Here is a 254,225-nt window from a genome sequence, read left to right on the forward strand (position 1 = left end):
CTAGTAAACTTGGAGCTAAACTCATCACCACTCCCATTGATCCTAATCATAAGCTTTCTGCCACAGATGGTGCACCGTTGTCTGATAAGGGAGTGTTTCAGAGATTGCTTGGGAAGTTGTTATATCTTTGTATGACTCGGCCAGATATTTTCTATGCAGTGAGTGTTCTCAGTCAGTTTATGCATTCTCCCAGAGATACTCTTCTAGTTGCTGCAGAAAGGGTTCTGTGCTACTTGAAAGGTACTCCAGGGAAAGGTATTCTATTTGCTAAGCATGGTCACATGAAGCTGGAAGCCTTTACTGATGCAGACTGGGCAGGATGTATTGATGACAGAAGGTCCATCTCTGGTTATTGTGCTCTGGTTGCTGGGAATATTGTGTCTTGGAGGAGTAAGAAACAATCAGTAGTTGCTACATTCTCAACTGAAGCTTAATACAAGGCAATGGCTCATGGTGTGTCAGAATTACTATGGCTACGATCCCTTCTAGAGGAATTGGGGATGGACTACGAGCAACCAATGATGCTCTATTGTGACAACCAAGCTGCTATCAACATTGCACATAATCCAGTTTAGCATGACAGAACTAAACACATTGAGGTTGATAGGCATTTCATAAGGGAAAGAGTCTCTTCAGGAGAAGTTTGTTTACCATTCATCACATCAGAAGAGCAACTGGCTGATGTCTTGACCAAGGGAGTTCCCAAGGGGAAATTGACACACTATATAAGCAAACTGGGCATGATTGACATCTATGCTTAAGTTGAGGGGGAGTGTAAAGAGACTGGACCGAATGGGCTCTAACAACTTATGTGATATCCTTCTTTATCTTTTATTTTATGTTGATGGGCCTGTTATTTGTTCTTATTTTATTTTCTTTATGTAACTGCCAAACTGGCCGCCCACTTAAGGGTATACTTGTCATCATCAATTTGTTTTAGAATTTAATAAAATTAGGGTTAGAGGAGGAAGAAGACTAATTCGACTTCTTCTCTTACCTCTTCTCTTCTACATACACAGTTCTTGCACTTCCATTCAGATCTGATTTGTACTGTTAATCACTGATTTTAAACCTAATATTAGAGGACTGATTCTCAACTCAATGCAAGGCAGTAAAGGCTGCTCCAACAGGCTTTGCACTGACTAAAGCTGAACTCAGATTAAAGAGGGTCATTCTACGCTATCCCATCAAATTGTCTTCATCCACGAAGTTGCAAGAACAATGCATCTCTACCTGACACAAGGATCCTTTGGTCTCACCAGTTTCTTAAAAAGCTCACACAACATAATAACTTCACATGGGAAAGCACAAAGCTAAACATGGTATCAGAGAATTTGTTCAAAGTCTCAGTTTGGAAGGAGTACAAATACAAATTTGTAGAGTGTAAAACCTTGTATTTTGTATTATTTTGTATATATTTGTATTGTATATATTTGCTTTTGTACTCCTTCCAAATTAAGCAAAGAAACAAACATGGGTACATGGTCAATCAAAAAGGACGAGCTTAATGATAGTGGCAGAAAATCTAATTTGACACATGGGAAAACAAATATGTTGGAACATAATGTAAATAGAAGTACAACTTTATTAAGGGATATTACTTAAACCTCCCCACAAATACTACTACATACCCAATGATTTCTGAAATGACTTACTACCCCTGTCTGAAAATGACTCCGTTATATTTGATAGAATACACAACAAGTCTATTTTACCCCTTTGAAATATGGGACTTGATAAGATGGGTTTATGTTCAACTTGCAAATTTGCTCATCTATGTTTGGCATCATTTCATTGATTGGTTGAAGAAAACCAAAAAAGAAAACTAACTTGTTTTATTTGACATTTTGCAAAATTGCAATTCAAATTTTTACCTCCAGAGTCTTATGTGATAGTGATAGTGAATATCACTTAAATTAAAAGAAAAATTCTATAAAATAGTTGTAAGGCTAACTTATATTGTATGGAGTAGATTGTTCTCCGGTCAATAAACATGTCTAAGAAAAGAGTGCAAAAAGAGTGTGCCAAGAATAGCTAGGGATAAGGTTATATATATATATAACAATAACTAATTATTATAATTATTATTTTTTAAATATCAAATAAAAAATAATTTTTTTTATATATACTTTTTTACTTTTATAAAGCATTTAACTCACAATCGAGCTCGAGATCAATCCTCATACTGTCTTGGTGAGTTGAGCTCGAATAGCTAGATATTCGGCTTGGCTTGGCTCGAATCCACCCCTATGAGTAGACTTGTTCATGGGCTGGGCTCGGGCTTGGATTTTGCCAAATTTTGAATGGTGGTGCGGTTTTGAATTCTATTATTATCGATTTTGTAAGAAAAGAGGTGTTAATGTAATGTTGTACTGTTCACTTAAAAGAGTAACGGTCCCTATTGGGTGTTTGGCAGTGATTAATAGAAAAAAGAAAAAAAATCTCAATTTCATTGAGGGACGGAACTATAATTTATATATAGGTGGAGGCAGGGCCAGAAACGAAATAAGTGTGTTCTTGGCCCCTCCTCTCAAACTTGAAAGTCCCATTAAAATGTTAAGAATCACTATGTAATACTCTTCTAACTCTTAAAATTAAAAAAAGAGTTGTTTATTTTTTCTCAAAAAACTGTAATAGATCCAAACCTTTTTGGCTTTCTATTCCATTTCTCTCGAAACCCTACCTCATCTACTCCCTATCTTGTTTTCTTGTTTGCCTTTCACGCCCCCCAATAGAAAAAAAAGAAAGAAAATTCTTGACTCCGTCACTACTCCCTTCTATTCCACGCTTTTAAAATATTTGTTTCCTTCCCAAATAATATTGACCATATGGCCAGCTATTAGAGCAAGAGTGATATATATATATATATATATATATATATATATATATATATATATACCACTAATAACCCTTTTCCCTAAATCCATGGTTGTAGGAATGATTCTATGTCAAAAATGACTACAATACATTTGTGCTTTTAAATCCCAAAACACGAAGCCAATCCCACCCTCCTTTGGGAGAACTTTCGCTACCCATGCTGGGCAGGAATTCCTGTTCAGAGGGCTCAGTTTGTTGCCACATTTTATGACCGTGGCCCCATCCCAACACCATTAAGTCATATTTTTTTTTATTTTTACTATTTTATTTTATTTTTTAATCCTGAATCTCCCCACCCAATTGTCACGGTTTGTCACAGGCTTAGCCTTATTTATGTTTGACAGGCTTACGTTGAGTGGTACTATCGTAAATTTTTCTAGTATGATTATTGGAAGAACTCATGTTTCCTATTGGTAGACCACCAAAAGCTTAACATACTCTTTGAGGAGGGGTGGTCGACCTCCTTCGGTGCCTGACTTTGGCACACCTAGACCAACTTCCCTTGTGGGGCAGTCCCGGTTAATGGCTAGCATGGCTACCAGGGTTCCTCATGGATGCCCACATGCTCATGGGGATAGTGCATGGATCAGCACTGCGCCACACACACTAAAGGGAGGATTGGCATGTGGGCCTGGCTCAAGCACGTCCTTTCACATCGCCATCCTCATGTCTAAGCTGATCGAGCTATCCTATTGCCCACAGTGCATAGGTGTATTCCAGCCCAATGGTTGCCTATCATCTTCGGCATATAGGTGTCCCTTTTCATCGGTGCCAAGTTGCCTCACATCATGGCTGTCCCCCTTTGGCACGTAAAAGACGCCTCCCATGGACCGACAAGAGCCAACATAGAGCCCTAGCCATGCGCAATGAGATCATGATCCGGTGCCACTGACCTTTGTGGAGCCATCTCATCGGGTAGCACCTAGCCCTCCAGCACACATCAGGCTTGTCCTGGCCACCCATGGCCTGAATGCTGCACGAGTTTCTTCCGCTGCAAATCTACCCCCGTGACACAATGGCGCCCATGACTCACTCTCTCCTTTTGTGTTCCCCTTTCCCTCTCTTTGTAACTTCTCTCTCACTCTTCCTTAGAAATATGATTTTATGTTTTTCTCCTGAATTTATGGTAATTGCTACTATTGTTTACCCTTCTAATAATGTTCTTGGATTTCTTAATGTTTCACATTTCCACATTCCATAACTCCATTTGAATGGGCCATTGTAGGTGAGAAATGTTCAGTTGGAAACTGATTTATATATATTTTGAGGCTTTATTGTACCATAAAAAATTCCATTGACGGGTTAGACTAATTATTAAAGCATAAAACCCATCAAATTCATTAAAAATCTCAAAGATTTTCCCATAAACCTTTTGAAGCTCTAAATGGATATTTTCGCATTTTTTTTCAATTCATCTTTACGCAGAAAGATGTGTCTTAACCAAATGGTTTTCAAATTGTTAAGATCTTGATGCAAAAACTCACATCGTCTTTTGACTGTTAGAACTTCCAAAAGATCTTTCAAAAGAGACTTGACAAATGGCCCTTTTATTTACCAAATTCGAAACTCAAAAATAATAACTTATCCAAACAAAGCCTCCTAAGTTGATGAGAGTGATTTAGTTTGACAATGGAAAAACACTTCAGGGCTGCCATTTAGCCAAGACATAAAACGCTTGGTCAATATTCTTCGCCACATTTTTTTAAAGACCATTCCACTACATCAACTAAAGTTGCATTTGCATTTGGATATGCTTTTGCTTTTGCTTTTCTTTTCAAAGCATAAGTATTGTTACTATATGATATGAAAATTTTCACATGTAGGATATAATTTGTGCCTTGTTCATTTTGCTATGTAAGCTCAATTTGGAAAGAGTATAAATGCAAATACGTAGAGTGTAAAATCTTGTATTTTATATTATTTTATATGTATTTATATTGTATATATTTATATTTGTATTCTTTCCAAACTGAGTCGTAGCAATTTTATGTATCTTTGAAGAACCTAGCTACCTCATTTAAGCTGCTATATATAATTTACAAAATAGTTTTTTAAAATGACCATGGGTTATGATATGTTGCACAAATTAATGCCACTTGGCATAAAAATGGCACATGGCAACTATAAACTTATATCCAACACAAAACTTTTATGACCCAAATTAAGAAAGTGGTATACAAATTTACCACATGGCTTCACACATTTGCCCCTTCACATTTTAAGAAAAAGCAAAAATGTCCTGAACCACACAATCGAAGCACGAAGCATTCTATTCTTCATTTGTGCTTTTTATTGCCTAAGTATTTTGAAAAGTAGACATTATCAAATTCAAACTCCAAACGAGTTTTTTTCTACTTGAATGAAGTACGAAAGTATTTCCAAAAAAAAGTCCAAACACCACCAAAATTAACCAAGGTTCTCTGAGAGGAAACGTCTCAAGAATTCCAGATTCGCTACATATGACTGTTGGTTATGGAAAAGAAAGACAAAATTGATGGTTAAAAGGTTGCACTCGTGAAAAATTCGAATGTCGTTGTGTATAGGCCCGAGATAAAGAAAAGGAGTCAAATACCGAGTCAGCCCCCCCACAATGTCCCACACCATATCTCTATCGTGTATTGAGAACATCTCCCGATGATAATATCAGGAATGATGATATCATCATCGAGAGATATTGCCAATACACAGCAGAGATGTGCTGTGGGACGTTGTGGGGACTAATTTGAAATCTTTGGAATTAAGTGGAAAGGTGCAAATAGAGTCACAGTTGATGTGATTAAGCTGGAGATACAATCACTTATTCATTTATTCATGATGCAACTTTTAATTAGGTGAAGGGTAACATATTTTCATAAAAGTCTTTCCATATAATACTTGACGAAGAAACAAAATTTAAAACAAACGATATGCAACCTTTCTTCCTATCTCGAAAAATTAATTGAACAAGTAATAGTTTTTTTTTTTTTGAGATAATTGAAAAAGTAATAGTTGTTACACAAAGTTTATATTTGTATGTATGGAAACAAACAAAAGTTGGTTATAGAGAAATATGAACAATATGTATTGTATTTTGCATATACTTTGCATGGGGCACAGGTCGTGGTCTAGCTTTGGTGTCACTCCACCTGCGTTGGGGTAGGGGTGAAAGTCAGGCTAGGTTGAGGTAAACCCTAATTCAATCCGAGTTGTTGAAATCCTAATCCTATCCAAGTATGTTAATTGTATTGTTATATCGGGGTGTATTGACTATATCGGGCCATGTATCTGTTTGTATTAATTGATATGGTTTTCCTTAAACTGAGTTTGAATGTGATGTAAATTCGAATTGATGTATCAGTTCACATTTACATGTGTTTGTTTCTAGTGTAAAAGTCGATCGATGTAAAATTTTACACTCGGTCCACTTTTTCAGATGTTTGTTTTCAATTTAAAATTTACATAAAAAGTCGATGTAAACCATTTAATCGGCTGACTTTTTCATCGTAAACCGATGTAAATGATACATCGATTTTCACATAAAAAATCCCCCAAAATCTATTCAAATTTTAAACCAATAAATTAATTTTTACATCGAGAATTTTTCCACCACAATCAAATACAGCCTTAATAAATCTTTGACTATCCTATTTAGTAAAGTTTTAAATCATGTACCAACTGATAGTGGCTTATTGGATAAGTTATTTGGCTAGTTATAGTGGAGGCCTGGATCCAATCTGTTGCCACCATGGTTGGGGTTATGGGTTTAGTGGACGGCCTGTCCCATGTTACATAGCCCCATGGAAAAAAGGGTTTCATTATCTTGTACCCACTTTGCCATTGATCTCTAATCACCCTACTTTCCTGTTAATCCTGATTAAGTTAAACTGAACCACTCTGGTTAAGCCAATTAACCAATACTCCCCATTAATTTTGTCATTAATCCTACCCACACTTTACCACTAATTCTATTAGTGCCTCACCCATTGACCCCCATTAATTTTAACAATAGCTCTCACATAAGTCACAAAACAAATAATTGGATGAAACCTAAGCCATCACTTGTATAACAAGTTGTAATAATCATCATTGTATAACAACAGTCCATCCAATTATTAATATTGATGTTCTTATCTAATCTTGGGGTCTCGGTCAAATGCTAAGACCTCCCTAGTCCCTTCAAATTACTTATTCCACCATTCCACTATAACTGGAAGTGCTCAAGTAACACTCAAAACACTTTAAAAGCCTACTATACCTTTTGGAACTTATTGGGTGTTATATAGCAAAAATCTCATTTGTACTTTTACAAAGGACAAATGTTTCATAAGTTGAAATGGGTTTAGGAAAATCAAATAAGACAAAAAAATTTTGAAATGGTAGAATTGTATTTATTGTTTATAAATAAGGATATCTTTACTAATCTCAAAATATATTTTTGGAGACAACTAATTTCATCTCTTAATTTCCATCTTACTTTCATCTCTTAGCTTCCACCCCGTATAGATTTGTGGTCAAGACCCACGGGATATAAGTTCATTAGATGAACCCAAGGGATGGTATAACTATTTGACCAAAACCTCACTAAATAGTAAACCCTAAACCCTAAAATTAAATAGAGAAAGCATTTGATTGGATGCATGTTTTCTTCCTACTAATAGGAGCTAAGGTTTACTTTTTACAAAGAAGAGAGGGCTAGGCGAAGTGACTTCTTATCTATTACCATCACCAGACTTTTCGATCTGTCTCCTAAACTCTAAACTTTAAACCTATAAACCTTAAATCCTAAAATTAAGTGTAAAATCATTTGGTCATATATGCATTCATTCTCTTGTTGTTAGGTTTATAGGATGGGTACTTAAGGGACTTGACTTTTTCTTTTAGGGGGTGTTTTTCTTTTTCGGATTTTGAGAGGGGAGAAACTTGGTCAATGAGATTTTGGTTCTCATTGACCAAGAATCCCATATTCTTTTTTCAGATTTATGTGGGGATTAAGGAAAAAATTATTTTTCTGGGTAAGTAATACTCATCTCCTAGGTGGGTAAATAACTTTCCCACCTAAGGAGAAAGTTGCCAACACTTGAATGGGACAAAAATGCCCATTTTAATAATAGATTTTTATGGCTAAATTAGTCATTGCCTTATTTACATGAAAAATAAAAGAACATGGGTAAATGCACTTACCTAGGTAAGTATTTCCCAAAAAAAACTTACCCAGATAACTGCATTTATCCGGATAAATAACTTATTGAAAAATGAACAGGGCCTTATAGTTTTATTTCGTTCTCTTCTTCTTCGACTTTGAAATAAAAAAAAAAAAATAGGAAACAAAACACGCGGATGTAGTTTCTGTTGTCATTTTCAGCTACATGTTGGAAGACGACACCTTCAAGCTATTCAAGCTATTGCATTTGCATGCACCGAAGCTGAAAGTATTGGGGGGTTAATGATGGGTCTTGGCATCATTATCAGAAAATAGCTGATTTCGTTCGATTGCGCATTTTCTATAATATATTCTGAAAACCCAGAAGTCATTAAAAGTTTTTCTTTGTGGCTCATACATTTATGTAGTCATTAATTTTAAATACTATATGGCTAAGACACTTGGTAGCAATAGCTATTGGGATAAGGGGGTTTTATAGTTCAGTCCACCTCAGAAATCTGAGGCCCACTGTACAGGTGGGGTGAATCTTGATCGTGGTTGATTGATGCCAAATCCATGGGCAGGATGTGGTTTATACTAGTAGGGGAGGCAAATGGGTGGATTAGGTTGGGTTGGGTAAGGGTTGAATATCAACTCACACATATTGACCCACAAATTCACCATGACCTATCATCAATTCTTTTTAAAGGGTCATAGTCCACCCTAACTCACCTTGACCCACCCATATTGACCCTTAACCACCTTTTCATGGAGCCATACTTGGACATTACCACTCATATATCTCCCAACTAGCAAGCAATTAACATGATATAGGGAGCGACATTAGCAACACCAATGATTGAAAATTGGCCAGGGGTGACATCACCAGAATCTCTCTCTCTCTAGAATGTAGGTAATCTCTTAAGTTTAAAGACATTGGATGTGTGGTGCTCTAACGCACTGGGGGAGGCAATTTTTGACTATGGCCGAAAGTTTGGGGAGCGGCATTTCGGTAGAAGCTATTGGACACCATTACATCCTATTGTTTTTTTATTTTACGTTGAAAAACAATTTCATGAACCGTTGTGAAGTTTCCTCAAATTATGGGTAGGGAAAAAGATTTTGGTTCCTTCAAACCATTTTGAGAAACTTTTTTGCTCGAAAATTGTAAGGGTTAACCTAGACCTCAATGGGTTTTTGCTAAATGCCTTTCCTATCGCTTGAATAGGAAAACAACAACCTATTAGACAATTATGGCTTTAGCTCCAATCAGATTGATGTATTTATTGACATTTATTGTAAATGAATAAAATACATAATTGATTCATGTTATTATGGTGTGTTTTTGTGTGATACCCTTAAACTGGACACTTATGAGACTCGTGTTAGTTTAGAATCTTCACAGTCGTTGGATAGACCTAGGGAGGTTTATCCTGCCAAGGTTGACACTAATGTGCTGCTAAGAAGGTTGGGATGGCTTGTCTTACCTGCCAAGGTGAGACCTGAAGCACATGTAGTGTGGGTTTGATTGAAACTATGAACCGGACCATTTTCTAGTTATGCCCTGGACCTTGGAGACAGATGGGCAAAACTGAAAAGTTACACCTAATCCCTAGACTCGATTATGGTATTACACTAGGTGTTGGATTGGACCGTCTTTGATATGCCAATCAATGAGATTGTAAGCGAGGGTCAAAACATGGGTATGTTGGGGCATTCTGAGAATTCACTTGAGTTGGTGATCATAGTGACAGAATTAGCCCATTTGTCGGACAAAGTGAATGATCGGGGAATGCACTCTCTTTGATGGAAACCTAAATTGCCGGTAGTTGATTTCAAACTTGTTGAAAATTGTTTTTGCAAAATATATTTATATAGAGATATACATATATATTATGGTTTCACAAAATATTTGCAAAATGTTTTAATTCCTGGAATTAATGTGAGAAGAGAGTGCAACACTATACCTTGCAGCCGAGGGAGAAGTACTCTTTTGTCGGGTAGTGTTTGATCATTATGCGTTGAGAGGTTAAGTGTAAGACCTTTTAGGGTTTTTACCTGATGGGCGAATCTCACATAAGTCCATAGTCCTTGGGTCTTCATAATGTGGCTGGACCCAGGGACCATTTAGTGTAAATGTTGGGCCTACTAAGAGCCCATACTGATGGACTCCGGGATTCATTGTTTTCAGTAGTGAATTCGGCCAGACCTTGTAACAGAGGGTGGGCTAAACCCATATGTTTTTTGTGGAGATCAATGCTAGGGTCCCACGCCATACAAGGAGAGCCATACTAGTCGGCATTTAAAAGGGAAAGTGAACCATATGACTTAATGGGCCTAAAGCCCATTTCAAACTAGGTTTAAGTGATTTAATTAAATGGGGCGAATATCAGATTTGGATCAAGAAACTCTTTCCTAATTGGATTAGGGAGCTGATCCAAAGAAGGTTATAAATAACGGGGCGAATTTCTCAGTAGGCGAATTCTTCTTTTGCAGTTTTCTCCCTCAACTCTTGCCGCCCCTACCCAATTTGATCTCCTTTCTTGAAATTGATCAAGATTAGATCTTGATATTGTTTCTTACTAGAAGAAACAATCTAAAGTTGTGCTCACAACCCCTTGCATGATTCTTGCTGAAGAATCTCTTTGCTGATCCTGCCTCATCATAAGATGTGTCATCTTCAGTCGATGTGGGTTTTGGTGACCTCTTTGGGCGTGAACACCTATGTTGGGAGTTATTTACATTGATTCCGTATTAGGTATATCCCTCTCCTTCTTTTGGATTCAGATTTGGTCCGATTTGTTTCAAGAATGAACCTTGAAAAATGTAGTTTTTCTAAATTAGGGAATACAATTCCCGGATGGGAGAAAGAAATTTTTCAAATTTCGCCCAACCACCCTGCATGGTTCGGTCATCCATATAATGATCCACATCCCTTCACATCCGACCTCTAAGACATTCAAGAGTCAAATGCTTTTGAATGAGTGACTAAGAAGAAGAATTTGATGTACTCATTCACATACCTTTGCAATGCAAAGGTTGGAGCTTTATGGCGGAGCATTAACAGTCACCCAGGTTCGATGTCAATACTAGAGCCGGAGATTGTCAACACCAACTTGCTCCTTCTCGTGTTGATACCTGATGATGGGTGATTTGGCCTGACCTAGTAAACAATGGACACGTGGATATGATCTGGTGATTAGATACGCGACTTAGAACCACCTGTCACCTCGGAGGGTCAAGCAACTTCGGGTGTCTCGGGCACCTTGGCAATGACCAAGGTCCAAGTAGCTAGGGATTTCCCAACCTACCGAGGTGACATGTATCAGACTTCTAGAAGCATGCCAGCCGTCTCTGAGCTCTTCGGGGTCACATCCTCATCTTGTCTGGATCGGATGGATACGATAGGCCTTATCGGCTAGCACGTTATCCACCTCTCGGGGCAGAACAAACTCCTAACGGCACAGGTCGAGGATCTCGGAGGTGTTTTGTGAGACCCATGGCAGCTCATCTATATAAGGGCATCATCCCCTGAGACCCAAGTATGTGCGACAATTTGCTTACTAGCTCTCACACTTACAAGTTTTCAGCTTGCAATACAATCAATTACTGACTTAAGCATTGGAGTGACCACCCTGGGTTCTCTGAGCTTTCCTCTTCTTACAGTTCGACTCACCAACTAGGCAACTAACGTCCGATCTACCATCCAGCTTGGAGATATCAGATCGCGCACCATCAATACGAGTGACTGGTTCAACCATAAAAGAGTATTTTATGGTAGAATTGTCTTGCCCAAACGAAAAGAGCATTTTCAATAAGGGTAAGTCAGGGATTTTTTTAATTATAATAGTCACGTGATGTCACATGTGAATGGATTATGGTGAAATGTTAATGGTAAGGGAGGTGTTAGGCAATTGTCAGAAACACTAGGGGTAACACATGACGATAGTTAAATAGTAGGGGTATAGTTAGTCAATTTGCTATACCATAAGGGTAGTTTAAGAAATTTGCCCAAGAGTAAATGATAAAGAGTATAGACTAAATAATAAAGATGAAAGAGAGAAAGCTTCTAAGAATACACAAATAGTCCCAATTAGACCTAACAATCGGGTCAGCTGGTTTCCCCATGACCAAATCCAATCCAATCTAGTTTGTTTTTTCTTTTTCTTTTTCCTGGTTAAGTCAAGTTGGATCATTCTCAAATTCAGGTAGGTAAATATGAGACCGTAACCCCATTTTTTCAGGTTGGGTTGGGTCAGGTACGTGGGTTGGGTCAACTTTTTGTTAGTTCTTGTTAAGGGTGACATATCTAGACTCTCTCACTCTGAACCCATTCTATGTTGTATTGGGTTGACAAAGTAATCCAGGCTTTAAACTAAGTTGGCCAAGATCAAGTTCAAGGTTTTGGTCTCTAGGTTAGGCCTGGATTGTCCCTTACCCTAACCAAACCTACCAAAGTTCCAGCCCTATGAAACAGGAACTCAGCAACAAAGTTTAATGGTTCAAGCTAATCAATACTTATTCTTCATCTACCACACAAATTCCAAGCTTTGCTTGTTATTGCATCTCCACGTTGAAAGACTAGGAATGGCAATGGGGTCGGGTCAGGTTTTGCATGCCCCATCTCTAACCCCGAACTCAAATGCTCCACTCTAAACCCCATCAGAGCTAGAGATCCTAACCCCATCCCCTTCCCTAGAGGAATTGGGATCACCGAATTTGCCCCGCCTCGCCCCGTCACTCTTACTTGCATACTTATAAATTTATTTATTTATTTGAGACCTACCTAGAATTTTGTATTATATAATATAATATAGTATAATATATAGAATAATATAATATATATTAACATATATTAACGGTTTTATATGTATTATATCATATAATATAGTTGGGTTTTTTCCAAAATCCGTCCTAAACCCCAATCAATGTAAAAAAACCCACCCCTGGGATAGGATGAGGCCCCAAGGGAATGGGTCAAATTGCCATCTCTAACTAATGGTGGCAATTGGGCGGGTTTGGTTGGGTTTGGGTTGAGTTTAAACCCAACCCATTTAACCCGCTAACCCGTTAATGACCCAGTTATATAAAATTAAATGGATTGGGTTCAACCCAAACCCGCTTTAACCCAATCCAACCCACCCAAACCCATTAGTCTTATATTTATGTACTTAAAACAAAAAACTCACTCCTTTTTAACAAATAAGTTAGTCATAGCTTAGTACTAATAGTGAAGGTTCAAATCACATTACATGCATGTTATTTTTATACAAGTAGCAAAGCCATTTAACTATGTTCGAGTTTCGGATTTGACGAACCACATGTTCAAACTGGTTAGACCAACTTGAACTATCTAATTGGATTGTCTTCGAGGTAATCACATCAAGTTCAAGAGTGGTTGAACCGTTTAGATCCGAATCAGTCCAGTCGGACTAGACCCCGCTCGACCCAGTTCAGTCCGGTCGGACCAGACCCCGATTAGACTAGACCGGTTCAGCTTGATAGGGCCAGACCCTGGCCGGGCTGGTTCAATCCGGTCGGAACAAACTGGACTAGTTCAACTAAATGGTGGATTGACTTGGGTCGGCTCATATCAGGTTTGTGCACGGGTTTGGGGCCGAACCGATTGGTCCGAAGCAGGTCAAAAGAAGTAAATCGGACCGGGCAGGATTCGGGTTGGGTTGTACGGATATGAACCAAACTGGACGATCCAAACCGGGCAAAGAAAGCGGGGCGATTTAACGTTTAGACCCCACCCGGTCCGCCCCGTTTTGGATTTGGGTTGACCCAGATAAACTTGTACCGGGTCGAGCTAGGTTGTGTGAATAACGGTTGGACCGGACGACCCAAACTGGGCAAAGCAGGCGGTACCGAGCCATCCCGTTCAAGGTCTATTTTGGATTTGAGTTGGCTTGGATCGTTATATGTTAGATCGAGTCATACCATGTTGAATTGGTTCGGACTTGGGTCAAATTTATTTAAATTTATGTTGGGTGAAGTGTGTAGATTCAAGACAAAACTAAATTTAGTCAATAATTAATAGAAAATTAATATATTAATTATAAATTATTTAATTCAAATAAAGAAAATAAAAAAAAACTAAAGAATTAATACCAATGTCTATAATGGTTAACCCAACAGTTATAGACAACCCAACCCAACCCAACCCAACCCATTTAATTCATTTAAGAATTGGTAACTCTTTCCACTACATTCTTATATTTAATTCATTCGACTTAGGTGTACACATTACATGGAAGGTATAACTCCTACTAACTCAATTCTACAATCGTCTCTACTAACCCAATAAAACAATGCCACCTCTCTCTAAACATGCTTTAAACCCTAACTTGTGTAAATAGTTAACGACTGTTATTGTCTTTCCGTTAGATATCTTTTCCTAAAAAATTCATTTTTTTTTTCTTGTACACGATTTCTTTGAAATTTCTCTCACCCTCTCCTTTCTGGTGTTGCCGGAATTTGCTATATTCACAGGACAATATGCTGATTAGGACGTTCCCATCTCAGATGCCCTTTGAACCTCTCAAAACCCTTCCAATATAAGTCAATCTCTTATTCAAGATGTATGGGAATCCCAGCTTCAATTCATATTGAATCTGCATCAATCTTGTTAACAACTTATTTTGAATAAGATAGAAAAGGTAGACATTCCCTTATTTTTCTTGCTTGTACTTATGCTTTTATCCTCAACTCAATCGAGTATAGACACTACTGCTCTGTTTTCTTTTCTGCAACCGAAACAAGGCAAAATAGTTCATTGCCGGTCATCCAAAATGAAGAGGAAAGAGCAAGAACAACAGAGAGCAATGGAATATTAATGGATGATCCACGGAGATTCTTGAGAGCAAGAGCAGGAACAAGAGAATGGAGGAAGGGCTTCCTGAAAGCATGAAAATGAAAATGGAGAGACAGCTTCGTGAAGCAGCATTGCAAGGGAATGCGTGCGGAGTCCTTGTCCGATTTGCTTGAAAAAGACAATCTAATTCTTGATAGAGTGGCTGTGGGTTGCATCAGTGAGTCTGCTTTGCACATAGCAGCAACCCTCGGTCACGTTGATTTTGTTAAACTGCTGTTGAGCCGCAAGCCTGAACTTGCTCGCCTCAAAGACCCATGAGGACATACTCCGCTTCACTTGGCAGCAGCAAGAGAGCACCTTGAAATCGTGAAAGCTTTGCTGGATCAAGATTCTGGCCCTGGCCTCTGCCTTGCTCGCGATACAGATGGAATGATTCCTCTCCATCTAGCAGCAATTGAAGGCCAAGTGGATGCCATTAAAGAGCTGGTTATGGAGAAACCTGGAACGGTTCTTCAACTTGTGGGTCGTGGTGAGACGACCATTCTGCACCTCTGTGTCAAGCATGGGCGCTTGAATGTGTTGGAGCAGCTGCTGGATTTAATGAGTAACCCCGATAAGTTTGTAAACGTCAGGGATGCTGATGTCGATACTACTGTCTCTACATTTTTCTGTAGCCGACAAGCAGGTTGAGGTAAGATCTTATTCATTGCTTCCAATTATCACAGTTTCTGACTTTTGTATAGCCAGCCCATGGTCAGTGAGCATGACCAGTTTCATCGGTAGATGAATCACCGGCCCAACCCATGATCACCGTGTGGCAAGATGACGTTCCAGGCGATCCTCTCACCACCAATCCAAGCTCGCATCAAGCAGGCATGGCCATACTGGCCTACAAGAATGGAGCAAAATTCCGTCGACTATTTCGTTGCAACACGACAGTCTTTTCTGCCTCCCTAAGCATAATCTTATTACTGGTAAGTGGATTGCCGTGGAGGACTAGGGTGATAGGAATTTCAAAGAAATGCGTGCACAAGAAAAAAAAGAATTTTTTAAGAAAAGATATGTAACGGAAGGACAATAACAGTCGTTAACTATTTGCACAAGTTAGAGACAGGTGGCATTGTTTTATTGGATTAGTAAAGAGGATTGTAGAATTGAATTAGTAGGAAATCTAGACAGGGTATAATAAGATTTTCCACAATCCAAAATCACATGAAAGGCGATTACGTATACACTTCAAGGCAGGGTGGTAGAGCGCTTGCTTAGCATGCCAGAGTTAATGGGGATACCCCGCATTTTCAATTTTATTAATTGAAGTGGTTGCGGTTGCCGAGTAAAATTTAGAGATTAAAAAATGAGTTTTCTCTTTAAAATTATTGTTTTTTTTTTTATTTTTCTCTTTTTTACCTTATTCCACGTTTGAAACTTACAAGTCTTTTCTTGGGCTAATTAATACGAGTTTGCTTACATATATTGAGTGTAAAGTATAGAAATTTATTATCACGCAACACATGGATGCACAATTTGATTGTTCTAGTAAGATATAATTTAACTTTTAGCAGTCATTAATTATTAAAACAGTTATCCCATAAAGAACAACTATCTTATTCAAATTCATTAGTGTACAATAAAGAATCTTCACAAAGACTTAAAAATTTTTCAAATTACTCTCGGTTTTTCCACAACCCATCCCTCACCCTAACACATGAATCGCACCCCGTCCCTGCCCCATACTTTGGCGGGAAAATTGGGGATTCTCCTTCCCGGAAAGGGAGTGGAGTGGATGCCTCGTCTCAAATTGTCTGTCATCAGGGACGAGGCAAGGACGGGGGTCAACATGTGGTTAACTTAAGATACAATCTCAATGATTTTTTTTGGTGAGGTTGTGCGTTTTGTATTTTAGTTTTGGGGGAAGGTGGGTTATGTCCTTTTCCTTGTTAAAATTTCTCTGGTTAATAAAATTTGAAGTGGTTGTCATTGTCATTGTCAATACAAATTTTGTGTTAAATTTGGAGAACAAAAATTAATGAAGATAAATCAAAGAAAATTATTTTTTTTTTCTTTTTGCAGAAATGTAAGTAAGATATAAATTCTTATTTTTTTGTTGGAAAAGAAAATCCTCTGATTCTCTTGTCACAAACACAATTCAAACTTGTATTTGTAGCTTGTCATGGACACAATCCAAAAAATTTGACAACTTGCAGTTGTAGAAAGATTTGCAATGATCAATTGTATGTGAACAAGATAGGAGAATTTTTTTTAGTAGTAATAATTTGATGAAGCTTCCAATTGCATTAACTCGAAGCCCCAAATTCTTCAGCTGATGTGACATGGAGCTATAGCGGTTTTGAAGCTTCAATAATTGAGGAGCCAAAATTCTGATTCTTCTTCCATTGATCTTGATGCAGCCCACAACAAACATTTAATTTGGGGGGACCCACAAGATTGATTGGTGAAGCTTGCTGAAAAGGCCACTTGGCAAGAGTTGACCCCACAAATACAAATGTTTTATCAATCCGGTTAGGGTACTCTTCGTATCTATTAGCCAACCATGTTTCCTTTTCTATGAAACCTCATTTAAGTGTCATTGCCATTCAATTAGGCCCCACTGGGCTGAGTAATTTGTTAATTAATCTTATAGGAATTACATGTAATATGCCGATTTAATGGAGGCTCAGCATGTAAGGAGGAATACCATTCGTTTATTGATGGACCGATGGAGTACCTCTTTCTTGGGCTGAAGAATTAGTGGGCCCCGACATTAGGTCCACCATGATGGGCCAAATATGTAGCCACTTAAAGAGTCAAGGCTTTGACGTCTCTCTTTATATTATCATTTCTTTTTTTTTTAATTAACAAATGCCCCCAAGTCGGTGATTGTCATTGCAATTAGCAATAACATCACCAGCTTGCACTGTTTCTATGTGAGGGGAGGATTCACTTTCTATTTTTATTACTTTTCTTCCCTCCCACTTTCCCCCTATTTATATTGTTACGCATTGGATTTGTCTTAGTCCAAGCTTTTCCCGGCTCTCGTTTGTTTTGCCTTTTTTTTCTTCTTCTCCAATTAAACATCCTTCCTATGCATCATTGCGTTGATACCGATCTCTCCTTGGGCAGGAACATTCTTTGGAGATCCAGGTACTTGCATACTATTATTATTATTTTTTTGTGCTTACAAGGGAAGAATGTCGTGAACACTTGTCTTTTCATGAGACAAGCAGAAGTTGTTGGTAGACTTCTCTTTATGCGTTGAGTGGAGATAGCTTTATCATATATTTATTCAATGAGACTTTGACCCATATCGTTTTCTTTTCCAGTTAATGACATGTACCTTGGAGGCTAGGAGCAAGCATGTTCGCCCCTTTGGTGTCCTGTCTTTTGATCAACACTTATCCTTCATCTTATCCATGAGGGTAGGTAGACCAAGCTGAGGTGTTCGAGCGTTGGTGAGCGGGCTACTTCGGCTCGACCTGGTGAGCTCTATATCTACAAGCACAGTTTGATGGCCAGGTTGAGATTCCCCTTGAATGAGGGTATAGCCATGGTGTTTAGGTGGTAGCGCGTCCAATCGATCCAGTTAATGCCTAACTCCTTTAAGTATTTAGTCGGTCTCTTTTGATATTGTTCGGTTCACGACATTGGCATTACCTTGTCGGTGCTTGCCTATTTTTTTTACCTGAACTGAAGAAGCACCAACATGATTATTATTACTTCTCAGCTTGGCAGCATAATAAAATGCTCGTCGAGGCTCCCTCCTCGGTGAAGCATTGGAAGGAGATATTCTTCTTTATGCGTTGCCCGGGGGGCTGGCCGTTCCCCACCGAGCTTCTTGTGCTGAGGACAACGGTAAAGGCGCTGATTAAGGATGAGCTGTCCAGGGAGGAGTCAATGGCCATTCAGAGGATAGAGAGGATTGACATGGCTAAGTATAACCAATCTGGTTTGTGAGTTGCCCGAGGTCTTCCTTTTCTTCCCGTTTTGAGCTCTCTATCTTGTACTAATTTTGTGTTGACTTGTGTAGGAGCAGAGATGGCTGGTTTCGAGGAGATGACACGACGTATGAGAGCTACGAGGGAGAGGAGGACGTAGTCAACCAGCACTCCGGGTGTGCAGCCTTGGGTCGCCAAGAAGCAGGGGTGGTTGGTGGAGCACACGCCTTGGAAAGCGAAGAGGCTGAGGCTTCCAGAGGGGGTAGTGGTTGTTGATTTGGAGGAGGCCACATTTCAGTCTGATCATCTGTCGCCGCCGAGGGGGGGCATGCTAGAGTGTACCATGGTGGAGAGCTTAGCTAGGCTGTACGTGTCACAGTGGACTATTCGGCTAGAGGACACCCTTGAAACAGAGGGGGTGATTTCTGTTTCTTTTCTTGGGCTCTGATGCCCCTCGGCATTAGGTAGGAGGCTAGCAGCTCGACTAGCGACTCCTTGGAGAGCGCGGCCATGCATCAAGCTGTGGCGGTGATTTCTGTTTCTTTTCCTCTTTTCTATTGTTGTTCAACACTCTTCTTCCCTCATATAACAGTTGGTTATTTTTTAGTCTACTTGTTCAGTTGTCAGCCTTGTTGACCACCTCCGTGCCTTGCAATGCCTTTATGAAGCGTGGGAGGTGGATTTTGAGAAGTTGAAGGCAAAGCATGCTAAGGTGGAGGCGGAGCTGTTCGAGATCAAGCATGGTGTAAAGGAGAGGGAGGACACTATGCACAAGCTAAAGAGCCATGTCCATGACTTGAAGGAGATGCCTTACGTGCTGAGGAAGGAGCTTGGGGATGCTGAGGCAAAGCTTGCTCGGGTGGAGGAAGAGGGGGTCTCCAAGTACAAGGCTCCAAAGGCCTATTAGAATGACCTGGATAATTATGCCAGCGAGTCTTTGGCAGTAGGGATTTGCTCTCTGCCAGTAGAGGACCACATGCCACTTTTCGGAGGTGGCCGAGTTTATTCAGTGGTTCGATTCATTTGACCCCCTACGCCTAACGGGGATGATGCTGCTGCCGACGTCCAAGAGTGAACCGAGGAGTCCCCTGCCAATGACTGAAGTGTTCCGCTTTCTCTCTCCCTCTTTTTTTGTTGTGATGTATAAGATTCAGTATGCCAAGCCTTTGAACTTGTAATTATTTTTGCTATTAATTAAAAATCAAACTTTTCTATCTGAAGCATTGTTTTCTTTAACTTTTTTTGTTGCACTTGAGTGAGTTGGTCATGAGTCTCGGTCTTGTGTTGGCCATGGTATCGGGTAGCCGAGGTCGTGGACTTGATGTCTCCGGATTTGCGTTGACAAGGTGCTTCCGAGCTCTTGATACCATTGGGGAGCTCAGTGGTGCTTGGTCTCGAGGAGCCTTATGCTCTCTCTGGGCTAGCCCTATTTGGCTGGCTTTGCTTCTGACAACTTGTTAGCTAGGTGTGTGGAGTTCAATGGTCGCCTTCTTGCCCTTGGGGGTGGGGGCGTCGTTCCATCTCTGGGCTTCAGCCGTTTGAGGTCGACCAAGTTTGTTAGTTGTACTAGGTCGGCTTCGCGCTGCCATTGTGTGAAGGTGTGTGCTGTGACGCGTACGTGTTGTGCTTGGGTGCCTTAGCCATTAGAGTTCGATTGGGCGGTGTATGTGGTGTGCACTTGCCAATTAGACAAAAAATAGAGAGCTTTATTAACTAAGCTATTGATAGTACATCCTTAGGTTCCTTGTGTTCCAACTCCTCGGTACTGGCTTCCTGTCGAGGTCTTCTAGTTTATAGGTACTCGAGCTGAGGAATTTGGTTACCCTGTACAAACCCTCCTAGTCGGGTCCGAGCTTTCCTTTCTGGTGCCTTGCGGAGGACGAGATCCCCTATCTTGCACTCTCTCCTCCAGACTTAAAATCATAATATTTGGCCATCCTGTGATGTTGTGTCGCCATCTTGAGGTGTGCTCGGTTGCGGGCTTCCTCTACTAAGTCGAGCTCTGCACGAAGATCCTCATTGTTCTACTTGTTGTTGTAGAGCTCGGTCCGGAGAGTAGGGGATCCAGTCTCCATGGGGATCGTTGCCTTGGCTCTGTATGCTAGGCTTAAAGGAGTCTCTCTGGTAGTTGTCTATGGCATGGTTCGGTAGGCTCAGAGGATGCTCGACAGTTCTTCGACCCATCTGCCCTTGGCCTTGTTGAGTCTAGTCTTCAAGCCGTAGAGTAGAGTTCTGTCGGTCACTTTGGTCTGTCCGTTGCTCTGTGGTCATTGAACGGTCATGGTTCGATGGTCTATCTTCAGCTCTGCGTAGAAGAATTCAAACTTCCGATCTGTAAAATGGGAGCCATTGTCAGTGATGAGGACTTAAGGGATGCCGAACCGACAAATGATGTTCTACCACAACAAGTTCTGGGCGTTCTGCGCGGTGATGTGTGCCAGTGGCTCGGCCTCCACCATGACGAGGAGGAACTTCCTTTGCCCAGCCACAGTTGGGAAGGCTCCGAGGATGTCCATCCCCCTTTGGGCAAAGGGCCACAGACTAGTGATGGGTGTTAGGGGAGCCACTGGTTGGTGGTGAAGATTTGAGTGCCTTTGACAATGGTCACACTTCCTAACAAGTTGGGTGGCGTCATGTTTCATGGTGGGCCAGAAGTACGTTTGCTGAAGAGCTTTATAATCCAAGGTTTGTGCATCGGGGTGGTCTCCATAGATACCCTCGTGTATCTCCCGAAGGACGTAGTTGGCCTCGGCTGGGGGGAGACACCTTAGGTAGGGGGAGTATGCAATCGGCAGTAAAGCTGTCCTTGGATAAGGTATTACCGGGCTGACCTGTGTGCGAGTGTTTTTGCTTGAGTTTGGTCGGCTGGAAGAGTGTCGTCCTGTAGGTACTGTGTAATGGGGTCCATCCATGATGGCTCTTGCAAAACATGGAAGATTAGTAGGGTTGTCTTTGAAATGCTGGGTTGTGCTAGGGTGTCCATCCGGACCATTGTGCCGAGGTCTGTGCATGGCGAGCTAGCGACATTTGAGAGTGCATCGGTTCGTATGTTCTTGGCTTAGGGGATTTTTTGTATGGTGAAGTGTTAAAGCCATTGAATGAGCCCTTGCACCTTTTGTAGGTAGTTTTCCATGGTCGGTTCTCTTGCGTCAAATTGTTCGAGGATTTGGTTGACCACCAGCTAGGAGTCACTGAAAACCTTGACTTGCCTAGCTCCGAGTTTTAGGGTGAGCCGAAGTCCAGCTTTGTTATTGGATGCTTTGAACTCGAACCTAAGGTTGTGCTCTAGTATGGTGTTGTGTAGGCCGAGGAGGATGAGCCCGGCTCCGTTGCCTTCTTGGTTGGATGAGCCATCTACATGAAGTGTCTAGGCTGGTGGAACCTCGGCTGGATCCTATGTTGAGAAGGTGCATTCGGCTAGGAAGTCGGCCAAGGCATGGGCTTTGATGGTGGATCAAGGTGCATAGTTGATCTCGAACTCACTCAGCTCCACACTCCATTTGACTAGGCGGCCAGATGCCTCCGGCCTATGTAGGACTTGCTTGAGAGGTTGATCAGTGCGCACCCGGACGCTATGAGCTTGGAAGGTCTTAGCTTTTTTGCCGAGGTGACTAGGGCTGAGGCGACCTTATCCAGGTTTGAGTACCATGTCTCTGCACTTGTGAGGACCTTGCTGGTATAGTAGATCAAACTCTGGCTCTGACCTCCTTCCTTAACCAAGACCGAGCTGACCACTTCATCTCTAGCCAACAGGTAGAGCAGGGGTACATCTCCTGGGCTCGACTTTGTGAGTAGAGGTGGCAAACTCAGGTATCTTTTTAGCTCTTGGAAGGACCATTCACACTCCTTGGTCCACTAGAAGTCTTTCATCTTTTTTAGTGCTTTGAAGGTGGACAAGCATCGATGCGCGGATTTCGACATGAACTTGCTGAGCGCAGCTATCCGTTCGGTGAGGCACTACACTTCTTTGTAGGTCTAAGGTGACCTCATGTCAAGGATTGTCTGGATCTTCTCTATATTGGCCTCGATCCCCCTCTACATAACCACGAACCCTAGGAATTTGTTGGACATGACGCCGAAGGTGGCACACTTCATTCAGGTTCAGTTTCATTTGGTACTTCCTAGGGGTACTGAAGACTTCCTTCAGGTCGGCCAGGTGCTGCTCGAATTTCTTGCTCTTCACCAGCATATCATCCAAATAAGCCTCCACATTTTGGCCGAGCTGGTCTTTGAAAATGTGATTCACCAACCGCTGATAGGTAGCGCTGGCATTCTTTAGACCGAAGGGCATTACCTTGTAGTAGTACAATCATCGATCAGTGTCAAAAGCTATTTTCTCTTGGTTGTCCAGGTGCATTTGGATGTTGTTATAGCCCAAGAATGCATCCATGAAGCTCTGGAGTTCATGCCTTGCCGTTGTGTCGATGAGCTGGTCGATCCTCGGAAGTGGGAAGCTATCTTTAGGACAGACTTTGTTTAGGTCGGTGAAGTTGATGCAAATCCTCCACTTTCCATTGGCCTTCTTGACGATCACCACATTCGCCATCCAATTGATCAGTGGCCACCATTCTGAGGCAAATCTCCTCTTCTTCTGCCTGATGGATCAATAGCGCAGGTCGACATTTAAGCGGTGGTTGATGACCTTGGGGTCAATCCTCGGGATATCCATTGCTAACCAGGTGAACACATCGGCATTGTCCTTCAATAGCTGTACTATGTCATCCCGAAGATGGTTTTTGAGGAGGGACCCAACCTAGATCGTCTTCTTAGGGTCTTCAGAGGAGAGTGGCACTTGGATGAGGTCTCCAATGGGCTGGTCACACTTTGTCCACAACTCGTCCCTTGGGTCCATGTTTTCTGTACTAAGTGTCTCAACGGCATGAGGCCTTCCTCAACAAGCCATCTGCCTTGTGGTCCTTTGGTTTCCATGAGCGATGCCTACGTCGTACAGATCAGGAACTTCACAACCAGGTGGTATGTGGAGAACGAAGCCCACAAAGCATTCAAGGTTGGCCGGCCGAGGATGGTGTTGTAAGGTGAGAGGACACAAACAATGATGAAGTCGACCGTTGCTGTGGTGGTGATGTCACCATCTCCAATTAGAAGTGGTAGGGTGATCTTTCCCTGGGGCATGAGAGAGTTCGCAAAGAATCCTACTAGAGGAGTGTTGACCGGGGTGAGATGATCCCTTTTAATGCCAAGCTGCTCGAAGGCTTCTTTGTAGAGTATCATCCGAGCTTCCTGTGTCTACCAGGATGCGCCGAACTTCGAAGTTGTCTACTTCTACAGTTATCACCAAGGCGTCATCGTACAGAGTCTGAATCCCCTTGAGGTTGTCTTCGATGAAGGTAATCGGATCATCCTACTGCCATCTTTTCTGCTCCCTATCTTCAACTTGATTCAACCACGCATAAGCCTTGCGGGGCGAGCTACTTTCCCCTGTAGAAGCCATTCCGCCTGAGATTACTGCAATGACTCCTGCCAGGGGAACTCGGGTTGGTGGTGCATCGGGTCGATGTGCTTCCTCGTTTGGCTTATGCTCCTTGATGTCTATGAACTCGTCGAGGTACCTGCGCCTGACAAGGTCCTCCAAGTGGTAGCATAGATCGCGACAACTCTTTGTCTTGTGGTCGTGGTCTCTATTAAAGTCGCAATATTTATCTAGCCTCTTTTGTTGTTTTGCATCTTCATCTTCTTGGGCCATCTGAGAAGCTACAGTTACAGATCTGCATAACGATCTCGGCATTATGCATTTAGAGGAGTGAAGTTTTGGTACATCGGTGGGGAGTCCTTGGTCTTCGGTCAGATCACTAGTCTTGTCTCTTGCTATCTCGGTTCGGCTTGCGCTCGTCATGGTCCCTTCTGTTCCAATCTTATAGTGCTTGGTCTTCCTTGGCGTTCATGTACTTTTATGCATGCTTAATGAGCATCGTTAGGTTGGGAGAAAGGTTATTCTATAATGAGAAACTGGACACAGAGGATCTTAGGCCGCTCATGATGGTTGTCACTGTTACAGACTGGTCTAGGGCTCAGACTTATAAGGCCTTGGCGTTAAACCTCACCAAGTACTCTCTTAGGGTTTCTCCCTTTCTCTACCACACCAGCATGAGGCTGGATAAAGTCTTCTAATGTATTTGGTTGGCTGTGAATTGCGCCAAGAATTGGGTCTCTAGTTGCTCCCAAGAAGTAAGGACCGTGGAGGAAGGGAGGATGCCAACCAGCTGGCGGGAGTTCGTTCACAATCTCTTCAACGAAGACTGGTTCCTTCGCGAACTGGTTGTGGTGTTTTGTCGGTCGAGCCATTGGAGGATTCATGCTTCTGTCTGCTTGGCTGCATTCCAGTTCGGCTAGGCGTTCCTTTAGTTCCCTGATCTTGGCATCTCTATCGGCTGGGACTGCGCCTGCGGACCTTTCTCCCTTTGGTATTGTAGGCCGATCTCGGACCGAATTGGACTTGGCTATTAAGATCAGTGGTTGTGGTGGACGCTAGCCAAGCCATTCTTTTGTCGAAATCCGGGTAGAACGGTGTTACTTGCTGTGAACCTCATGTGCACGGGACCGGATAGGGGAGTCTGGCCTTCTTGAAGATTGTCTTTCTTGATCGGACCAAACCCTCTGCCTGTCTAGGTGGCACTTTTTGGGGTCCTTAGTGCGAGGATCAACTGTGGTTAGCACCTTTGTGGCAAGGTGGACGGTCTCAAGGGCTTGGGCTGGCTGTTCTAACGTTTCCATCGTAGCAAGAATTTGGTCAACCTTCTATTGCATCGCTTGGAACTGCTCAAGATTGATTGTGTCTTGCTATTGGGGCTCCTGGGTGGAGAGCTATGATGAAAATGAGATTCCCGAGATGGGGATTGGGCTCCAGAGTGATCAGATGTGTTTCTTGAGTGTGTGGGAAAAGGGTTTGGGAAATGGCTTGTTGTGCGTTTCCCACATACGGCACCAATTTGAAGCCACGTACGGAGTCTGAAATCAAGAAATAAGATCTAAGGCTTGAGGAGTTGTTCCCAGGTAGGCACTTTGATACTCAAGTTAGTAAAATAGAGGATTTGAGGTTGTACCGAGCAGATGAGAGTAGCGCTGGTCCGAGTAGAAGAGGCAGAGTGTCGGTGTCTGAAGTCAAAAGTCCCTTACCTCAAGCGGGGATTACCTATTTATAGCTGATGATCTGTGTCCTATTCGGATGAGGCTTTCGAGGTTATCGGGATGAGGTTGCTCACCAAGGTCTTCAGGGTTGGTCGCGCTTATCCATTCCGCGTGGTACCGACGTGGCTGAGGAGATAAGGTTGCCACAGAGGCTGCCACATGGCATCCAAGGCCAGTTCAGCCGTAACCCAAACAAGACTCACCCTCATAAGGCACCTGTGCCCGATGGTATTTCTTTAATTTTGTTATAGGAATTGGGATTCACTAGGAGTTAGTTATTTTCATACATGCTTTGCTCATCAATTTGACTACAATTCTAAACACTAATGTTGTTCTTATTCCTAAGAAGTGAAGAAGTTGTCGATTTCATTCTACGGCATGTCTGCAAACTCATCCTTGATATGTTATAGGAAGACATGCCCACATTCTCTCCTCCTTTGTAGAGTATGGAGATGTATAAGGATTCTAGCAACTTTATTTTGCAAAATCTTCGTACTTCTTTGTATGGTGGGTCAGGGGCACCATAATGGCCCAAATTCCAGGACACTATCACCATTAGACCTGGCAATTGGGTTGGGTAGGTTGGGTTCGAATTGGGTTAAGATATTTACGGTTGATTTCAGGTAGGGTTGGGTCAGCAAATGCTAGACCCTAACCCTAAATGTTCAGGTTAGGGTTGACCTATGGGTCATTTCATGTCATTCCAAAAAAGTAATTAAAATTTAAAAAAATAATGAAAAATACCAAAATTAAAGGAATTAACTTTAAGATTCCAAAAATAAAATAAAAAACTTAAACATTTAACAATTTAAAGAGTAAACAATAAAGATTAAAGAATAAATAGTAAGGATTAAACAATGAAAACTTCTAATAATACATAAATAGTCCCAATTAGATCGGGCAATTGGGCCAATGGGTTGAATCATGACCCAACTCAACCCAACCCAGGTTTCTCCGGGTTGGATCGGGTCGGGTCATTCTCAAATTCAAATAGGTAAATATGAGACCCTAACCCTTTTTTTTCTTGGGGTGGGGGGTGGGGTGTTGGGTTAGGTCGGATTCACGGGTTGGATCAACTTTTTGCCAGGTCTAATCACCATACACATCATTGTTGGAAAAATCCCCCATCACTATCTTTGCTTATTCGTAGAGTACGTAGCAGAATCTCCGTATTTCTCTGTATATTGTGCCAGGGGCATTGGATCAGCCACAAATTGCATGCCACTATCGGTGAATTCATCCTTGACATGTAGAGGAAGCCCCACCCAATTCTATCCTCTTTTCTAGGGTGATTTTGCTTGCAAAATCTTCCTACTTCTCCGTATAGTGTGGGTCACTAGATCGGTCCCAAATTGCACTACACCGTCAATGAACTCATCTTGAGAAGGGGAGGAAGCACCGCACACACCCCCAATTCTCTCGTCTTTCATGGAGTATGGAGAAGTGCGGAGATTCTACTGAATTTCTATAGAATCTCTAAATTTCTCTGTTTATTGGGTTGGCAACACTAGATTAACCTCAAAATGCACAACACCGTTGGCAAAATCATCCTTGACATGTAAGAGGAAGCTCACCTCCAATTTCTCCTCTTTCATGGAGTATAGAGAAGTATGAAGATATTGTCAAATTTTTGTAAAATTTCCATACTTCTCCATACAATGGACCTAGGGCACCAGATCAGCTACAAATTCCATTACATTATCAAAAAACTCATCCTGGATGTTTTGGAGGGATCCTTGCCCCCAATCTCTCCTCCTTTGTTGAGTATGTAGAGGTACAAAATCTTTGTACTTCTCCCCCCACCCCAATTTGTTCTCCTTCATGGAGTATGGAGAAGTACATGGGTTTTGCCAAATTGTTGTAGAATCTTTGTAATTCTTCGTGCAATTGGATGGGCGCACTAGATCGACCGCAAATTGCATGACACCATCGATGAACTCATCCTTGACATGCAGAAGTAAGCCTTCACCACAATCTATCCTTCATCGTAGAGTATTGAAATGTATGGAGATACTATAAAATTTTCGGAAAAGTACTGACAGGCCCAATGCAGATTTCTGAATTCTATTGTAGAGTTATAAGCATTCAAAATATCAAAAACTTCCACTCTATACACCAATGCTCACCCATGAATTGGCATCAATTCCGAGCTGCCACCCACCCCAACTGTACTTTGGGTCAAAAAATTCTCATCGTGGGCTGAACTGTCATTCTCCCTAAAATTTTTGCAAAATCTACCTATTTCTTCATAGTGAGCTGGGGGCACCAGATTGGCCCCAAATTTTATGGAATTGTTGGCGAATTCGTGCTTGACATGTGGGAGGAAACCCCACTCCCAATTTCTCATCTTTCCTGGAGTACGGAGAAGTACAAAGATTCTCCAAAATCTCCTTGGAATTTGACAGAACCTCATAGAATTTTATGAAAGTGCTTTAGTAAAGTACTTTTATAAAAGTGCTTTCGTAAAAGTGTTTTTATTAAAACACTTTTATAAAAGTGCTTTCATAGAAGTGTTTTAATGTAAAAGTACTTTTAAAAAAGTGCTTTCATAAAAGTACTTTAAATAAAAGTGCTTCTATAAAAGTATTTTTGTAAAAGTACTTTACTTTCACAAAAGTACTTTTCATAAATTTACTTTCACAAAAGTGCTTTCATGTAAAAGTACTTTTATATAAATGCTTTCATAAATTTGCTTTCGTAAAAGTGCTTTCATAAAAGTACTTTTGTAAAAGTGTGTTCGCAAAATTAAACATCTATGGCAACAGTTTTGTAGGCAAAGTTTCCTTAAAGAATGAAAATGAGCGAGATGGGGCATGATTGTTTTTAATGCTGCAGGCTACTTAATTTTTGTACTATGGGGCTGATTTTTCATTCTAAAAAGAATATGGCCCATGGCAAGAATTTTGTAACAAAACACTCTAATGTTATTCATTTTTGCCAATTCTTACCTAGAATGAGAAAGAATTAAAATAATGAGGCCTAGAGCAATGAAACAAACATGGCCTTAGTTAGCCCATATTGTGGGGACAATGAGATGTGCATGTAATAATGTAATTATGCTGTCTAGATAAGGTCCTATTCTTCTCAATGCTTTGTTTGTTAGGCAGTTATACCATATTAGCACAAGTTGCCAAGTTGTTTTGCCAGTTGGTTATCATTTGTCAATAGTTAATAAATGTTAGAGAATAAAAACCTATTCAAGGACTCACCTGACAACTCAAGCTTTTAGGTTGAATGGTTCGTTGAGATGGTATTAAAACCTATTTGACCAAGTGGTTTAGTGTTTGATCCTTACTTCTCCTATTATAATTCATTAACTCTTAACGCAAGGTGGGCCTGTGCTGGTTCACACTTTAAGCTTAATAAGCTTTCATCAGGTGTGTTAGAGAATAAAAACCGATTTAGGGACCTCACCTAACATCTTGAATTCTTAAGTTAACAGTTCCTTGAGATGGTATCACGACCTTTTCGACCAAGTGGTCTATTGTTCAATTCTTGCTGCCCCCATGCATTTAATTTAATTAAGATTCAGCACAAGATACGGCTGTGTTGGTGCTAGCTTGTCCTTCAAGAAATTTGATAGGCTTTCGTGCGAGGGGTGTATCAGAGAATAAAAACCTATTCAAGGACTTACTTAATAGCTTAAGTTTTTAGGTTGAATGGTTAATTGAAATGGTATTAGAGCTACCTATTTGGCCAAGTGGTCTTGTATTTGATCCTCATCACCCCTATTATAATTAATTATATTTCAGCATCAGATATAGCTGGAGTTGTACTTGTTCACGCTTCAAACCCAATAAGCTTTCTTGTAAGGGTACATCGTTAGAGAATACAAACACATTCAGGGACCTCTCCTAACATCTTACCAGCTGATTACTATATTTCATGGTTTGGGCCATAGGTGCGGTTTAAAAGTTAGATTGGGTCACACCAGGGTGCATGCATGTCTACTTTCTTACAGCTTTGGTACCATAACGCCAACCCTTTTGAGCCACACACCTCCGCCTAGCAAGGTTCAAAATATTAATATGGATTGATATGCCGGTTGGGGCATATTGGCCTGTTCAGGTGGTCCATTTAAGGCCTGTCTATCCCTGAACCAGGTCAGACCCCAATACACCTATTTAGGTCTGGCTTTACACTACAGTGATTTCACTGTAAAAACCACAAATTAAATTAAAAAATTATAGAAAGAGCCACCTTTTGACGTTTGAGTAGATCGTAACTTCCATATAATTGCCTAATAAAGAAAACTCACCACGTTTGAGTAGCTCTAAACAAATTATATTACTTCAGATGATGAAAAATAAAACAATACTCACAACTCATGCATTAACTTATTAAAATAAAGTAAAAAAAAAAAAAAAAGAAAACAATAAATCATTCACTTAAGCCGTTTCAGCTGTTATTAAGAGGAAAATAGTTACCGAAGACCCAGACTTCATGCACAGCTGATTCTTGCCCACGCAAGATCCCAAACTTTGATATAAATAAGGCCTACCTACAACCCACACAGAGGTGTAGGTGGTTCCATTATTGTAGAGCATTTGGTCTGCTACTTGTGAATTGAAGCTTCAAGGTTGAGCTATGGAGAGAAAGTTTCTTGGTGGTGTCTTACTACTCCTAACCCTCCTCCTTGCATCTCGTACGTCTTTCTCTCTTTCTGACTGATATGATTTTCATGGCCATGGTTCTGAGTAGTTATCAGAGACTAGAGGCTGCATCCTTCTGAACACCCTCCCTTTTAAATTTATAAGCAACTCATGTGGTTTGTAGGCTTGTTCCATTTTGTTTGTCGTTTTGATGGTTTTGGTCTTGGATTGGGCACTAGTTCGGATCAGATCATCTGAAGATTCGAACAAGTTAATTTCATGGTCGTAGCTAGTTACATTAGGAATATTGACATACATTAAGGTTGTGTTTAGCTTTTGCTAAAGAATAATAATCTAGGTTGAATGATTCTTTGAGATGATATCAGAGCCACTTTGACCAATAAATCTAGTGCACAATTCTCCTCCTCTCCATTATAATTAATTAAGTTTCAATAAAAATTATAGGACATGTTAAAAAATAACAATCTATTCAAGAATTTCACCTAACAACTTAAGCTTTTAGACTATATTGATTCTTGAGCATTCCTCAACTCTCTATTTCCCTATTATGTTCTGACGATGTCACCCTCAAAGGCCAATATTATAAAGGAAAGGAATGTACACAAAAGAAACAATCCATCAAAAGGGAGGACCCAATTATGTAAACCCAGGTGAATTAAACCCAGTTTGATGTACTTGATGTATATATGAAGATATTGACTGTGTACGTACTTTTATGGTTTGTTGCAGAGGAGATGGTGGTGCATGTGGATGCGAGAATGTGCGACACTCCAAGCCGGTTATTCAGAGGGCTATGTCTCATCAACCGCAACTGCGATAATACGTGCAGGGTGGAAGGCTTCCCGGACGGTCACTGCAAAGGGTTGCGTCGCCGCTGCTTCTGCTCCAGGCCTTGTCGTCCATGATTTCCGGCATCTACGTTAAACAAATAATGCAGCGATGCTATATAGCTAGCTTCATCAGATGGTAAAGATGAAATGAATGTGGTCTCAAGTATTAAATAAGGTCACTTATCAAAAAAAAAAGTATTAAATAAGGTCGATATCTCTGTTTGTTGTGGTCTCTATATGCTTTAATTAATATGTAGCGTTGTCTGTACGTATTAAATAATTTAGGTGGATATCTCTTTTTCAATTAGAAACTGCTGGTTGATTGTGTATGCCATGCATGTGTTGGTCAAGCCCATGGTTTTCAAAATCGGATCGGGTCGATGGTTGGACCGGAAAAATTGGGAACGGTTAGGTGATTGGTTCCATTTTACCTTAAAATCGTTATTTTCTCAAAAAATATTGATTTGGTCAGAAAACCGCTGATTTGGGTGGTTGAACTGTTTGAACGTTTTTTATTATTTTTTTATTTTTATCGGAATGAACCGTCCATTCAATTCAAACGATCAAACTATTTGACCCGAAAACTGGACCCCTGACCAATTCGTTGTCCGATTCAATTTTAAAAACCTTGGTCTAAACCATATATCTGCCTACACATTATAAAGCTGGGGATTTTAAGATAGTTCATGTGTTCTTTGATCATCCTTCGTTTCAAATAAAAATAATAATTAGGATTTGAAGGCTGTTTACCAAGAAAAAGTTGCATCCGCTTAATAATTAGAGAGGATGAGGGTCTGGTCCATTTAATTAAATTATATATTTAACTAAAATGCATTATTTTCCAATCCTTTCTTTGCAGTCCTTTGGAATTTTGGGTTTTTTATTAAATTATAAAAATAAAAAATAAATATTGTATTTTTAATTTTTGAAAAATAAAAAAATAAATATGAGGGTATTAAGCTCACCCTACATTAATTTTGTTGGTTTTTTATCGTTTCATGTGGTTTTATCTTCTTGCCTATAAGAATGAATGATGTGCGAACTACCTTTCTTCATTATAAATGTTACATTGAGAATTTACTTTCGGCATTAAGAATAATAAAATTAGTAAAAATTAAGATAAATAATAAACATGAATTAAGATAAATTTATCTAATAACATGTAAAACATTTATTAGTTTCTAGTCTCTCCATGACAGATGAGATTAAGAGAGCCCTCTTTGAGATTTGCTCTCATAGGGTGCTGTTGATGCTCGGATTGGTTGAGGTCAACACTGTCAGTTCACTCCTAAGCTGAGGTGCGAGGTGTTGAAGTCGAGTGTTTGAGGTGGCTGAGGGTGGGTAGATCGATCCTACGAGGTGAGAGAGCTCGTTAGAGGCCTCGGATTGGCACCCAAGGTAGAGGTTTCGACGGTCAAATTAGTAATAGGAGGTGGAAGGTGGATGAGGTCTTAGGTGCGGGCACCAAAGATGAGGCCACTAAAGAGTAGGAGATCTCAAAGAGCAAGAAGAGTGCTTGAGAGCTAAGTTTTGGGATCTTTTACCTTGTGGGGGTCACCTCTTATTTGTACTTGAGGCAGCCAAGGGGTGGGTCACGTCGGACGACCTGGATGTAGTCCGTACTGAGGGCGTAATCGTCTAGGAGCGCCAAGTGAGGGCGTGCAATTGGCTCCGTGAGGCCTAACAAGCATAGCCTAGCGTGCGCCCTGATTAGTCTAGTACGAGGTGCTGACACTGGCTCTGCCTACGACCTGATTGGTTTCGCTATGTGCTTCGTCGCTTGATGCGTGTAGGCTTGCCATTGGCCTAGCTGGATGTGCCTACATCATTTTACCCCCACTCCCAAGGCCAGGGTGGGGGTTCGAGATAGGAGGGGCCTTGGCTTCAGCCGAAGGGAGTGCATTGTCTCATATCAGGAGGCATCAATAGACCTATGTGCGTCGTGGCCTGTGGTGGCATCGGTATGCTTTTCCTTTGAACTGCGAGGATGGCCGAGGCTTGTGTAGGGCCTCAGCTCGGTTACACTTGCAGAGGGGGGCCTTGGCTTCGGCTCCGAGTTTGTCGTGGCACGAGGTGGGCTAAAGGGAGGTTGCCCCCTAGTCTTGTGTATGATGGGTGCGTCTCACGAGGCCTCGGCTTCGGCTAAGGGTGCCAAGGGGGAAGCGCAAGGGTACCCAAGCTAGTGACTTGGTCACTTTGTGAGGGAGTCTCTTTATGTGAAGCCGTGGGTCATGAAGGAAGCGATTCCCGGAGCCGGCTACGGGCCACACTAGTCGCGTGTCCCCGAATTGGTGAGTTGGGGGCCGAGCCCTCAACAGGTTGCTGAGTCATCGCTATAGGGAGGACGGGACGTGGGTTAACTGGATTGCAGTTTTGCTGAGTCAGCACGATTGGGCTGACCAATGAGTCGCGATGAGGAGGTGCTTTAGTTTGCCAGGCGTTGTTTCGTCTACCCAAGGCAGGCAATGCGTGTCGGTTAGCGGACGAGTAGCAAAGGCGGTCGTTCATCAGCCGTTGGATCCCGTGTGATCTGGGCTATCCATTTTTTTTTAAATAGGGGCCTTGGCTTCGGCCGTCACTACCCCATGCCCACAGGTCCCCGCTAGTGGGGGCGACAGAGGGAAGAAGGCCGAGGAGAATCAGTCAAGGAAGACTGGCCAGAAAAGGCCAGCTCAGGTGCCATCAGCACCTCCCGCGTAGAGGCCTACGCACAAGGACAGCCCAGCCGAGGGCAATGTGTCGAGGAAGGGGGCTCCTGCTGCTCCGAGGAGACTACCTGTCGAGGGCGGTGTGCCAAAGAAGGGGGCTCCTGCTACTCTGAGGAGACTACCTGCTAAGGGGGCCACTGTTGGGCCCTCATCTGGGCCTTCCTTCGCTTCGGAGCCCGCTGGGGGGTAGCGCTTGAACCGTCTCTACCGCATGAAGTGGGGAGTCTGTGAGAGGGACTCCATTAATCCGAGGGCGTCGGTAGGGTCCTCGTCAAGGGGATGGTCCCTCTGGGGGACCCCTTAGACATGATGCAGACAAACCCCATTGCCATCGTCGACGAAGGGATGAAATTCTTGGCCGAGGTGAGTTTCCTTCTCTTTTAACTTGCTGCTTGCTAGATTCTACTATCTTTACTAATGGTGTGCCTGGTGTAGGTTTGTCGTCACTATGTTAGCCTCAGTGACCTTACCCACCTCCTTGGCTTCGGCGTTGGTTGCAAGACTATATTGATTCGTTATCCCTTCGATTGGGAGGTCTTGTGTGTCGAGGGGGTTGGCTCACACATCGGCTGCTACTAGGTTTGGAGGGCTCGACTCAGTGGGAGTTAGCGGAGCCGAGGGCTAACGGGTCCATAGACACGTTATCCCCGCTGGCCCGATGCCTTGGTGGGGCGGCCACCCTAAGGGCGGCTTCCTGCCTAGGGACACGCCTCCTCGACATGCCGGGCGAGGTGGTCCAATTGGTCTAGGACCACTTGGAATTGCTCATTGGTGACTAGGTTTTGGGCATTCCTGGTGTTTTGTTGAAGGGATGAGAGATCCATCCTATGGACGCCCAAAAGATTGCGGAATAAGGGGCGAATTTCAAAAATTTTTCTCTCCCTTCAACTGGGAATTGTATTCCCCATTTAGAAAATCATATTTTCAAGGATCAATTCTGAACCATAAACTGAACCAGATCTGAACCAAAAAGGAGTGGGAAGGATTATACCTGATACAGAGAAATAATATCTCCCAACGAAGGTGTTCACGCCCAAGGAAGGATCCAAAGACTGCTCCCACTGAAGATGGCGCAGTGCAGGTGGAGCAGAATCAGCAGTGTTCTTCTCCAAGAACTCTGTCCTTCGCAAGAATCAGCAAGATGGTACGTGAGCACAGCTTCCTTTCAATCCTTTCTCAAAGGAATGATGTCAAGATCCAATCTTGACTTCTCCCATAAGTGGAGATCGAACTGGAAAACAGGGCGGCAAGAACAGGGAGGCGGCAAGAGAGTATTTGCAGGGAGCAGAATTCTCTCTTCTTGATTTCAGCACTAAAGAAAACCTGATGATCTGTGTGTATATATTTTAGGCTGCCGCCCCCTTCTTCTTTTATAATCTTAAAGGGATCAGCTCCTAATCAGATTAGGAGTTGCTAATCCAAATCATATTTGGATTAGAAGTCCCTTTAAGTGATAAGGGATAATCCTTATCTTATCTGGAGATTAGATCAACCATCTCCTAATCTGATTAGGAGGTTTCCAGATCTTGAACTCTCTAAGTGGATAGGGTCTAAGCCCAATCCTATTAGCTGATCCACTTCAGATTTCGCCCCTTTATTAACTAAATAAACAGTCCAGTTCGAAATGGGCTTTAGGCCCATTAAGCTTATGCGCTCACTTAACCCTCTTAACTGCTGCCCAATTGGGCTTCCTTGTATGGCGTGGGACTCAAGCATTGATCTACACATCAGCCACATGGGTTCGGCCCAGCCTTTGTTACAAGGCCTGGCCGAATACACTGTTAAAGACAGTGCACCCCTTGAAACCCATCAAATGGGCTCTACGGGCCCAACACTTACCTTAAGAGGTCCCTGGGTCAAGCCACCTTGTAACACCCAGGGACTGTGGGCAGATGCAAGATTAGCCCATCAGGTATTATCCTCAATGGTCTTACACTTAACCTCTCAGCCCATAATGATCATACACTGCCCGACAAGAGAGGACCTCTCCCTCGGCTGCAAGGAACAGTGTTGCACTCTCCATTTATGTGGATCCCAGGAATTAAAACCTTTTGCAAACATTTTAGAAACCATATATATACTTTTATATCTTATATAAAATATATTTTGCAAAACAAATCTCAACGGTTGAAATCGGCTGCCGGCAGTCTTGGTTTCCATCAGTGAGAGTGCATCCCCGATCATTACCTTTGTCCAACAAAGGGGCTGATCCTGTCACTATGATCACCCACTCAGATGAATTCTCGGACTGTCCCAACATACCCAGGTTTCGACCCCCGCTAAGGATCTCACTGATTGGTACATCAAAGATAGCCCAATCCGACACCTAGTGCAGTATCATAATCGAGTCTAGGGGTCGGGTGTAACTTTCCAGTTTTGCCCATCAATCTCCAAGGTCCAGGGCAATACTGGAAATCTGGTCCAGTTCAAAGATTCAATTAATCCTACACTGTATGTGCCTAGGGTCTCACCCTGGCAGCTGAGACAGGCCACCCCAACCGACTTGGTGGCACTACAGTGTCAGCCTTGTCAGGATAGGTCTCCCCAGACCGACCCACTGGCTGTGAACATTCTAAACTAACACGAGTCTCATTAAGTGTCCAGTTTAAGGGTATTACACAGAAACATACCAAGGGAACATGAATCAAATATGTATCTTTATTCATTTACAATAAACTCATAAAGTACATCATTCTGATTGAAGCTAAGGGCATACAAAACTATCTAACATTTGTACCATGTTAAAGGAAGTCTTGATTGCAAGTTAGATTGAAGGAAGTCTTAGTGACTTTCCCACAGATGGCGCCAATTGTTGATGCTCGGATTGGCCGAGGTCAACACTGTTTGTTCGCTCCTAAGCCGAGATGTGAGGTGCCCGAAGTCAAGGTGTCTGAGGTGGCCAAGGGCGGGTAGATCAATCTTGCGAGGTGAGAGAGCTCGTCAAAGGCCCCAGGTTGGCACCCAAGGCGGAGGCTCCGATGGTCAAGTTAGTAACAGGAGGTGGAAGGTGGATGAGGTCTTGGGTGCGGGCACCAAAGACAAGGCCACTAAAGAGTAGGAGATCTCAGAGGGCAAGAAGAGTGCTTGAGAGCTTAGTTCTGGGATCTTTTACCTTGTGGGTGTCACCTCTTATTTGTTCTTGAGGCCGCCAGGGGGTGGGTGGCCTCGGACGGCTTGGATGCAATCCGTACTGAGGGCACGATCGTCTGGGAGCACCAGGTGAGGGCATGCGGTTGGCTCCGCAAGGCCTACCAAGCCTAACTTAGCATGCGCCCTGATTGGTTCAACGTGAGGTACTGACACTAGCTCTGCCCGTGACCCGATTGGTTCCGCTATGTGCTTCGCCACCTGACGTGTGTAGGCTCGCCATTGGCCCAACCAAATGCACCTACATCAGGCGCCAATGCTGGGGTGGTATTTCTTCAATATAATTTTATTAGAAGAATTGGGATTCACTAAGGTTGCATTTGGATGTGATGTCAAGAACTGATGTAAAATTTACATCAGTTCACTTTTGTATGCGTTTGGTAAAAGGGTGTAATTATTATCGGCATAAAACTATACTCCTATTCAGTTTTGCGTGCGTTTGGATGGAGTATAGTTTTACGTTAATAGTAGATGTAAAACCTCATGACCTTTAAATTTTTACATTGATTTTATCGATGTAAAATTTTACATTTGTTTACATTGATTTTCAGAATGTAATGATCATTATATATACGGTTCAGTGTAAAACATCATCAGTTTAAAACACCTCTTCCAAACGCAGCCTAAAGGAGTTGATTGTTTTCATACATGAATTATTCATCAATCTAACTACAATTCAAGACATTAATGCAATCAGTGTTGTTCTTATTCCTAAGAAGTAAGGAGGTTGAGGATTTCAGACCAATTATTGGTTTAACCAACGTGGTATAAAATTGTGACTAAAATCATCACTAACCAATGTGGATTACAATTGGGTTGGATCAGCCCTAAATTCTGTGGCATTGTTGGAAAACTCATCCTTGACGTGTTGGAGCCTGGAGGAAGACCTGCCTTCAATCTCTCCTCCTTTGTAGGCCTGTAAACGGATCAAATTCGAATCGAATCAGGCTAGATTTGAATTTGAAACTGATTATAAATACTAATATCCGAATTCGATTTGATATCCGACAGATATCAAATATATCAATTTGAATTCGATTTCGATTATTAAATCGAATATTCGATTTGATTTGAATTCAACCGATTGACTTTTCGAATATTAGATTCGAATCCAATAGATTAGTTGTTTTACAATAGACAAATTTTAAAATTTAACTACAAATTGCAATTGAAGATAGACTTTGAATTCTTTTTGAGCCAGCATTTTTTGGGTAGTCTTTTGAAAATAAAAGAAAAAAAAAATAGATAAAAAATGCAGGAGTAAGTTTTAGCCTTGACTCAACTGAGTACCATGTTACAGACATTAATGAAGTAATTAATGCTCAACTTGAAGATAAAATATTAGAAAAATGCAAACAAGAAAGAGAGAAAGCTTGAAGCAAAATCCATAACATAGGTAAAGGAAAATATTGGTGTTTGGAAGCTGATAAGAAGCTTGGCTTATCTTTCTTCTCCCTTTGATTAGGAACATAAGGTTTCATGTTTTGGGTCCATAACAACAATTAAATCAGTGCTGTAACTAGAGCTGAATAACCAATAATCTCGTGACACTTTTGTTACCATGTTTTTCTAGATGCTTGCATAGAATATGGTTGTATCCTGTAGGGTGTTGACAACCTTTGATTAGATGTAACATGGATTTGGGATTTTTGATGCCATATCATGATGTTAAACTAGAAAGTTGATAGTCTTTCTTGCTAACCAGAGACAATAAAATATGTTTTTTCACATAAACTGTTTTCAAGTGCATTGCTTGGTGACATGATAGAATCTCCAGTTGACAGGCATAAGAGCACAGGTTAAAAAGAAGGTCAAAGGTTAGGTCCATATCCAACTTACCCGTCCCAAGATCATCAGGACCATCACTGGATAATGACTAAGTTGTTCTCAAGTGCATCAAAAAGCATGATAAATTTAAAAGAACATCCACAAAATGGACTAATGAGTTTACCTCCTTTTTTTAGTTTAGCTTCTACAGATGCTTTCTTGATGTTCTCTCATGACCCAATTGTTGATAATTTTTTCTCTACCTTGTTCAATTGTCTTAGTATGATTAAGTTTCAATTCCAACATGTAGTATGATTTTGGTTTAAAGGCGAAGCAAAGTACAAATATACAATTAAGTTAAGTCTTAGAAGTTTCAAATCAACTCCCAGTCTACCTCAGAGAAAAAACCAGTAACAAGACAGCATTTTGCTTTTGAAGATCATCTAATTTATTGTTTTTTTTTTGTGAAACCCATCTATTTATTTAGACCGTTAAGAAAAATTTAGAAAAATAGGGAAAACATACATGAAATTTAGAAAATTGTAGAGAGGAGTGGAGATATATATCCAATGTAGGTTGATAAAAATGCAAAACATGGTTCAATGAATGGTGTCATAAACTCTTCAATGCCAAACATTTTTCTTTCTTCTAACTTCTTTCTTTACATTGTTTGCAGTTTTCTCTCCACCAAAGAATTTCAATAGATTTGTATACAAGAGCCAATATTTAATATTCTTATGATAAAGTCCTACTTTTAACTTTTAAAGTGATGACACACTATTGTTTCCATTATTAGCATGTTTACCCAATACAACATATGAAGGCTTTTAAGAAGGACCACCCATAAGATTGACAAGTGGAACTTTGTGCTAGCAGGGCCACATGTATTTGACCTAGGTATTACCCAGCAATGAGAGCCACTTTTCTCAATACCCATGAAATGGAGGTAACTTTGCTGAGACACCAATGCCGACCAAAACATTGAACCTTCTAATCCATGGATTCCAATAAGCTAAGCCCTTGACTTTAATCAAGGCTATACATTAATGTCAAGGATTGCATCTTAAGTGTCATTAAAAGGGATAAACTAGTGTTACTTGCCTCAATGCAAGCTCCATTGCTGGAATGAAGTAGGATTGTTTCGTGAGGATTGTTAGATGATACATCCCATTCTCACTTGCCTAGCACCCAAGGCTGCATTTGGATTAGATTCTCACTTGTTTTCCCTCAACTTCAAATAAAAGCTTGCAAAAATTAAAACCTAATTAATAAAACTCCTTTGAAACTATACTTTGAAAAAAATAAACATAAAGATGTCAAAACTTAAGTATTTCCTGTTCATTGCTTCCCTTATTACTCAAAGCATGAACTATTCAATATTTCAACAACCATAATCAATTAAAGAGAAGAGGAAATATAAGTTGCTTGATTACTTTAGATTATAGTCCAAACCATATTCATCGATGTACCAAAACTAAAGACTCACATAGCCACACTATGTGTCAACTCAACAAAACCAAAAAGAAGAAAAAAAAAGCTAACTAGCATATATCAAAATCAGTACCAAATAGTTTAAAATGACCAATTTATCCATACAACCATCATTAAAAAAAAGACCATAAAAGATAGTTCAAGACTTCAAGTCTCTATGGAAAATGACCAAAGTTCAAGTAAATGAGCTATCCTTCATGCAAATGACCAATTAACTTGTTCAAGGCTCCAAACTATCCTTCTTGCAAATGACCAAAGTTTAAACCTACAAAAAAAAAAAAAAAACAAAAAGAAAGAACAAGAAAAGTATAAAACCACATGTTAGTCCAAATCTTAGAAAACATCAATTACAATTCATAAATATTTAAAAGAATGAAAATTATTTTCAATCTTACATATGCTAATTGGATGCACCACTTGCATGAGCACCATTTTCATCAAAATTTGTACTTGTACTTTCACTTCCACTTGGATTTAAGGATGGAGTCATTGGAGTTTCAATAGATTTACCAATAGGAGACATAGAAGAAGTAGGTACTTCACCAAAAAAAACTATAACATGAAAAGAGAAACATAGAATACGATTAAATACACTCATTTTAAAAAGATGATAGGCTTAATACCAAAAAAATATATGAATATAGTTACTTGCATGGACACTGACAAAGATCCAACACTCTACCACCTACACTGAATGCTGACTCTTATGCTACAGTGGTTGCTTGAATTGGCAGGACATCACGAGCCATTTTTGAGTGAATTTTGAACTTAGAATAATTAATTGACCACCAATTTAACACATTAAAATTCAACATTTCTAGAATCAAGGACTCCTCCAAGTATTAGTCCAATTCTGATTTTTTGTAATAGAACACTAATGTTGTTGTTTCATCACTTGTGCACCATTTTTGAAAGCCTTTGAAATACTTATTACTCTCTTGCATCACACCCGAAGCTGAATTTGTTATGGATGATTCAAGGAGACTACTCTCTTCATTAGGAGTGGATGAGGTATCATAATTTGCATAATGATAGTAACTGTTATAAAGGCATTCACACACTTTTGCCACTTCATCTTCTCCTACATAACCATAAACCATATGCAAATTATACCTCACAAATGCCAACTTGTATCTTGGATCAAGAACCACTGCTACTGCCAAAAGTAAATTAACCTTATCCCAATATTTCTTGAACTTTCCCAACATTTTCCCAGCCATTGTCTGAATATAATCATACTTGCTCAATAACCACTCATCAATTGGCACACAAATCTCACAAATATCAGGAGAAAACAAGTTGGATGTTGGATATGTAGTCCCTGGAAATGCATTAGTTGCCTCATAAAAATATTCCAAATATTCACAAATAACTTGATTGAGAAGGATTAACTGATCTAGACATTTAATATTTTCTTCAAAAGTAAAAATGGAACCTAAATAAAGATTACACAAAATAAAGTTTAAAAAATATTAGAAGTTTAAAACTAGCAAGGTAAATGGATAGTCATAGAATAAAATAATAAAAAATGAGAAGCAATAGATATTCACAATATCATTTAGGAATTAGGGCAAAAAAATTTGCAACATAACCACTATCTACATGAATAAACCAATTCCTAAATCTGTAATCTATTCTATCTCATTTAATCTAAAAAATCTAGCTCATAACCAGAAACCAGAAAAACAATAAATCATTATCTAAATCACTATCCGAAATGTGTAATCTATTCTATCTCATTAGAAATTTAGCATAGGAAAATGAACTGAAAAATCTAGCTCATAAACCAATAAGCCAATCTGTAATCTATGAAGTCTATGAAAATCAAATTACCTTGAGAAAAGAGGCAGGGGATTGACGGCAGCAGGCGTGGATTCCTGGCGGTGGGCCAAGTGCGAGTGTGTGACTGCGTGGGTTCCCCGCGGTGGGCCAAGTGTGAGTGTGTGACTGCGTGGGTTCCCAGCGGTACGATTGCGATGGGTTCCCGATGGCAGTCGTGGGTTGCAGCACAAGGCCGGTGATGTTGGATGGTTGAGGGTTGCTTGAGCTTGAGCAACGGCGAAGGAGATGGCGTTGAGCTTGAGCTATGGCTGGTGACCGGTGCTCAACCACTATCACTGGCGCTGCCATCGATGATCTTGGTTGCTTGGGTGGCGGGTCACTGTCTCACCGAGACGACGGGTCACTGCTTGAGCGACGACAACGTCCGACGAAGGGCTGGTGGTTGCTCGGACGATGAGGGGCGGTGACTGGTGATGGACTGATGGTGGTTGCTCGGGCGGCGTCCGACGACGACGAAGGGAGTGACGGAGGGTTAGGGTTTTGAAACTTGAGAGAGAGAGGTATGGTTTGACAATGATAAAAGACTCAAAAGACCGAAAGAGTTCAATTTTAGAACTCATTTCTCATTTTCTTTTTTTAACCTTTATATATATATATATATTATGTATGGAGATTCTGCCAAATTTTTGTACAACATTTAAACTTCTCCGCATAGTGGGCTTTAGGCACAAGATTGGTCCTAATTTGCAAGCACCATCGGTGCTTTACGCCAACTTGCCTTGCTTTCAGTTTTGAGGCCGCACCTTTGCCTTGTTTGCTCGAGCTCTCCCTATTATCGTCGCTTTTTCAGTTCACTTTTCTGGTGAGTCCTCTACTCTGTCCAAACAATGTCTGGGTATCCGTACTACGGTGGCTTTTCTCGAGACGATAATTAGGGCGAGGTCCCCTCGAGCTCGGGGGAGCTTAGGCGTTCCCTGAAGGGTAGGCTCCGGAAGTCCGAGAGCCCTCCGGTAACTCGGCTTCCACTTCCCAGGGTTGGGAGCCGGATAGCTTCGGCCCTTCCTCCATGTCAATGGAGAGGCTTTGGGCCCTAGTCTCTTACTATAACCTCCCCAGGGATCTCCTCTACAGCCTCCCATCCGGTAACTATCCCTGGGAGCACAGCCACGACAAGATCGTGGTTTTTGAGGAGCAGCTCGTGGCTGGTCTCCGACTCCCTCTACACCCTTTGATAGTGGAGTTCTTACCCATTTCAATGTCACCATAGACCAACTCCATCCGAACTCAATCCGAAATGTGGTTGGGACAATTTCTCTGTTTTTTGAGTACTGTCTTCCTCTTTCCCTTAATATCTTTGCCACTATCTTGTCAATTAAGAATGCCTCCCCCGGAGCTCCTCCAGAAAGACGCTCTTATTACTTTTCCCCCCGTCCTGGCTTCAAGCTCCTCCACGATCTACCAAACAGGATCCCATCCTGGAAGCGGGGTTATTTTGTAGTTCGCAACCCTGAGGGGTGGCCCTTTCCGACCCACTGGAGGTTCACTGTTCAGGATCCGGGCATTGAGCTGAACCTGAAAGTTTGGGAAACGCTACAGTCTTGGGCTGGGGTAGGCTTCCTCTATTGGGACTACTTGGATGAGGACAAGCTCATGCAGGCTGGCTTGAGCCTCGGTAGGTCACCCTTAGGTCGCCTCCTCCCTTTTTTTTTTTTTGCGAGCTGGACTAGTGCCTTATGATTCTTGCAGCCAACATGTCTGGTGTGGATGCACATCGCCTTTTGTTGAGCAACCAGAAGCATAGGGCGAAGAGGTCGCACCCCGACCAGGCATCCACTTCTGGGGTCGCCGAGTTCGAGGCTGCGGACCCAGCCTTTGTTTCGCCGCCGGAGGTCCCACCTATGCCTTTCGAGGGAGTAGCTGCGGGAGGTGGCGAAGAAGAAGGGGTCCCTCCCCAGGAACAGTACCCTTCGGCCGCGCGGTTTGACCCCACCACCTTCCCGCAGTTTCCTACCGTGGGAAGGGACGAAAGCATCACCAATTTCCTCATGGCCTCGCGGAGGAGCCGACAGGCAATCACTCAGGAAGAGATCGCGAACTGGGCCACGATGCACCATAGGCAGTCGCCAAGCTGGCTTTGGCTCACTACATGGTGGTAAGTGTTTGCTTCTTCCATTTTTCTCCTCCCCCTTTTTCTCTTTTCTCTCTCTCCCCTTACTTACCTCGGCTTTCTATTGGCAGCTGAACTCCACCATCCATGCCATGGCCTGTCAGACTGCTATCCACTCCCACGACGCTGTCGATCAGAGGTTGGAAGTGCAGAGGCTCCAACGCGAGCTCGACTAGGTCTGGGATGAGTTCCTCCAAGCTCAGAAGGGGAGCGAGGCCCAGGAGCTGCTCGTTAGAGACCAGGAAGCGCAGATCTCCCGACTATCTGAGGAGAGCGCCCGTTACAGGGAGGAGTCTTCGAGGGTGGCGGTAGAGAGGGAGCTTCTTTGCCAGTAGGTCCAGAACTTGGAGTCCACGCTCCATGAGAGGACCCGAAACTTTGACTCTGCGGTGGAGGCAGAGCGGGCTAAGGCGGTGGAGGACTTTAAAGAGTCCCAGCAGTTCCACGACCTCTAGGTCGAATACGGCTCGAAGTCCTACCGCTCGGGGTTCAAGCTTTGCCGGTGGCTGGTCCGGAAGAAGTTCTCCGGCCTTAACCTTGAGGGCGTAACAATGAGGGACCTGGCCCCAGAGACGGCAGACACTACGGAGGAGGAGGAGCCCGATTCCCTGGAGGAGAGCGATGAGGATGTAGAGGAGGTGGGAACTTGAGGTTGGTTGCTCTCTTTTTTCTTCTTCTTTTGAAAAATGAATCTTTTGAAGTGGTTGCTCCTGGGCAGCTGAGCCCGGTTCTCTTTTTTTCTTTCTATTTTGATGTACTCTCTCGGGCTGTTAGGCCCGGTTTTCTTCTTTTTTATAAGAAGTAGTAATGTTTGTCTTTTTTACTAAGTGTTGTGTGATTTACTCTTTTGCCGAAGTGACTATTTCACTCGAACTGTTAGAGCTAAGTGCCCGAAGTGGGGTTTCTTGATTCTCGTTACCTTGAGCTGTCTCCCAGTACTTGGTAGGGGTGAATTTATAACGTACACCGAGGTTACCAACATAGCGAGCATATGCCCGACCTGTATGCACCTGGGTTACTTAAGTTGAAGTCGGTTGTCCCTAACGGGTCCAACTTGTATACCGGGGTGGGCTATGCATCATAGGATTCACACCCGAGCTGCTTGTAACTTTGGTATTAATACTTAGCCTATGCCGATGAAGCGGTTAGGTCTTATACGATGTTGAGGTCTTTGTTAGCTCGGCGTTTTAGCCCTTGGGCTGGGGGAGTGACTTATGGTCCACTCTCCTAGAGTTCGCCCATGCCATAGAGGCGAATGGGTCTTATAGTGCTGAGGTCTTCGTTAGCTCGACGTATTGGCCCTTAGGCTCGGGGATCGACTACGATCCACCCCCTTCTGGAGTTCGCCCATGCCGAAGAGGCAACTGGGTCTTATAGTGCCGAGGTCTTTGTTAGCTCGGCATATTAGCCCTTAGGCTCGAAGAGCGACTTGTAGTCCACTCAGCTTGATGATTACAGATAATACTGCCTTAAGTTGACAATATTCCATGCCTGAGGTACTTGTTTCCCTTCTAAGGTTTCAAGCTCGTATGTTCCTTCCCCGAGTATCCGCTTTACTCGGTAGGGTCCTTCCCAATTCGGCCCGAGCTTACCAACACCGAGCTTAGGTACCATGACTTTACGAAGAACCAGGTCTCCGACGCGGAGGTTTCGCTTCTTGACCCTGACGTTATAGTACCGAGCTACTCTCTGCTGGTAGGTCGTGGTCCTAATGTATGCGAGGTCCCATACCTCGTCAAGTAGGTCGAGGTTGGTGCGTAGCTCATCTTCGTTTGCTTCGTCATCGTACACCTCTAGACGTAGCGTGGGAACCTCGATCTCGGTTGGGATGACTGCTTCAGTGCCATAAGTGAGGTTGAAGGGAGTCTCGCCTGTTGTGGTCTTTACCGTGGTCTGATAAGCCCATAGTACACTAGGTAGCTCGTCTACCCAGAGTCCCTTAGCTCGGTCGAGGCGTGCCTTTAGTCCGCGGAGAATGGCTCTGTTCGTGACCTCCGCTTGACCATTTGCTTGAGGGTGCGCTACCGAGGTGAAATTTTGTTGAATTCCCGTATCTTTGCACCAGTTCTGGAATTTAATATCCTCGAACTGCTTACCGTTGTCAAAGATTAGTATTCGGGGTAGTCCAAAATGGCACACTATACTCTTCCAGAAGAAGTTCTGCACATTCCGTGATGTGATCGTCGTGAGAGGTTCAACTTCTACCCACTTAGTAAAATAATAAACTGCCACCACTAAGAACCTCCTCTGCCCTGTCGCTGGTGGGAATGGTACGAGTATATCGATCCCCCACTGTGCAAAAGGCCATGGGCTGGTGAGGTACTTCAGGTCGGCGGCAAGCTGGTGGTGGATGTTGGCGTGCTTCTAGCACTTGTCACATCTTCTGACAAGCTCAATCGTATCTGCCTTCATCATTGGCCAGTAGTATCCCTATCGTAGTGTTTTTTGGGCGAGAGCCCTGCCCCCCAAGTGTCCACCACATAGGCCCTCAAGAGTGTTGCGGAGTATGAGCTCGGCTTCAGAAGGTCCCAAGCAGCACAGATAGGGGAGCGTGTAAGATTTTCGGTACAGCTGTTCGTCTATCATGACGTATTTGGCTGCCTGACGCTTTACCCTTCTGGCGGCATTGGGGTCTGCAGGGAGGGTCCCGTGTAGCAGGAAGCTCACGAGCGGATCAATCCAGCTCGACTCTACTTGAACGGCAGGAGCAACCTCCTCTGCCCCCCTGAGAATGCTAGGCCGAGGCAAGTTCTCTATATACACGGTTCTCATGGTATTATCACTGGTGCTGGCTAACCGAGTCAGGGCGTCGGCCTCAGCATTCTCAGATCTCGGGATTTGCTTGATGAAATGAGACTGGAAGTTGAGCAGAGCCTCTCTGATTTTGGCTAAGTAGGCAATCATGGTTGGCTCGCGGGCTTCGTATTCACCAATAACTTGGTTGACCACGAGCTGAGAATCACTACAGATGACGACGTGCTTGGCTTTCACTTCGCTTGCTAGAGCCAGCCAAGCTATTAATGCTTCGTACTCCGCTTCATTGTTGGACGCCACGAACTCAAAGCGTAACGCATACTCCAGTTTCAACCCGCTTTGCCCATACTGAACGATTCCAGCTCCGCTGCCCTGCTGGTTGGACGAGCCTTCCACGTAAAGGATCCAGGGCTCCTCATCCCAAGTCGGGTTCGATCTAACTAGGAGAGAATCCGCACTGGTTGCTACCTCACGGTGCTCGAGCCCAACCGGCCTGGGAACCTCGGGCTCATCCGACCTGGGGGCCTCGGGCTTGACCCGCCTGGGGACTTCGGTGCTGAAAGTGCATTTCGTGACAAAGTCATCTAAGGCTTGGGCCTTGATAACAGTTCGTGGCTTCTACTGGAGGTCGTATTCACTGAGCTCGATGGCCCATTTTGTCAGCCTACCAGAGACCTCGGACTTCAGCGAGACTTGTCTCAGAGGCCTGTTGGTGAGGACGATGACAGTATGAGCTTGGAAGTACGGACGGAGCTTCTGAGCTGTAATCACTAGCGCATATGCCAACTTTTCGATCTCTGGATACCTTGTCTCTGCACCCTACAACACTTTGCTAACATAGTAGATAGGTCGTTGGACCCGATCTACTTCTCTTATCAGTACTGAGCTAACCACCTCGTCACTTGCCGAGAGGTACAACTCCAAAAATCACCCTCCTCGGGTCGGGTTAAGACCGGGATACTGGTGAGGTACCTTTTAAGCTTGTCGAACGCGAGCTGGCACTCTTCAATCCATTCAAAGCCTTTGCTTTTAATTGCCTTAAAGAAAGGCTGGCAGCGATCTGCCGATTTGGACATGAAGCGGCTCAGAGCGACTATGCGGCCATTCAACCTCTGAACCTCCTTCAATTTCCGGGGTGGTCTCATATCTAGGATAGCCTTAATTTTATCTGGGTTGGCCTCAATGTCACACCGGTTGATGATGTACCCTAGGAATTTACCCGAGGTGACACCAAAGGCACACTTGCTTGGGTTCAGTTTCATGTTAAAATTACGTAGAATTTCGAAAACATAATGCAAATCTTTTATTAGATCATTTGAAAACTGAGTTTTGATGACCATGTCGTCTACATAACATTCTATTTTCTTACCGATCAACGGCTTGAACAACTTATTTACAAGTCTTTGGAAGGTAGCCCCAACATTTTGCAGTCCGAAGGGCATGAACTTGTAACAATACAGGCCTAGCTCAGTTATAAAAGTTGTTTTTTCTTTGTTGGCAGGGTCAATTCTTATCTGGTTATAGCTCGAGTGGGCATCCAAGAAACTCAGCAACTCATGCCCTGAGGTCGTGTCCATCAGGCGGTCAATCTTGGGGAGTGGGAAGCAATCCTTCAGACAAGCTCAACTCAGTTCGGTATAATCGACGGACATGCGCCATTTACCGTTGGCCTTCTTTAACAGGACTGGGTTGGCTACCCAGCTCGGGTAATGGACTTCTCTGATGAAGTCGGCTGCGAGGAGCTTCCCGACCTCCTCGTCAACTGCTCTCTAGCGCTCCGGGGCTAAGTTTTGTTCCTTCTGTCTAACGGACCTAACTACAGGATCAGTATTTAGCCTGTGAGTGATGATGCTTGGGTCTATGCCAGGCATCTTTGCCGCGGACCATGCAAAAACATCTAAATTTTGAAGTAAAAAACTTACCAATTGATATCGTAGGGGCTCCTGGATTGAGGCACCGATCTGGAGTGTCCGAGCTGGGTCCTTCGTCGAAGTGGGCACGGAAACAGTCTCTTCGGTAGGTGCAGCTCGCTCTTCACATTGCTCCATAGGTTGCTCCAACTCGAGGTTGTCGGCCACCTTGGTTTTCCCTTTGAGGGCGGTGACGTAGCACTTGCGAACTCAAGCTAATCGCCTCGCGCTACCCCAACTCCGAAGTCCGTGGGGAACTTCATCGCCAAATAATAGGTGGAGACCACCGCACGAAGAGCATGGGTGATGGGCCAACCTATTATGGCATTGTACGGGGAGGGAGTTGCGACCACCAAGAAGTCGTGGTTGAGCCTCACTATGCTTGGCCAGGTGCCGACTTCCACAGGTACTGTGATTCTCCCCACGGGCCTGACTTCCTCTCTGCTGAAGCCTACCAAGGGAGTACATGCGGGCTTGAGATCGCTCTCTTGGAGCTGAAGCTTGTCGAACGCTGCCTTGAAAAGAATGTCTGTCGAGCTGCCAGATTCGACGAGGACATGCTTGACTTTGAAGTCATTGATCCTTATCTTCACGACGAGCGCGTCATCATGGGGGTAGTGGACCCCGTGCACGTCGTCCTTAGTGAAGAAGATCGGGTCTTCTATCCTTGGCCGCTTCAGGGGGTTCTACTCCTCCCTTCCGACCTCTCGAGCTGATGTCTGAGCTACAGCTGAGGTGCAACCCGCGACGATCGAACCTCCGACGATCACATGAATAGTCCCCCGAACTGGTCTCTCTTCAGGGGGCTGCCTTTGCGGCTGCTCTGCTTGCTTGGTGCTGGATTCGGGAGCATCCCTACCTTGCTCCCCCTGCCGACCTACTTTATTATTATTATTATTTTGTACCAAATTTCTTAAGTATCCGCAACGGATGAGCTCTTCTATCTCGTCGCAGAGGTTCTTACAATTCTCAGTACTATGACCGTGATCTTTATGAAAACTACAATACAAGTTCTTATTTCTTACATTGGGGTCCCCTTTCAGCCAGGGTGGCCACTTCACATACGGGGCGTCTTTGATCGCTACAAGGATCTCGGCCCACTTCGCGTTCAGGGGTGTATAGTCAGTCCTTTCTGTTGGAGGAGCTCGGAAAGGCTATAAAGATCTTGCCCCCTGGGCTAGGTCTTTTTTCTTCTTGTTGTCCCCTTGGATCGAGGACTCACCTTCCCTTTTCCTTTTCTCGGGCATACTTTCATTTTTCTGGCCGATCTCCTCGTCCGTCCCTATGAACTGGTCCGCGAACTTGAGGAACTCGGTTACAGTCTTGAGCCGATTGACCACCACGTGCCACTTGAATTCTTTGTGCGTGATGCCTCTCTTGGCTGTTGTGAGCCGCACTGCGGGGTCCAGGTCGGGTATCTATAAACAAGTGTCATTGAACCACTTGATGTAACTCCAGATGGACTCCCCTTCCCTCTAGACTATGTCAAGGAGGCTCTCTTGGGTTCTCGAGCAACGCTTGCTGGTGACGAAATGAGAGGTGAAGACTTGCACGAACTGCGCCTAGCTTTTTATTGATCGGGCGCAAGGTTCCTGTTCCATGTGCGGGCTACCCCTTTAAAAGTGGTGGAGAAGGCCACACACATGCAGAACTTACTGGCCCTAGCCAAGTGCATCTGTGACTGGAAGGCATCGACGTGGTCGTTCGGATCGAACGATCCGTCATACTTGTACAAGGGAGGAAGCTTGAAGTCCTTTGGCATAGGGATGGCAAAAAGTTCTGGAGATAGGGGGGACGGAACTGAGAGGAGCGGAGTGGCTTTTACCTCATTCAAGCTGACCTCTTCCTTACCCTTGAGCTCGGGCAGGTTGTGAGTGGCAGTTCGGTGAGCTCAGCGGTGTCTCTGCTACTTCATTGGCTCGGCATTAGTACTGCTTGCTTTCGTGTTGCCGAGCTCGATGTGCCTAGGAAGGGGCTCGGATTGCTGCTGATGGCTGTGAACTGAAGGACCCTGCCTATAACCCACAACCAGGACTTCGAACTGGTTTTCAACAAGTGGAATCTCAAACTGTGAGGGCTGAGGCGACGTGGGTCTGACCGGCTGAGAGTCCCCCGACCTGACTACAGGCTGCGAGGTGGGGGGAGTTACTTGTCTTTCTTTCCTGCTGCGGGATGAGACCTGACTCCTAAGAGGGTTCTGACTCCGAGAGGTCTCTCCCCGTCGGGGGGGTTGCTCGCTATGACGGCGGGGCTTGGCCTGCTGCGTAGTGGGGTGTCGAGGAGGGACTTGTTGCTGGTTCTAGGCCAGTGGTGGAAACTGTTGTTGATACTGGTGTTGATAGACTTGGTGCAACGCTTGCTGCTGATACAACTGGAACTATTGAAACTATTGCATTTGGGCCTGCATAGCTCGCAAGCAGTGTACCAGGTCTTCAAGTTAGTTTTGGCCGGTCACCGGAGGGATAGAAGGTTCGGTGAAGGTTGCTCCTACCGTGGAGAGAAGTGGAGCGTTGACAGGTGCCATTACTTGAGGAACGTTCAGAGTAGGAACTCCGTCTGCAGAGAGGGGGAAGGTGAACTATCCAATGCAGACGGTGGGGAGCTGAGGTTGTTCCCCGGAGGTGTTTTGGTTGGCACTTCGTCCGGTGTTGCTGGAGGAAGCCATTGAAGTCTTGTTGAAAGTTGTAGTGTTTGGTGTAGGAAGGCCTTTCGAAGCGGTTCCCACAGATGGTGCCAAATGATGTAGCGCGATCTGGTCACTCCTAGCGGGCAGGGGCCTCACTCCTAGCTGGCAACGGACAACACCTGAGAAGGAGAAGATGAAGGATTCTCGGGGAGCTCGCCCGGCGGGAACACTCTGATGCTTAAGTTAGAACTTGGTGGAAAACTTAGAGAGTAGTAAAGGAAAATGAGTTAAGAGTGGAGATGCGCACTACTCGATTACAGAAATTCAATTTTCCTTTTTCCTTGGGGGTCGGAGCCCTTATATATTAATGCTCTGTCAAATCGGGTGTAATTGCCTTTGATTCTCTGCTATAGCCGTTATTCGCCAGGTTGATTTGATTGGTGCAGGTATCCGTCGCAGGGTATGGTCCTGTCAGCTGAGAAACGTTATGCAGAGCTGTCGTGCACAATGCCGCCTGACGTGAGACGTGGGCGCAGTCCTCTGGACTGGCAGGTGTTGCGTCGCCGGACAAGAGACATGGGAACGGTCTGACAAGCACGGTCTTGTCGGATAAGAAGTTTCCCGAAGACTCCGGGTTACTCAATAGCGAGCTCCTTTGTAGCGAGCTCCAATAGCGAGCTGCCTTGCAACAAGCCGTTCTGTAGTGGGCTGTAGCAAGCTGTAGCGAGCTATCTTGTGGCAAGCTGTTCTGCTGGGGTTTTAGTGACCTCCTTACGCCGAGTTGTAGCCAAGCTATCATGCTGAGCTGTCACTTACGTCGAGTCATATCCACATGTCCCTTAGTTAGGAGGTCGGGTCAAATCACCCTCCATCAGTAACTACATAGAATTGTACATGTCACATATAGGCCCCATCTCATGCTATATGGGTAATTTGAAATTGAGTCACAACAATTACAAGGAGCGTTAAGTCCAACCCAAGTTTCTTTAAATGGAATCTAAATGGATTTTAAAAATTAATATATTTTCATTAAATTTTATTTTTATATCATTTTTAATAGGTCCTTTATTTTATGTAAGTCTCTTATGTAGTATGTGCAATATGCACAATAATGGTCCAAACTCATAAAATTTTTATTTTTTTAATAATAACTTTAATTAATTTAAAATGCATTAATACAAAGTTATCTAATAAATAAAAATAATAAACAAAACATAATACAACATTAGAACATGAGTTTTATGTGCAATATATCAAACCCATACTTATTATGTCAAATGGATTTTAAATCATAATATTATTCAAACTATCAATTAATATTTTTATTATATTTAAATTCTATTTTTATTAGTGTTTATTAAATTTTATTTTTAAGTTAAATTGATGTTTTTAATTAACATTTTAGAAAACATTTTTTTTATTTTTATTAACTATTATAAGATAAATGTATTTTAATTTTTTACTAAGTTTTATTAATAGTTATTGTTTTTAGGTGGAGGTTTAATGGATTTTAAATTGATATTTCTCTCTCTCTCCGTGTCTCTAATAATATAATATCTCTCTCTAATCCAAACTCTCTTAAATGTGCATCTACTTAATCTTGATAATAATATACCACTAACTTTATTGATGACATGCATGATATAGTAGTCTATCCAATCAAAATTGTCAATGATTCATCTTTTTATATTTTTAAAGCAAAAGAAAATAAGAAAAAATCAAATAAGGAAAGAATAGATAAATAGCTTTTTTGCAAAGAGAAGAATGCTGACATATACATAGACTCTTGTCCAGCCAACTAATTATTTTAAAACTGGAAATACCTTTACAAAAAGAACAAAAATACCATATATGAAGAGGACTAGGAGGACAAAACGAGTTAGCTTTTGCTCCTATTATACAAGACGAAATGAGGTGATTCATGGTGATTTCTAAAGCCACCTCATCAAAAAGTTTAAAATGTTCATTTTTTAATTATGACATCAGGAAGACCCATTTCACTTGCCAATTGGATAGAAAGTTTGATTCTAGTAAGTTTAAAATTTTATATTCTATTTCCATCATTAATCAAATAATTCTTATTTATCACATGTATTTATGTTTATTATGATGAATATATAATACTAGATATGTGTCCAATTTCTTCTACATTTTTTTTTTTGCATTTCTAGCTAGTTTTTAATTTTTTATTTCTTAATTATGGCTTCCTAGGTTGATCCATTTGAACTAGATGGTTGCCATAGACTTGCCACCTAATGGAAAAAACATTTGCATTTTATATCTACATTTAAATTTTTAAATTTTATATTCTATTTCCATCACCAATAATTTTTGTTTATCATACGTTTTTGATTATTATGATCAACATTCAAAATATGTTAGTGTAATGGTGTATATCAATATGATATGTATTGATTTTTCAACCCACCACTAAATGGCTATGCTAAAGAGTTATGAATGGTTAGTGAGTTTAAACATTAGTATAAACATTAACAACCATAAACCATACACTATCAATTGTAAAAAATTCTACATACATGATTTTGTATCCAAATTATCGATACTTCAACCCATAATTTCAATGAATACATAATATTAGGGATTTGTAAAACAAATACTATCAAATTAATTTTTGTATATTTCTATAACTATTTGTAGTACTATTTAATTTTAACTTTTTAGTTTAATTATGACATCATGGTTTAACCCATTTGACTTGGACAATTGAACTACTGGCCCACTAGGTAGATGGGAAAATGATTTCATTTTCAGGTCAATTTTAAATTTTATATTGCATTCTCATCATTAATAAAATATTTCTTATTTATCATACTTATTTTGTTTAGTGTGATGAATATATAATATTAGAGATGTGCCCAAAATTTTCTACAAATTTCCTTAACTTTTGTATTTTCTTATTTCTATCTATTTTTTCAAATTTGCTAATTTTTATATTTATCACACTTATTTTTGTTAAATATGATGAATATACAATATTAAAAATGTGCCTAGGTTTCTCTACAAATTTTTTTAATTTTTTATAAATGATTATGTTTTCTATCTAGCTTTAAATATTTATTACTTAGTCATACGTCATGAGTTAACCCCTTAGACTTAGTCGGAAAATGGTTTTGTTTTGTGTCAATTTAAATTTCCTATTCTATTTCCACCATTAATAAAAATATTTCTTGTTTATGACATTTATTTTTGTTTATATAATTAATCTATAATATTATTAAGGATGTGCCTTAGTTTTTATATATTTTTATTCAATATTGTATATTATTTTGTATTATTAAATTTAATTGTGACATCATGTTTTGACCCAAACAGTTAAATTGTGGCTTGCTTCCCAAACATAAAAATAATTATATTTTCAAGGGAATTTTAAATCTTTTTAATAGTTAATAAAATAATTCTTATTTATTACAATTATGAGAGATGCACCAAATTTTTTCCTACAAAAATTTTAAAACTTGTGTGTGTGTGTGTGTGTGTGTGTGTTTTGCATTTTATCTATTCTTTTAACTTTAGTTAAGTATGACACAATGGATTAATCCATTTGACTCAAATGGTTAAACAATTTACTTACCACCTATATGGAAATACAGTTTTAATTGTAAGTCATTTTGAAAACATAGATTCTTATATCATTAAAGATGAATTATAGATTTAATTAGTGAATTTTTCATTGGAAATTAGTGGAAGTAAATAGTAATAAACAAAAATATTTTAAATATTGGATTTGATAAGAGAGACTGAGAGTTAATACCTAAAGTATAGGTCTTAGTGAGAGGGAATAAAGTGGAGAAAAAATTAAATAACAATGCAAATCAAGGTTTTAAATTCCGACCTAGAAATGGAACCGTTTTAGGCACTATTTTCCGGTTCAATAGTTCAACCATTTGGGTCAAATGGTTCAACCTATGAAATCATAAATAAATTAAGAAAACAATAAATATTTATATATAATAAAAAACCATAAAATTAAATAAAATACAGAAAATACAAAAAAAAATATAGGAAAACGAAATTTTAGTATTGCAAGAAATACCGGAAAAAAACAGTGGTTCTCAGCTCCAATGGAGTGGTCGTCAATGCAAATAGTGGTTTTTGATGCAAGAAATCGTAGTATTGCAAAAAAAAAAATGGAAATGAGTTAATGTCTTAATGCATAGAGATTGGTGGTTCTTGATGTAAAATTGGAAAATGAAGATCAAATGAGAAAAAAAAAACACAATCACATGCAAGTTTTTTACCTATAGTCCTTGTTGTACTCCTTTTAGAGTGGTCACAGGCAGCCACAACTTAAATTGGTCGCCGAAGGTTGGATGTCCACAGTGATCGCTGCAATTCTCTTCAAGAGATGTCATTCCTTTCAAGAGATCAGAGATGTTCAGGAACAGAGTGTTCCATCGTGTTCGTCGGCTGCCGCTGCAAATCTTGGTCGCCGGTAGGTGGTTGTTTAGACTTTGGGAAGGTAGGTATTGGTGACCAGTGTGCCACTATCGTCTTCTTCAGTGAAGTTGGTGAAGATGTTGGATTTTTAGTTTTGGCAAAACAAAACCCTATAGAGAGGAATCATTGAATGTTTAGAAGTTGAGATATGTTTGTCATTTTCTTTTTTTGTTTTATTTTTATTTTAAAATAAAATAATAAATCATTATAAATATAAATGTCGAACTGCTAACCATTGACCACGTCAAATGGGTCAATGGTTCGACCATTTGGGTCAATGGTTTTTTGGCTATTTCCACGGTTTTGGGCTAGATGAAGGTTTAGGGTAAAACCATAACCATTTGAGTGACCGGTTTCCAGTTCAAACGGCCTGACCGTCCAGGTTAACGACGGTTTGAAAAGGTCGATGCAAATTATGTTTTCTACTTTCATGATAGAAAGGAGCCAAATAAAAAAATAGTATTTTAGTCAATAAAAAGTCTAAAAATTTAGGACCCCTTTCACACTTTTAATTACTAGTGATATAATAGGTGCATATAACAAATGATAATTTAACAACATATCAAATGAAGATGCACGTGGTAAGTCCACTTGGGCAATTTGATATATAGAATAATGATGATGCATCATCATTAATCTACTAATGTTTGTTTTTGGTTTATTATCATCATTAGAAATGGTAGTAATACTATTATTACTATTATTGCAAATGGCAATTTGAATGGATGATGATGATGGTGATGATGATGATAATAATAATAATAATAATAATAATAATAATAATAATAATAATAATAATAATAATAATAATAATAATAATAATAATAATAAAGATAATTAATCGACATATGATATATTGGTAGATTTATTGCATCCCAACCTAAAAATTTAGCTTTAAACCTTCTTACTAACTTATCTAATAAGTACATGACTTTAATGGTTGAAACACTAACCTATTACCTATATGGAATTACAGTTCGATTTCTAGGTCATCTTAAAAACATAGATTTTTTCATCATTAATAACAATTATTCTCATATTTTACACATTTTTTTGCTTTATATAACAAATATATTCTATTAAAGACATTCTCAAATATTCAATAATTTTTATAATATTTTTTTATGTTTTTATTATCAAATGATTTATAATATTACAAGTTAGTTATTCAAATAAAATTGAAATGTGATTCCAATTGGTTTTTACCAAATTGGTTTTCTATTAGTGTCTTTTAGTCATCTGGTAATCGACCTATCAATTGGTTGACTTATCACCCCCACTAGAATTTGGGTCCATTTACCTCCAAATTGCTTCGTTGTAGAAAATTATTGACTCAATCAACAAAATGGTGACTTACCCCTCTCTCTCTCTCTTTCTCTCTCTCTCTCTCTCTATATATATATATATAAATATATATGTCTATCTATCTATCTACCTATCTATCTATATATATAAATATATATATAATATTCATATTATATATATATACATATTTATAATATATTATATATTTACATATTTATTTATAAATATATAAAATACAACATAGGAACCAATTGGGTAACCAATTGATTTAGTTCGGTTCCAATTGGAGAAATCCGAAAAATAGAAGGATCAGTTAGTTGAGAATTTTGCCCATAATTCGATTTAACCAGTGGGCACCCTTAGGGTTAGACATTAGTTCTTATTTGTCCCAACTTTTTATTATATTTGCATCATTAATACAATGAACATTAGCTTTTATTATATTTGCCCATATTTGCATCATTTTCATCAATCATAAAATTAGCTTTTATTTATCACATTTATTCTTAGTACAATGAACATTATAGATGTGACCATTACAAAATTTCTATATGTTTTTTACAATTTATTGCATTTTTATCTATTTTTAATTATTTATCATTTAATTATGACATCATGGCATAATCCATTTGACTTAGATGGTTGAACTATTGGTGCACCACATGGATGGAAAATTTTGGTTTGCTTTTCAGTCAATTTTAAATTTTGTCATATTCCATTTCCATCATTAGTAAAACATATCTTACTTTGTAAGTTTATTTTATTTTAATTTTAATATGATGAATATATAATATTAAAAATGTGCTCAAAATTGTTCTATAGAACTTATGTACTTTTTCATATTTTTTGCATTTCTATCTTTTTAAATATTCATTAATTAATTATGACATCATGGGTTGACCTGTTTAATATAGAATGTTGGACTCTTGACCTACCACCTAGATAGGAAATGAATTCATTTTTAGAGCAATTTTAAATTTTGTATTATATTTACATCATTAATGAAACTAATTCTTATTTATCAACTTATATTTTTAATGTCATAAATATAGAATACTAGGGATATGTCTAAGGTTTTCTATTTTGTCTTATTTTTTAATCATTATTCCTATATTTTCTATTTTTAAAAAATTAATTATTTAACTATAACCTCATGGGATTGACCAATTTTACTTGAATGGTTGAACTATTGACCTACCACTACTCAAATAGGGAAATAGTTTCATTTTTGGGTCAATTTTAAATTTTGTGTCCTTTTCCAAATTAATAAAAATACTTCTTATTCATCATACTTATTTTTGTGTAATATGATGAATATGTAATATTAGAGATGTATTCAATATTTTCTATAAATTTTCTTTATTTTATATTTTTATCTATTTTAAAATTTTAGTATTTAATTTGGGCATCATGCATTGACCTATATATTTGGTCCAAAAGGTCAAATTGCTTACCCACCACTTGAAAAAACAAATAGTTTTATTTTCAGGCCAATTTTAAAAAATGGTTTTTATACTTTCAAAATTATTGATCATCATGGATTTAATTAGTGGAATTTAATTTAGAACAAAAGATACCTTAAATATGGGATTTAATAAGAGATAATGGGAACTAATACCTTATATATGGACTTAATGAGAGGGAATGGATTGAAATGAATAATAACATTGGAATTACAATTTATGCCCTCTTAATAGAGGGGCCAATTTTTCCAAAAGAAAAATAAATAAATAAATCTATACTACTATAAAATGTGCGATGCTCACATAATATTTCTGGAATTTTGGTTGGACAAAAAATGTCCTTTTAATTAATATTTTCTAAAGTATAAATAAGGGTATATCAAGTATTTCACGCATTCAATAAAACAAATTTAAAGACTGTACTCTTTACATGTGTAATAAAACATATTCAAAGATTGAAATTAAAGACCATAATTATTACATGTGCATTGAATATTTAGTTGGTAATTGAGTTGCTTGATGAATTTCATATTAGATATTATCTAAAGTATAAACAAGGAGAAAGCAAGTACTCTATAATGTGTTTGACAAAAACTATTACAAATTGAAATTAATGACTACAATTTCTCAACATGAATGGTAATTTAAAGTGTCCAAATACCAAAGTATATTTAATCTTTCACTCTTCTATCATTACTAGTAAATGATATTTTACATGTGTCTTCTTATTTCATGTACAATTGTTGTAAATTGTCATCGAAACCCAAGTGTTCTCAGTTAATTGGTTGTCACACTGAATGAATAATGAGTTTTTTTATTTAAGGTATATTGCTGAAAACTCTCCTAAAGTTTCTAACCGTTGTTGAAACCTCCCATGAAATTTGGCAAATGAAATCACTTCCTGTGAACTTTCTGACACAATTGTAAGTAGATCTATTGTTAGAATCTTCTAATAACAGACACAAAAATGTTCAAAATACCATTGCATCCAGTTACTATTGAGGATGGTTTCTACAAAAAAAAAATACAAACTTTATGAAAAAAAGTTGTAACTTTACCTTTGAGCGATTTATATGAAGGAAAAATTGGGAAAATAAATCAAATTTTGAAAAGAGATTGGAAGGGTATGAGATGGCAATTGATATGAAGAGAAAATTAGAATAATAAACATTTTGCCAAAAGTACTTGCATGAGTATTTTTGACATTTTCATGCCTCTTGTTAGAGTATTCTGATTGAGGGGGTATACTTGAAACTATGTTAGAAGTTTATGGGGATGATTGCAATTACCAAACAAAAATTTACCCTTTTTTAAAATCTAATGATCAAATCTTAGTAATAGATTAATTGGTCTTAAAATTTCTCAAAGGGCCAAAAAAGATATTAGTGATTGTGCCAAATTGGGACATGATGTGCACAATTGTAAAATTGTTTTAATCACCCATTTCTATAACTTTCAAAAAAAATCATCCATTTTCTATATAAAATACATTATACTGACCCATTTCAATTCTTATTTGTTTTTATTGACCGACACTATTCACTCTAATTTTAGGGATGTGCATAACTTTATAAACGTGGGATTAGGATGTTGATAGGTAAGGATGATTGTTTATGGTCAGCTCGACCTTCTTGGCTTGCAAATTCTTGGGCCAAGGCAATCAAATTTCTCTCAATCTTTGTTGATATTAGACTCATATCAAGCCTGCACATAATGCGGGTTGGGATCAAGCCAAGTAAGCACTATGTCCGACAAACCCAATCCATCCCAGAAGTTGTACATATATTTATAATATATACTATAATATATGTATAATGTCTTGTTTGCTTGTATAGTATCTTTCATATATGGCATAGTATTTTACCATATATATGTATATATATAGTATAATATATTAATATACACACAATAAACTTTCAAATATATTTTTTTTTGCAAATTTTGAAGCTTATTTTCTATAATTTGATTATAAAGTTAAGCTAAAACTTTATTTAATTTTAAAATACAAATCTTGTATATTCATATGGGCCAGCCTGGATGCTTGACCTAGGAGGCCGGGACCAAACTCGAACATGTTTTATTAGGGGCTATTAACTACTTGCAAAAACCTAACTTGACTCATGATCACCACTATTGATGGGTTGGGTAGGCATGGGTTTGGTCGAATCCAAACCTGATCTAAAGCTCAATTAAGGCTAATTTGATCCAAACCTTATTAAGTCATTTTTCTTCTTTTATTAGTGTACTCAACAAATATCAAAGAAACCCTAAAAAGGATTACTAAAGGGCTTTTAAAGTCTTAAGATATTTTAACGAACTAAAAACTCCATGCTCATCATAATAGATTTGATTCCCTTGGTGTAATTATCTATGAAGATTTAGGGTCTATTTGGTAAGTCCTTTGAGAAGATCTTTTGAGCTTTTCAAAAATTGCTATTCCACAAAACAATCTTTTTCCATTTGACAATGAAAGATGGGAGCCAAAAAAGACTCATGTCCCATAAAGTTTGACGAAGCCCAAAATGGCTGAAAATCAAGGGCATTCAAATTAAAGCTTCCCGTCTTTATACACTTAAAATCTTTCATTTGATAGCTTGGTAGACTATGATTGATTGGGATACTTACTAGATAGACTTGATCTTTTAAGACACATATCTTTAATATTATATATTAGTCATATTAAACAAAGACAGGTGTAATAAACAATAATAATTTTTATTAATAATGTAAATAAAATAGAAAATTAAAAACTGATCTACAAATGAAACAATTTTTCCTATCTAGATGGTGAGTCAACAGTCCAACCTTTTAGATTATATAAATAGGAAGTCCTGCATGTCAATTAAATAGTAAATATTTAGAAAAGATAGAAATACAAAATATAAAGTATACAAAATTTTGTAAAATTGTTTGTGTACAAACAAAAAAACAAAGCCCTTTAAACTCAAGGCAAGAATGCATTTTTAGACAAAAATGTTCTCCAAAAAGTCCAAATTTTGCTAATAAGCAAGCTGTTATGTTAAATCCCCTTAGGATCCATCTTTAGGAAGACAATATATCTACAACTAGGTCCCTAGCTTCATTGATTAAATGCTCCAACTGCCATGGGACCTTGGAAGCTAGCCACCTATTTGTATTTATAAAATCTCTCTCAATCATAAATGAAATTAACCCTACCTGTTTAGCTATTCGAAGATCAGCGAGCAAGGATAGGATCTCTACCTTCATGGAACTTGTAATGCCAATAGGCCCACTAAAAGCCCAAAAGGTCCCACCTCTAACTGGCCAAAAAGTCACCCTACACTAACCAAACTAGGGTTACCCAAGGAGCTACCATCAAACTTGAGAACAATGTTATCTATGTCAAGTAAGGGTGGTCTACTAAGAGTGTGGGGAGAAACGAGATGAATGCAATAAGATGCGAACTGGGTTCCTTTTCAAATCTTCCACACTAATTCCCATGAACTTCTTACTACTAGAAGCCCAAAAATTACAATGGCACACTATATGATAAAGAATCTCCTCCAAAAGTTTGCTCTTATTCTAAAAAATTAAATGTGTGAATTATAGTCCTCCTAAATGATCCACATGATAGCTTGAGGAACAAGATTCCAATATAATTTCCCTCTCTTTCCCAAGCCTCCGCACCTCCATTGGGAAATCAGATCGCATACATGATTTATATATTAGACTAACCCAATTCAAATTAAAAGAACAAATAAAAGGCAGACCTTTTTTGCTCACGCTATAATACACTAACAAATGATTTGCCAAAGTGTGAGCACTCCAATTTTTGTGATCTAACTGCTTGAGTGAGATGCAAACATAAAAAAGCAAGGACTTTAAGTTATAAAAGTCCAAATTTTCATGGTCTCCAAGGGTTCAACACCAAATGAAGGTCCAAGAGACAATTAGTTGGAATTTGCCATAAATCTTGAAATCGTGCTTTCAGGGTTAAAGGAAAGAAGAAAAAGACAAGGGAATTGCAAGGCTAAAGGATTATTACCCACCACATATCTATCCAAAATTTAACTTGAGGCCCATTACCCATTAAGTATTTGATGTCGTTAGAAACAATGGATAGAGGTTAGTTAAACCTTTCTAAATTGAATAAGCTCATACTCTACTGGTGTGGAGCCTATTATCCCACCCATTGGGATGTAACCTTAGTGCAGAGACTATATTGCTTAATTGGAAACAAAAATTTGTGTGAAAAATAAGATTTATTTTTACTAATAATGATAGTTAAAATTGACCCAAAAGTAAAATTGTTTTCACATCTATGCAAGTAGTGGGACAATGTTCAACCACCTAGGTCATATGGGTCATTCCATGATGTTATAATTAAGTAATAAAAAATAAGTAAAAATACAATAGATTATTAAAAAATATTGGTAAATAAAAATATTTTTATTATTGATGAAAATAGAATGGAAAAATCAATAAAAAAAGAAAATTAATATTTGATTTGTGACCCCACCAATTAGGTCAAATAGTTGGGTCACCATATTGTTAACTGAGCTAATGGCTTTTTATGAGCAAGTAATTTGATGATAAATGCACCCAAAATACTGGTGTGATTGGTTAATTGATTAATTTGTCCATGAGATAGAAAGGAACAATTAAAAAGCAATATTCTAAAAATTGAACAAAACCACATTTCCCCCTTAACCAAACAAGTGAACTTTTGATGCCATAAATTAAATATAAATATAAAATATAAAAAATATTATAAAGTTTAGAAAAAAACATGTCTTTGATATTACATACTCATCATATAACACAAAAACATGTCCAAAAATGAGAATTGTTGTGATTAGTGATGTAAGTAGGAAGGATACAAAAAAGAAAAAAAAGAAAAGAAAATAAATGTATCATCCATAGTCTGTTGGCTTGGTCAAATAGATCATTGGTTTCATCAATATACACTATGCTTCCATTACTTATATTTCTTACATATGGGTTTCTGTAAGAATACAAAATTATTGCTGTTATTTTTTCTTATTTTTTTATTATTATATTGTTATTATTGTTGTCATTTGAGACTATCCAGCAACACTGTACACATTTACTAGCAATGCATGTCCTACTCACACTAGGATATGTGACATGTGGGCTAATAAATAGATAAACCCATGATTCAGTGAAATCAGATTTGCTCCTGACAGAGAACTCCTCACACCAATATAACAGCATATCGCAGCCGTGAATTAAGAACATACCAACACTACAGCGTATCACAGCCATGAATTGAGAACATCTTCCCACGAATGATAAGATATAAATAAGGTGAGGAGGATTCTGATTCCAAACCGGTGAGCATTTTGGTTTTATATCATGTTCTAATTCTTAATTTCTTATATCATCGATTGGAAGAAGTATATTCAATAATAAACTAACCAAATATACAGGCTGGCTTGTAATGGGTTTACTGACACTCATGGGACCCTGACATGCCATCAAGGATGTTAAATATTTTTGAGAGAATGATGATTCAGCCCAGGGTCAGAATTCATAGACCTAAAGTATAGTTGGGATAGGTGCCAGCTCGGAATTGATGTCAATTCATGGGCGGGCATTGATCCATAGGGTTGGGATAATTTACCTTTTAAAATGTTGTAGATCTGCAGTGGGCCTAATCACCCTAATCATCTAACTTAAACACTTTATTTTTTGAGAAATTAAAAGTAACATACATGCATACAAACATAATAATTAAACTAGCTAGCTAGTACTGATTGCTAAGCTAGAATCACATCACAGACAGATTATCTATAGACTGCAACTCCATGGAAGATTGGTCGTAGCAGTAATCGATGATAACATTGTTAATAGCCTCGGCAAAGTTTATCTGTTCTATCACTTTTTTGTTTACTGCTGTCAAATCTTCTACATTGGGATCACCAGATGGGACGATACCTTGGCAACGATTAACACCCTCCTTAGCTTTTTCCACGTATCTGATGGCCAACGCTGGATTGGCGCCACGATCAATAGCGTTCTGCAAATAACTTTCCACTTCAACATAGTCGTTATAACAACCAAAGAGGTTGAAATAACCGGAAGAAATTTTCTGCAGGATGAGAGGCTTAGCATCATCTGTTGCTAAGCTCTTTGCTAGTGCGGTACGATTAATGGCAGCTTCTTTGAAATCTTCGCAGTAGTCTTGTAAATTATTCTCGGGTGCTGAACGTGTAGAGGCAGCTGGTGCAGTGAGGGGGAAGAAGAGTAGGCAGAAAGATAGGGGGAAGAAGAAATTAGGACTAGTGGCCATTTTTTTCTCTTGCACTAGTATAATATTAATGGTTGGAACTTGGGATAATAAGCTTTGAGTTGGGTTTGGCCTATTTATAGGAGAGAGAGAGAGAGAGAAACCATAGTGCTAAATTTCATGGGAATATTTTAGCAAGGAAATGGTTTATTATGCATAATAGCATCTCACGTAAAATAATTAAATAAATAGAGAATGACCCTTGTACTAAGTACGAGGGCATCTCACATTTTATTGATTATTTTTATTTAACTTAAATAATTAAATCATATTTAATTTGTAATTTAAATGTATTTATAATGATTAAATGAGATTTAATTTGTAATTTAATTATGTCAAACTTGAATTTCTTATTTAATTTAAATAATTAAGTGAGATTTAATTTGTAATTTTAAAAGTTTTTATATGGCCCCACATCCTTTAGGGTGAATTACTTTTTCTATATATAACCATGTATCCAAAGTTCGTGCTCCATTTGAAAGTGAAAGGAATGATCCTTGAGATGTTTTTTTTTTCTTGACAAAGTAACAAGCCACTTGTTTAGAAAGAAAAGGTTGTGTACCACCCTTGGGGACAGGGGGGGTTGAATAGCAACCCACCTATATTGACCCACTAACCCACTTGCCACCTATATTATTGCGCATGTTAGTGGGTCACAATCCACCCTAACCTACCCATATGACCCACTAACCTAGATTGGACCTTTCCAAAATTTTTTCCCTAAAAACATTGTATTAGCCCCAAATTTTACTCTCAGTGAAGGGGTAGCCACCGAAATTTCATTAAAGTAATAAAATGAACTAAGCTTATGAGGGGGGACAGAAATACCTTGTCCCTCTAAAAAAAAGCTATTTACAAGGGGAGAATTTGTACTATATTTTAAATACATATAAAATAATGGTAAACCAGAAAGGTAAATCAAAAAGGTAAACCAGAACCATCACTAGATATTTGTCCGAGTCCTTTTCGGTAAATCCTGCCAATAATTACATGACCAATTTAGTCCCTATTTAGTATCGCTTATTTTAATTACTTATTCAATAAATACTTAAAATTAGTAGTGGGACCACATAATAAATGGAAAATATGCACTTATTCATGATTGGCCAAGCCCCTATTTGATTTCATTTAGAAGAAATACTTCTTTTAAGAGCTGAAACTACACATTAAAAAAAGCACTTCTTAAAAAAATGACCTGAAATTGGCTTTTTATTCAGCATTTCTTAAAAAAGTACTTCTCCAATAAAATGGGATGAACCACTCCCTAGTATTTTCTTATAATACCCAAAATACCCAATGCATGGAGATAATCCTATATATGGGAGAGGAGCCTAGTCCTCACCCTCCTTGCTCAAGTACCTGCTCAGTTCCTTTCCATACAGCTTTGAAGCAAGCTTGATGTTTACCAGGAAGAGTTTATGTTGATGTTCACCCACGGACAACCATGCTTTGGCTGTAGGCATTGGAAGCCTAATGAAGTACTCAAGCTTGTCATTTTGGAACTCAACAGAGCAGAACAGATTCTTTCTGCCGTCAAAGGCTGGACGAGCACCTGAAAGCATTTCAGAATAGTCTTGTACAAGTTTCTGCTTGATCATCCGAGCAACTTCCTTGGAAGGATGTGGAGAGATCTCAACATTGTAATGGTTGGCAAGTAGAGGGATTACTGCACCATCAAGGCCACCATTATTTGGTCTTCTTGTTGCCACTAAAGAATGTGGATTGACGACCATTTGCACACTTCGAGTTATTCTTCATATTTTTATAATATTTTATAAATATTATAAAATATTTTATTATTGCCACATGGCAATTCACATGTGGGTCTACGTGGGCTAATTGAAATGTATAATATAACATGTGAAAAGCGTTGTATATATATACGGGTGAAGTGAGCGCTAAAATTATCATTTGTGTCAATATAAGCACTTATGAGGAAAGTAGCTTACCAAACATCCCCACCCCAATAAGTGATTAAAAACATAATAAGTGATTTGGCAAGTGAGTTACCAAACAACCTTAAGTGGTTGTTAAAATAAGTACTTCTAAAAAGTACTTATGCAACAAGTACTTTTAACAACCACAAGGCTATGTTTAGTGAATAAGTGGATTGAGAAATAAGTACTTATTTTTAAATACTTGAAAAGTACTTATTTCTGTTTGGCAACCTCTTTCCCAAACCACTTATACTTATTTTAAGTATTTATTGTGGTGAGGATGTTTGATGAGCCACTTCTCCAAATCCATATAAATATTGGTTTTTGAATATTATAGTGTTTATTTCCAAGGAACTTACTACATAAATCCTTCGAGACACACATGGGTCCACATGTAACACATGTGTGGGCACGTGGCATTCTTACAATAATAATAACAACAATTGTTATTATTAAAAAATTAATATTAAAATAATAATATATTAATAAATAATGAAAAAATAACATTACAAAATAATATATAATACATCTAAGGAGTAACTTTCCAAAAGTACTTTAAAAAAAAACTTTCAAGAATAATTGATTTTTATAAGTACTTTTAATGAGTAATGTCCCAAAAGGACTTCTAAAAACTACATTTAGAAAGTAGTTTTCATAAAGCAACATCAACAAATCAAACGATCCAAGTAGTTTGATTAAGAATGTCAAACCTCTCGTTGCTAGTGAGATTTCGAGCAATTTGCCATTGAAAAACCATATTTATGCAAAAAAATGCCCAAATCTAGTTTCAGGCGTTAATAAACCCTAAAATACAGTCCAAATTGGACTATAGATGCTAGAGAAACAAAAAATAATAGAAAGCGACACACATAGTGGTCGTTCTTCTAGTCACTGGTCACCTCCTATGTGTAAAACTGTTGTTGCAATCATGGTTTTTAAAACCGAACTGGTGATCGAACCGATCAGGGTTCGGTTATTGGTTTGAACGGTCCGACTATTCGACCTGAATGGCCGGCCCAAATCTGACAAATAAAATAAAAAAAATTAAAATTTTGAAAAACGACCAAACCGTTCGAACGGTTTGAATGTTTAATCGGCCAATTTAGTGGTTTGTTGACCAAAATCAATGGTTTTGAGGAAAAAAATGGTTCTAGGGAAAAACAGAACCAATCAGGTGACTGGTTCCCGGTTTTTCTGGTCCAATCGTCCGATCCAGTCCAGTTTTGAAAACCATGGTTGCAATAACCCCCTACATGAATGGAGAAGACAAGATGGTTTTCTCTATCCGTGGGGCAATTTTGGAATTTCAAAAACTTTTTAGGAACATACTCATCCAAGAAAATACAAATAAGCACTTGAAATAAGCCACCCAATGGTGGATTATTTTCTAAGTACTATTTTTTTAAATAAGTACTTATTCTTGACTTTTTTGTCAAACAATACCTTAATTTGATGAGAAATCTGGCATAGCTGACTCAATTTGGATGTATTGATAGTTATGATAAACCTATAGTCGGATTTGATTTAGGATTATAATAATAAAATAGACATCATTACACTAAATTATTCATTATGTGGGTTCTTATACTAATTTTTTATTATTTTCTTAGTTGTTAGGGTTCAATCAACATACATGTTAGTGTATATATGCTGTCTTGAATCCTCTAAGACTTGAAATCCTGATCCAATAATCGGAGCTCAGTCCCTATATTTTTTCAAAGTTTCTTTAAGGCAATTCAAATGAAAAAAAAAAAGAAAAAAAGAAATTTACAAGCAGTGAGCAGCAGAGATGTAGAGAATGGATTTTAAGAGAATATTGGCAAAAGTTAATATCACTTTCAAAAGCCACTGCAACAACTAACAAATAGTATAATCATGTAGAAGAAATAAAGACTCAAGGATAATTAAATGTTGAGACAACATAAAGCATAATCACTAATAATGCTGGTGTATTTTTTTGTGGCATATTCTTTATTAAGATGAGGATAATTGATCCAAAATCAATACTTAATCTCTCAACAATCTCTCCATCTTCAAGTATAGCAGTAGACACTAAGCTTATTAGTAACTTTTTTTTTTTCTATTTTCAGGTTTACAACCTTCACAGATCTCCATACTTTTGGGACCGGCCTCATGAGTTCGAACCTGAGAGGTTCTTAGTGCCAAGAAAAAGTGAAGGAATTGAAGGATGGGCTGGTTTTGATCCTTCTCGGAGTGCTGCAGCGTTGTACCCAAATGAGGTTCTTACTGTTTCAAAGTATTTCAAGTTTATTATTCACCTGGTTTTACATTTTTAATTGCCAGATCATATCAGATTTTGCCTTCTTGCCTTTTGGCGGGGGACCACACAAATGTGTTGGAGATCAGTTTGCACTCATGGAATCAACTGTAGCATTGGCACTATGGTTGCAAAAGTTCACTGTGGAACTGAAAGGATCTCCAGAATCAGTGGAACTTGTTACAGGGGCAACAATTCATACAAAAAGTGGTCTATGGTGCAAATTGAGAAAGAGGGCATCCACTGTTTGTGATAATGTGAAACATGGTTAGAAATTAACCATATTACATGATAGTTCAGCATATAATTGGAAGGTTAACCTCTGAAAATGAGATGACTAATCCTTCCTTGACTCATTTGAAGGAGGAAGAGGCTCAAAAGAAGATTCAATTGAGACAGGAAGGGGGAAAACAAACAACTGTGACAAATTCTCCCCCTTTGGACAATGCCTCTCCTGAGAAAGATCATAAAAAGAAAAAAGTTCATCAAAGGTAACATCCATTGAGGAATACCGAGTTCCAGTCTTTGGATCAAAGCAATAATAACCCTTTTGTGTGGGGGAATAACCAAAGAAAATGCACATATAGGTTTTTGATTCAAATTTATGTCTCTGGATACTTGGAATATGTACATAACAAGTGCAGCCAAAGATAGGGAGTGGAATAGGAAAAAGGTATTTGCCCGGATGAAGAAGACTGAAAAGAGACTTAATCCCCAACACCCCGGACGGCATACGATTGATTAGGTAGGTTGTAGTGAGAACAACATCACCCCAAAATCTTGTAGGAACATGTGAGGCAAACAGAATACTTCTTGCAACTTCAACAATGTCGGTTTTTTCTTTCAAAAACTTCATTCTGTTATGGAGTCCTAACATGGGAACTTTGGTGAATAACCCCAAAATCAGTGAGATAACAAGTTAGGTTTTTCTCAAAATATTCTTTTGCATTATCAGATCTAAAAATTTTAATTCTGATATCAAATTGGGTTAGAACAAATTCATGGAACTACCTCGCAAGTCTAGGAACTTCATCACGGGACTTCATAAAAAATATCCAAGTATATCGTGAAAAATCATCAATGAACAAGATAAAATATTTGTAGCCACCCATAGAGGGTAAGTGGTAAGGCCCCCACACATCAAAATGCACAATATAGAATGGAGAAGAAGATCTTTTATATATATATATATATATATATAAATGAAAATGAGATGACGAATCCTCCCTTGACTCATTTGAAGGAGGAAGAAGCTCAAAAGATTAGTTAACTGAGACAGGAAGGGGGAAAGCAAACAACTGTGACAAATTCTCCCCCTTTGGACAATGCCTCTCCTGAGAATGATCATAAAAAGAAGAAAGCTCATCAAAGGTGACATCCATTGAGGCATACCGAGTTCCAGTCTTTGGATCAAAGCAACAATAACCCTTTTGTGTGGGGGAATAACCAAAGAAAATGCACTTTTAGGCTTTTTGTTCAAATTTATGTCTCTGGATACTTGGAATATGTACATAACAAGTGCAGTCAAAGACATGAAGTGGAATAGAAAAAAAGTTTTTGCCCGGATGAAGAAAACTGAAAGGAGACTTAAACCCCAACACCCCGGATGGCATACGATTGGTTAGGAAGGTTGTAGTGAGAACAACATCACCCCAAAATCTTGTAGGAACATGTGAGGCAAACAGGATACTTCTTGCAACTTCAACAATATGCCGTTTTTTTCTTTCGAAAACTCCATTTTGTTCTGGAGTCCTAACACAGGAATTTTGGCGAATAACCCCCAAATCAGTGAGATAACAGGTTATGTTTTTCTCAAAATATTCTTTTGCATTGTCGGATCTAAAAATTTTAATTCTGATATCAAATTGGGTTAGAAGAAATTCATGGAACTACCTCACAAGTCTAGGAACTTCATCACGAGACTTCATAAAAAATATCCAAGTATATCGTGAAAAATCATCAATGAACAAGATAAAATATTTGTAGCCACCCATAGAGGGTAAGTGGCAAGGCCCCCATACATCAGAATGCACAATATGGAATGGAGAAAAATATCTTTTATTACTCAAAGGGTAATTGCTTCTACAATGTTTTGACAACTCACAAGACTCACAATGAATACTTGACAAACTAATTCCCTTAAATAGTTCTGAGAATAAATGATTCAATGAAGTAAAAGAAAAATGACCCAAACAAAAATGACATAGCATAACATGATTGACAGACTAAAGATGTAGATCCAAAGGCAGCTTCCCCAAGTTGTCCTTGGCCCTGTCTAGGAGTGTCTAGTAGATATATTCCATTTGCCTCATGACCATTCCCAATCACTTTCTAAGACTCTAGATCCTAAAAAACACAGTAGGAAGGAAAAAAGGTTAACAGCCGTTCAAAGACTTAGTTAAGATGCTTACAGATAACAAATTTTTATTTAGTTTGGGTACATGAAGAGCAGAAGGAAGTACCAAAGAGTCTGTAGCCTTGATGGTTCCCTTGCTAGAGATAGGAGCAAGAGAGCCATCGGCTAAGGTGATTTTATCACGACCAGGAAGCAAATCATAAGAAATAAACAAGGTGGAAAGACTGGTCATATAGTTAGAAGCATCAGAATCAATAATCCAAGAGGTCCTACAATTACCTAAGATAGTTGCATGGTTGACAAAAGCCCGTATACCTGAATGAGCAAATGTAGAAGATGTTGAATTTCCCAGAGGGTTGGAAGAAGAGGCCGCACCCTCTAGGTGACTGATCATCCTTCCAAACTTCTCATACTCGTCCTTCATAACTACTAATCGATCGCTAGCAGTCCTCTCTTCAGTTGGGCAACTGTCACTATCTGGACCAGCAGCAATATTAGTACTTCCTGCCTTCATATTATCAGTCTTTTTTGGAAAACGAAGGGGAAGAAGCTATGGATGCAATTTCCAACACTTGTCTTTTGTGTGTTTTTGTTTCTTACAATACTCATAAATAACTTCTTTCTTCCCTGAGCCAACTAGATTTCTTGTAATTCCCTTAGGTTTCATCCCCCATGTTAGCATAGTGATCATTTAGACTAGCCCCTTGAACTTGGACTAGTCTCCTGCTTTCCTCACTGCTTACCAAGGCATAGGCTTGAGACAATGAAATACTATCCTTGGATAAGATATTCTGCTTTGTGATGTCATACTTGGAATTCAGCCCCGTAAAAATCTCAAATACCCTGTTTCTATCAACTAGTTTCCTGTAGGTTTCAACATCATTAGTGCTTTCCCAGGCTACAGTTTTCATCAAGTCAATTTCTTGCCAAAGAGATTTCAATATTGAGAAATAAACAACCAAAGGTTTCTCCCCTTAAATTTTTCACATCACTCCTCAGCTTGTATATTCTAGCTACATTTAATTTCTGGGAATAGGTTTCAGCAACACTTTTCCATATTTCCTTTGCTGAATTCATCCACAAATAATGTTGATTAATTTGATATTGCATTGAATTCATTAACCATCTGATTACAGTATAATTTTCTTGCATCCATTTTTAATAGGATGGATCATCTTCCGAGGGAGCCTTCTTGCTCCCGGAGATATAACCCCATTTGCCTCTACTGCAGATATGAATTTTTACTAATTGTGACCATGCTAGATAATTAGTTCCATCTAGCCTGACTGTGATCACAGCTAGTAGAGAGTCAACAGAGGCTCCCAGAACCTGTCTGGATTCAGCAACATTCTTGTTTTCAACTTCCGAAGGGTCCATTTTCTTAAAACACTTCAAAAATAACTTCTAATAACTTTAAATAACAATCAATGAAGACAGAAAAAATAGTGTTGTGAATCAACCTCTATGAAGTCGTACCTGTTAACTGCGCCACACCTAAACAAGAAGACTTTTAGTCACTAAGCACCAAGGTCAAACTCCCTGTGGGGCCAGTAAGCAAATTACTGTAGTTAATTAGGGTTTCGGGCAACACACTTGATATTGTCAAGAGGATGACAAAGATAGCCTCCTCTCCAAAAACCACTAACAACTAGGCTGAAAAATATTTTTTTAACTATTCATCCGATTCAGTTCTCCATACACACCGTGTATGGGAAGAAAGAGGAGAAAAGAGAAAAACAAGAGCCCGCTCTAATACCAAGAAGAAAAACAACCTTCTAAAATGAATGGACTGTTCAAAATGATGCAGAAAAGTGATTGAAAATAGCAGAAATCAGTCTATGGGCCATAAGGGTTTAGAGAGAGATTTTCGAACATAACCTCCTCTTACACCCCTAATCCTATTTCATTAACTTAATTTCAATAATTTACAGAAAGGCTCTTAGTTGGGCGAATAATTAAGAAGACATAACATAAGAGAAAAGGCCCAAGTTGAGGCCCATTACAACAAAGAACATAAAGAAACAAAATAAGAAAATAGTCTATGGGCCATTCGGCTCATCTTCTCTACAATTCTCAATTAAAGATATCAAATGGGATACATTTATATATCAACCACAGTCATTTATGAAGCCAAAATTTAAGATCAACTTGTTTCAGCTTAATCACGTATAGAAGAAAATGAAACATATAGAAATAAAGTAAACAAAACCTTGGGTGCATCTTCTCAGTTAAATAATCCATAGGAAAAGCTTGGCACACTCAAATTCATCTTTGTTCAGACTTCAGTCTCTCGTGGCAATAGGTTACTCAAAACTACAGAGAGGGGGGAAGCTATTAACTCCTGCTTCTGACCTGTCATGGAGATGGGGTTAGACATTAGAGCACATGTGGAACAACTTTAAGAACATCAAAAAGAATTGAGTTTGAAAAGGACAATATTTTTTATTGAAATTCCCTTTTCAATATTGAAAAGATCAATACCGAATATATCTGGATCTGCTTTTTCCACTAAAACACTCAGCAAGCACCCCTAAAGCTTCTCCCTCGAAAAATATTCAAATAAAGAGGTATTCAAAGTTGAAATTTCAATTCTGTATTAAGAAAACAAGGAAAAGGGGCCAATTTGTTCTTTCTAACCACTATTCATGGGGCAAGTTTCAGCTTAAAGTCTTCTGCCATATAAGATGTAGCCACAATAAACCCATCTTTAGGGGATTTTTAATTAAATTAAAAGATAGAAATTTCAAATAACTTGTATTGTTCAGGGAAATTTCTAATACAAGCTGGGGTTTAAGACATGCTGCCTGGGGGAAAAACAATTGGCTGACTTATAGGACCTCTAGTCTGATGTATGGTTTAAATTGTCTGAACACACACACACACTTTAGGGTATCTTGCCAATCAATCGGCCAAGAGATGGGCTTGGTTAGAATGAGCCAGAACTCTACCATTTTGAAAGCCTCTACTCATCAACTGGGTTTGGGTTGACTTCCGTAATTTCTGGCATACATGACAATGAAGATGTATTTCTGGCATACATGTCCTTTTGTCAGAATACTTGGGGGTATTATATGGGGTATATATATATATATATATGGAGAGAGAGAGAGAGAGGTTAACCTTCCAATTATATGCTGAACTATCAGGTAATATGGTGACTTTCTAACCATGTTTCACATTATCACAAACAGTGGATGCCCTCTTTCTCAATTTGCACCATAGACCACTTTTTGTATGAATTGTTGCCCCTGTAACAAGTTCCACTGATTCTGGAGATCCTTTCAGTTCCACAGTGAACTTTTGCAACAATAATACCAATGCTACAGTTGATTCCATGAGTGCAAACTGATCTCCAACACATTTGCGTGGTCCCCCACCAAAAGGCAAGAAGGCAAAATCTGATATGATCTGGCAATTAAAAATGAAAAACCAGGTGAATAATAAACATTAAATACTTTGAAACGGTAAGCTTAATAACTTCATGGTGAAGAACCTCATTTGGGTACAATGCCCCAGCGCTCCGGCAAGGATCAAAACCAGCCCATCCTTCAATCCCTTCACTTTTTCTTGGCACTAAGAACCTCTCAGGTTCAAACTCATGAGGCCGGTCCCAAAAGTATGGAGATCTGTGGAGGTTGTAAACCTGAAAATAGAAAAAGAGTTACTGATAAGCTTGAAATGAGTACAATTCTAACAGAAAAAATCCTAGAAAAAGATATCTATGTGATTTACAGTTATAAATGAATGCTTGTCTATCCACCTCACCATGTAAACAGGCTTCCTAACATCTATGATCTATCTCTCCTTTTTCATTGACCTTTAAAATTCCATTTCTTGACAATTATAGTCCAATAATTGATTTCAGAAGAATTTCTGGTGAAGGGAAATCAAACAAAAGAAAAGAACCTAGGTGCTCAATCTCCTCTCAAACATCCAGAGAACCTCTCTCTCCGAGCCCTCTACTCTCCTCACTAACCTGTTTAGGCTCAGAGTTTCTATTACATCCCTCCATCCAAAGGTATCTAGGTGGTCAATCTCCTCCCAAACATCCTGAGAATAAGTAGTATGTACTGTCTCTCTCTCTCTCTCTGAGCCCTAGAAACTTTACTGCTATACAAGAAGATGGAGATTGTTGAGAGATTAAGTATTGATTTTGGATCAACTATCCTCATATTAATAAAGAATATGCAATAAAAAAATACATCAGCATTATTAGCGATTATCCTTTTTGTTGTCTCAACATTTATGGTGCTCAGTCTAGTACTGATCATCCTTTCTGAGTCTATATTTCTTCTACATGATTATACTATTTGTTAGTTGTTGCAGTGGCTTTTGAAAGTGATAGTAATTTTTGGCAATATTCTCTTAAAGCCATGATCTCTACATCTCTGGTGCTCACTGCTTGTAAATTTCTTTTTTCTTTTTTGTTTTTTCATTTGAATTGTTTTATCTGTTTAGACATTTTCATGTGCCACTTGAGTTGAGTCAAATTGGATCAGATGGAGATATATGGCGCAGTTTTCAAAGTGCCAAGCTGAGGCTAGGCAATATTGCCACCTAGTTGCCTAGACGAGCACCTCTGGGCAATGGTTTTTTTTTTTAAATAGAAATCCTAAATCCTAGGGCAATTCCCTAGATTCCATAGCAACCAGCAACCATCTTTCACAAGCATAAACTTTATATCAAAATATACAAAGTTAAGCATATCAATGGGAAGAAAAAGAAGAAAAGAAACTTTAAAAAATATAGGGACTGAACCCCTATTTTTTTTTTCCTAAGAAAAGTAGAAAAGAAAGGGTGAAAGGAGAAGAATATGTTGATTGGATAAAACTTTGAGTTCTTCCTTGATTATTGGTTCAGGATTTCAAGTCTTAGAGGATTCAAGACAGCATACACTAACATGAATGTTGATTGAACCCTAACAAATAAGAAAATAATAAAAAAATCAGTATAAGAACCCACATAATGAATAATTTAGTGTAATAATGTCTATTTCATTATTATAATCCTAAATTGAATCCGACTATAGGTTTATCATATCTATCAAGGCATCCAAATTGAGTCAGCTTTGCCAGATTTCTTATCAAATTAAATTAAGATAGGGGTACATTCACTTATCTTGCTCTGGAGATAGATATCAAAGAAGAGCCCGTCAGTGCTAAATGTTTAGATACCACAACATGATGGACCACAAAAGATATATTTGTCAAAATCTTCATGTCGGCATCATTATCAGTGCTCATTTTCTTTAACTTATAGAGTAGTCAAGAATAGTAAATGGACCAGGTGCTATTTACATCAAGTTCATCTGATCAAGTCGGTTTTAGAAAAAAGGAACTTTGTAGATCACCAAAGATTGAGCTGATATTTCCTCTCTTTCTACATGCACATAAACTGGAGTAACTTGCACTCATGTTTGGAATAGTTCAATATTGTTAATCATATATCATCTATCATAGTTTTATTTAGTTAATAAAGTATATTCTGTATCAAAGAATCGTTGGAGGGGGATGAGATGCCTAATCCAAAGTAATATTTTTGAGCAAGTAGCATTATTCATCATTTTCAAACCTCAGCACGAATTATACATCCTTTAATGTTCAATTTATGTTGCATTTTTCTCTCCTCCCATCAACTTCCATGGTTGCAATTCTACGCTACTGAAAAACAGCTTATATAATCCTTTCTTGTAAGAATTTTGGGGGTGTGACCTGAAGATATCCCTAGATCTGTGGAGATGCAAGTGCATGTTCGTTGGTTCAGAGTCTGAATTGCTTCGGAAGCTGAAGCAACGCTATGGAGAAATCCCTATGAGTTTCAGGAAGATGATGACGTGTCATTTTGGCTCCCAGGTGGAAGCAGAAGAAGAGAGGGAGGGAGTGAAGCCCGAGGAAAGGGAAGTGGAACCGAATCTGAGCATCGAAAATCTTCAAAGGAAGACAACTTTTTTCAAAACGATTGTAAGGAAGATGAAAGGACAGGGTTACCTTTAAATGGGTGGGGCAGGTTTGGATCATCGGGTTACCGGATTAGGCCGAATGGGTCGGTTGAGCCAAAGGAGAGTGGGTCGGGTTTCACAGGATAATCCTAGCGAGTCTTCGTCTAAAACTTTTGGTTTCAAAGTTACTAGCTCTGACAGTTCGAGTTTGATGCAAAGGAAGACAGGAGATGCTGAAAGTTTAAGAGATCGAGCCAAAGGCTCGTGGAACCCTTTGTCTTCACAAGATGAGGCTTACAGGGGCTCAGAGCAAGCAAACTCAGGGGACACTCTCTCAGGTTCAGTAGTCGCGCCTCCATCAGCTACCCCTGTTCAGGGCTGTCCCTTGAAGATTTCTTACCGCCCAGAAGAAATATTGAAGAAAACTCAAGCCCGCAGCAAAGAGGAACATAAAAGTAGGGTGAAATTTTGGTTCAAGAGAAGGAAGGGCGATAAGAGAAAGCTTCCTGGGCTTAAAAGAGTGGACTAACAAGAAGAAGATTTTCAAACAAGGCCAGAGAAAAAAAAAAAAAAAAGATTTGGCTGATAGCTAAGTATGACGAAAATGGTAGGAAGAGGATCATAGGTGGAAAAGGAAAGATTTCTGACGACTACCCATGTTTGCCTGTGACTTGTGATGCCGGGCAGCTTCCTCAGGTTAATAAGGAGATTGACGGGATTTGTGGTTTCTCAAAGCCCAAAGCTGCAGCTGAATTGACCCTAGGGGATAGATATGAATCAGAAAAAACAGATTGACGGGATTTGTGGTTTTTCCTTTCCCTGTGGAATCAGAGAGGTGGAAAGGGGAGGAAGAAACAATTTGGAAAAGAGATGTTAGGGCTGAGGTAGAGCTGGAGAATGAAGGTTTACCTGAAGATTTACCTGAAGAACAAGGTGAAAACCTTGTAGAGGATAAATTACCCTACAAGGAGGTTAAGGATGGAAGGGTGGGCATCGATTTGGGTAGAGGGAGCAATTTCTAGGAGGAGGAACAGATTTTCGAAATGACCAATAAGAAGCCACGTAATGGGAGAAACCATAACATCGTACATGTGACAGATTTTTTCAAGGCTAAAACTCGGCCTAGCAGGGACAGGACCGACAAAAAAAAATACTAATGGGTATACAAGAGGAATAGAATAAGAGGTAATGGGACATCTGGTACAGTTCATAGGGAGGTAACAAAGTAGATTGGTCTCCCTTCAGACGAAGGAACAGCAGGATAGTGAGATAAGCAGGGTCGAGCCTGATTCTGGTGAGAACAGGTTGCCGCAAAGTAATGTCATTATTGATGGAGAGTCAGATGTTGTAGCTCTCCAGAGACTAGTGGAGAGAGAAGTTGCGACCGGGAGAACAAAAGAAGAAAAACAAGGAGGAGAAGCTTCAAAGATTGGGGAAAGAAATAGAGAGAGGGAGAGAGAGAGAGAGAGCAGAGAAGATTCAAAAGGATTAAGAAGTCAAGGAATTAGCACAAAATGAGAAGGTGAATATCAAAAAATTGGTGGAGAGAGAGGTAGAGATTAGAAAGTCTCTAGGTTTAGTTTTTTGGGGAGGAGAAGGCTTCACGAAAATAGCTTTTGAAAAGTTTGAAAAAAAGAAAATAGAAGGGAAAAAGAAAAAGGAAGAGTATTTAGAAAAAGTCAAAGGGTGGGATGAGGAATGGGGAGAAGAGGGTCTGGACGAGATTGAGTGATCTTGGGACTGGTGGAAGACAGGGAGACGGAGAGGAAGATGTGGTTCCTTAGCCAGATTGCAAGGGGTATGAGAGAAGGAAGGAGGGAGGAGAATGGGTGGAGCATTGGATATTTGATAGCAGGATTGGGCAATCTGATCAAGCCTCCAAAGCTGATCCCATTGAGAATTTCTGGAATTTCCTGATTTTTAGCCTTGTAATGCAGAATCCCTTTTCACTTTTAAGCTTTGAGAATGTATTTGGTATGTCATCTAGATAACCAAGGGTGATAGGATGTAATCTTTTTTTTTTTAATGAAAATTTTGCTTGATTCTTCAAAACAAAAATCCTTCTTGTAGTTATGTTCCATGTTTTATTCTTCTATGATTAAATATTCAGATTTAAACCTGAACGTTCCTTGCTTCTTATAGAGTTCATGTTGATTAATATCAGATTTCAACGAAACTACTAAACAACACAAGTAGATGCTTATAATTTAAGAAAAACCCCAAGTATAAAACATGAAAAAAAAATTCAGAGTTATTAATCAGAATAACTTCAGCCCTATGGCCTTTCCTCTCCTTAATGGTCTAATAGAAAAAAGCCAAATGTCATGATAATTTGCCCTTCTTTTGACAATATCCTCATCTTAATGGTCCACTAGAAATGGAAACACAGTTGATAGATTTTAGATCTTCATTTAGTGAAACTAACATTAAAATAAGTGCAAGAAAACTAGAATCAAAGCAACAACAAATCTTGTGAGGGAAACAACTAGTTCTACTCACAGAAACAAATAAATCAGTCCCAGCAGGAATTGGATATCCCTCTTTGTCACCTTTGTATCCCCCTGAAAGATTGATTCAAATATAATCAACAAATATACAAAGAGATTGAGGCATCATGTAAACAAGATGTGAATCACATCATTAAAGAATGATTTGACAAAGTTTAGAAGTTCAATTATAGTGAAATATTGTTGAATTGGGAATTTGGCAATCTTCAGGGATTCCTTTACTCACCAAAAGATCCCTACATACTGAAAACACATGAGATGCAAAGAGTACACAACCCCAAAACTTAAATTGGGGCACTCTAGGCAACCCAAAAATCTTTCACATCCCTAAAGGTCTCTCATGAAGGACTAAAGTCACCTTAATAATGAGAAAAACTGCATATTTGTAGACCTATGGAATCAAATTCCTTGTTAAGCAAGAAAAGCTTAAAGATAGCCCTGTCACTAGAAACAACAGAAAAAAAACATTCTAACAGCAATATAATAAGAAGGAAACATCAAGAAATAATGAAGAGGAGGGATCATAAGCTGGTCAATCATTTTCTCTACACTCCCTCTTTTCTTTCTTCCTCCTCTCTTCTTCTCTTCTCTTCTCTTCATCTCTGTTTTTCCTCTTCTTTTCTGATTTCTCCTTGCTAGACAGGTCTGAACCTCATCGGTTTCAGACAACTGTTTGAGACTAGAGTGTTAAAGTCCTTTTACCTATTTCTTTCTTTTATGTTTAGAAAGCCATTTTACCTATCCTTTTACCTGAAATATTATGGCTGAAATCACTCCTTGCAGAATTGGGAATTGAGTTTGAAAGACCCTTGATGCTGTATTGTGATAACCAGGTGGCCACTAACATTGCTCACAACCCAATACAGCATGATAGAACCAAACACGTTAAAGTTGACAGACATTTCATCTGAGAGAAAGTTGCCTCTCAAGAAGTATGCCTTCCTTATGTTACCACTAATATGCAACTTGCTGATGTCTTCACCAAGGCAGTCAACAAAATCAAGCTTGAAACAGATTTAAGCAAGTTGGGAATGATAAATCTCTTTTCCCAACTTGAGGGGGTGTGTAGAGAAAATGATTGACCAGCTTGTGGTCCCTCCTCTTCATTATTTCTTGATCTTTCCTTCTTATTATATTGCTGTTAGAATCTTTTTTCTGCTGTTTCTAGTGACAGGTATTCTTGTCATTGTACCTCTTTTATTATAAGACTAATATAAAGAGCACCTGGGGCAGTAGACTAGATACATAAGTCTGCACCCCTTTTCTCTCTATTCTTTCTTCCTCCTGTCTTCTTCTCTTCTCTTCTCTTCATCTCTGTTTTTCCCTCTTCTTTTCTGATTTCTCCTTGCTAGACAGGTCTGAACCTCATCGGTTTTAGACAACTGTGTGAGACTAGAGCGTTCAAGTCCTTTTACCTGTTCTTTCTTTTATGTTTAGATCTGTCCTAACTTTTAAAGTAGATTGGATATTGAATTTATTAGTTATGTTTCGAATGCAGCTACAGTAACCCGAACCAGGAGAGAAGGAAGAAGATGAAGAAGAAGAAAAGAGAAAGAGAGAACAGGAGGGTTTAGTCAAAACTGATTGATTCACTATTCATTCGACCCCCTAATGTTTATTAGGTTCTAATAACCTTTACAAAGACTAAACTGCCCTTACTTAAGTGTGGGCAAAGTATCTCTAATAAAACTGCCACATAAGCAAGGTACTTAACAAACATGAGATGACTAAACTACCCCTATTCGGCTCACTTTAACACTCCCCCTCAAGCTGGAGAATATATGTCATATAATCCCAACTTGCTACATAGATAGTTCACTTTCCCTGAGCTTAGAGCTTTTGTAAACAAATCTGCCCATTGATCATTCGAGCCCACATGTTCTGTGTTTCTCTCTCCAGCAAGGACCTTCTCCCTCACAAAGTGGCAATCAACCTCTATGTGCTTTGTTCTCTCATGAAATACAGGATTGGATGAGATATGGAGTGCAGCTTGGTTGTCACAATACAGTCTCATAGGTTTATCCATGTGAAACCCAATTTCTTGTAGAAGATTCCTCAACCACACTAACTCATAGGTAGTATGTGCCATGGCCCTATACTCAGCTTCAACACTACTTCTGGCACAACTGTCTGCTTTTTACTCTTCCATGTCACAAGATTTCCTCCAAGGAATGTGCAATAGCCTGTAGTAGATCTTCTATCATTCACTGAGCCTGCCCAGTCTGCATCTGTATACCCCACTACTTCAAGTTTTCCTCCTGGTTTATACAATAGTCCACGGCCTGGAGCTCCTTTCAGATACCTTACAATTCTAAGAACTGCATCCCAGTGAGGTATACAAGGGTTTTGCATGAATTGGCTCACCACACTGACTGCAAAGGATATGTCAGGTCTCGTGATAGTCAAATAGTTCAACTTCCCCACTAGTCGTCTATACCTTCCAGGATCTTCAAATACTTCTGTATCACTGCTCAACTTAACATTTGGTTCCATAGGGGTCTCTGCCGGTTTTGCACCTAACAGTCCTGTTTCTTCCAATAGATCAAGAACATATTTTTTTTGGCACAGATTTACACCTTGTTTTGACCTGGTAACTTCTATTCCCAAGAAATACTTTAATGTTCCAAGATCTTTTGTTTGGAAATGATTTTGCAGAAATATCTTTAATTTGCCAATCCCCAATTTATCACTCCAGTAATGACAATATCATTCACATAGGCCACTAATAGGATCTTCCCAGCTTCTGAGTCATAGCTAAACACTAAGTGGTTAACCTGGCATTGCTACATTCCAAAACTCTTCACCACTTCACTGAACTTCCTGAACCAAGCACGCGGCGATTGTTTCAACCCATAAATTGCCTTCTTCAATCAGCATACCTTACCATCCTCCCCCTGAGCAACAAACCCAGGTGGTTGCTCCATATATACCTCCTCCACAAGATCACCATGGAGGAAGGCATTCTTTATATCAAGCTGAAACAGAGGCCAATCATACATAACTGCCAGGGAAATTAGTACACGAACAGAACCAATCATAGCCACCGGAGAGAATGTCTCTATGTAGTCCACTCCATACAACAGTGAGTAACCTTTAGCAATAAGTCTGGCCTTCAGACGCTCCACACTACCATCTGGCAAGTATTTCACAGTATACACCCATTTACAGCCCACAAGATGCTTACCAGGTGGGAGAGTAGTAAGTTCCCACGTTTGAGTATGTTGAAGAGCAGAAAGTTCCTCCTCCATTGCCCGCCGCCACCCAGGTGAACTAAGAGCTTCTTGAACATTGTTAGGTATGGAAATAGAGGACAAAAGTGAAACAAACTGGCGATGTGAGGTAGAAAGACGAGATAATGAAACAAAATTGGAAATGGGATGGAGGGTAGAACTGTGTTTATCTTTCCATAAGGCAATGGGTAGGTCAAGGTCTGAAGGTTCAACAATAGGAGCCATGAGAGGATCCGCAGATGAGGTAGAAGCTGGAGGAGGGGCCGGTGTCGTTCGACGTGTATACACTTGCCGGATTGGTGGTGATCTGCACTAGATGAGGTGATGAGTCTACTCCAACAACAGCATCTGGAACTGGATCACTGACATGAAGAGGAAAAGGAAGTACGGGTGGAGAGGAAGGTGCTTCAAGACCTGAGAAGAAGGGGACAGACTCAAAAAAGGTGACATCAGGGCAGACATAGCACTTCCGGGTAATGGGATTATAACACTTGTACCCTTTTTGAGTCCGTGAGTAGCCAAGGAAGACACATTTAATTGAGCGTGCATCTAGCTTGTCTATTCCAGGACTCGGATTGTGGACAAAGCACACACAACCAAAGACACGAGGAGTTAATGGGAATGGGAATGGAAATAAAGTGGGAAACAAGATAGAGAAGGGGGACTGACCATGAAGGATGAAAGAGGGCATCCGATTAATGAGAAAACATGCAGTGAGTACAGCATCACTCCAAAACCGTTTAGGAACATTCATGTGATGAAGAATAGACCGAGCAGTTTCAAGAAGTTGACGGTTCTTCCGTTCAGCTACCCCATTTTGTTGAGGGGTGAATGCACATGAGGTCTGATGAATAATTCCATGTTATTCTAAATACTGTTGAAATGAAGTAAGAAAGTATTCACGACCATTATCTGAACGGAGAATTTTGATTGGAACACCAAATTGTGTGCGTATTTCAGCATGAAATTTTTGAAAAATGGAAAACAATTCACTTCTTTCTTTCATTAAGTAAATCCATGTCATTCTTGAACAATCATCAATAAAGGAGACAAAAAACTTGTACCCATTATAAGACTCTATTTTGATTGGACCCCAAACATCTGAATGAACCAAAGAAAAAGGACTCAACATACGACTCTCAACTCTTAGACTGAAGGACACACAACAATGTTTCCCAAACTGATATGACTCACATTGCAAAACTGACAAATGACTCAATGACGGGACCAAAATCTTGAGAGCCTTGAGAGATGGATGTCCCAGTCGGCAATGCCATTGTAGAGGAGTAAGTGAAGTCTGAAGAGCAATTGAAGATCCACCACCGTCAAGATAATACAATCCACCGGCTTCATGCCCCTCACCAATCTTCTTCCCCGTCTTGAGATCCTGAAAAACACAAGTGGAAGGAAAGAAGGTAACAAAACAGTTAAGAGCTTTGGTTATTTTACTAACAGACATAAGATTGAATGGAAACTTAAGTACATATAAAACAAATGATAAGGGCACAGAAGCCATGTCAACATTACCAACACCACAAATGGGAGATGATGACCCATTGGCAAGTGTAACGGTTTGTGATGTGGAGGTTTCAGAAAGAGAAGAGAACACACCTGGAGTCCCAGTCATATGATCTGAGGCTCCAGAGTCAATAATCCAGGGAGGGGTTATAGATGACATGCAAGCAATACCTGATTGGGCAAGTGTGGCAGTGGTATGCTGTGAAGTAGTTTGAAGGAGCCGTTCATACTCATCACGTGGTACACTCACCATCTCCCTCCCAGAAGTAGATGTAGATGTGGGAGGAGTTCGGCCTGCCTGTTTACTGTCACTGATATCAACCTCACCTGCTACAGCATGATTAGCCCATTTAGAGGGAGGGCCATGTAGGTCATTACAAAAATTCACTGTGTCCTTCCCTACCACAATGAGTACACTTCCTTGTAGAGTTATTCTTCCCTTTGCCACGGCCTCCCCCTGAGTCACGACCACCCCGACCAATCATGGAACTGCCACGGCCTCCTCGGGGAGCATGACCTCCCCCTCTTGTACTATGTCCACCTCCTCTAACTATCACAAGTGATGATCTATCAGACTGTGTGGAGTTCTCTGTCTATCCCAAAGAAATTCTACGAAGCCTTGAGAATACTTCCTCAAGTGTAGGAAGAGAAGAGCCCCATAATATTTGGGCTCTAACTGGTTCATACTCCGACTTCGGCCCCACTAAAAATCTTGTAACATCTAGCTGTTCCCTTTGCTGTTGCTGAACTTTAATATTTGGAGTGAGGGGATGATAGACATTGAGTTCATTCCTTATATTCTTCATGTAGGTATAGTACTCTTCTAGTGTTTTGGTTCCTTGTTGTAAATCAAAGTACTCCTGATAAAGTTGATATACTCTTGTTGTGTTATTTTGTCCAGAATATAACTTCTTAGCATGCTCCCATATATCCTTAGTCGTATCAAAGAACATGAAGTTGGCACTAATTTTGGGCTCCATACTATTCCACAGCCAAGTCATGATTTGAGCATCTTCTTGTTCCCAATCATCAAACCCTGGAGAGTCAGCCGGTGGCTTCTCATCTTTTACATGCTTCACTTTCCTCTTTGCCTTGAGAAAAACTTCCACAGATTTAGCCCATGGAACGTAGTTTTCCCCATTCAGTTTAATTGAGGACATTTGAACCCCTAGGTAGTCGGGGGAAATCACCACACTAGGTTTCTGATCATTGTACCCATCTCCTATTGCTGCCATTGTACTCTTTCATAGTTGCCTCTAACCTGACTTCTCAGCTACAAGCTGACTGATGTTATTCACAGTTTGATATTTCAGCACCTATTGCAGCCCCTAAACACAACAGTGAGAGCCCACGCCTTGTTCTTATTCACACTACTGCTGTCTTCACAAACCCATGAACCACATAAGCATCAATTTAGCACTCACTAATCACATGTAGGCCCTCTTACAACCACTCAATAGAAGTTGTGCACTACAAGCTCCATAACACAGTCAAATCTGCTACACCCAGTTCAGACTTGTTTAACACATTTAAGAGGGCATTACACAACCACAAAGAACTCGGCTAGGTCATTGCATTACACCTTACACCACTCGGCCACCTGCAGCAGCCCTAACCCACTCAACCACTTATAGCAGCCCCTACACCATTCGGCTACTGTACACAGCCCGTTCTAGGGCAACAATGAACCTAGTTCTCTAGGTTCTAATCAGTACTAACTGATTCTTGAAGGGTTTCTACCCAGAAATACCAACAACACAAAAGGACTAGATAACCAACCTTCCTTTGAGAGTATCAACCAACCATTCATTGCTGAAATCACTTTCCTTGATGAAGAAGACTGTGCGTAGCAGAGAGAAACGAGCTATGATGTCTCAGACCTAGGGCAAACCAGTTCTCTCCATTAACTAACCAGAAACGAAGAAGAAGGTGTCACGAACACAGCTGAGATGCTTTACAAACTGAAGCAAGTCAGGAACCTCGCTCTAATACCATGTTTCGAACGCAGCTACAGTAACCTGAACCAGGAGAGAAGGAAGAAGAAGATGAAGAAGAAGAAAAGAGAAAGAGAGAACAGGAGGGTTTAGTCAAAACTGATTGATTCACTATTCATTCGACCCCCTAATGTTTATTAGGTTCTAATAACCTTTACAAAGACTAAACTTCCCTTAAGTGTGGGCAGAGTATCTCTAATAAAACTGCCACATAAGCAAGGTACTTAACAAACATGAGATGACTAAACTACCCCTATTCGGCTCACTTTAACAAGTTAAAACTCTAGTATGTTTCAACCAAGTATGAGAGAGAATACAATATTTTCTTCCCATCGGTTTTCCTTGTATTGCTCTCCTTTTCTCTCTTCTTGAGAAACACAACCTGAACCATATTATAAGTCAGAATGCTTGAAGACTGCAATCACATCTAGAGAAGGTTCAGCATCAACTTCGGCTTCTCTCTCTCACACACACAATCAGATTGGTTTCTCTTTAAATACCAAATCTTCAAGTGAGTCTCTCTTCTCTTTTTCTGATTGAGGTTACAATGGGTGACTATGTTGCTTTGTTGGTGATAGTTATGCCCTCTATTTAACATTTCAAAGAGGGATACCAGTTCTGTATGTGAGAGCAGTGCTGATGGCATGTCAAGTGAATTATAGTAGGTTTTTGTTGGTCATAGAGTGATGAATTTATTGCAAGGTGTGCTAGTTTCAGATTTCTGCTGGTTGAATGGTGTGTGTGAAACATGGCAAGTGAGATGCTGAAGTAGAGTGCTGTTTTGTGATTTATCTCTCTTTATGCTGTCTAGTACCTTCACTAGGCCTATAATAAATTCCAGATTGTAATGTCACCCATGCACAAGCAAGCAATATTTTTCTAGTACCTTCACTAGGCTTCATCTAGAACCAGATTGTTTTCACAGTTGTGTTTCAGCAGTTCGAACCAGTAGAGAATAAAGGAAAAGAAGAAGAATCTCATAGGATTAGATGAGATGTGAATTGCAGCTTGATTATCACAATGCAATCTCATAGGTCTGTCCATTGAGAATTCAATTTCTTGTAGGAGATTTTTCAGCCATACTAATTCACATGTAGCGTGTGCCATGGCTCTGTATTCGGCTTCAGCACTACTCCTTGCCACAACAGTTTGCTTCTTACTCTTCCATGTCACCATATTTCCCCCAAGAAATGTGTAGTAACCTGTAGTAGATCTCCTATCCAACACTGAGCCTGCCCAATCTGCATCTGTATACCCAACTACCTCAAGTCTTCCTCCTAATTTGTACAACAACCCACAGTCTAGAGTTCTCTTCAGGTACCTTACAATTCTAAGAACTGCATCCTAGTGAGGTATACATAAATTGTCTCACCACACTAATAGCAAAGGAGATGTCTGGTCTTGTGATGGTCAGATAGTTCAGCTTCTCCACTAACTGTCTATATCTTCCAGGATCATCAAATATTTCACCTGTATCACTGCTCAACTTAGCATTTGGTTCCATGGGAGTTTCAGCCAATTTTGCACCTAAAAACCTTGTTTCATCTAGCGGATCAAGGACATATTTTCTTTGACACAGGTTTACACCTTGTTTTGACCTGACAACTTCTATACTTAAGAAATACTTCAACTTCCCAAGGTCTTTTAGTTGAAAACAGCCCTCTTGTAGTCTAGAACAGCTTGAGATTAGATACAAAACCAGAAAAAAGAACAAGAGAAGCTTAAGAAGTTGAGAGAGGAAGAGAGCTGGCGGCAATGAGAGAGTTAGAGAAGAGAGGTTCGAACTTAACCTCCCTCTAACACTCTAACACTTTATTAAGTTAATCTTTGAAATATTACAGAGAGGCCCTTGAGTGGGCAAGAAATTACAAAAAACAGAACATTACAGAGTATGGGCCCAGAATAAGGCCCATTACAGAGGGAAACATAAACATAACATGAAATGACAGTCTATGGGCCATTCGGCCCATCTCCTCTACACTCCCCCTCAAGCTGAGCATAGATGTTAATCATGCCCAGTTTGCCAGTGTCGTGTTGAAGCCTTGCCTTGGAAAGACCCTTGGTGAGGAAATCTGCCAATTGTCCTTCCGAAGTAATGAATGGAAGACACACTTCACCGAAAGAGACTCTTTCTTGAATAAAGTGTCTATCAACCTCAATATGTTTGGTTCTATCATGTTGTACTGGGTTGTGAGCAATGTTGATGGCAGCCTGATTATCACAGTACAACATCATGGGTTTGTCATGATCAATCCCAAGTTCTTCCATTAAGGACCTTAGCCACAACAATTCCAAGACTCCATGTGCCATGGCTCTATACTCTGCTTCTGCGGAGGATCGAGCCACAACTGACTGTTTCTTACTCCTCCAAGAGACAACATTACCAGCCACCAAACTGCAATACCCTGAAGTAGATCTTCTATCATCAATATTTCCAGCCCAATCAGCATCAGTATAGGCTTCAAGTTTCAGATGACCATGCTTGGTAAATAGAATTCCTTTTCCTGGTGAGCCTTTTAGATAGCACAAAATCCGTTCTGCTGCTGCCATATGAGTATCTCTAGGAGCATGCATGAACTGGCTAATACAACTGTCAGCATACGCAATATCTGGCCTAGTCATGCACAGGTACAGAAGCTTCCCAAGAAGTCTCTGAAAGACCCCTTTGTCTTCCAACAATGTTCCATCCGAAGCTGAAAGTTTGTGACTCATATCAATGGGAGTTGCAACTGGTCTAGCACCCATTTTTCCAGTTTCAGACAACAAATCAAGGACATATTTCCTTCTAGGAAATAAGAATCCCATCCTTGGATCTAGCAACTTCTATGACAAGGAAGTATCTAAACTCCCCCAGATCCTTAATCTCAAATTCTGTACGGAGGAAAGAATTAAGGGCCCGAATGCCTGAGACATCATCAACAGTCACTATAATGTCATCAACATACACAATGAGATACACTACTAGAGATCCACTTTTCTTCACAAAGAGAGTATGATCTGACTGTGTCTAAACATAGCCGAATTTAACAAGTGCAGCTCTAAATCTCTCAAACCAGGCTCTAGGAGATTGTTTGAGACCATAAAGTGATTTCTTCAATTTGCACACCTTTCCTTGCATATATTTCCCATACATTCCTGGAGGGAGACACATGTAGACCTCCTCATGTAAGTCACCATTTAGAAATGCATTCTTTACATCTAACTGATAATTTGAGGCCAATCAAAGTGAGCTGCTAGAGATAAAAGAACCCTCACAGATGTCATCTTGGCAACAGGGGCAAAGGTCTCCAAGTAGTCAATCCCATATGTCTGTGTGTAGCCTTTTGCAACAAGTCTGGCCTTGTACCTCTCAATAGTCCCATCAGCCTTGTATTTAATGGTAAAGACCCATTTGCAACCAACTGGATCCTTCCCTTCAGGCAAATCCACCACCTCCCAAGTATCATTCTTGTGTAGAGCATCCATTTCAGACTTCATGGCATCTCTCCATTCTGGAATCCCAAGAGCTTCTGACACAGACCTAGGAATGGAGTTAGAAGCAACTGAAGAGAGGTAAGCAAAGTATGAAGGAGAAAGTAGATCATAGGAAAGGTGTTTGAAAATGCAGTGTGCAGTGCACTTCCGCTTTCCTTTCCTAACAGCAATGGGGACATCAAGATCTGGGAATGATGGTTCCAAAGGGGCTGAAACAGTACCTGTTATCTCATCTGTGATTGGGAGTGTATGAGCCTCATCTGTTGTAAGGGAAACAACTTGCTCATTCCTGGATCTTTGCCTTTGATACACCTTGGGATTATGGGTAGGACAAGGAGGTAAAGAAATAAGAGCACTAGGGCAAGATGAATGAAGTGGTTGATCCTCCTTTGATTCATTTTGTGAGGATACAGGCTTGTCAAGTGACTCAACTGGGACGGGAAGAGGAAGAGCAAATACTTGTGACAAACTCTCCCCCTGTTGACAATGTCCTTCCTAAGAGGAACCATAAAAAGGAGAAAGTTCATCAAAGGTAACATCCATAGAGACATGTCGAGTGCCATTCTTTGGATCAAAACAACAATAACCCTTTTGTGTGGGGGAATAACCAAGGAAGATGCACTTGTGGGCTTTTGGTTCAAACTTATGCCTCTGGACACTTGGAATGTGAACATAACAAGTACAGCCAAACACACGAAGAGGAATAAGAAAAAGATCCTTGTCTGGATGAAGAAGACTCAAGGGGGATTTAAACCCTAAAACCCTGGATGGCATACGGTTTATAAGATAGATAGCAGTAAGAACAGCATCACCCCAAAATCACGTAGGAACATGTGAGGCAAACAAAAGACTTCTTGCAACTTCAACAATATGTATATTTTTCCTTTTAGCAACTCCATTTTGTTCAAGGGTTCTAACAGAAGAGCTTTGATGAATAACCCCCATGTTAGAGAGATATAAGGATAAACTCTTCTCAAAGTACTCTTTTGCATTGTTAGATCTGAAAACCTTAATTCTGATATCAAATTGGGTTAAAACAAGCTCATGAAATTGCCTCACAAGTCTTGGGACTTCATCACAGGATTTCATTAGGTATATCCAAGTGAATCTAGAAAAGTCATCAATAAATAGGATGAAATATCTGTAGCCCCCCATAGAAGATAAATGGTAAGGCCCCCACACATCAGAGTGCACAATATGAAAAGGAAAAGAAGATCTTTTATTTCTTACAGGGTAATTGTTTCTACAATGCTTTGACAACTGACATGACTTGGTCAAGCTACTTACAGATAATAAATTGGTATTCAATTTAGGTACATGAAGAGTGGAAGATAAGAGTAAGGAGTCTATAGGCTTGACAGTTCCCTTGCCAGAAATAGGGGCAAGAGAACCATCAGCTAAGGTGATTTTGTCACGACTAGGAAGCAAATTATATGAAACAAACAAAGTGGAAAGGTTGGTCATGTGATCAGAAGCACCCGAGTCTATGATCCAAAGGGTCTTGGGATTACCTGAGGTGGATGCATGGTTAGCAGAAGCTCTTATACCTGAGTGAGCAAATGCGGTGGTGGTTGAACTTCCAGAAGGGTTGGATGATGAAGTTACACCTTCAAGCTGGCTGATCATCTTTCCAAACTTCTCATATTCAGCTTTCATGGCTGCCAATTGTGTATTGGCAGACTCAACCTCTGTATCTGTACTTGTGGTTGCATGTGCACTTCTTGTCTTTCTACTATCATTCTTCTTCTGGAATCGGATAGGGACAAGACTGGGATGCAATTTCCAGCACTTGTCCTTGGTGTGTTTCGGCTTCTTGCAATATTCACACACCACCTCCTTCTTTCCTGTGCCACTGGGAGCTCCTATAACCCCTTTGGGTTTAATTCCCATATTTGCAAAATGATCATTGATGCTGACTCCTTGAACCTGCACTTGCCTTCTACTCTCTTTACAACTGACCAAGCATATGCTTGAGACAATGAAACATCTTCCTTGGACAAAATGTTCTGCTTTGTGATGTCATATTCAGAATTCAGCCATGTCAGGAACTCAAAGATCCTATTCCTTTCAACTAATTTCCTGTATGTTTCAGCATCATTAGGGGTATCCCATGTCACAGCCTCTATCAAATCAATCTCTTGCCATAGAGATTTCAGGGTTGAGAAGTATGCTGCAAGTGACTTCTCCCCCTGCCTTAGATTCTTCACATCACTCCTCAGTTTGTAGGCTCTAGCAACATTCAACTTCTGGGAGTAAGTTTCTGCAACACTATCCCAGATTTCCTTAGCCGAGTTCATCCAAAAATAGTGCTGACTAATCTGTGGCTGCATTGAATTCACAAGCCACCCAATCACTGTGTAGTTTTCTTGCATCCATCTCTCATAAGATGGATCATCCTCTAGAGGAGCTTTCTTACTCCCAGAAATAAAACCCCATTTCCCTCTGCTACAAATATGGATTTTCACTGATTGCGACCATGCCAAGTAGTTGGTCCCATCAAGTTTAACTGTAGTTACAGCCAACATAGAATCGGCTGGGGTTCCCAAAGTCTGTCCATATTCAGCAACATTCTTGCTTTCAAGGTTCAAAAAATCCATCATGCAAAGGCTCCAATTAGGATTTTAATAAGTTTTCCAAGGTACTGGGGTTCTTGATGAACTTAGTTTGAGCTGAATCGGCAACAACAACCAGCTCACAGAATCAGTTCAGTCTTGATAACTGTGACAGTCCAGCTTAGTGGCAGCTCTTTCTAGAGTAAGAAATACTATTTCAGCCTTCAAGGGACAACCAACAGACCCCCAAACACAAAGTATTCCAGGTCCCCAACAACCGTTGTCCCAAAGAGAGAGAAAAAGTCCACAGTCCATAAGAGACTTTTTGTCAAACACTCTGTGTGCAGTAGTTAACAGCCTACTGTTAACTAGAGAAACCACTTCAATAGTGTTCCATATAGGTCCAAGAAAAAGGCTGGGCTGAAATTGAGACTAGTACCACTTAGTCCAAATCAGTTTCAGCAGCTTGGCAGTCCAATAACAGCCGAACTGCTCTCCAAAATAACCCAGAAATTTCTGAGTTGAATCAGTCCAGCAACAGTAAGGCAGAATGGAGGAGGTTTTGAATGCTTTAACAGCCCTCCCAAGCAACAAAAATAACCTAGAAAAAACTGAGAAAACTTACAGTAAGAGAATCTTTGATTTGAACATCAAACCAGGCCGAACACCTTGCTTTCTGAGATAACTTCGACACCCTTTTTCTCTGATTTCAAATCAGGATGAACACCTTGCTCTCTGATTCTTCCTGGTCACCGAACCATTCTCCAAGTGTGTAGAGACTTGGGCACCCTCCAATGACCTCCAAGAACCAGGCGAATGACTTTAAGCTTTCAGCCCTAGAACCTCCTCATGCAGTTGGCTGAACTAGAACCACACGAGGGTCACGCCAAGCTCTGGCCTGCTCTAATACCAAGTTGAAAACAGCCCTCTTGTAGTCTAGAACAACTTGAGATTAGATACAAAACCAGAAAAAGAACAAGAGAAGCTTAAGAAGTTGAGAGAGGAAGAGAGTTGGCGACAATGAAAGAGTTAGAGAAGAGAGGTTCGAACTTAACCTCCCTCTAACACTCTAAACACTTTATTAAGTTAATCTTTGAAATATTACAAAAAACAGAACGTTATAGAGTATGGGCCCAGAATAAGGCCCATTACAGAGGGAAACATAAACATAACATGAAATGACAGTCTATGGGCCATTCGGCCCATCTCTACAATTTTGTTTGCAAATGGTCTTGCAAAAAGGGCTTTAGTTTGTCAATCCCCAATCTGTCATTGCCAAGGTTTAAAATGTCGATGTCGATGGAAATGTTGCTCACCCAAATAAAGGGCGTATGTCGAAATATCGGAAATGTCGAATGGAAACATTGTAAAATGTATAGACATTGGGGAAATATTGTGAGATATATGGAAATATGCACTAATATTTTGTGAAATGATAAAAGAAACATAATTACACCTTTCTAGATTATTATCATATTCCAAACCATCATAGAAAGCCAAGAAACTAATATTAAGAACAAAGTGATGAACAACAAAGATGTCCTATAGATTTTAACCATTTAATATTTTAACATTTTATTAGTATGAAATAAGATCACATGCATGCATCTATTTTGGTTCTAATAAATAATTAGAATAAAATCATATAAACCTTTAAATATTTGTATTATTATAAAATATTTTTTTATGCATTTTATTTTCTTCTAATAATAAATTAGTTTAATCTTTTTTTTTCTGATTATTTTATCTTTAGTATTAACCTTCCTATTATTTATTCATTTTTATTGGCTTTTATAATGAGAATCTGCAATATTACCATATAAACCATTTAATATTTTTATTATTATAAAAATTTTATTTATGCATTTTATTTTATTCTAATAGGTAATTGATTTAATATTTTTTTTTATTTTTGTTTTCTAATGAATATTGTATATTTTATCTCAAATATTAATTTTCTTATTATTTATTCATTTTAGTGGCTTTTATAGTGAGGGTCTACATAATAAGTTCTCATTTTATAAAGATTCTATTTATAAGTTTTCATTTATAAGTTTTCAATGTAATAAGAGTGAAATAAAGATTACGATAGACCTCTATTGTAATAAGAGGTCTATAAATGAATATTGTAACAAGAGTGAAATAAAGATTCTATTTATAAGTTTTCATTTATGACTTATGAGGTCTATAATATTACAATAGACCCTCTTGCATTGTAACATGCTTATATAGGTGCTTTAAAGATTCCATTTCAGGGCATGCTATTGCGATGGTCTATAGGCTTCCATAGACCATCATGGACTATAGCAAGTCTTTAAAGTTTAAACAAACTTAAGAGTTAAGGCTCAAGGTTTCAATTTCATTTGAACGAACTTCAGCCTCCTCAATGAGCAGTGAGCAACAGGGTTATTGCATATCAGTGAGCAACAAACCAGCACTCAATGAAGCCCTTCAAGAAAAAAATAGAAGAAGACGAAGAGCATTCTCTTCCTTCTCGACCTTGAGTTCACACCTTCCTCTGCCCTCTCTCTCTCTCTCTTCTTTTTTCCTAGGTTTTTCATGGTTATTCATCATGAGAGAGAAATAGGGTTATTGCATATCTGAATCAAGATGAGAGCAATTTCTTCAAAGTTTCATAAGCTGAACATCCTACTTCCAAGAAAAAGGTATTTCAATGCATGACCACTCTTGTGCTTGGTTAGATCTTGAAGTTGTAGTGCTCCAGCTCCAAGTACACAAGCTAAAATGTAAAACCCTCTCCTTTTTTTATCAAAAAACCCTCTTCTTTTTCCCACTTTAATGTCTCTTTTTGTTTGACATGAGATGTTTGTAGTTCAAATCAAGGTTCAAAATATCGATATGCCCGATGCGCCAGTATGGGCATATCGGGCGAATCAATACCCCACTGTAGGGGCATATTGGTGGGGTGCCGGAACGATATATATCGGCCAATACGAGCCGATACGTGTTGATACTTTGAACCTTGGTTCAAATATATGCTAAGTTGTCGACATATACTTGGAAATATTCTGAAGTATTATATACTTCTTTGTCTTTTGGAACGATATGGTCGATATTTACTGAAATGGTTGAAACGTCGACTGATATATTGTATTTCTTTAATTCATGTATAGTTTATGTCACTGGGTCTCGACACCGACATATGTCGGACGGCATTTTCGACATTTCGTGACATTTTAAACCATGGTCATTGCCTGTTATGACAATATCATCCACATAGACTACTAATAAAATCTTTTTGGCTTCAGAATCATGGTTGAACACTGAGTGGTCAACATGACATTGTTTCATTCCAAAATTTTTCACCACTTCACTAAACTTCCCAAACCAAGCACGAGGAGATTGTTTCAACCCATAAGTTGCCTTTTTCAGTCTACACACCTTACCATCCTCCCCCTGAGCAACAAACCCAGGTGGTTGCTCCATATATACCCCTCCTCCATAAGGTCACCATGGAGGAAGGCATTTTTAATGTCAAGTTGGAACAGGGGCCAATGCCAAGGAAATTAAGACACGGAAGGAACCAATCTTTGCCACAGGAGAGAAGGGTAGTGAGCTCCCACGTGTGAGTATGTTGAAGAGTAGAGAGTTCCTCCTCCATTGCTTGATGCCACCCGGGTGAAGTAAGGGCCTCCTAAACATCCTTGGGTATAGATATAGAGGGCAACAAAGAAACAAACTAGCGATGGGAAACGGAAAGATGAGAGACAAAAACAAAATTGGAAATGGGATGTAGGGTACAACTACGTTTACCTTTCCATAAAGTAATGGAAAGATCAAGTTCTGAAGGTTCTAGGACAAGAGCAACAACAGGATCTGTAGATGAGGTAGAAGCCGGAGGAGGTGAAGGTTCAGTCCCAACGGAAACAACTGGAATGGGATCACTAACTAGAAGAGGAAGAAGATGCAATGGTGGAGATGACAGTACTTCAGGTCCCGAGAAGAATGGTACGGAGTCAAAGAAGGTAACATCAGGACAGATATAGGACTTCCGAGTGATGGGATTGTAACACATACCTTTTCTAGGTCCAAGAGTAGCCAAGAAAGATACACTTAATAGAGTGTGCATCCAGCTTGTCTAAACTAGGTCTCAGATTGTGAACAAAACACACACAGCCAAAGACCCGAGGTGCTAATGGAAAGGGAGACAAGGTGGGAAACAAAATAGAAAAGGGAGACTAACCATGAAGGACGAAGGAAGGCATCCGATTAATAAGGAAACAAGCAATAAACACAGCGTCACTCCAAAATCGTTTAGGAACATTCATATGATGAAGAATAGACCTACCAATTTCAAGGAGATGACGGTTCATTCATTTAGACACCCCATTTTGTTCCAAATACTGTTGAAAGGAAGGAAGTATTCACGACCATTATCTGAACGAAGAACTTTTATTAGACACCAAATTGCATATGTATTTCAGCATGGAATTTTTGAAAAAATGGAAAGTAATTCACTCATTTCTTTCATTAAATAAATCCATGTCATCCTTAAACAATCATCAATAAAAATGACAAAATACTTGTAACCATTATAAGATTCTATTTTGATTGGACCCCAAACATCTGAATGGACTAAAGCAAAAGCACACAACATACGACTATCAACTCTAGGACTAAAGGAAACACGATGGTGTTTCCCATACTAACATGACTCACACTGTAAAGAAGACAAATGACTCAAAGACGGAACTAATAGCTTGAGTGCCTTGAGAGATGGATGTCCCAACCAACAATGCCATTGTAGAGGAGTTAACGAAGTTGGACGTGCAACTAACAATCCTAGAGGTGTAAAGTGGGCCATGCCAGAACGGCACGGCACGGCCTGTGGATGGCTCACACTTTGCGCGGGCCATCACGGGCCGAGCCACCCTCCCCGGCGAAAAATTAGGGGGTCGGCCCGGCATGGCACGGGCCCACACCTGTGGGCCAAGCCTTGGGCCAAAGCTATTTATTTAAAAAAAATTGACAAAAAACTTAAAATTTTAATTTTATATGAATTGTGTATAAAATTGCTTATATATACAATAATTAAATAAATTAGTATAATAAAATTAAAAAATTATTTATTTTATTAATATATTATACACTATATTATTATATAATTATAATTTATATAATATTATATAAATATATATAAAATATACAATGGGTCGTGGCGGGCCATGCCGCGGGACGTGTTGGGCCATGCCGGCCCGTGGACCTAAAACCCTAGGCCCAATACAGCCCGCATGATTGTGCCAGGCCAAGCACGACCCGCAGAGTGTCATGCCGAGCCATACCGGGCCAGTCCAAGTTCATGCCGGGCCGAGAGTGGCACGACCCAATTTACACCTCTAGATGATCCACCACCGTCAAGATAATACAATCCACCGGTTTCATGCCCTCCAATCTTCTTCCCCATCTTGAGATCCTAAAAAACACAAAATGAAGGGAAAAATGCAACAGAGCAATTAAGGGTCTTAGTTAATTTACTAACATAAGATTGAATGGAAATTTAGGAACATATAGAACAAATGATAAAGACAGAGATGACATGTCAACATTACCAACACCACAGATGGGAGAAGAGGTACCATTGGCCAAGGTAACAGTTTGAGAGGTGAAAATTTCAGAGAGAGAAGAAAACACATCTGGAGTCCTAGTCATGTGATCAGAGGCTCTAGAGTCAATAATCCAGGGAGAGGGTTTGGATGCCAAAAAAGCTATACCTGAGTGTATAAGGGTGGCTGTATGTTGTGGAGTAGCCTAAAGAAACCACTCATACTCATCTCGCGATACATTCATCATCTCCTTCCCGGAAGCAGATGTAGATGTGGAAGGAGTTAGATCCGTCTGTTGGTTATCACTCGCATCAATCCTACTAGCAACTGCATGATTAGCACATGTAGAAGGTGGGCCATGTAGATCATAACAGAAATTCATGGAATGTCCTTCCTTGCCACAGTGTGTACACTTCTAGTAAAGTTGCCTCTTCCTTTATCACGACCTCCCCCCGAGTCACGACCACCACCACGGCCAAACATGAAACCACCACGACCACCTCGAGTTGCATGTCCTCCTCCTCTATTACTACGTCCACCTCCTCTAGTTACAATAAATACTAATTTGTCAGACGGTGTGGTACTCTCTGTGGATCCCAAAGAAATCCTACGAAGCCATGCAAATACTTCCTCAAGTGTAGGAAGAGCAGAACCTCCCAATTATTGTGCTCTAACTGGTTCATATTCTGATTTCAGCCCCACTAAGAACCTAGTGACATCCAGTTTCTCCCTCTGTTGTTGCTGAACCTTAACATCTAGAGTTAGAGGATGATAGACATTGAGTTCATTTCTAAGGTTTCTCATACTGACAGTACTCTTCTAGGGTTTGATTCCCTTGCTGCAGATTGAAATACTCCTGATAGAGCTGATACACCCTCGTAGTATTATCTTGTCCAGAATAAAGCTTCTTGGCATGTTCCCATATGTCCTTAGTTGTATCTAAGAACATAAAGTTGACACTTATTTTGGGTTCCATACAGTTCCACAACCAATGTCATAATTGGGGCATCTTCTTATTCCCAGTCATCAAACCCTAGAGATTCAGGTGATGGTCATCTTCCTTCACATGTTTCACTTTCCTCTTTGCCTTGAGAAAATTTTCCACTGACTTGGCCCATGGCACATAGTTCTCACCATTAAGTTTAATTGAAGTCACCTACACACCTAGATAGTCTGAGGGAATCATCACACCAGATTTCTGATCACTACCACCATCTCTAGTCGCTGCCATTATGTCCCCCAATGCTATTTCTAATGCTGAATTCTCAATTACCAAACAAATACTGCTGTCAAGACAACACTACAGCACTCTCCAAAACATTGATAACAATCTCACAACTATTCACAATCAACAAACTTGATGTAAACTAACATTCAGGTCAAGAACTTGATGTTTCAGACAGATTCGGCTACCATTCAGATAAAAAAAAAAAAAATCGATGTAAACTACCATTCAGGCAGTCTCGGCTACCATCCAGATTAAAACATTGATGTAAACTACTATGCAGAGATATTCGGCCACTCCTTTTAGGAATTTTTTTTTCTTTTCACACCACTACTGACAACCCAGAAATATTAGTCACCATGACAGCAACCCAACAACTCAAACAACCACACACAAACCTTCTTGAAACTGCTCAGTAGAGGGTAAACACCACAAACTCCACTACACGACTAGGGCTGTCACTCATGGTGACAGCAGTATTAGACTGATATCCTAGGGCTGCTGCACCTTCCTAACACTTGTAATAGGGATTGTGGCAGTCCTAAAAAAAATAAACAGGTGCCGCAGTTATCAGATTGTGTACCTCAGATTTTGCAGCCCAGAGAAGAGGGAGAGTTCACAGGATGGAAAACTTGAAGCCACAGCCTTCTTCTCCTTCGTTTATGGTTCTGATACCATGTTTTCACAGTTGTGTTTCAGCAGTTCGAACCAGTAGAGAAAGAAGAAGAAGAGTCGAACTTAGTAGGCTAAACCCTACTAGTCGACCATAAGTATGAATTATGTTCTAATTAGTGTACAAAGACTAAACTGCCCCCACTTAAGCGTGGGACAAGATGACTACATAAGTAATATCAGGACTGCCACATCAGCATATAACTTAAACATGAAGAAAAGACTAATCTACCCTTATTTGACCTACTCTAACACAGATGATTCAAACTGTTCTGACTAGTCCAACAACTGCATGGGCTTCACTCAGAAACTTTATTGAATTGCATTGATACCAGCTTGTTTTCTAGAACCAACAAAACCAATATTTTGTTAGCTTAATTCAAAAATAAGAGAACACAGAAAGAAAAGAAGAAGAGGAATAAAACTATAGAAAGAAGAGAAACTTTTGGAAGGGAAGCAAAAATTGGACATGCACCCCTCTAACAGAAAAAGAACAAAAACAGCAATAGTAAAAAGCAATAATAGCCATGACTGACCATAAATCAGATCTGAAAAGGTGTCTCAACACTACTAAACCCCAACAAGATAACTTGTTCACTAGGTGGTCTTCTATGGACATTTTCAAACCATTTGATAGGCTGAAATGAGTGAACTAAATGACTTGTAACTCTGTCTTTTAGTAAATGTTATTAAGTAGGTTACAAGGGTCCCGAGTAAGAGAGCCCCAGGACCCAGCAAAAGTCCCCCTCCCTTAGATTGACCAACGTTGCGGGGACTTGTAGGCGCAGATAGGCGCCATGCAAGATGAGCTTAGGCAGGTCAAAGAAGGCCGAGGTGATGCGTCCACCATTCAACCAGCCTCGTCGACTCGGGCGGAGGCCTTTGTCAACTCCACCTTGGAGCCCCTCCCACCAAACTTCAAAGCACCTACTCTCAAAACTTATGACGGGAGCACAGACCCAGAGGACTATTTGGAGAGTTTCCGTGCCCTAATGCTCCTCAACGGCTACTCCAACGTGCTGATGTGCAGGGCCTTCCGGACCACTTTCAAGGGAGCAGCTGGCAGATCGTTCTCAACACTTCCACCTTTGTCCATCAGCTCCTAGGATTAGTTTGCAGATCTCTTTCTGGGGCACTTCATGAGCAGCCAACAATGCCAGAAGACTGTCATTTCCATGATGTCCATTAAGCAGAAACACGGGGAAAGCCTTCGAGATTATATGAGAAGATTCAATCAGGAAGAACTCGAAGTTAAGGACCTGGACCCCTCGGTATCTATGACTGCCGCCATCAATGGCCTTCGTCTAGGACCCCTCAGCTGGTCCATCTCCAAAACCCCGCCCAAAAACAAGGTGTTCCTGAAAAAGGTACAAAAGTACAAGAGTAGCTAACGAGGCCGAGGCCAATAAACACCTCGAGAACTCAGAAACGGATCCCAATGAAAAGAAGAGGAAGGATAGAGACAGGCCGGCCGATGGCCCAAGCAATAAGAATAAGGAGAAGGTCGTCGACCCCATCCTTCGACAATTACACTCCCTTGAACGCTTGCTGAACTCACTGCTATGTGGCGCGATCCTCTCGGCCAACGTATCTAGGTGCCCCTAGGAGGTTTGGAAGGACCAACCCTCAGGACAACTGGTAAAAAAGAATTTCTTCTTCCAATTATGAATGGTCGATGGGTTGTCCACTACTTTTCCCCATCAACCTTGGAAATACCATAGCCCTAAGCCATCGGGATGCTTCCTTAAAGCAAATAGGGCCCAAAATATGTCCACTATTATGGATACCCCTCGGAGATGAGCCATCACCAAGACAGCCACAATCGTCCTAACATCGTTGGGAGCAAGTTGGCTAAGGGTCAGCTTGTAGTGGTTCAATAACTCAAAGATCAAAGGATGCAAGGGAAAACGCAGCCCAAAGTGATGGTAATGCTCATGGACACACACCTCACCCTCAGGGCAGCACCACGGCCAATCACCAACACAGGGGACTCTAATCCTATAGTCCCCCGAAATGAAATACTTCTCGGAAAGAGCCCTAATCTGTTCCCTACCGAGAATATTGTCTAAGTTAGAGCAAGGTTAATGCTCCAACCTAACACCTCGGACGTCGGCCTCGGCCTCCCCCTCTACCATTAGCCCTCCCATCTCTTTGGCCTCCACGATCTCTGAAAGTGCCACCACGTTCCTTGGGGCATCTTCTCTATGAGAAACCACAAAGCAATGCTGAAGGACACAGCCCCTCAGCCTCATTGACCCAGTTCTCTCATCATTGGAGCCAAAGCATTGTTGGTCGCACTCAGCCCTATGAGACATGACCCTCTCCTGGAGGACCTCCACACTAGATGCTCGAGTGGTGCCCTCGGAGCTGCTACTATCACTCCCACTACTACTTGAAGTAGAGGACCTACTCGGATCACTCCAATCGGGAAGAGAATAGGCCTCACGGCCAGAATCAGAAGTCGACATTGTGGAAGATGGGGCCATAACGAAGTGACAACTGGTTGGATAAAGGACTAGAAAATAGCCTAATGGGAGCCGAGGTGGTCTAGGGAGACTTCAAGCGAGCGCATTGTGGAATATAAGAGAACCTTCCCCATCTTCCCCCTCCTTTTAAAGGAAAATGAACCGTAGAGATTCACTCCATCCGATAGCCACAAGTGAATCGCCTCGCCAGCCAACGCCAACAACCTCCACATGGCTCGACCTCAAAAGATGAAACGGCGTTGAGGCCCGAAGCCGATTCGTCCATCAACTCCCCAGCTCAGCATACGCCAAACCGGCGCGACAATTCGAACACCTGCCCCGTACACTGTCTCTAAGCAATAGAAGCCAGGCTCATCTCGAATATGATTTTCAATCACTCAATCCGATGTTCGTCCCAGACACGGTTGTCAAAGTCAAAGAAAGAACACTCGTACGAGACACGGTGACTCAGCTACAATCACGACCATCAGTTCTGATCGCAACTCGTGAACATTAAAGCTCTGCAAGACTCACAAACATTAAAGCCCGCGAGTCAGCATGAATCACTTGGTACCCTCGGCCTCAGCCTCGAAAATGAGGGGCAAGTGATATGGGTATATTTGGTCGGCTCGCCAGATCCTGACACATGGCATTGGACAGGGGTATTACCAACTAGCAACTATTCATTAAGGGCACTCAGGTAATTTCCGCCCTTAATGGTTCATCGAGCACTTAATGTGGGTGCACATCCTAGGTGCACTTACTCCTGGGCCAGTAGCATGGGATCGTGACCGGCCTATGCCCCTTCGTATCCCCTTACGTGACAACGATACACAGAACGGTTACATGTTGTGCATTACTCGCCTACCAGGCAACTCCTACTATAAAAGGGACACTGCAACCAGAGGTACACACACTTACTGAAGCTATCACTTGCACCCTTGTGGTGATCAATATTCTCCTTGAGCCCTCGGCTAACTTGACTGTCAGAGTCCCCGCCCCTGGGAACATTCCTGGGCCTCAGACGTCTTTTGACTATTGATAGGTGGGACATCAGCCTTCGGACCTCGGAAATTACTTGGCTACCCTCGGCTCCAAATTTGGCAACATCACCCCCCCTTTTGGGTGGCCGAAGCAAGAGATGAATGTTCCACCTGTTGTGTAGAAACATCCATCTTCATTTCATTCCTCCTAATCTCTTCATTTCTAATCAAATAGAAAATATGTTGCAGGTTAAGTAGTTTCTCCCTCCCTAAAATCTAAGATCTAATGCTTTCATACAAAGAATCAAGTCTAGCAAGAAACTTGAACACCCTTCCTTCTTCAACTTGTTTTAAATACATCTCTTTATCCTCTGAATCTTTCCAATCAACAATAAGAGGGTGGTCAAACTCCTCCCACGGTCCCTCAAGTGTGGAAAAATAAGTCACAATAGACAGATTCCCTTGAATCAATGCTGCAATGTATCTATGCACATAAACAATTCAGGAATAGACCATATAGCCCTTTTGGTAATTCTCAAGCTCTTTTTGAATCTATGCACACAGGGTATACAATTTAGGAGATGCACAACTTTTGATTGGGCACTGCACAACTCCTTGTGCAGATCTGGTTTGTGTTTTGTCTAATCATTGCTGCAATGTCTTGGGTTAACTTGTACACCCTTGCATTGTTTTTCCTCTGTCCATAAGTGTTGGACAATTTTTCCCATATCTTGTGAGCAGTTGGATAATATTGGACTGTCCTAGCAATCTTAGGTGTCATGGAGGACAATCAAGACATGAAAGTAGCATTTTCCCTACACTTTCCATATGAGTCTTCCTACATCTTTGGTTCCTTAATCTGATCATTGATATACCCCAACAATACAGAAGTTGTGATATGAAGATTTGCAGAAAAAGACAATTCCTCGAAATTGTATTCATCCAACTTCACATCGGTAACTTGAAAACTAGGTTAATTAGGATTCTCCATGTTGAAGAAACCCTCACTTGACTTTTGGATTATATGTTGGGAAACCACAACCCAAACACCAACAAGAGTAAATAAAAAAGAGCTTGGGCTGCATCACTGATCAAACACTTAAGAGTTGTAACTCCTACTTTAACCATACTATTCTACTGTCAATAACCCAGAAAACTTCTGGGTCTGCTGTGTTTGACAGTCCAGCATCTATACCTGCATCACCAGGTCTCTCTAGTAGTCATACTTGAAACCCTAAAAAGATGAGACTAGAATTAGGGCCTTCAAGAGGAAAAAAGAAAGGAACAACCTAAATAGAAGAAAAGAGAAAAAACTGAGCAGGATCTAGGGCGGATTTATTATTCCAATGCCATGAAGATTCTTAGCCCTAGATTAGAGAAAAGAAGGGAGAAGAGAAGATAAGAGGAAATTTGAGAAAAGGGGGCGGAAACTTATTCCTCTCCGGTCCCTTGTTGTTATTTAAATGAGAACACTGCATAAATACAAGGATTGACAAGCATGCCCCTGCTTAGGTGACACCAAGATACAGACATAAAACACAAGAAATAATAAGCCCAAGCCCCATTACACCCAGTAATAAAAAACAAATACATAACATAAATATAATAGGCACAAGCCCATACTATTAAGTCCTACAACACCTAATATGATGTTGATGCACTCTTTTCTCCCCATTTTTGATCTATCAAAATTTTCCCTTCATGACTTCCTCCACTAGAAGTGTTGTCATTCTTATTTTGATGGTTTTACTTGGATATGGATGGAGTAGAACTCTGCCAGTGTGGTTTTGTCTTGCACTAACAGTGCCAAGCCCCACACAGGATGAGGGTTGTGTCAGGTTGGCAGCTGGCATTAAAACTCATGCCAAACTCTTATGAACATGAATAAGGATGGATAAGATTATAAATCTGATAGTCCTCACAAGTTCAAATAAACTTCAGGCCAAGCCACCTAATGGAAAGAAAAGTAAATAACCATCCAGAAAAAAACTATCAATGAGAAAGGAAAAGCAAGATAGGAGAATGTTCTTCAACTTATTTCTTTTTCTTTTTCTTTTTCTTTTTATTTTTTTGATAAATAGTTCTTCAACTTACTTCAACCTAAATCTTTACTTAGCTATTAAATTAAAAACTTTCCTTCAAAATAAATCAAAATACTCCATATTCATGTCAGTGAGAAGAAATACCTGGAAGTACATCCGGTACAAGAGAACGTCTGATAAGTAGTGGAGGCTGAGGATATAGACGAAGAGCCTCCACAATAATAAGCCGTATGTACCTGCAAGCAGAGTCAGAATTTACAACATTTAGAGCAAGGAGTTCTTAATAAAAATATAACATCCCAAAGTGTAGAAATTATGCATCTTAGTTTATGAACAAAGCTATCTAATTCATGGAGAAAGAAAGAAGAAAAGAAACAGAAAAGGCCAAGGCAAGGAGCAATCCAATGGTAGTATGGAAGCTCAAAGAAAAATAATATGAAAATTATGAAAAGCAAACACAGAAGAATATGGTGTTTTAATCTTGTCAAAAATATAAGAATGTTGGAGTTTACTGATGAGAATAATATGCCTATCAGCCTATGCTTATTAAATTTGGTGATAGTGTTCTCATTAACAGATCTTGACATCTCCCAATCCTAGTAGAGGTTAATCTGTAAAAAGTGTATATGGGTACTACTAATAACAAAGTGAGGATAGAAATGTAAAATTTAAGAAAGAATAATTTAGTTATAAGAAATCAAGTGAAAATGTGAAATTTGAGAGAATAACTTAATTGTACAAAACAGAGTAGAAGATCAATAAAAATCAGCAAGGTTAGAGAAGTAAAAGAAAGAAGGAGAAAATTGGACTTATCAGTTAAGGCATGCCTAGGACATTGTCCTTAGGTAGAATTCCACCTCCTCTGGATCAAGTCCAGTGCATACAGGTATTGTAAGCATCTTGCTCCAGGATTCAACAGCCCTGGTGGCTCCTAGTAATCGTGCACTCAGAAATACTAGATCATACAAACCGCAACAATCTTCCGTCTTGATTGATGTAATGCATGAGAATGAAGAAAGATAACGAAGACAATTGTAGAGAAAGAATTAGGAGAGAAGAATAATTTTTCTCTGTGTTAGAACTTAGAAAGATAGATCCAATGGCATCTTGTGATAATAGACACCAAATAAAGAAAAGGCACCTATGAAAGGTTACCAAACTTAAAATCAAAAGACACTTTATAAGAAAGAAATTACAAATGAATAGTTGCCAATTTTGAAATGAAAAGTCATTAGCTTAAAACAAAAGACATGTTTAAAGAAACCTTATTGATAAAAGGTCACTAAAATTTAATTTTAAATTATAAACTATTTAAAATTATTTTGGGTAAATTATAGATTTGTTGGAATTTGCAAGCATGTGAGAAAACAAAAATACCCTTATAAAACTTTTGAATCACATAATTAAAAATAAAATAAATGCAACGTGATCTAGCCTGGATTGGTTGTCATGATAACTCTCTTTGCCCACAATACTCTTTAGGAGGATAGCATCATCAAGTTCTCACCAAACACCATTTTTATCGTTAACAGATCAGAAAATATTTTATTAAAATTTTCAAGAAAAATATAGCAAGAGTGCAGAAAAAAATAATACAGAACAGACAAAATGGCTCACCCAATCCAGATTTAAAGCACTACACATTGCCTATCATGCAATGCCTAGTAGCACCCAATACAGACCATAACTTACCACTGATTCAAGTGAAAGATTTAAGGGAAATATGTGATATCTACATGTAAATAAATAAATAAATAAATAAAATTCATCAATGGCAATTACTTATAAAATCTCTTTCAACCATGATTTTTAGTTATTAGAATGATTGCAATCTAACATCAAAGGGTATTTTTGATCAATAACTATGAGTATTTTGAACAATTATAAATTCACAGGTGCTTGCACATGTCTAAATAAGGTCTCACAACATACCATATATTTAACAGAACTTTAACTCCTATATTTGGTTCCCATCCTCTCGTTCACAAAAGAAGTCTTTTTGTGTGTGTGTGTGTTAGGTAGTGCAGACAAGCCATTTTGAAACACAACTGGTTTGCAACAGAATTTCATAGAAACTAAAGTTTTAGTGACCTACTCCAGTTTCTTTAGACATTCAAAAGTTATTGTCCTCTGACCAAGTACAGAATCAATTTCCTCTTGAGCTTTCTTCATTTTGGATGGATTCTGCATTGAAGTGATTCAGTATACATTTAGAATGAACAAAAGGCAATATGAATTTGTAGGACCTCATTCTGGAGATGGAGGCTTGTCATTAGAAGGCATATAGAAACATACTTGAGCGAGGAGAAAAACAGCCCATGTAAGAACTGCAGCAGTTGTTTCATGTCCAGCAATAAGCATAGTCATCAGGTCATCCCTGAGCTGTAAAGACGTCAACCTAAGAGATCATGACAGAATACAAGCATGCAATAAATGAAATTATAGTTATACTCTGGAATAATTCAGAAATTATTATAAGACACTTGATTCAGGACCTGTAGAAATCAATTCTCTACCAGATCCTCCAAGGCCATTTCTTGCATATGTATAGAAAGCAGTCTCCACACAACATTGGACAAGTTCCAAGAGAAGATACTTTAAAATCGAAAAAAAATAGAAAAAAAAAATTCTACTCATCAATCCAATATCATTCCTTTATAGTTTATGGGATGGAATACGGTGGATCACAGATCCCTCTGTACCAATGATAAGGTTGATCAAAGATATCTGGGGTCTTTGATGGTTGGACTGGATACAGACCAAACCTTCAGCACTTTTAGCATGAAGTAGCCACTCTCAGACATTAACCCATATTCCCATGCTTATCAGCAGGAGATTTTACCATGGCACCAAGCAAGGCCCCTAACCTGAAACAAGTACTCAATGCTTAAAATATTACCATCTTGGAATATTGGAGAATATATGTTTACCTGACGATCATCAACATCAGCTCCCCGCATATCAACTAGAAAACGCAAAAGGCTTGCATCCTGCACTACCCAAAAATAAGGTCAAAAAGAAGAACAAAGAGCATAGGATAAGAAATCAGGAAGAAAAATAATACTAACCTTCAGATTTAAGTAATCTCTTTGTTGCAGCTTTTCAACATCTGTTTCCTGCCACAGATTCATAGGATAAGAAATCAGGAAGAAAAGAACATATCACTGTTTCTACCTAGAGGTAAGAAAAGGGGAAAACAAAGATAAACATCCATACTTTGAACCTTGGACGGTATGTCTGTTTTATGAAGTAAGAAGATTTCAGTTCGGCTAGGGTTTTTGGACCTCTGTTACTAACAGATATTCTGAAGACTATTTGTATGGAATTAGTTTGGTGATTTTCTGCTTGGAAATCTGCTATCTTCCCTTCTTCGTGTACTGTTACAGTTTTCTGGTGAGGTTTTTCCTCTGTTACAGCTTGTCTAGTGTTTGTGGTGGTTGTAGTTCCTTTAAAAATGGCCACTGGAGATTCAGCATCTTCTGGTATTACTTCTTCCCAAGGAAACCTGAATGTAGGGATGGACAGCATGCACTTTCCTATGGTGATTACTCCCTTAGATGGGTTAAACTAATTAGAGTGTTCCAAAGGTATCAAATTGGATGTCACAGCTGGGGAAAAGCTGGTTACATCAACGGAAAGTCAAGGGGCCCAAATCTGGGTCTACAAAACATGAAAAATGGAACCAAGAAAACAGTACAGTATGTCTTTGTTGTTGGGTTCCATGCTGCCTCATGTATGAAAGAACTTCTGGGTGGACAATGTAATCTGAAGAGCTATACTCGAAGTAGCAAAGAAGAGAAGAGAACCACAGAACTGAAGAGAATGTCGAACTGTACTAGCCAATCGACCAGTCCTTTATTTATAGATGAATATAGTACAAGGTACAAGAAATTACTGGGATGCCCCTGATTAGTGATGGGACACCCAGATAACTTAAATCATTAAACAGGATTAGGCCCATTAACACAGGCCCAGTTACAAGATAAGTTAAACATAACAATGGGCTAATAAGAACTCTTATCAGCCGAACATCACTCTAACATTCTAACACACTGCATGTGAAATTTGGGAACAAGTTAAGGTAACTTACTTTGAACAAAGACACTATGCAAAAATCTACCAACTACAGGCAAAGTCCTCTACTTGCAAACTGGGTGACCATAGTCTTTATACTTATTATTCAATTCTTACGTTGGTTTGGAAGGAGCTGGACCACTATTAGAATATAGAATAGAAGAGTGATGATGATGCCAAAGCTTATAAGAAGCTTGTATACCAACAGTGCGTCTTTGCTTTTCTATTGGGGTTGAACCCCATCAATGAGTCTCTCCTTGTTCAAATTTTGGGAAGTAGTGAACTTCCCTCAATTCAAGAGGTGTACGCATTGATTCAATTAGAAAAGAGCAGAACTTGGTGACTTCTTCTGAGGGGGAACAGCCGAGTGATTTAGCTACAAAGGGAGGCAAATATGGAGGGAAGAATAGTGACTAAGAAAAATGGTGATAAGGATAAATTGTGGTACATTATCAAATCTGCCATCCTACTTCCTGTCTCTTTTCCCAATGCCGAGGAAAGTGGCCCAGAAAGTGGAAAATCTGTTGAGAGATTTCCTTTGGAAAGGGTGGGAAGAGGAGAAGAAGATTCACTTGGTTAGCTGGGATCAGGTTTGTGCCCCTAAAAGAAAAGGTGGTCTCCGGGTCAAGAGAATGAAAGTCTTTAATAAGGCTCTTCTGGGTAAATGAATATGGAGATTTTGTAAAGAAAGAGATAGTTGGTGGAGAAGTATGGTTGCAGCCAAATACAACACAGACTATGGGGATTGGGTGACAACTGCTTCTATGACCTCTCTGGCGTGCTCCATCTGGAAGGTAATCATGGAAGTCTTCCCTCTGATAAATAGGGGTCTTTCGGTTAAGCTGGGAAATGGACAAAGGGTAAAATTCTGGAAGGATATTTGGAGCAATAGTAGATCTTTAGCAGAGTTATTTCCTTAGTTGTACCAGATTGCAGAACATCAAGATATTTTGGTGGCTGACTGCTGTGAGGTCCGAGACCACATCCAGGTTTGGTGTCCTTTCAGAAGAAATTTTCAAGATTGGGAGCTGGACCTTGTTTCTAATCTGCTGGAATTGTTGTCCAACCAGAACCTGCACTTGCTGGAAGATGGCACCTGGAACTGGAATTGGTGTAATGATGGTATATTCTTTGTTAACTCCTTTGCCAGAAACCTTGCAAGTGGTCTTCAAGCTGAGTTTCCAGCTGAAAAAGTCTGGTGTCAGGTTGTCCCTTCAAAGATAAGTGCTTTGCTCTGGGACATGGCAATGAACAAGTGTCTCATCAAAAAGAATCTGGTGAGAAGAGGAATCCTGCTCCAGGACCTGTTCTGTGTGTTCTGTAATCAAGTGGAATAGATAGTAACCACCTATTTCTGCACTGCTCTGTTTCCACTACAATCTGGAACCACTTCTTGTTCCTCTGGCATCTCCACTGGGCTATGGCAGCAACTGTGTGATCTATTGTGGTGTTGGGAACAAAGAGGACTGTCCGAGGTAGCAAAAAGTGCATGGTCCTCCATCCCTGCTGCAGTAATCAGTACCATTTGGGCCAAAAGAAACAGCAGAATCTTCAAGAACAAGCATAGTGAAGTGGATCAACTAATTTCCTTTATTTTCGGGAAGTTAGTCTCCTGGACAGCTGCTGTGAAAGGGGTCCAACCAGGTCTTGGGGCCCAGCTGATTTCTGGTCATATCTTGTAATGTATTCTTGGTTTTGGGCCCCAGTTATGTTGGTTGACAGGCCGGTTATATTCTGTAATCTGGTTCTCTGTGAATAATATTTACCTTACCTTTTTCAAAAAAAAGTAAATTGTGGTGCACACATTGCCAAAGGTCCAGACATACCCAGGAGACTTGTTGGCAGCTTGGGAAGCCCGAGTGGGCTGTCAAGAATCAAGGTTCTAATATACCTACCCCAAATAAGTATAATTCTGCAAATCTGGCCACTCAAGAGTCTCAAAATAACAGCTCGACTGCTATTTTTGGTTGGTCTTAAGGAGGACATTATCAATTCCTTCTCTGATCACCTAGAGCTTTATGGTAGGACCCTCCAACAGATGGATAACTCTATTCCTACACCTTCTACTTCATTTGTGTCTACATCAGGTAACTGTGCTTTTGCATTTATGTGTCTACCCAAGTTCCTGATTCCCCTTGGATTATTGACTCATGGGCCTCTAACCATATGACTAGTACAAGTTTGTTTTCAGCCTTTACTCTCCTTTTCAGTAGGGATAAAGTGAGATTGACAGATGGATCTTTCTCTACCATTGCCAGTTAGGGATAAAGTGTGTATGCCCTCAACTTCAACTGATGTATTGTACACACGATTATTATGAATAAAAGTTCATTTATTCATTTGAAATGGGTTTGTTTACTGAATCACTTCGTAGTACATAGTAATATCATGTATGAAGCCACATGGTTATTACAATATGGACTTGAATGTTCAGAACCAATGGATAGGCTTGGGGAGTTTATTCGAACAAGGTTGTCATTCTCACACTGCTCAAGGTAGTGGAGTAGTGAGTATCAGCTGCTCAGGTTGTGACCTAAGGTATAAGAGTGAGTGATTGCAATAAATATTGAACTGGACCAAACGCAATGTGTTCCTAGAGTTGATATTGGTATTAAGCTGAGTATCAGACACGTCTACCTTTGATATGCAAACCAGTGAGATCCTGTTATTGTCAAATACCTAGATATGTAGGGATTTTCAAGAATGGGATGTCAACAGACGATCAATGTTATAGGATCTACCACCATGTTAGGACAGAGAGAATGCACTGTACAGCTTCCTACTCCTACGACTGCTATTTAACTTTGCTAATAGTGGGATTGCATGAATCCTCTATTAGGATTCATTAAAGGTGGAAGTTGGACATTATTAGAGTCAACTGTAGAGGGGTAGTTTGGTCATTTTGTTTTATGTTAAGAGTGTGATGCAATATCTGTTATATCCTGGTTTAAGTGTTGTGTCACACACTAAAGTAAGGGCGCAACTATCTTTATGTTTTAATTAGAAACCTATAAATATTATCTAGCCGACTAGAGAGAGATATCTTCTCTAATTCAAACCAGCCTTTCTCTTTTACTTCTTCTTCTCTTCTCTTCTCTTCTTTCTCTCTTCTTTCTTTTTCCTCTGCTATTTTAGAACTAAAGCCAGTATAGATCTGAATTTGTTCATGGTATCTAATCTACCAAGATTTTTTATCACCCTTTACCCTAGGTTTTTGCAGATTTCTCATTGATCACTTGGAGATTAGCAGAATGGATGAAAAGGAGTGATTGTTTTCTTCTAAAGGTTCTCATGCCTCTCGTTGGTGGTGCAGTGGTCGTTTCAGGTGGTTGATAGAAAACCCTCTAATTGATGGATCTGTTTCAGGAAGTGCAGTGAACAGACGAGTGAAAGTCTGATTTGTGTGGTTCAATAGGTGGGCTGCATGGGTGTTACAGTGTGAAACAGGTATTGATTGATTGCAGACCTAGTGCTATGTGTATTTGGGTGGTTTTGTGGTGTTGAAAGTGAAGAACAGAAGTGACTGTTATTGCTGAAAACTGTGACAGTAGATGTTCTCAGCAATAATCAGCCATTAGCGTGCAATGTGGCGACTAGTAAGTGAGGTAGTGTGACGTACTAGTGAGTGAGTTTTTTTTTTTTTTCATGCCAGCTAGAAATAGTAGTGAAGACAAGTCTAGTGTTATGATTTCCCTCGATTACTTGAATGTGTAGATGACCTCTACTAAACTGAATGGTGAGAATTATGTGCCTTGGGCTAAATCTATTGAAGTTTTTCTAAGAGCTAAGAAGAAGGTGAAGCATGTGAAAGAAGAAAAACCCCTAATTGATTCTCAGGGGTACAATGAGTTGGAACAAGAAGATGCACATATTATGACATGGTTATGGAATAGCACAGAACCCAAGATTAGTGTGAACTTTATGTTCTTAGATACAGCCAAGGATTATTCTATTTCTTTCTTTCCACATTTCCCAGCAAATGACGAAAGGGACACAGGTCCAAACAATTTTTGCTTTAACATTTCCTCCACATGTTGGCCATTGGGAAAAGATTTCCCCCAGGTTCCTTGGCTCCACAATATTAGTTGTAAGACAGCCCTATCCCAGTTAAACCATGTAACATTAACTTGTTCTCTTCCCTAGTAAATCAACTCCTTCCTTTAAGAATATTAAAATTTCAATTTTAATAATGCCATGTAAAACCCACCAAGTCTTTGTCTCACCTGCATAAGCACATCATCTGATCTTCCTTAATCATGTACCCTCTTAAATTCTGGTCACTAATACCAGTTTCTAGGACCAATACAATGACCAATCTGTTCCTCATCTGAAGGAAAACACCAATCAATATACCAAAGGATCTTGTTACATACAATCTCCTCCCCATCCGAATCCATCCCTTCTGCTCTAACTGAAATATGAAGCTTACTCCTATCCAAACACGCCCTTCATCTCATAGATCTCCTTATAGCTTCATGCCCACCATGACGCATGGTATTGTGATTCTTTGAAGTGGGAATGGTATCTTCTCCTTCAACTATGATTCACAAAATAAATATCTGCTTACAAACCTACAGCTTCACAATGTGCATAGAAGAACAGCTAGATGTCTCCCTACCCCACTAAACAGAAGATATATGGAATTGACTATTACCACCTCAAGGCTTCAGGATAAATGCTAACAAAACCTCCAAGACCATTGTCAATAGCCACAAAAAGTGGCCCTGTGTCATGCATGCTTTCAGACATCATGAACCATTCCATTATCGACCACCAGGTCCATGGGACAAAAGCACTGCCAACATGAGAGGAAGACAATGGTCCACCAGAAGATCAAGGAAATTGAACATTTACAAGTTTCTAACTCTCTCAAGGAACTGAACGGTATCTAACTTTGATTGGAAAATAAACAAGAAAAGCTCACCTCCTAACTCCTTGACTGAAGTTTGCCTTGGAAGAAAAAACACCAAGCAGGAAAATAGAAAAGATTTTTGAAACTCCTACATGTTCCTCAACCCTCTTCGTAACATCATACACCTAAATTGATTCCATTCCTCCTCTAATCCAATGTTTCCACCAAGAAAAATCCAACTACAGCATCTTTTAAGCAACACTTCAAAAATATTCCCCCTCCTCTATTCAAGCTATTGCTAACCAGGAACCAAAGTCACTGAAGTGCAAACCAAAACATTTTCTTGGAATTTTCTATTAATGATGAGGGATTGCTATATCTGTTTTGAGAATGCTATGTCTGTATTCTGAAACCATGCACAGTTTACAATTAAATCAGGGATTTCTCAAAAACCTCAAGCAAATGCGTGTACCATCATAGTGTAATTTGAATAAGTCAAATTTTGTTATATTGTAGTCTCAGACACTGTCTTCTTTCTGCAATAAGTCTAGGGGCAATAATATTGACACAGGCAATATGTTGAAAATTATATTATTTATCAATGTAGGATCATTCATACACCTTATCTATATTCCCCTGCCAATAAATTTACCATAGATTGTATGAAATGAATTTTATATGTGAATACACCAATAGGAAAATCCTGAAATGACAACGTGCTTCCAACAAATAAACAATGGCAAAGACATTGATGTTTCCCATTGACTTAGAGAAAGTTAAATACATTGAACATTCAGCTCAAATTTCTTCTTACCTCCCTGGTCTTTTTAGCATTACTTATAAGCCCATCAAGACAGTCATTAATAACCTTAAGATCATTTTGGAACTTTCGCTGCCTGGGAACCACCCACCTAGCTAAGGGAAGTTTCCAATAAGGAATATAAAAAGTTGATCTGTGTTCAGCTTCAAAAAGAGTACCATAGACTGCCTGCAGTATATTTTGGAGAAGCAAATTAAAAATTTATTCTAGACAATATCATTAACTTCAATGCAAAATTCAAAGTGAAAACAAGAGGGCTTCCATGCAAAGGGAGCTATAAGATAGAGTGAAATGGTGAAACAGAATTTGTGTAGCCAACCAGATATGGTTGTAATGAGCCTTTCCTGAGTTGATTTGAGTACATGAACTAGAGGATAGTCAAAAATATTGACCTAAAAAGTTAACATTTTTACATGAAGCAAAAACTATAAATAACAACATAATGGAAGTTTTAGAATTCACTGAACCAAACCTTAATCACAGGAGATTCTTTCGTGACAGAGCCGAAGTCATAGTTAAACACACCAAGCCCAATAATATCAAGTGCCAAACTTGAAAACTCTGCTTCAAGATCTAACACAATTTCTTCAGGCAAGTTTTCTCTTTCAAAAAGTTTCTCAAACTTTGATATGGTTCGTTGTGAGCAATCAGTAAATATTCTGACCATAGCTTCCAAGAATGAAGCATGGAACCCAGGAGCAATAACTGTAATTTATGGGAATGGAATTCAAATAAGAATGGCTAAAACAATATCAAGCTCCAAAATTAGAGAGCTACGAAATAAGCTCCAAATACTAGAAGCCAGAAGAAAAGAAGAAAAAAAAAGAATATTTATTCTTGTTAAAGTGAACCGAATAGGGGTAGTTTAGTCATCTCATGTTTGTTAAGTACCTTGCTTATGTGGCAGTTTTATTAGATATACTCTGCCCACACTTAAGTAAGGGCAGTTTAGTCTTTGTAAAGGTTATTAGAACTTAATAAACATTAAGGGGTCGAATGAACAGTGAACGAATCAGTTTTGACTAAACCCTCCTGTTCTTTCTTTCTCTTTTCTTCTTCCTTCTCTCCTGGTTCGGGTTACTGTAGCTGCATTCGAAACAATTCTGATACCTTAGAGCTATAAACTAGAGCCATTAATTTAGACAGAAGACTGTCAGAGTTCAAACCTGAAGCATACAATAGGAATCCATAAATAGAAACAAAGTAAAATGAAATAAAATAGCACAAGATTAGATGAACAAGTCAGAAGTACTATAGATATGAAACCTAGTAGGTAGACTATGGTTTCTATAAGATATGGCACAAAGGTGTGAAGTTGAACCTCTCTTTCTCTTCTTACATTTAATCTCTCTTACTCCATTTATATATTGCTCCAAGTCTCCACTTGATGGTTTAAATTATTTGGAGCAGTCTAAAGGTGTGAAGTTGTTTGTTAAATGGGAAATTTGGGTTACTGGGTACCTCACTATAAAGATTAAGGAACCCCAAGAGGAAGGTGCAGTTCATAAAAGAAGGCAGAAAGAAAAATGCATGATCATGTCATGGCTGCTGTATTCAATGCAACCTGCACTTTGAAAGAACTTCATGCAGGATGAAATGGCCATGGAAATATGGGATCAAACAAGGTCAATATATGATGAATAGAGGCATTTTGTTCATGCATATCAACTTCAAGTGGAATCTTCCTTTTGTAAAACGTTTTTGGGCTGATATTATTCTTGCCGTTTCCTGTCACATTAGTCACAATGTAGTGTTGAATTACCTGATGCTAAGCATTTCCAATGGCTTATTGAAAGGTTACTATGGCTTGATATTGCATATTCCGTTGCAGTCCTAAGCATATGTACTCTCCTAGGACTTCACATCTTGCTGTAGCAGAATGTGTACTTAGATACCTGAAGAAGCACCTTGGGAGAGGATTCCTTTTCTCCAAACAAAGCCACATCAAAGTAGAGGGGTGCATGGCTGTTGATTGGGCAAGATCTATTGATGATGGGCAAACTACCATAGGTTATTGGACCTTTCTAGGAAGGAACTTCGTTTAATGAGTAAGAAACTGTAGAGAGAATGGGCCGAATGGCCCATAGACTTTTTTTATCTTTTTGTTTATATTCTATGCTGTTAATGGGCCTTACTTATGTTATGTTTACTTGAGATTATTCGCCCAGTTAAGGGCCTCTCTGTAATTACTGAAAATTAAGTTTAATGAAAAGGAATTAGGGTGTAAGAGAGGATTACATTCGAAATCTTCCTCTGAACCCTATTTGCCGCCACCTTCTTCTTCCTCTCTCTCTCTTCTTGCTTCTCTTTTCTGCTGTTCTCTATCACTTTTCTGCACTATTTTAATCAGTCCATTTATTTCAGAAGGTTGTTTTTCTTCTTGGTATCAGAGCAGGCTCTCCTTTTCTCTTTTTTCCTTCTCTTTCTTCCCATACACTGTATGGAGAACTGAATCGAATGAGTAGTTAAAATTTTTTCTTCAGACCAGTTGTTAGTGGACTTTTGGAGAGAAGAAGGCTGTCTTTGTCATCTTTCCGACAGTCTCTGGTGTTTTGCCCAAAACCCTAATTAACTGGAGAATTCTACTTGCGGGCCCCACAGGGAGTTTGACCTTGGCGCTCAATGATTAAAAGGCTCCTTATTCTTCATCTTGAAGATCGATACAAGCATCTTAGTGTTCTGTGAAGTCTACAACGAGCGGCTGGATTTTTTCTGTTTCTCCCGGGTTCCGGGTGTGACGTAGTTAATAGGTACAACTACATAGAGGTTGGTTCTCAGCTTCTATTTTTTCCTGCCTTCCTTGATTGTTAATTGAAGTTGTTAGAAGTCCTTTTGGAGTGTTTTTAAGAAGATGGATACCTTGGGAGTTGAAAACAAGCATGTTGCCGAATCCGAACAGGTTCTGGGGGCTCTTGTAGACTCTCTACTGGCTGTGACAACAATCAAGCTAGATGGAACCAATTATCTGGCATGGTCACAATTAGTAAAGATTCATGTTTGCAGCAGAGGCAAGTGGGGGTATATCTCGGGGAGCAAGAAAGCTCATGCAGAAGATGATCCATCTTATGAAAAATGGATGCAAGAAAATTATACTGTCATTGGATGGTTAGTAAATTTGATGCAACCCCAAATCAGTCAACACTATTTATGGATGAATTCAGCAAAGGAAATATGGGATAGTGTTGCTGAAACTTATTCTCAGAAACTGAATGTGGCCAGGGCCAAATAAGCTGAGAAGTGATGTGAATAATTTAAGGCAGGGGGAGAGACCTTTAGCTATTTTCTTCATAATGCTGAAATCCCTTTGGCAGGAAATTGACTTGATGGAAACTGTTATCTGGGAAAGTACTAATGATGTTGAAACGTACAGAAAATTAGTAAAGAGAAACGGAGTTTTTGAATTCTTGACAAGGTTGAATCCCGAGTTTGACATCACAAAACAGAATATCTTAGCCAAGGATAGTGTTTCATTGTCTCAGGCCTATGCCTTGGTGAGTAGTCAAGAAAGCAGGAGACTAGTCCAAGTTCAAGAGGCTGGTTTCAATGACCATTTTGCTAATATGGGGCTGAAACCGAAGGGAACTACAAGAAGTTCAGGTGGTTCAGGAAAGAAGGAAGTTGTTTGTGAGTACTGTAAGAAACCGAAGCATACAAAAGAAGTGTTGGAAACTACATCCAAAGCTTCTTCCTCCTTGTTTCCAAAAAAGACTGATAATGTGAAGATAGGAAGTGCCAATATTGCTACTGGCCCAGATAATGATAGATGCTTAACTGAATAGAGGACTGCTAGTGAACAGTTAGCAATTATGAAGGCAGAATATGAGAAGTATGGAAGGATGATCAGTCACTAAGAGAGTGCAACCTCTTCTTCCAACACTCCGGAAAATTCAACTTGTTCTGCATTTGCTCATTCAGGTATACGGGCTTCTACCAATCATGCAACTATCTCAGGTAATCGTAGGATCCCTTGGATTATTGATTCCGGTGCTTCTGATCATATGACCAGCCTTTCCACCTTGTTTATTTCTTATGATTTGCTTCCTGGCTGTGATAGAATCACCCTAGACGATGGCTCTCTTGCTCCTATATCTGGCAAGGGAGCAATCAAGCTACAGACTCTCTGCAACTTCCTTTTGCTCTTCATGTGCCCAAACTAAATACAAACTTGTTATACGTAAGTAGACTAACTAAGTCTTTGAACTATTGTGTAACCTTTTTTCTTTCCTACTGTTTAGGATCTGGACTCTCAGAAAGTGATTGGGAGTGGCCATGAGGCGAATGGATTATATCTGTTGGATACTCCTGGACAAAGCCAAGGAAAACCTGGGAAAGCTGCCTTTAGATTTATATCTTCAGAGTTTGTCAGTCGGGTCGTGTTATGTCATTTTCGTTTGGGTCATCTTTCTTTTTCTGCATTGAGTCATTTATTCCCATAACTATTTAAGGGAATTAGTTTGTCCAGTCTTCATTGTGAGTCATGTGAGTTGTCAAAACATTGTAGAAGCAGTTATCCTTTGAGTAATAAAAGATCATCTTCTCCATTTCATATTGTGCACTCTGATGTGTGGGGGCCATACCACTTACCCTCTATGGATGGCTATAAATATTTTATCTTGTTTATTGATGATTTTTCACAATATACATGTCTATTTTTTATGAAATCCCGTAATGAAGTTCCTAGACTTGTGAGGCAATTCCATGAATTTGTTCTTACCCAATTTGATATTAGAATCAAAATTTTCAAATCCGACAATGCAAAAGAATACTTTGAGAAGAACCTAACCTGTTATCTCACTGATTTAGGGGTTATTCACCAGAGTTCCTGCGTTAGAACTCCAAAACATAATGAAGTTGCTGAGAGAAAAAACAAACACATTGTTGAAGTTGCAAGGAGTATCCTGTTTGCCTCACATGTCCCTACAAGATTTTGGGGGATGTTGTTCTCACTGCAACCTACCTAATTAACCATATGCCATCCAGAGTGTTGGGTTTTAAGTCTCCTCTTAGCCTCCTTCATCCGGGTAAGGGCCTTTTTCCAATTCCAATTCGTGTCTTGGTTGTACTTGTTATGTACACATTCCAAGTACTAGAGACATAAATTTGAACCAAAGGCCCACAAGTGCATATTCCTTGGTTATGCCTCCACATAGAAGGGTTATTGTTGTTTTGATTCAAAATCTGGAACTTAGTATGTTTCAATGGATGTCACATTTGATGAGTCCTCTCCTTTCTATGATCCTTCTCTGGAGAAGCATTGTTCAAAGGGGGAGAATTTGTCACAGTTGTTTGCTATCCCCCTTCTTGTTCCAGTTGAGTCTTCTTTTGAGCCTCCTTCTATTTCCAATGAATCAATAGAGGAACAGTCATCTCATGCTCCTTCCAATATTCCTATCCCTCCTTCGTTACCTCCTCGCCCTCTCTTTAATCCTAGGTTGTACCAGCGTTAAAGAACTAGAAGTAGATAGATTGTTTCCTCTACATCACAAGAGCCTCCTACACTTCCAGTTACAGAAGAGATAACAAGTACTGATACAGTCACTTTGGAGCCCCCTTCCCAGATCTTGATGTCCCAATTGCTATTAGGAAAGGTAAGAGGAAGTGTATTGCACATTGCATTTCCAAACACCTTTCTTATAGTTTGCTTTCTCCTTCATATTATGCCTATCTTTCTTCTATTGCTTCTAATCCAATACCCAGGTCAGTGTCAGAAGCTCTTACTGATCCAGAATGGAGGATGCTATGAGAACTGAAATTGATGCCCTGCATAAGAATGACACATGGGAAGTGGTTGATTTGCTTGAAGGGAAGGAACCAGTGGGTTGTAAGTGGATTTTCACCATCAAATACCACGCTGATGGCACCATTGAATGGTATAAAGCTAGATTGGTTGCACAAGGTTATACACAGAGATATGGGATTGACTATCTAGATACCTTTGCTCCTGTTGCAAAGATGACATCTGTGAGGGTTCTACTCTCTCTAGCTGCACATTCAGATTGGCCATTTTATCAGTTGGATGTGAAAAATGCATTCCTAAATGGAGAATTACATGGAAAAGTCTATATGCCTCTTCCCTCTTCCACCGAGGATGTATGACACAGATATGGAGGGAAAGGTGTGCAAGTTGAAGAAGTCTCTTTATGGACTTAAACAGTCACCTAGGGCCTGGTTTGAAAGGTTTAGGGCTGCTCTTGTTAACTTTGGCTATATACAAACTCAGTCTGATCATACCCTCTTTGTAAAGAGGAGAGGCACTTTGGTGGTATATCTTATTGTCTATGTTGATGATATAGTTGTGACTCGTACTAATATGACAGGGATTAATGATCTTAAACCTTTTCTTCATACAAAGTTTGAGACCAATGATCTGGGGGAATTGAGGTACTTCCTTGGCATAGAAGTAGCTCGATCTAAGGATGGGATTTTCATCTCTCAACGAAAGTATGTGCTTGACTTGCTCACTGAAACAGGCAAGATGGGTGCAAGACCAATGGCTACTCCTATTGATACAAGTCAAAAACTTTCTACCACAGATGGAGAACTGTTGAAAGATAAGGAAGTCTTCCAAAGGTTACTTGGGAAACTGCTCTATCTTTGCATGACTCAGCCAGATATTGCATATGCTGTCAGTTGCATTAGTCAGTTCATGCATGCCCCCAAGGACACTCATATGGCAGCAGCAAAACGAATTGTGTGTTATTTAAAAGGGTCTCCTGGAAAGGGAATCTATTTGCTAAGCATGGTCATATGAAACTGGAGGCTTACACAAATGAGGTTTGGGTCGGAAACATTGATGATAGGAGGTCAACTTCTGGGTACTATAGCATGGTGGCAGGTAATATTGTTTCTTGGAGCAAGAAACAATCAGTTGTTGCCAGATCTTCAGCTGAGGCCGAGCATAGAGCCATGGCTCATGGAATCTCTAAGTTACTTTGGCTTCGACCCTTGATGGAGGAACTGGGTGTTGAGTATGATAAGCCATTAATGTTATATTGTGATAATCAGGCTACCATCAACATTGCTCACAATCCAGTGCAACATGATAAGACTAAACATATTGAAGTCAATAGACATTTTATCCGAGAAAGAGTGGCTTCTGGAGAAGTTTTCTGCCGTTTATTTTTTCTGAAGAACAGCTAGCTGACATCCTTACCAAGGGAATCCCCAAGGTTAAACTTCAGCATGATACTGGCAAGCTGGGCATGATTGACATCTATGCTCAACATGAGGGGGAGTGTATAGAGAATGAGCCGAAGGGCCCATAGACTGTTTTTTATCTTTTTGTTTATGTTCTATGCTGTTAATGGGCCTTACTTATGTTATGATTACTTAAGATTATTCACCCAGTTAAGGGCCTCTTTGTAATTACTGAAAATTAAGTTTAATGAAAAGGAATTAGGGTGTAAGAGAGGATTACATTCGAAATCTTCCTCTGAACCCTATTTTCCGCCACCTTCTTCTTTCTCTCTCTCTCTCTCTCTCTCTCTTCTTGTTTCTCTTTTCTGCTGTTCTCTATCACTTTTCTGCACTATTTTAATCAATCCATTTATTTCAGAAGGTTTTTTTCTTCTAAAACATAAAGGGGTGGCTAGATCAAGCACCAAGGCTGAATATCAAGCTGAGATCTAGTGGATAAAGAATGTTCTAGCTGTATTGGGTTTCCTTATGCTGGGTTCTATGTCCTTGTATTATGACAACAAAGCTACCATTGGTATAGCTCATAACTCAATTCAAAATGACAAGAGAAGCATATAAAAGAAGATAAGCATTTCATCCGAGAGAAAATTGATGGGGCAAAATTTGTCTTTTTTTCAAGTTCCAAAGGACAATTTGCTGATGTATTTACCAAGAGTGTAACTACCTTACACCATCATGAGCTATGTGACAAGTTGGGCATGAAAGACGTGTATGACCCAACTTGAAGGGGAATGTTGAAATCCTAGATTTAGGCACAAGGGCATTACTGTCATTTCATTTCCTGTTAGATAACAACATGCATAAGAATGTGTGGGCACTGCCATACCTAGTTTTGAACTCTAAAATTCACTAAATAACTACTTTTCCTAATTAAGTATGACAGATGATAGATCTAACACTAATTTTGCAATTATGGAAGCAAGGAATACATGGAAAAATACATATCAGTTTTCCTGTTTCTATACCAATTTCAGAATTTTTGGTGATGGAGATATTTGGTATTTTAAATTTATTTTCTAGCTTGTTTATCTCTAAAGAATAAGGTTTTAAGTCATGAGGTGCAAATTAGATAAGAAGGAAGCACAAGGGACTATTGTTGTTGAGAAGAGAGCCATGAGGTGCAAATTAAAGAGAAAGCTGAAAGAAACCTTATTAAGGGAGGAGATCAGCTGGAGAAAGAAATCTAGATCCAAGTGGTTAAAAAAGGGGACAGTAATACAAAATATTTTCATGCTCTGGCAAATGGAAGAAAGAGGAAGAACTATGTGGCTAAATTGGAGATAGAAGGGTAGGAGATAACCAATCAGAGTGAAATTGCTAGGAGATTTGTAGACCACTTTAAATCCATCTATAGAAGACCTTTGATTGATAAAGTGGATATGGAGGACCTTGTTTGGACTTGCCAGGAATCTGAAGAAGCTAGCTAGATGGAAAGGAATTTTGAAGAAGAGGATATAAGAAATGCAATTTCTCAATGAACAGATCTATAGAGCCTGGGTTAGATTGGTTTCACTATAGACTTCTATCAGGATTGTTGGGAAATTGTGAAACATGATCTAGTTGAGGTGTTCATTGAATTTGCAAAAAAAGGGCTTCATTAGTCCAGGGATACATTCTACCTTTTTAGCTCTTGTCCCCAAAAATCCTGATGCTTGCCATCCTAAGGACTTTACACCAATCAGCTTAGTGACCAGCTTGTACAAGATTATTGCTAAGATCCTTTCCATAAGGCTAAAAACAGCAAGGGGCTTTTGTAAAAGGGAGACAAATAGTTGACCAAATCCTCATTGTGAATGAATGTGCGGAAGAAATGAAAAGATCTAGGAAAAAAATCTTTGTATGTAAATTGGACCTTGAGAAAGCTTATAATCTAGTGGATTGGGTGTTCTTAATTGAGATAATGAAATCGTGTGGATTTGGGGAGAGATTGTGTAATTGGATCTTTGGATGTATTAAGACTTGTCATTACTCGATTCTGGTCAATGGGATTGTGAGAGGCTTCTTTCCAACTCATAGAGTTTGAGGCAGGGAGACCCCCTTTCACCTTTCCTCTTTACCCTAATTGTGGATCTCTTGAGTAGAACAATTCATAAGGCTGAAAGGGAGAATAGAATTAGTGGTTGGAAGGCTGGAAGGGATAGGTTACTAATTACTCATTTACAGTTTGCAGATGATATTATAATCTTTTATGAAGGGGGACATCAACTTTTGGCAAGGAATCAAACCATGGATTCTGCACTCTGGGAATAGATGATAAGATATAACTCATGTAAGGTTAAGTGGTAGAAAGAGTTCATCAGTGATCCCTAGAGTGCTGGACCTTTTTAGCCCTAGTTGCAAACATATCCACCTTGTATGGTAACGTAACAAAAACAAGCAAGGCCCATGGAGAAATTGAGATTTCCGATGGTTAACCTCCTAGATGGTTCCCTACATGCACACTAAGAGCTAGATCATTGGAGACAATAGAGACCGTCGTTTTTGGAGATGATGAGAAAGACTTCAATAATAGGATCAAATGTATTGAAATTGGTGAGCACTTTGACGATAGGAGACCCCATGAAAGGGTTTCCTAGAATGTAACGCCAATAGCAAGTGATGACCTAATACATTGTGTTCAGTACCACCACCGAAAAGCTACCAAGAAGTCGGTCAAACCTTGAGGTAAAGAGAACATGGAGCAAACCTCCGCGAAGCAACACACATAACATCTTCAAGTGCCAAACACGCGCACACACAGGGCATAGCCATTGCACGGTTTGAGTAACCCAAACAAGTGGGTGAAGTCTAGGCAGACTGGTACGGTGAAATGGTTCTGTCCCCATAAATGGACACCAACATAGGTGAGACCTAGGTCAAACAGGCGGCCCTGATTGCAATGAGTAACTAAACTGGAGCATACGTGGATGTCGTGGAACACAGACGCCCATTCACAGCAGAGCCATTGTCGAGGACGACAATAGATTGAGTGGGGGAGCCTGTCACGATCTGACACAGACTTAGTCTTACCTATGCTTTGTAGGCTTACGTTTAGTGGCACTATCGTAAATATTGTCAATATGATTTTTTTCAGAAAAGTGATGTATCCTTCTGGCAGACCACCAAAAGCTTAACATACTCTTTGAGGAGGGGTGGTCGACCTCCTTGGGTGCCCGACCTTGGCACTCCATAGACCAACATCCCTTGCAGGGCGGCCTTGGTTAATGGCTAGCATGGCTACCAAGGTTCCTCATGGGCACACACACGCTCACGGGGAGACTTTGCATGGCTACCAAGGTGCATGGACCGGCATTGCACAACGCACATGAAGGGGAGGCTTTGCATGTGAGTTTGGCCCAAGCATGTCCCTACACCTCACCAACCCCATGCCTAAGCTAATCGAGCTACCCCGTTGCCCAAAATGCACAGGTGTGTTCACAGCCCAATGGTTGACTACACACATCATCAACATATTCCCCTTTTGGCACAGAAGAGGTGCCTCCCATGGATTGGCAAGGTCATGATCCAATGCCACTAACCTTGGTGGAGCCATTCAATGGGCCAGCACATGGCCTTTACACACAAAAGGCTTGTCCTAGCCACACATGGCCCGGATGCCGCACGGGTTTCTTCCGCTACCAAACCTAACCACGTGATAGTTGGTATCAAAGAACACAAGGTAACCTTGAGATAGGACCAAATGTATTGAAATTGGTGGGCACTTTGTATGGGAAAGAATTGAATCTTGGTGAATTATGTATACTCGATACACTTCTACAAAGACTCAATGCAGGTTTCTGCCTTTTTTTTCCTTTAGTTGTGAAGCTTTAATCGTGATGAAGAAAACGTCGTTATCCATATTTAAGGTTGCGAAGATGGAACCCTCTTGTTGGGGCTTTGAAAAATCTGGGGTTATCAAGTTTCATTTGGATAATGTATATGGCATTCCACTACATGCCTAGAGTTTTCAAACCTTCAAGGCGTTTGGAGACGCTTGTGGAAGTTTTAGGTTTGTTGATTCAAGGACCATCAACCGGAAGAACCTCGCCTATGCTCGTATCCTTGTTGTGGTGGAGGAAATCCATCTTGTTTTAACCTCTTTGTTGCTCCATTTCAAAGGAGAACCGTATGATGTTAGAGTGGTGGTGGAAGGGTCCTACGAGTTGGTTAGCCAATTTGGATCAGTGGAGGGAGGAGTGGAGCGCTCGTCTTTCGACTGATTCGACTGGTTCAAAGTTGCAGATGACAAACGGGCTCCAAGCTGAGGATGAGCCAGAGGTTGATAGAAAGGGCATTTTTGGAATAAACCAAACTAATGATGAAAGTAGGGTCGATGAGTTGGGGCTGATCGGCTTTCAAGATCTTTGGAAGGTGTTAGAGCCGGTTGTACAAGGGTATTATAGTCCTTTTATGTTTAGTTATATAGGTATTGTTCAGCTGATGTGGCTCTCACTTAAGTGAGGGCACAATGGTAATTCTTGTATACCTTAGAAAAGTATAAATAAAAGAATGGCCGACTAGAGGGTTATGAATTCTAGTTCGGTTGTGACCTTTTCTTCTTCTCCTTCTTCTTCTTCTCCTTCTCTCTCTCTTCTCCTTCTCTTTCTTCTGATCTGAACTTATACGAACATCTAGCCTGAGTTTTATCATGGTATCAGAGCCACAATAATCAGTTCAGATCAGTTGTCTCCTTTTCTCTCTGTTCTGCGCATTCCTTTCTAGGGTTTTGCAAAATTCTCATTGATACCTAGAGAGTTTTCCAGAAAGAAAGAAAAGGACTGGTCATTTTCTCCTTCTGGGGGTTTCCATGCCTCCAATGAGTGCAATCGTTGTGGTTTTGTGTGGTTGGTAGAAAACCCTCTACTCGCAATTCGAAGAGGGTTGGTTTTGTGATGGTGACGGTGCAGAGTTGGTACCCTCTACTCGACAGGTACATGATCTTCGAACTAAGTTGTGGCAAGTTTTTTTTATATGCTGCAGAACTGAATATCCTATTCGTGAGGTGTGTTGTGAGGGTTTCTAGTGCTGACAATAGATGGCAACAGTAGTGTTGTTGCTAAAGGTGGTGAACAATTGTGAATATTGTTGATGAAACAGTGGTGAATAGTTGTGAGTGTTGTTGCTGAAACCTGGTACTAGGAACCCTAGAGGTGTTCAGTCATTCATGTGGAGTGTGGTGATTTATTAGGGCAATAGAGTAACAATTTAGTGGTACAGCTTCCCATTGTTTTCTTGTGCAGTCACGGGAGACAGTAGTGAATACAAATCAAGTGTAATGGTGCCTTCTGATTATCTGAATGTGCAGATGACCTCTATAAAACTGAATGGTGAGAATTATGTCCCTTGGGCTAAGTCTGTTGAAGTTTTCCTGAAAGCCAAAAAGAAAGTGAAACATGTGAGGGAAGATAAACCCCCAATTGGTTCTCCGGGATATGATGAATAGGAGCAGGAGGATGCTCAAATTATGATTTGGCTATGGAACAGCATGGAGTCCAAAATTAGTGTGAACTTCATGTTTTTAGATACAGCCAAGGAAGTTTGGGATCATGCAAGGAAACTATATTTTGGACAAGATAACACTACTAGGGTTTACCAACTGTACCAAGAGTACTTCAATCTGCAACAAGGGAATCAGAGTCTCGAGGACTATTATGCTAGTATGAGAAATTTACGAAATGAGTTGAATGTTTATCATCCTCTTACACCTGATGTCAAAATTCAGCAACAACAGAGAGAGCATTTGGATGTGATCAGATTTTTAGTAGGGCTGAAGTCTTAGTATGAACCCATAAGGGCACAGATACTAGGTGGATCTGCTCTTCCCTCTCTTGAGGAAGTGTTTGCTCGTCTTCGGAGGATTTCAGTTGGACCCACAGAGACTTCCACTATGTCAGATAGGTCTGCATTTGTAGTTACGAGAGGAGGAGGTCGTGGTGGTAGAGGAGGTTAGCATGGTCGTGGTAGTGGTGGTGGACCTCTGTATGGTCATGGTGGTGGTGGCATGTATAATCGTGGTGGTGGTCGTGTTGGAGTACGAGACTCAAGGGGAGCCCGTGGTAGGGGACGTGGTAATACTCAGAGAAGGTGTACTCATTGTGGTATGGAGGGACATACTATCAACTTTTGCTATGATCTAAATGGCCCACCTTCAACCTGGGCAAATCATGCAGCTGTAAATGGTGGTAGCTCAAGACAAGAATCTCAAGTTACTGATCAGATCCCCACTACATCTACAGATACTTCCAGAAAGGAGATGGTGAGTGTTTCACGGCATGAGTATGAGCGGTTCATTCAAGATACATCTCAACAGAACGCGGCTACCCATGCACACACAGGTATGGCTTGTCTGGCATCCACACCTTCCCGTTGGATTATAGATTCTAGAGCTTCCGATCATATGACTGGAACTCCAGGTGTGTTTTCATCCATTTCTCCGTCCTCCACTTCCCAATCTATTACTCTTGCCAATGGCTCTACATCAGCCATACGTGGTGTTGGTAATGTTGACACAGACTCATTATCCCTCTCCTCAGTTTTATATGTTCCCAAGTTTCCCTTTAACCTGATGTTTGTTAGTAAATTGACTAAGTCTCTTAATTGCTCAATAACTTTTTACCCTTCCACTTGTGTGTTTCAGGATCTCAAGACGGGGATGAAGATTGGTGGAGGACATGAAGCTGGTGGACTATATTATCTTGATGGAGGTGGTTCGACAACAGCCCTTTAGTCATCTCTGTCCCCTCATCAGTGGCACTGCAGACTTGGTCATCCGTCTCTTAGAGCTCTTCAGTTACTTGTTCTGTCATTGAGTCGTCTTTCTAATTTAAATTGTGAGTCGTGTCAGTTTAGGAAACATCGTGTCTCCTTTAGTCCTAGAGTTGATAGTCGTACATCGAATCCTTTTTCTTTACTCCACTCGGACATCTGGGGTCCAAAGAGAGTAGTGTCTTATAATGGTTACAAGTACTTTGTAATTTTTGTTGATGATTATTCAAGGATGACATGGCTTTACCTTATAAAAGAAAAGAGTGAATTGTTTTCTATCTTCCAGAAATTTTATGCTGAAATTCGCAATCAATTTGGTGTACATATTAAAATTCTTCGTTTTGATAATGGTCGCGAGTATTTTTCCACACCCTTTCAAAACTATTTGGAAGAACATGGCATTATCCATCAAACCTCATGTACCTACACCCCTCAACAAAATGGGGTGGCTGAAAGAAAGAACCGTCACCTTTTGGAAACTACTTAGTCCCTCTTACATCAGATGAATGATCCCAAACCCTTTTGGAGTGATGTTGTACTTACATCCTGCTTTCTTATTAACCGCATGCCCATGTCTATCCTTGAAGGTCAGTCCCCTTTCTCTGTTCTGTTTTCCACGTTGTCTCCTTTTCCCCTTACTCCTAGAGTTTTTGGATGCGTGTTTTTCGTTCATAATCTTGGGCCTGGAATGGGCAAGTTAAATGCTAGATCCACTAAGTGTGTCTTTCTTGGCTATTCCATGATTCAAAAAGGGTATAAGTGTTATAATCCTCGTTCTTGGCATTCTTTTGTGTGTTCTGATGTTACATTTTTTGAGTTTGTTCCCTTCTTCTCCAGGTCGGATACTTCTCCTCCGTTGCCATCACCCCCTCTTCCAGTTCCTGTTGAGGATCCCGTTCCTCTTATTCCAGTTGTGACCCAGTCTTTGCCTCTAGTGCAGCTACCTGAGAGAGGACCACCTATCCGGCAAGTGTATACACATCGTCAGGCACCGACTCCTCCCCCAGCTTCATCACCGTCGACAGATCCGGCAGTTGATCCCACCCCAAGCCCAACCCCAAGGTCTGACCTTGATCTTCCTATTGCGAAAAGGTAAATGCAATTACACTCCCCACCCCATTTCCAATTATGTTTCTGTATCTCACCTTTCGGCTTCCCATCGATAGTTGTTTTCTATGTTATCCTCTGTCTCTGTTCCCAAGGATGTCCAAGAAGCCCTCACTTCTCCAGGGTGGCACCAAGCAATGGAAGAAGATCTCTCGGCCCTGACTCGTACTCGTACGTGGGAGTGTTGAATACTTACCTGATGGAAGTGTTGAATGGCTGAAAACTCGGTTAGTTGCCAAAAGTCATTCACAGCAGTATGGTATTGATTATACAAACACCTTCTCTCCAGTTGCCAAAATTGGGTCAGTTCGTATTCTGATTTCTCTTGCTGGTATGTTTGATTGGCCCTTGTTTCAGCTTGACATCAAGAATGCTTTTTTACATGGTGATCTTCTTGAGGAGGTGTACATGGAGCAACCACCAGGGTTTATTGCTCAAGGGGAGGGTAAGAAGGTATATAGACTTAAGCTACTTATGGACTTAAACAATCTCCTCATGCATGGTTTGGGAGATTTAGAAAAGTGGTGAAGAAGTTTGGAATGAAAGTGTCAGGTTGACCATTCCGTATTCAGCTATGAATCAAATGCTAGGAAGATTCTCTTGGTGGCATATGTTGATGACATTGTTATCACAGGCAGTGACAGACCAGGAATTGACAGGTCGACGTGCATGATCACTTCCAAACAAAGGATCTTGGCAAATTAAGATACTTCCTAGGGATAGAGGTTGCGAGGTCCAAGAATGGTATTAATCTGTGCCAGAGGAAATATGTTCTTGATCTGCTAGAAGAAACAGGATTATTGGGTGCCAGACCAGCTGAAACACCTATGGAACTGAATGTTAAATTGGGTAGTGATACAGGTGAGGAGTTTGAGGATCCGGGAAGGTACAGAAGGTTGGTGAGTAAGCTTAATTACCTAACCATCACTCGACCAAATATCTCATTTGCGGTCAATGTAGTGAGTCAATTTATGCAAAACCACCGAATCTCACACTAGGAGGCAGTCCTAAGGATTGTGAGGTATTTGAAGGGTGCTCCAGGTCATGGTTTGTTGTATAAGAGTGGAAGAAGTCTTGAGATAGAGGGATACACGGATGCTGATTAGGCTAGGTCCATATCTGACAGAAGGTCCACTACAGGGTATTGCACTTTTCTTGGTGGGAACTTAGTGTCATGGAAGAGTAAGAAGCAGACAGTGGTAGCAAGAAGCAGTGCAAAGGCTGAATATAGGGCTATGGCACACACAACATGCAAACTAATGTGGTTGAAGCATCTACTAGAGGAGATGGGATACTCGATTGACACTCCTATGAAGTTATACTGTAATAATCAAGTTGCGGTTCATATCTCCTCTAATCCAGTGTTTCATGAAAGGACGAAGCACATAGAAGTGGATTGCCACTTTGTACGTGAGAAGGTGCTTAGTGGAGTGATAAGTACAGCATATGTGAACACAGGAAATCAATGGGAAGATCTGTTTACCAAAGGGTTGAATCGGGGAAGAGTGGACTACATATGTAACAAGTTGGGACTATATGGCATATACTCACCAACTTGAGGGGGAGTGTTAGAGCCGGCTGTACAAGGGTAGTATAGTCCTTTTATGTTTAGTTATATAGGTATTGTTCAGATGATGTGGCTCTCACTTAAGTGAGGGCACAATGGTAATTCTTCTACACCTTAGAAGAGTATAAATAAAAGAAGGGCCGACTAGAGGGTTTTGAATTTTTCTCTCTAGTTCGGCTATGACCTTTTCTTCTTCTCTTTCTTCTCCCTCTTCTCTCTCTCTTCTCCTTCTCTGATCTGAACTTATACAAACATCTAGTCTGAGTTTTATCAGAAGGTGAAGAGAGACGAATCAAGGGAGTTTTCGAAAGAGGTCTTGAGTGGTGGGGTCCACTTGAGGTCAAGAGAAGTAAACAAGGGAGGCCCGTTTGATTCAGCCTTTGATGTCAAAGGGGGTAGAGCTGAAATAGGACACCTGGCAGTCTAAAAGCAAAAAGGGTTGGGGTCTGACAAAGGTAGTGATCAGGTATATTCAATTGTGATTGAGGAGTGGCCCATCGTTTCCTCTGGGGCCCATTTTTGGAAGCCCAAAAATCCACCTGGATTGTTGGGTTTAAAATGCAATAGAAGGAGCTTTTTCCCTTTTAAACAGTCAAAAGGTTCCAGGTGGAGGAGTCTGAACCAAAATCTCCTCGAACAAGTTCAAAGGAAGAATTGAAGATCAATGGGAGTTGGTGATCTTCAGATACGGAAAAGGAAGAGAAGACACTTTAGTGAAAACATCATTGAGAAGTACAGAAATCGATGTTGCCTAGATCTCCAACATAAGAGAGAAACACTTTGGTAGGTTGCGATCAATCTGTTTAGGGAGATGAATAGGCCTGTAAATGGATCAAATTCGAATCGTGTTGGGCAATATTCGAATTTGAAACCAATTATAAACAATAATATCCAAATTCGATTCAATATCGGACAGATATCAAATAGTTCAATTCGAATTCGAATTCGATTTCGATTATTAAATCAAATATTCGATTCGATTCGAGTTCGACCATCGCTATCACTAATGTTGCCGTCAGTGATGGTGGTTGCTTGGGCGGTGGCGACCGGTGATGCTGAATCAGTGAGTGGACTGAGAGAGAGATAGAGGAGAAGATGAGAGACGACTGTCGAGAGAGGACTGAGGAGAGGCGGAGGCATGGAGGACGAGGGGCAGTGGCCGGTGATGGTGGTTGCTCGGGCGGTGGCGATGCTGATTCTGTGAATGGATTGAGAGAGTGAGAGATAGAGAAGAATATGAGAGACAACTTATGAGAGAGGACTGAGGAGAGGCGGAGCCGCAGAGGATGACCGATGACCGATGATGGTGGTCGTTTGGGCGACGGCGATGCTGAGTCAGTGAGTGGGACTAAGAGAGTAAGAGATAGAAGAGAAGATGAGAGACAACTGACGAGAGAGGACTGAGGAGAGGTGGAGCCACAGAGGATGAGGGGCCGTGGCCAGTGATGGTGGTTGCTCTAGCAATGTCCAGCGACGGCGAAGGGAGGGACAGAGGGTTAGGGTTAGGGTTTGAAACTTGAAAGTTGAAAGGAGATGGAGACTGGAGAGAGGTAAGGTTCGACCATTTGAATGTTCTTATTGAGAAATGACTCATTTCTCAATTCAAATTTCTGAAATTGTTTTTTATTTTTTTAAACTTCTTTTTAGTTATATATATAATCGGTTCAGATATTTACTGGATCGGATCAATGCATATCCGAATTCGATCCGATAATTTAATCGGTATAAAAATAGTATTCGAATTCAGAAGAAAAACAGCCTTTTGAAATGAAAGAATTGTTTAAAATGTTGCAAAGAATCAATAGAAGGTGGCGACAACTAGGGTTCAGAGAGAGATTTTCGAACATAACTTACTATCTTACACCCCTAATTCCATTTCATTAAGTTAAACTTTAATAATTTACAGAGAGGCCCCTAGTTGGGCAAAAAATTAAAAAACATAACACAAGAAAGAATAAAGCCCAGATTAAGGTCCATTACAACAAAGAACATAAAAAATAAAAAAGGATAAACAACCTATGGGCCATTCAGCCCATCTTCTCTACACTCCCCCTCAAGCTGAGCATAGATGTTAATCATACCAAGCTTGCCAGTACCATGCTGAAGTTTAGCCTTAGGATTGCCCTTGGCAAGGAAATCAGCTAACTGTCCTTCAAAAGTGATGAAAGGTACACACACTTCTCCAGAAGCCACTCTTTCTCGAATGAAGTGTCTGTCAACTTCCATATGTTTGGCTCTGTCATGTTGCACTGGATTGTGAGCAATGTTGATGGCAGCCTGATTATCACAATATAACATCAATGGCTTATCATGCTCAATACCCAATTCCTCCATCAAGGATCTAAGCCACAGTAGTTCAAAAACACCATGAGTCATGGCTCTGTATTAAGCTTTGGCTGAAGATCTGGCAACAACTGATTGTTTCTTGCTTCTCCAAGAGACAATATTACCTGCCACCAAGCTACAGTATCCAAAGGTAGATCTTCTGTCATCAATATTCCCGGCCCAATCAACATCTATGTAGGCTTCCAGTTTCATATGGCCATGCTTAGAAAATAGAATTCCCTTTCCAGGAAACCCTTCAAATAACACAGAATCCGCTCTACTGCTGCCATGTGAGTATCTGTGGGAGCATGCATGAACTGACTAATGCAACTGATAGCATATGCAATGTCCGACCGAGTCATGCATAGATAGAGAAGTTTCCCAAGTAGCCTTTGGAAGACTCCCTTATCTTTCAACAATATTCCATCTGAATCAGAGAATTTATGACTCATACCGATAGAAGTAGCAATTGGTCTAGCACCCATCTTCCCTGTTTCAAAGAGCAAGTCAAGTACATACTTTCTTTGAGAGATAAGGATCCCATCCTTAGATCGAGCAACTTTTATGCCAAGAAAGTATCTCAAATCCCCTAGATCTTTGATCTCAAACTCTATATGTAGGAAAGATTTGAGAACATTAATCCCTGATACAACATTACCAGTCACAACAATATCATCAACATACGCAATTAGATAAACTACCAAGGATCCTCTCCTTTTCACAAAGAAGGTATGATCAGATTGAGTTTGTACATAGCTAAATTTAACAAGGGCAGCCCTAAACCTTTCAAACCATGCCCTAGGGGACTGTTTAAGTCCATAAAGAGATTTCTTCAACTTACAAACCTTCCCTTTCATATCTGTTTCATACATCCCTGGAGGAAGAGACATATAGACCTCCTCATGTAACTTTCCATTCAGAAATGCATTTTTTACATCTATCTGGTAAAGTGGCCAGTCTGAGTGTGCAGCCAGAGATAGCAGAACTCTCACAGAAGTCATCTTGGCAACAAGAGCAAAGGTCTCCAAATAATCAATCCCATATATCTGTGTATAACCTTTTGCAACCAGCCTAGCCTTGTACCTTTCAATGGTGCCATCAGCATGATATTTGATGTAAAAACCCACTTATAGCCTATTGGATCCTTCCCTTCAGATAAATCAACCACTTCCCAAGTGTCATTCTTGTGCAGGGCATCAATTTCTATTCTCATAGCATCCCTCCATTCTGGAATAGTAAGAGCTTCTGACACAAACCAGGGAATTAGGTTAGAAGCAACAGAAGAAAAGTAGCCAAAATATGAAGGAGAGAGCAAACTATAAGAAAGGTGTTTGGAAATTCAATGTGCAGTACACTTCCTTTTTCCTTTCCTAATAGCAATAGGGATATCAAGGTCTAGAAAGGATGACTCCAAAGGGGTTGTATCAGTACCTATTGTCTCTTCTGTGACTGGAAGTGAAAGAGGCTCATGTGGTTTAAGGGAAACAATCTTCTCACTTCTGGTTCTCTACCATTGGTACAACCTAGGATTAAAACGAGGACGAGGAAGTAAAGGAGGAGGGATAGGAACACTGGAATGAGAATGAAATGACTGATCCTCCCTTGACTCATTTGAGGGAGGAAGAGTCTCAAAAGAAGACTCAACTGGGATAGGAAGGGGGAGAGCAAACAACTGTGACAAATTCTCCCTCTTTGGACAATACCTCTCCTAAGAAAAACCATAAAAGGAAGAGAGCTCATCAAAGGTGACATCCATTGAGACATACCGAGTTCCAGTCTTCGGATCAAAACAACAAAAACCCTTTTGTGTGGGGGAATAACCAAGGAAAATACACTTGTGGGCTTTTGGTTCAAATTTATGTCTCTAGAAACTTGGGATATGTACATAACAAATGCAGCCAAAGACACGGAGTGGAATAGGAAAAAGGTCCTTGCCCGGATGAAGAAGACTGAAGGGAGACTTGAACCCCAAAACCCTGGATGGCATACAGTTGATTAGGTAGGTTGCAGTGAGAGCAACATCACCCCAAAATTTTGTAGGGGCATGTGAGGCAAATAGGATACTTCTTGCAACTTCAACAATATGCCGGTTTTTTCCTTCAGCAACTCGATTCTGTTCTGGGGTCCTAACACAAGAGCTTTGGTGAATAACCGCCAAGTCAATAAGATAGCAGGTTAGGTTTTTCTCAAAATATTCTTTTGCATTATCAGACCTGAAAATTTTAATTCTGGTATCAAACTGGGTTACAACAAATTCATGGAATTGCCTCACAAGTCTAGGAATTTCATCATGAGACTTCATAAAAAATATCCAAGAAAACTGAGAAAAAATCATCAATGAACAAGATAAAATATTTGTAGCCACCTTTAGAAGGTAAGTGGTAAGGCCCCCATACATCAGAGTGCACAATATAGAATGGAGATCTTTTATTACTCAAAGAATAACTGCTTCTACAATGTTTTGACAACTCACAAGGCTCACAATGAAGACTGGACATACTAATCCCCTTAAACAGTTCTGCGAATAAATGACTTAATGCAAAAAAAGAAAGATGACCTAAATGAAAATGACATAACATGACTCGACTGATGGACTCTGTAGATGTAGATCCAAAAGCAGCTTTTCCAAGTTGTCCATGGCTCTGTCCAGGAGTGTCCAGCAGATATATTCCATTCGCCTCATGGCCACTCCCAATCACTTTCTAAGACTTCAGATCCTGAAAAACACAATAGGAAGGAAAGAAGGTTATACAGCAGTTCAAAGACTTACTTAGGCAACTTATAGATAACAAATTTTTATTTAACTTGGGTACATGAAGAGCAGAAGAAAGTACCAACGAATCTGTAGCCTTGATGGTTCCCTTGCCGTAGATGAGGGCAAGAGAGCCATCGGCTAAGGTGAATTTGTCACGGCCAAGAAATAAATCATAAGAAACAAACAAAGTGGAAAGGTTGATCATATGATCAAAAGCACCAGAATTAATAATCCAAGGGATCCTAAGATTACCTGAAATAGTTGCATGATTGGCAGAAGCCCGTATACTTGAATGAGAAAATGCAAAAGGGATTGAATTTCCTGAAAGGTTGGAAGAAGAGGACACACCCTCTAGGTGACTGATCATCCTTACAAACTTCTCATACTCTGCCTTCATAGCTGCTAACTGCTCACTAGCAATCTTCTCTTCAGTTAGGCATCTATCACTATTTGGACTGTGGTAAAATAAAGAGGAAGAGAAGAAGAAATGAAAAGGGAGAGAAGAAGAAATACTTTTGTACTGATAATGTTTTGAAAAAAACATGTTGAGCATACAACTTAAATAGAAAAGGATAGGAGAGACAAACTCCTAGGATCTCTCTCAATTATTCCAAGAATTTCTCTCAATTAGGGATTGATTAAATCTTTCCCTTAATCCTAGGATATGACTTTCCTAATTTTATTCAAATCTAATCTTTCCTAAATTTATTCAAATCTGTAATCAATCAAATCTTTCTAAATTTGCAGCAAATCATATCTTTCTTAATTTGCCGCAAATCATATCTTGCCGACACTCCCCCTCAAGTTGGTGCAAAGATATCTATCAAGCCCAACTTGCTAACTTGAAGTTCAAATGGTCGTCTCAACAAGCCCTTAGTCAAAACATCTGCAACTTGCTGCGTGGATGGTACAAACGAAGTGCAAATTATTCCTTCTTCAAGTTTCTCCTTTATAAAGTGACTGTCAATCTCAACATGTTTAGTCCTGTCATGTAGAACTGGATTATGAGCAATTCTGATAGCTGCCTTGTTATCACAATACAGTTTCATAGGAAAAATCACTGGTATCTTAAGATCTGCTAACACCCTTTTTAGCCAAAGAACCTCACACACTCCTTGAGCCATTGATCTGAATTCAGCCTCAACACTACTTCAAGCAACTACACTTTGCTTCTTGCTTCTCCAAGTAACTAAATTGCCCCAAAGAAATGTGCAGTACCCCGAAGTTGACATTCTATTAGTGATCGAGCCTGCCCAATCTGCATTTGTATACACTTCAACCCCTCTCTTCTCATTTTTCTTGAAGAAGAATCATTTTCCTGGTGTGCCTTTTAGATACTTAAGAATTCGATACACAGTTTCAAGATGTTCTTCGTACGGGGAGTGCATAAATTGACTCACCATACTTACAGCGAAGGCAATGTCGGGACGTGTATGTGACAAGTAAATCAATCTTCCTACCAGCCTTTGGTATCTACCTGCATTTACTGGAACCCCATCTTTAACTTCTCCGAGCTTAGCCTTAACTTCTATCGGAGTATTTGAAGCTTTGCATCCACTCATTTCAGTTTCTTTCAAGAGGTCTAGAATATATTTTTGTTGCAAAACCACAATTCCCTTCTTTGATCTAGCCACTTCCATTCCAAGAAAGTACCTTAGCGGGCCTAAGTCTTTAATCTTGAATTCCTTGGCTAAGCTCTGCTTTAGTCTGTTCATCTCTTCAATATCATCTCCAGTCAAGATTATGTCATCAACATAGACAATCAGAACCAATACCTTTTCTTTGGTGGATCTTTTTGTAAAAAGAATATGATCAGATTGTCCTTGACTATATCCTTGACTTTTAACGAACCTTGTGAATCTTTCAAACCAGGCTCCGAGAGACTGTTTAAGTCCATATAGAGACTTTTTTAGCTTGCATACCTTAGTTCCAAACTTCTCAGTGAAACCAGGAGGAGGCTCCATATATACTTCTTCTTCCAAGTCTCCATTCAAGAAGGCATTCTTCACATCCAGCTGATTCAGTGGCCAGTCAAGATTAGCTGCAACAGATAAGAGTACTCGAACGGTATTTAGTTTCGCCATTGGAGAAAATGTCTCAGAGTAGTCCACTCCATATGTCTGAGTAAAGCCTTTAGCTACTAAGCAAGCCTTGTATCTCTCCAAGGATCCATCTGAGTTGTACTTCAGAATGAACACCCATTTACAACCAACAACTGTCTTTCCATCCGGAAGATCCACTTTCTCCCAAGTAGCATTCTTTTCCAAAGCTCTCATTTCCTCAAAAACAGTTTCTTTCCACTCAGGAACATTTAGAGCCTCCTGGATACTGTTAGGAATGGATACACTAGACACTTGTGAAATAAAGGCACATTATGAAGGTGAAATATTTTTGTAAGATACAAAATTTGACAGAGGATGTTTTGTACAAGACCTAACACCTTTCCTAAGAGCAATGAGAAGATCAAGCTGACTGGAAGAATTAGAATTACCTGGAGTAGTATTTTCAGGTATTTTTGGAGAATTATCATGAATTTCATGATCCACCCTCAGATCAGATTCTTGTTGATGTTGCGGAATAGTGCCTCTCCTTTTCAGTGCTAGATGTTCCCTTGAATATACAAGGCCTTTATACTGTTTTGCACGCATCTCAGTTGTTTCAGCTTTTTCATTTTGAGAGGGCATTACCGAAGGTTGTTCATTTTCAATATTTAATTCATTTGTTTCCACTGATTTTGTATTTTCTGCCTCACTTTCTTTCGGTGATTGGTTGTGAGCAACATCATTGTGGACAAATTCAAACATTAAATCAGAACCATCTAAAAGACCATCTTCACTAATGTTGCTCTCCCCCTGAAAATGGGAGTGTCTGTAGTATAAGGTTCCTTCAAAGAATGTGACATCCATAGTCACAAACATCCTTTTCAAAACTGGATCAAAGCATTTGTAACCTTTCTGATTAGTGGGATAGCCTACAAAAATACATTTATGTGCTTTTGGTTCAAGTTTTGACTGTTTAGGATCATGGTTAAGAACAAAGGCCACACTTCCAAAAATTTTTAAGGGAATTTTTGTCACTAGCCGAGAATTTGGAAAACAATCAATGAAAACCTGAATGGGTGTTTTAAAATCCAAAATTCGTTTAGGTAGTCTGTTAATCAAATAAGTGGCTGTTAAAACGGCTTCTCCCCAAAGATACTTAGGAATCTTAGTTTGAAAACTTAGGGCTCTAACAACTTCAAGGAGATGTTTGTTTTTCCTTTTAGCCACCCCATTTTGTTGAGGTGTATTATTACACAAACTTTGGTGTACAATTCCTTTCTCAGCAAAAAAATTCCCTAACACATTGTTAAAAAATTTCTTTCCATTATCACTTCGAAAAATTTTAATCTGAGTCTGAAATTGTATTTGAACCATGTTATAGAAAGTTTTAAACACAGTTTCAGCATCTGATTTCTCCTTTAAAAGGAAAACCCAAGTGACCCTAGTATGATCATCAATAAAAGTAATGAACCAACACTTTCCAGAAAGAGTTGTTACTCTAGAAGGACCCCAAACATCACTGTGAATCATGGTAAATGGTTTTGACTTTTTATATGGTTGGGACGGAAAAACAGCACGATGATGTTTTGCTAATTCACAAGATTCACACTTAAAATTCGAATGATTTTTTATTCATGAAAAACTTGGGAAATAGATGCTTTAAATTTTGAAAGCTAGGATGTCCTAATCGATAATGCCATAATAAAACTTCACTGTCACTAGAAACAAAGATAGAGTTCAAACAAGTCTGTCGATCTTGCCTTCCAAAGGTTGATCCTTTATTAAAGAGGTAGAGACCACCATCCAGTTTAGCACCCCCAATCATCTTCCCTAAGGTTAAATCCTGAAATTCACAACAAGAAGACCAAAAATTAATCTGACAATTATGATCAAGGGTTAGTTTGCTGACAGATAAGAGATTGTATGATAGGTTAGGAACATGTAGAACATCTTTAAGGTTTAGAGAAGGAGAAATAGACACAGTTCATTTCCCAGCAACAGTAGCAAAGCAACCATCTGCAATTTTAACCTTTTGATTCCCTGCACAGGGTGTATATGAAGTGAAGAATAGTGAAGTGCCAGTCATATGATCAGTGGCACCTGAATCTAATATCCAGGAACCATTAGATTTGGTACAAGCAATGGCTGCAGTGAAAAAATTACCTGACTGAGCTAGAGAGCAGGATGGGTTAGAATTTCTTAACGATTGAGATTGAAACATTTTATATAAGTGCTCTATTTGTTCCTTTGTGAAAGGAAGAGACTCTGAGGATGATTGCTGCCCTGGATCCGAATTGCTTACTTGAAGCTCACGGACATCTCCCCCTGACTTGTTGTCCCTGTCTGATTTTTTCTTCCAACCTACTAGTTTCTCGTGCAGCTTCCAGCAGGTTTCCCGAGTATGCCATGGCTTTTTACAATGATCACACCAAGCCCTTTGCTTTCCTCCTCGTTTATCTCCGTCTACGTCTGCACCTCGGGCCACAAGAGCGGACCCTTCATTCTCAGTTTTTGTTTCATTAACATTCTTCAAAATCACTTGTCGTCGTGCTTCTTCTCTGCACACTTCTGAAAAACCTTCTCTTATAGTAGGCAAGGGCTTTCGCCCTAAGATACGTCCCCGAACCTCATCGAGTTCTTTATTCAAACCAGCCAAGAAGACAAAGACACGGCCTCTTTCTATCTTCTTTTTGTACCGAGCACTATCACTCGGACTTTCCCATTCTTCTTCTTCAAATAGATTCAGCTCCTGCCAAACAGCCATCATCTCGTTATAATAAGCAGTTACTTCACGCTTACCTTGCTGCATCTTCAACATTCGGGTATTCAATTCGAACAGTTGTGAATGATTGTCCAGATCTGAATAGTTTTCCCTAACAGCTTCCCACACATCACGAGCAGTTGGCAGGAGCATGAATGGTTTTCCAATCACAGGATCCATAGAGTTGATCAACCAGGCAGTAACCATTGAATTTTCAGAACGCCACTGCCTGTACTTTGGATCATCAGTGGCTGGTGGTTTCACTTCGCCATTCAAATAGCCAAGTTTCCCCTTGTCATCGATCACCAACCGCACGGACTGAGACCACTCAAGATAATTCTTTCCATTCAATTTGTGAATGGTAATTTGAAGAAAATTCTCAGAAAGAGAGATGGTCGCTAACTGAATACCTCCCTCCGAAGATGCCACACCACTGGTAGCATCCGAAGAGGCTGAACCAAAGCCAACCATGGCGGCCTTAAAATTCATGATCGGACCCTAAAGCTCTGATACCATGTGAAAAAATAAATAGGATGAGAAGAAGAAATGAAGAGGGAGAGAAGAAGAAATACTTCTGTACTGATAATGTGTTGAAAAAAACATGTTGAGCATACAACTTAAATAGAAAAAGATAGGAGAGACAAACTCCTAGGATCTCTCTCAATTACTCCTAGAATCTCTCTCAATTAGGGATTGATTAAATCTTTCCCTTAATCCTAGGATATGACTTTCCTAATTTTATTCAAATCTAATCTTTCCTAAATTTATTCAAATCTGTAATCAATCAAATCTTTCTAAATTTGCAGAAAATCATATTTTTCTTAATTTGCCGCAAATCATATCTTGCCGACATGGACCAACAACAATATTAGCACTCCCTACATTCATATTATCAGACTTCTTTTGAAACCAAAGAGGAAGAAACCCAGGATTCAATTTCCAACACTTGTCTTTAGTGTGTTTTGGTTTCTTACAATACTCTCAAATAATTTCTTGCTTCCCTGAGCCACTTGGAATTCCTGTAACTCCCTTAGGTTTCACTCCCATATTAGCAAAGTGTTCATTTAGACCAACCCCTTGAACCTGGACAAGTCTCCTGTTTTCTTCACTACTTACCAAGGCATAGGCTTGAGACAAAGAAACACTATCCTTGAATAAGATATTTTTCTTTGTGATGCCATACTCTGGATTCAGCCCTATCAAAAATTCAAAGACCATGTTTCTCTCAACAACTTTCCTGTAGGTCTCAGCAACATTAGTGGTGTCCTAGGCAACAACTTCTATCAAATCAATTTCTTGCCAATAGAGACTTCAGTATTGAGAAATAAATAGCTAAAAGTTTCTCCCCTTGTCTCAAATTCTTCACATCACTCCTCAGCTTGTAAGCCCTAGCTACATTTAATGTCTAAGAATAGTCTTCAGCAACACTATCCCAAATTTCCTTTGTTGAATTCATCCATAAATAGTGTTGGCCAATCTGAGGTTGCATTGAGTTCACAAGCCAACCAATAACAGTATAATTTTCTTACATCCATTTTTCATATGATGGGTCATCTTCGGAGTGAGACTTTTGTGTTTTCAGAGATAAAACCCCATTTGCCACTACTGCAGATATGAATTTTTATTGATTGTGACCAAGCCAGATAATTAGTTCCATCTAGCTTGATTATGGTCGCAACCAGTAGAGAGTCAACAGAGGCTCCGGGAACCTATCCGGATTCAACAACATGCTTGTTTTCAATTTCTGAAGGGTTCATCTTCTTAAAATACTTCAAAAATAACTTCTGACAACTTCGAATAAGAACAAATGTAGATAGAAGAAAACCTGTGTTGTGAGTCAACCTCTATGCAGCCGTACCTACTACTTGCGTCACACCCGGAACCCGAGAGAAACAGAGAAATCTCAACCGCACCTTGTAGACTTCACGAAACACCAATCCACTTGAACCGATCTTCAAGATGAAGGATAAGAAGACTTTCAGTCACTGAGCGCCCAGGTCAAACTCCCTATGGAGCCCGCAATCAGATTTCTCCAAAAAATTAAGGTTTCGGGCAACACACTTGAATCTGCCAGCAGGACGACAAAACCAGTCCCCTTCTCTCCAAAAACCATTAACAATTGGGCTGAAACAAGTTTCTTTAACAATTTATCCAATTCAGTTCTCCATAGACACTGTGTATGGGAAAAAAGAGGTGAAAAGGGAAAAAGACGAGCCTGCTCTGATACCAAGAAGAAAAACAGTCTTTTAAAATGAAAGGATTGTTTAAAATGTTGTAGAGAATCAATAGAAAGTAGCAGAAATTAGGTTTCAAGAAGAGAGAAGAGGAAGAAGAAGGTGGCGGCAACAAGGATTCAGAGAGAGATTTTCGAACATAATCTCCTCTTACACCCATATCTCATTTCATTAAGTTAAACTTTAATAATTTGCAGAGAGCCCCTGGTTGGGCATAAAATTAAAAACATAACATAAGAAAAAATAAGGGCCCAGATTAAGGCCCATTACAGCAAAGAGCATAACAAGATAAAGAAGGATAAACAGCCTATGAGCCATTCAGCCCATCTTCTCTACAAATTCAACCGAATATCCGATTTGAATTATCTGAATTCGATTCGACTATGCCGAATCTCGGATTCGAATTCGGATTTTCGAATACCGTTTACAGGCCTAGAGATGAAGCTTCGATCCAAAAGGAAGATGACATCTCTATGTCATCGGGCTTTGAACAGGCAAAGAAAGCCTTGACCAATACCCGAAAAGAGGTTAGAAAAGAGAAGCTCGGGGTGGAAGACAAGGAGAAGAAGGACTTGAGTGGGAGTTCTACAGTGGATTCAGGAGGGAGTTTAGGGAGTAACGATGGAGGAGTTGTTAGTGGTTCACTCCTCCAGGCTGCACAAAATAACTTTGCTAGACGGCTTTATGAGGAAGTGAAGGTTGGAAGATTAGGTAAGGATCTTGGACAAAAAAGGGTGACAGAGAATGCGACAATTAACTCAGCTGAAGAATGTCACAAGAAACCACATGGGGCCAGGAATTCACACATCATTCACATAACCAAGGTCTTCTCTCGTTTGAAGTTGGATTTGGTGGGTATAGGACCTACAAAAAATTACGAAAAGGTCTACAGAAGAAGAGGATAGAAGGCATTGGTAACTCCACACCTGGAAGAGGATGGTAGGACAAACACTCGATTTCTTACAAATTCGATTTCTCAGACTGGAATAATACATCATGAAAACGAAATTGATTCTGCTGGCAGTGCTGAAGTACGTGATCATGTTAGAAGCCTAAAAAAGGAAGGGTTCAGAAGAGTCCCTATCGAGAAAGTTGTGGAGAGAGAAGTCAAAATAGGTAAAAGTCTTGGTCAATGCTTTTGGGGGAGGTGAGGAATTTGCCAAGAGGGCCTTTGAGGAGTATGAGGGGAAAGAGGACAGAAGAGAGGCTGAAGAAATTGGAAGCTAGAGAAAGAGAAGACAAGTGGGATGAAGAAGATAATGGGCAGAAGGAAAGTTTTGAGGAGGAGGATTAGGAAGCCTTGGCGTTTGGGCTTTGCTTCAGGGCCATTCGATTAGGAGCAGGGCACAGGTGGTCATCTTGGAGTCTTTTTTTCTTTGTTTTGAATATTTTTGGTATGTCAATGTCTTTGGGTGTTTTTGTCTTTTAGTGTTTGTTTTTTCTCTTGGGTGATTTCTTGTCACCTTTCTCTCTATATTCTCTTTTTATTTTAATGAATTTTCTTTGATCCTTCAAAAAGAAAAAGACTATCCTAGTTGCTAGTTTCTTTGTTTTTTATATCTTTCCCCCCATCTTCTAAGGGGTACTAAATGCCGAAAAATTGACATGATATGATTTATGAAGATACTTGTATCTTTCTCAATTAAAAGAAAAACAAAAAACCAAAAAATATCAAAGAATTCCTCCAACATTTCACCTCTCTATCTATACTTGTTATGACCATATACATTTGACAAAACCGATATAAATCCTCTACCTATGGATTTGTCTTAGTTTAAAGGCAATTAGAAGCTGTTTTGGTCAGTCCCCTAGTCCTAATTGAAGTCTGTAGATGGGCATCCAAGTTCTCATCGTGAGTCTATAAATAGTCATTGGAATTCCTATCTACAGGAGTTTGATTTGATGAAATAAAATTTGGTTTAGTAAATTTTGGTTGTTCCAAAGAATCTCTCTCTCTCTCTCTCCTGTTTCTTTTTCTATGTGATTTGTCTCTTTGCTTTTAACCCTAACAGTTAAAGTTCTCTTTCTTTCTATTCTATTCTTCATTCTGTTATGCACAGGATATAGGGGTGATCCGTGATCATGGGCCGAGCCTGGTCCAAGCTGAACTTAGCACCTATGATAAGAACTATCCCGTGTTCCTTTTCTAACTGATCTATCTCTTTTCTATTTAACAACAAGAATTCTCTTTCTTTTCAATCACCTGGTTGTTCTTTGGTAGTTAGCAAATAGGCATGATCATGAGCTGGGTCAAGCAAGCCTCAAGTCAATCTTAGCACCCATAATAAGGGCTACAGCCAGGACCCTGGCCAGGTTTGTAGGCCTATGCCTTTAAACACATTACATTAAATATGTATAAAATACATGTTATACTGTATATAATATAAAATAACACACACACACATACATATATATGCACTAACTGAATAATAATTTTTTGAGAAAAAGGTAAAGTATCCATTGATGAAGAAAAGGATGCTCACATAAATCAGAGCACCCCAAAAAACAATACAATGACTGTACAACTGTAAATATGAATGGTGTCCAAAACAAAACAAAAGGACAGACTACCCTTGTTCATGCATTGTAAGGTGGTTGATTCAATGTGAGCAAGGTTCACCAATTTATTCAAGGCTGTGGGCTGCTTCCCCGGTAGCCTAGAGTCTCCGTTGCCAAGCTGAATGTAAACGGCTTATCAACATAGGGAAAGTGGTCTAGAAATGTGTACCAGCCATGGTGATATGGAATATTTGGAAGGAGAGAAAATCCCGCATTTTCAACAATCTGGTTGGTAGTGAAGAGATTTTAATGTCAAGAATAATTGGGACTGTCATATCTTGGAGTTTGGCTTATAAAGAATATTTTGCTTTGGGGAACAGCTCGGTTTTGGTTTTTGAAAATTTGTAAAGTATTGGGAACAGGCAAAGTCCGAGCTTCCATATTACCAATTCCCTTCTAGTTGCCACTGGGATACCAACTTATAGTAGTCCCACTTAGCTCTAGGTACCTTTTATGTTAATATAAAAAGTTTATTAATAGAAAACAAAAAGGAGTAGTACATGAGATCAAGGTGTTTATATACTCAAAGGTAAAACATGTGAAAATTCAATGGTCTCCCAAAAACTGCCTCCAAATTCTGACCTAGATGTCTGAACAAAATCTGGAAGAACCAGCACCCATCAGCCACAATTCTTCCATTCCTCCTAGATCTGTTTTCAAGCAGCTAGGTATTAGAAAGAACTGGACTGGCACTTCTTTGGACCCAATAGTTAATTAATGACTAAACAAAGTACTATAACCTTGGCCCAGCCAATTTGTTCTGGAAACTGAATGGACTGGTCCAAGTGAAGCCCCCTAATGCGATTCAACATTGCCCATGAAAAAATGCGATGCTACATAATCACAAGAAACAAAAATAATTACATAAAACATTTATACGGATCAAGATTATACAAGTATAAGATGAGAATTTCACAGTTGGATGAAAGCTTAGTATGTATGGAATAAAGTATTTTCTCACCTCTTCTCCTCTGCTTCCAAGTGTCAAGATCAGCAGGAATAAGGCCCTTCCCCATTATTGGTTCTAATATATCAGCAAGAACTCCCTGATTAACATTACAAGCACATAAATAGGAAAATTAGAAAAAAATAAACAATTTCTATAAAATATATTGGTCAAGGAAATGGTAAAATCTTGGGCTGGCAAAAGTGGAATTAATCCAGTTGAAAGTGGTGAACATTGAAGGACAGGCTGAAATTCTTGAATGCAAAGTGGGAAGTCTTCCTAACACATATTTGGGCCTACCTTTGGGAGCTAAGTGTTTGGCAAAGAGCATATGGGATTGGGTAATTGAAAGAAAGGCTAGAAAGCAAGCAACATTGAAATGTAAGTATCTCTCAAATGGGACTAACAAAAACTTACTGAAACGTACCCTATCCCAATTACCCACATATATCCTATCATTATTCCCAATCCCAACAGTAATTGCGGAAAAAGTTGGAAAAAAACCCATGGAAATTTTCTCTGAAGAGGGTGGCAGGAGAAAAATAAAATCCATTTGGTGCAGTGGTACCAAGTATGCTTGCTTGAATAAAAAGGAGTTTTAGGAGTCAAGAAAATGAAGTGAATGAATATTGCTTTTCTTGTAAAATGGTTCTGCAGATTCAGCTCACAGCCTCATCTCTTATGGAGACAGATCATGAGAGAATTGTGGTGCTAGAAACTTCAATTGGAATCCAGGTATTGCTGAAGGGCCATATGGTTGCTCCATTTGGAGAGGAATTGGAAAGTTCCATACTAAATTTCTTCAAGGCATCTAGACGAAAGTGGGAAAGGGGGACAAATCAATTTCTGGAAATATGTGTAGTATGAAGGCTAAGCTTTAATGGAGAGATTCCCTTCCCTATATATCCTTGCAGAAAACAGGGATACCAGGGTGGTTGACTCGTATGAAATTCAGGATGGGGTTGTGTCCCGGTACCAAACTCTAAGAAGGAGCTTGAATGATTGGGAAATAAAAGAGCTGCCTTCTTTTCTCAGTATGCTTAATAGAACCTGTCCAAAAGCAGACCAAGAGGATTCAAGAAGCTGGAGATGGGAGAAATCAGGGATCTTCTCTGTCAAATCCTTTTACAGGCAGTTTACCAGCAATCAAAACCTAGTTTTACCTCAAGAGGATGTCTGGTTGTCCCATATCCCATATTCCCTCCAAATAGAAGAATCTTCAAGGAGAAAGAGAAAAGCATGGAAGAGAGGGTAGCTGTTATTAGTTCAACAGCTATTGGTGGGGTGCTAGTGCTTCCAGAATTTCAAGCACTGCGGAAAAAAGACTTTGGAGCTGATTTTTGGACTTCTCTGATTTCTGTTTTTGACTCCTGGAAATGTTGTTTTTGCTTCTTTGTGGTCATGCATTACTGTAATTTGGTGGGGGTGGCATCTTGTCACCTAGTTATGTTGTACTGTTTTTTTTTTATTTTAGCGATAAAATATTTCTTTATTTATCTTCAAAAAAAACATTCCCTCCAAAGTTGCATTCCTATTCCTCCTGCAGTTTTGTGATGTATTTCGAAAGAGAGGAATCAGAGGCTATTTCAGAATCAAAGCTGTTCTTAATTAGGTAATCAAGAAGACATTGAGTTCCATACACTCTTGGCTGGCTGCAACAGATCAATTTAGTAACATTTCCCATAAAAGTTATTTTGATCCTGCCACTCTGTTTTTGTAATCTTGAATTCTTGGCAGGATTGGTGCAGCATGCATAAACTTTTTGTATATTGTCTTATCATACACATGGTTTAAAGTATCGATACACCCCAATAGACCAACAAGGGTGTATCAATACTTTTTGTTCTAGGATTTATAGAAGAAGAGAAGAGAGAAGAAGGAGAAGAAGGAGAAGAAGAGGAAGAAGGATGTATCAAAGAGAGGGGTGTGTGTGTATTACTGTTCACACACTCAAAATTGTTATTTATAATTTGAAGAAAAACTACAAGAAAGCCCATACCTGGGTGTCCAAATACAAAAGTGAAAAGACTAAAACACTCCAAGCATTCTCAACACTCCCCCTCAAGTTGAGCATATATGTCAATCATGCCCAGCTTGACAAGGTTTTTGGCAAACTTTGGATAGTGAACACCTTTAGTGAGGCAATCAGCTAGTTGGTCTTCTAACCTTACAAAAGGAAGTCAAATCTCTTCAGTAACAACTCTTTCTCTTAAAGTGTCTGCCCACCTCAATATACTTTGCATGATCATGTTGAACAAGATTGTAAGCAATATTTATGGCTGCTTGGTTGTTACAATACAATCTTATTTGAGTATCTGTTTGGATGCCCATCTCAATCAATAAGGTCTTTGACCAAAGTAGTTCAAACACTCCATGAGCCATCACCCTATACTTTGCCTCAGCACTAGAACGAGCAACAAAAAATTATTTCTTACTTCCCCAAGAAACCACTTTGCCTCCAACTAAGGCAATGTATATATATAAGCCTCAATGTTTAGATTGTCATGATTGGAATACAACATCCCTTTACAAGGGCATCCTTTCAAATAAGCTAAAATTTTATTAATTGCTTGCATATGAGATGTTTTGGGTTCATGCATATATTGGTTAACTAAAGGAAGGTGAGAATCCATCATATGGATGGCCGAACCATGGAAGATGGCTGGGCAAAATTTCAAAAATTTTTCTTTAACCTTTCGGGAATCGTATTCCCTGTTTTAGAAAAACTGCATTTTTCTAAGATCTACCTTGCACCATAACTGGACCAGATTTGAAACCAAACAAGAGGGAGATGTATAACTGATACGGATTCCACAAATGTAGCTCCGAAAGTGGTAGTTCACACCCAAATCAAATCCCAAAACCAGCTTCCACTAAAAATGGCACAGCTTGAAGATGAAGCCGGTTCAGCAATGCAGTTATCAGCAAAACTGCAATCCAACACCTTGGATCGAACTGGGGAGGTGAGCACAATTTTTCTCTGTATTTTTCTTGCAAAAATCAGAGAAAGAATTGATCAAGATCAGACCCAAAAAGGTGAGATCGAACTAGGGTTTCTTGGGCAGCAAGAGGAGAAGAGAGAGAGCCGAAATGCAGAGTGATTTGAAGCAATTCGATCTCTTCTTCTTTTTAACCTTTAAAGAGCACCTCTCCTAATCGAATTAGGAGGTTTTATCCAAATCTTTATTTGGATCTAGACTCTATCATAAGATAGGTCTTATCCTCTTAAGAGAATGGGTGCTCCATACCCATATCCAAACCCAGATTCGCCCATGTGACATGACAGCTTAAGCAATCATGTGACATCTTGATTAATCATATTAATCATGGGCTTTATGCCCATTAACTATATGGCTCACGACCTAAGAGTGTTGCTGGCCCATTTATGTTTGATTTGTATAGTGTGGGACCACAACAATGACCTCACATAAGCCCACATGGGTTTGACCCAGCCTCTGTGAAAAAGCCTGGTCGAATTCACTGCCAAATGCAGTGAACCCCTGAGCTCATCACTATGGGCTCAAAATGGGCCCAACATTTACAATTAAATGATCCTTGAGCCCAATCATCCTATGAAGGCCCAAGGATAATGGACTTAAGTAAGATATAGCCTATCAGGTAATCAGCCCTTAATGGCCTCTTACACGTAACCTCTCAGCCCTCAATGATCAAACACTACCTGACAGGGAAGGACCTCTCCTCTGACTGCAAGGTGCAGTGTCACACTCCCTGCTCGGATGGCTCCTGAAAATTAAAACCTTTTGCAAACACTTTTCTTAAAACATATATATATATATATATATATATATTATATTTTGCAAAACAAATCTCAAACACGATTGAAATCCACTGCCAATAGTTTAGGTTTTCATCAGAGAGAGTGCAGTCCTGATCATTCACTTTGTCCGACAAAGGGGCCGATCCTATCACTATGATTACCCACTTAAGTGAATTCTCAGACTGCACCAATATACCCAGGTTTTGACCCATGATAGATTTCATCCAACACCCAGTGCAGTACCATAATCAAGTCTAGGGGATATGTGTAACTTTCCAGTTTTGCCCATTAATGTCCAAGGTTAAGGGCATAACTGGAAAGTGGTCCAGGTTCAGTGTTTCAATCAAGCACACACTACATGTGTATCAGGTCTAACCCTAGCAGCTGAGACAAGCTGCCCCAACTTCTTTGGCAGCACATCAATGTCAACCTTGGCAAGATAAACTCCCCAAACCTATCCGACTACTGAGAACATTCTAAACTAACATGAGTCTTATAAGTGTCCAGTTTAAGGGGCAAATTCACAGAAACATACCAAAGTCAACATGAAACAATGATGTACTTTTATTCATTTACAATAAATGTATCTGTACATCAATCTAATTGGAGATGCGGGCATACACTGTCTAACACTAACCACTCCAACAGCATAAGATATGTCAGGTCTAGTCAAAAAAAAAGATACAGGAGACAGCCCACCAATCTTTGATATATCCCTCTGTCTGGAAGAACTCCTCCAATATCACTCAACTTGTAGTTGGAATCAAATGGAGTTTCTACAGGCTTACACCCTAATTTCCCAACTTCATGGAGCAAAAGCCAAGAACATACTTCCTTTGTGACAAAAAAATTCCCATCATGGATCTTGCAACTTTAATGCCAAAAAAGTATTTAACACCACCAAGATCCTTAATCTCAAATTCTAAAGCAATGAAGGATTTTAACCAAGAGATACCTATGACGTCATCGCCTGTCACAACAATGTCATCAACATATACTATCAACATTGTTACTCTACCATCAACTCTTCTTATAAACAAGGTGTGATCTGCCTGAGATTGGAGAATCCGATCGTTAATAGCATTTCTAAATTTGTCAAACTAGGCTCTAAGTGACTGCTTGAGCCCATACAAGGACTTCTTAAAGCAGAAAACTTTTCCATCACTGTTAGGAAAGCTTACCACAGGTGGTAAGTCCATATAAACTTCTTGCAAATCCCCCTTAAAGAAGGCATTCTTTACATCCATTTGATATAAAGGCCAAGAATAGTAAGCGGAAAAAAACATGATTACACAAATAGAAATCATTTTAGCAACTAGAGCAAAGGTTTCTCGATAATCAATAACATAAGTCTAAGTATATCCTTGGGCCACAAGTTGAGCCTTATACCATTCAATTGAGACATCTACCTTGTGTTTAATGGTGTAAACCCACTTAGACCTAACAGGAATCTTATCCTTGGGACAAGGAACAATCTCCCAAGTCCGGTTCATTATTAGGACCTCCATCTTTTGGTTCATAGCTTCCTTCTAGCGAGGGGACTGCATTGCCTCTATAACACTACAAGGAGTGGAAACAAAAGAAACAGCAAAAATATAGGCACAATAGGAGGGTGAAAGAGCATCATAAGATACATAGTAATAGGATACTTGATTTATGTCATCTTACCCTTTTAGATGGAAATAGGAATATCAAGGTCAAGATCATCAATAGAATTATCAGGAGGTTCAAGATTACCCAAGTCCGAGAGATTTGATTGTAATGGGAATTCAGCTTCAAGAGCCACCCTCTTACTGCGCCTGATGAAAAATAGCTGCCATGATTGAGGCCAATACACAGGATGAGGAGGGGAAGGAATACCATCATTACAAGGAAGAGAGGAAGGAGGAACAGGAAAATAGAAGGAAGTCCGATCTTCACTTGCATTCTCCCCCTAAAGAGGATGGGATAACTAGAAAAAAGGACTCCAGAAAGGTAACATTAGAAACATATCTCTTTCCAGCAAAAAGATCAAAACATCTATAGCCTTTTTGGACTAGAAAGTAACCAAGGAAAACATATTTAATTGATTTAAGATCAAACTTATGTTGGGAATGGATCATATCATGAGCAAAAAAAACACAACCGTTGTCTCATAATTAAAGAGAGGTTCGGTAGGGAAGAGAAGTTGATGAGGAAACCAAAGGTTAAGGATTCATAATGGAAGCCTATTAATGAGATACATCGTTGTCTCAATAGGATCACCCCAAAAACGGGTGGAAACAGGAGTTTGAAATAGTAAACCTCGAGCAACTTCAACCACATACCTGTTCTTCCTTTCAGTAACCAAGTTTTGTTGTGGAGTATGACCACATCAACTTTGGTGAATAATTCCCCGATCTTCAAGAAACCCACTTAAATGGTTTTCAAAGTATTCCTTGGCACTGCTAGATCTTATTATAATTCTTTTATCAAACAGTGTCTCTACCATATTCATGAAATTTTGAACAATCATAGGAACCTCATCCGACTTTTCATCAAGTAGAGCCATGTATACCAAGTATAATCGTCAATGAAGAGAAAGAAGTATTTATACCCACCAATGTAAGGGATACCGTATGGGCCCCAAACATTAGTACGACCAAATGGAAAGCAATATAACTTTTTTTGTTACTTGCACAATATGTGGTTCTACATTATTTGGACAAATGACAAACTCCACATTTAGGGTTCAATTTTGACACTAAGTTAAGCAGATTTGGAAACAAAAGTTTTATAGAATTAAAAGACATATGACCAAGACAATAGTGCCATAATATGAAAAGACTCATTTTCTCATTAAAACAAAACTCAGTCTGGCTCGACAACCCATGCTCTAAAGGTCCACCAAAGAGATAGACTCCACTGACTTCATGTCCACTTCCAATCATCTTCCCTATGCTCACGTCTTGGAAAACACAATAGGTAGAAAAAAAAAGGTCACAGAGCAATTATGGGATTTTGTAAGAAAACTAATAGACAACAATTTTTTATGTAACCGAGGTACATGAAGAGCATATCCAAGAGAAAGGTTATGGGTGAGTTTGACATCATCCTGGCCCGAGATAGAGGTCTAAGATCCATCAGCAATAGTAATCTTACCCTTCCCCGGGCCCGGGGTTAACTTATATGAAGTAAAATGTAACAGTATACCAGTCATATGGACACTAGTGAAAGATGTGGAACAAGCAAGTGCAATACTTATCTTAGCATATGAACTAGATGGATTACTAGGTTCAGAACTAGAAGAGGAACCACTCTTTTCTAGCTGCAACAGGATACTCCAGAGTTTATCCGTTACATCAGAAGAGTCAAGAGCATTAGAAGATCGAACATCATTACCAATTGTAGCCAAGTGAGTGTTGCCCTTCTTCCCAATTTTGAATTTTTCCGATTTTAAATAAGGATTGAGCTTCCAACACCTTTCCTTAGTATGTCTTGGATTCATGCAATAATCACAAATAGCATCCTCAACCTTATCAATAATATGGTGCTTACTAATTTTTGGTGTTGATTTTGGGTCGATTTAAGTTATTAGGCCCAGCTTTGTTTTATTTTTATTTACTTTATTTAGTTAGGAAGTTATTGGGCCTCAGGCCCATTAGTTTATGTTATGTCTTTTCAGCTACTTACTAGTAGCTGACTTACTAAGGGTACTCTTGTATTTGTACATTCTTTTTTATAAAGTATATAAATCGAAGGAAGGGGGCAGCCAGATCTAAGTCTTTTTGGCTACCTCTCATTCTCTTCTACTTCTTCTTCTCTTTCTTACTTTCTAGCCGAAACCTTTCAATTTCTTCTTCTTTTCTTCACAAAGTTTATAGTAAAAACAACCATCAGCATCTTCTACTTGGTATCAAAGCAAACCAAAGGTTTCTTGAGTTGCTCCATCATGCAGCCCTAGACCGACCGACCGACTGCATGGTGAGGTGAGAGGCTGATCGAAGACCTCAGGTAAGCCCAGTTTTTGGATTTTTTTGGTGGATCTGCATTGCCTTGTAGCTGGTCTAGGGTTTTTCACCAAAATCTGGAAGAACTAGAGAAAGGGAGAGAGTCATTTTTTGTAGGACTCTTCATTTTTGACCTAGGAAGTGGCGCCCTAGTCTTTTATGGTTCCTTGAAGTTTTCTAAAGGGGTTGATTCAAGTCCCACCTATTTTGGAGGCCTCTGGAAGGAGTGACTGCTTCTTCTCCCTCTTCTCCTGCTCCCGCGAAAAATGAATCATTGGAGGGAGGAGCTTCTAGGGTACCAGAAGGGTGTTTGTGGTGCTTGAAGGAGATAAATACCTATTTTTTCATCTCAAAGTGATTTTCTAACCCTTTTTTGGGAATAATGGAGGGCCACAAAGTTGAAAACAAATTGGTAAGTAAGATGGGACAAGGGGGAGGAGGTGTTGGAGAACTTTTCGAGGTTGAGACCATCACTACAGTTAAGTTAAATGGTACAAAATATTTAGAATGGTCACAATCTGCAAAGATGGCCATTGGTGCTCGTGGAAAGTTGGGGTATGTCATTGGTGAGGAAGTGAAACCCGAAACTAACTACTCCCGATGGGTACAGGAGAACTATATGGTAATGACTTGGCTGTACAATTATTTGCTGCCCCATATAAGTAAAAACATTTTATGGGCTAACACAGCTAAGGAGATTTGGGAGAGAGGTATGAACAGTTACTTAATCAACAAGATACAGTCAGCCCTAATCCATTATTAGGTGGACAACTAGGTACAGGTGGATTAGGAGATGGACATTCTACTTCTTTTGCACATACAAGTAGCTTATATGCCACTGCAAACTATGTTTCTACTATAGATAAGAAGGGACCTCCTTGGATTATAGATTCTAGAGCCTCATTGCATATGACCAACATTTCCACCATTTTCTCCTCTTACCACCTCAACTCTAGCAGAGATAGAGTTTCCATAGCTGATAGATCTCATGTTCCCATTGCTGGGAAGGGTTCTATCAAGATAACCGATACCATTTCCCTACCCTTTGTCCTCCATGTTCCTAGACTGAGTACTAACATGTTATCTGTTAGTAGTTTGACAAAGAATTTGAATTGCTCAGTGATTTTCTCTCCTAGCCATTGTGTTTTGCAGGATCTGGATTCAAAGAGGACGATTGGGAGTGGTCGTGAGGTGAATGGAATCTACCTTCTAGATGTGCTTCCCAGTCATCAGAGTCATCATGTCAGTAAGGATTTTGAGTCAGAGTCTGTGTCAGATTATGCTTTGGCATAATCGGTTGGGGCATTTATCTTTTCCTTCTTTGTGTTTCTTATTTCCAAAACTATTTGAGTTTGTTAATTTGTCTAGTTTAGAGTGTGAAGGTTGTCAACTTGGAAAACATTGTAGACATTCCTTTAAAACTCGTAATAAAAGATATTCTGCTTTTGATGTTATTCATACTGATGTGTGGGGACCACACCATGTTTCTTCTATGGGTGGCTATCAGTACTTTCTTTTATTTGTGGATGATTTTTCTCGGTATTCTTGGATATACTTGATGAGATCCCGTGATGAGGTGCCATCCTTGGTCCGACAGTTTCATCAGATGGTGCTAACACAATTTGGGGTGCGAGTGAAAATGTTTAGGTCAGACAATGCCAAGGAAAATTTTGATAAGAACTTAGCATCATATCTATCAGAGTACGGAGTAATCCATCAGAGCAATTGTTCGTACACTCCACAGCAAAATGGTGTAGCAGAAAGAAAGAACAGACACATTGTTGAGATCGCAAGGATCATGATGATAACATCTATTGTCCCAGTTCGGTTTTGAGATGATACAATTCTCACAACAGTTTTTTTGATTAATCGGGTGCCTTCTCGTGTTCTTGGATATAGCACCCCATTCAACCTTCTTTTCCTGAGGGGGAGGTGTTCAACATTCCTCTCAGGGTTTTTGGTTGTTTTTGCTTTGTCCATGTTATTGTTCCTCACCGCTCGAAGCATGACCCGAAGGCAAAGAAGTGTTTCTTTCTTGGGTATGCAGAAAACCAAAAGGGATATTGTTGCTATGACCTAGTCTCTGGGAATCGATATACTACTATGGATGTCACCTTTTTTGAGTCCACACCTTTCTTCCGGAGGGGTTTTTCTCAAGAGGAGAGTTTTGGGGAAAGAAGTGAGCAATATTCCACTTTCGGTTCCAGTCTCCGTGTCCACTTCAATGTCCGACCCTCCTATGTCACCTATTTTACCACCTCCCTTGCGTCTTGTTTCTCTGTGCTTTTCACGATAGCACCTACACATTCATAGGGAGGTTGATTCCACAATAGAAGAACCCACATCACTTCCCATCGACTCCTCGGAGACTCCAGATTCAGCTGACACTGACCCAGGTATGCCTCTTGCTTCCTCTGATGTTTTAGTTCCTATTGATTCCACTAACCCCATTGCAAATGACCTTGACCTTCCTATTGCACTTAGAAAAGAAAAGAGAAAGTGTGTTGCTCATTGTATCTCACACTATCTCCCTTACAGTGGACTTTCTCCTTCTTACCGGGCCTTCCTTTCTTCCCTCGACTCCGTGTCTATACCCAAGGGTGTCAGTGAGGCTCTCTCCAAACCTAAGTGGAAGAAAAATATGCAAGAAGAAATGGAACCTTTGATTAAGAATCAGACGTGAGAGATTGTGAATCTACCAAAGGGCAAGGAGACTGTTGGATGCAGATAGGCTTATACAGTAAAATACAAGGCAGATGGAAGTATAAAAAGGTATAAGGCAAGGCTGGTTGCAAAAGGGTACACTCAAACCTAGGGCATAGATTACCTATAGACTTTTGCACCAGTTGCAAAAATGAACTTAGTTCGGATCCTTCTCTCTCTCTTGTTGCTACATACTCTTGGCCCCTCTTCCAACTTGATGTGAAAAATGCTTTTTCTCAATGTGGACCTGCAAGAAGAGGTATATATGGATCTTCCTATTGGTTTCTACAGTGATGAAGAAAAGGGAAAGGTATGCAGATTGAAGAAGTCCCTATATGGTTTGAAACAATCACCCAGAAAGTGGTTTGACAAGTTTAGAAAAGCCTTGGTTGCATTTGGCCATACTCAAACTCAATCAGATCACACTTTGTGAAGCGGAGGGGGTCTCTGGTGTTAATTCTGATAGTATATATGGATGACATTGTAGTTATAGGAAATGATCCAAGTGAAATTGATAGCTTGAAGAAGAATCTGCACAGAGAATTTGAAACTAAGGATCTTGGGGAGTTGAGGTATTTCTTGGGCATTGAGGTGGCAAGATCAAAGCATGGAATCTTCATCTCACTGAGGAAGTATGTTCTAGACCTTTTACAAGAGACAAGGAAACTTGGGACAAAGGCAGCTAATACACCTATTGATCAGAATCACAAGATAAATGCTTCAAAAGGTGAACTGGTGAAGGATGTTGGGAGAAATCAGAGACTAGTGGGGAGGTTGTTATATTTATGTATGACAAGACCAAACATCTCTTATGCAATGAGTGTGGTGAGTCAATACATGCATGCCCCACGAGTTCAGCAATGGGAAGTTGTTAACAGGATGCTTGCTTATCTGAAGGGACACCCAGGTAGAGGCATGCTATTTGCTGACCATGGACAATTGAAGCTACAGGCTTACATAAATGTTGATTGGGCAGGACGCCTAGATGACAAGAGATCTACATCAGTAGTTTGCACTCTTGTTGGAGGTAATCTAGTTTCATGAAAAAATAAGAAACAGACAATTATGGCAAGGTCAAGTGCAGAGGCTGAATATAGAGCCATGGCACATGGAGTTTCAGAGCTCCTCTAGATCCATTCCTTGTTATGAGAAATTGGGATTGAGGCAAAAGAACCCATGATGCTATATTGTGATAATCAAGTAGCAATTAACATTGCACATAACCTGGTTCAGCATGATAGGACGAAACACATTAAAGTGGATAGACATTTTATAAGAGAAAGGGTGACTTCAGAGGAAGTTTGCTTACCATATGTTGCATCTGATTTGCAACTTGCTGATGTTCTTACAAAAGGCGTTGCAAGAAACAAGCTGAAGCATGATCTACGCAAGTTCGGAATGTGTGACATTTATTCCCAACTTGAGGGGTAGTGTTGAGTTTGGGTCGATTTTAAGTTATTAGGCCCAGGTTTGTTTTATTTTTATTTACTTTATTTAGTTGGGAAGTTATTGGGCCTTAGGCCCATCAGTTTATGTTAGTTTAAGTTATGTCTTTTCAGCTACTTACTAGTAGCCGACTTACTAAGGGTATTCTTGTCTTTGTACATTCTTTTTTAAGTTATTAGGCCCAGGTTTGTTTTATTTTTATTTACTTTATTTAGTTGGGAAGTTATTGGGCCTTAGGCCCATCAGTTTATGTTAGTTTAAGTTATGTCTTTTCAGCTACTTACTAGTAGCCGACTTACTAAGGGTATTCTTGTATTTGTACATTCTTTTTTATAAAATATATAAATAAAAGGAAGGGGGTGGCCAAATCTAATTCCTTTTGGCTACCTCTCATTCTCTTCTACTTCTTCTCTTTCTTACTTTCTAGCCGAAACCTTTCAACATCTTCTTTTCTTCACAAAGTTTATAGTAAAAACAACTATCAGCATCTACTTTTTGCTTGGGTCAAGATGACATAAAGATAGAGTGATCAGCCCCAGTAATTTGCATCATGGTCGTCCTTCTACTCTCCTCCCCTTGCACAAGGGAGTAAGTGGAACTAAGAAAGACAATGCCGGCATTGAGAATATGTTGCCTAGTAAAGTCAAACTTTGTGTTCAATCCAATCAAGAAATCAAAGACTCCATTCTCTTCTATGTACTTTTGATATTGCTCACCATCTTCAAGGTCCTTCCATACTAGAGCTTTCAAGTGATCCATTTCTTCCCAAATAGATTGTAGAGAAGAAAAATACATAGCCACAAATCTCTCCCCCTGATGTATACTACAAGCATAGTTTTAAAGACACCAAGGTGAGGCTAGGCGACTGGGGGTGCTTACGTTGCCTAGGCGATGGATTTTTTTATGTAAAAAACATAGATCCTAGGGTAGCCTAGGTACCATAACCATATTTCCTTAATAATTATTCATAATTTTCATAAGAAAAAAAAAGTATAAAGTTCATGATTAGGTATAGAAAAAGAAGGAAAAGAAAATTCAAAAAAATATATAGGGGCTGAATGAAAATAAAATTCAAAAAATATAGGGGCTGAACCCTTATTTTTGTTATAGGAAAAGAAGAAAAGATGTACTAGTGGAAGAAGAATATGTGTTTATTAGACAAAACTTTAATTTTTAAGTTCTCCCTTACTTATTGGTTGAAGCTTTAAGTCTTTGAGGGTTCAATATAGCATTTAGCAATGATTATGTTGATTAAACCCTAACGGATAAAAAAATAATAAAAAGAAATTAGTATATAAACACACAAAATGAATATTTTAGTTTAATAATGTCTATTTTATAATTATAAATGTCAAAAAAAAAAAGAATAAAAAGTATTTTATAATAGAAAGTACAAAACTGCTTAGCGATTAGGCGAGGCAAGCCTCAAGAGGCGCCTTCTTGACAACTATGGCTGCAAGCCTCCCTTCAAAGCTAGTACTCTCTAGCAGTATTATTAACTTGGGAATAGGTGGCAACAACCCTATCCTAAATATATTTAGCAATTGGAAGAAACATATGGTTACGGGCAATATGAGGTTGCATTGAGCAAATCAACCATGACATACAAGGGAGTTATCCTACTCGCACTTTTTTTCAATCAGTATATCCTGCTCCCACTTTGCAAATTTCAAATCTTCAAGATTTGGCTTTACTTCATTTCCTGTAAGGAATCCCGATTTACCTCTCCCTACGATGGAAAGCTTAAAAGATTGGGACCACTCCAGAAAGTTGGTTCCATCAAGTTTAACAATGGTTATCATACCATTGGAGATATCTGCATTTCCCAGGAGCACACTAAAAACCATCTGTACAACCTTGGATGCTTCCATATTCAATCAAAAACACCTTCTCATCAACCAAAATTTCTATAGGGCTTAGAAAACTACAAGACCACTTCCCGTCACTCCCAACATGTAAAATGACCCAAATGGTCTAGGTTTTGCAGCAAAAAACCCTAATAAACTCGTATAAGGCTCAACATCATATCTAGAATTTCTGCTATTTTCTCCTTGAAAAACCCACAAAGAAAATCATATAAGTTTCAAACAACTACAAGAGTCATACCAAAAATCTTTTAAAATTAAGGCAAACCAAACAATGTAAGATTCATTGACTATCTTCGTCACCTACCTATACGAACTATTGACGTTGAAGGGATGGGATATCCATCACATGGACGCCCAAGTCTTGCGGAATGGACTGGGCGAATTTCAAAAAAAATTTCTCCCATCTTTGCAGGGAATCGAACTCCCTATTTTAGAAAACAAATTTTCAATGATCAATCTTGAACCATGAACCAAATCAGATCTGAACCAAAAGAAGTAGGAGGGAGAATGTACCTGATACGGAGAAAAAATATCTCCCAATGAAGGTGTTCATGCCCAAGGAGGATCCAAAATCTGCTCCCACTGAAGATGGCGCAGTGCAGGATGGAGCAGAATCAGCAATGTCCTTCCAAAAGAACTTGACCCTTCGCAAGAATCAACTGGATGGCTAGTGAGTACAGCTCCAACCAATCTTTTCCCAAAAGATTGGAATCAAGATCAGATCTTGATTTCTCCCAAGAACTGGAGATCGAACTGAAGGTGATGGCAGCGGCAGAAAGGAGGCGGCAAGAGAGAATTCGCAGGGTGCAGAAATCTCTCTTCTTGTGATTTTCAGCTCTGAAGAGAATAGAACATCAATCACTAACTGTATCGCCCCTTTCTTTCTTTCATAATCTTAAAGGGATCAGCTCCTAATCCCATTAGGAGTTGCTAATCCAAATCATATTTGGATTAGATGTCCCTTTAAGTGATAAGGGATAACCCTTATCTTATCTGTAGATCAGATCAGCCATCTCCTAATCTAATTAGGAGGCTTCCAGATCTAAATCTCATTTAGATCTTGGACTCTCTAAGTGGATAGGGTTTAGGCCCAATCCTATCAGCTAATCCATATTAGAATTCGCCCATTTTAATTGACTGATCGAATCAGCCCAGTTCGAAATGGGCTTAAGGCCCATTAAAGGTTATGTACTCACTTAGCCTTCCAAACTGCTGCCCAGTTGGGCTTCCTTGTATGGCGTGGGACCCAAACGTTGATCTACACATCAGCCACATGGGTTCAGCCCAGCCTTTGTTACAAAACCTGGCCGAATACACTGTTATGGACAGTGCACCCCCTAAAACCCATCTTATGGGCTCTATGGGCCCAACACTAACCCTAAGTGGTCCCTGGGCCAAGCTACCTTGTAACACCCAAGGACTGTGGGCAGATCCAAGATTAGCCCATCAGGTATTATCCTCAATAGTCTTACACTTAACCTCTCAGCCCATAATGATCAAACACTGCCCGACAAAGGAGGGCCTCTCCCTCGACTGCAAGGAACAGTGTTGCACTCTCCACTTACATGGATCCCAGGAATTAAAACCTTTTGCAAATCATTTCGAAACCATAACATATATATATATATATATATATATATATATATATATATATATAAATATATATATCTTTATATATAAATATATTTTGCAAAACAAAATCTCAACAATTGAAATCGGATGCCGGCAGTCTTGGTTTCCATCAGAGAGAGTGCATCCCCGATCATTACCTTTGTCCGACAAAGGGGCTGATCCTGTCATTATGATCACCCACTCAAATGAATTCTCGGACTGTCCCAACATACCCAGGTTTTGACCCCCGCTAAGGATCTCACTGATTGGTACATCAAAGACAGCCCAATCCAACACCTAGTGCAGTATCATAATCGAGTCTAGGGGTCAGGTGTAACTTTCCAGTTTTGTCCATCTATCTCCAAGGTTCAGGGCAATACTGGAAATCTGGTCCGGTTCAGAGGTTCTATTAATCCTACACTGCATGTGCTTCGGGTCTCACCTTGGTAGCTGAGACAACCCACCCCAACAGTAGGTCGCACATCAATGTCAGCCTTGGCAGGATAAATCTCCCCAAACTTACCCAATGGCTGTGAACATTCTAAACTAATACAAGTCTCATTAAGTGTCCAGTTTAAAGGTATTACATAGAAACACACCACAAGAACATGAATCAAATGAGTACCTTATTCATTTACAATAAATTCATAATGTACATAATTTTGATTGAAGCTAAGGGCATACAACTGTTTAACAAACGTCATTCGATGATGGTTTGACGTCAATAGGTCATTTCGCGGAAGAGGATCAACAATAGAACAAGTATTCCTATGAGCCTCTACCTACTCTAATACCAAGTTGTTGTTCTAGGGTTTGTAGAAAAAAAGAAGAGAGAAGGAGAAGAAGAGGAAGAAGGATGTATCAAAGAGAGGTGTGTGTGTGTGTGTGTTCACAAACTCAAAAATGCTATTTATACTTTGAAGAAAAATTACAAGAAAGCCCATACCTGGGTGTCCCCAAATACAAAAAGATGATGAAAGGCTAAATCCAAGCATTCTCAACATTTATATTGGTTAAGGAAATGAATAAAAAGCTAAAGCATGTAGACTCTTGCATGATAAACCATGATACCAAACTAAACAACACTGCAAAATGTGTTTTTTCTTTTTCTTTTTTTTTTATTGATAACACAATATCATCTTTATCAATTTGTAAGAAGAATAGGTGATATATACATTACAAATTGTTTGAGCACCGCAAAATCCAGCTTAGATTAGCCTAGACTTGGTGATTTTGTTTGTAAGACTACTTTTTAGCACTAGTTGCTAAATATATTAATCCCTTTGTAAGATTATTACAGAAAGTAAACTTGTATTTAACCTAGGGACATGTAACATAGATGGAGGACTCAACCAATTGGTAACCCCACTATCTCCCTTCCCAAAGATAGAAGTAACCAATCGACAACAAATACGTTATGCTTACCCAAACATAAATGATAGGAACGAAATAATGAAAGAGCCACTGGTCATATGATCAAATTCCCCAAAATCAATAATCCAATGAATACTAATAATTACGTGTGAGATTGTCAATTGCACATATACTTGAATTGGCAAATGCACTAAATGGTCCAATGTAGATGAAATGCAGGAACAAAAGAACAGATAGCAATATTGGTTTCTAATCGGAACAAATACAAATGGTACACCTCTACCTCAACTCTGGCTAGTTAATGTATCCATAGAAGGTAGGGTGAGAGTAGATGGAATAAGAGATTGGGATCTGCACTAGTTGTAAATTGATATTGGCACTCCAGTTATTGGAGTTATTCTTTTTTTATAAATAACACAAACTTGCTTCTTTGAATTATTCTTCTTGAACCCATGGAGTCTAAGATGGGGGTGAAACTTCCAACAAGTCACAAGTGTGCTTCGCCTTCTTACAAAAATCAGAAGCCACTTCTTCCTTCTCAAGGATTTTAGGATAGATAAATACATTGATATAAAATTTTCTCCTTGTTTGAGCAATTGAGACTATTCAGTACTAATAGTAACAATATCATCTAAAAAAAATCAGCACTAATATTTAATTGAATGGTTTCAGCCCAAGAAAATATTTTAAATAACTAAGATACAGCCCAATAAATATTTTAAATAACTAAGACATTTAATTTCAAATTCAGCAGTAAGAGACTTCTTTAATTGAACAATTCCCACAAAATCATTCCTTCTAATAACAGTATCATCTACATAAAAAATAAGGTCATTACCTGATATCTGTCTCAACTACCTGGGGTCTTGGGAGGGATAGACTGGACATAGTCCTAACCTGGAGCAAGGTTTGGCTGAATGTGATGGCTGTTCAGCAGGCTGTGGAACCAATGATAAGGTTCCACGCCAGTATTTATATACATGGGGCACGCACCTTTTACAATGGGTCCCATGAATTCATTACTGGCATGGAACCACATATTGGTTCCACAGCCTGCTGAACAGCCTTCGCGTTCAGCTAATCCGAATTCCCTAACCTGTGGCAGTTTTTTGCACAAAGTGGATACTCTCAGACTTAAACCCGCACTGACAAGCTTGTCAGACCAGGATTTTACCATTACATGAAACAATGGCCCCTACAATATCATCTACATATGCAATCAGAAAAATCAATCAACTCCCACTCTCTTAATGTACGATCAGCATGAAACTAAATTACAAGGGAGTGAGGGCTAATCCAACGTCATCCCTATTTGATCCAACGTTGTGACCTAGCCCTTTTAACATTCTTAATCAAGTAATTAAAGACATTGAAAATAGTAAAGCATGGAAGCAAAACTTCAGGAGTGTGCTCTTTTTTGGAAGCATGTTTCCATTTCTGAAGTCACAAAATGCAGAGAAGAGATGGAGAGGTTCCGAGCAGCCACGAAATGGAGAGGGGAGCTACAGGTCGAAGCCAAAAAGTTTAAGTTTGAGGACTGCAGAAACAATGGGATGGGATCATTGAAGATCAGGGAAGAGAGGAAGGCAACAGTATTCCTCATTGGTGATGCAACAGAATGGTTGAAAGGATTCCTAGATGGAGCAATTTATTCTGTCAAGAATGAAGGTTGGAAGAGTCAACTAGCACTCAATAGGAAGACTTACTCAGCTGAACTAAAACGAAATGGAAAAGGATGCTTCATAGTAGACACAGAATGGTTCGCAAATGGTAAAAGGCAGATGCTCTGCATCCCAGAGGGGAAGGAAAACAGAGGATGGAAACATTTTACATCAAAGCTCCATGAATATCTGGTCAACACTGAAGCACATATCACAGTTAAGAATGAGAAAATGGAAGGAGATTCAGAGAAAAGTGGGGTAAAAAGGAAGGTGGAAAGTCTAGAGGTTGAGACGACACAGAATGAAGTTACAAAGGATGATGAAGATGTAAGGTTTGCTGCAAGCAACAGAACACTGAAGATGTGGGTGGAAGGCTTTAAAGACAAACTGCAAAATTTCTGGGTGCGGACAGCACAGTGGAAGATACAAGACTGGCAAAGCCTAGGAGAAGAAGTAAAAGAAGTCTTGAAGGTCACAGGAGATGTGAAGGTATTCCCGTTCAAGGACAAAAAAGCCCTGATTGATTTCCATCAAAAACCAAAGGAAGTTGATGTGATTTCTCTAGAAACAACGCAGGGTGTAGTGCTAGTTGGGTGCTGGTCTCCCAGTTGTAATGAAAAGTAGGAGCCAATAAGCCGAATAAACTTGAGGATTCTTAGGTTGCCGTTTCACCTTTTGTCAGAAGACATCCTTACTAAAATCTCTAAAATGTGCGGGGGAGAAATGGAATCATACAGCTTCTCAGACCTCCGGGCAGCTAAGGTGCGATTGGTAGGAGCAGCTCCAGAATCGATCCCACAGCTAATAGAGATCCAATCGGCAGGTGTGTGGCATAGTGTCTGGATTGCCTCCTCCATTGAAGCACAGTGGTGGTCGGGAAGAGGAGAAGGTGGGGAAGACGATGCTGATGTGGACTGTTGGAGAACATGTGGCAACAGTTGGGTGGACCGCCCAAAAGGCCAAGGTGACCAGAATTCTGGGGGAACTGAAAGGTCGTGTGGAAGTCTCGAGCAGAAGAATCCAACGGCCCAGAGGAGAACTTACGTGGAGGTGCTGAGATCTAAAGGTGGGCCATCTCACATCAAAACTGCACATTGGGTGAAGACCATGGAGCTATTCAAAAATTTCTCCACGAATGAGATTTTAAGAAGTTGGGCTGAAGTAGCACTAACAGATGCACCCAAAGTAATTGTGAGTGAGGAATGGAAGCCACTGACACTGAACTATTATGATTCGGCCTGCCTTTGAGTTTTGTTAGTCCGATAACAGCCAAGAAGAGAGAAGAAGAAAGAAGAAGGAAAGAAAGAGAGAAAGGAGGAGAAAAGGGGAGAAGAAAAGTCTGGTTCGAATCAAGGAAAAAAATCACCTCTCCCATTCGGCCAGACATGTTTTATATCACTAACATAATGGAAAAGACACATGTGCCCTTACTTAAGTGAGGGACACTAGTTCTAATATAATATCACAGATCAACAACCTCAACATAAGTATAAAGACAGAAATACCCCTACACTAACACTCCCCCTCAAGCTGGTGAGTATATATCATATAATCCCAACTTGTTACATATGTAGTCCACTCTTCCCTGACTCAACCCTTTTGTAAATAAGTCTGCCCACTGGTTCCCTGTGTTAACATATGCAGTGTCTATCACTCCATTTAGCACCTTCTCTCTCACAAAGTGACAGTCAACCTCTATGTGCTTGGTTCTTTCATGAAACACCGGATCAGAAGAAATATGAACCGCAGCCTGATTGTCACAATAGAGCTTCATTGGAGTGTTAATATTGTATCCTATCTCCTGTAGAAGGTTCCTTAACCACACTAATTCACAAGCAGTATCTGCCATAGCTCTATATTCTGCCTCTGCACTGCTTCTCGCCACGACTGTCTACTTCTTACTTTTCCATGTCACCAGATTACCCCCAAGAAAAGTGCAATAGCCTGTGGTAGACCTCTTATCAAACATAGAACTGGCCCAATCAGCATCAGTATATCCTTCTTGTTTGCCGAACTGAACCTGTCAAGTGAGCAGAGAAGAAGAAGAGGAAGAAGAAGAGGAGAAAGGAAGAAATGTTCGAATGGGCATTGTTCATCAGCCGGCCCTGTTCACTTATATAATAACAGTACATAAAGTTACATAAAAGGACCAGGATGCCCCTAATTAGTGATGGGACACCCAATCAAATAAGAATAAAAATAGGCCCATTAACTAAAGACTTAATACCCAACACAGACAAGAGGATAACAAAATATCAGCCGAACCAACACTCCCCCTCAAGCTAAGCATGGATGTCAATCATGTTTAGCTTGCCAAGTAAGTCCAAGAATTTCACTGTGGTTAGCCCTTTAGTTAAGACATCTGCAATCTACATCTCTAAGGGAGTGTAAGGAATGCAAAGTTCTCCTGAGACTATTCTTTCTCTAACAAAGTGACGGTCTATCTCAATATGTTTTGTTCTATCATGTTGCACTGGGTTATTTACAATGTTGATGGCAGCCTTGTTGTCGCAGTACAACTTGACAGGACACTCAATCTTCACTCCCAGTTCACCAAGAAGAATCTTAAGCCACAACAATTCCACAACACCATGAGCCATAGCCCGATATTCAGCCTCTGCGCTAGAACTGGCAACCACATTTTGTTTTTTACTTCTCCATGTAACTAAATTTCCTCCAACAAAGGTGCAGTATCCTGAAGTCGACTTTCTGTCACCCACAGAACCAGCCCAATCTGCATCAGTATATCCTTCAACTTCAATTTTATTGTTTTTTCTGAACAGAATCCCTTTCCCAGGGCAAAACTTCAAATATCTGAGAATCCTTTCTACAGCTTTCATGTGAGGAATTTTTGGATTGTGCATGAACTGACTGACAATATGAACAACATAAGCAATGTCAGGACGAGTGAGAGACAGGTAAATTAACTTCCCCACTAGCTTTTGGTATCTTTCCTTATCAGGGTAGTCCTCTCCTACCGACTCCTGTAGACCATGGTTTGGGTCTATTGGAGTATCTACTGGTCTGCACCCCAACATGCGTGTCTCTTGTAGAAGGTCAAGGATGTATTTCCGTTGACATATATAGATGCCCTCTTTGGATCTAGCAACTTCAATCCCTAGAAAGTATCTCAGTTGACCCAAGTCTTTGATTTCAAATTCAGCAGCTAGGACCTCCTTCAGCCTTTTAATCTCTTCCTTATCATCCCCAGTAATTACCATATCATCAACATAGACGATAAGAGCTGTAAGTTTCCCATTTCTCTTCCTTATGAATAGGGTATGATCTGCCCCGCTTTGCGTATAACCACCTTTCTTCATGGCTCCACATAGCTTTTCAAACCAAGCTCGAGGGGACTGTTTAAGGCCATATAGTGCTTTTCTCAGTCTACACACTTTCCTGCCAAATTCATAACCTGGTGGAGGATCCATGAATACCTCCTCATGTAGATCACCATTTAAAAAGGCATTCTTCACATCCAGCTGATGAAGCTCCCACGAGAAATTTGCAACTAATGATAGTAGAACTCTGATAGTGTTGAGTTTTGCTACCGGAGCAAAAGTTTCTTTGTAGTCAATTCCTTCCTTTTGAGTAAATCCCTTTGCTACGAGTCTAGCCTTGTATCTTTCAATGGACCCATCGTCCCTATGCTTCACAATGAACACCCACTTGCATCCAACAGTGTCTTTCCCTTCTAGTAGATCTACTAATTCCCAAGTCCCCGCTTTCATTAAGGCCTTCATTTCTTCATTCATAGCCTCTTTCCACTTTGGGTCAGACACCGCCTCTGAGTACCTAGTAGGAACATGCACAGAAGAGAGAGCATACACAAAAGAACAATAACGAGGGGACAAATGTGAGTAAGACACAAAATCAGCAATGAGGTGTCTGATAGTACAAGAACGGGTAGACTTACGAAGGGTAATTGGAAGATCCAAGTCAGAGGAATTGATAGGATTACCTTGAGTTACTGAGACAGGTTGATCCAAGTCCAATTGGTTGCTGTCATGAGTTGGAGGACTCTTCTTCCTTCTATTGTAGGTGATTCTAATATCTTTCTGCTGCCTGCTGAAGTCTTTAGTAACATTTGCAACATCACTAGTAGTAGCTGGGCCAATGGGAGCCTCACTAGATTTACCTGGGATACTACAACTAGGAGGATCAAGAGGAGAGGATGGAAGATCCGAGGCAGAGAGGGGCACAAAGAAGGAGGGAATAGAAGGATCAACAGGAGGGTCCTCTTCCATCCCACTAATCTCCCCCTGAAGAGGATCCGGGGAAGATTGAAAGTAGGATTGAGACTCAAAGAACACCACATCTTTTGTGACATTTTTTCTTGGTGACTAGATCGTAACACTTGTATCCCTTCTAAGTAGGAGAGTACCCCAAGAAAATTCCCTTCGTAGCTCGAAGATCCAATTTGGTCTTCTTCGGATCCTTGACATGTATGAAACAGACACACCCAAAGACCCTCAATGGAAGAGAAAAAACAGGAAGGTAAGGGCAAAGAACAGAAAATGGAGTCTTCATCCCCAAGACCTTAGATGGCATTCGGTTTATCAGATATGATGCAGTAAGGATTGCTTGAGACCAATAGGCTTTTGGAACCTTGTGCTGAAATAGTAAAGCTCGTGTAGTCTCCAATAAGTGTTTATTCTTGCGCTCAGCAACCTGATTCTGTTGGGGGGTACTAGCACAAGATGACTGATGGATCATTCCCGCATCCTCCATAAACAAGTTTAAGGACCTTTCGAAATGTTCAGCAGCATTATCTGACCTAAATTGCTTGATTTTCTTGCCAAACTGTGTTTCAATCATTTTGCAAAATGCCATGGTTATCCGCGGCACTTCATCTCGTGTCTTTAATAAGTAGATCCATGTGCATCGAGAATAGTGATCAATAAAATTGATAAAGTATCGATAGCCATCAATAGAAACAATGGGAGGACCCCAAACATCAGAGTGGACTAAGTCAAAAGGTGCTTGAAATTCATTACTGGAAGTTGAATACACAGTTCTACACTGTTTTGATAATTGATAGACTTCACAGACTAACTTTTGACTTGAAACACGTTGGAACAATTCCGGAAACAACATTTCCAATGACGAAAACTGTAAATGACCTAGCCTAGCATGCCACAGGTGTAGCTTAGTTAATGACTCCACATTAGATTGACCACTAATAGTAGATGTTTGTAGGGCCGAACTAATGTCTGCATCAAGGTAGTAGAGGCCTCCACGCTCATGACCGCTCCCAATCGTTCTCTTCGTCAAACTGTCCTGAAAAACACAATGAGTAGGAAAAAAGGTTATGCTACAGTTCATGTTCTTGGTAAGTTTTGAAACAGATAAAAGGTTTGAAGAGAGATTGGGAACACGCAAGACAGATTTGAGTGAGAGGTCCTTGTTTAGGTCAACCACTCCTTTCCCAGATATGGTAGAGAGGGAACCATCAGCAACCTTCATCTTGTCTTGGCCAGACATTAAATGATAGGAAGAAAATAAAGAAGACATGTGAGTCATGTGGTCAGTCGCACCGGAATCAATAATCCAGGAGGCTGGATCAATGGAACTAGTTTTACTAAAGGCGGAGACAATACCTGATCTGGCAGGGGAGGTGGGAGCAAGGGAATTTGTCCTTAGGCGGGCCAGTGCCCGGCTAAGTACCTCTACCTCATCAGCTGTGAAATCCATAGACCCATGTCCTTGGGAACTAGTAGTTTGGCCCATGGAAGAGGAAGCAACTATGGATGAGTGTTTGGAACCTCCATCACTGTGACTTGCTGCCAGGTTCCCACTTGCAGATTGGCCCTTCTGGTGCTTCTTATCTTACCTCAATGCAGCTGGTTTCAGATGAGGATAGAGAACCCAACAGGTCTCTTTCACATGCTTTTCTCCCCCACAGTGAGTACACTTCAGGTGTCTCTTGTCAGAGAACTTGTTCCCCCTTTGATTTGTAGAAATTAGGGTTGAATGTTCTATAGACTGTTCAGCTAGTTTAGTTTGAGCATCAACTTGCATCTCTTTTCTTCTCACCTCTTCATTTCTCACAAGGTAGTAGACATGATGTAAGTCAGGCATCTCATCTCTTCCCAGAATTTGGGACCTTATGTTCTCATATATTGGATCTAGGCCAGCCAAAAATTTGAATGCTCTACCCTCTTCAACTTGTTTGTCATGTTTCTCCTTGTCTCTAGCATTCTCCCATTCAATGATGAGAGGGTGATCCAGCTCTTCCCATAGTCCTTCCAATGTAGCAAAGTATGTTGCAACACTCATATCTCCTTGCCTCAGGGCAGCAATATCTTGATTCAGTCTATAGATTCAGCATTATTTTTTTTCTGCCCATAGGTCTTAGACACCTTTTCCCATATCTTGGCAGCTGTGGAGAAGTGTTGAACGGTCCTAGCTACCCTTGGAGTCATTGAAGCAAGTAGCCAGGACATGACTGTAGCATTCTCTCTCCTCCAAATAGCATATTCAGCACTCCCTATTTCGGGTTCTTTCTTCTGCCCGTCCAAGTAGCCGGTAAGATCCCGGGATGTGATAAAGAGCATGGCTGAAACAGACCATTCCCTAAAGTTGTATTCGTCCAACAACACATTTGTTATCTGTAGACTGTGTAGATTTGCGTTCTCCAGATTAGGAGACCTCCCACTAGCCCTAACATCTCTAGAAGACACTTCCCCAGATATGGAAGACATCTTCTCCAACTTGCAAGAGTACCAAAAACTGTCACACAAGTTATATGAAACCACTTCAGACTTACGGAGCTTGCAGCACTGTAAACTCAGACCGGAGGGTCCGTATCAGGGCTGAAATACCAAGTTCCACTCTGTTGTACTGCTCTAACTACTGCTGTTGCAAGCAGCCACCAAACTGCTGAAGCACCGAACTGAAACCCTTCTGCTGTGTTTAGCCATTGTTGCCGCAGCCTGGACCTTGCTGTTGTGGCTTCTACCACGCGCTAACCACTGCTATCGCAGGCTGAACCCTCACCCACGAACTGTTCTAGGACTGCTGAGATCAGTCCTCTCTTCCAGATCTGTTCTACACAGATCTCACTTAGCCGAATGGCTACAACTTGCTATGTGTGTCTCTTAGGGCATCAGCTACTGGGACTAACTCCCCTTGGGCCCTACAACCAAGGGAAACCCTAGAAATAGGTTCTGCTGGGTTCTATGACCAGACCTAGGGTTTCTTTGCAGTACCAAGATAGAGAGAAAGGTGAGAGAGAGAGAGAGAGAGGTGCGAGGAAGCTGCTGTAACCAGGCGAGTTTTAGTGCTCTGATACCATGTTTGCCGAACTAAACCTGTCAAGTGAGCAGAGAAGAAGAAGAGGAAGAAGAAGAGGAAGAAGAGGAAGAGAAGAGGAGAAAGGAAGAAATGTTCGAATGGGCACTGTTCATCAGCTGGCCCTATTCACTTATATAATAACAATACATAAAGTTGCATAAAAGGACCAGGATGCCCCTGATTAGTGATGGGACACCCAGTCAAATAAGACACTAAATAAAAATAGGCCCATTAACTAAAGACTTAATACCCAACCCAGACAAGAGGATAACAAAATATCAGCCGAACCAACACTTCTATTTCAAGTTTTCCACCACTTTTGTATATCAAACCACGACCAGGGGCCCCTTTTAAATACCTCACAATTCTTAGAACCACATCCCAATGAGGAACCAGAGGTTTCTACATGAACTGACTTACCACACTAACCGCAAATGAAATGTCTGGCCGAGTAATGGTTAGGTAGTTCAGTTTACCTATAAGTCGCCGGTATCTGCCAGGGTCTTCAAACACTTCACCCATATCACTGCTCAGCTTAGTATTTGTTTCCATAGGTGTTTTAGTTGGTTTAGCACCTAACAAACTTGTTTCCTCTAGCAAATCAAGCACATATTTCCTCTGACACAAATTAATACCATGCTTAGACCTTGCTACTTCTATCCCTAAGAAATATTTCAATTTACCAAGGTCCTTTGTTTGAAAATGTTCCTGTAGAAAAGTCTTCAACCTGTCAATGCCCATTTTATCATCCCCGGTAATAACAATATCATCTACATACACCACCAATAGGATTTTTCCTGCCTGAGAGTCATGACTAAAGACGGAATGATCAACTTGGCACTGTTTCATACCAAACTTCTTTACCACCTCACTGAACCTACCAAACCATGCTCGAGGAGACTGTTTAAGCCCATATATAGCCTTCTTTAGTTTGCATACCTTACCATCCTCCCCCTGAGCAACAAACCCCGGTGGTTGCTCCATATAGACCTCCTCGAGCAAATCACCATGCAAAAAAGCATTCTTGATATCAAGCTGATAGAGGGGCCAATCATACATAGCAGCAAGAGAGATCACAACACGAATCAAACCTATCTTAGCAATTGGGGAGAAGGTCTCTGTGTAGTCAATACCATAGGTTTGGGAGTACCCTTTTGCAATCAATCGATCTTTCAGGCGCTCAACACTACCATCAAGTAAATACTTAATAGTATAAACCCACTTACAACCGACAGCCTGCTTCCCAGGAGGAAGAGTGGTGAGGTCCCAAGTATGATTATGAATTAGACCTCTTCTTCCATTGCACGGCACCACCCTGGAGAGGCAAGGGCTTCCTGGACATCCTTAGGGACAACAACTAAGGATAACAAAGAGATAAACTGGCGATGGGAAGCAGAAAGGTGAGTGAGTGAAACATAATTAGAAATAGGATGAAAGGTACAAGTGTGTTTACCTTTCTGCAAGGCAATGGGAAGATCAAGATCAGATACTTGGTCACAGTTGGAACAAGGGGAACAGAATCGGCAACTGGAAGTGGAAGAGGAGGAGGTGATGAGGAGGAAGAAGCATCACCAGACCCTAAGAAAAACGGAGTAGACTCAAAGAATGTAACATCAGCACACACAAAGGAACGTCAAGAACTAGGATGATAACACTTATACCCTTTCTGGGTCCAGGAATAGCCAAGGAAGATGCACTTAATAGATCGTGCATCTAACTTGTCCTTCCCGGGGCCCAGATTATGGACGAAACAAACACACCCAAAAACCCGAGGAGAAAGAGGAAACGGAGACAAGGTGGGAAACAAGGTAATAAATGGGGAATGACCATTAAGGATAGACGTGGGTATCCGATTAATCAAGAAGCAAGAAATAAGCACCACATCACTCCAAAAGGGTTTGGGAACATTCATGTGATGCATGAGGGATCGAGCTGTTTCCAAAAGATGACGATTCTTTCTCTCAACCACCCCATTTTGTTGTGGGTGTAGGGAGGTCTGATGTATAATGCCATGTTGGTCCAAGTATTCTTGAAATGATGAAGATAAATATTCACGACCATTATCAAAACGAAAAATTTTAATACGAACACAAAATTGGTTGCGAATCTCAGCATAAAATTTTTTGAAGATGGTAAACAATTCACTCATTTCTTTCATTAAATAGAGTCACATCACCATTGAAAAATCATCAACAAAAATGACAAAATATCTATATCCATTGTATGACATCACTTTATAAGGACCCCAAACATCTGAATGAACCAAAGAAAAAGGACTCGACACATGGTTATCAACCCTAGGACTAAAGGGAACACGATGATGTTTCCCCAACTGACACGACTCATAATCTAAAACAGAAAGTTGACTCAACGAAGGAACCAAAGATTTCAAAACATTCAGTGAAGGATGACCAAATCGACAGTGCCACTAGAGAGGAGAGAGAGATGACTAGAGAGCTGTTGATGTTCTTCCACCACCGTCAAGATAATACAATCCACCAGCTTCATGCCCTTCACCAATCTTCATCCCCGTCTTGAGATCCTGAAAAACACACATAGAAGGGTAAAAAGTAATAGAGCAATTGAGTGACTTGGTCAACTTACTAACAGACATAAGGTTAAACGGAAATTTAGGGACATACAAAACTGAGGATAAAGATAAGGGGGTCAAGTTAACATTGCAAACACCACAAATCGAGGATGTGGAACCATTAGCAAGGATAACAAATTGTAATGTTGAGCAATGAGAGAGGGAAGAAAACACACCTAGAGTTCCAGTCATGTGATCGGAGGCTCTAGAGTCAATAATCCAGGGATTGGGTGTGGATGCCAAACAAGCGATACCTGAGTGTGCGAAAGTAGTCGTGTTCTGCTGATATGTGAATTGGAAAAACCTCTCATACTCATCACGGGGAACACTCACCATCTCCTTCCCAAAAACATTTGTGGATGTAGGAGGCATCTGATCAGCTGAATGATTCTCCTGTCTGAAACTGGTGTCACTAGTCAGGGCATGATTGGCCCAAGTTGAGGGTGGACCATGCAAGTCATAACAATAATTAATGGTATGTCCATCCATACTACAATGAGTACATCTCCTCGGACCCGAGCCATGTCCTCTGCCACGAGCTCCTCCTGAATCTCTACCTCCAATACGACCACCACCACGGTTATATGTAGGTCCACCACCACCACTCCGGCCATATATCGGACCATGGCTACCACCACGGCCAGATTGAGCTCTTCGAACTCCACCTCTAACACCACGGCCCCTTGACACTGCAAAGGCTGATCTATCAGAAACATTAGAGTTCTCAATAGATCCAATGGAAGTCCTCCGAAGTCGAGCAAATACCTCTTCTAAGGAAGGGAGAGCTGACCGTCATAGTATCTGAGCCCGCACTGGTTCATACTCAGATTTCAGCCCCACCAAAAATTAAGTCACATCAAGTTGTTCTCTTTGTTGTTGCTGAATTTTGACATCAGAAGTGAGGGGTGATAAACATTCAACTCATTACGAATGTTTCTCATACTAGCATAGTACTCCTCAAGACTCTGATTGCCCTGTTGCAAATTAAAGTATTCCTGATACAACTGATATACTCTAGTTGTATTGTCTTCACCAGAATACAACTTCTTAGCATGGTCCCACACATCTTTGGCAGTGTCGAGAAACATGAAATTTACTCTAATCTTGGGTTCCATACTGTTCCATAACCACGTGATAATCTGTGCATCCTCTTGTTCCCAGTCTTCATACTCATGAGATTCAGTGGAGGGTTTCTCCTCCCTTATGTGTTTCACCTTCTTTGCCTTCAGAAAAACTTCTACAGATTTAGCCCAAGGTACATAATTCTCTCCATTCAGTTTAATGGAGGTCATTTGAACATTCAAGTAGTCAGTAGGTATCATCACATTAGATTTGCTATCACTGCTATCTCCCATTGTTGAATTCTGTTATTCCTGAATTCAACACACTGCACACTACTTGATCACACTGACCACACTGGTTTCAGCACTTGTTATTGCTGAAGGTTCCACTCTTTACACCACAAAAAACCCTACCCTACGGCTACCTGAAATCTCACCACTATATGAGAACCACTCCCCCTTCGAATCACACAAAAAACAGCATAAACCCTAGCACACTACAGTCTGAAATCCCATCATACAATCTAAAACATACTTCCTATTTGATTCATAACAAAATATGCATAGAAATCTCTTACCTCATCACCCGAAAAACAAACCACACAAGAAGAAAATCAGACCACACAAGACACCCACTGCACCACACGAATCAGCCCTCTTCTCTTCATCGATTAGGGGAGGGCTTCTTAGAAACCACAGCAACCGACCATAAACAACACAACTGGAGGCATAGAAACCTCCAAGGGAAGAGGGCAACCACTTCTTTTCAGCCCTTTCCCTTATCTCCAATCGATGGCAGAGAAATCAAGAGAAAACCCTAGATTGAGTGCACAGAAAATAGAAATCTGGGCAGATCCGAGTTGCTTAGTTGAGCTCCGATACCATATTATGATTCGGCCTGCCTTTGAGTTCTGTTAGTCCGATAACAGCCAAGAAGAGAGAACAAAGAAGAAGGAAAGAGAGAGAGAAAGGAGGAGAAAAGGGGAGAAGAAAAGTCTGGTTCGAATCAGGGAAAAAAATCACCTCTCCCATTCGGCCGGACATGTTTTGTATTACTAACATAATGGAAAAGACACATGTGCCCTTACTTAAGTGAGGGACACTAGTTCTAATATAATATTACAGATCAGAAACCTCAACATAAGTATAAAGACAGAAATACCCCTACACTAAACTAAAACTAAATTTTGATGGGAGTTCTTTTGGTAACCCAGGAAGGGCAGGCATAGGGGTGTGATTAGAAATCATCAAGGTGTGGTGGTGGCACTATTCTCAGGACCAATAGGTATTGGTGACTCAATACAGGCTGAATCTCTAGCCCTACTTCAAGGTCTAAAGATGGCTGAGCAGATAGGAATAACAGACTTAGAAATAGAAGGAGACTCACTACTGGTCATTTCTTGGGCTAAAAACATCACTTCAGTACCTTGGAAGCTCAAATTTATCTTCAAAGAAATTGACATACTTACAAGGAGGATCAACTCTCAGTTTGGTTGGGTCAAACAAAGCGCAAATGGGGTGGTGGATACCCTAGCAAAACAAGGGGAAAATAAATCTACATTGTACTAGGCAAAACTGTAACTGATTGTTTGTGGGTGCAGATTAGATTAATGCTTTTCTGCTATCTATAACTTTTGTAACTGATTGCAACCTTTGCTACTTTATTAATAAAATTTCTTTCTGATCAAAAAAAAAAAAGTTTGGACGTCTCCATCTCTCAGTTCTGGTTAAAAGGCGTAAAAAAATGGCTCCCTTCAAGACCAAAATAACCCCACCTATACCAACCAGCAGCACCTGGTGCTTTAAGAGAACTACTCTGCAAACTTTATTGCAGTGGAAAGGGTTGCCAAGGAAGACACAAGGATTTCCAGTAGATACCTTTTCAGGTGATCCTGAAACACTGGAATTCTTTGGAGGTTGATCCAGCATAGAAGAGAGAGGACTCTCCTCCTGATGATTTTCCCTTTCAATTGGTCTCTCTCCTGCTCAACCTTATCCTTTAGTTCAAGCGGGCTTCCTCCTCTGTAAGCTTTTGGCAATACAGAAAGAACAGGAAAATGGGAGCAAAGGGTGCAAATGAAACTATTAAGATAATCAATATCCTGCGAAGGCATGAAGAGAAGCAGGCAAGATTTTAATAATAATTTAAAAAAAAAAAAAAAACTTGGTGAAATGTGGAGGGTACCTAACCCAATGCCACAGAAATGGGTCCACTGTGTAACCACGGCACTATGTATGGTAAGAAATCACAATTTGACCAAGAAACGCCATTTGGGCCCCACCTTCCAAGTTCTGTCTTCCTGGCCAGCCTCCCAACAATTTACAAGCCTCTAAAACTTAGGGCTTTAGGGCTCTAGAAAACTTACTTCCCATAATTTCGTAGCATTGACCCAATGAATTTTAAAGCATGATTAATGGATTAAAAGAGGAAAGAAATTGTAATCGGGAGCTCCGAGCTATAAGAAATACAGGTTTCAGGGCCAAGTTCAGAAGCATGAACATAAAACTCTAATAAGAACAAATCAACAAACAAAAGGAGTAATACGCAATACCTTGTCATACGAAAATGCATTTTCACGGAGAATATGTCTTGCAACAATTGGATCTGATACAACAACAAATGATTTTGGTCCAAAAGCAAGTTTGTAGACTGAACCATGCTGTCAAAACAAATCCGGAAAATGAAATTAGGATATTAGTAATAAAACCAGAATACATGATCATAGAGCAAAATGATTGGACAGGATCCATGCTGTCAAACCCACTTTAGTGGTGCAAGGCAGATAATTATGACAATGATGAATTTATCAAATATGCCAACAGTGGGAAAAATAAGAACGATAAAACATTTTAACACACTGCAGGAATATAGCACCAAGTATGGAACATAGGAAACAATTTAAACAGAACAGAATGGTGAAACAGGATTCATGTAGCCGACCCCATATATTAGATAAGGTTTGGATGATGATGATGATGATGATGGAAATAGGAACAAGAAACCAAAGTAAAGCACAAAGAAGTATCACTTTATTAATAATGTCAATGCATGGTCAAGCCAGACTAGAGTCCCAGTAATTGTTATACAACAGATTAAAATGTGATTTCCCTATCTTCGATGCTAACATATTTCCACATCTGGAAGGCAGGAACAAATAGCTCTGAAGCTCTCCATGAACAAATTACAATCCTCAATACATATCTTAAGCAGAACTCAATATAAACAATAAAACATAGAAAGAGAAGAAGGATAACCACCTCCAAGAACCAATCATAGAGTGAAAAGAAAAGTGGTCGGCCAAACAGATCAGAGACAGCGCCTTCAGCTATGGGCATTGTTCCCATACTCCCCCCACTTAACAAATTTGTAAGAAGGTTGCTCGCATTGTCAAGTAGATTTCTTCTCGTCTTTGGTTCTTCAGTACTAGTTGATTGGCATCTGTAGGAAGTTCGCCAAAATGGCTCAATTTAGACCATCCATCAGAAACAAAAAAAAAAAAAAAAAAAAATCGAACCCACTCAGTTTTCTAAATGCACATTTCAACTTACCAATCACTGAAAAAAGAAAAACACAAAACAAAAGAGAAAGAAACCCATTTTAGATTAACAAAAACACAACTCAAGTAATATATCACACAAAAACCAACCAGGATTCCGTATTGCCATTTTCAGTTTTTTAACTATTTTATATAGTTAATTATTTCTTCTGTTGCATCGGAGACAAGATAAAATCTGCATCTAGTCTGAACAGATAGGCATAATCAAAGACAAACCAAGTTAAGTTAGAAAAAAAAAATGGAGATAACACTTAACACCCACCTAATCCGAGACCCTTTTCTCTGAAAAGTGCATGGAGGAGAAATAGTGAAGTACAGATTTTCAGATTTTGGGGTACACATGAACGAAACATCACTCCTTTGAAAACTGCCATTAACGACCGCTGGGAGCTGCACCAGAGTAGTGGCCATTTCCGAGTGAGCAGAAGCCAAGATTCCAGTGTGCTATATCTGTCGATAGTGGTGCAACGTGTATACACATGGTAGTGCTTCACCTACACCCCATTGATCGTTGTGGAACGGTGAGAATTGACAATCTTGGGGTCCACGGGACTGGAACGGGACTGTATATTGAACTGGGCCGCCGTATTTATCCAGTAAAATCCCATCAAAGTGGTGTTGTCTTGTCGTAAGGTTAGGAAAAAAAATAGTGGCCAACGCCAAAAAGCGCACCGAAAAAGATAAGTCGCAACGTGGAGAAAAATGATTGCTTGAAATTTCGTAATTGTGTTTGTTTGATGGAATTGTGTTTGTTTGGTACTTTGATGAGATAATAACTTTCAAGAATAGTCACAATTTTGTGAGCATAATCGATAATCACCCAACAAATATTCTGACGGTTGTCTAAAAATCTGTTTTAAACAAAAAATATTTTCAAGGGTAAGTTGTGAATATATATGTAAGGCCAATTTCGATCTAAAAAATTTAATCCAATTAAATTATATTATTTGTTTTAAATATTTTCAAGGGTAAACAATTAACTTTGTTCATTTAATCTAATTGATTTACTTTCTTTACTCAATTAATTTAATTATTGATTTAATTGTTTAATTTACTTAATTATCTTAATTAGTATAACTTAGTTAATTTAATTAATTAACTTAATTAAATAAAACGAAAACTTTAGGATCATTTAATTAACCTAATTAACTTTATTAAATTGACTAATTTTTAAATTTTAGGGTCAAAAGTGATCTTTTATTCAAACTTCAACAGTGCCAAATAACGTTGTATCTGTCAATACCATTTCAAATGCTATTTGTTTAAATGGTCCTTTATATTCTTTAGGCTCAGTTTGGTAAGAGTATGAATACAAATATGTATATCACAAATATATGCAAAATAATACAAAATATAAGGTTTTATACTCTTCATATTTGTATTTGTGTTCTTTCCAAATTAAGCCTTAGAATCAAAATTGGCCTTTTCACAAAGTTCAGAGTTGTTAAAGCCAAAATCTTGAAATTTTAGAATTGTGTTTATTTGATGAGATAATAACGTTTAAGAGAAGGCACAACTTTGTGATCACAATCGATAATCACTCAATAAATATTCTAAGAATTGTTCTAAAAATTTGTTTGAAATATTTTCAAGGGTAGGTTGGGGGTATACATGCCAAAGGTGTCAAAAAAAAGTTAATTGAATGGTTATTGGGTGTGCTTACTAAGGTTGTGTTTGGTAACAATTGTCATTTTACTTGCAATGTTCTGTGTTGGTCAATACAAATTTTTGAGAAATTATTTTGTTACATCACATCAAACAACCACTTCCATTAAAAAAATGTATCCATTAGATTAGGTATAGCATTTATAGAAAAAACACTAAATTTGAGGTTAATTTCCAAAGAAACATTAATGGTTCTTTAGAAAACTCGAATTTAGTGTTTCTATAACAATTTGTATTGATCAACCTAAAATGTTGCAAGTAAAAGTGGCAATGGTGCCAAACACAATCTAAAGTGGTGTTTGGAATGTATTTCTTGAGAGGCATTTCTCATAAAATAGTGTTGCATAAGCGTGCCATTTTCTTAGAAAACATTTTTTCGAGTTTTTTATTTAGTATCATTGTTGTTACTACCATATAAGAGTTTTTCAATGTCATGTTTGAAAATTATTGCTAGCAATAGTAGAAAAAACAAGAAAACACCAAAAAGGGCATTTTCTCAAATCACACCTTTCCTAATTTCCAAGGTGTGGCTTGGGCAAACGTTTTTTAGAAATTAGCTAACCAAACATTAGGCATTTTCCAAAAAAAAAAAAAAAGGATTTCAGAGGTGACACCAATGTGGGACCATTTTTCTAAGAAATGACATTGATGCCAAATACCCACTAAATGTTCTAATCTGATCTGCACAGACGTGCTGTTCATCTGTAGAAATTAAAAGTTAACTTAAAATTGTGTATCTTGGAACCTATGTGGCATTTTTGGATTGGTGAAAATACAAAAATGTTCGACAAAAATGGTATACATATGGTTCATAAAAATGTAAAGTTAGTTTTCTTTTGCATTGATAATTTTGTACTCTTGCCAAATAATTGTTAGTTGTAATAGGTATAACATAAATTCAGAAATTAGAATCTACCTTATTTTTACATTAACCAACTTTAACGGCAAAGATCGCATCCATTTTTGGGAGTTGGAATATGCTCACAACCAAAATTGTCCCAACATGCTTTTACCATAGTTTGTCTCCACACATCTCACTATGAGACTAGGACCCATCATGTCTGCAATGTGTGGACATAGATTATATTGGAATGTGTTGAAACAGTTTTTTTTTTTTTGTAAATTAACTTTGGAATGTGTGGACATAGATCATTTTTTGGATGATCTATATTTATTGTCTTTTTCAATAAATTAACTTTGAAATCTATATTTATTGTCTTTTCCAATACACAAATGCATTCTTACTAAACACTAACAAAACTAAGCCATAATGCATATATACACTGAACCAACATTTGCACTCTTCCCAAACAAATTGCCTATGTTTGAAAATAATGCAAATGTCAATTCAATTTGTACATTGATCCACTTTTGAGGCTTTTTATAATAATGCATTTGTGTATTAAAAGTAGGGAAGATTCCTAAACATTGGGGGTTATGTCAATTCAATCCCTGAACTTTAAAACGTGTCTCCACAGTATCCTAAACTTTCAATTGTGTTTAATAGGTCCCTACTATTAGTTGATCGTTACTCAACACCGTCACATGACATCAGGTGTGCATTAAATAATTTCAAAATGACAAAATTACCCTTTATGATATTTTTCTAACCATTTTACCCATTGTCTCGCCCAAAATTATTACCCTTGGCTAAGTAGTCGTTGAAGCGTAGCTTTAGGTGTCGAATCCACAAAGAAGCTGATTAAACCAACAAAAGGAGTTATGCTAAGAGTGAATAACCAAGAAAAAACTGATCTTCTAACCCAATTAACAATGAATTAGTGATATATATTTAATTTTTTTTTGTGCAAATAGTTGGAGGTTATTATTTAAATTCAAAAAACAGTGTTGATGATTCAGGGGGTGTTCAACAAAATGGTTGGTTTTTGTTTTTTGATGAGGGCGGATTTGGCCCTCTAATGATATTGACACATGGCACCTTAGAACAAATATGTGACACTCGGAACCACTTTGACAACAACTTGCCTTAGCCAAGTTGATGGTGTCCCACCTGGCGGTCTGGCACAGGCACCGACCTGGCGGCTTGGCCCAAGCGTGACCTGGCGACCTGGCACAGGCACCGACCTGGCAGCCTGGCCCAAGTGCGACCTGGCGACCTAGCACATACGCCGACCTGGCAACTTGCAAGACGTGCTCGCCGACGAATTCGGCATGCATATCCAAACAATCCCACGATCCTTAGAAGTTGGCCCACGTGCCGAACGATTTGGAGGGTGGTCAACATGCATGGCGGTTACCTCCAGGAATCTCGACCACTTAGATGACCTCGCGGAAATCTCGGATATGGTGCGTGAAGGCCACACCAAACAATGCCTATATAAAGACACCAACCCCAATGGCAAGGAGGCGAGTAAAAAAGTAAGCAAGTAAGCAAATTCTAGCTCTCATACTTTGTGATTTTTAGCTCGCAGTCTACTATGAGAGTACTAACTTAAGCATCGGAGCGACCTCGCCGAGTTAGCCACCCCGGGTCCTCTGACATTTAGTTCCTTGCAGGTCTCTAAAGAGCAACGAAGCTCATCAATCCAGCTCGTCACCTGGTCAATCCGACACCTCACAGGCAGCTCGACACCTAGCCTGTCCAGCTCGACTCAGCCCGGTAGCCAAAGTTCTCCACTTTGGCCTGAGTCATCGGCCACTTGGAAGTAGACCAAGTGACGAGGTACTTAGCCAAAAGATTGGCCATCACCCAAAAAATTGATTAATCATTTTTCAAAAAAAATGCATCATTAGAAGAACTGTATCATTTTTGTCGAACACCCCCTCAAATGTCAAGTATTCTGTTTTTCTTTAATTAAAACACTCAAGAAAACAATTACGGTGTAACAACATTGTTTTTTTTTTAAAACAAAAACAATTTTTGCATCCCTAAAATTATATTTGGTCCCCGAACTTTAAAAGATGCCAATTTAGCATCTAAACTTTCAAAATATGTCAATTTAAAACAAAATTGTTAATTAAGTGGCATCTGAAAGGACACAAATGCCCTTCAAATATCATCTAATTTTATTTATCAACCATTACAACCACCAATAAATCTAACTCCATTAACCATATCCATCATCCTCATACGCTCGCGAAATGCATCTAATCTTTTCCCATCGCCAATACAACCTCATCTTCAGATATGACGGCTACGTAGTAATCCGAATGTGGCTCAGTTTCTCCATTCAAACTGGCGGCCTTAAGGTCCCAGAAGACATCCACCGCCTTGTCTTCCTCTATGAATCGCTTGGAACCTTGTTTCCTCCAGAAATACCATGGCTTCAACTCAGCTTTGCAGTTGCATTGATTATCTCCCTCAGGTCCTTGGACGGAGATGCAGAGGCCGTTGAGTGATAGATTCTTGCACCATGTGATGGTGATCAAATGGCACTCACTAGCTATTGGGTTGTCCTCCTCATAAAGTGGGACTGACATATAAGAAAGACAAAATGAAATAAAGTGAAAAGGACAAAAAGGAGAAATCAACTAAAAGGGCATTTTGTATTATTTGACTTGTATTGCAAGCCAATACGTTTTTTTGCTATAAATGAATTTGGAGCAAGGTTCAAAATATCGACACGTATCAGCTCATATCAACCGATACGTATCGTTCCAAGACCCCTCCAATACGCCCCTACAGTGGGTGTATCGGGAGTTTGACTGGTTAAGGGTGTGGAGGAGGCCTAAATCGGCTCCCCCTGAACCAGTTGCGAAAAAAATAAAAAAAGTACCAAAAGCTGTATCGATATTTTGAACCTTGATTTGGAGAGTTCACTCTCCACTCTCTCAACTTCAACAGCTCTCTAGGAGATAACAGAGAACAGAAAAGGGGTTTTGAAAAGAAGGGTTTGAAAGAATGAGATTCACAAGGGCTGAAACGAAGAAGACAAGTCCATTTTCAGCATCTCTTCTTGCTTCCATTGTTGTGTTTCCACCTTTGGTAAGAGATTTCCTATTTATTGTTTACTTTGTTGATGTTTTAGTTATTAAAATCCAAGAGCTTTCTTGGTGTTCATTGTTGATAGTAGATGATTTAGATTTCGGTCCCGTAGTTTTTACCCTCACATTGAGGGGTTTTCCACATAAAAACTTTGTATCTACTACTGTTGCTTACTCTATTTTTTTGTTATTCATTTTCATTACAGCATACTTGTTCTTTATTGATATCCCTGATTTGCACAGAAAAATATTATTGGTGATTTTTCCCAACATTGACAACCTTTGTTCTGCATGCAGACAAGAAGACGCTTTGACCTACCCTGGTCACGGCAGAGGCCGGATCATCTGTTGGCTTTTACCCAGATGAAAAGCAAGCAGGTATACCAATTGCGTCTTGCATCATATGCCCAAAATTGTAAGAAAAAACGAACTGTTATATTGGAAAACGGAGATCGATTGGGTATCCACCGAGCTTAAGAAGGACAGAAAGAAATGCAAAGCATTAGAGTACTACTGCCAACGGGGATGATCATATGATCAGGATATTCTAATTCACCCTGTTAATTGTCTTATTCTTTTCAGTTAGGAGCAGACAATCGATTGCAATGCTTTGAAAATTCAACCGAAACAAAGAAAGCGATAAATATACTAGAGTAAATGATCATATGAACAGGGTATTCTATTCTAATTCTAATTCATGACCAAATTTTGGAGATAAATTGACCTTTTTGATGTCTTTGTCGGTTGCAGGAGCTGTAGGTGATGGATTAGAATTCCTGCTTTCTGATTTTTATTGTCCTATGGAACCTTATGTCGTAGGAATCGCTTCCGAGAATGGAAAAGGTGGTTGCAGCTCATGATGAGCAGGATACGACACACACAAATAATTTTGTCAATTTTAAAATATTTAATTCGCACATGTAACACAAACAGCTAACAAATACATCATCACGGCAATACATTTAAGGAATCATCCCATAAGATTTAATGCCAATGATCTGATAGAGTGGAAAACTGTAAGCATGTGGACTCCTTGTAAATGCTCGCCCACAGGAAAGTAGGATCTCTTAATTCTTCCTATTACTGCTTCCAGGGAAAGACTTTTGCATTGAACACTCTCTCCTTAATGTTCTTTCCATAGGGACCAACAAATGACAAGTACCGGCTTCCAAATCATACCAATAAAAGTTGAAAACAGAAGGCAGAAAAAGAAGCTAGGTAATATTCACAGAACATGCCACAGAGGACCTCACCGGCTATGTTCTAAAGCAACTAGAAACTTGCAAGTGAGAAGACATCAAGTGTGCAAATAGCACATACTACCCATCCACTTTAAGCTCATCAACCAGAAAGAAGCACCAAAAAAGAAAACAAAAAAGAAGAGAAGGGGTAGCCGGGACCGGGAGTGAGGGAAGTTATATAGGCATCAACACTTCCTATAAACTAGTCTTTCAATTCATATATGGAAGACATCAAACATTTTGCAATTACTGCAAGCAAGTATTCTAAAACAACTACTTAAAAAACAAAAAGAATATTATCTCCGGTCATAAGAAATATAATAACACTTGATACAACACATAAAAAATGATATAGATAAAAATCCTCCTTAAGGCAATTGGGTATTGCCTCTGTTGCAATTACCCTAGACGAAAGAAGCATCTTGAGGTGATGTTGAGTCCTGCTAAGTAAGCTGATAACCATTGTGATGCTTTTTGCATAAAGCTGAATCTAAAGTGCAACAAGTTAAATGGTCCACCAACATATGCAAATGCAAATTACTGTTACAGTTTGGCATGAACCCAGCTTGGAAATTGGTAAAGTTCTATCAGAAATCAAAGGATGACTCTAATGACATGCAATTTAAGCAAATGCAAAGTATCACGACTGCTTGTCCAACCTGAAATTTGATTGGACTGAATCAAAATATTAAATCAGAAGCCACGATGTATTTTCTTATCAAGATTCCAATGTATGGCACTGCCACTACTTGACCTCTTAAAACTATCTTACAAAAAGAACATGAGCTTGGGAGTAAAGAGTTTCAAAGAATGACGTCAAGAAAATCCAACTATTCATATCAACACAGTAACTTGCTACTTGGAAATCCAACCTAGTACAATAAGCCTGAGGCTCCAAGTTAGAAGAGAGTGACCAAAATTCAGATTATGCAAGTAATGTCCCCTCTTAACCGTAGGAATTCTGCCTCAAAATTGAACAAAACAAAATGTTGACCCAAAGAAATTTTCAATCCTCAAATGAGTATATAATTTGCTGCATACATCAAATTGTATATAGTCTTACATACAGCAAAATGTACCTCAAGATCAAATACTATAAATTACAGTTGATGATGTGCAATCCGGCCGGTCTTACCTGTCAACGACCTTGCCTCTGAACCGAGTAGCAGAGAACCTGAAACGGAGGAGATGAGGAAGCTCCGGGGGGAACTCAGTGTAAAGGCTCCGAAGCTTAAGTTCGAATCCTTCAAAGGCAAGGTAAAACCAGATGGCGCAAAGTTTGCATACCTCCTCTTTGGGGGTGGAGAGCCTTTTATAACCACCTCGTGCACTCACTCCTAGACTCCTATCAGGTCGGGAATGAGTATTTCCGTGCTTCTGCCAGTTCGGGCGTCATCGCCTCTGCTGGGGCAGAACTGTCACTGCTCCTTTTGTCGGAGCCGTCTCTGTAACTGGAGCTAGCAATGACAGGTGACAGGTGACGGTGGCAGGTGGCCGTTTGAAATGCGGCCGTCAAGCGTCAAATCCCAAGTCAGTCAGGTGCGCCGCCCCTGGATACGGACTCCTTCGGTGTCAGGTACGGTGCGGTTCGTCCAGTTCAATGCTCTGGAAGCGAAGTGCCTGGAGCGATGCGTGAGGCGAAGTCTTGAGTTCGGATAAGGGGGGGGGGGGGCCGAACTGTCATAGGACGAGCCAGTTCGGGTCTCTGCTTTGTGCGACTCGGGGCCAAAGGGAGAGTTCGGGCTCCTCATAGGGAGTTCGAGCACTAAGTGGGGAGTTCGGGCACCTTGCAGGGAGTTCGGGTTCTTTGTAGGGAGTTCGAGCTCTAAGTAGGGAGTTCGGGCACCTTGTAGGGAGTTCGGGCTCCTTGCAGGGAGTTCGAGCTCTAAGTAGGGAGTTCGGGCACTTTCTAGGGAGTTCGGACCGCTGGTCTCTTCCCTTTGGCGTTTGTACCCTCGGTACGCTGTTTTAAGTGCTGAGCTACTTGTTTTTTGCCACGTGACGTGATTTGCGAGGTCGAGCCAAATCTTCCTTCATCAATTGCCCCCCACTCCTCGTGCTAAGGGTCTTGCCCTGGCGCGGGGAGTTCGCAAAGTGTCAGGTAGATTTGTACTGCACTTTGAATCTTGGTTCTGCTGGCGTGAGGTGCGTTGTCAGGGTTTCTTGGGCTTCTTCGAGCGTTCATTTATGCGGGAAGCGCGTCGGTCTGTCTAAATGCTGATAGATGTGGCGGCGCGCGCGTTGTTTCGAAATTTCAAAAAAAAGTGCGCCACTTGGGGACGCGATAGCGGGCGTTTTTTCAAATTTGAAAAAGACGTGCCGCTGCCGTTTTTTCTGAGGAGACGTGCGCTGGCGTTCCGTCAGTTTCGAAAAGATGTGCGCCAATCACGTTTTGGTCTCGGGGGACGTGCGGTCAGTGCGGCCGTAGGCCGTTGGATTGGCTTTGATCTAAGCCGTTGCCTTTCGGTCACTGTGAGCATAAATAGTGGCGGGGGACCCCAGTTGTTGTCACTTCTGTATTTCTCTCGAGCTCACGTCTGAGTTTCAGTTTACATCCAGTTCGCGTCCAGGTTTTTTCAGTCCGCGCTCAAGGTCTTCCGTTCGTCCGAGCTCCTGTGGTCTACAGCTTTTGTCCGGGTGAGTACTATCCTGGATCTCATCACTCCCAATGTCTAGCTCGGATGGCTCAGATAGTCCTTTCAGCGGGTCTGATGCAGGTTCTACGAACCAAGTTGCATCCCCCGATAGCCCTAGCGATCCGAAGGTAGAGCTCGAGGAAGAGTTCGAGCTCGTAGGCCGTGGCGCTTCGGGTAGTTTGGCGTCCACCTCTCACCAGGGTCGGATGTTAGACAAGTTCGGCCCTTCAACCATGACGCCCGAGGGGCTCCAATCCCTCATTACTTACTATAACTTGCCCGGGGAGTATGCTTATTTCATACCTTCGGGTGGCTTCCCTTGTGAACACGGTCCTGATGAGATTGTGATATTTCGGGAGCAGCTCGCCGCGGGGCTGAGATTGCCTTTCCACCCCCTCTTTGTCGAAGTCTTGAACCACTTCGGCGTGACGGTCGGCCAGCTTCACCCGAATTCCATTCGAAACTTGGTGGGGACAATCTCCTTTTTCTGCGACGAGAGCTTTCTGTTGGACTTGGAGATTTTTTCTTCAATCTTGATGCTTAAGAAGCAAGCGGGTCCTCTCCCCGGGCGCAGGCGGGCTTACTACCTGTCTCCTCGCCCGGGCTTTAAGCTTTTACACGAGCTCCCCAACATGGTCCCAACATGGAAGCGGGACTATTTCGGGGTGCGAAGTGTGCTGGGGTGGCCTTTTCAGACCGGGTGGGGGGGAATGGTCGCTCCTGACTCCGGGGTTACGCTTGACAAGGACACGGCGAAGGGCCTCCGACAATGGGCGCAGCTTGGGCTGAAGTGTCAACAGTATCTAACGGAGGCCAAGCTCATTGCGGCCGGCCTGAGCTCGGGTAGGTTCTTCACTTAGACTCTTATCTTGTTGTCTTTCTTGCTTTTTATTGATGGCGAACTTCTTTTCGCAGGTGTGATGGATTCGTGAGGGACCCGGGGTGGGCACTTGTTTCAAGGTATGAAGAGAAAGCGGGTTGCCAAGCGAACTCGCGCCGAGATGCCTCAGGATGCGGAGCCTGAGGTGCCGGGCTACCAGCCAGAAGATCCGCCCAGGGAGCCCAAGATGGTCCCTCCGATGCAGGAGCCGGCAGGGGGCCCTTATGCTGAGACTACATACACAGGGGCCCTTATGCTGAGACTACATACTCTGGTGCTCCTGCTTACTCCAGGTCTGCTCATACGCGAGCTGGGCCCTCGAGCTAGGGGGCCCCGGGGGATTTCAGAAGTGTGTTGACGTCGACCCATGCTCTTCAAAAGAGTAAAGAGGCTATCTTCCCCGAGGAGGTCGCGGCGTGGACTGATCTCCCTCTGCATCAAGTGGCCTATCGTGCCGTTACCCATGCCATGGTGGTAAGTGTTCTTTTTTAGAGCTCTTTGGCTTTTGTTTTGTTGGTTCTTTTGATCATTCGGTTTCTTTTGGTAGGTGAATTCTTCTATTCACGCCTTGGCGGCTCAGGTGGAGAGGAGCTTGAGGCAGGCGCGAGCTGCCGAGGAGGCTGCTCGTGCTACTGAAGAGACTGCTCGTTTTTCCCAGATCAGGCAGGCGAGGTCTCAGAGAGATGCCGAGGCCATGGGAGTGGTGGTGAAGCACATGGCGGACTTTAGGCTGGATCTGCAGCATCAGGTCGAGTATCTTCAGGAGGACATCAGGGAGAGGACGCAGATCTTTTCTCAAGGTATCGAAGATGCCAAGAAGAAGGCCGTCGATGAGTACATCGCTTCGCCGGGTTTTGATGATCTGATGGTGGATTCATATAGGAGGGGTTTTAAACTAAGCCGGTGGATGATCCGGAATACGTACCCCGAGCTCAATGTTAGTGCCATATCCACTTCGCGCATAACTCAGGAGATGGCTAATGCTGCTGACGCCGAGCCAGACTCCGAGGGCGAGGCGAGGCCTTTGGGTTTTGTCGAAGTGCCTTCTGATGATGAAGAAATAGCTCCTGGCTTGTAAATTTTTTTTTTTTGTACTACCCTACTTTTGGAAAGGAATGACTTGTTTAAGTGCTGGTTATTCTTTCTCCCGAACTGAGCATATTTGCCGAACTGACTGTACGTCCGGTTTGTTTTCCGCCCGGGTTACCGCACTCGCGCGGCCTGTTTTCTTTGCTTGCTTGTGCCGAGATTCCTTCGTTAGCTCGGCATCCTAGCCCGTAGTCTTTGGTAGTGATTTTATCCACTTTGCTTGGCGGTCTATAGGTAGTATCGCCTTAGGTTGACAATGTTCCATGCTCGGGGTACTTGTTTTCCCTCTAGGGTTTCGAGCTCGTATGCCCCCCCGAGTGCTTTCTTTACTCGGTAGGGTCCTTCCCAATTTGGTCCGAGTTTTCCTACGCCGGGTTCGGGTACCATGACCGTACAGAGAACCAGATCGCCGACACGGAAGTTCCTTTTCTTTACTCGCGCGTTATAGTACCGAGCTACCTTTTGCTGGTAGGCCACAGTTCGGATGTGCGCGAGGTCTCTCACCTCGTCCAGTAGGTCAAGGTTGGTGCGTAACTCATCTTCGTTTGTCTGCTCGTCGTATGCTTCTAGTCGCAGCGTAGGTACTTCGATTTCTGCCGGGATTACCGCCTCGGTTTCGTAGGTGAGGTTAAAGGGGGTCTCTCCTGTGGCGGTTTTTTCCGTGGTTTGGTGAGCCCATAGAACACTTGGTAGCTCGTCCGCCCACAACCCTTTAGCTCGGTCTAGTCGTGCTTTCAGTCCACGGAGGATGACTCTGTTCATTATTCTGTTTGGCCATTTGCCTACGGGTGTGCGACCGACGTGAAGTTCTGACTAATTCCCATACTTTGGCACCATTCTTGGAACTTGATATCCTCGAACTGTTTGCCGTTGTTGGAGATTAGTACCTGAGGTAGCCCGAAGCGACATACTATGTTCTTTCAAAAGAAGTTTTGTATGTTTCAGGCTGTAACTGTTGCCAGAGGTTCAGCTTCTATCCACTTTGTGAAGTAATCTACTGCCACCACTAGGAATTTTCTCCCGCCCGTCGCTGATGGGAATGGCCCCAGAAGGTCGATGCCCCATTGGGCGAAGAGCCATGGACTGGTGAGGTACTTGAGGTCGGCAACAGGCTGATGGTGGATATTGGCATGCTTCTGACACTTGTCACATTTTCTGACGAGCTCGACGGCCTCTGTCTTCATCGTCGGCCAGTAGTATCCTTGTCGAAGTGCTTTTTGAGCGAGGGCTCTTCCCCCCAAGTGTCCGCCGCACAAGCCTTCATGAGTGTCGCGGAGTACGAGCTCGGCTTCGGCAGGGCACAAGCATCGCAGGTAGGGGAGTGTGTAGGATCGTCGGTACAACCGTTCGTCTATTATGACGTATTTGGCTGGCTGGTGCTGCACCCTCTTGGCTACATTGCGGTCCGTAGGGAGGTAAGTCCTCTATGTACACGGTTCTCATGGCGTTGTGGCTCGTGCTGGATAGTCGGGACAGGGCGTCGGCCTCAGTGTTCTCTGACCTCGGGATTTGCTTGATGAAGTGTGACTAGAAGTTGAGCAGGGCCTCCTTTACTTTTGCCAAGTATGCAATCATAGTGAGGTCGCGTGCTTCGTACTCTCCTGTAACTTGGTTGACCATGAGCTGGGAATCACTGCAGACAACTACATGCTTCGCTCTGACCTTGTGCGCTAGGTTCAGCCCGGCTATCAGTGCCTCGTACTCCGCCTCGTTGTTGGATGCCGCGAACTCAAAGCATAGTGCGTATTCCAACTTTGTTCCGCTCGGGCCGCGTAGCACTATTCCAGCCCTGCTGCCCTGCTGGTTCGAGGAGCCATCTACGTGAAGGATCCAGGGCTCCTCATCCCAGTTCGCGTTTGGTCTAACCAGAAGAGATGCTATACTGGCTGCTACTTCACAGGGTTCAGACTCTATTGGCTTGGGAGCTCCGAGCTCGCCCGAGCTGGGGATCTCGGGCTCGACCGGCTCAGGGGCTTCGAGGCTAAACGTGCATTCGGCGATAAAGTCTGCCAAAGCTTGGGCCTTAATAGTAGTTCTTGGCTTGTACTAGAGGTCGTACTCGCTGAGTTCGATGGCCCATTTCGTCAGTCGACCGGAAACCTCGGGTTTGAGTAAAACTTGTCTCAGAGGTTTGTCGATCAGGACGATGACGGTGTGAGCTTGGAAGTACGGGCGGAGTTTACGAGCTTCTATCACCAGTGCGTACGCTAGCTTTTCTATCTGCGGGTACCTTATCTCTACTCCCTGCAAAATTTTACTAACATAGTATATGGGTCGCTGGACCCGGTCTGTTTCTTTTATTAGTACCGAACTGACCACCACGTCGCTTGCCAAGAGGTACAGTTCTAAGACCTCGCCCTCCTCGGTGCGGGCTAAGGTTGGCACACTGGCGAGGTAACCTTTTAGCTCGTCAAACGCGAGCTGGCAGTCTTGGGTCCACTCGAACCCTTTGCCTTTGATTGCTTTGAAGGAAGGTAGGCAGCGGTCTACTGATTTGGACATGAAGCGGCTCAGAGCGACTATGTGGCCGTTTAGCCTCTGAACTTCTTTTACTTTCCGATGTGGTCTCATATCTAGGATGGCTTTTATCTTGTCCGAGTTGGCATCAATACCGCGCCGATTGACAATGTAGCCTAGGAATTTGCCCGAGGTGACGCCAAAAACACATTTGTTGGGGTTCAATTTCATGCTAAACTAACGCAGGATTTGGAAGACAGAATCTAAGTCTTGTATTAATTCTTGTGAAAACTGTGTCTTGACGACCATGTCGTCTACATAACACTCTATCTTCGTGCCAATCAGGGGCCGAAACAGCCTATTTACAAGTCTTTGGAAGGTCGCCCCGGCATTTTTTAATCCGAAGGGCATGACCTTGTAACAGTACAGGCCGAACTCAGTTATGAAGCTGGTTTTTTCCTCATCGGACTGGTCCATTCGGATTTGGTTGTAGCCTGAGTAGGCGTCCAGGAAGCTTAGCAACTCATGTCCCGAGGTCGCGTCCACTAGGTAGTCGATTCTGGGGAGGGGGAAGCAATCTTTCGGGCAAGCTCGGTTCAGGTTGGTGTAGTCGACGCACATGCGCCACTTGCAGTTCGCCTTTTTTACCAGCACAGGATTGGCCACCCAGCTCGGGTAATGGACTTCCCTTATGAAGTCTGCTACGAGGAACTTCTCGACCTCCTCGTCGACCGCCCTCCAGCGTTTTGGGGCTAAGTTGCATTTCTTCTGTCTAACGGGTCTAACTACAGGGTCAGTGTTAAGTTTGTGAGTTATAAAGTCAGGGTTAATACCGGGCATATCGGCCGCGGACCATGCAAAAATATCTAAATTTTGAAGTAAAAAACTCACCAGTTCGGTTCGTAGGGGCTCCTCGACAAAAGCACCGATCTGGAGTGTGCGAGCTGGGTCCGTAGCCGAAGTCGGAATTGCGACTGTTTCCTCTGTGGGCGAAGCTCGCTCCTCGCCTTGCTCCACAGGCTGCTCTAGTTCGAGGTCATCGGCTGCCTTGGTTTTTCCCTTCAGGGCGGCAACATAACACTTGCGGGACTCGAGCTGGTCGCCCCGCGCTACCCCCACACCGAAGTCCGTAGGGAACTTCATGGCCAAATAGTAGGTGGAGACCACCGCCCGTAGGATGTGTGATCGGCCGCCCTATTATGGCATTGTATGGGGAGGGGGTCGCGACCACCAGGAAATCATGGTTGAGTCTGACCGCACAAGGCCATGTGCCAACTTCCACAGGTACTGTTATTTTTTCGAGGGGCCTGACTTCCTCTCCGCTGAAACCCACCAGGGGAGTGTTCGCGGGCTTCAGTTCGCTCCTCTGTAACTATAGTTGGTCAAATGCTGATTTAAAGAGGATGTCCGCCGAGCTGCCCGAATCTACGAGTACGCGTCTGACCTCGAAGTCGCTGATCCTTAGTTTAATGACAAGCGCGTCATCGTGGGGGTAGCGGACCCCTCGCGCGTCGTCCTCCGTGAAGATTGGTTCTTCGGTCTTTGGTCTCTTTGGGGGGTTCCGTTCCTCGAGAGCCGCTTCGCGAACTGAAGTCCGGGCTGCTGCCGAGGTACACCCTGCTATCACCGAACCTCCCACAATTACATGGATGATTCCCCGAACTGGCCTCTCTTCCGGATGCTGTCACTGCAACTGTTCGGCAGGTCTGCTGCTAGATTCGGGGGCATCCTTTTCGTGCTCCCCTTGCCGACCTGCCTTATTGTTATTATTGTTGTGTTGTACAAAGTTTCTCAAGTATCTACAACGGATGAGCCCCTCTATCTCGTCCCGGAGATTATTACACTACCCGGTACTATGACCATGGTCTCTATGGAAACTACAATACAAATTCTTATTTCTTTCGTTCGGATTTTCCTTTAGGCGAGGTGGCCACTTCACGTATGGGGCGTCCTTGATCGTCATTACGATCTCGGTCCGCCTTGTGTTCAATGGCATGTAATCCGTCCAAACTGCTAGGGGAGCTCGGAACGACTGGTTCGGCTTCGGCTCTCGGGCCGGGTTTTTCCTGTCGACTGGGTTGAAGGGCTCGCCTTCCCTCTTTCTTTTCTCGTTCCCGCCCTCGGTTCGTTGGTTGATTTCTTCCTCTGTCCTCATGAACTTGTCCGCGAGCTTGAGGAATTCGGCCACAGTTGCGGGCTGGTTAGCTACCATGTGCCATTTGAATTCTTTGTGCTTTACCCCTCTTTTTGCCGCCACGAGCTGCACCGCGGGGTCCAACCGCGGTATCCGCAAGCATGCTTCATTGAATCGCTTGATGTAGCCCCGTATGGATTCTCCTTCCTTTTGGACTACTCCGAAGATGCTTTCCTCTGTTCTGGGGCACCGTTTGCTGGCTACCCCCCTAGGGTGGTGGTGAAGGCCACGCACATGCACGATTTGCTGGCCCTGGCAAGGTGCATTTGGGACTGGAAAGCGTCAACGTGGTCGTTGGGGTCGAAGGACCCGTCATACTTGTCCAGAGGTGGGAGCTTGAAATCTCTGGGCAAGGGGACCGCCAAGAGTTCTGATGCGAGGGGGGAAGGAACTGAGAGAATTGGGGCAACTCCTACCTCGTCCGAGCTCGTCTCTTCTTTGCCTCTGAGCTCTGACAGGACGCGGGTGGCGGTTCGGCAACTTCGCCGGTGCCTTCGTTGTTGAGTGGGCCTTGTACTGGCGTTGTTGTCCTCCGTGTTGCCGAGCTTGATGGGCCCGGAATGCTGGTAGTCTGCTGCTGCCAGGGCGCCAAATCGATTTTCCGTGAGCGGGAACTCGGGCTTGGAGCGCCGAGGTGCCGATCTCGCGGGCGAGGTTCCCGACCCGCCTACGAGCTGCGAGGCGGGGATGATTTTTTTCTCTCTTCGGCCTGGGGATGAGGCCTGGCTGTTAGGGGGGTTCTGGGGCCTGGAGGCCTTTCCTTGGTGGGGGCGTCCATCCTGTGGGGAGGCCTTGACCGGCCTCGGAGCAGGGTGGCGAGGTGGAAGTAGTGGTTGGTTCAGTGGCAGTTGGGGGAACTGCTGTTGGTAGTGATACTGGGAGATGTTGTGCAGCACTTGGTGCTGGTGAAGCTGGTGTTGCTGGAACTGTTGCATTAGGTCGTCCAACCGGTTTTGACCGGTTGCCAGGGGGACAGCCGTCGGTTCAGTAAAAGTTGTCTCAATAGGGGGAGGAAAGGGGATGCTTGTGGCAGGAAGGTTTACGGGCGCCACTGCTTGTGGCACATTCAAGCTGGGGATTCCATCCACCGAAAGGGGGATGGTGAACTGTCCAACGCACACCACGGGAACTTGAAGTTGTTCCCCGGTGGTGTTTGTCTCCGTGCCACGTCCGGTGTTGCTGGAAGAGGCCATGAGTGTTGGGTTTTTTGAAGAAGAAAAGGGGGTATGAGAGTTTGGAGGGAGGCTTTTTTTTAAGCGTTCCCACAGACGGCGCCAATTGATGATGCGCAATCCTGCCGATCTTAGCTGTCGACGACCTTGCCTCTGAACCAAGTAGCAGAGAACCTGAAACGGAGGAGATGAAGAAGCTCCGGGGGGAACCTGGTGTAAAGGCTCCGAAGCTTAAGTTAGAATCCTTCAAAGGCAAGGTAAAACCAAATGGCGCTAGGTTTGCATACCTCCTCTTTGGGGGTGGAGAGCCTTTTATAACCACCTCACGCACTCACTCCTAGACTCCTGTCGGGAATGAGTATTTCCGTGTTTCTGCCAGTTCGGGCATCATCGCCTCTGCTGGGGCAGAACCGTCCCTGCTCCTTTTGTCGGAGCCGTCTCTGTAACTGGAGGTAGCGGTGACAGGTGACGGTGGCAGGTGGCCGTTTGAAATGCGACCGTCAAGCGTCAGATCCCAAGTCAGTCAGGTGCGCCGCCCCTAGATACGGACTCCTTTGGTGTCAGGTACGGCGCGGTTCGTCCAGTTCAATGCTCTGGAAGCGAAGTGCCTAGAGCGGTGCGTGAGACGAAGTCTTGAGTTTGGATAAGGGTGGGGGGCCCCGAACTGTCATAGGACGAGCCAGTTCGGGTCTCTGCTTTGTGCGACTCGGGGCCAAAGGGAGAGTTCGGGCTCCTCGTAGGTAGTTCGAGCACTAAGTGGGGAGTTCGGGCACCTTGCAGGGAGTTCGGGTTCCTTGTAGAGAGTTCGAGCTCTAAGTAGGGAGTTCGGGCACCTTGTAGGGAGTTCGAGCTCCTTGCAGGGAGTTCGAGCTCTAAGTAGGGAGTTCGGACCGCTGGTCTCTTCCCTTTAGTGTTTGTACCCTCGGTACACTGTTTTAAGTGTTGAGCTACTTGTTTTTTGCCATGTGACGTGATTTGCGAGGTCGGGCCAAATCTTCCTTCATCAACAGTCAATCTGACCAAAATTCAGATTATGCAGGACTGTTAACTATAATATCTATATATTGTGGACCTTCATGGTTTATTCATCCTCAGAAAACTTCAATTAGATACCAAATTCTTAAAACCTTTAAGAAAATTGAAGCTCCTTAACAGAAAATTTCAATTCAGATTACATTCCGGAATGTGTTGATTGCATCTTTACAGTTTAACTGACAGGGTTCCAATAGAGTGAGAGACAGTTGATTCAATTTTCACCAAGATTAGTATGTGAGAACAAATAACCAAAGAGAATTAACATGAGGAATACTAGGTCAGATATCTATGACATGCATTTTACCTGGAAATCTAAAGTCGAGTTAAATGGTTTGTACACATAACCATGGTTGTGGCCAAGGCTCCTTAAGACTCAAACATCTAATTCATATTGCAACTACCCATAAAAAAAAAATTAAAAACAAATCATGTAAAGATAAATAAGATGTAAACCGGTCCACAAAAATAGGTGTAAATTTGAAAAATTAGAGAGAGATAGGAAGAAGAAAAGTAAGAGCAGCAATACAAGAGAAGATGGAGAAAAGAGGAGGAAGAAGAAGAAAGGTTTGAATATCCTTCCCTTTCTTCTCTAATCCTTTTTATTAAGAATTAATGTTAAAATAATTACAAGTATGCCCTTAAGTGGGCGGCCAGCTAGGCAGTAACATAAAGAGATCAAACAAAAAGAAATAACAGGCCCATTAGATAACAAGAAAAAGAAAAAAATATTACAAGAGAAGATACTAGGACCCATTCGGCCCAATCTCTTTACACTCCCCTCAAGCTGAGCATAGATGTCAATCATGCCCAGCTTGCTTATAAGGTGTGTCATCTTCCCTCTCAGAACTCCCTTGGTCAAGATATCAGCCAACTGTTCGTCTGATGTGATGAATGGCAAACAAACTTCTCTTGAGGAAACTCTTTTCCTTATAAAATGTCTATCAACCTCAATGTGCTTAGTTCTGTCATGTTGAACAGGATTATGTACAATATTGATAGCCGCTTGGTTTTCACAGTAGAGCATCATTGGCTTCTCATAGTCAACCCCCAATTCTTCTAAAAGGGATCGTAGTCACAGTAATTCTGACACACCATGTGTGCCACTGCCCTGTATTCTGCTTCAGTTGAGGATCTAGCAACTACAGATTGTTTCTTACTCCTCCATGACACAATGTTCCCAGCGATCAAAGCACAATAACTTGAGGTGAATCTCCTATCATCAATACATCATGCCCAATCAGCATCAGTGAAAGCTTCCAGCTTCATGTGTCCATGTTTGGCAAATAGAATACATTTCCCTGGAGTACCTTTCAAGTAACACAAAACCCTTGTTGCAGCAGCTAAATGAGTATCTCTAGGAGAATGCATAAATTGACTAATAACACTTACTGCATAGGAAATGTTCGGTCGAGTCATGCAAAGATAATAACAACTTCCCAAGCAATCTCTGAAACACCTCCTTATGAGATAAAAAGTCACCATCTGTAGCAAAAAGCTTATGATTGGGATCAATAGGAGTGGATATTGGTTTAGCTCCAAGTTTACCAGTCTCAGCAAGGAGGTCAATGACATATTTACGCTGAGAAATGAAGATACCATCCTTAGATCTAGCAATTTCAATGCCCAAAAAATACTAAAGATCTCCCAAATCCTTGATCTCAAATTCAGAGTTAAGAAATCTTTTGAGTTTACTGACCTCTTGAGTGTCATTACCCGTGACCACAATATCATCAACATAAACTATCAAAAATGTCACTAGAGAGCCATTTCTCTTCAATAACAGGGTATGATCAGATTGAGTTTGTGTGTAACCAAAGGAGACGAGCAGCCCTGAACCTCTCAAACCAAGCCCGAGAAGACTATTTGAGACCATAAATAAATTCTGCAGTTTACACACCTTGCCTTGCATTTCCTTCCCATACACCCCTGTAGGCAAAGACATATAGACCTCTTCATGTAGGTCTCCATTCAAGAAGGCATTTTTAACATCAAACTGGTGTAGGGGCCAATCAAAAGTAGCGGCTAGAGATAACAAAACCCGGACTGAGGTCGTCTTAGCTACAGGAGCAAATGTCTCAAGATAGTCAATACCATACATCTGAGTGTAGCCTTTAGCAACTAACCTAGCCTTAAACCTCTCAATAGATCCATCAGAGTGATATTTAATGGTAAATACCCATTTAAAACCCACTGGCTCCTTCCCTATCAGAAAGAAGCTCAAGATGAAGCTTCCAGCAAGTGTCCTTTGTATGCCTCAATTTCTTGCAATATTCACATATCTGCTCTTTTTTCTCAGTAGGACCCTTTGGCTTTATTCCAACATGTGCAAAGTATTCTGTAGGTGGACTCTGTAACTGAACCTACCGCCTACTCTCCTCACTACTTATCATAGCATATGCTTGGGAAAGAGTAACCTCATCTTTGGCCAGGATATTTTGCCTAATGATGTCAAACTCAGGGTTGAATCCAATAAGAAATTCAAATACCCTATTTCTCTCCACCAACTTCCTATACATTTCAGCATCATTCTTACTCTCCTATACAACTGTCTCCATAACATCAAATTTTTTGCCATAGAGATTTCAGTATAGAGTAGTAGATTGCTACTCTTATCCCCCTGTCTTAGGTTCTTCACGTCACTTTTCAACTTGTAGACTCTGGCTACATTCAACTTCTGTGAATAGGTCTTAGTAACACTGTCCCATATCTCCTTAGCCGAAGACATCCAGAGATAATGCTAACTTATATGAAGTTGCATAGAGTTGACCAACCATCCAATGACAGTATAGTTATCCCGCATCCATTTCTCAAATTCAGGGTCTATCTCTTCGGGTTTCACTTTACTACCTGTGAGATACCCGAGTTTTCCACTGCTACAAACATAAATTCTTATACACTGTGCCCAAGCAAGATAATTTGTCCCATCTATCTTGTTTGTGGTCACACCAGTCAAAACGAAATCTACCGAGCCAAGGCCGGAAACCAACAATTGCTTGAACTCACTTCCTATGGCTCCATTAATAAAACGAAAATCAAAGAACCAGAAATTTAGTCTATATAAACTTACTTGAAGTCAAACCAAAACCCAGATGCTTAAAAACTAGGGTTTTACTCCATCCAACTATTGGGGAGGAAGAGAGAAGATGCAGCCGCTCCTACCAAAGCTTCCTAATCTCTTCCAAACTTGAACCACCCTCCTTTAGGAGTCAAAAGACATCTCCCAAGCACAGAGCGCCACCCCCAAAACTTCACCTTTACCTGTACCTTCGAAAATCTCTAGTCGGCTAGGGTTTTGGGCAGCAATAGAACAACACCACTTCTTGGCAATATCCAACCAGATTTAAACTCTCCAAACCCTCTACCAACTAGGCCAGAGATCCTCTGAGCTATAGAGAACCTATCTCTCCATATACTCTCTTAATCTAAAGGTGTATGGGAAAAGAGGAAGAAGAAAAGAAGGAAGAAAGAAACCTAGTCTGATACCAAGATGTAAACCAGTCCTCAAAAATAAGTGTAAATTTGAAAAATTAGAGAGAAAAAGGAAGAAGAAAAGTAAGAGCAACAGTACAAGAGAAGAAGATGGAGAAAAGAGGAGGAAGAAGAAGAAATGTTCGAATATCCTTCCCTTTCTTCTCTAATCCTTTTTATTAAGAATTAATGTTAAAATAATTACAAGTATGCCCTTAAGTGGGCGGCCAGCTAGGCAGTAACATAAAGAGATCAAATAAAAAGAAATAACAGGCCCATTAAGAGAGGCCCATTAGCTAACAAGAAAAAGAAAAAGTATTACAAGAAAAGATACTAAGACCCATTCAGCCCAATCTCTTTACAAAATAAATAGGTCCCATTTATCATAGAAGGTTGCCCCTTTCTCCTAGAAAGTAAGTGTGAAATGGGTTTTGATTTCTAGGTAAAATGATTGACAAAGTAAAGTTGCCTCTTTCCGTAATCATTGTGTGACAGCCTTTTGTGGGTTTTGGATGTTGGGGCAGAAAGTAAATTGCAAAAGCCCAACATTAAGCTTAGATCAAGAAGGACCAAAAAGACCAGGGGGACTATCTGTTAATTGCTTTTATAGCTTAGATCAAGAAGGACCAACGCAGAGAATATCTGTTAATTGCTTTTATAGTTCTATAGACAAAGAGAAATTTTGTTTCTCACAATACATAAACATGTAGATATAGTAAACATGTAACCAGTCACAAAGTAAAAGAATCAGAGAAGAAGCACTTATTCATTAGCTTAAAACAAATATAATACAGATGTAAGTAAGAGTAGACAGAGATCGAGCACTTACCGCCGACAGTTCGATGCAGTAGTGGTCGGAGTTGCAGTGGCGAGTGGTGAAGCAAGAAGCTGTGGTTGGAGTTGCAGCGGTGAGCAGAGAAGCAAGGGGCAGCGGCGGTGCTCTGTAAGAGAGGTTGCAATGGTAAAAAAATGGATTTACGTTAGGGTAAACATCATATGCAAAGCATGGGATCAGTCACCATAGCATACAACGGGGTAACGTGTTTTGATCACGAGAAAAACCTAACTGAACATCCTAAACTGTCGTCGTGTGTTTTGAAACGCAATATCTCATGATCATTCCACGATACTGAACGCCACATTAAACCTACCATCAGTGTGATATGCAATACAGAATCAATAAAAAGACACTTTTATCCTTGATTTTTTTTTTCAAATTTTCAAGAAAACCGTGAAATTTTGTATCAATCCGAAACACGAACATAACAACACCAACTCTAAATCTGAAGATATTGTATCATTGTATGAATACTAGAAGATTATACTGTTAACCATGACAGAATGAAAGATATATCAAAAATGCCCTCATGCTGTTCTATATGTTTGACTTTAATAGAAAGATACATAGAACTGAATGTGCTCCTTTCATTGCATATCAGCTTTTCTTGTTACCCAGTTTCAAATAATTCATTGTCCAGCGCACTATTCATGCCCATGAAATAGAACAATACCAATATGGTTGTTGCAATGATTGATCGTAACAAATCCACCCAATGACGGTGCAGATAGATGTCCAGGTTTTTGGCATGCCTAATTATAAGCATATATTGCTGTCTTCTTTGTAACCTATTCATACTGCTATCTTCATCTTTCAAGTATTTATTTTTTCACTAGTTAAAGAAATTGCAATAGATATGACTAACCAAAACCAGCATTTACATAAAATTTATTCAAATTATGTATCTGAAACCAAATTAATCCACTAAAAGCACCATATGAACTGGCATTACAAATGGTAATGTCAAATCGCAAACTATTTTCAGTTTTAATCAGCTATGAAGAACTAAAGCCAAATTTATACAAATGGCTACCGATTTGTGCACACCAATCCTACTTCATGCATCACTCTATCTTATCTAGATGGCTACAGTTTGGGATACAGGAAACACAAAAATACTGTCATACCTTCTTTGCCTCAAGAAGTAGCCCGGAAGATCATCAACGCCTACTTCCTTTTCTTCTGAACCTTGAATATATTACGAAAGGCCAGCCACATGGAAAGGTTGGGTTGGGAGACAACAACCCTGATGAGAAGCAAGGAAGATTCCCTTCCCTGAGAAGGTGAGATCTCAACAGCTCCCCTTTTTCTCTTCTGATACTGATAAAAAGCAGTTAATGAAATTCAATATTATGATAAATTGGGTATGTTCAGACTTCAGATTATTGAAAATTTAAGTGGGTTGGCTTGTATTGGGAAGAATTAATTTGGTTTTCCTGCTATTATGATTTTCATCCTGAAAGATGAAGTGGGTTCTTTGAGTTCATGGTAAGGAACAATTAAAAAAAGAAACAAATTGGCTGTGCATTTTATCATGATATCATCACAAATGGATGGCCATGTTTTAATCCTGACTAACGAAATAGTTTTGCTCATTGTCATGAAAAAAGTAGAGAAAATATAATGAATAAGAGCTAGTCTTGTTCTGATGAAAGAGGAATTAATTTGTTTTTTCAGGACTGGTAGGGGTACCATGGCCTTTGACTCTTCACAGTTTTCACAAGGATTGCACTCCCAACCAATAATGATTTGGAATAAGTTAGACAGATCAAGGGTGCAGCATGTCAGAAAGGGCTCTGTTGAGAAAATTTTGAAGTTTGGGATATATGAGTCAGTCTTTGTTTCTGTTGAAGAAAGTAACATGTAATGGGAAACACTCAAGCACTATTGAGTTAAACAGGAGCATTGTCGAGTTATTGATAAAAATTTAATGGCACACATGATTATGTGCTAATGGCAGTTAAAAATAGTTTGAGCAAGGGGAAGTTTTTGTCTTGCTACATCAGCCAATGACAGAGGTTTAAGTCCTATCACAAAGGTAAGGGGAGGTTTTAGTATTTAGGTGAAATGTCAAGAGAGGTTTAAGTCTTTTACCCTAACAATAATGAGAGAAAACTGAAAATGGTACCTGAAACCAAAATATTCTTAGCTAATGTTTAAGGACCCAATTTTATTTATTTACTTGAAATATGGTATTGTATTACTGTATATAGGGCAAGGGAGAGCTCTGCCCAAAAATGCTATACAAAAACAGGTCAACAAAAGGGCCCTCTATAAGATAATCTTTACAAGTATGAAGCAGAAATTACAAAATCATTATTCACAAACCACAATAATTTTTTTTTTGATAATTGAAAACCATAAATTAAAAATTGAGGTCACACTAGATTATCCACAATAATCTGAGGCCAACTTGAAAACTCCTTGCATGCCTTAGACCAAGAAGCTAACAGCCTTTCCAATTATCCAATTAACCCCTTCTTTTCCTTGGCTACTCCCTTAAACATTCTGCTATTGCTTTCTTGCCAGATCCTCCAACATGTTACAAAAGGAATCAGTTTCCATAGCATAACTCCTTTTTTGCTTATACCACCAGTAGACCAGGCAGATATGAGGGAGCTCGGATCCCTTGGAAACACCCACAGAATTCCAAATAGTTGAATAAAATGCAACCAAATGCTATAGGAAACTTTACAATGAATTAGCAGGTGATGGACTAATTCTTCTTGGAAATTACATAAGCAGCATTGAGTAGGAACCTCTATTCCTTCAGATATCAAGTGATTCGTAGCAAGAATCCTGTCTAGAATGGCTGTCCACAAGAAGAAAATCACCTTTAGGGATCTTTGGGTTTCCATATCTACCTCCAGCTACTTTGTTTCCAGCTGACTCCAAACTGAGAAGAGTCCTGATTTTTTTTCTTTTTTTTTGCAGCCCATACTACCTGATCTTCTGAATCCAAACACAGGTGAGCCTTGTTCATTAATTCCATAAAAGACAAAAGTTCTTGCATCTCCCAATCAAGCACATTTCTCCTCATACAAAGTATCCATTTGCAAATAGAAAAAAAATAATAATAATAATAAGGCTGTTCTCATATAAAGTACTCTTTTGCAAAAGCTACTTCTCCTACACAACAACACTTGTTTAAAAGACTATCAGTTACATTGCTACTTCTCTTGTGCTTGTGAATGAAGCAAATTTTGTTATCCCAAGGTGCTTAATGTAGATCTTGTATTGAATGAGATTAATGTTCAGAAAACAAAGATGTCTCACATAAAAGCTTGTGATTAAAAATTCAAGGGATTTGATGCTACACCTTGTCCACCTAGTTATCAACTTCTATCACAACCTTATCATCAGCAATGCTTCACACCCATTTGTGCAAATTCTTGTCTGGAAAAAAAATACAAATTGAGAGTTGGCTACAAGAAGCCCTTGAATGTTTCATTTTTTTCTCATGAATTTATGGGTGTTGCTCAGCAATGGGTCACTGCTATCAAGTTCTGCTTGCGTTGAATTGGAAGGATAGAGAAGAAATGCAATAGAAGACTAAAATATCAAAAGATGAGTATTTAGAAGAAGTCTATTATATACACTTAAACATAAATTAAGCTTACATTAGATGGCTACTAAGTATCACTTTATGTTTAAAACTCAAGATTCAAGACTCGGAAGATATAGAAATATTTTACTTGTGTTGAGTCAGGGATAGAAATAGAATTTAGTAATCCGAGCTCTTCATACGCAGCCAAAAAATTAAAAAAAAAAAGAAAAGAAAAGAAAAGAAAACCTAGCTCTTCATCATTTTATTATTTCCCAATGGCATTTGAATCCTCATAATCATGAGATCAAATTGGCGCCCCACAGCACCTCCCACCCGTGTACTGGGAATGTCGCCCCATCATAAATGCGGGAAATGTTCCCAATGCACGTTGAGATGTGCATGTGGGGCGCTGGGCGCAAATGTGATCTCCATAATCAGCATCTGAACTCGATCAACTCCCGGTTGTTAATAGACTATCGAAATATGGAAATTTTGTCCTGGAATATTAAAATGCCCTAATTCCGATCCCTCATTAATAGCTAGGAACAGCCCCTTTTAATAGTGGAGTGGTGCTCTGAAATATTTTTTTTAGGTTTTAGTAATTTTAATTTCATCACTTCGGCATGGATTAAGTGAGGGTTCATTGTCATTCAAGAAAAATGGCCTACGAGAAAGAATTATATTCATGAATAAAGATACATGTAAGCAGACAATAAAAAAGAATGGGACTAGTTTTATTTCCAAAAAAGAATCATGAGAAGAAACAATGATCGTACAAATCACTCTTACATACAAGAACGCACATGTAGCAGAATCCAACGCAAGCCGGGAAGGCTTTAACGAAGAACAATTATAAAGAATACGAAATACTGGTCATCAGTCGGATCCCCCATCAGAAAAGCCCGAACAACACTGAAAACCCTAGAACGATAAGCCAGACAATGTGAACTAGCAGTAGCGCCTGACCGGACACGGGCCCGCTGCCTCCATTTCCGACCTCGCAAAACCCTAACTTAGCGACCCGCGTGCCGGCACACATAGCATCCGCGCAGCCACACCAGTAGGTAACGCCGTCTTCGCCGCAGACCGGATCTGTTCGGAAACAATTGACGGGACAAGAAGGAGGGCTCGACCCCGCGCACAGATCATCTGCGTGCACTGCATCGTCGGATGGTAAGCGAATCGCCGATGAATCAAGTTCGGATCGTACGAGCGAAGAACAGAGGCCAAAGATGAAGAAGACGAGGAAGGAGATTAGAAAGAACGGGGAGGAAGGTGAGGAAGTCGCCGGCATGGACACGAGGACGGCGAGCTCGACAGAAGCTCGCCTTTTTCCCCGGAGATACAAAGAGAGAAAAATACTTGGTAAGTCCTTCGGTCTTCAACGAAGAAAATTATGAGAGAGAGAGAGAGAGAGACCTAAAATCGGTGGTCTGAAGCGTGGTAGGAAGGAAGGAGAAAAAGACTTGATGAGTCCTTCGGTTTTCAACGAAGAAAATTATGAGAGAGAGAGAGAGAGAGAGAGAGAGAGAGAGCTGAAGCGTAGGAGGAAAGACGGAGAAGCGGTGGATTGTTCGATGTTTCTGGTAGACGGTTTCAGAGGTTTCTTTTCTTTCAAAGGAGGGCGGAGTGGGACAGGTCAACGATTCGGTGGACGGGTGGAATTAGATCAACCTCCAAACATCGAATTCGCATCGGCGCCCAACAGCACATCTCAACCGTTTATTGGGAGCACCTCCCATAACGAGTGCGAGAGATGCTCTCAATGCACGGTGAGATGTGCATGTAGGGCGCACTCTATACGCCGCCAATCTGAAGGGCGATAACGCTTTTGAAAGGAAGGGTGTTAACTACTCCCAGGTTGGCAGTGCCACTACTTTTTGACGGATTCCTCCAACGCTTCCACGTTTCATCAGTCATCACGCCTCGCTCTAACGGCGTTAGCGCCACCGTGGCTCCGGGTCCACCACGAATAATAAAACGCGTAAAACGGGCTACGTGACCCAATTAGAAACAGACACGTCATTTGTTGATACATCTGCTGACCGAGGATTTGATGACGTGGCTACTCGTGATTGGGTTACATGTGTTTCTAGCCGTTACATTTGATTCGAAAAAAAGCTTGACTGCTCGAAAAACAAACAGAGGTAACGTGTCAATATGTACAGTATAAATACAGGTTTAGAAACACAAAATATAAGACAAAGCACTTTTTGTCAATTTTTCTTTTTCTTTTACATTGTGGATATGTGAAAATCTACTGATTAGACTTATTTTATTTATCAGCAAAATCGAAGATGAAACTTTATCACATTTTCAATTAAATGGTGTTTACCTAATTTCAATTCAAGTATTATTTTTTGGGTTTTGTTTAGTTTATCCAATTACAATCTAAGGTGCATTTTACTGAGAGTGGCCAATTTTCTATTCTTTAGATAAATTTGTATAATTTTTTATTTTAATGTTAATTTTTATTTTTTAAAATCAAGTTTTATTGATTTGTTATTATTTTTAGGTAAAATTAGATATAAAAAAAATCCTCTTATAACAATTTTATAAACCACCTTTGTGCATGCTTTGACTAAACAATGGCCTTCTCCCATAGTTTCGAGAAAAAAAAGTGCAAATACCTCCTTTCCACGGGCTCTTTGGTAACAAAGACATTGAAGTTACCAAAATACCTATATCATTGCTAATGCATTGTCATATATAACTTAAAAGTTTCTACTTTACCCTCCACTAATTTATTTTGCTAGACAACTTTTAAAGAATAATTCTCGTTATTCTTCTTGGGCAAATGTAAAACGGCTGAAGTGAAGTAAAATTAATGCATTACATCAACATTTTTCTATTTTAAACATTGACTAAAGGAAGGTATGTGCACCTTTTTATCAAAGTAGTAGTGGAGGTTTTTGTTAGGGTTAAAACACTTGAGTTTCATATGATTGTTAGAAAACCCAAGGATGTTTTTATAATTTTTCTTATTTTTAAATGGAATTTAAATTGATTTTAAAATGATTACACCATGTTTAAAACTAATATTTTATTTTTATTTTTTAAAATTAGTAAAAAATAAATTTATTTTAAGTATATTAAGTTTTTATTAAATTTAAATTCCATATGACATTTCGTTAACTATATAATTTTTTTTAGTGGAGCTTAAGTTGTTTTTAAATTAATAAAATTTAATTATAAAACTAATAATTGTTTTAAATTGGTGTTCATTTTTAGTTTATCTTATTCCTTTTATTAATTAAATTATTTTTATTACATTAATAAAAAATTATCAATAACAATAATTAATAATTATTTTTAGTTTATTTAAGTAACTTAGTAAATTATTGTATTATGGTTAATTAAATTTTTATTATTGTCAAATGGAATATAAATGAATTATAATTTTAAATGGAAGTAGATTATTTAGCGCAATAATATATCATTGAATATCTCAATTTTAATATAATTAACCTTTACTGATAATTACAGTATTTAATGTGGTAATAGAGATGAGTGAAAATTAGTGGCATGGGTTATTGAAGGAGAGAGTTAATGGCATAATTAACAAGAAGAGATTATAAAAAGAGATAATGGGAAAGAGGGGAGAGAGAGTGTGTGAGATAGAGAGAGAGTTAATGGTGTAGTTTAAAGGTGACTGGTCACTTGAGTTATTTTATTCAATTTTAAAATTAGAAAATTCTAAAAAAACAGAAAAAAAAGATAGGTGCCTTGGAGAAGAAACGAGAAAAAAGATAAGTGGCTTTGAAAATAAACCATAAAGTAGGAAAGTGCCAATTTGGCACATTGCATTTTAATATACTAGTAATTAACATTTGCACATGGAAATTTTAAATACAAAATCAATTATTATTATTATTATTATTATTATTATTATTATTATTATTATTAAATATTCATAATCCATTTCTGGTATAAATAGAATTGATTTTTATTTAACATTTATTTATATTTAATATGATGAATATACAACATTAGAAATGTTCACTAATGTATTTGACAAAATTCTATACTTTTTATTTTTTGTGTTTTATCTTTTTTTAAATATTTATTATTCAATTAAGGCATCAAGAGTTTCTTTGAAAAGTTGAATCATTGACCCACCATCTAGATAATAAATTAGCTTTGCTTTCTAATCAGTTTTAAATTATATATTTCATCTATATTATATAAATAATTACTCATCATGAGTTTCTTTGAAAAGTTGAATCATTGACCCACCATCTAGATAATAAATTAGCTTTGCTTTCTAATCAGTTTTAAATTATATATTTCATCTATATTATATAAATAATTACTCATCATTACACTTGATTTTTTTTGTATAATTAATATGTAATTTTTTATATATTCTTTTGATTACTTGTACTTTTTTATTTTCTTAAAGATTTATTATTAACTATAATATCATCAATTAATCTATTTGACCCAAACCACTAACCCACCTCCCAAAAAGAAAATTAGTTTGATTTCTAGGTTGACATTAAATTTTCTATTACATCTCCATCATTAACAAAATTGTTTCTTATGTGTATTACTTAATTGTGTTCAATATAATGAATGCATAATATTAAATATGTACCCAATATTTTATTTTTTATAAATATATAACATTAGATATGTGCCCAATTTTTTTCTATTTTTTTTTCTTTTAGTGGTTCTTTATATTTCCTATTTTTAAAAATTTTATTATTTCACTATGACATTATTTCATTTTTACATTGATTTTAAATTTGGCATTCCATTTTCATCATTAATAAAAATACTTCTTACATTTCATACTTATTTTTGTTTAGTATAATGAATATACAATACTAAAGATATGCAAAATTCTTTTTTTTGTATTATATATTTTATTATTTAATTATAACATTTTTTATTAACCCATTTGACCCTAAATGGTTGAATACTTGAATTGCTTACCCACCACTAGGAGGGAAGAAAATGGTTTTGTTTTCAAATTACTTTCCAAAATATTTATTTTTATACTATTCAAATTAATATTGTAGACTTAATTAGTAGAATTAAAAGATAAGAAAAATATATCTTAAATATAAGATTTAATGAGAGAATATATACCTTAAATATGATATTTAATTATAGAGAATAGGGAAATAATTTATTTCCGATTGGTTTTAAATTTTACGTTCCATTTTCATCATTAATAAAAACATTTATCATTTTTTCATACTTATTATTGTTTAATATGTCGAATATATAATGTTAAAATGTTTCCAATTTTTTTAATTTCATTTTTTTTTTGCATTTTGTCTAATATTTAATCTTATTATTTAATTGTGACAACATGGATTGACCCATTTGACCCAAAATGGTTTAATCTTACCACCACCTAGATGAAAACACTATTTTTTCCAGATAGATTTTAAAAGTATAAGTTTTTATGTTATTGAAATTATTAGTTTATTATGCATGGATTTAATTAATAGAATTTAATGGTGAGAAGAACAAAAATGCCTTGAATATATGATTAAATGAACGTGAATGCAAGTTAATACCTTAAATGTTGTATTTAATAAGAAGGAATTGAATGCATTGAATATCATAAAATTACCTCGTTTCAACTCATTTAATATCAATAACAAATTACTTTATTTGCCTTCATATTTTATCAATAATTTTAAATATAGAGGGGTGAATTTTGTCCTCAGAAAATTCCATAATATTCTTGAGGCTATTCATCCTTTTTAAAGTAGTATAGATAGATATAGATGATGCGGGAAAGATATGGTATCGAAAGAGTTCTGAATGAAACTTAAGTGGACACTTGGGATAGAACATGTGCAATCCCTATCCCATTAGAAAGGAGAGATGATAGTATATATGGAACTCGAACGCTAAAGGTTTCATCACTATCAAATTGGCTTATTATTTATTTGAGAAAGAATTAACACAAGTGGGTATGGATAATAGACTATGAAGAATATAAAAACTCCAATGCCCCTCGAAAATCCAATATTTTTTATTTTTGGTTTTGAAGGGGAAGATACTTACAAATGAGAAACATAATAAATGGTATTAAAAGTGATGCAAATTGCCCTTTTTGTGGTGAAGTTGAAGACAACAATCACTTATTCCTCCACTATGAGGAATCCCAAAATGCATGGATGGACCTAAGAGGGTATATATCATGGTACCTCAACGAAATGATGAATTAACCCAACTGGTGGTTCAAGTTGGAAACAAATAGAGAATGAATAAATCGCAGTCATTGTTTAGAATTGGTGTGGAATGTGTTATGGAATATATGGAAACATAGGAATAAAAAATATTTAAAAATAAGACTATCTCTTGTGAACTAATTGTCCAAAAAAATATTTATGATTGTAGGGAGTTCATCAAAACCAAACAATTTTCACTAGTAGATCAAAATAAAAAACATAAGACTCCAAAAAATTGATCAAATGGATTCAACTTAAAAGTGGGTATATGAAAATCAATTTTGATGCGTCTGAAAGAGTATAGCAAAAGCGCTATAGGGGTCATAATGAGAGATGAATTTGGAGAAACAAAATGGAATTCATGTAGGAACACAGGAATGTGTTCCATCAATGGAGCTAAAGCTTGGATGGCTATAGAAGTCCACTTAGTTGCACCCAGATCCCCTAATTTGAAGTTCATGATAGAAGGAGATTCCAACACTATCATTAGTAGCTTGAATGGCAGCACGAAACCCTCATGGAATGTGAGCAACCTCATTGTAGAATGTAAGAGCCTCAAGGATAAAACTAATGTAGATATCTCATATGTGCATGCATTCAGAGAAGCTAACTTTCTGGTGGACTGACTAGAGTTCCTTGGGCATTTTCGCAACATCTCGAGTCAAGACCTAGTTGATCCCAAACTGAAGTTTTTTTTACACTCGGGGTCTTTTTACCGAGAGTCGTTGTTTCTCTTAGTTTATGTAATTCCATAACTATCAAAAAGATAAGAGTTTTGACCAATCAAAACCCATCCATGAATTTTGATAAATAACACCTAATTGGCTACCACGTTTATGATACCAATTGGTTGGTCAAAAAAATTCCAAATATTATATCTTTCCCACATCAAAGTCGAACTCTATATAGACATGTTGTTTTCTATTAAAATGTTTTTCAGATTTTCCACTTGGTACCATTGTTGTTGTCGTCACGTAGACATTTTTCAATGTCATGTTAGCATACAATTGCTAGCAACATTAGGAACAATAGGAAAATGGTAAAAAGGCATTTTCTCAAACCACATCTTTCTTGTTTTCCAATGCATGGTCTGAGAAAACGTTTTTTTTTTTTAAAATGGTTAATCAAACATTAGGCATTTTTTGGAAAAAAAAAGGATTTCAGACATGGTGTTGATGTGGCACCATTTTTCAAAGAAATGGCATTGATGCCAAACACCTACTAAATAATTGTGGGGCCTATGTATTTTATTACTGGTGTGGGCCAATGCAAGGTTTTAAAAACCAACCTGGAAATAGAGACGCTTTGAATTTCCTAATAGAATCTCATTAGAGTATTTATTGAAATACCCAATAAGGTCTTTAACCAAAGAAACTCAAACATTCTATGTGTCATTTCCCTATATTCTACATCTATACTAGAACAAGCAACAACAAATTGTTTCTTGTTTCTCCATGAAACCACATTGCTTCCTTTTAAGTATAGTAGCCAAATGTAGATCTCCTATCGTCAATAAATCCTACCCAGTCTACATTTGTATAAGCCTCAAGCTTCAGATTTCCATGGTTAGAGTATAACATCCCTTATCCCTTTACAAGAATTATGTTGATAATTTGCATGTGGTCCTTCACTCATGCATATACCGGTTTACCACACTAAATAGGATATGCCAAGTCTAGTTAATCAGAGGTAAAGGAGCTAACCAACAATTTATGATAAACCCCTTTATCTGGGAAAATATCTCCAACAGTAGTACTCAACTTGTAATTAGGATTGATGTTTCAGTAGGATTCCACCCGAATTCCGCAACCTTGTGGAATAAGTTTAGAACATATTTTCATTAAGAAATGAAAATCCCTTTCTTTGATCTTGTAAGTTCAATCTAAAAGAAATATTTGTGATCATCGAGATCCTTAATTTCAAATTCAGAAGTAAGGAAGGATTTCAATTGATTAATTCTTCTTATGAATAAAGTGTAACGAGCCAAAGATTGTGAAAATACAATCCTTAAAATAGTTGTAAATCTTTCAAACAAAAAATCTAGGAGGCTATTTAAGTCCATATAGAGCCTTCTTTATACTACAAACTTCCCTTCATTGTTAGGGAGATTCACCACTAAAGGCAATTCCATACAAGCTTCTTCCTATTGGTCTCCATCGAGGAAGGCATTCTATACATTCCTCTAATATAGAGGCCAAGAGTAGTGGGTGGCTAGAGAAATAATTATTTAGATAGAATTCATTTTAGCCCCAAGGGCAAATGTCTCATGGTAATCCATGCCATAAGTTTGAGTATACCCCTTGGTTACCGAATGTGCCTTAATATCTCTTAATTAAACAACCAGCCTTGTGTTTAACAATTTATGCCCATTTGTACCCAATAGGAATCTTTCCCTTGGGAAGAGAGATAATCTCCTAAGTTCGGTTCCTTACAAGAGCCTCCATCTCTTGGTGCATAACCTTCTTTCACTAAGGAAATTGCATTGTCTCTGCATTATTATGAGGAATGGAAACAAAAGAAGTAGATGAAATATGAAGGCACAATAGAAGAATGAGAGTGAATCCTAAGAAACATAGTTAGAAATGGGGTAATTGGCGGTGCATTTCCACTTTCCTTTACATGTGGCCAAGGTTTTAAAAACTGACCCCAAAACAGAACCACTTTGGTCATCGGTTTCTAAGTTAGTGGTCCAACCGTCCAAATCGAACCAAAACATCAAATGTTTGAGAAGTAAATTCCATTTTAAATGCATATTCTAATTTATAATAGATAATATTGGGTGGATTGAACAATAAAGTTTATAATATGGGGTCCTATGGGTCCCACTACAAGTGATCTATAAAAGCCTAATCAAATTATAGTTTGACAAATTAAGGAGCTATGTGAGGAGGACTAGGGAGAGAGAGGGGTGAGGGGTGAGGGGTGAGAGGTGACACGAGATAAGGAGAAAGAAACATAAATGTCGATAGCTATTAACCTATTAGCTAAGACTAGGGAGAGAGAGAAAGAGAGAAAGGTGAGGCGACACGAAAGAGGAAAAGACAGTTAGATAAACATCAATACATGAGAAAAATTTTCAATTTTCAAAATCTAAATTTTACATCAACTGCAAACTACTACTTGAGTCAAACAATTTAAAAATTTGATCACCCGAATCAACAAATTTTTGACAAATTCAAAGTTTTTTTTATAAAAAGTGATTTAATACAAAACCAAACACAAAGTTATGATCAATTTTTGGGTTGAATGGTCTGACCATCTGGTCTATTTCCAAACAATACACAAGGCAATAGGAAGATCAATATTAGAATTTAAGACACCAGTTTCAATAACAGATGTGTTAGGTTTAAGGTTACCTAAGTCCAGGATCACGGTGCACACTTAGCATCAAGAGGCAACCTCCTATTGTGCTTGATAAAAAACTATTACCAAGACCAAAGTTGATGCACAAGAGGAGTAGGAAAAAGAGAAGGAATACTACCGCTAGAAGTAGGAGAAGAAGTAAATGGACTATAGAAACTAGGGCAGGGACAAGGAAGCAAAAAGGAGTGTGATCATCACTAACACTCTCCCCCGTAAGAGAATGATGGGATAACTAGAAGAATGGCAAGGACTTAAGGAAGTTGACACCTTAAATACATATTTCCTTCCAAAATGAGGATCGAAACATCTATTTCCCTTTTGAATAGGAAAATAACCAAGAAATTTAGATACACTTGATGGCTTAGGATTTAGGGTCAAACTTATAACTAGAAGGGAATCATCACGGACAAAGCATTTACAACCATAGACCTTGAGAGGTAAATTAAACATTTGTTTATAAAAGAAAATGAGGTGGTGAGGAAACTGAAGATTGAGCGTTCTTGATGGAATCCGATTGATAAATGTTAGCATCCAATTTTTGCTCGGTCCCTTCACCCTACCTCTTTGTACCCCCTCTTAGACCCCAAAAACTTAGAAAGACAACCAGATCAACTTGAAACTTTCCAAAACCCTCCATTGACACAATCCACAGGACAAACAAGAACCATGATCAGACATCACCCCCAGACTTGAGAAATTTCAACTTAATTGTACATCAATTTTCATGACTAAACTACAAAGATCCTTCGTTCATCACGCCAACTTCCTTTCTAATGACCCCAATCTATGTGATATTCAAATTCCAACTCCTCCAAAATTAAATCCAACATATCCATCACCCCAAGATCACTAGGAAACAATCAACTAGCAAATTCCATTGCAAATCTATGACAACCAACCACAAAAACCTCAAGATTTCATTCTGATGGCCTTGAATGATTACCTAGGTTGACCATATCTTTCTCAGATCAAAACCATCCACTTGACTCCTCACCCTAATCCATGCCTACCTACCAAATTGTAGCTAAAAATTCCCCCGCTTGACCCATCATCAAACCTAGATCCAATTTCATCAAATTTCATTAATTAAAGCTTACCATCTGTTATTCCAACCTCATATGACCAATCAGACCTTACCATTGTATTTGGAGACTCAAAAAAAAATCCAACACGTCGAATTTCATGACCAAACACCTTTGTTTAACCATTGAAAAAGTATGATTCCATTTCAGGCCCTCTCATTAATTGGAAAACCATAAGCTAAGACCATAATCTGAACTAAAACAATCAATCTACACCTTTGATAAAAAATCCATCACTTCCATTAGATTCAAGACGTTCAAAAGTGCTAACCCACCAAATTTCATCCCAAAATTCCCTCGTCTGACCCTTCATCAAACAAAGATTTTTTTTAGTAAATCTTATTGATCCGAACTTGTCAACCATATATCTTAACTATCCCGACCATTTTTGTCTAATCAAACCTCACCACTTAGTTCAAAGACCCAAAAAACCCCTACACGCCAATTTCATGACCAGATTCATCCGTTTGACCGTTAAACTAGAGGAATACCATTTTAGCGCACCAGATTGAATCGCCACATTAGCTGTGCAACATATCATCTTAAGTGGGAGGGGAATGACGTCAGCTCCTTATTTGACCCCTTTAAAACACCTAGACCAATGAAATAGAGCCTAATAGGCTTAAAAACTCAAAATACCAAACAACCCTACTTAAAACCAAGAAAAGACAAAAAAAAAACATTTAAAACTTTTTCAAATTTACATTTTTTACCACTAACAACCCCAAATATGAGACTACAACGTCTGGCACGCCCCAGACTCTCATTGGACGCACAAAACCCATGAAAACCACCCCCAAATCGAAAAAGAGTTTCACCAAATAGGAAAGCTTGACTGATCATCTATTTCTTTGAAGAATCTTTGCCTATTTTAATGAAAGATCTCTGTTGAGTCACATACACTGTAGTTGAGCGAATTTCAAACCCATCTCCCTCCATTTTCTCTATAAATACTAACATAATTCGAGCTCAAAGGGGGGACTGAAAGGGTGGAAACCTGAAAGAGGTCCCTAGAGAAAGAAGGAGAGAGAAGGAAGATGAGACTTTCCTAACTTTTGTAACCCACCTATTCTGTTTGAAATCTCAAAATCCTTGAAGCCAAGCTCAAGCCTCATCCCCTATTTTCCAACATAAGATCAGAAGTGCTCAGCCCAGCTCCTACCTTATTCAAGTTCAGTTTAAAGTTCTCCTGGCTACTGGAAAACTTTTGTTCTGTAAAACTGCTAACATCAGATCTGAATTGCAACAGTTAACAATACCAAACATTGCAGACCTGATTTTAGGTCTTAGCAATTGTTTGATGAGCATGAGCTATACAGGTTTGGACTTCAATTACAGAGCTTAAAACCCTTAATCCAAGCCTAACTCAGGTCTGATTACAGTTTATTTCAGGTCCTCTTAATATATTTTAAGATTTTAGCTCAAATCTGATATCAGCCCTACAATATAACAGATCTGATCCCAGCTCTAAAGTTCTTGATTTCAGTTTTGTTTCAAATCTGTCTACAGTAGATTTTAGAATTTCTGATTGCTTAGCCTTTTGTATTCCTAGGTAATATATCAGTCTATACCTTGTAAATTGCTGCTATATTAGGATTATAGATTGGTTAAATTATTTACATTGTTTTGAATTGTGTATAGTAGTCTTTTTATTGCTTGGCTTAGATTATTGTTAGTTAGAATAAAGCTTCTGATCTCTCCTTCTAGTTTAAAGTTATTTCTAGGAGAAGAGGCCTCCCACCAAAAGAATCATTGCAAAATTTGAAAACAATCTTCAGGGAGTCTTCTATACCCCTCTCTTTTCTTGATTTTACTCTTGTCGGATTTATTGTTACTCCCTACACTATGAACATTGAGGACAATGTTCATCTTAAGTGTGGGAGAGTTAGCTTGAGGCTAGGGTGTGGGGGCTGAAACCATGCACCTCATTCACCCCAACACACATATGCACGCAATGACATAACCAAGAAAATGGGTACCCCTCAAGATTCATTGCTATCTCTTTGGTGATTTTTTTAGAAGGAATTCAATGAGTTGAGGGAGACCGATGTATTTGTTAAGTTCTTATTCTTGTGAATGACCATATTTAATATATGCATGAGAAAAAGGGAGCTGAATATACCTTTCAGCATGACTAGCCCTAACTTCCTTCACATGTATGAAAGCACTGGATATCATTGTTAATGGTCATGAGAGCTAGTGCACATCTGAAGTGCTGATACATGAGGTTCAATAATTCTGCCCAAATTGACTCCACTATTTTGAGCTGAATAGTAAAACTAGCAGCTCAGAACATGAGTCTTGTCATCTACCTCAAGCATGTGACCAGTGTGAGATGGAGAATAAGATGCACTCACACTTAAAAAAAAAAAGATAGAGAGAAAGAAGAAGAAAAGTGTGTGAGATGGAGCATAAAATGCACTCACACCAGAAAGAGAAGAAAAGGGTGAGATGGAGCATAAGATGCATTCACCCCTAGAAATAAGTAATTATGGTGACAGCTGAGGTTCTAAGGGGTACACTAAAGTTGAACTCTCATTAAGATATAATTACAGATGTGAAACTTAGTGAAATTTGATTATTAACCTTGACAATTAAGGAGCTGATTTATATATGGATTAGGAGTGAAGACTGGACTTTGATGAAATTCATATTCTCCTTTCCTTGGATCTTATACATGTGTTAAATGGTAATTTTCAAGAATAAGAGCTGAACGCTTACAAAAGTTCATCGACTACTCAATGCATTTCTAAAAATTCACCCGGTAAATGGTGAGAATAGAAGAGGGAATGTTCAGTTTATGGCTGATGTCTTTGCTTGAGGACAAGAAAAAGCTTAAGTGTGGGGGTATTTGATGAACATATAATTTATCTATAATTTATGAGGTCTTTGCTTGGATTATTATGTCGGTTTTATTTAATTTTGCCCTAATTTAGCTTAATACTAAGAAAAGATTTCAGGGGTAATTAATCCAAGAAAAAGAAGCCAAAAGGTAAGAAAAAAATGTCCAAAAAGACCAATTTCAACCAAGGCCGGTTATGGAAGCAAGAGAGCATTTAAGTCCAAAAGTACAAGTTAATTCCTTGGGAAAACCCAATAAAAGAAGCCTAGCAAAGAGTAAAATTCGGCCCAGTAGAAAAGGCCCATTCTCAGCCCAAAAGAACAGACTAAAGTGTAGCTATCATGTGTGCTAAGAGGGAGCCTAAGTGCAGCCCAAAGAGCTAATGGCGGCAATCCTTAAAAGGCTTTCAAGAGAACTCTAAAAATTTCAAGAAGGGGGTGTAATACACCCCATTTTAGAGGCTTCAAGAAGGGGTAACAGCCCCCTAGAAAATCTATATAAGGAGGCCTCTAGAAGGGGGGAAGGTGTTCAATTGCTTGGAGAAAGGCTCTCCCACTCCTAGAAGTTTGAATACTTTGAAGATAAGAGAAGAGAAGAAGGGGTAGGAGCAAGGAGGAGAAGAAGAAGGGCTAAAAGAGTTCAAGTCAAACTAGCAAGAAGAGAAAGAAATTTCGAAATTGGGGGGTTTTTGATTCAGAGATCTATTGTAATAACTCTATTCTAGTTTCAATTTCTTTTGATTCGAATTCAACTTCCTTATTGTAATTTTTTCTTTCTCCCACTTCCAATCTTTCTTGATGTAATTAAGTTTGTAAAATTTCATATCAACAATCAATTTCTTTTGATTCATTCGAATGGGTGTGAATTGTTCTTGAAGTTTCTTGAATAGAGGTTAATTGTAAATCAATTCAGCCAATTAAAATTTCAAAACTCAGATCTGAATTCTCATATCTGAGATTGCAATATCTGAATTGCTTAAAAGAGAATTCAGATCTGCAAATTTTCAGATTGACCGAATTGATCTAAGCTTGGAATTCTTAGAGTGCTTGAGAAAAACTCTAGGAATTTAGATCTACTATTCAAGAACTGAATTGCATACAAGTTTAGAGATAACTTGCACAATTCAGTTGGTGATAAAGATGTATGGCTCAGGGCATTGAAAAACATGAAATGCATTTCTCATCTAAAAGGAAAGAAAAAAAAAAAGAGAAAAAAGAAAGAAGCAAAAAAATATGTTACATGCCCTATTTGTCAATTAAAGCATCTAAAACTTATATCAAAAGAATATTTTGAGCCTCCTATATTTCGGTTCTGAACCTTGTCCTAAGCCATATTTCGTCCCATCTAATAAAACCTCCTCGATCTTTGAGAGATTAGCAAGCTAACCTTGGGTAGACCTTTTTTCATTGACAATGACGGAATCATGTGCAAACACCCAGATGATAAAAAAAAAAAGATAAAAAAGAGAGAAAAAAGAAGCCAAACCTAGAAACTCTAACCAAGGGAAAAAAAGCAAACAAAAAAAACTAAAACTAAAAATTGATGCATTCCAAATTTGGGGTAAGCATGAGAAGTTTGACTCAATGTTCAATTTGAATTGATGCTTTAGATGTGTTTGAAAAAATGCATGCATGAATGATTAGATTTTTGCTAGAGATAGAAGAACCGTCACTCATGCATAGGATGAACATGCATTTGAGAGAGGCTGTTCATGACCTTGGGGTATACCAAACCAAGGCTCAATTACAATCTATTTGAATGATTCAATTTGGTTGATTGTTGAATTCTGAGATTAATATTAACTGTTTACTCTTCTAATCTGAATTAAAGGCAATTGGTCAATAATTTAGATAGATTTTAGTTCAGGATTTTTAACTTTTGAATAAAGTTTTGATTTAGGATTGATCATAAAAGAAGTGCTAAATTTAGTATTGGTAATTATTTCCTAAATCCTCGTGGAAACGATACTCTATTCACTACTTTACTAATTGAACGGCTAGTGCACTTGCTAGTGTCACAATGAGCCACGTCAAAAAGCATGTTCCTCCAGATTTGAGAAATTCTTGCAACCATTTCTATTTTTCTCTGAAAGAAACTGAGCGTACACAACTCCTGTATTAGGCTGCTATTGCTGCTTGGAGAGTGGGGTGTCTAATACCTTTTTCTCTCCCAATCCTTAGAACCCGAAATCTGTTGGTTGTGTGCCTTTCCCAGGGAAAACGGAGCCACTATCAAATACTTAAATCAAGATTTTCAAATCTGAAAATGAGGGCCCATTTCCTCTAAAAAATGGGTGGTGATTCTATCTTTTTGAACCGACCATGAGCTTCCTTGAGCTCACAATAAAATATAGTATTGTCTCAATAGAACATCCTCAAAAACAAGTGGGAATACGCATTACGCCACCTTGACCACATGTTTGTTCTTTTGTTCAACAACCTCATTTTGTTGAGGAGTATGAGGATATAATCTTTGATGAATAATTCACTTTCCTTATGTTTTTCAAAACACTCCTTAGCATTGTCAAATCTTATCATTATAACTATTTTTTCAAACTATGTTTCCTCCATGTTCAAAAAATCCTAAACAATTGCAGGTATCTCATCCTGCTCTTTATGAAATACAACTACATATATCAAGAATAGTCATCCATTAGAGAAAAAAATACTTGTATTCACCCATGCAAGGAATAGCATATGGGCCCTAGACAACAATATGTATCAAAGAAAATGCATCATTACTTCTTCTATTACTTATAAAATATGTCATTTTACATTGCTTTGACAAATGACAAACTTCACATTGAAAATTTAGGATTGAATTAAACAACTTTGGAAACAAAAGTTCCATGAAACTAAAAAACGTATGGCCAAGATGACAATGCCACATTTCTAAATGACTCAAATTTTCATTAGGATAGGAATTGGTCTCCCACAACCCTTGTATGTTCAAATGTGTTATGTGAAGAAGAAGGTTTGTTTGAATGTGGTATTTTAGGAACTTTTTTTCACCTACAAAACAAAATATTTGTAATACAAGAGCAAATTACAATGGTGCCCTTTTTTGGACACCCAAATACAAAAGAAGATGAAGACTAAAAAGCCTTTATATTATAATGTATTCACGAACTTTAGGGGGAGTATTAGCTAATAATAATTTTTCATTAATATGTGTTGCAAGGGAAAACTTTATATTTTTTATTTATGTTGTGTTTCCCTAATATAAATGAGAAGGTTGTACCTGTCAACCCCACTTTTTGATCTCCAATTCACTTTCCTTCTTCTTTCCTCTTATTTTCTATTGCACTTTACCAAGAAAGCAATCATAATATGGCAAAATATTGATAGATTTTTAAATTCCAATAATATATAAAATTAAAGTTTACCAAATTTTGGAACCATATTTCCAAAGTCCAAATTATTCATGTATTATTTAGTTCTCTCGGATTAATCATGTATTGTTTTCATATACTTGAAAAATCATAAATTGGGGCCTTTTTTAAAAAAAAAATGAATTAGTACACATAATTTTTGGCTAGCCCATTAAAACATGGGTAAACAATTATGTTTCTCTAAAATAGTTTTATTGTTCACCTCTCTCTCTCTCTCTAATCACGTGTCATCTGTAAATGTACAACCCGATCTCCTGCTTTTTCAACAATTCAAAACCACTTCCATTTCCATCACTTAGATGCCACTCTCTAATAGTTTTGATATTGCTTCCAAGGAACTACAATAACACAATGCTCATTATGATTCACATACCAACATTTTTGACCTAGCCACAGAGGTTAGATCATTGCACAGTATTGAATTCAGTAACTTTCCAATTTCTAGTCTTTAGAGAGGATTTGAACAGCCAATTGGGTGAGATTTGACCTCATTATTTATTGATTTTAATACATAAGTTTTATATAATTATATTTAAAATTATAAAATTTATTTTTATATATTATTTTTTTATGAATTTATATATATAATAAATTCAGTATGTTATATTTTCATTAATTTATTATATAAAAAGTTGAAAATTAATTCACTTTTTTAATTTTCTTTTATGTTTTAAAAATTAAAACGGAGTTAGATTAAATCCAAGTCCATTAGGATTCAAATTCAAATCAATGGTTCTCTAATATGATCGGATTCGGATGCAAGTTTTCAATAATCAGATTGGATTTGGACTTTGCTGAATCTGATCCAATTAAAGCCATTATCACTAATCAATAGGTGGATGAAATAGTCATATCATCCATGTCATCATCTGAAGTATGTGCAATTTGGCCCTGTTATCCACTGCTCACAGCTAGGAGTCATTTTCTCTAGGATTGAAAGACTTTTCTCCTCAGGTATGGCCCCTAAAAGATCAAACTGCCCTATATAAATGACTGAACACTTCACCTCTACCTCATTTCCATGGATGAAAGGAAAGGGCTTGTCTTGGACAGAGCTGAAGCAAGCCCATGCATACACCAAGTAATAGGCTTGGTCATCAGTTTCCATTCCAAGACTGGCAAAGAAATATGTTGATGAAGGTGAAGTTAAAGTCAAAGTAGTATATACATATCAACTTTAGGTGGCAAATATTCCATGAGGTAAAAAATCAGTTCAAAACAAAAATAAATAGGAATACAGTTCTAATGAAAGGAACTTAAAGACCATATTCTTCTTGTATCTGAGTTTTACTCAAGTCTTGAATGAATATTATTAGAGAAATTCTTGTCTGTAATAGGAAGGTATTTTGGATTTTAAACAAAAATGGTAGCTAAACAAATGCAGTATGTGGGACATGTATACATAGTAAAACTTAAACCAGATATAAGATGGCAACTAGGGTTTCTATTTTCATTCTTATATTCATGTTCAAACCTATTTTTTTTTTATATATTGGACCAAAATATTAACTCAATAGCCCATTGGGCCTGCCCAACCTATATGTACACCACCCATCATTCCTATTCCTAGGACAGAATCATTTTGGTCAGGTTAAGTTTGATCTAGTTGAGTTCAGTTCTATCTTTTCATATTGAACCTAATCTTTTGTCATTTCTAATGCAACAAAACAAGTTGAAATTTTGACTAGAGTAGGATAAGTTTATCTATAACTAATTTGAAGGTTCTATGAAATAGAATCATTTCATTTCAGTTTTACATAGCATTTGAGCCCACATCATTAACCCCCTGCCCAGAATGGACTCGGTTGTCAAGAAAAACTGTTTCAGTAAACCTCAAAGCAAATTTAAAGAGACCTCTCCTACAAGTCTCAGCTACATCCTACCAGAGACCTTACCAACTGAGCCAATTGGCACCTTCTCTATTGATGACCAGTTGATATCAGTACAAAAGTTACTTATCCACATACAAAAGCAAATCGAGATGGGTTTGTTGTAGTTGAGAAGGTCAAAGGTAAATCGATTGTCACCCACTGCTTCTAAAAATCTCTCTCAAATTCATTATACCCAGAAAGGTTCGTTTCAATTCAGCTCTTAAACATAATTTCATGAACCAAGCAAAACATATGATTTACTTGCAAAAATAAATTTCCACACAGAAATGGAAAAAAATAGAAGAGAAAGTTTCTTTTGGGCTGTTGATCAATCAAGTAAATACCTTCTCGTAAAACCGGTTTAACTAATTATTGTTCTTGCCATGTCTCTTCAAACTTATGCTCGGTAGTTTTGGTTCTTACCCTGTTGTGCATTATAACAGGCAAATTATTCAATTTGGCAATCCTTTAGGACACAAATTGGAAACCCACTAAATATTAAATAAAACTTCAGTAATAAGGTTAACTCCAATTTGCTTTGTAACAATTATGCATTTTAACCTGTAAGATTCAAGTGATAAATATAGGAAATAACCACATAAAGATTATTTTTTTCACTAACTAAAAGTTTGTCATGGACAACGTATAAAATCTGATTATTTCTTAGTTCAAAATCTTTGTTTTCTTTTTTAATACTAGAATGTTTCACATTGAGTTCTCAATGTGTAAAACAACTAGGCATTTAACAAAGTATGGTTCTGTTTGACCATATAATTAATACAAAGGTTTCTTTATGTTTAACAAGAAATCTGTTAATAAGAATAAACATAATTTTGAAGCATTGGCACAACATACTATATATTGAAGAAGACTAAAGGGCACCTGTGTTGGTGCTCCCGGTTGTCCATGGTCTTGGGAGGAATGGACTAGATACAAACAACATTTTCTTGCATGAAGTGGCAACTTTCACACTTTGAACTGTATTTTCATGCTTTTCGGCTTAAACGTTTACCATATACAGAAAGATACTATATGGTATTATCTGGAACCTCCGATGTCCTAAAACCATCCTGAAAGAGTAACCTATAATCTACGAAGGATCAAAGAACATGTTCTGAATGAATTTCTCCCACATACCTTATTAATTGTACAATTAGTTGGCATAAGCCAGAGCATCAAAATCAAAGTATGTATTGTTGAAGTGGACTACTGGTTATTTGAAGGTCTAAGGCTCCTGATTTATTCAATTAAGGAATTTGTTTTTTCAATCAAATATCACATAATGAATTATTCACTAGGGAAATAACAAACACTACTGATGACACTAACATAAGCATGTTGAATATTTCCTTGGTTTTCAACCATGACCATCCTTGATGATTTGCTTTGTAACTTTCTCATGAAGGACTTTCACATTGAAATCATCATCTAAGGGATCCTTTGTATCTTGTGAGTGTAGAGATAAAGAGAGTTAGGCGAGAGGGCTATTTTTGTAATTTACATCTTGTTGTATTTTATTTTCTTCTTGTACTCTAAGGACAATTTGGTCCTTTTACTTTTTCAATATAAAGTTCTCTCCTATGGTGTCGAGCTCTACATTGGACACACCTACAAACTTGTTGTCTTTTTCTCTTTTGTTTTACAAAGCTATACCATCCTCTGACATGGTATCAAAGCAAATCACGATTTGACCTACTGAGCTTACTTCTCTGTCCCTTGAATTCTTTGATATTCAGGGGTCTTCCTAACAATACTTGGAAACCCTCTTGTGCCCTAGAATTTTCTCTCTCAATGTTGTTTTGATCAGACCTTGACAGATTTGAAATCCAAAAGTTTGCGCCATCAACTTCATCTTTCCTCTTTGATTTTCACTTGGAGACATTAGATGTACTTGAAACTCTAGATCTATTGTTGCCCAAAGGAGTTCTTGTGATCCTCTTCAGCCAGGTTGAAATTGGTTTGGTTTAAGAAGGGTTTTATCCTTTTCTTGGTTTAGCATATTGTATCAATTTCCTTTTTGGGACATTTGATCGAAAGGTACCTCTCTATCATCATCTCATCTTTAGTTTCTGGTATTAGTATTGGAGATAAGTAATTTTCTTTATGATAATGGCTTTGGAAAGAGTAGATGTCCTCCCTGTTAAATTCAATGGATCGAACTATGCCTTGTGGAAGTTTAACTTCAAATTTCATGTTGAGGCAAAGGGCCTTTGGGGCTACATAAACAAGACTATAACTAAACCTGATGACTTAGATGTTAAGGCTTTAAATCAATGGAAAATTGACAATGCAAATATTGCATCATGGATCCTCGAATCTATTGAGGTTGATATTGTCATTCCTATGCGAGGTTATAGAATAACTTATGAGATGTATGGGTATCTTAAGAAGGTATATTAGCAATCAAACACCTCTAGGTAGTTCCAGATAAAGGTCATATCTTCTCATATTATCAAGGAGAGAGAAAGTTCCAAGAGTACTATGTAGGGTTTATTAATCTCTAGATAGAATATGAATTAGTACACATGGGAATTGATCCATTAAACTGCTATGTTGAGGTATATGAAGGAACACTTTAATAGAATGAAGGTTATGCATTTCTTAACGCATCTCATACATGAGTTTGAAATTTTCAGGTCTAATATCCTGAGCTGAGGAAGTCTTCTTGATTTAGATACTATTCTTGAAGAAATTCTAAGAACTGAAACCTGATTTGCCACACAGACCATACGATGGGAGGAAAGACTCCAATATTGATGTTGTTTTCCTAGGAACCAAACCAAAAGGGAAGAAGGATTTCTCCCAAATTCAATGCTTTGAATGCAAAGAGTTCAGACATGTTGTATCACATGTAAGAAGAAGAACACATGGACATATTGCAAATAGCAGGGACATATCATTATAGAATGTCCAACTCAGTCTCCAAAGGGAAGTGGATCTAATCAGAAAAAAGGGTCTTATAAAGCCTATCAGACAATTATGGAGAATTTATATGCCTCATCTACCATTACATCAGTGACTTCACAGAATAACTCTTCTAGTTGTATTTCCGAAGATCAGATTTGGTAGCACATGTCCTTGGCTATCTCTTCTGCTGTCTCAGCTATTGGCTTGTATGGTAAGTCTTCTACCTTCTATCCCTGATCAAACCACCTTTGAATTATAAACTCTGGTGCCTCTAATCACATGACGGGGGGCCCCCATTGCTTAGTCTCTTAAACCCCATTTTTCCAATAGACACATTATCACTGAAAATGGTGAAAAACTATATATACTTGGTTGTGACAATTTACACTTATCTACCTCTAAATCATCTTACTTTCACCTACCCAAGACCTCATTTGTGCCAAATTAACAACTAATTTGATTTTTGTTGGTCAACTTGTGGAAGATGGTAAAATACTATTTTGTTTTCCTCTAATGGTTGTTTGATACAAGACCAATAAATTAGGGACATGAAAGGGGAAGAGGCATAGACTAGGTCAACTGTTTGCTCTGGAGTTTGAAAAAAAAAAAAGAAAGCTGATTCAGTTTCTCCTTGTTTACTTTCTACTACTTCTAGTTTTGAACCATTTTAATTGTAATAATGGCTAGAACTTTTGCCATAGACATCACGATCATCCTTTTACTAAGAAACTTGATTATTTGTTTGCTTCTGGTAGTTTACCTAATGTTACACATTCTTTTAAGAATGTTAATAAATCTTGCATTACTTGTCGCTTAATTAAAAAGCATATTTTACCTTTCCTTTTCCTTCTAAATATGTAAGAGTACCTTTTTATTTGATACATAGTTGGTCATCTCTAGTTACTTTTAGATTAGGGTTTAAATATTTTATTACTTTCATCGATGACTGCACTCGTTTTACTTGGATTTATTTCCTATGCAATAAATCTGAAGTCAATCATAAATTTAAACTTTTCCAAGCCTATGTTTCCACCCAATTCAAAGAAAAATATGTTTCGTGCAATCTGATTCAGGGGGAGACTACTTTGATGGGTATTTTCAAACTTATTTAAAAGAATAGGGAATCCAATCCCAAAAATCATATCCTAGCACTCCACAATCAAATAGACTAGCAAAAAGAACGAATATACACATCTTGAGTGTAGTTTGAACCCTTCTACAAGACTCTCATGTTCCTTCTTGGTTTTGGGTGGAGGTGGCCAGCACTGCTGTGTATTTAATAAATCTTCTTCCATCTTTTGTTTTGAATAATACCTTTTTCCATTTCAAAAACCACCAAACCTATCATTGCTCAAAGTTTTTAGTTGTGTTTTCTTTATTCATCTTCCACCCCATGAACGCACCAAGTTGACAGCACATGCAACATTATGTGCTTTTGTGGGTCACAACCTTGACCACAAGGGATTCCTGTGTTACGATCCCAAAGCTCATCGTATCAGGATCTCTCATAATGTCATCTTTCTTGAGCACATATCTTTCTTTGAGCATCTTATTAAATTTCCTACTCCAATATTTTTGTTGCATATCTTTGATTTCATAGATCTTCCAATTGCTCTGACATCACCTATGCAACAACTTCATACCTACTTCAGAAGACAAAAGTCTACATCAGCACCTATGCCCCCTCTGCCTTCTCCAACATCAGTTGCTAATCCAATTACACCATTCACCTCTCCTAACCCACCACTTGAACCCATTGCACCCACATTGCACTACTCTTCTAGAATTATTCGCCCTCCTAACCGCTATGGTTACTCTCCAGACCATAGTTCCTTTTCTGCTGTCTTATCCACCACAGACATTCCCAAGACTTATCAACAGGCTATAATAATCCCACATTGGAAAGATGCCATGGACTCTGAGATCCGAGCTCTTCTTGAGAATGACACTTGGGAATTGGTCAAGGCTCCTTTTGAAGCCTCTCTCTCATTTGGAGCCGATAGGTCTACTCAATAAAGTTGAAGTCAGATGGAAGGCTAGATAGGTACAAGGCTATAAATAGGAATATGGAATATACTATAAGGAGACATGCGCTCTGGTGCCAAAAATGACTATAGTCAGAATCCTATTTACAATCTCTGCAATTAAAGATTGGAAAATTCATTAAATGGATGTGAAAAATGCTTTTCTTCATGGAGAATTGAAGGAAACAGTTTAGATGAAACCTCCCCTAGATATGGTACAAATCCTCAGCTTGTCAGTCATCTCAATAAGTCTCTGTGTGGCCTAAAACAAGCACCCAGAGCCTGGTTTAAGAGATTCAAAATTGTGATAATTGATGTGGGATTTATTCAAATATCTTCAGATCAATCTCTTTTCCCTTTGCATCGGAATCAGGGGTGACTATTCTCCTCCTATATGTTGATGATATAATTATTACAGGGAATGATGTGGAGGGAATCACTGATTTGAAAAGACTCCTTACCGACTCCTTTAAGATGAAGGATTTGGTCTCTAAAACTACTTCTTGGGACTTGAGGTCAGCCGTAATTCTCGTGGTTATTTTGTTAACCTGCATAAGTACACACCGGGTCTTGTTAAAATAGCTAATCTCAGTGACTCCAAAACCGTTGATACTCCTTTGGAGGTTAATTTGAAATTAACCAAGGATGAGGGCTCTCCTCTTGAAGATCCTACTTTGTACCAACAGTTGGTGGGCAACTTAATATATCTCATGATGACTCGATCAATTATATCATATGCAGTCCATATAGCCAACCAGTTTGTCCCATCTCCATGACAACCCCACATGTCCACAGTTCATCGGAATATTAGGTATCTTAGGGGAACCCTATCTCATAGCTCATCCTTCTCCTCTCCTCATCCACCAGTCTTACTACCTATGCCAATGCTGATTGAGGTGGTTGTGCAGAACTAGACGATCTACTACGGGATGTTGTGTCTATCTTGGTAACTCCCTCATTAATGGGAAGTGTAAAAAACAATCTACAATTTCAAAATCTTATAATAAAGCTGAATATAGAGCCATGTCCATATGTTGTGAAATTAGATGGCTTAGGGCTCTACTACATGACATACTACAGGAGTCACTGCCTTCAGTTTCCCTCTTTGCAGATAATGTTAGTGCCATCAAGATTGCCTCCAATCCTGTTTTCCATGAACGGACAAAGCACATTGAAGTCGATTGCCACTTTATTCACGATCTTCTTCAAACGGGCACTATTTCTCTTCCCCACGTGTCCTTTGGGCTCCAACATGTGGATCTCTTAATGAAAGCTATGACGTGGGCACGCCACTTTTTCCTTATGGACAAACTAATGTTGATTCCTAGGCATCAGTTTGAGGGGGAGTGTAGAGATAAAGAGAGTTAGCTGAGAGGGCTATTTCTATAATTTACATATTGTTGTATTTTATTTTCTTCTTCTACACTATCTTCTCTTGTACTCTAAGGACAATTTGGTCCTTTTACTTTTTTAATATAAAGTTCTCTCCTAGGGTGTCAAGCTCCAAATTGGACAGACCCACAAACTTGTAGATGTCTTTTGCTCTTCTATTTTACAAACCTAGACCAGACTCAAACACAGTCATAATGTGACCATTTCTAAGGAAGAATCTATTCCCCAAGCCTTTAATAAGGTTACAGAAGAGAAGGCAACAAATGTTCCTTCATCTACACAATTGAAGCCACAAGTAATTGAACTTGGAATTTCAAGTACAAAAGGCTCTTCCTCTTATGGGAAGAAAGTTATTTTTAATCAGAAGCCTTTTGCTATAATTGAAGCATCTTCAAAATAATCCCCAATTTCCATTCAAAAGCCTAGGTCCAAGAGGCCTCCAAAGGCTAGAAATCTATAAAGTAGTGTTCCTATTTCCCTTGCTGATTTTGTTGCAGAAAGATAAAAAAAAAAAGCAAAATCGAACATGGAAGCTAAAAAGTGGGCTTTTATTTTTGGATACAATTTTGCAAAAGAAACCAATTTCTACTTTGAACTGGGGGCATATACACAAACTATGCCCAAAGAAGAGTTCAAGCCTTATAAAGGCCCTATCACTCGAGCGATGGCTCGATTATTGCAAAGTTTTGAGGTTAGTTCATGTTCAAGTTTGACAAGTGAATTTGTCACTTCAAAAAAAAATGAATTTGTGGATGAAATAACATCTTGTTTACAAAAAGTTGTCATACCTTCAAAAGAAGGTCAAGAGTTAACTTCCATGTCAGTCATAGTGACCGGCACCACAAGTTTAGAAGAACAAATTCAAGAAATGCAACTGAAGATGGCAGAAAAAGAAATGCAAAAATTGCATATATTGCTACTCAGTTAGCGACTCAAGTAAGTACATCTGCTAGGGAGTCATCTCAATAAACAACATCAACTTCTGTTCCTACTCCTCAAATAGACCTGAAGTCACTTATTGCAGAGGGAATAAAGGAGTTCCAAGTGTCTCTTACGCCACCAATTCTTGGATACGAGAAACCATATCCTGCCCACTATGATACACTCCCAATTCCTTTAGGGTATCAAAAGCCCAACTTTGAGAAATTTGATGGAATAAATGGGTCTCCCCATGAACACTTAGCCCAGTTCTATTCTGCATGTGGTGAATCAGTAATGTGTGATGCCTTATTAATAAGGCAATTTGTGCAATTTTTAAAAGGAGCAGTTTTCACCTGATACACACAATTAGCAGCAGGATCAATTATCACATGGGATGATATGCAACATGCGTTCTTAGCATAGTTTAATTGTGAGCTCCAAGAGGAAATGATCAATTATAAACTTAGCTAAAATGAAACAATGGCCAAATGAAAGTGTAAATGAATACATTAAACATTGAAGAAACATGAATCTTCAGTGTGTTGAGCAATTAAAGGAAACTTTAGGAGTACAAATGTGTGTTAACAATTAGTTGCCAGAGATTGCTACCTTTTTAGGCCAAGGTTCTAAATATCGATATTTATTTGTTTTCAAAACCGGTTCAAAGGGGTTGGTTTAAGTCCCAGCTACCCTCTGAACCATGGTCTGACCTGATCCACCCCCTATAAGGGCATATCGGAAAGGCCCCGATACAATATGTATCAGCCGATATGTAACGATATTTTGAACCTTGTTGTATGCACAACAAAACCACAATCCTTTCATGCATTGGTTTCTAAAGCCAACAATGTGGAAATACAAACTGCTAGGCAAAAGACTATGACACACAAGCCTAATCCTCCTTTAGAAATGGAAAAAGGATGGCAAAAAGCCTATAGGCAAAAGAAAGGCCATGGCCACTTTTGTTAATGTTAAAAAGTGATAAGGCTAAAGGAAATGATGTCCCTAAGCCTATGACTCTACAGAAAAAGAAGGGAAAAGAAGTATTCTTTTGAAAATGAAGATGTACAAAGGATTTTTTATGACCTTATGGCAGCAAATGCTATTAAATTACTAGATCCAAAGCCACTAGGTGATGTTAGAAAAACAAAGAACCCAAAGTATTGTTCTTATCATAGGATGGTAAGTCATCCCATAAATGATTGTTTTGTCCTTAAGGACATTATCCAATCAATGATAGACAAAGGAAAATTGAGTTAACTGAACCTCCTGAAAAAGAAAGTAATGGAACTACTAACAGTATATCTCTTGTAGGAGAAAAGGCTCCGACTATCCTTTCTTTATATGAATTAATGGCGTAGCCAAGTATGTTATGTTTTGATGACTCCTCTACTTCAGAGAATGAAGAAAGTTGGTAAACAATTGTTAATAAAAAGCCAAAATAGGTGGTTAAACCCTTAAAAATAGAAATGTTTTCTTCTCCAGGTATCACTTTTAGGAGACGTAGGGTCCCCAACAAGAATAAGAAAAGAAGGTCCAAAAAGAAGCCTCATATAATTTTTTAGGATGAATATGAACAATCTCCAAGGTTCCCTGTTACTCTAAATGAATGTACTCCAAAAAAAATACTTGATGGAAGCCTTGATGGAGTGAAGATGGTCTAAACAATGCCATGTCATACGACATCTTGTCAAGAAGAAGATGTACCTACAACACAAAATGAGGTGGACCAAATCACCTTACAATATAGCCAACGTTGTCTTCCTTCTTCAGAAGAACCTTTTTCAAGTAAGAAGGCAACTGAAAAAACTGATAACTCTACTACACAAGTAAAAATTGAAGAAAATGAGGATATGGAGTTTGTTATAGAAAATATGACAAATAACTCACAATTAGAAACACTAATTTGAGTTTGTCTTTTACAAGAAACTAGATTGTGTGTCAAGTATGATGTTCTTGCTCACTTGAAGCAAATTCCGACATAGTTAAGTGTTTATGATGCATTGTAGCTTTTTCTAGATTTAAGAAGGGCCTTAGTTCAAGTATTATTAGATCATGGACAGCTTAAAGATGAAGTGAATTAGGTGGAAGCATAACCAATTGTCCCTAAAATGTGTGCCTCATATATGACATGCATTTCCTTTGATGATGAAGATTTGCAGCTTGGAACAGAGTATCATAACCGTCCCCTCTATGTATCTAGCATAGTGGGTACATTAATTGAATACTCTTCGATTGTGGATATGCAGTAAATCTTCTACCATTGTAGACAGTGTTAGTTATGGTGTGGCACCTCGCTAACTATACCCTTCGTATATAACTATTCAAGAATTTGATCAAGAAGGACAAAAGGCAATCGGGACTATTGCCTTAAAAAGTTGAAAATTGAGGAATTATATTCAAATGCCCTATTTCATGTTATTGATGTACAAACCTCGTACAATGTCCTCCTATGACGCCCTTAGTTACATGCATGTGGGGTAATCCCATCAACACTCTATCAATGTTTTAAATTCAACAAAGATGGAGAAATAAAGAAAGTTATTGCAGGTCCAAACCCATTCCAAGGGAAAGAGGTGCATTATGTAGATGCTAAGTTTTACAAGACTATTGATCTATCATCGACTTCTTCAAAGAAAGGAGTCATAAGAGGTAAAGTGAATAGGGAGGACAAACCTTTAGTGCATAAGGGTCCATAAAAAAACCCCAAAAATCAAGATTTCCAGGATCACATCTAAACCTAAAACTGTTTTTAGGTACACTCCTAAGAGTAAAAGAATACACATGTCCATTGATGAGGATTAATCAACCAATCCCACAAACTCAATTAATAGTATCGACATCCCTTCAAAATAGGAAAGGGAAAAATAAGAGGATTACCCTTTGCAAGTTCAAGCCCTTAATATTTATGGCTATGAATAGGGGCAATGACAAACCTATTTGTAGTGATACAACAACTTTAGAGGTTTCAATACTTAAAGATCGTGAAAAGGCTATTTTTAGCCAAGAGGATACAAAGCCTCAAGCTCTATGTTCAAATGACTTGGAGACTTAAAAGATGTTGAACATGGAAAGAAATGGGTTTCTATCTTCAACATACTCATATTACCATCCCAAGGGATTGGCAAAAATAATAGGAATTTTGCAGAAAAGAAGTGGCAACCAAACATTACCATTAAGAAGTTGGAGGAGGGTGGAGAATTCAAAGTATAAGTGAATACATCTCCACTAAAGAATTTCAATCTGTAGATCCGGGAGGACAAGGTATGAATCTTATTGAAAATTCTACTACTTAAGTAGAATTCCAAATAGAAGATACAAACCTTGACCATGGTAAATTTGAACAGATGGAATCTTCACAAGAAGAGGAAACTCAATCTATTGAAGTCCTTCCCAAAGGTGAAATCTTGAAGACATCAGGCAAGCTCAACTATCACCACAAATGGTTGAAGATGGAGGCCAATCAACTGTAGATGAGCTTTAAGGAATTAACCTTAGAACTATTGAAGACCCCAAGCCCATTTTTGTTATTGCTCTACTCACCAAGAAAAAGCTGACATCATATGAATCTTTACTTAAAGAATACAAGGATGTCTTTGCTTGCGGATATCAAGACATGCTAGGACAAGATCCAAAGGTAGTTGTACATAGATTAACTATTTCTAAGGATAAGCATCTCGTAAAACAAGTTCAATGTCGCTAGACGTGAGCTTATTGTACAGATTGAATTAGAGGTTGACAAGTTAATTAAAATTGGTTTTATCAAAGAAGTTAAATACCCTACATGGCTTGCAAATATCATGCAGGTTAAAAAGAAAAATGGACAATTCTGCATTTGCATAGATTTTAGAGATCTTAATGATGCATGTCTAAAAGATGAATTTCCACTACCTATTACAGAGTTACTAGTGGATTCTACTACATGATTTGAAGCATTGTCCTTCATGGATGGCTTTTCAGGTTAAAACCAAATTATGATGGCTTCATAAGATGAAGAGTTAACTACTTTTCGAACTCCAAAAGGGATATTTTGCTATGTAATTATGCCATTTGGCCTGAAAAATGCTGGAGCTACATACCAACGAGCATGGGCTATTACTGGCCCACTATTATATTGGATGCTATTTGCATCCTAAGGAATTGTATCACTTGTCAAAGGAAATAGAACTCATTAAAAGAAATTGCAAATGTGAGCATGGTCATAGTTTATCAAATTGATGAAGATACAGATTGGAGGGTTAACATATGATGGCAAGACCCTCACTTTACATATTCCAGTGATACCTTGTATAGAAGATCTTTTGAAGGAATCCTACAAATATTCTTATCTAATGAGTAGCCAAAAATGCTTTATATGAAGTCCATTCTGGTACATGTGAAACCCATCAAGCCGGGCCAAAGTTGGTAGCGCAATTAAAGAGGCTAGATTATTATTGGCCTACCATGGTTCGAGATGCAATAAAATCTGCATCCTCCTATAAAGTGTGCCAACTACATGGAGATTTCTTACATCATCCTACTACTCTATCATGGTCGTTTGAAATTTGGGGATTAGATATGATTAGTCATTTTAAACCACTATCTTCTAAGTTACATTCATATATTTTGGCTGCCACAGATTATTTTTCCAAGTGGGTAGAGGCAATTCCATTAAAAGAAGTTAGGGCAATAAATATTGCCAACTTCATTCAAAACCATATCATATACGAATATGGAATTCCCTCCAAAATTATAGTGAATAATGCCTCGTACTTTAAGTACAAGGCCATGATAAAGTTAGCTGAGAAATATAAATTCCAACATGGTAAATCTATAGCTTATAACCTCTCATCAAATGGACAAGTAGAATCTTTGAATAAAGTTCTTTTCAAAATACTTAAAAAGATGGTATTGAGCAATAAAAGAGATTGGCATGAACGCCACCCTGAAGCACTTTGGGCATATCAAACAATAGTGCGGACTACCACTAGGTGCACACCTTATAGTTTGGTATGTGGGGCAGAATTTGTTTTCCTTTAGAAGTTCAATTGCCCTCTTTAAGGACTACAACACAATTCATATGTCTGGAAGAAAATGTAAAGATAAGGCTTGTTGAATTTAAAGCTCTTGATGAGAAGAGACCCATAGCTCAATAAAGACTTGAACTTTACCAAGCCCAAGTTGTAGGTGCCTTTAATAAAAGGATGAGATATATATCAGTCATTTGTAGTGGGAGATTTAGTGCTAACCGTCAGAAGGCCTATCATAATCACAAGGAAGGCTTCAAGAAAATTTGAACCCAAATGGGAGGGTCCATACATCATCACTAAAGTTTTTGAAAAGGGGGCATATGAGTTATCCAACTCGGAAGGACAAATTAGATATCCTTATGTGAATGGAAAATTCCATAAGCATTTTTATGCTTAATTTTTCTATCACTAATTGCTCTTATGTGGTTAAACTCTTGAGTAAAACCACCATGTCTACACATGGTTAAACTGCTTGGACAAACCACCATGCCTAAACGTGGTTAAACTACTTGGACAAACCACTATGTCTACACATGACTAAACTATTTGGACAAACCACTAGTGGTATCAGTACGTGGTAAAACTGCTAAAATACCCCAATAATCACTCTCATGTGGTTAAACGGTTGGTGTAGCACATGAACTACATTGGCTTGATCCCTAAATGGGTACATAGGCAGCCTAATATATAGGTCCAGCCACAACATTAATGTAAAACATATATTCATTTGAATATCAATGTTATTATAAAGGTTTCTAAAGAATGTATGAATAAATCAATACATTTCAAATATCTTTAAAGAGTTGGTGCCTTTTCTCATATGAGATAAGTAATTTCTCATAACTAGCCACATGAGCCTCATGAGCTTTCATTTGTTCCTCTCCAGCTTCCTAGTTGCAAGCCTTTAATTGAACTTCTCGCTCTTTACATTTTGTGAGCTCACGGTCAAGAGAACATTCCTTTGCTTTCAATGCCTCATCCTTTTGTTATTCTTCAACAAGTTGATGTCTTAGATTAGTGACATGGTGTTCAACTTCATTGAACTCAACAAACAAATCAATCATTCTTGAAGATATCTCAGAATAGTTCACAACCATGTCAGCCTGCCTCTCATGAATAGAGTCGATGCAGTCAATGCATTTCTTATAACGAGAAATAGATTCTCGGAATTTGAGTTCATCTATGCCTAAGCCTTTTGCAATTTCAGCCTATCAGGAGAGTAGGTCTTTAACCATAGATAAAACTTTGGTCACAACATGACAGAATTTCTCCACCCTTGTCCAAAAATCAGGTGTTACAATCACCACTGATTAAAGTACGTAAAGGCTGTTATGAATCTCCTTACTCTTAAGGATCAATTTCCTAGGCAAGGAGTTGTTTACAATTTCCATAATTTCTTGGAAGCTGTGATTCACAAAGTCCATCATACAAGAAACCATGTTCCCAAGAAAGGTAGCAGTAGGTGTACCAATACAGTCCTCATTACCTTCTAAAAGTAGATAAATTATCATCAACAAGCAAAATATTTTCAACTTCGACATTCTTCTCATTACCTTTTAAGAAAGGTAACTCATCATGGATACATGAGGCTTCTCACATATGGCTAGTTTAAAATTCAACATTCTCCCCATTATCTCCGAAAGAAGGTAACATATTTTCATTATGTGAAACATCTACCCTATGATTACTTCTAACTTCAATGTTGTTCACATTACCTTCTGACAAAGGTACCATATTAAACCCAGGAGGAGCATCATCAGAAGTATCATCAACCAAAATCATGTCCTGCGTGGGAGAGGGATTCCCTAGGGACTATGATAATTGTTCTCTGACTTCCCCTAATATAGGTGCAAGTTTGCTAAGAAGGTCTTGACCTTCAAAGTCATTCTCTTCCTAAAAAAACAAGGTAAAGAGAAATGAAACCTAGAGTAAACAAATGAACATGTGTGAATAAAGGATTAAAAATAATAATAGTAATAATAACAATCTTACCCTTGGAAAATCATCTGGAAAATTATCCAAGTCAAGAGAGTATTCTCCTTCTCTATCTCATCAGTTGAGGGACATGGATACTGAGCTCGCTTAAAATAAATGTTTGAATCTTCTTTTGTATGATCTAATGCTCTCTTAGAGTTAGAACCTTCTCTGGTAGGAAGGTTAAAACAACCTCCTTAGAAGTGATAGCTCCCTCAATAAGATGAGTGGAAACATCTTTTAAAGGACCAAGAACAACTTGATTACGGAATTGGGGAGATTCCTTCTTCAGACCAATAACATCAATGGTGTGTTGCACAAAATGCTTTATATATATGTGTGTGTGTGTGTGTGTGAGTTTTGACTCCACCATCTTGCATATGAAAAGGTAATGCAAACTTGACGATTCCTTTTTGGTGCAACAAAATTGATACCAAAACCCCCAGCAAGGATATGCATCCAAGCCTGTATTAAATGATTGGCTGGACCGGTTAGCTATTGCAATGGGTAACCAGTTACAAGGAATAGCATGGTCATAACCAATAATACGAGCAAACATATTTGGGCAATAAGGCTCTAAGACTGTCTCTATACCAACTTGAACTAGTAACAAGTGGAAACGTATGCAAACCAGAAATTCAAGACCTCCCCCCCCCCCCAAATTCTTATCATTGAGTTCAGTATCCTCATTCAACCTGGTATCAGTAAGAGAAGATGAAAACGGTTCGCTTGGCGAAAAAATTCCCAAGCAAATTGACTACTCATTGAATGAGAACCCATAGAGTTGTAGCGGGACATGTATGGGTAAGAATATTGGTACTCTCTGGTAGGGTGTTGTCCAACAAGGTTTGGAAAATTTTCTCCCATCCAAGAAATTACATAATGGATAGGAAATGAACCATATCATTGTCAGGGCCTGTAGGACAAGTGGCTATTATGTTTAAAGCGTGATAATATAACGTAAAACAGTTGGAGCAAGAGATACCCTTTTTCCCAAAGCCATAATTGAGGCCATATAGAAAGTTTCAGGCCTTATAACCCCCTTTTCATGGGGAAGAATGAACCTGCTCAACCATAAGGATAAATAAGCTACTAAATAACACTCTTTGGAAGCTTTTAAAGGTAAATGAGCTTTCTTCTTTGGAGGTGGTTTCTTCTTTCCATCTCTTTTTGAAGAAGAGTTGATAATACCATACACCATTTTTCCCTATAGAAGTGCTCTACCTAGTAAGCATAGGAGATAACATCCATCTCGTGATGCTCACAAAGTTGGGCATATATCTATGAAAACTCCGTGAGAATGGGAGAATAATGTAATCCCTATTGTGAATCCAATTCCCGGAGAGTGCTATTTTGTGGAATAAACTCTTCATATGGCATGCCAAGAAATAGTAAACGACATACAATCTTCGTATCCACGATGAGATCCCCAATTCTCCAATTAATGTATGCATAGTGTTTGTTGCAGGACTTCATAGCTCACAAAAGGCACGCCATTACTCCGGAGCTCGGTTGTAGGAATATTTGGAAACACCAACTACACCATATATGTCTATTGCCAATAATACTTTTTCATGGTCTCTTAAAATGATTTATGTCCATTACTTCAGTAGGGGTAGAAATTGAGCACAACCCTTAAATTGGAATTTATTTCATCGAATTCCTTGCTTCAACATGTGATAAAAGGTAGGAACTTTGTATTCATCCAATGGTACATTCACCACAACACTAGAACTAGTGTCAACATTCTCCAACACTAGCATATCTAAAGAGTTACCATTAGAAATGGATACTTCAACTTTACTATAAGCACTATATTTTGAAGTCCCCAAACTTCCTGAAAGAACACTAGCTCGAGGCGTCCAAGTCTCTAAAGTCTTTTCTTGGGGAGATGACATAAACCTCCTACAAGAAACATATCTCACTAGAATACGCCCAATATTCATTTTCATTTCCTTGTTTATCTTGTGCTCTTTCGTAGAAAATAGGGGTGACTTCGGGTACATCTGCCATCTGAATAATTTTAGGAGAGCAAGATAATGTTAATTCTTTAAAAAAAAAACTTTTTAAGTGATCTCCATGGTGAGTTCTGATTGATTATATTTCAATTTTTTTTGGATCTAAAAGATCATTATAACCTTTCGTTTTGATTATTTTTTAATCATCTACCTTGATTCCAATCTTTATAGGTTCTACATGATGATCTACACTAGGAGATCATCAGAACCTCAAATCTTGATTTTTAATTCTTGATAAGTTCTATATAATGATCTATGGATTTAATCATCCATATTCTTAATCTTTAACCTTTATTTCAATGGATTTTTTTCTTAATTAAAGAAAATAAAAAACCTTGGTTTTGTGAGTCTTAATGATGATCTTCACTTGGAGATCATCAAAACCTTTAATTTTGATTGACTTGTTTTATTCATCTTCAAATCTATGTAAATCACAATTTGATTCTTAATGGGTTCTATGCGTAGATCATCATAACATGTACTTGATTTTAATCATTTGCTTTAAAAATGTTTTAAATCTTTTTAACCCTTGATAGGTTCTATGTCTATATTATCAAAACTTTCAATCTTTGATTGATTTTGATCTTTACCGAGTTTTGCTCAGTTCGCCGCCTGAACCTCCAATTTGCCCCAAATCCCCGATCAAACCCTTATGGTCCATCCGAAACACCCAAAAACCTAAGAAACTTGAATTTCACCCCGAGAGCCCTCATATCCATCGTTGAACCTATTCGATACCGATCCGATGATCGACCCCCATTTACACCTCAACCACTAGATCATACACAACCACCAGATCCAGGAAACACCTATTCGTAAAATTTCAACTCAAGATTCCCCCGTTTACCCCTCATCAAACGAAGATTCCATTTCGACCCTTCTCGCACCTACAAACCATATCCACTTGATTCGAACACATATAAACCAATCAAACCTGGCCAATCACATTGAAATGTCCGAAGACCCTGCCTTGTGAAATCTCAGCCCAAAATACCCTCATTTACCCTTTCCTCTAAAAAGACTCCATTTCAGTCAACCTCATTTTTCCACACACACAAAACCCTTCTTTGCATTCAGACCCATCTCAACCCTCCATTTTCTGACCTAAGAACCACCCACCATTAAACCAAGATCCCAGTCTGACCCCTCGACCAGTTTAACCTAATTTTCTCAAAATTACAAAAGTGCCCCGAGATGTCCTTAAATTTACAAAACTGTCACTGCCTTCTATATAAATTCAACTTAAGCTATCCATTAACCCTAATCGACTTTTCACTCTCCCTGACCTCTCAACACAATGGTCGATCGACGATGAATCCTTCCCCCATTCCTCCCCCTCTTATTTTCTCTTATTTTTTTTATCTTTTTCCCCCTCTCTTGGCCACTCCGATTCCCTCTCTCGTCCGTCGAACCAGACCCTAAAAGAACAATTCCTCTCCTTCCCTCATTCGAACACAGAAGCAAAAAAAGAAGGATTTCTAGACTGTTCATCCTCGCTTTCGCCTACCCAAAAATTAGGAAAGGCGGCTACCTCACACTGACTTCACCCTTCGCTTTTCTTATCCTAATCTCATGAAGCAGAGAAAGGAGGAGACCTCTTATTGTTCATCACCATTTTTTCCAAGACCGCCATAGGTAGTGGCGGTTTTGCTTCCCTCTGCATCAGCCTTTGTCGGTTTTCTGCGTCCCCTTTCCCTGTATTTCTTTCCCCATTTTCCATCTTCACCTTCTTCTCCTTCCTCTATCTGAAGCTCACCGTTCATGTGTCACTGTTCATCATCTCCTTCTACGAACAGTGACAACGCCAGCCCCTCTCTCTCTCAATATTCCCTCTCCTCCTGCAAAATCCAGAGAGATTCATCACCTTCAACACTGTCACTTCTCTTATATGTTCTCTAGAAGATTACCACACACTTGACATTCTTCAGCGAACTGCAACTTTCCCTATTCCGTAGACTTCAAGAGGCCGGTGAATCTCAGAAGTTGGGAAGATCCATATAACCGCGTAGTCTTTGATCATCTCCTACAGAACACACCAAACTCATCCAAATTCTCGTTCGCAGCATCGTACCTCGGGTCAATACATCCTTTAGGTAATCCGCACCGACCTCTCTTAATTCATTTCGAAAGTCAGGGTTCAAGGCTGGGGATCAGACTGATGGAGTATATTCCATCGAACTCATTCCCATTCCCGTAGGTCTGTTCCCCAACCAAACCTGACCTAGAGTTTACTACCTGATCATGTGTGGTTAGGTCTATGCTAGCGTATGTTAAATTGTTGTTCATTTGCTCTCTACATTTTTCTTATTTTATTCTTTTAGATTTAGCGTTGATAGTGGTTCAATTTTAATTCGCATATGCTTTGAATAATATTATGAATGTGAGACTGTTTCTTTGCTAGATTTCTCTTCTCCTTGTTTTGAAGTTTAAATGATGTTTAGATCGATTTCTTTTTGAGCATGCTTGTTGAACCCTTTTGCTGTTTTTTTTTTTTTTTTGCAGTGTGATGTTAGTTTGATTTTTCAGAATCCTTTTGTTGATGATTTCAAGGGTATGCTTTTTATTAGTTTAAGTTCCTCAGGGAAGGTTATTTCATAGAAATCCCTTTTCCCTTCTTCCCCAGAAATTGGTAGTTGATTGTTAAATTAACAGTTCACTACAAAGTAGAATCCCTTCTCCTTACATGTTCTTTTTAGTTAGATTTGTGTTTTTTTTAAGATTTTCTCACTCCTATTTAAAGCTTGTCTTTAGCTTAGGAAATTAATAATAGTAATGATATTTTAAAATCTGTAAAAAGAGCAAATACCTGGGTGCTCATCATTTGGAGCATTTTGTTTGTTGTTTTCTTTCTTGTCGTTTAGTGACCTTCTCTAATTAATTAGTATAATTTATTTAAGTAGTTCTACTTGTTATTTCTATTTTGTATTAAGCGCTAGCCCCATGTGAGCCCCACCTATTGGACCCGGGAGAGGGGTGCCTAACCCCTTCCCTCTCTCATCCAAGCCTTACCCAAACTGGTTAGCTGGTGCTACAGGCTTTAGAGTCACTACTAAAATGAAAACATTTTTTTGAAAATTATTCCCGGAGGTCCCTGTAGGCAAAGTGGTGGTTAGGCTAGGGGGATGGTCTCCTTGAAGGACAAAGGAAGACCAGGGACAAGGAATCAACTAGGAGGCAAGGGCAAGGAGAGCAGTTAGATGACTGAGCTGGGATTCCAATGATAGGGTCAATCAGTGGTTGAGAGAGAGTGAATTTTGTTATGGGAAGGATCTCTATTTATAGGGAAGATCCTGAGATCCTACAAGGAAGGAGCCAAAAGTGTTTGTTTTCTATTAGGAAAGGCAATATTGGATTCGCTAAAGATTATTACGGAGCATTTCTAGGTTTCACCACGTGTCACTATGGGATCTCTTCGAGGATTAACTTTCCTTTCACTCGAAGGTCCTCATAACCCACGTTGCTATTGCCTCTTGCACCTTACTTAACAAACGTGGCACTGGCGCCGTCATTGCTTGGCAAGCAGCATCTTATTAGACCTACATGGCAGCTTATCATGTTCGTTGCTTGAAATTACATGTGCACTCAATATTTGAGCCCGGTTCTTAATGAACCGAGGTCTCATAGTGGTACATGGTTTATTACAGGAGCAAATGCATGTAAAAACTCACCATAGGTTCAACTCGAGTCTGTTTTGGGCTTGCACTAAGTGTAGGTTCATCGCAATGTTGTGATGAACCGCGTGTTCATCGTAAACCTGCAATGTACTATGAGTTCATCGCAGAGGAAAGATGAGTTGTAAACTGTTCGCAAGAGCCCATATGGTATCAATTTAGTGTTTTTTGTGCTCTAAGGGACCGAGCGAGCACTATGTACCTACAGTCCCATCACCTCCATTTCTTAAATTGATGGGTGGCGACTCTAGTTCAAGCTCAAATGCCAAGTGAGTTGTTTTCTCGATGCTCACACTTGTTGAGAATAGTAAAAAAAGATAAGAGAGGCATAATCATATTTAGCCTTTTTTGCCCTCTTTCTCTTTCTTATTGATAATAGTCAAGAAAAAAAATATGAAATCCCCTATTTAATAATTTCAGGATTCAACTTATTTTTTCTCTATTGACTGAAGCAAAAGAAAAAAAAACAAAATCCTATTTTAATAATTTGAGGATTCAGCCTTTTTGTCTCAGTAGTAGTCAAATAATAATAATAATAATAATAATAATAGTAGTAGTAGTAGTAGTAGTAGTAGTAGTAGTAGTAGTAGTAGTAGTAGTAGTAGTAGTAGTAGTAGTAGTAATAATAATAATAATAATAATAATAATAATAATAATAATAATAATAATAATAAAAGGAAAGAGAGATCATTTGTTTTTAATTAATAATTTAATAACATACCTAAGATTTGAAAAAGACAAAACTGTTGAAGGTGGAGAGGAGGCTGGAACACACTTGGAAGTCGCAGCTCTTTGGAAAGTACCAACTCTTTGAAAAGTAGTAGCTCCCTTTTCGTTTTGAGCCTCCACATGAATGGGACTAAGTCTCTTTTGATTTTTAGGTGGAAAGAAATCTGGAACACAAATATGTTGAAGGTGCAACAGTTCTTTTAAAAGTAGTAGCTCCCTTTCTTTTTTGGTGCCTATAGGTGAAGGAGACTGACTCAATAAGGCTCAGTCTCTTTTGGCTGGAGTAATGATAAGCTAGAGAAGTTATAAACGTGTTAGGCCTCTTTAGCTCTTATATTTGTCTAAACAAAAGTCATAATCTAACTAATGGACATCTGGTTGTCTTTTAATTTGTTGGGCCTTTCTTTTAATCCCATTAAGGCAAGTGTGAAGTATGAGACCACACTTTAAATAATGGTCCATACTTAATTATTTAAAAGCTTTTAAGGCCCATTAACATATTAGTAAGGCTCATTTACCTTAAAAGCTTGTAGGCCCATTAACATATAACTTGGGCCAACTTCAATTTAAAACATGGGACCACACTTTATGTATCGGCCCACATTCATAAATTTCTTAAGCCAAATTAATTATAAACTCTTTAAGCCTTAGGTAAAAGCTTCTTGAGCCCATTAGATAATGGGCCACACTTAAGTAACGATATATGTGTAGGCCCTTTTCTTTTGCAACTTCGAGCTTTTATTTTCCACTTTAAGTCCTAATTAAGTTTGATTCACAAAAATCTGGCCCAATCAATTAAAAATTGCTTGAGCACTACAACCTCAAGCTATGTTTGAGCTCACAGTGCTCAAGGGGGCATTGCTAAGTCCTTAAGTTTGCTGGACTAGGAGCATGTTATTAAGATACTCCAATACACCATTTAAAAAAATAATAATAAAGACAAAAAAGCGCTTTCTTATAAGCTCAGTCAGTCCTATTGGTGGGTTGAAACATTTTAGTAAAGAAAGAGGCCTACAGTTTAATTTAGTGAACAATAAGCCCCAAGTTAATTCGGCTTGTTTGTAATGCAATAAGCATTTAATGGCTTACAAATAAGCATTTAATGGCTTACAGTAGAGTCCATTTAATGGAACAACAGACCCTTGATGACTACGGGCCCGTTTGATGCATCTTTTTGGAAAGATCTTCTGGTAGTTCTGACAGTCAAAAGACGCATTGAGCTTTTGCATGAACATTTGAGCAACCCGAAGCTAGTTTGGAAGATGCACATCTTTCCATGTGTCTTTTCGCACCAAAATGAACCGCGAAAGACATGAAAAGCTTCATTTAGAGCTTCCTGAAATCAGTCCAAAATGGGCTTCTCGTGTCTTTTTGGCGCTCCGGCTTTTGGCGGCTAGATCTTCTGCGAGCCAAACGGAAATAGACCGAAAATCAGTCTACCAGTCTTGTAAACAACCAAAAGACCGCATAAAAAGATACACCGAACGGACCATAAATCTATATTAATTAATTTCTTGTGAGGTGTTCCACTTATTTATAAGGGGATGCCACTTGTCCTATTATAACAAGAGGGCCATTTTCCATCCTTTAACCACTTGAAGTGGGGGGACACTTGTCACCCTAGGGGATAGAGTTACTTTCCCTCCTCTAACCACTTTAGGGGGGGGGGGGGAGGGGGGACACATGCCACCCTAGGAAGAAGGATTTATTTTCCCTCCTTTAACCACTTGAAGTGGGGGATGGATGTCACCCTAGGGGAGAGAGTTATTTTCCCTCGTCTAACCACTTTAAGTGGAGGAACACATGTCATCCTAGGGAAAAGTTATTTTCCCTCCTCTAACAACATTAAGTGAGGGGACATGTCATCCTAGGGGAGAGAGTTTTCTTCTCCATTTTTAACCCACTTTAAGTGGGGGGACACTTGTCACATTAGGAAGGAAGAGTTTTCTTTTCCTTCCTTAACCCATTTTAAGTGGGGTGACACTTGACACTCTAAGAAGAGAAGAGTGGGGAGTTACTTAACCACCTCCTCCTCTATATATATTAACTAACCCAAACTCAGTGACTAAGGCCCGAGCCGAACCTGAGTGCAACAAATTTTAGTGTGGGTTGGGCTCACGTTGGACAAATTCAACTTGACCTCGAGTTCGAGCCTTAAGCCAAATTCTAAAGGTTGGGCTTGTATTGAACTTAATTATTGTTATTTTAATTATTATGAAATTATTTTACCTAATTAAGTAAATTAATGTAAAATTATTTAATTTTGTGACAATAATGACAATAACTAATTGATAATATTCATATTTTTAATAATATTAATTATTTAATTATGTAGTTAATTTAGATAAATATTGGAGTAATATTAAGATTATTGATACAATTATTTAGTTAATTTAGACAAATATAATTATAGTAACAAAAATAATAACAATAAATTTATTTAATTAGTTATAATATTTTTAATTAATAGTTTAATAATTACAATAATTATTGAAAAAAATAAAAAATAAATTGGCTGGTCTAACCATACCTATCAATAATTATTAACTGTTTATAATTAATGCAACTAGATTATAATAATTATAAATATTGTAATAATTATTAATTATTAATAATAGTAATTATTAATAAATTTATAATTATTATATTAATTATCAAAGTAAATTAAAAATTAAATTGATCGGTTTAACCATGCTTGTCAAAAATTTATCTAAGTGGACTGATTCAGTTTGTGTAAAAGTTGTGGTTATACCAAACACGAGCAAATAGTAAATAGGTCTTGATGGTCAGACCCATTTCAAACTATCCAAATTCTGATCCATTAAACCCCTCTTCTTAACCCGGGAGTCACTACAATGTCATTCAACAAAATGAACAACACAACAAGTCTGGGGTAAGGAACTCAAACATATTTGATCCAAATCAGCCCATTAACTTCATCGGCAATTATAGTATATAGGGCTGGAAATTTTGACCCTAACCCACTTGATCCACCCAAACCCACCCATTTGAATTGTGGGTCAAGATGGGTCAAATGACACCCATAAGGGTCAAGAAAAAGGGTTAGGGTCAATTGGGCCATGGGTTACCCATTAACCCTCTGTAGGGTTGGATTTGTTCTCTTTCAACTGTTGCACCGATTCCTCGGATCTATGGAAGGTGGCCGCCGGACCACGCCCCTCTCTCTCTCAAATCTTGAAGATGGTTGTTGCACCGACTCCTCAAATCTTGAAGATTCATATGATGGTTGTCCCCCCTCTCTTAGATGTTAAAGTTGGTCGTCGTACCACCACCCTCTCTCTTTACCACTCAAATCACCGATTTTAGCCACCGCACAACCACTCTCTCTTCCTTACTTAGATCTCCATATTGAAGAGCCAAATCTTTACGATTAGATATTTCAGCGACTAGTGTTTTGAAATTGTAAATTCTGCAATTTGAATATGGAAGGTATATCTTACATCATTTATGCAAAAATATTTTTGTAAATTTGTATCTTATTGCCTGAGGTATTTTTTATATTTGTGGTAATATTCGTTGGATGCAATGTTAATTTTTTTTTGAATTTTTTATTGAAAGTTTTACCATTTTATTAGTTAATTTGTAATTTTTTATTTTTTTTCTATTATGTATTTTTTGTAGTTTCTAATTTTGTCTGAAATATTTTTTTTGAAAAAAATTACCATTTTCTTGTTTTTCTACATGACTTTTAATTTTTTGTTATAATATATAATTTTTTAATATTTTATCATTTTATGTATTTTTCAATATCTATTTTTATCCAATTTTTATATTTTTCTCATGAGTTTTTGTCTTTTCCAGTTTTGTTTTTTTTTCCAGTTTCTGTTATATATAGTATCATTTTTCTATGTTTTTTATGTATTTCATATTTGAAAATATATTTTTTGAACTTTTTATCTTTTTTCATATCTTTTTAGTTGAAATATATGTGTGTATTTACATTTTTCTGTAATTGTATGCAAATGTTTACATTTTGATGACTTTTTTATAATTTCCTATATATATATTTGCAATTTCTGGTGTTTTACATGAAATATATATTATTTACCATTTTCTATGTTTTCTATATGTTTTTATTTCTTATTTAAAAATTTGAAACTTTTTATATTATGCTATTGTATGTTTTTATGCAATTAAATAAGAGAAAAATAATAAAGTCCAATTTAAATTAGAGGGTCAAATGGGTGGGTCAGGGTTAGAGTGGGTTGTGAGTCTTGTGACCCACTTTGACCCACAAACATGGGTGGCAAATGGGTTAGCCGTGGGTTGTACTATCCTCCCCCTCCCCCCATGTATCTATTATATTCTCTATGGGGGTGTTCTTTTTTTGGATTTTGAGAGGGGGAGAGTTGGTCAATGGTATTTTGTTTCCCATTGACCAAAAAACACATGTTCTTTTTTCATATTTATGTGGGGATTAGGGGAAAGTTTATTTTCCTAATAAGTGATACGCATCTCCTAGGTGGATAAATAACTTTTCCACCTGGGGGAAGGTTACCAATAATTGAATGGGACAAAAATGCCCTTTTTAATAATGGATTTTTATGATTAAAATGGTCATTGACTTATTTACATGAGAAATAAAAGAACGGGACCATGATGTATTCTCAATTAATTCTTTCCTCCTTGACATTAATTTTGACATTTAGAAAACAACACAGTCAATATAATGCTATTTTATGTTTTATATAATAATTATGTAGTTTTATGCCTGCAATTTTATTTCTATTGTTTCTTTTTTTTGTTTGCTTTTAAACGAAAATTTATTATCCTCTAATCGGTATACCATTGATACATCTATATAACGTGATAATCTACTATTTTGACATCCAAAATAAGTAACAAAACAGTAAGTAACATACCTGATGAATCGGTTGTGGACAGTGGTTACAGGAAGTTGATGATGGTTGCTCCACCCCTCTTCAGAAGTTGAAAACTCTAATTTATTATTGAGAATGACAAGGGGGTGGAGCTCCTGTTTTGATGTCTAAATGAAATAAGAAGAAAAAAGTTATTAACATACCTGATGAACCCATTGTAGAACGATGGTCACTCAGCTTTGTTTTAAAGTCTAAAAGAAAGAAGAAGAAAAAAAAATGTTATTAACATACCAATGAATCGATTGTAAAACAATGGCTGCTCCACTTTGTTTTGAAGTTTATGACTTAGGGTCCGTTTGATTCGTAGTCGGAATTGGAATCGGAATCGGAATGGTCCATTCCCATAGTCTGTTTGGTTCAAACAGGAATGGGAATAGGAATTAAAATCAGCAGGAATGATATCTCATTCCCAAGGGAGAGGCAGGGAATGATCATTCCCTCAAATGGGGGAATGCCATTCCAACAGGAATGGGAATGGGATTCCGATTCCACCCAACCAAACAGTTGGAATCGGAATAGCCCTTTCTAATTCCGACTCCAGACCCCTATTCACATGAACCAAACGAGACCTAAACTTGAAAGCTCCAAGAAACAAGTTGTTTTGAGATGGAAAAGAAAATTTTTACATGGTTGGTTAGAAGAAAAGTTTCCAATTATATCAGGATTGTGAAGCTAGATTGATTGGGAAAGGGAGTGGAGGATAGTAGTTTCTTGAGAGAGCAAGGAACAATATTATATTTATAATATATAAATATGTTATAAATATTATATATTTATAGTATTTATAATAGATTATAATTTCACTTACTCCCACATAACAAATTCTAACTTCACTGTACAATTGAGGAACAAGAGTAATTGATGCCAATACACGAGGCGGTATTGGTGTTTGGGTGGGAGTGTGGAAGTTTTGAATTGTTGTTGGTGTACAATGGAGTTAAAATTTTTTAGGTGGGTTGTAGTGAGGTTTTCTCTTTATTATTTATAATATAATATTTATTTATAATATATGTTATATATATATGATATTATTAAAAGTGTGAATGAGATCTAAATTCTTTATTTTTTTACTAAAATACCCTTATTCTTTGAACTTAGTCTCCCTATGTTTATGAGGGCAAAATAAACTTAATTTGAACTACTACTTTTATTAAATTCATTATATTCTTTATCATTAAGCCCTATATTCAAGGTATTAAGACCCATTTCCTTTTATTAAATCTTATATTTAAGGCACGTTAAACAAATGAGCTTTATAGACTTTTTTTTTTTTTGACTAAGTCACCCCTATCTGATAATTTAATCCCTCTTTAACTATGTAGACAAAAAATATAATTTAAAGTATCATTACTTTCCACTTCATTAAATTTCCTCTCTAAGGTATTAACTCTCATTTTCTCTCCTTAAATATTTTATTTGATGTATTTTTGTTTCTCACCAATTAATTTTATATCTAATATTGTTAATAATATAAAACCTATGCTCAAAACCAACATGAAAAATAATTAAATAAACCACCTTTTTGTCTATGTGGCAAGTAAATAGTTCAACCATTAATATCAAATGGGTCATCAATATTCTCATAGTTAAATAATAAAAATTTAAAATATATAAATATGAATATTACAATTTATAAAAAAGGTTGTGAATCTTTCAACATTTTAGGTCAAATAGATCAACCCATGATATCATAAATAAAAATAAAAAATAAAAACACAAAAATTATCAAAAACATAGAAATTCTGGAAAAAAAACATTTGAATGCATCTTTAATGTTATGTATTCATCATATTAAACAAACTATGTGTGATAAATAAGTGTTATTTTTATTAATGATAGAAATATAATTAAAAACTAAAGTAATTTAAAAAAGAAAATTGTTTTTGCATCTAATTAATGATCAATGGTCCATATGGAGAGAAATTAGGCTGGCTTAACTCGAGCTTGAATCGACCTAATTCGTAATTTTAAACAAACTAGCTTTGATTTTGAGTCCTTGACTTGGGCCTAGGCTTAGTGTCACGACCCAACTGCTCCCATTGGCTAAATCGTGTGGCACTCACTTGGCCCTCCAAGCAAGTCAGCCAAACTGCACGCCCAAGACCCTTTTTGATAGGTTGCTTAAGTGCTAAGGACACTCACCAAGGTACACAAGAGCACACCAAGTATTGTAAGAGGAAGAGATTACATTACACTAGAAGAAAGATTACAACTTGGATGTCTTGTACAACTTAGAAGCCTTATTGCAAATGAGAGAGGGACGCCTATTTATACACTAACTCCCTCCAGGAATCCTCTATAATTATGTACAATTAGCATAATCTAGAAGCATCTCTAGAACATTCTACCTTCTACACTCTTCTAGGGGATGCTTTCTCCATATGATACAAGAATACTCTAGAGGAAGTTTGGACTAATCTCAACCTCTCTAGGTTGTTCCACACAACTCTAGATGGTTCAACAAGTTTCTAGAGAGTTCCGCCAACATCTAGACCCTTCTAGACATATGGAGAACACTCCACAACACTTTGGAAGCATGCAGAATTAGCTAGAAACCTCAAGAAACATCTAGAAAACCTCTACCCAAGTACTCCATTGTGTCACTCCGTGACATTAGGTTCAAAAGATTGAGCCTTTTTTATTTTTTGGGTTGGGTCCAAGCCTATTCCTTAGGTAGCTAAAGTAAAGCTCAATTATGTATATACTGATACAATCATAAATACATACATAACAAATATTTGCATACATGCATGTATATACAATTACACACATACATTTTATATCAAAATTTGCCATGGGATAATTGATAGATCCAAGTCCAAGATTAAAGCAAGTGCATTAAATTTTAATGAAGGCTAGAGGTTCGGCCCAAGTTGAATAGATCAGGCTTGACTTTGGTCTTAGGTCTAGCGCAAAGGGTTGGGCTTAGGTTAAGTTTACGTTCAGCCCAACCTA

The 254,225-nt window shown here is 39.3% G+C and overlaps 4 protein-coding genes across 4 annotated transcripts; 1 reads left to right on the plus strand and 3 right to left on the minus strand.

Annotated features, from left to right (window-relative positions):
- The first annotated feature begins 69,061 nt into the window (after positions 1 to 69,061).
- Positions 69,062 to 69,670, plus strand: LOC148790516 (cytochrome P450 97B2, chloroplastic-like). Its single transcript, XM_088892330.1, has 3 exons — positions 69,062 to 69,067; positions 69,211 to 69,360; positions 69,425 to 69,670. The coding sequence occupies exons 1-3, from the start codon at positions 69,062 to 69,064 to the stop codon at positions 69,668 to 69,670; spliced, it is 402 nt and encodes a 133-aa protein (XP_088748456.1).
- A 4,057-nt stretch (positions 69,671 to 73,727) lies between these two features.
- CYP97B3 (cytochrome P450, family 97, subfamily B, polypeptide 3) lies at positions 73,728 to 181,401 on the minus strand. The gene is made up of 15 exons (XM_010262321.3): positions 181,077 to 181,401; positions 180,516 to 180,696; positions 179,810 to 179,917; positions 147,917 to 148,001; positions 116,137 to 116,369; positions 115,659 to 115,832; positions 108,987 to 109,034; positions 108,849 to 108,908; positions 108,214 to 108,300; positions 108,014 to 108,102; positions 106,063 to 106,154; positions 80,192 to 80,253; positions 75,248 to 75,397; positions 74,875 to 75,162; positions 73,728 to 74,106 (listed from the first exon to the last, which is right to left on the minus strand). The coding sequence occupies exons 1-14, from the start codon at positions 181,223 to 181,225 to the stop codon at positions 74,917 to 74,919; spliced, it is 1,764 nt and encodes a 587-aa protein (XP_010260623.1). The 5' UTR covers positions 181,226 to 181,401; the 3' UTR covers positions 73,728 to 74,106; positions 74,875 to 74,916.
- A 3,993-nt stretch (positions 181,402 to 185,394) lies between these two features.
- On the minus strand, positions 185,395 to 205,636 carry LOC109114275 (uncharacterized). The gene is made up of 3 exons (XM_088892420.1): positions 204,562 to 205,636; positions 187,149 to 203,537; positions 185,395 to 185,913 (listed from the first exon to the last, which is right to left on the minus strand). Exon 2 carries the CDS (start codon positions 198,112 to 198,114, stop codon positions 197,122 to 197,124), a length of 993 nt encoding a protein of 330 aa, XP_088748546.1. The 5' UTR covers positions 198,115 to 203,537; positions 204,562 to 205,636; the 3' UTR covers positions 185,395 to 185,913; positions 187,149 to 197,121.
- A 2,058-nt stretch (positions 205,637 to 207,694) lies between these two features.
- LOC104591052 (serine protease inhibitor, Kazal-type family protein) lies at positions 207,695 to 208,552 on the minus strand. Its single transcript, XM_010249851.2, has one exon. The coding sequence runs from the start codon at positions 208,273 to 208,275 to the stop codon at positions 207,874 to 207,876; it is 402 nt and encodes a 133-aa protein (XP_010248153.1). The 5' UTR covers positions 208,276 to 208,552; the 3' UTR covers positions 207,695 to 207,873.
- Between the last annotated feature and the right edge of the window lie 45,673 nt (positions 208,553 to 254,225).

Source organism: Nelumbo nucifera, chromosome 7 (assembly GCF_055504915.1).
Source record: "Nelumbo nucifera cultivar China Antique chromosome 7, China Antique-T2T, whole genome shotgun sequence".
NCBI classification, from domain to species: Eukaryota; Viridiplantae; Streptophyta; class Magnoliopsida; order Proteales; family Nelumbonaceae; genus Nelumbo; species Nelumbo nucifera.

Bases quoted from the DNA above. Each gene is read 5' to 3' on its own strand.
- LOC148790516 (XM_088892330.1), top strand. The intron at 69,361-69,424 runs GTTCTTACTGTT...TTTAATTGCCAG, and splicing joins CAGCGTTGTACCCAAATGAG to ATCATATCAGATTTTGCCTT.
- CYP97B3 (XM_010262321.3), bottom strand. From the start codon at position 181,225: ATGGCCACTACTCTGGTGCAGCTCCCAGCGGTCGTTAATGGCAGTTTT. The intron at 108,301-108,848 runs GTAAACATATAT...ACGTCTTTACAG, and splicing joins CTGATGTTGATGATCGTCAG to CTCAGGGATGACCTGATGAC. The intron at 108,103-108,213 runs GTATGTTTCTAT...ACTTCAATGCAG, and splicing joins CTGTTTTTCTCCTCGCTCAA to AATCCATCCAAAATGAAGAA.
- LOC109114275 (XM_088892420.1), bottom strand. From the start codon at position 198,114: ATGGCCTCTTCCAGCAACACCGGACGTGGCACGGAGACAAACACCACC.
- LOC104591052 (XM_010249851.2), bottom strand. From the start codon at position 208,275: ATGCCGGCGACTTCCTCACCTTCCTCCCCGTTCTTTCTAATCTCCTTC.